The sequence below is a fragment of the Homo sapiens genome, chromosome 6, assembly GCF_000001405.40.
Source record: "Homo sapiens chromosome 6, GRCh38.p14 Primary Assembly".
NCBI classification, from domain to species: domain Eukaryota; kingdom Metazoa; phylum Chordata; class Mammalia; order Primates; family Hominidae; genus Homo; species Homo sapiens.
Window position 1 is genome coordinate 70,411,282 of NC_000006.12, and position 220,514 is coordinate 70,631,795.

The 220,514-nt window shown below is 37.9% G+C and overlaps 2 protein-coding genes, 1 long non-coding RNA gene and 2 pseudogenes across 62 annotated transcripts, besides 9 other annotated features; 3 read left to right on the top strand and 2 right to left on the bottom strand.

Moving 5' to 3' along the window:
* Positions 1,547-2,677, bottom strand: FAM135A-AS1 (FAM135A antisense RNA 1). Its single transcript, NR_147708.1, has 2 exons — positions 2,556-2,677; positions 1,547-1,781 (listed from the first exon to the last, which is right to left on the bottom strand). It is a non-coding gene; the product is annotated as an FAM135A antisense RNA 1 (long non-coding RNA).
* Positions 2,034-2,253: a silencer, noted in NCBI's record as "silent region_17317". NCBI's record gives its function as "represses an Ori minimal core promoter by ATAC-STARR-seq in GM12878 lymphoblastoid cells {active_cell/tissue: GM12878}" and the evidence as "EXISTENCE:reporter gene assay evidence [ECO:0000049][PMID:35858748]".
* On the top strand, positions 2,227-149,893 carry FAM135A (family with sequence similarity 135 member A). 59 transcript variants are annotated; one of them, XM_047419169.1, is made up of 25 exons: positions 2,227-2,421; positions 4,010-4,095; positions 5,999-7,211; positions 15,158-15,251; positions 17,023-17,138; positions 41,211-41,290; positions 64,129-64,268; positions 64,382-64,452; positions 65,878-66,051; positions 69,620-69,746; positions 70,720-70,873; positions 74,886-74,963; positions 79,753-79,802; positions 91,355-91,510; positions 111,232-111,305; positions 112,686-112,840; positions 113,650-113,910; positions 114,583-115,417; positions 117,011-117,171; positions 121,879-121,970; positions 122,476-122,573; positions 124,979-125,130; positions 127,010-127,120; positions 145,469-145,582; positions 148,435-149,893. In XM_047419169.1, the coding sequence occupies exons 5-25, from the start codon at positions 17,062-17,064 to the stop codon at positions 148,638-148,640; spliced, it is 3,366 nt and encodes a 1,121-aa protein (XP_047275125.1). In that variant the 5' UTR covers positions 2,227-2,421; positions 4,010-4,095; positions 5,999-7,211; positions 15,158-15,251; positions 17,023-17,061; the 3' UTR covers positions 148,641-149,893. The 59 variants fall into 59 exon arrangements, with proteins under 59 accessions (XP_047275125.1, XP_047275114.1, XP_047275121.1 ...); XM_047419158.1 differs by having other exon boundaries at positions 113,062-115,417; XM_047419165.1 differs by having other exon boundaries at positions 113,650-115,417.
* Positions 2,594-2,743: a silencer, noted in NCBI's record as "silent region_17318". NCBI's record gives its function as "represses an Ori minimal core promoter by ATAC-STARR-seq in GM12878 lymphoblastoid cells {active_cell/tissue: GM12878}" and the evidence as "EXISTENCE:reporter gene assay evidence [ECO:0000049][PMID:35858748]".
* Positions 10,378-10,477: an enhancer, noted in NCBI's record as "active region_24731". NCBI's record gives its function as "activates an Ori minimal core promoter by ATAC-STARR-seq in GM12878 lymphoblastoid cells {active_cell/tissue: GM12878}" and the evidence as "EXISTENCE:reporter gene assay evidence [ECO:0000049][PMID:35858748]".
* Positions 10,558-10,607: an enhancer, noted in NCBI's record as "active region_24732". NCBI's record gives its function as "activates an Ori minimal core promoter by ATAC-STARR-seq in GM12878 lymphoblastoid cells {active_cell/tissue: GM12878}" and the evidence as "EXISTENCE:reporter gene assay evidence [ECO:0000049][PMID:35858748]".
* On the top strand, positions 102,014-102,072 carry RNU7-48P (RNA, U7 small nuclear 48 pseudogene; annotated as a pseudogene).
* On the top strand, positions 155,649-187,147 carry SDHAF4 (succinate dehydrogenase complex assembly factor 4). Of its 2 annotated transcripts, none has more exons than XM_047418210.1 (3): positions 155,649-155,723; positions 168,133-168,285; positions 186,801-187,147. In XM_047418210.1, exons 1-3 carry the CDS (start codon positions 155,660-155,662, stop codon positions 186,917-186,919), a joined length of 336 nt encoding a protein of 111 aa, XP_047274166.1. In that variant the 5' UTR covers positions 155,649-155,659; the 3' UTR covers positions 186,920-187,147. The 2 variants fall into 2 exon arrangements, with proteins under 2 accessions (XP_047274166.1, NP_660310.2); NM_145267.3 differs by lacking the exon at positions 186,801-187,147 and adding an exon at positions 177,334-178,288.
* Positions 155,937-155,996: a silencer, noted in NCBI's record as "silent region_17319". NCBI's record gives its function as "represses an Ori minimal core promoter by ATAC-STARR-seq in GM12878 lymphoblastoid cells {active_cell/tissue: GM12878}" and the evidence as "EXISTENCE:reporter gene assay evidence [ECO:0000049][PMID:35858748]".
* Positions 189,610-190,174: an enhancer, noted in NCBI's record as "OCT4-NANOG hESC enhancer chr6:71310594-71311158 (GRCh37/hg19 assembly coordinates)". NCBI's record gives its function as "activates a minimal SCP1, AML or CMV promoter by ChIP-STARR-seq in naive H9 embryonic stem cells {active_cell/tissue: H9 hESC(naive)}" and the evidence as "EXISTENCE:reporter gene assay evidence [ECO:0000049][PMID:30033119]".
* On the bottom strand, positions 196,477-198,144 carry LOC642590 (spermine synthase pseudogene; annotated as a pseudogene).
* Positions 197,551-198,068: an enhancer, noted in NCBI's record as "H3K4me1 hESC enhancer chr6:71318535-71319052 (GRCh37/hg19 assembly coordinates)". NCBI's record gives its function as "activates a minimal SCP1, AML or CMV promoter by ChIP-STARR-seq in naive H9 embryonic stem cells {active_cell/tissue: H9 hESC(naive)}" and the evidence as "EXISTENCE:reporter gene assay evidence [ECO:0000049][PMID:30033119]".
* Positions 198,069-198,585: an enhancer, noted in NCBI's record as "H3K4me1 hESC enhancer chr6:71319053-71319569 (GRCh37/hg19 assembly coordinates)". NCBI's record gives its function as "activates a minimal SCP1, AML or CMV promoter by ChIP-STARR-seq in naive and primed H9 embryonic stem cells {active_cell/tissue: H9 hESC(naive and primed)}" and the evidence as "EXISTENCE:reporter gene assay evidence [ECO:0000049][PMID:30033119]".
* Positions 205,683-205,884: a silencer, noted in NCBI's record as "fragment chr6:71326667-71326868 (GRCh37/hg19 assembly coordinates)". NCBI's record gives its function as "represses an EF-1alpha promoter that drives an FKBP-Casp9 reporter gene in an ReSE screen in K562 erythroleukemia cells {active_cell/tissue: K562}" and the evidence as "EXISTENCE:reporter gene assay evidence [ECO:0000049][PMID:32094911]".

Here is a 220,514-nt window from a genome sequence, read left to right on the forward strand (position 1 = left end):
AACTCTGAGATTTTAGACTGACCCTTAACTTTCATTATATCCCTCAGTAACTAGCACAGTATTTGGCAAATATCTAATAAGCTATATATATATATATAATGGTTGAACTGATTTGACTTTTTTTGAAGGCTCACCATGATCCTTGTCAACTTCTCCAGCCTCACATCCCTAAACAGTGGCATAGAAGTCTTAGTTTTAGTTCAGCACAAAGACCAGTTTCTTACTGTACAGCTTCTGTTCAAGCAATCCTTTTCCCTTTACTCCTCCCAACCGCCACCACAAGACATCCCACTTCAACTCTCTGGAATCATTTTCTCCTGGAAGTTTTTCCTGACCCATGACCTCTTCCCAAAGTTGGATTAATGCTTCTTCTGAGCTTCAATAGCTCTCTGTGCATTTATCTCTGCACTATACACATTACATCATAGGGTAATAATGCAAACACTCCACCCAAGTTCTTTTTCATTCATGTTGGTATCTTCCAAGATTAGCACACTGCCTGGCACACAGCAGATGAGTTAACAATGTGATTTGAATAAAAAGAACGTGGAACAGGGAAAGAATCTTGGCACACTGTGTGTTTTAGGGATGCACGGACGTGGAAATGCAAATAATTGGTTGTTTACTATATTTTCCTAAGACATGGCTGGAACTAAAAAAAAAACAGAAAAAGCCTTTCCAATTTTGAGGCTAAAGTTCAAGTCACAAAACAAGCAATAAAAGCCTGTTTAGCAAGGATAGTAAAATGGTATAGGGCTATAAAAGAAGGGACAAATTAGAAATCAGGAAAGCAGGCCATTCATACAAATGCAAATAAATTGGTTCACAGGATAAGAGGACACCCAATCATGTAAAAACTGGTACAAGCCAGGCACGGTGTCTTAGGCCTGTAATCCCAGCACTTTGGAAGGCCAAGGCGGGTGGATCACCTAAGGTCAGGAGTTCGAAACCAGCCTGACCAATATGGTGAGACCACGTCTCTACTAACAATACAAAAAGTAGTCAGGCGTGGTGGTGTGCGCCTGTAGTCCCAGCTACTAGGGAGGCTGAGACAGGAGAATTGCTTGAACTCCGGAGGCAGAGGTTGCAGTGAGCCGAGATCACATTACTGCACTCCCGCCTGGGCGACGGAGCAATGCTCTGTCTCACACACACACTCGAAAAAAAAAAAAACTGGTACAAAGATATATTCAAAACCTGTCCCCTAAATGGCCTACGTTACAAGACCTCACCATTACTTTCAAATGAATGCACAAAGCTTTTCCCTTCTAATTCATTCTTATTGTGGTAAAATATACATAACAGAAAATTTACCATTTTAACCATTTTTAAGTGCACAGTTCAGTAGCATTATGTCCATTCATTGTTGTGCAACCAACACCACTATCCATCCTAGATTCATTTTTAAAACAAGAGTCGCAGCTGAAATTTTCCTTTCATTAACTCAGCTTTAGCAACATACTGAACTTTATGCACCACAAAAGTTTTTGCCAGATAAGGTTCAGAAACAGGGAAGAGTGAAATAAATCAATGATCCTTCGTGGGCTTCTGTTAACGGAATGTATTAGCGAAAGGCTTCACTTCATCAGCCCCCTCCCGCCCTTTTTGGCGTCATAAACCAAGAAACAACCAGATCAGCACCCACATCTCCCAAGATGCAAACACTGGGTCCCGAAAGGCATCTGTCCTGCCCCGGCGCAGATCCCCTGCAGCCTCCTTTCCTACTGCACAAATCGACTAGCGCAGGGACCGGGCTCTCTACCCGGGACTGCACGGAGGAGCTAAAGAGAGAAAAGGAGAAACAACATTGTGAGAAAAACGGCTAAAGTTCTCGAACTCCGTGTTTTTGCCCTCTTCTTGTTCACTACTCTTCAACCACCTCCAAGTTCCATCCCTTAAACCCACAAGCGAGCCCCTTTTCTTGACGCGCGCCTTTTATTGACGCAAACCTCCCGTTCTCGCGGGAACTTGGGAACGGGAGCCTGGTAGGGAGGACAAATCTCTCGAAATCTCAGTTGGCGCTGGAGCTGGAGGGGCAGTTGAAGCTCCTGAAGGGCGGGGCACGGAGCTTGAAGGGGCGGGGCCTAGCCTCAGAGAGGGGAGGGAAGAGGCGGGAGGAGGAGGTGAGAGAGGCCGGGGGCGGGGCCGTGCGGCCGGGGACCTGTTGATCGCAGGTATAGCCGGCTGGCCCGGGCTCCCTCGGGACTGGGGCGACTGCGCATGCTCGCTGGCCGCGCTGGGCCAGTAGCCGAGCCGCGGTGACGAACCGGCTCCGCGGTTGCGGTGTTTGCGGTTGCTGTGATGGCGATGTGAGGGGGCCCGGGGCGGGATGGTGCTGACCCGGGTCGGGCCGTCTTCTTGCAGCTGGACAACGAGCTCCTCCGTTCGACAGGCGGGGGAAGAGGCCGAGCCGGGCGAGAGGTAACCCCCTTACTGTCCCCTCTGGCTCCCCCGGCTCCCGACACCCACGACCCCTCCCTCCGTCCCTCTTGCCCAGGGGCCAGGAAGGAAGCGGCCTCCTCTTCGTCCGCCGTTCGCCCGCCGCGGCCCCTCACCCGACTGCTGGCGGTCGGAGCCTGGCCCCGGCCCCGTTGAAGGTCGGTGGGGACGGCGGTGCGGAGCGCTCTGAGGGAGGCGAGGGGCCGCGGCGCGCTGCTCTCCCGGTGCCCGCGGCCGCCCCTGCCCCTGCGCGCGTCCCTCGACCCGTTCTTCCTGAACCTCGCGCCTAGCGTGTTTGCCCTTCACCCCTGCTCCATCTTCGTCGCTCTGTCCCTCCTTTACCCGCTTTCGTGGTTCTGCTTTTTCATCCCGCGCCTCCCACGTGTCTTTTTGCCCGGGTGGTCCCTCCTTGGGAAGCAGCGTATCTCTGTGCTTCCATCCCTTGCCTGGCTCTTCCCTGTCCGGAGCTCCTTACCCTGGCCGACCAGGTTTCTCACTCTTGTTACCTCCATAATTTCTTCCTTGGTTTTATTTTCCTCTCATCCACCTCCTTTCGGTACTTCCTCCTGGTTCCCTTTTTGTTAGTTGCCGATTGTGTTTTGCTTTAGCATCGCTTTGCATTGGAGTTCATTCCATGCCCCATCTTAGCTTCGGAAACCCTCACTGCCTTCTCTTTCCTCTGGTACCCTGCTTCATCGCTTTCTGTCTAATGGCCCCTATCCTCACGTCCTTTTCCATTCTGCACCCAGTGAGTCTCTAATCTTAATTTTTTCCCCTCCAAAACTCTTCCACCCTCCCCCCCCCATTTGTATAAGTCAAGCCTCTTAACTTCATTCCATTTGTTTTACTTTTTATTAAATCTCTGAAGACTTCTTTGTGACATACCCTTCTAGTCCTTGCTGCTTTCTGCCTAAGCTAGGTATCCACTCAATGTTTCTAGTTCATCTTCCAGTTTAATAACATTTCTTCTTTCTTTACCGGTTGGTGGAAGTATCATCAAAAGAGTGACAGTAGCAACAAATCGGTTACACTTACTGATTAAAGCTTTAATTTTTAAGAATTATGTTTACCTGGCATGCCTGGGAAAGCAACTTGAGTACAGACTAAATGAAACTATAATGGGTTAAGACTTGTTAAAGGTTGACCTACAAACATACACTTAAAATTTGGAAATTTTCTTGTCCTCCATTAGGTGTAGCTGTCCAAGAACTAATCTTAAATGAAATTTAACAGAATTTCTTTTTTAAAATGTATTATTAATTTGTTTTATACATTTGCTATTGCAATTGATTGCATAATTTTCCTGAGAGTCTCTGTTCTCTAATAAATGCATACAATTTCTGCTACCTTTAGAATTAGTGTGCTTATAGGAGACATACGTGAGAAGTATTAAATTTTTTAATTGAGCAGAAGAACTTTCTAAACGGTTTTGTAATTTTTTTCCTCCATTGCATTGTGATCAAGATTTGGCTTAAATAAAACTTCTCTTTCCATAAATAATGGTATAGTATCTTATTTTGAAGGCATCTGCTGAAGCAATTATGTTTAGTGAAGTTTGTCTTTATTGTAGGGTTGAAGATCAACTGGATTATGTATTTGGTTCTGGAATCTCAAAGCAGTCCACAAACAAATTCTTCCTTATGTTGTCTGTGTCAGGTAGGAATTAAGTTTTCTGTTTCTGTTTTAAGAAGGGAAATACCAAGGCAAAAAAAAAAGTGTAGTTCCTTATTCAAAGTGATTTAAAGTAAAACTAGGAGGCTCTGGTGTCATCAAACCACACTTCTTTGAGAAGAACTAGCAATTGTGTATGGTAAGAGGTGATGCACTCATCAGCTTTTAAGATTTTTTAAAAATGATTTTTCAAATGCAAATAAAGAAACTGCTGCTTCTCAAGGAAGCTTGCACTTCCTTCAAATAAAAAGCCAGGTCTTTTTATTTTTAGGTAAACATTCATTTTAAAAAAGTAAATGCCTACAAATTCTTGCTGGTATTTTTAGTGAGTTGGTTCCTGTGCTCTTATAAATTAAATAGGGATTTGTGGTGGACAGCAGGCAGAAGACTAGAATTTCTAGTCAGAATATATGAACTCTTATGATGACTCATGACATTAGTTTGTAGAACCCACTTAACCTGTGTATCTCAGTATCTCCAGCTGTAAAGTAATTAATAGCAAAGCAAGCCCTAATCATTTAAACATGCTTAGGGCCACCGCAGACAAAAATTGCTATATAAATACTTAGTTTTTATCTCTTTAATTTTAGACTGTGTAGTAAGAGTATAATTGACTGCTTAAATCCCAAATCAAACATTTCTTTTTTAAATTTCAGACTTCTGTGAAAAGTCTAGTAGAATGCTGGTGAACTGTGGACTAGCACTCTATTAGACTTTTCTAATGTACTAGATAGATGTACCAAATAAAATGACCTGGCTTTGAAAGAAGTGCAAGCTTCCTTGAGAAGCAGCAGTTCTAATGTACTAGAGTTTTCTAATTAGTACATTAACTAATGTTCACACATTAGTTAATGTTCATACACAGTGAAACAGACACTGCAGCATTCAGTTTGTAAAACAGATATTCCTTTTGTTTGCCACGAGTTGACACTGAAAGGAAATGTAAGAGTTACACCTATATCTTTAGTTAATCCTTAATTTTCTGTTTTATATTTTTATTTTGTTTACATTAAATAAAATCTTTATTTTGTTTACATTAAATCCTTGTTGTGAGGGCTGTTTAGGGGGTAGAAAAGCCAAGGATTTCCTTTGCTTTGATTCTAGGTATTGAGGAAAAAGTGCTTTAACATTGAGTTTTTTATATGTACATGTGTGCATTTAAATAAATGGATGGAGCTGAGGGCATATAGATTTGAAGTGTTTTTTCATGAGTTGTTTGTCAGGAAGAAGGTTTAGAGATGACTAGGAATAAGGTGGGGTGTGGTGGCTCATGCCTGTAATTCTAGCACTTGGGGAGGCTGAGGCAGGAGGATCTCTTGAGGCCAGGAGTTCAAGACCAGCCTGGGCAACAGAGCGAAACCCTCTCCTAATTAAAAGAAAGAAAGAGGAATAAGAAGCAGAATGGTAATATAGAAGAAATCATTCTTAATGGACTCAGTGGTTTTTCAGAAAAGTTACAAAGCATAAGTGATTAGGCAGGTCTAGGTTTTTCAGAAGGAATAAGGTGAAACAACTCCACAGTAGGTTCACATTTTATTTTTAAAGATTGGCAGTTGTTAACAGGTACATACTTGGTTATTGATAATGTGCTAAATTTAGAAGAAATATTAGCTTCTTTTTTCCTAATAGAAATGTAAAAGTATCAGGCATATTATACCATTAAGAGACATCTCCTACTTGAGTAACTAACCCTTCAGGTAGTTCTTATTTTGATGAAAAAAATTTGATAAACTATCTCTCAACCGAGAAACCATTCTGAGAAAATTATAGCATATTTCCTTTTATGGCATTAGGTCTCTATGAGATCATACAGAATATAGAACATATTTCTAAATTATGTTATAAATATATTGATAATAGACTGGGACTTTTTTTTTTTTTTTGACAGAGTCCCACTGTATTGCCTCTACCTCCCGGATTCAAGCGATTCATGTGCCTCAGCCTCCCAAGTAGCTGGAATTACATGCCCAGGCCACCACACCTGGCTAATTTTTGTATTTTTAGTAGAGATGGGGTTTCACCATATTGGCCAGCAGGTCTCAAACTCCTGGCCTCAAGTGATTCTCCCGCCTCAGCCACCCAAAGTGCTGGGATTACAGGCATGAACTACTATGCCTGGCTGTAGTCTGGGACATTTCTGTTAAGTGTTATGAAATGTTCTTTTGCTACTGGTCTTAATTTAACCTGAACTAGAATAAGTATTCCTTTATTGAAATACCCTTGAAGTTGCCTATAGGATGCAGCTGTTTCATTCATGATTGTTTTTAGAGCAGTGTTAACTATGACACTTGCTCTTTGATGTCTTCAGATTGCCAGCAAGTCAAGGGCTTACATTGGAAATACTGCTATCTATAAATGTCTAAGCAGCAAGGTCAGCCCTTATTGGCAATAAAAAATGTAAGACTGTGGAAGCCTGTATACCCTTTACCATCTCTTTTATCTTTTGGAATTGAGAATCCCAGATTTTTAGAACAGCCTCAGGTTTACTATATTTGGTATCATCAACAGAGAAACATATAGCTTTTTAAAACATAGTTTGTCTTATATTCTAAAAAGCGATTCTCATTGTCTTTCCTTTGGAAGATGTCCTTTCTCACCCTCTCCACCAAAGAGAAAAAATTAGTGTTCTATTTTTTTCTTAAGTATTTCTATAATTCATGCAATATGGCATATGGCTGGCCCTCATGAGTTCATTTTGATGAGTGAGGAATGGCTGCAAAAGTTTCTAGACAAGGGATTTTCCTTACTTTGTGCCCTTTAGTGTAATGATTCTACTAAGCTCACCTTTGCTGTGAATCACTTTTAAAATGAGATAATGTTTGTGATAAAAGTTGTATATGTGAGTGATTGTAGGGCAAAAGAAGGTCATGAGTGATGATGATCTACAGAGTGAGGCAAGTGACAGCTGGCTTGGTCATTTTATTTAATTTATTTGTTTATTTATTTATTTATTTATTGAGCCAGAGTCTGCTCTGTTACCCAGGCTGGAGTGCAGTGGTGTGATCTCAGCTCACTGCAACCTCCTCCTCAAGGGTTCAAGCGATTCTCCTGCCTCAGCTTCCTGAGTAGCTGGGATTACAGGCCCGTGCCATCACACCCAGGTAATTTTCTTACTTTTAGTAGAGACAGGGTTTCGCTATGTTGGCCAGGCTGGTCTCGAACTCCTGACCGCAGGTGATCCACCCAAAGTGCTGGGATTACAGGCATGAGCCACTGTGCCTGACCTGGCCTGGTCATTTTAGAGCAGGGATATAATCCAGTGACTGAGCATGTTTAGTCTCTGTAAGAGGGAGCTTACTTACAAAGTTGGGCAGGAGGTCAGGGCCTCAGCCAATCAAGAAGGAAACTGAATGTAAATCAAGAAATACGACTATAACTCAGATAGTCGGGCTGAACCAAACCAATACAGACCTAACCAATTCAGGTGGCCAGAATTTACACCAGATAGCAGGTTTGGGGATGCAAGACTAATCCACATGTCACTGGCTGATTGTTTGCAGTTTACTGCTGTATGGTCTGACTTGGTCAAGATTAGCTCAAAGACTGTAAGGGCCAGAGCTTATGTTGATTGGAGTTCTGTGCTATAGGTGACTGGGATTTAGGAAAGATGGCAGCTAGGTGTACCTTCTGCCAAGAAACTCATTTTCCTACTCCGCTGGGTCGGCTACAGAACATGACTGTTACAATAATACTTGGTTATTTACAACAGAACAGCATTCTCAAGATTTCTAAGAGTATTCCTGTTTTGGCCAGGCATGGTGGCTCACGCCTGTAATCCCAGCACTTTGGGAGGCCGAGGCAGGCAGATCACGAGGTCAGGAGTTCAAGACCAGCCTGGCCAATATGGTGAAACCCAGTCTGTACTAAAAATACAAAAATTAGCTGGGCGTGGTGGCGCACGCCTGTAGTCCCAGCTGCTTGGGAGGCTGAGGCGGGAGAGTCACTTGAACCTGGGAGGCAGAAGTTGGAGTGAGCCGAGATAGCGCCACTGCACTCCAGCCTGGGTGACAGAGCGAGACTTCGTCTCAAAAAAAAAAAAAAAGTATTCCTGTTTTGGGCTTCTTGCTTATTCCTTTAGAGAAGGCCCAAGAACATCAATGCAAAATTAGACTACCTAGTATTAAATGTACTGCATTAACCTCCTTCTAGATTTAGAACATCTCTCTGTTCCCATCATTCCCATCTTATTTCTGTTTAGCAAACTTGAATTTAATTAAATAGTATGCAGATTACGTGTTTTTCCCTCGGTTGGTCTCAGATCTGGAATGTCAGTCTCAGTTCCCACATATTGTCATAGTGTAAGCCCCTCATCTAATTGTGTGTGAATCTGCTGTTCCTTCATTTGGTATCAGTTCTCATATGTCTCTCATAATGTGAGCCTCTCATTACATTGAATGAACATTTCAAAGTATGTATATTTTTTGTACAATATGGCCCCTGAATCCACGTTTACTACATTCTCTGGTGTTCAGGTGAAGAAATCGAATTTTTTCTTAAAGCTAAAGGAAAAAGTGAATATATTGTGCATAATGAGAGTGATATATTCGTTGCTAACATGAGGCCTAAGGGATTTTTAAGCGTTTTTAATTCGGTCTGTAGGCGACTTTTGCCTTATGTGGTATCTTTTGGGCATCATTATTCAGACTATCAGTATTTTGGGCTTTGAACCAATTTGTTTCATGGATGCTAACTTGGAAGTAGAAACTGGAGCTGTTGTCACCATAGTTTATGGAAGCAGTACCGTTTTTCCTTAGAGTGACAAAAGGGAGTGTCTGGAATCTCCAATTTGTTCAACTTCTTTACCCTCTAGCTTAGGAGAAAGAACATCCTCAGGGCATCTGTGGGTTCATAATTCAGGAGTCAAGGCTGTTTGATGATTTCTGTGAGAGAATCTGATCATTCCCTGTGGTCTCCAGTCCATCTTGAGGGACCTGTGTCTCTTAGTTTTGGATGTGTCCATTTCCTCTTTTAGGTTCTGAAGCACTCATGAATTCTGACTATGTGCAAGGTGTAGTTAGCTATTGTTTTAGGATCACTGTGGATGGTGCAGGAACGTCTCCCACATTTTTCCAGATATCCATGCCTGGACTCTCCTTTGTGGATATTGGATGTAACTCAGCTGATCTGATGGGAGCGAAGATGCCTGTAGTCTTAGGAACTTTGTATGGTTTTATGTACTTAGTACTATATTTGAAGGAGTTAACTATACACTCCAGCAGTTAAAGGGATGGCTTGGTATTCCTAGACTATGCTATCCAATAGAAGTATGTGAGATGTATAATTTAAATTTTTCTAATAACCACATTTAAAAAATTAAAAATAAGTAAAATTAATTTTAATAGTAATTTAATCCATATTTTCAAAACATTATTTCAAGATGTGATAAATATTTTAAAAACATATTAATGAGATATTTATGTTCTTTTTTGTACTAAGTCTTTGAAATTCTTTGTATACTTTATACTTACAGCATACCTCAGCACACACTACTTTTTTTTTTTTGTTTTTGGAGACAGAGTCTTACTGTGTCGCCCAGGCTGGAGTGTGTGGCGTGATCTCAGCTCACTGCAGCCTCAACCTCCTGGGCTCAAGCAGTCCTCCCACCTCAGCTTTCTGAGTAGCTAGGACCACAAGTGTGCACTACCACACCCAGCTAATTTTTGTATTTTATATAGAGACACGGTTTTGCCATGTTGCCCAGGCTGGTCTCGAACTCCTGAGAGCTCAAGCAGTCTGCTTGTCTCAGCCTCCCAAAGTGCTGGGATTATAGGTGTGAGCCACCACGCCTGGCCCACACTACTTTTTTTTAGTGTTCTACATTTTTAACTATTAAGGTAAAATGTAATCCCATCAAAATGATAAAGCTATGTTTAATGGAAAAATATTTTACACTGCTTCTGTGTTTGGATTTAAATTTAAATTAATTTAAAATTAAATAAAATTAAAAATTCAGTTTTTCAGTCACAGTAGTCACATTTCACTCGTTCAGTGGACACATGTTACAATGGCCACCATGTTGGACAGAGCAGCTCTAGAGGACCAAGAATGTCTTTCAGATTAATCAGTAAGTTTGTTTCTTTGAGAGTAAGCTAACTTTCCCCAAGGTATTAATAAGGTAGTTGTCAGATTGTTTACCCTATCAGGTTTGACTGGCAGAGAAATCAAATCCCTTCTTGTCTCTAAGGGCTTTTCACGTAAGTTTCTCACTTAGTTTCAGAGTCATTTCCTGTTTGGGATCCCCCTCTAGCTTTTTTGGATTGGTGTTTGTAGTTTACTTGGCTGGATTCTCACTTAGTGACCTGGGATATGACCCAGTAAGGAGCCCCATTTGAATAGACCTCCAGATGATTTCAGTTTTATGTCACTTTGCCAGGGCCAGTAGAACAGAATGAACAATTCAGTCTCCGGTAAGTCAGCTGATTCCAGTCATTTCAAAGGCATAGGTTTAAAGTAACAGGTTCCAAACCAGCCAGCAGACTGTGCAGGAGGGTCATGAAACTCTTAGCTTCTTGTAGATACAGAGAGTTCCTTGCAATGGAGAATCTGCCGTGCATCATCTGGGTAAAAGGAAAAAAGCTCTTTCTGCAACTTCTTGAGATGACAGACCTGAGTTTTTTTGGTTCATAAGTGGCGTTAAGAATCTGTGTAAGCAAGAGATTTTGCACTGTTCGCCCACAGAATGAATTTGCTCTGTTGTTGAATTTTGTTAGAAATACACAGTTTGTTTAGTTTTTATAACTAGTTGGTGGCATCTAAAATTAAGGAGATTTCACCTTTAGGGACAAAAAAGACTTCCAACTACCTCTTGAAAATTTAGAAGACCCTGATAGTGTTACGCCAGCAAGAACTGACTGGAGCTAAGTAGCCATTGCTCCCTATAGCTGGAAAACAAGTAGTTTCTAAGAAGAGGATCAAACAGATCCCCTTTCACTCCAACAGTCCTCTGAATTTTTTTTCCCTTGCTCTCTTTTGCCTGCTCTCCTTTTCCTTTAGTCCCTTTTTTGTATTTTTTCTTCTACTACAAAAATAAAAATATTCCTTCTGTTAGGCAGAGGGGAGGTAGTGGAAAACAGATTTGTCAGCATCATTATGTATATATATGTACATGTATGTTTCTATTTAGGGGATAATCAATACAAAAGAGGTAGATTAAAGGAAATTAGGCAGCAACAATAGAACAAAAAGCACAACAGGATACAAGAGTAAGAGTGGAAGAAACTGCAAACAGGCCTTGAACTTATACTGATAAAGGAATTTTATCACCAAAATTTGTTCATGCATATTTCTGCTTTCAGTATATCAGTGTAATAATTCCTTTCTCCAAGTTGGTTGAGTTTCAATTGAAGACAAGTAATAATAGTTACTATTTATGGAATCTTTAATGCTAATTTATTTTTCCTTAAATATTAAGTTGAGTACTATGTGCCAGACAATAGGAATATAGCAGTGAACAAAGTAGTCAGAATGTCCTGCCTTCGTGGAACTTTCATTTTAGTGGAGGAGAAACATTAAAGACTAATAAGTAAAATATTTAGTATGTTAGGTGGGGATAGGTGCTGAGGAAAAAATAAAGGACTAAAGAGATATGGTATGCCAGGAATAAAGAATTAATATTTTTGATAGTGCAGCCAGAAAAGGCCTAATTGAGAAGCTGGTATTTGAGTCAAGGCCAGAGGGAACTGAAGGAGTGAGTCCTGTGGATATCTGGAGAGAAGAATGTTCCAGGGAACAACGAGTGCAGAGGCCCTGAGACAGGAATATATTTCATGCGTTCAAAGAGTAGAAAGGAAATAAGTATGATGGGAGTGAGGAGAATCGTAGGAGATGAAGTCAGAGAAGATTCAGATTACATCATATAATTTTATAAGCCATTTTAAGGCAGTAAGATTGGAAGCCACAGAGGGTTTGGAACAGAGGAGAGAGACAAAAGCTGGTTTTTTGAAAATAGCCTGAAGAGGGGGAATATATTAGTTAGGGTATAGAGTAGGTATAGCTGCTGTAACAAAGAGTTACGAGACATGAAAGTCTGAGCAGTCTAGGTAGGGAAGACATTCGGTAATCCAGAATTTGTCCATTTTTTTGCTTTACCGTTCTTGAGGACTTGGTCCTAATCTATGTGATCAAAACTAGGGACACTGTCAAGTTGGTATTCCAGCCTGTAAGAAAAAGGGAAGCAGATGAAGTCCAGAGCAAAGAATTTCCTTTTAAACAAGTGAAGCAGATATTACATGTTTCACTTCAGTTTACATTCCATGGATAGGATCACTTGACATCAAGGGAGGTTGGGAAATATAGTCTCAGGCTGGGTGACCATTTGGCTAAAAGGAAGGGAAAACAGATGTGACAAGCAGTCTACCACAGTCTGCCACTTTGGCCTTCATCCTACCTGTTGATAATATTCCTATATTTCTTCCTCAAGGGAGACAACCCATAGTACCATCCATTAGTTGCATTAATCCAAGCTCACTGAGAGGCACAGTACTTTAGATCTGCAAGTCCAGTGACCTATAAACAAATCACAGTTATCTACTCCTCCTCCATCCCTCCCACACATACCCAACATATTATAGTGGATCAGAAACAGGAAAACAGTAATAAAATCTCCCATTTGGGAAAATAAACAATGAAAAAACTCTTTTCATGAGAATGATGAAGATCTCATGCCCTCGCAGTGGATTAATATCCTTAGTTCTGCTTTCTGGTAAGAATGAATGTCAATATTCATTGCATTAAGATCCCTGTCTTTGCTGTCTGGGTGTTTCTTCCTTACATTAACCTCTGTGGCCACATCTGAAGTTGATGTTGAAAGTTTGCCCACTTTGAAGGCTATTCAGTTTTCATAGCCTGCTTCTTGCTACTGCAGGTTTTCCAGCTTGCAAGTTACACAGTCACAAGCCTTTGCACCCTAGCTTATAATTTATTTGACAAATACTATTCCGTCAGAAACATAATAGGATTCTTTTACGTTTCTCTCCATTCAGTTCTCTGTGCCAGTAACTACACCAAAGTTATTTTCTGGATGTGGTTCTTAAGCCTGCCTTATTTATTTCTGTCTATGCACCCAACATCTTTTGATGGCCTCATTTTAATGAAGCACATCCTCATCCCTCATTTTAATGGTCACTGTCTTAAAACTATTTGAAACAACAAGTATTGGTGGGATAGCAGCATCCTTAATCTAATCTTAACTGCAGAGCTGGATCCCTTTGTTTTGTCAAGAATTCCTTTGACCAAGGCACTAAACCTGACATGGGGTATTGGCTGCAAGGCCCCACATTTAAGCGGCCTTATTTCTTTCCATCTTTGCTTACAAACTAGCCAATTCTTGCTTGAGTAAACATGGCGAAGAACCACCAACACCCGGTATTGTGGCATTTTTCATGTACTTTTTCTGGGACTATGGGCTTTTTATGGGCACTAGTTTTGCAGATTATTGTAGGCAACAGTTTAATCAATTGTTTTATTTCCACATAACAGTGGTTATTAGTATCGTAGTAGTATGTTCTCCTTTTGCCTGCTACCTAATTACTAAGCTAGTACCACGTTTTAGGATTTTGTTATAGCAGTATCTTAATTCTGATATTAATTTCTATATTAAGGAAAAGGCCAGCTTACTGAGTTAGGTGGTATGGGTGCTATCTGGACCCAAATCCCAAACCTATATTTTAAGCATTATGCTATTCATATATATATTCTATATATCTAATATATATTTATATATATAAAATACATATTACACACACACACAGAGTATACCTCTTTCTGATGGCTAGTTAACTTTTGAGATCAAGAACTTAGCTATACCTCATACTTACTACAATTCCTAGCCTATAGTAGGTGTTCAATAAATGTTTGAATGAACAAATACCCATTTTATACCTGAGTAAGTTAAGGCATAGAGACTTGGCCAAACTTTACTTAGAATCAAAACCAGAACATAATCTAAACCCTGCACACAAGAATATATGTACAGGAGAAGCTATCTTCGACATCATTTCCACAAAATGGGGAATATCTTATATAAAGATAGCATTGTTTGATCTTAGAAATAGTTACCAGAAAATCTTTTGATGTGACTATTAAAGTTTAAAATAGCAGTTATGGGAGCTGGTAAAGTCTACATCTTTATAATGGAGAGAAGAAAAACTCTGTATCAAAGAGTGAACGTGGTCTTTATTCCAACATTTTTAGTACCTAAAATAATTATACCAAGGACAAAAGATAGATTTTTTTAAAATTTAAGCAGTATTTGAAATGTGAGGAAAACTATCCATAGCACATTGAAGCAATCATTGTGTCAAAGTATTTTAAATAGTTCTTTATACACACATACATACATATATGCATACATGCACACACATACATATATACGTACTCAGGGAGTTACTTTAAAATGGTGAGTTCCACCTCTTAAAAATTAATGAGCTTAGGGCCGGGCGCGGTGGCTCACGCCTGTAATCCCAGCACTTTGGGAGGCCGAGGCGGGTGGATCATGAGGTCAGGAGATCGAGACCATCCTGGCTAACAAGGTGAAACCCTGTTTCTACTAAAAATACAAAAAATTAGCCGGGCGCGGTGGCGGGCGCCTGTAGTCCCAGCTACTCGGGAGGCTGAGGCAGGAGAATGGCGTGAACCCGGGAAGCGGAGCTTGCAGTGAGCCGAGATTGCGCCACTGCAGTCCGCAGTCTGGCCTGGGCGACAGAGCGAGACTCCGTCTCAAAAAAAAAAAACAACAACAAAAAAAAAATTAATGAGCTTATAATGTTTTGTGTATTCATGAGGGTTCCTACTGAACTAAGAAAGTACTCTATTTGTTATTGTACTTTGAATTATATGTAAGTGAATCCTTAATAGAGATATAATAGTTAATATTGATATTGAAATTGTGAATGAAAAAAGTCTCTAAAACTTATTCATAAGCCTTCGAAGGACATATATCTTTTATATAAATTGAAAATAGTAAGTAACTAACAAAACATAGGTTTCCTTAAGACAGACTTTTTTATGTCTACTATTTGGTTTGAGATGTTACTTTTTTTTCTCATAGGGGGAACGGTGTATTTTTAACAACGGGAATCAGTAACTGGAAGTACAAGATTGGTTATTTAATAATGTTAAAAATGAGGCTTTGAAAAGCAGAGGTAAGAATATAACTTTTTTGCACTTAATTCTTAATAGATTCGAGTATTTGCCAAATTTCTATGAAGAACTGCTTCAAGAATTGGGAAGGGTCTGAGATTTTACCCCACTTGCAAGCTGACAAGTTAGTCTGCCACGGTGCCATGGATGTTGGCAGGACATGAGAGTCATGGATCAAGGTCGAGGATTGTTTATGCTCATAGCACTAGCAAGAGTACCAGGTGACACCTGTATGTGAGTAGTTTGTGTTACAGGAGAAGAACCCTGAATTAGGGGAACCTGAGTCTTTTAGAATGGACAGTAAACCTGCCTGACTTTTTTCCTGGAGGGAGGCTTTATCTGTATTATACAGAACAGTAGACAAATCTGCCCTTTGTTCTAGTATAAGACACTATCTCTGACTTCTAAGATTGTTCATTATACAAACATCCGTGAAAAGATAGTCTGGAACAAAGGCTGTCTATGTCTCTGCTTGTGAGACGTGTAGAAACATGAGAGATTTGTGAAGAATTGTCTTCCAACACTTTCTTACTCTAAATTGCTTTCTACACTTAGCTTACTTAACAGTCCAAGAAGTTATTCTTTAAATATGTACTGTTGATAAGGATGATTGTTATAATTTTTTTTAAATAGTGAAAAAATGGAAACTACTGAAGTCACCCAACAATAGGGGATTGTTTAATTATAACATGTTCCCAGTGTCATAGTTAACAATTAATGGCCGGGGGCGGTGGTTCATGCCTGTAATCCCAGCACTTTGGGAGGCTGAGGTGAGCAGATCACTTGAGGCCAGGAGTTCAAGACCAGCCTGGCCAACATGGCAAAACCCCATCTCTACTAAAAATACAAAAATTAGCTGAGCATGACGGCGCATGCCTATAGTCCCAGCTACTCAGAAGGCTGAGGCAGGAGAATGGCTTAAACCCCGGAGGCGGGGATTGCAGTGAGCCGAGAGCGCGCCACTGCACTCCAGCCTGGGTGACAGAGCGAGACTCTGTCTCACAAAAAAAAAAAAAAAAAATTAATATTGTAAAACTACATTATTGACATATATGTTCACTGAATAATTAAGTGAAATAAGCAGATGATAAAATGTACATGTGGTTTGATCCCACTATTAAAAAATTTTACAAATGCACACACATGAAGAACGTACCAAAGTATGTATTTCAGTGGATGGAATTGTGAATGTTTTCTATTTGTGCTTGTCTATTTTCTTTTCTTCAACTTCTTTGCAATTGAATACTTTAGAATTTGTAATAAAGGAAAAAATCTCTTTCTCTTTAAATTTAAAAGTGAAAAGTGATTTAAGAATTTTTTTCTTCACTTAAAGAAAAACCTTTCATCAGCTTAACTGGGGATTGAAGAGTGTTAATTTTTTTTTGACTCTGGAGTTACTTACATGTGCAATGTAGCACAAGAAGAGAATATTAGATATCTTCACTATTAAAAAAGTTCCTATCTATAAGAGATAAAGTTGAGTTTCTTTTAGCAATATGTTGTATTATTTATTATCACATAAATGTCATCAAGGGTAACAAATCTTAGAAAAAGCTTTCTGACAGGACAATCTTAAATTATAGAGAGTAGTGCAGCTTAGTAAGTATACATTCTGGTCCTATTTAGTTGGGTTAGGTTGTTAAGTACACTGAAATAATTTGTTTTTATTTTCTGCCTATGTGTCATATTCTAAAATATGTATAAATAATAGCATTTTTATAAGTTGGCATTTTTGTTACGCTTCTCATGATTTTTTCCCTTTCCTTAACAAAGGTGCTGTTATCAGAATAGTCTTCTGGGTATAAATTAAAAATGACTGAAGTTCAAGCAATGGTAGAATTCTCTGTGGAGCTAAACAAGTTCTACAATGTGGATTTGTTTCAGAGAGGGTATGTATTTTATTGTGAAAATGATATATTTTGCATAAGATGTACAGTTTAAATTTAAATTTAATTACATATTTTTATTCCAGCATATATAAGGAAAACAATGAACTATATTCAAGTAATTATTTTCTCAGATAAATTTTATTTATTAAATAGATATTTTGGGATTATTCACATGAATTTAATGATAATGCTGGATATACTGAACCTGTGTTTATGAATTTGTAGTGAGCCTTGAGAGGACTTTACTGTAAATGTATAAGGTCTAATTTTTGCTCTTTAAAATCTTATAGTATAATGGGAAAAAATAAGACATGCATACAAAGCAACTAAATAGAAATACAAACATACATGATGAAGCTTATTTCACTTGATTTTTCTGTATCAGTGAATGTAGTTTTATAATATCATTTTTAATTATTAACTATTACACTGTGACATGTTATAATTTAACAGTCACCCACTGTTGGGTATTTCATTTGTTTTCATCTTTTCACTATTTCACGAAAACACTAAAACAATAATCTTTATCAATGGTACCTATAAAGCAATGTAATAACTTCTTGGCGTTTTGGCTAAGATCAATAAGTATGTATAAGAGGTGCTCTAGGAATCAACAGAAAGACGTCTTTCTGGTTTAGTATGTTAGAAAAGGCATTATGGAGGGATAAGATCAAAGTATGGCTAAGACTTGGATAGGCAAAGTATAAAGTGAAAGATCATATTTGTAGAAGAGAACAGCATGATTCAGTACAGCCACATGAATCAAGTGTTGGAAATAGAAACGAACATGTTATTTTTAAGAATAATTAGGGGCCAGGTGTGGTGGCTCACACCTGTAATCCCAGGACTTTGGGAGGCCGAGGCGGGCAGATCACCAGAGGTCAGGAGTTTGAGACCAACCTGGCCAACATGGTGAAACCCTACCTCTACTAAAAATACAAAAATTAGCCGGGCGTGGTGGTGCACGCCTGTAATCCCAGCTACTTAGGAGTCTGAGGCAGGAGAATCGCTTGAATCCAGGAGACAGAGTTTGCAGTGAGCCGAGATTGCGCTAGTGCACTCCAGCCTGGGCAACAGAGCAAGACTCCATCTCAAGGAACGTTAAAAAAAATAAAAATTAAAAAAAAAGAATATTTAGGAAATTGGATATTTTCTAGGAGAATTACAGAAGAAAGGTAGTAAAGAATGGCAAGGTTATATTTGTGAAAGACTTTAATGTCTAGAGAAGAGTTGACACTAGGGATTTGGGTAACCATCAATAGTTTCTAAGTAAGGATAAAATTTTATCACTATTATTACAATAAGCACTTACTAACATGATGGATATTATGATACATTAGACTGATGGTTGTGTAGAAGAAATAGAAACCTAGGAAACAGTTTAGAGGCACTTGATAGTAACTCAAGATATAAATCTGGAGATCTATACAAAGAGTGGTGGCAGTGGGACTAACAGAAGAAGTAGAGCAAGAGATTCTCTATTTTTTTTTTTTGCCTTGACCTTGCCATCTTGTTGAAAAAATAAAAACAGCTGTGCCTGTGCTGTGGTCTGCTCTATATGGTCTCTAATTTCTTAGCAGGCCAGCCTGGACTTGTTCTCATGGTGGAGACAAGAGTCTGAGATAGAGAGCAGAAGGCCGGGTGCGGTGGCTCACGCCTGTAATCCCAGCACTTTGGGAGGCCAAGGCGGGCAGATCACCAGAGTTCAGGAGTTCGAGACCAGCCTGGCCAACATGGTGAAGCCCCATCTCTACTAAAAATATAAAAATTACCCAGGTGTGGTGGTGGACGCCTGTAATCCCAGCTACTCGGGAGGCTGAGGCAGAAGAATTGCTTGAACCCAGGAGACGTAGGTTTCAGTGAGCCGACACGGTGCCACTGCACTCCAGCCTGGGTAACAGAGTGAGACTCTATCTAAAAAAAAAAACAAAAAAAGAAAGAGAGCAGAAGATGCAAGTCTCCTTCAATTGACACACTGTTACTTCCACTGCATTCCATTGGCCAAGCAAGTCACAGTGCGAGGTCACGAGTCAGGCTGGTGGCTTTTTGGCCAGTACAATTCACTTAAAAAACTTTGTGGACTGTCCATATGGCTGATAAGTTTATTCCATGCTTTAAAGCCCACAGCCACAGTTGTTTTTGAGACATGCTTGCTCTCTAGATAGCATATCTACCAATCTCTGCTACTTGGGGATTAGAATTCTGTGGGATCATGCCCATCAACTTTCTAAAAATCCTTTTGTCATGCTGAGAACGTCTGCTTACATCTTAATTCTTTTAGTGATCTTAAGAAAGGAAGCTACAGCTACATCCTTGAGTTGATCTTTGTTCAAGGGCTTTGTTTTATTTTCAGGAGACTGCAGATGAAACAGTTTTATTTTCCAACCCAGCAAGTTCTAGTTGCTCTAGATTTCTTCTAGATTCTGCTTATAAAATGACTAGCTCTTTCTTTAGTTCATCTCTATCTTGCAGAACCTTATACTTAGCTAGGAGCAACCAGTTGGCGTTTTTGGTATTCTGCTTGGAAATTAATTTGCTAAGTCCAAAAGTTTCTTAGATACATTTTCTGAATTATTCCAGGTTAGTGTAAGATAGCATATTACATCACTCCATAACATGGTTACCATTTTCCTCATCTCCTATAGTTTCCTCATTATTTTTCCACCATTTGTAGCTGTAACTGTTAGTTTGGCCCCAGAATTAATGCCACTTATTTTAAGTTTTTGTTATGGCACACACCACTTCTAGGTATCGATTTCTGTATTGTTTATTGTCACAATAATGCAGCTAACCACAAACACAAAGACTCAATGGCATTATGGCAATAAACATTTATTTTTGCTCCTAAGTCTGTGGATCATCTCAACGGTTCTACTGATCTAGGGTGGCTTGGCTCATCTTTGCTGGGCTCACTTCATGAATGCACAGTCAGATGGCAGATTGGCCGGGCACTAGCTGGATGCAGAGTGGCCTCAGCTGGGCAGTCTCAGTTCTGTTTCACAGTCTCTCATCCTGCAGCTTATTCTCATGGACAAGGCATGGGTCCACAGAAGAGAGAAACCATGCCAGCAGACCTCATATCATCTAGGCTTGGAAATGATGCACTGTTACACCTCCACCACAAGATACTGGCCAAAGCAAGTCATAAGTAAGGCCAGCCCACATTTAAAAGGTGGGCAACTACACTCCACTTCTTAATGGGAGTCACACTGTAAGAGGTCTGAATATAAGGAAGAGCAAAATATAGGTGACATTTTTAAAATCAATCTACAGGTTACATTTTGTAGGTTTGTTTTTAACAACATGATTTTGACAAGCTAAATGTGTAAAAAGCAATTCAGTATTGGAGTTAGATTTGAAGACTAGCTAGAAAACAAATTGCTTGCTTAAGTTGTATTCATGAAAAAAATGATTATTTGGAAACCATTACTGTTTATAAAATAGTTTTCAAATATATGTAGTGTCCTCTGACCTATATATAAAATATATCATTATAAAATTATAAAATATTTTAATGTGTAATATAAACATAATATCAACATGTAAAATTGTTCTTTCCAAGTAAAACAGTGTTACTCTTTAGACAAAAAAGTCATGATGTGAAATCACTTTGCTTAATAAAATCATGTTAAGTTTTACCTCATACAATTTTAACACGGTGTTGTGTATTAACAATCAATGCTATAAATGTGTTCTAAAGAATAGAGGATAGAAATGTAATAACTTAATATTCACAAACACATTCTTTTAGCCACTAACCTCAGTATTTTATTCTTCCTCTAAAAAAATAAATTCAAGTTTTCTGACAATGGAAAAAATAGATGTATACTTAATCTCTACCTGCTGCACTTCTGTAAAGATACTAAAGAGCATCTCTTTCTCTTATGACTACTTATAAAAGATTTATTACTATTATAGTTCATTTTTATGCTAGATCAAAGCAGGAAAAGGATCTACATTATTATTACACTTGAAAAATAACTTATAGAAGAGCAAAATTAAATTTGTTAAGTAAAGCGCTTTTCCTGTTCATCTGTGAGAATATGTTTTTGTGGCCCTTTGCAACTTTCTGTCTTTCTTGAAGACCATTCTTATAATGAACTTAACAAAACATTGTTAATAAATAGACATCCTTACTTCTTTATAGCCCCCTACCTAAGGTGATCCTTTAAATTGTGTTTTACTTAACAGAGTATGGGAAATAAATAAGGTATGAAATAAGAACAGAAGAATAGATTGCTTTGCTTTAGTGCTTATCTCATTGCATTGGATTATTTATAGATAAATTGATTATATCTCTTTTTTCTGATTAAAATATTTTCTTCCCTTATATTTTCTAACTTTTTTTTTTAATATAAAGGAAGACATCGACTTTTTTTTCCTTATAATTCTCTTTAGGATCCTAAAATACACCTACAATTCAGAAGTACTTATACTGCCATATTTAAGATGATAACTTAATAAGAAAAATAATTTTTCTTTTTAATTTGTCTGAATTGTAGGGACTTTTTTTAGAGTTAAAAGGACAATATAAAGCATCTAGTTTAAAAACTTATACAGTTTATAAATGGTATAAGTAATTTAAGTTACAAAAATAAGTTTTTAAACACCCTGTTATGCTAGGATGTCCGTATAATTTATTGACCAAATCAAGATACTTTTTTTTTTTTTTTTAAGACAGTCTTTGCTCTGTCGCCCAGGCTGGAGTGCGGTGGCTTGATCTCGGCTCACTGCAAGCTCCGCCTCCCGGGTTCATGCCATTCTCCTGCCTCAGCCTTCCGAGTAGCTGGGACTACAGGCGCCCACTACCACACCCAGCTAATTTTTTGTATTTTTATTAAAGACGAGGTTTCACCATGTTAGCTAGTATGGTCTTGATCTCCTGACCTCATGATCCGCCCGCCTCGGCGTCCCAAAGTGCTGGGATTACAGGCATGAGCCACCGCGCCCGGCCTTCAAGATACTTTTTAACATGAAAGGAGGCACTGTTAATAATAGGCCCAGACAAATGAAAACCAGGATGGCTTCAGGCAAACCAGGACATAAGGCCATCCTTGTAATAATCAAATATTCCTTAAATCTTAACTTTTTTTTTTTTTAAGTAACTTAAAGCAGCAAACATTTGTTGTTTCTAATGAGTCTTTAGGTTGGAGCTTGGCTGATGTCATCGAAGCTTGTCCACGCGTTTGTGGTCAGCTGTGGACTGATTGGTCTAAGATGGCCTTGGTTGGGACTTCTCAGCTCTCCTCCACATAATCTCTCATCCTCTAACAGGCTAGGCTGGGCTTAAACAACTCTTAGCTTTAATTGAATTAGAAAATTGTATTTTTGCTTAGACTTATCGGGTGTAATAGATTATTCAATGTTAAAAAAAGTTATTTTAAAAAATCTGTGCTTGCCTTCAGAAAGGAATAAACAGATTACTAATGTATTTACATGATAATTAATTTTTACTATAATTACATTGTTTTGCCTTAATGGTAAACAGAAAGCTCAGATACTAACAATCTAAAGAAAAACTAGTTTTATTTTAATTTTACTCTATTCTATCATTTTGTTTAATAGAGTGGATTTTTAAACTCTGAAAACGAAGTCAAAATTGTAAAGCACTGATCATAAATATGATGCTATTAAATGGAATGTGGATGTATGTCTTATAAATGAGTAATATAAATTATCTTAAGATTTGTATTATATTAGGAGTATCTAATTACAAGATAATAGACTTCCCAATGACTTCATTCAAAATACATTTGTCAAGAGGACTCCAAAGGAGAAGGAAATATTGCCCTTTAAATAGACACAGAAACATTGCTATTTGAACACCTGTTCTCATTGGCATAAAGGATAAGAGGATGGAATTAAATTATGGTTGTAGTAAATTTCAGTTAGGTTTTAAAGTGGGGGAAATTTTTCTTTGTTTGGAGATGATTGCAAAATTGTTGAAGTATCTTTTTCTAGAATGCTTTAGGTCAGTGCTATTCTCAGTAGCTTGTCTGCAGATGGTTTGTGACTGGTTCAGGATGAAGCACTGTTGCCAGAATGGAAATGAATGCTGCTTTCTTCATTAAATTTTGCTACCAAAAAAAAGTTAGTTAAAATAGTGTGCTTTGCAATATAGTTGATTTACTTTATTTTACTGCAGATTGGTAACAACCATTTCACAAAAATGCACCCGTCTGTGTACCATATTTGAAGTAGTACAGCTTTAGAATATTAGCAATGGCATCTTGAGTGGAGTTGGGTTTCATTCATTTTGAAAAGCGGCAAATATTTAGAAGACATTTAGAAGAACTTTGACAAAGTGCTATGCTTTAATCTTTTATCAGACTTTGCAAGTGAAATGTTATCAGTTTGATTTGTTTCCACATATCGTTGGAACAGTCAATAATCCAGCATGCTACTACTAATAAATTAAGTAGTGAGGAAAATATTGTTGGAGTCAGAAGTTGAAAGTAGTACTTTGTTCTTTATTTATCTGGATTACTGTAGAACAGTTAATTGAATACCTGTAGCTACTATTACTTTTCTTAATCATATACTGCCACCATTTCCTTGTCATAAGATAAACTACTACAAAGAACATATTATGATTTGGAAATGGAGGAAAGTAAGGATATAGATTTAGAAATTATATATATACGTGTGTGTGTGTGTGTGTGTATATATATATATATATATATATATATATTTTTTTTTTTTTTTAGATGGAGTCTCACTCTTGCCCAGGCTGGAGGGCAGTGGCGTGATCTTGGCTCACTGCAACCTCTGCCTTCTGGGTTCAAGCAGTTCTCCCTGTCTCAGCCTCCTGAATAGCTGGGATTACAGGTGCCTGCCACCACGCCCAGCTAATTGTTATGTTTTTAGTAGAGGTGGCGTTTTGCCCTGTTGGCCAGGCTGGTCTCAAACTCCTGACCTTAGGTGATCCGCCCTCCTCGGCCTCCCAAAGTGCTGGGATTACAGGCGTGAGTGACCGCACCCGGCCTAGAAATTACATTCTTAAATTTTAGTAACATCACAAAACCATGGAACTTAAATCCTTTTGGAAAACCTCTGTAGAACCCTGTAAACCAGGTTTGATACAACACAGTTTTTTTGTTTGTTTTTTGTTTTTTTTGAGATGGAGTTTCGCTCTTGTTGCCCAGGCTGGAGCGTAGTGATGCAATGTCGGCTCATCGCAACCTCCACCTCCCCGGATCAAGCAATTCTCCTGCCTCAGCCTCCTGAGTAGCTGGGATTACAGGCATGCGTCACCATGCCCTGTAACACAGTTTTTAACAAAATTATCTTAAATCCCTTTTGTTTATGATTCTGAGGTTGTTAAACTTATGGAAGATTTGTAGTTTGATTTAAAAGGACTATCAGCTAAGAGTCAGAAATTCAGCTGAATTTTGTTTTATTGACATTGATTACAACTTTTGAAAAAAGTGATTCCTTGTCTATAATGTCATGTATGTGTTGTATTCTTAAAGTTCATGAACTTGCCGGGTGTGGTGGCTCACGCCTGTGATCCCAGCACTTTGGGAGGCCGAAGCAGGCTGATCACCTGAGGTCAGGAGTTCGAGACCAACCTGGCCAACATGGTGAAACCCTGTCTCTACTAAAAGTACAAAAATTAGCCAGGCATGGTGGTGGGTGCCTGCAGTCCCAACTACTTGGGAGGCTGAGGCAGGAGAATCACTTGAACCCCAGAGGCGGAGGTTGCAGTGAGCTGAGATCGTGCCACTGCACTCCAGCCTGGGTGACAAGAACAAGATTCTGTCTCAAAAAAAAAAAAAAAAAAGTTCAGGAATTGAGGACTTCTGATTAAGCATTGGTGATTGGAGCTCACAAGAAACTACCTCAAATTTTTCATAAGGCCTTCAAAACTGTCTGAAATTGTCTGTCTTCAGTAAGATATAAGGACTGAGAATACTCGATAAGAAGTTAATTGGTTTCTCAGTTTTAAGAATCAGCCCTTCTCTGTACTCCGCAATTTGTTTTCTTTCAACAGTTTACGTCAGCTATCGGAATATAAATATTTCTTTCATTGTTAATGTTAGCTGTGACCTTTACTCATTTTTTAATCTGTGCTATGGTATAGGGGTACATTTAGTCTGAATCAGCAGTTTACAGATGGAGTACAAGGGTATTGGATTTAAGGGGCTAGTAAGTTCTGCTTTTCTGGAAGCTTTTATAATTTGATGTTGGCGATATGAAAAAAAAACAGTTGTGAAAATCATAATTGCCAATGTGTATTCTTCTTTTTGTTTTTAAAACTGGAAACTCATTTTGTTTTCAGTTTCACCATTCTTTAGGTGAGAAAGGATGTCTGCAGTCTTTGAAGGATCATTATAATGGATCATAACAGTGAATGATGGGGCCAATAGTAATTGAATATCCCAACAATCTGCCATTACTGGCTTTGAACACATATGTTTTTAAAGTATAAGTAAATAGAGGAGGTCAAATTAACTGTGGGAAAAAAAAACTACTACCGAAAACCAAAAAAGATTTAGTATTTACTTAATGCTGTCAATTAACTAGCTTTAAAGGACTAAGTGTTATTATGAGAAATGTCTATATGAAAATCAAAACATAAATGACATGACTTAAATGTAGGGCAAACCTCAATGGGGAAAGAAACATGAAACAAATTTGTGTATTTATTAACTATATATATATAATACTGTGTTTCTACATTAATGAAAAGTTTTCTGCATCTCTGCAACTTCAATATGTAACTTATGAAACAATTTGCATAAGGATAAACTTAACTTATGGTTGAGTAGTACTTAACCCAGGGGCTACCCATATGGATCTTAGAGTTCCACCTGTAAATAACAATATGTATACTCAAAGAGGTAACCAATAAATTGGCTAGATAATCAGACAGTAAGTATAGACGTTTCTTCATATTAATAAAGACCTTTTTTGGGGAAACAACAAGTGGGCTTGTTGTTTTCTTGGCAAAATTAAAGAATGGATTTTAAAAGAATATATTGGGATAAAAGTTTACATATAAAAAATTAAATAATTCTGTAAGTGTTCAGTTTTAAAAGATTTTACCTACAAAGAAATAAGAGTTTGGTCTCAAACTTTTTCTTAGTATTACTTAAGATCCTGAAATAATGAAACAACATCTTCAGAAGTTTGCAGGAAAGTTGTAGTGACCCAAGTATTTTATCTTTTTGTAACAATAGGGAGATACTATGAGAAAATACAGTCTCAGAAAATATACTTTCCATTTACTTATTCTGAATAGATTACTTGTGATATGTTCCAGAGCACGATGGGAGAGAGTAAAAATTTAGAACTCGGAATTAGGGAAGTTGTAGAAAATAGGCTTTGAAACTTGTTAAAGTTATTGAAATAAGTCAAAAAACTAAATTTTACAAAAGTAAATGTTAGGCTCTTTGAAAAACAATTTCCATTTTGAAGAGATTAGTGAGTTGCTTTATTTCTCTATATTTATTAATAAAACATGGAACGGGAGAATGATGGCGGAGGAATTGTGAAATTTCTTTCATAAAAAGCAAGAAAAAATTTTTAATCATTCTTTCTATAGATACTTATACCATATATTCATTTTTTCGAGAAACTTTTTTTTACTGTCTGATAAAATGAGAGATTATATGTGGTTATTGGAAAAAAAGAAACAAACCAGCCAGAGTCAACATAGCAAAAGGAAGAATGGATAAAGGAAGCAGTAGCAAAAACAGAAAATACAGAATACAATGACAAGTAGAAACATTCAAAACCATTCTGACTATAAAACTCATAAATTTAAGTTGTCTTGTTCAAAGGCAGATTTGCAGGATTTAAGTCCAATAATTTTCTGTTCATAAAAGACATCTCATATTTTGAAAATAAATGCCTACAAATTTAAAATACTTACAGTAATCCTCCCTTAAGTAGTTTTACTTTCTGTGGTTTCAGTTACCTGCAATCCACCTCAGTCTGAAAACATTAAATGGAAAATTCTAGAAATAAACAATTCATAGTTTTTAAATTGCACACCATTCTGAATAGCAGGATGAAATCGTGCACGTCCCTCTTCGTCCCTCTCAGGACAGAAATTCTTTTGTCCAGCATATATCTATGTTGCATATACCACCAGCCAATTAGTCACTTAGTAGCTGGTGTTGGTTATGAGATCAACTGTCATAGTATCACAGTGCTTGTTTCAGGTAACCCTTATGTTATTTAATAGTGGCCCAAGAGTGCAAGAGTACTGTTGCTGACAATTTGGATTCACGAGAAGCTGTAAAGTGCTTCCCTTAAGGGAAAAGACGAAAGTTCTCGACTTTAGGAAAGAAAAAATCTCTTATGCAGAGGTTGCTAAAATCTGTGGTAAGAATGAATTATCTGTGACGTTGTGAAGAAGGAAAAAAAATTCATGCTAGTTTTGCTGCTACACCTCAAACTGCAAGTTATAGCCACAGTGCATGATAAGTGCTTAAGATGGAAAAGACAGCAGGGCACAGTGGGCTTATGCCTGTAATCCCAGTACTTTGGGAAGCTGAGGTGGGAGGATCTCTTGAACCCAGGAGCTTGAGACCAGCCTGGGCAACAATATAGTGAGGCCCTATCTACCAAAAAAATTACAAAAACAAACAAACAGCTAGCTGGACATGGTGGTGCTTGCCTGTAGTCCCAGTTACTCAGGAGGCTGAGAGGTGGGAGAGTCGCTTGAGTCCAGGAGTTGAAGGCTGCGATGAGCTGTGATTGCACCAGCCTAGCCTGGATGACTGAGCAAGATCTAAAAAAAAATTGATGGAAAAGCTATTAAGTTTGTAGGTGGGAGACATGGACCCAGAAACGTGTTCTGATTGATGGCAGTCAGGTTCAGTACTATCTGAGGTTTCGGTCTTCCACTGGTGGTCTTGGAGTTTATCACCTGAGTGTAAGGGGAGACTATTGTATTTAGTGAATTGAACCTTTTATCATTATGAAAAGACCCTGTTTATATCCTAGTAGCTTTTTGCTTTGAACTATTTTGTCTAATATTAATATTATAACATCAGCTTTCTTCTAGTTAATATTTACAAGAAATACCTTTTTCAATTATTTCACTTTCAACCTTTCTCTTTCCTTGTATTCTATATTAATTGCAAACAACATATAATGGGATTTATCTTTTTCATTTTCTAGGGCACTTTTTGTGTTTAAGTGGAACATTTAATCCATTTATATTTAATGTAATGGCTGATTTATTTGTGATTATGTTCATAATTTCATATTTTGTATTTTCTATGTCCGCTCTTCATTTGCTCTCCTATACTCTTTTGTTTCATGTTCTGATCTCTACCAGTGTTTCAGGTTTATTCTTCAAGAGGACATTCACTTTTGCCAGGCTCTTAGGGCATTACCAATCTAGGACTAACTTTTGTTTCTTTAATGGAAAGTTTCAAACATAAAAGTATAGTAAGCACACACCTATCACCTAGCCTCGGTTATCAAAGTTTTTTCTTCCTATTTCACCTGTTGTTCCCCCCAGCTGTTTTTTCAGTATGTATCTCCAACAGATAAGGACTTCTGTTTTTAACATATTTGTAAAATCATTATTGTACTTAAATAAATGTTTAAAATAATTCCTTGATATCAAATAATCCAGTTAGTGTACACAGTCCCTCAGTCATCTCATAAGTGTGTTCTTAATTATTTGTTTGAATCAATATTCACCCCAAAATTCATAGCTTGCATTTGGTTAATATGTCTCTTACATTTTCCAAAATTTAAAATTGATGGTTTAATCTAAAGGATTGATTAAATTCCAGTTGTTTTTGAGACGAATCCTCAAGTGATGCTATGTTCTTCCTATTGCATTGCATCAGAGGACAGGTAATTTCTGGTTTTCTCTTTTTTGTGATATGATTGATTCAGGTGTTATATCAACCTAATGGACCCATTAAACAGTTCCCTATCACTTAATTGATGGTACCCATTGATGATCTTTACCCAGAGTCATTATTTCACTAGAGGTTATAAAATGGAGATATCCAGGGCTGGGCACGGTGGCTCACACTTGTAATCCCAGCACTTTGAGAGGCTGAAGCGGGAAGATCACCTGAGGTCAGGAGTTCAAGACCAGCCTGGCCAACATGGTGAAACCCCATCTCTACTAAAAATACAAAAAATTAGCTGGGCATGGTGGTGAGCACCTGTAATCCCAGCTACTCAGGAGTCTGAAGCAGGAGAATTGCTTGAACCTGGGAGGCAGAGGTTGCAGTGAGCTGAGATTGCACCATTGCACTCCAACCTGGGCAATAAGAGCTTTTTTGTACATATAAAAAATTAAATAATTCTGTAAGTATTCAGTTTGAAAAGATGTTACCTACAAAGAAATGAGAGTCTGGTCTCAAACTTTTTCTTAGTATTACTTAAGATCCTGAAATAATGAAACAACGTTTTCAGAAGTTTGCAGGAAAGCTGTCTCAAAAAAAAATGGAGATATCCAAATTCTGTTATTCCTTGTGCATTTATTAGCTGGAATTCTGTGAAGAATTTTGCCTCATTAACTATTTGGTTATTCTGACATATAGTTTACACAGAAAAGACATAATAAATGTTTTATTATTTCTCCCTAGTTACTTGTATTCAGAATATTTTGTTGTTGCCGTAGCATATTACACATATGATCACTTTTTATTTTGTGCCAATATAAACTCATGGATTTTCAACATATTTGCTGATAATATTGTGTCACTATCAGCTGGGTGCTGTGGCTCACGTCTGTTACCCCAGCACTTTGGGAGGTCAAGGCAGGTGGATCACCTGAGGTCAGGAGTTTGAGACCAGCCTGGCCAACATTGTGAAAACCCGTCTCTACTAAAAATACAAAAATTAGCCGGTGGCACGCACCTATAATCCCAGCTACTCAGGAGGCTGAGATGGGAGAATTGCTTGAGACTCAGAGGTGGAGGTTGCTGTAAGCTGAGATGGCGCTACTGCACTCCAGTCTGGGCAACAGAGTGAAACCCTGTCTCAAAAAAGAAAAAAAAACATTGTGTCACTATCCTTTCTGATGCTTAGAGGGAGCCCTTCAGGTTGGTTTCTGTGAATTTCCCACAGGACAGTCTAAGCAGTGTTTGATAGTTTTCTTGTTTTCTATTATGATTAGGTGTTGCAGACTCTTGTACATTCTTTGATCCAGACCTGGAGTCAGCCAAGGAGCCCTGGTTCCTTTTATTAGGAAATAGTACTTAGAAATCATAATGTATATACTAAAGGTACACATTTTGGGGTCATTTCTTCTAAGTCCTTTCAGTTAACAGCATTAGCAAATTTTTTTTTTTTTTTTTGAGATGGAGTCTCACTCTGTCGCCCAGGCCAGAGTGCACTGGCGCCGTCTCAGCTCACTGCAACCTCTGCCTCCTGGGTTCAAGCGATTCTCCTGCCTCAGCCTCCCAAGTAGCTGGGATTACAGGCGCCCACAACCACGCCTGGCTAATTTTTGTATTTTTAGTAGAGATGGGGTGTCACCATGTTGGCCAGGCTGGTCTCGTACTCCTGACCTCGTGATCCACCTGCCTTGGCCTCCCAAAGTGCTGGGATTACAGGCATGAGTCACCATGCTCCACCACAAATACATTTTTATAAGAAAAATGCATCATTAATGTATACTGATATTTTCAATTCCAGTTTAAGTTTACAAGGATTTTACTTTTTTAATTTTATGTTTGTGTCTCTTTTTACTTATAGCGAAAATCTTGGTTCCTAGTAATGTAGATCATTACTTACTTTATGTATGTGTGTGGACATTTCTATATAGAATAGTTTCAAAATAATACTAACAACATTACCACCAAGACCATAAATATTTAAAATTTCTTCATGGGTTTTTTTTTTTTTTTTTTGCCGAGATATATCCCGTGAGGAATAGGCAGTCAAAATACTGTGTTTTAAAAATCACTTGAAGTATTTCTCTGTGGAATTGCAATCAAGTAGATATACATTAAATTTATTTGTTTTAGTGTTGTTTAGGGATTGACATTTTCTTTGTTTTGTAATTATATAAAAAATTTACGTGGGTCCAAAACCAAAACTCTGTAAAGTCCACTATATTGAGATAGATCTTGTTTTGATCCCTGTCCCTTCTCTCTCCTCATCCCATAGGTAACCATTTTATTTTTATTAGTTTTTGGTATATCCTTTTTTTCTTTTGAAAATAGAGGCAAATAAATATATAGTCATACCCTTCCATCTTACACAAAGGTAGCATAGGATACATACACTCTGTACCCTACTTTTGTTGTTTAAAAGTATATCTTAGAGGTAACTCCTCTAAGTGTGAGTGATTAACATTCGGGTGGTAACACCTGAATCCATCATATCCCAAAAAAAAAGAGCCAGACATTTTATGTCCTTTGATACAATGCTATAGGAAGTACATAATCAAACCTTTAGATTAAACCACCAAATTTAAATTTACAAAAATCTAAGAGATATTTCATATTCCCTGTTACAACTGCATTTTACACCATTGTATAGTTGTACCATAGTTTATTCAACCAGTCCCCTATTGGACATTTTGTTTTTATCTTATATTTTCCCATTGCGGTTAATACTACAATATTGCAGTTGCTATTGCAATTAATACTACAATCTGCATATATCATCTAATATTTTTGCCAGATTATCTTTGGGATATCTTCTGAAAAGTGGGATGTTAAGGCAAAGGGTAAATGACACTTGTTTTTGCTCTTTTTTTGCCAAATTACATTCCATATGGGGTTGTGCCATTTTTGATCTCACTAGTGCTGTGGTAGAATTCCTGTTTGCCCACATGCTTGCCATCATATTACACCCATGTGCCATTTAACTACATTTTGGTCAGTGACAGACCGCAAATATGACAGTAGTCCAATAAGATTATAATGGAGCTGGAAAATTCCCATCACCTCGTGATGGTAGTAGCTTTGGTAACCTCCTAGTGCAATACATTACTTTTTCTATGTTTAGATACACAGATACCTATTATCGTGTTATAATTGCCTGCAGTATGCAGTACAGTACAATATGGTGCAGATCTGTAACTTAGCAGCAATGAGCTATGTGGTATAGTCTACGTGTGTAGTATAACCAGCAGGTTTGTGTAAGTACACTACATTGTTCGCACAGTGGCGAAATCAATCTAAGGATGCCTTTCTCAGAATGTATTCCTGTTGTTGAATGAAGAGTGACTATATTTTGTTAGATTGTTGGATTTCTGTCAGTCTGATAGTTGAGAATGGATATATTTTTGTAGTGAAAATTTATAGTTTTTAAAATTATAAGTGAAAGTGAACTCTTTTTGCATATTTAGAGTCATTTGCATTTCTTTTTCTGTAAACTGTTTAATCATACCTTTTTTTTCATCTTTCTATTGGTTGATTGGTCTTTTTCATCTCAATTTTCTTCTTAATTAAGGTTTGCTGGAATATATCAACAGATGGCCTCAGAACAAAAGCAGCTTAATTGCTTTGCCTAATTCACTATGATTTTGCCTTCCTTTAAATTTTCCTTGGTAATTCCATACTATCTTGTCAGCTCTTCAGTAATTTTACAGATATACTTTTTATACTTTATCTGACATTGTCTTTTAGCAAGAGATTGTTCTGAATAACCTAGCCCACCACAACTCTTAAAATGGAAGTGTTTTCTTTGATTTTTGAATTTTTTTATCGCTTACTTCATATTTTGTTTTTAAAAATAGGTAACTTATCCACATTTTAAATTTTTGGGCTGGGTGCGGTGGCTCACGCCTGTAATCCTAGTGCTTTGGGAGGGAAGCAGGCACATCACTTCAGATCGGGAGTTTGAGACTAGCCTGGCCAATATGGTGAAACTCTGTCTCTGCTAAAAATACAAAAATTAGCTGGGCTTTGTGGCACACGCCTGTAATCCCAGCTACTCCAGGGGCTGAGGCATGAGAATTGCTTGAACCTGGGTGGTACAGGTTGCATTGAGCAGAGATCATGCCACTACACTCCAGCCTGGGTGACAGAGTAAGTCTGTGTCTCAAAAAAATAAATAAATAAATAAATAAATAAGCATGCCTGTGGGTTCCAGCTACTCGGGAGGCTGAGATGGGAGGATTGCTTAAGCCCAGGAAGTCAAGGCTGCAATGAGCCATGGTTGCACCACTGTACTTCAGCCTGGGTGACAGAGTGAGACCTGTCTCAATAAGAAAAAGAATAAAAGAAAAAAATTTATTTATCTAAAAAATTTTATATCTTTTAAAGTAGCAATAATTTTAATTAAAAATGTATTTACAGTGGTAGACTGCTTTCATAAATATCAGATGAACTTTATTTAAAATAATGTGTATATTTGCTTTTAGTGTTTCTTTCGCTGTATTTCTAACACCTATCACATAGATCTTCAATAAGTGATGAACAAATGGTATTCAGGGAATATAAATTACTATATGACATTCTAGTAGTATACATTAAATGTGGAGATTAAAAAATTTTTTAACAGTTTATTGACATAGCATCTTATTCTACAGAATCAGTGATCACACATTTTATGATAGGCTGTTTTAAAAGTATTTTACTTTTTCTGTTTTTTATCCTTCCATTGATTTCTATTTTAAAATCGTAATTATTACCAGAAAATCTAATTAGGAAGCAAATCTAATGATTCATAGTGTGCATATTCTTTAACTAAAGACATATTGTTTCATCTAATGTTAGGTGAGATACTATCATGGTGCTAATTGTGGGAATACATAAACAAGGGTGGGAATACATAAACAGGGGTGGTAAAACTACAGCCTTTGGACCAAATCTGGCTTGTTGCTGGGCCAAACCCAGCCACGCCCATTTACTTACTTTGTTTATGGCTACTTTTGCTCAGCAGCAGGAATGAGTAGTCACAACAGAGACTATGGCCCACAGAGTAAAAATGTATTTACTGTCAAGCCCTTTAAGAAAGCTGTTGACCATTGGTATGGAATATTTAGATATGGTTTCTGCCGTCTTGGTCAGGGAAACCCTAACCCAGTGGTGCTAGAGGAATTAAAGACACACACACAAAAATGTAGAGGTGCGGAGTGGGAAATCAGGGATCTCACAGCCTTCAGAGCTGAGTGCCCTGAACAAAGATTTACCCACGTATTTATTAACAGCAAGCCAGTCATTAGCATTGTTTCTATAAATACTAGATTAACTAAAAGTATCCCTTATGGGAAACAAAGGGATGGGCCAAAACAAAGGAATGGGTTTGGCTAGTTATCTGCAGCAGGAGCATGTCCTTAAGGCACAGATTGTTCATGCTATTGTTTGTGGTTTAAGAACGCTTTTAAGCAGTTTTCCACCCTGGGTGGGCCAGGTGTTCCTTGCCCTCATTCCGGTAAACCCACAACCTTCCAGCATGGGCGTTACAGCCATCATGAACATGTCACAGTGCTGCAGAGATTTTGTTTATGGCCAGTTTTGGGGCCAGTTTAATGGCCAGATTCGGGGCGGGGGGGGCTGTTCCCAACATATCCCCCTTATTTGATTTGCAAAGCAATAAAAGCAAAGGCAGTTTTGTCATGGTGAGCTACTTCTTGCAGGAGTCAGGATCTGCATCTGCAGACTATACAAAGACAAACAACACAGATTAAAAGCACAATCATCATTGAAATCACAGAGCTTCCAACTGTTTTTATCCATTTTAATGGGTTACTAGCTGCTAATCTGTCTGCAGCTCCTTCAAGCACTCCAGTTCCTGGCATTAAGGTCAGGTGTACCTGGGATGCTTTAAATATTTGTTCTTTTAATTTTGCAATATCCAAAGACAAGTTTGTGGAGTGTCCTTCTAGATGCTTTTTTATTCTTTCCCAAATTTTGATCTTATTAAGAGCCATTAATAGTTTCCACAAATCCTTATGTTTAGCTTCTACAACAGGCCATATCATTTGAGGTTGAGGTGCCACTATACCACCGTAATTCCAGATAGTAGGAACTCTTGCTGTACTTCTTATCATTTCTACCATCTGACCGTTTTGTTCAGACCATCTGAACATAGTGTGACCGTGGCATGCAGACTGAGAGGTGCAATTCAAGCTAAACATCCCCTTAGGGGATCAATCAATAATGATTCCATAGGAATCATTGTGCAGCACCTCTGCCTGTTCTGCAATGCAATCTTTCTAAACAAGTAAGTTCATTTTTTTCTGGCCAGGTTCAATTTTGTTTACAAAAAGATTTTTGAGGGTGGAATGCCTTGATTATGGGAGCATTTTTATTGTAAATACTGAGATCAGAAAGCATGTGTAACTGCGTCATAGAGTAATTACATTGAGGCATTATTACCGGCCAAGATTGATAAATATGCCCAATAAGGATAATTGTTCTCTGTGTCAGCCCTTGTTGAAGGAATACTCACGGCAGTGGTGATCACCGCTCTCATAACTACCATTAAGTTACTCATTGTGACAGGTTTTCAAACCTTGCAAATTTTTTTCTAGTCCCAAACCAGGGACATACCCATTTCATGCATCATATGTTGACTTTGAGGGCTATATAATTGTTCTGGAATTAGAACTTGTGCTCCGCACTGTTGTAATAAATCTCTCCTCCATAAATTTATAGGTACAGAAGTTATAATTGGTTGAATAGTCCCAGGTTGTCCATCGGGCCCTTCACAATGCAAAATATAACCACTTTGATATGCTTCAGGGGCTTTACCAACTCCAACTATGTTAAATTGAGCGGGTTGAATTGGCCACGTGGACAGTCAGTGCTGTAGAGAAACGATTGAAATGTCCACTTCTGTGTCTACCAAACCTTTAAATTTCTTTCCCTGAATAGTTATTTCACAGGTATGACGTTTATCAGTAATTTGATTTACCCAGTAAGCTGCTTTGCCTTGTTTATTTGTGCTTCCAAATCCTCCTGTTTGTTTAATTTCACTTTTTACCATTCCCACATATGGCACAATCAGGAGCTGTGCTATTCGCTCTCCTGGCTCTGCTTTCCAGGGAACAGAAGTAGATATAACAATTTGAATTTCCCCATTGTAATCTGAATCAATGACTCCTGTATGTATTTGTACCCCTTTTAAATGTAAACAAGACCTGCCTAGAAGTAATCCTGTCGTCCCCGCTGGCAAGGGTCCACAGACTCCTGTTGGGACCTTTTGCAGGGGTTCCTCAGGCAGAAGGCTCACAGCTTTTGTGCAGCATAAATCTACTGGGGCACTACCGGCTGTGGCGGGGGACAGACATTGTACAGGGGTGAGGGAATGGTCTGAGCTGGAAATGCCCTGGTTTGGAATGGGGCCCAGGATGGGCCCCTCATGGCGTTTCCCGAAATCGGGTTCCCATCGTGACACTGATTAGCCCAGTGTTTTCCTTTTCTACATTTTGGACATATTTCAGACTCAGCAGTTTTCTTTTTTCCCCTATCTGGCAGCCTGACTCGCTGATTTTTTCTACATTCTTTTTTAGTATGCCCATGCTTCTCACAGTTAAAACAAGCTCCAGGAAGTGGAGTATTTCCTTTATCCACTCAGTACTGCTGTTGCCTGTGCTAGCAGAGTAGCCTTATGCAGATTACCTCCGATACCATCACAGGCCTTGATATAATCGACTAAATATGCTTTCCCGAATTTAAAAGGAAAAGGCTCAAATGTAGCTATAATATTTCCCTGTTGATCTGCGGGGTGTATTCTAACAGGGAACTGCCAAGCCTCTAAATCACCCTCTCATCTAACTTGCTGAATTCCTGCCTGAATAAAACTAAGAGCGGTTATTCAAGGCGCTGCTTGAACAGTCACTGAGGCAACTACTTTTCGCCCAGTGTCCTCTGGAAAGGAAAGATCTGGAGGGTCAGGCCACTCTTTTTCTTTAACATAATAATGAGGGGATGCAGAAGGGTAGACATGAACCTCTCCCTCCTTTGCCGCTTTAGCTGGCAAACAAACCTGCTCTGTAACCTCTTCTGTTACTTCGTTGTACTCTCCTTCCTCCTCATCATTAGTGTGAAAGTGTTCCAAGGTGGAACGAACCAGAGCCCACACTTGTGCCACTGTTACCCTGATGCTTCTGAGCTCCCCTTCTTACTCACCACGGGGTTGGCTTTAAGAGTACTCGAGTGTCCTCCAGCTTAGTTCCACGTTCTCCAACCGTCGCTCCGGTGACCCTTCGACCTGGATTCGAGCCCCCGTGATGGACGCCACTTGCCAAGACCAGCTCAGTGCTAACCCAGTGGTGCTAGAGGAATTAAAGGCGCACACACAGAAATATAGAGGTGTGGAGTGGGAAATCAGGAGTCTCACAGCCTTCAGAGCTGAGAGCCCCGAACAAAGATTTACCCGCGTATTTATTAACAGCAAGCCAGTCATTAGCATTGTTTCTATGGATATTAGATTAACTAAAAGTATCCCTTATGGGAAACAAAGGGATGGGCCGAAATAAATGGATGGGTTTGGCTAGTTATCTGCAGCAGGAGCATGTCCTTAAGGCACAGATTGCTCATGCTATTGTTTGTGGTTTAAGAACGCCTTTAAGCAGTTTTCTGCCCTGGGTGGGCCAGGTGTTTCTTGCCCTCATTCTGGTAAACCCACAACCTTCCAGCCTGGGTGTTATGGCCATCACATGTCACATTGCTGCAGAGATTTTGTTAATGGCCAGTTTTGGAGCCAGTTTAATGGCCAGATTTTGGGAGGCCTGTTCCCAACAGGTTTCTTCCCTCAAAATGGTTAATATAGAATGGGCTTTCCCTGATACATTCTAACAGAGAAGTGGCTTTCTTTTCATATTTTAAAATTTTTTTTGACAATTTAAAAGTTGTATATATGGAGTACAATGTAATGTTTGGATGTATGTATTAAATCAAGCTAATTAACGTATTTATCACCTCACCTACTTTTTTTTTTGTGGTGAGAACATTTTAAATCTATTCTTTTAGGAATTTTGAGATATGCAGTACATTATTATTAACTGTGGTCACCATGCAGTGCAATAGATCACTAAAACTTACTACTCCTGTCCAACTGCAACTTTGTACTCTTTGACTAACATCTCCTCTTTTCCCAATCCCCAACTCCCAGCCTCTGGTAAACACCATTCTACTCTCTGCTTCTATGAGTTCAAGATTTTTAGATTCTACATGTAAGTGACATTATACATTATTTGTCTTTCTGTGCCTGGCTTATTTCACTTTGCATAATGCCCTCTAGGTTCATTCATGTTGTTGCAAATGACAGAATTTTCTTATTTTTTAAGGCTATATGTAGTATTCTGTTGTATATATATATACTAGATTTACTATTCATTATCTAGTCATCCATTGATAAACACTAAGGTTGCTTCCATTATCTTAGCTATTGTCAATAATGCTGCAGTGAACATGGGAGGGCAGATATCTTTCTAATATACTGATTTCAGTTCTTTAAATATATACCCAGTAGTGGAATTGCTGGATCATATGGTAACTCTATTTTTAGTTTTTTGAGGAACCTCTATAATGTTTTCCATAATGGCTGTGCTAATTTACATTCTCACCAATAGTGTGCAGTGGTTCCTTTTTCTCCACATCCTCACCGACACTATCTTTTCCGTTTTCTTTTTGATAATAGCCATTCTAACGGATGTGGGTGATTCTTATGGTATTGATTTGCATTTCCCTGATAAATGGAGATGTTGAGCATTTTTTACATATCTGTTAGCCATTCGTATGTCTTCTTTTGAGAAATGTTTATTCATGCACTTTGCCCATTTTTTAATTTGGTTATTTGTTTTCTTGAAGTTGAGTTGTTTGAATTCCTTGTGTATTTTGGATATTAGTTCCTTATCAGATGTATGGTTTGCAAATATTTAAACTTTTTTTTTCCAAATCTGTGGGTTGTTTCTTCACTCTGTTAATTGTTTCTTTTGCTCTTCAGAAGCTTTTTAATTTGGCGTAATCTTATTTGTCTATGTTTGCTTTTGTTGCCTATGTTTTTGGGGTTATATCCAAGAAATCATAGCTCAGAACAATGTGATGGAGATTTCCTCTTGTGTTTTCTTCTAGTAGTTTTACAGTTTCAGGTCTTATATATAAATCTTTAATCCATTTGAGTTGATTTTGTATATGGTATGAGATAAGGATCTAATTTCAGTCTTCTGCCTGAGGATATCCAGTTTTCCCCACACCATTTATTGAAGAAACTGTCCTTTCTTCATTGTGTGTTCTTGGCACCTTTGTCAAAAACCAACTGACCATAAATGGGTGGGTTTATTTCTGGAATTCTGTCCTGTTGCATTGGTTGCTGTGTTTGTTTTTATGCCAGTACCATGCTGTTTTGATTACAATTGCTTGGAAATATATTATTTTGAACTCAGGGAGTGTGACCCTTTTAGTTGTTTTTTTTTTTTTTTTTTTTTTTTTTTTTTTTTTTTTTTTTTGAGTCAGAGTCTCACTCTGTCTCTCAGGCTGTTAGTGCAGTGGTATGATCTCAGCTCACTGCAAACTCTGCCTCCTGGATTTAAGCAATTCTCATGCCTCAGCCTCCCTAGTAGCTGGGACCACAGACACATGCCACCACGCCTGGCTAATTTTTTGTCTTTTTAGTAGAGATGGGGTTTCACCATGTTGGCCAGGCAGGTCTTGAACTCCTGACCTCAAGTGATCCTCCTGCCTTGGCCTCCCAAAGTGTTAGAATTACAGCCATGAGCCACCATGTCTGGCCACTTTCCTCTTTTTGCTCAAGATTGCTTCGACTATTCAGAGTATTTTGTGGTCCCATACAAATTTTAGTACTGTATTTTCTATTTCTGTGAAAAATGATGCCAGATAAATGCAGACTTTTGTTTAAATGTCTCCAAATTTTGTCAAACACATATTGAACACTTAACTGTGTGTAAACCAAGGATTGTGAATGTACGCTATGAATAAGACATGGTCTCTATGCGGAGGAAGTTTAAATTGAAGCATGTACCACTGTTTAGTATTAATTTGCTTTTATATCGTATACCTGTATATTTTAAAATAGCAATATTTTGCTTGATCTTTAGTCAAAACCCTTGACATGGGAAGTTGAAGAGTTCCTAGAAAACTTTGCTTTCCCCTGGTTTCAAGGTTCCCACTGATTCCACTTCGATCTTTTTTCACAGTTTTCTCATGTTTTCAAGCAGTCCTCATCTTAATCTTAACAAGTCATCTAACTTTATGGAGTTTTCTCATGCCCCTTTAAAGCCATATTGTGACTTTTAATGTTCCAAATTTGACTGACCTTTCATTTACTCTTTGCGATCTGATGCTATATCCTTTCCAAGATGACACCTTCCTAGAATAACAGTAATTAATATATTTATATTTTTAATCTTTGCCTTATTTGCAAATTTAATATCTGAAACCGCTCTCTAGGATATTATTGAAGAAAAACAAACATTAAATATTCACCTCCTCAGTATATATCTAAACTTATCCCTAATTTATAATGTTGATTGAGCTTTTGGTAATTTTGTGTGTATAGGTGTATGTATCCTCCATTACATACACAAATTTGCAGTGTGATGATGTTATAAGACAGTCATATTATAGTTTTTACCTCATAATCATCTTTTTCTTAAAGTTATTACTAATATTTGGTGGATTTTTAAATATATGTATGCTATTTCAAAAATCTTTTAGAATAAATAAGTAAAAGTACATAAACAAATAGCTCTGACCTTGAAAAAAAAAACAATTCTTTAAACCAACTGATATCTTCATTTTGTCATTTATAGAATCCAGTTTTTAAAAACTATTTATAATCTTCTATTTTCTCAAAATTACATTATAAGTAATTATCTTTTTATTTTATAAAAGCAAAAATGAACCAAATGAAACAATGAAGTTCTTAGACGCTTTTCTATTTCCACAGGTTGCTATCACATACAAAGTAAGAAATATTATATGTATTGTATCTGTTCCTTTCATTTATCTTTATATATACTGGGTTTCTCTTTTGGTTTTATGCCATGTTTATATTTGATATGTAAGCCTGATTTTTTTTTTCCAACAATAGTAAATGTTATGGGAGACTGATATAATTAGGCCAACTTTATTATTTTAATATGGATACAAATGTGGAAGTCGGGGCATTGCATATTTTTAAATATGTTTTGAAATAACTTCCTTGTTTATTTTGCTTTAGTTTTTACCAGATTCGTGCTTCTATGAAAATTCCATCAAGAATTCCCCACAGAGTAGAAGCTAGTTTGTTGCATGCAACAGGTAAGCCAAAGAATACATTCAAATTTAAAAAGTAATCTGAATGGTCAATAACTTTTAATAAAGTTTTTTCATTACAGATATAAGATACCTGTAATGGTATAACATCATTATGATAACCATTGTAAGAAATATATTTGGGGACTCAGTGAAACAGATTTGATTACAGATACTCTGTCTCCTTCTTAGATTTCATACAATGAGCACATCAAAGAATGTATATTAAAGTTTCATGAAAACAAATGTAGGATTGGTATCCATTATATCATATAAGATGCAATCTAAAAAGATACGCAGTAAATGGGAACATATAATTTGACTTATGGTTATAAAGGTGTTTTATGATAAAGTTTTATGGTATGCATTTTGAGGACATTTTTTAAACCAATTTTTTTTTTCTGGATTAGGTTCTCTATTTATGAAACAGAGCCAAAAGGCAATGTAGGAAGGTATGAAATAGACATGTTACAGCAGCTTTGTTAGTTACTCATATTCTAAGGAGAGACACCAGCATTAAAGGGGTTAAGTTAAAACTGGTGGCCCTGACATAATTAGTGGTCATTTTTCAGCTTTCCCAATGCAATATATGCTGTTTCATTACATATAGTTAGAAAATGAACCAGTTAATGAAACATTCTAAAGAGTTATTATGTAAGCCTAATATGAATTACTAGTTTTTAAAGCACCATAAAAATAATAAAATACACCTAACACTAGAGCTATGCTGAGCATAATTCAGTCCATTTTGAAATTTTAAAAAACTTGTTGGGTATTTGAAGTGTTTAGGATTCTCTTTTTATCATACTATGGATACTAAAATGTTGGTTAATGTTAAATTTTTTATTTTTATTTTTTATTATTATACTTTAAGTTCTAGGATACATGTGCACAACATGCAGGTTTGTTTGCATATGTATACATGTGCCATGTTTGTTTGCTGCACCCATTAATTCATCATTTACATTAGGTGTTTCTCCTAATGCTATTCCTCCCCCATCCCCCCACCCCACAACAGGCCCCAGTGTGTGATGTTCCCCGCCCTGTGTCCAAGTGTTCTCACTGTTCAGTTCCCACCTATGAGTGAGAACATGTGGTGTTTGGTTTTCTGTCCTTGCAATAGTTTGCTGAGAATGATGGTTTCCAGCTTCATCCATGTCCCTACAAAGGACATTAACTCATCCATTTTTATGGCTGCATAGTATTCCATGGTGTATATGTGCCACATTTTCTTAATCCAGTCTATCATTGATGTTCATTTGGGTTGGTTCCAAGTCTTTGCTATTGTGAATAGTGCCGCAATAAACATACGTGTGCATGTGTCTTTAGTAGCATGATTTATAATCCTTTGGGTATATACCCAGTAATGAGATCGCTGGGTCAAACGATATTTCTAGTTCTAGATCCTTGAGGAATCACCACAGTGTCTTCCATAATGGTTGAACTAATTTACACTCCCACCAACAGTGTAAAAAGTGTTCCTGTTTCTCCACATCCTCTCTAGCACCTGTTGTTCCCTGACTTTTTAATGATCACCATTCTAACTGGTGTGACTCATTGTGGTTTTGATTTGCATTTTTCTGATGACCAGTGATGATGAGCATTTTTTCATGTGTCTGTTGACTGCATAAATGTCTTCTTTTGAAAAGTGTCTGTTCATATCCTTTGCCCACTTTTTGATGGGGTTGTTTGATTTTTTTCTTGTAAATTTGTTTAAGTTCTTTGTAGATTCTGGATATTAGCCCTTTGTCAGATGGGTAGATTGCAAGAATATTCTCCCATTCTGTAGGTTGCCTGTTCACTCTGATGGCAGTTTCTTTTGCTGTGCAGAAGCTCTTTAGTTTAGTTAGATCCCATTTGTCAATTCTGGCTTTTGTTGCCATTGCTTTTGGTGTTTTAGTCATGAAGTCCTTGCCCATGCCCATGTCCTGAATGGTATTTCCTAGGTTTTCTTCTAGGATTTGTATGGTTTTAGATATAATGTTTAAGTCTTTAATCCATCTTGAATTAATTTTCATATAAGGTGTAAGGAAGGGGTCCAGTTTCAGCTTTCTACATATGGCTAGCCAGTTTTCCCAGCACCATTTATTAAATAGGGAATCCTTTCCCTATTTGTTGTTTTTGTCAGGTTTGTCAGAGATCAGATGGTTGTAGATGTGTAGTGTTACTTCTGAGGCCTCTGTTCTGTTCCATTGGTCTATCTCTCTCTTTTGGTACCAGTGCCATGCTGTTTTGGTACCAGTACCATGCTGTGTTGGTTACTGTAGCCTTGTAGTATAGTTTGAAGTCAGGTAGCATGACGTCTCCAGCTTTGTTCTTTTTGCTTAGGATTGTCTTGGCAATGCAGGCTCTTTTTTGGTTCCATATGAATTTTAAAGTAGTTTTTTCCAATTCTGTGAAGAAAGTCATTGTTAGCTTGATGGGGATGGCATTGAATCTATAAATTACCTTGGGCAGTATGGCCATTTTCACAATATTGATTCTTCCTATCCACGAGCATGGAATGTTTTCCATTTGTTTGTGTCCTCTTTTATTTAGTTGAGCAGTGGTTTGTAGTTCTCCTTGAAGAGGTCCTTCACATCCCTTGTAAGTTGGATTCCTAGGTATTTTATTCTCTTTGAAGCAATTGTGAATGGGAGTTCACTCATGATTTGGCTCTCTGTCTGTTATTGGTGTATAGGAATGCTTGTGATTTTTGCACATTGATTTCGTTATCCTGAGACTAATGTTAAATTTTAATGAATTATACATAGTGTAGAGTTTATCTTCCTGAAGACTATTAAAATGCTCACAGAGGTCTGTTGCTTATGACAAATACACACACACACACACACACACACACACACACGTATATATACATGTGTATGTGTGTGTATATGTATATATATTTTGTATATTCATTCATCTTAAAATGAAAAAGAATTTATTCTTCGCTTGGCATACATGTCAATGTATATATTATTGCCATAATAGATCATCTTTTGTAAGTCTACTTTCACGAAACATAGAGGTAATAAAACAAGGTGACATGACATGACAGATTTGGTGTACTCTTTTGAACATCCTTGAATCTAGTAGACTAGATTTCTAGCTCAGTTTTTTCTCCTGAAGTTGCCAGTTGAGAAAATCCTCAGATTTTAGTTGGTGAGATATCTTTCAAGATGGCAAGATACTTGACATATATTCCACAAGGTTAAATAGTCTAACCACTTTTAAGTAATAAATTTTAAAGATATGTTTGTTCCTTATTATTAAAGTTTCGAGAGAAATAATGTCAAACCTATGAATATTAATTCATTTTTTTTGAAGCGGAGTCTTGCCCTATCGCCAGGCTGGAGTGCAGTGGTGCGATCTCGGCTCACTGCAACCTCCGCCTGCCGGGTTCAAGCAATTCTCTTGTCTCAGCCTCCCAAGTAGCTGGGACTACAGGCGTGCATCACCACACCCAGCTAATTTTTGTATTTTTAGTAGAGATGGGGTTTCACCATGTTGGCCAGGATGGTCACGATCTCTTGACCTTGTGGTCCACCCGCCTCGGCTGCGCCCATCCTGAATATTAATTCTTAACCACTAAAGTTGTCCTTGTATAATTCTCAGCAAATGATTGATTCAAATACCCAAAAGGAAGTATGCTAGAAGAAAACATTTGCTGATTTCTTAATTTCAGTTACTATATAGTCTTACTTGTATCAAACCCAACTATCTCCTTGTTATGTCAGGCATGATTTCTCCATTCTTTCATTATTCCTTTTCTGAAACAATAGATTTAGAAGTTCTTTACATTTACAAATGAAACATTTTAAATCATTGAGTTAATCATTAATCATTTAGCATTTCTCTGTATCATACAGAGAATTGTTTCTACTTTGTTTTTCGCAGATTCCAAATAATTACCTCAGAGGACTGGAAATTTTAACTGTGCTTGGTTATTACAAATCAATTCCAAGAAAGATTTTGAATGTCAGAATTATTCTTTGGGAATAATGACTAGTGGACAAAAGTATCATTTGAAAATAAAATCTTATTGGTTAGATTTTTAGGTTGGTGTAAAGGATATAATTAAGTGTCACAATATTTAATTTGGTTGATGTGTTTCATTAAAGACTATTTTCTTCATAATGTTAACTTACTCCTCAAGTGACTTCCTCTTTTAGTAGTAAGTTACCTTGCCCTAACTTTATGGAAATATTTCTCTACCTCTGCTTATTGACTTGTGAGCTCAGGATAAGGAAGGGCATCAAAAATAAATTGTGAAAAGATTTAACAGTAACCCCTGATTACTCTTCCTGGTCCAGTGGCCCTTGAGTGACTGTGCTTGCTGCTACTTGTATTACAGTTCAGTCAGGAGCACCCTTTTCAGGCGTGGTAGTGGCATTATCTTGGTTAACAATAGTTTAGAATTATGACTCTGGGCAGGAACCTCAGAATCTATTCATTGCAGTGATCTAAAGTCAGGTGTGTCATTCAGCAACTTCTGGACCTTTAAGAACACTTTTTATCCTGATAACTCAGAGTGGATGCTGTGTTTTAAAGAACACAGATATACTTTATGGCAACAAGGAAATGTCCTTTCTGTGTTTTCATAGCATGTCACATCTTACAGATGTTTTTCCAAGGCTTTTTGAGTGTTTTGTCTTTAGTAATTTATGAGCTAAATACATGACTGATACATTTTCTGTCAGTGACTATTTACTGCAGCAACTGAGCTTTCAAATCTAGTGAGTGTTCATTTATTATTATATTTGATAGTGACAGGGTGGTGCTACAGACTCAGTCAAGATTCTTTCCGTACGTAGTTTCAGGGCACGAAATCATTCCGCCTTTATTAGGTTACACCTAATCTGTGCATTAACAATGTGAATATTGTGATATTTGTATTTAGCCTCATCTTATACAAGAAACGTCTTCCATCTGACATTTTATTTTCCAAATGAGTATGTTTGTTCAACATTGTCAGTTTTACCTTTACTCACCAGAAAAGTGGACATTTTATAGCTGCTCAGTCCCTTCTTTGTCTTTTGAGAGAAAAAAAATTCTAGAAAAGATAAAAATGAATTTATTTTATGGACAACCCTATTTGAACCAAGTTCCTTGATCACTATTCTTCATCAACTAAATACTGGTTGGAAAGGATTTATCTTCTATAAAAATTAACAGAAGTTATAATTCAATCTCTAGGTCATTGGTATGGCAGAAATATTACATATAATTAATGTTATTTACAAAGTAATGTTATTTTGACATGACAAACTGTGTCAGAAATGCCCAAATAGAGTACCTTCTCTTAGTCTTTTCCTGGGTACTTAATTTTTTTTTCTTAGTTATGTCTAGATTTAATCATTGCTGCTGCCAACTAAGTTTCTAGGTTCTGATACGATCAGTTGCATATAATAGACTATGAAATGTAGTGATCTGATAGTTTACTAGTATATTTAAAGGAAATATCTTTTAAAAATAAATAGTTTGTGGCAGACACCAGTCTATAAAAGGGAAGCCTGAGTTTGAAAATGATAGGCTTCCATATTATATAATATGTGAAAATCTCACATATGTGAAAATATTATCTGTGTATTTTTTAATAGCATTATACTAGAAGTTTTTAGAAGATTATATACTTTTAGTTAAATGATAGCAGCCAAAATAGCAAGCACAAGAACCAAATTTTGGACAGAAGAAGAAAGAAATACATAAAATCTCTTTCACCCTTTTTTCTCATTCTCTTTCAAAATAGCAAATTTTACCTGTCATGTCTGAAATGTGCTAACAAATATGACTTCTCAAGATCTTTCATATTTCAAATATTATATCAATGTATTTTATTTTTAATTCTCTAATTTATGATAACTTGTTTTTCTTGTTTGTGGTTTGCAAAGATATGTGCAAAGCCTTTCCAATAAAGTGGCTCTGAACAAATTGTGAGACATGCTGTTTTTCTCCTGCCTGACACTATTCCCAACATGATTACCTTGTATGTATAGGTAACAACCTTTCCATAGCTTTTGAATGTTGTTTCATCCTCTGGGCACCTGTGGTAAGGTAAATCTGGTAAAGTATCAAGTATTTCATGCCAGTTTACCCCAGAATAGCCTCTATCTTATTAAATGTTAAATTAATATGAATATCATAGAGGATAGTGATTGATGGGATGTGGTGACTTATGACATGCGTCTCACAAGTGTTAGTTTGAAACAAAATAATGTTCTTCTGTCTAGATGCATTTCCTCCCCAGCAGTCTGAAAAAACAAGGCAAAGAAGGCTGCCAACTTATTACAATCTTTGAGATATTGTTTCTGCCTTCTATATCCTTCCCTCAAAATTTCATTTTTCAGTAGTACTAACGAGTTCTTACAGTGTGTATCTTTTCACTATTAGTAAATTATTAAGGAAAGGTATCCTTTTCTGCCTCAAGAAATTGCTCCCATGTATTTAACTGACTTTTAATAAATAAATATATTGATTCCTAGTCTTATCCTTGAACATAAATAGCTTTATATAGGATGATTTTCTTTTATCCTTTGTGTTAATTTTTTACCTCTGTTCCTTAAAAATTCATTTTTTCTTTTAAGGGCTTGGATTTTTCTCTATGCTTTTTATTACCTGCTCTATTTTTCTTTTAACTTTGATTCGTACTTTCATCTTAATACCTTTTCCTTCCAGCGCTAAATTTTACCATAATTCGTATACCTTCTGTATATTTTGAGAAAACTTTTAGGAAAAATAGTTTAAAATAATGATTTCTGTCTGTGAGTTACAGTGGAGCAGGTTGAGTGGGATGGGAATTAGATAGTATTATACAGCTTATTGCCATACATTTACATTATTTCCAGCACAAGATTATGCTGACAGTGAGAGGTTCGAGTCAGGAAATATCTGTCATCTGCAATAACATCAGTCATGAAAGACAATGAGTATTTATAGAACTGTTGAAAATTGATTGGTAAGAAAAGCATTCATAGACTTTTACAACAGAGAAGTCATTGCTGGTTTTAGGAATCTGGCTCCAGTTTGAAATGTTATGCAGTTTTCATAAAAAGTTTAAATAATGACATCCTAGTAATGATAGTATTATTAAGATTAAATGTATTTTGTTTAGTTTGCTTTTTAATATTCATCCATCTTTTTTTCTGGAAAAAAATTTTTTATCAAAATAATATACAGCATATGGTTAAAAGATCAATTAGTCACCAGGCGCGGAGGCTCATGCCTGTAATCACAGCACTTTGGGAGGCTGAAGCGGGCAGATTACGAGGTCAGGAGTTCGAGACAAGCCTGACCAACATCGTGAAACCCCGTCTCTACGACAAATGCAAAAAAAATTAGCCAGGCGTGGTGGCGGGTGCCTGTAATTCCCGCTACTTGGGAGGCTGAGGCAAGAGAATCGCTTGAACCTGGGAGGTGGAGGTTGCAGTGAGCCAAGATCGCATCACTGCACTCCAGCCTGGGGACAGTGTGAGACTCCGTCTCAACAACAACAACAAAGATGAATTAGCCCAGAAAGACTTGTAGTAAAAACTATAGCTTGTTTTCTAGATGTAACAACTTTTACCCGTGTCTCTAGTCCTTATGGTTACCTCCATAGGGACATTGTCAATGGACTTCCTGTTATGATAAAAAGACTATTTATCTTATTTACACCATTTCCTCGTTCCCTCTCCCCCAACCTTTTAAAAGAGATACTGTTATTCTCATATGTGTTTCTGACCAGTCTCTGTAGCTTCAAACAGTATATTTAAAGCTCCATTTTCTACTTCAGTGATCATGACAGACTTCTTATTTTGAAATAAGGATATAAACAGTCCCACCATTTTTTTCTTCTCAAATTTTCTCTCTTTCTACCTTCCAAACTCTGTTGGAATTATCAAGGTTGCTGACATTCATATCCTGTTTTGTAACTAGTTAAATCTTTTGTCCTTTGTCTATTGGTTGGTTCTAAAGGTTGAAAACAAGTATTTGCACTTTGGTGGTAACACAAGAAGGAAAGGGTTTCTAGAATCGAAATGACTATCCAACATAAAGAAGGAAGATCATAAGCGTCCAGTAAGACAATTAAGGCAGGTCTAGTTACTTTGGTATTGATGTGGATCACTGTTAGATAGCTAGCTAAGAATATTTTTCTGAAAACCGATAAAACCATTTATGAGATGGGAAACATGAACTAGTGTGACCAAGAGCAAGAAGGAAGAATTTAAGAAAAGAAGAGATAGATAGAAGATTTATCTATCGATCTATCTATCTATCTATCTAGATATCTATTAGATTTACCTAGATAGATAGATAGCTATCTTTTTTTTTTTTTTTTAAGTAGACTCTCACAATGGTGGGATCTCGGCTCACTGCAACCTCCGCCTCCTGGACTCAAGAAATTCTCCTGCCTCAGCCTCCCGAGTAGCTGGGATTATAGGCACGCACCACCACGCCTGACTGATTTTTGTATTTTTAGTAAAGACGGGGTTTCATCAGGTTGGCCAGGCTGGTCTCAAACTCCTCACCTCAAGTGATCCGCTGCCTCAGCCTCCCAAAGTGCTGGGATTACAGGTGTAAGCCACCGTGCCAAGCCTATAGATAGATAAATCTTAATGTAGTTTAGAAACTGTTAATTCAGAGATGCTGCTCTGATGTAGTTAACAAAATAGTGACTTGGAATCAGGAGTCTGTCTTCCTACTGTGCTACCTGGGAAAACTCACTTAACCTCCTTGAGCTTCAGTTTCTCCTCTGTGCAGTGTATTACCTGCTACACAGGGTTATTGTGCATTAAATAACTGAAAGTACTTAGACTGTAAAGGGCTGTATACCTTTTATGTTATATACCTCAATATGTTAAATATTGAGTTCTAGAGATATAAGGAATAATGGAAAACAGTCATGTTTTGACTCATTATGCTATGAACCATTTTATGTAAAGAACTGAAACATAATTTTTCTGTGTTATGTATAATTTCTATTATATAGCAAGTAATGAAGTGCATAGGATAACATTTCATGTTAATAAGTATAATTTTAAAATTTCATATTTTTCTGAAAACCAATAAAACTATTTATGAGATAGGAAACATGAACTAGTATGACCAAGAGCAAGAAGGAAGAACTGAAGAGAAGAAGAGAACTCCCGAAAGATCCCTAAATTTATATAATACCTCATGGAAATCTAGGTACCTGAGACTGCATTTCTATTCTTATAAAGCTAGCTTCCTCTGTGGAATGTGTTTTAATTTGGGCATAACTAGTTTCAAATCTTGTTCTGCCACTCACTAGCTATTTGGTCTTAAGCAAATTATTCCATTTATTTGAGTCTTTCTTTCCTTATCAGTGTAATAGATATAATCCTTCTCACAGTGTGTATGTAAAAATTAAGTTAGAAAATTGTGTAAAGAGATCTAGTACCATGCTCAGTAAATGTCTTTTCCCTGTGTCTTGCCCTCCCTTTCTGTCCTAAATTGCCCCAGTAGTTAAAATGCTGAAATAAGGTGGACTCTAGGATCTCAGAACCAGCTTGATATAAGGAAAAACAGTCTAAGAAAAAGCCATTTATATGTAATTTCCTTAGTTTTCAAGAATTCACTCTATGTGTAGACAGGTTAGTTGAATGATATGGTTTAACTTTTTTTATAGCTCCTTTCCATCTTTTCTCTCCAATGAGATAGCTGTTCCTTACTAGTGTTGGAGTTCTGTGGTGTATATGAGAGAACACATATGTTTGAAATAGTTTATCAGTGTGACATTGACGGCCAAGCACAGGCTGTGGCACAAACAGCTGTGGCATTTGATTTCTGGGCAGATTATCAGAACCTTGGTGTCTGTAAAATGTATATATTAATCCCTACAATATAAGGTTGCCAAAATGATTAATAATGATTTCCATAAAGCACAGTGCCCAGCACACAGTATTTAGTAGCCAGTATTAGTACTAATAAGACTGAAATGGAGGGAAAAAGGGAAATTTCACAAAAATTCAAATGATAATGTGTGGGGAAGGTCTTAATAAAAAAAAGTTCTCCATTTTGATAGAAGCTTTACAACTAGATAAGCATTTAGACTTACAAGAAATCAGCCCAGGTTGGTTAAAAAAAAAAAAATGCAGCTATTGGTATTTGACCAGGTTTTTTCTAAGGCCACTTCTCTGTCTTGGATAATATTTTTTGTGTGTGTATATATGTATTTCATTTTTCTTCCTATATGCTACTACCCAGCTTTTAGGTAGGTGATAGCAGTTTCAAAAAGTTAACATCAAGGAGAAAGGAAGGCTGGAAATAAGGGCTAGTTATAAAAGTAAGGAAAGATTGTCCCAGTTACTTTATTTTGGCAGTGGTTAATTAGCTACTTGGAATAAAGCTTCAAATATTCTGAAGTGCTGTTAGCAGAACCATATCTTTCTCCTCTATTAGTTGTCTCCTTAAGCTTTGCTCAGCCACCAGCTTTTCAGGGCCTTCCTTTGAGAGCCACTGAAATGTTGGGATAGTTCTGCTGTGTTAAGATTTTTTATGATTTGATCCTATCCTACATGTCGAATTTTGTTTCCCACCATTCTTGTGGATTCAATGGAACTACTTTCAGTTTCTCAAGTTTGATGGGTTCTATTTGCTCATATTTTGTGCATGCTCTCCTCTCTTCTCCTTATTACCTCCTTTTTAAAACCGTAGGTAACTCCCCTAAGCAGTTAGATGTTTCCTTTGCCTTGCTGTCATAGTCCTTTTTCTTTTTTTTGAGATAGGGTCTTGCTCTGTCACCTAGGCTGGAGTGCAGTGGTGTGATCATAGTTCACTATAGCCTTGAACACCTGGGCTCAAGTGATAATCCCACATCAGCCTCTCAAAGTAGCTGGGACTACAGGCGCATGCCACCACACTGGCCTAATTAAAAAAAAAAAAAAAATTTGTAGAGACGGGAGTCTTAACTGTGTTGCCCAGGCTGGTCTCAAACTCTTGGCCTCAAGCAGTCTTCTCACCTCTGCCTCCCAAAGCGCTAGGATTACAGGTATGAGCCACCACTCCTGGCCCATAGCATTTTCTATGTACCTCTTTTAGCTTATGTTGTTATAATTTTTTCTCAGAAATGGGATTCTACTAAAACAAACATCAATCACCATTAAAGAACAGTGCTTTAAAAAAAAATGAGGAAAAGTTAAACATATAGCTAGAGACATTTCATATTATGTCACTAATCCTTTACTGTTATCAGTAATTGAATAATCTCAACAGCCATAAATGGAAAACTCACCATAAAGTTAGGTCCTTGAATTAAACTGCATAGATTACAAAATGGAAGTCATTTGGCAAGCCTCCATTTTGCTTTCCTCAGATTCAACAGCTTCTATCATTGCCCTTTAATTGTCTTTTTACCTGGTTTAAGAGATAGTGTTAGATTGCTATTTGCTTTGGCCTGCTGAAATAGGCAGTTAAGAGATTATCACATTGTACTGCAATTATTTATTTGAATGTTTCTATCCAAACTAGACTGGGAGCTCTGAAAGTGGGCAGAGTTCTTACTTATGTTCATGTCTTTTACTTCCCAGTAGTTGAGAGACTTAATAAATTATGGTTGAATGAATAGTCACTTGGTCACAAAGTAAATGAAAGATACCAGTGCTAACTTTTAACCAAAGGAAACGGAAATGCAGATAGTGATAGAAATAAAATATAAATTATCATGATTGAATGTAAGCATTTAGAAGCCTCTAATTATCTCAAGTCTTTAAAACTATAGATCTGAATGTTTGTGTTAGCAGATAACTGATAGGCAAAATAAAAATCAAGTCATTTGAACAAGGAAATAGGATATTAAATTAAGAAGTTAGACGAACATTCATTTATTAAATAAATACTTTATGACTGCCTACTATGTGTGAGACCTAAGTGCTCAGTCCTAAATTAAAGCAGTGAAAAAGATTAATGTGGTTTCTGACTTAATGGAGTTGTTATCATCTAGCAAATATTAGAAAACAAAGTTTCAGATTCAAGACAGTAATCTTAGCATACACGTTTAGGTCTTTTGTTTCCCAGACCCTTCAGTTTGATAATAACATTAAAGTGTAAAAAGGAATAACAGAACAATATTTCAGTTATTTATTTTTTTAAATTTCTTTCTTTCTTTCTTTCTTTTTTTTCTTTTTTTTTTTTTTTTGAGACAGTCTCACTTTGTCACTCAGGCCGAAGTGGTGCAGTGGTGTGATCTCGGCTCACTGCAACCTCCGTCTTCCCAGTTCAAGCGATTCGCCCATCTCAGACTCCCAAGTAGCTGGGATTATAGGCATGCACCACCACGCCTGGCCAATTTTTTTTTTTTTTTTTTTTTTTTTTTTTCAGTAGAGATGGGGTTTCACCATGTTGGCCAGGCTGGTCACAAACTCCTGACCTCAAGTGATCCACCTGCCTTGGCCTCCCAAAGTGCTGGGATTATAGGCATGAGCCACCACACCTGACCTAAAATTTTGTTATCTTGAATAACTGAAATTCTATACCATTGAACAGCAACTCCCCATTTTCCTACCCCCTGTCAACCCACATTCTGCTTTCTGTTTCTATGAGTTTGACTGCTTTATATACCTCATATAAGTGGAGTCATGCAGTATTTGCTTTTCTGTGACTGGCTTATTTCACTTAGCATAATGTCCTTAAGGTTTTTCCATGTTGTAGCTATGACAGGATTTTCTTTTCTAAGGCTGAATAATATTCTTTAATATGTACATACCACACTATCCATTAATTTGTAGATAGACATTTATGTTTTTTCTACCTCTTGACTATTATAAATAATGCTTCAATGAATGTGAGTGTGCAAACATCTCTTTGACCCTCTTTTATCAGTTCTTCTGGATAAATACCTAGAAGTGAGATGCTGGATTATATAGTAGTTCTATTTTTATTATTTTTATTTTTTGAGACAGGGTCTCGTTCTGTCATCCAGGCTGGAGTGCAGGGGTGCAATCAAGGCTCACTGCCCTCGACCTCTTGAGCTTAAGTAGTCCTCCTACCTCAGCCCCATGAGTCACATATGTTTTGTACATATGGAGCCTAACTTTGTTGCCCAGGCTAATCTTGAACTCCTGGACTCAACTGTTCCTCCTGCCTCGGCCTCCTAAAGTGCTAAGATAACAGGCGTGAGCCACACACTGTGTGTGGCCAGTCGTTCTATTTTTAATTTTTTGAGGAACCCCCATAGTATTTTGCACAGCAGCTATACTGTTTCACGTTTTCACCAACAGTACACAAGAGTTTCAGTTTCTCCACATCCATAAGTGCTGATCATGTTCATAATACTAACATGAAGTAAGAAATAAATGAGACAAGGTCCTTGCCTTCGAGAAATCTCCATTTCTTCCTCCTGAAAGGCTCTTCCCTTTTATCTTCATTTGACTAACTCTTTTTCATGGTGTTTCAACTCAAATGCTATGTTGTCAACAAAGCCTCTCCTGGTTTCACAGCCTAAGTTCACCCCCATATTGTAAGATGTCATAGCACTCTGTCTTCTGTACACTTAGTGTAGATGTAATTTACAGAATTAGGTGAGGTCAGGGAAAATGGTTGGTTTTTTTGTTCAGTCCACTTAGCTGAGAAAATCCATGGCACAAAGCAGCTATATAGTGAATGTGTAACTTTGCATTATGAAATATATTGCACATTTTTTGACGATTACATAACACAGTATTTTATTAAATAATAAAATGAACACCCAGGTACCCAACCTTTCATTTAAGAAATAGAACATTACTAGTACTGTAAAATCCTCCTGTATACCCCTCTTGACGTTTGTGTTATTCTTTTGCTTTCTTTATAGTTTTATCATTATGAGTGCATTTTGTCAGTATAACTATATTCCAAGGAAATATCTGGTTGAGTTTGAAAAAAATTGAGTGGCAAGCACAAACCCAGCTGTGTAAGATAGCATAAATATCGCTATTATTAAAAGAAGTCTCCCAGAAGAAAAGTTGAACAGAGTCTCTGGGTTATGGTATGCTTCTTTATACCTGAAAGGTTTTAAGACTCCCTTTGGAGATGTTCGTGGGCAAGGTCAAGAGTGAATTGTGTAAAACAGAGTTTACCACTTTCAGGGCTTCTGGCAAGATTGTAATGTGATAAAATATTGGATATCTAACATATGGAACAGACTGATTTGCATCTGAACTTAACATTGCCCTCCTCCAACTCTCAGGAGCAGGCCAAAGCAGAAAACTTCAGTGAAGTGAAAATAGTATCATCAGATGATCTAGGCTAGAAACTTCATTAGTACACCTTCAAATAAGCCAAGCACTGAAAAGAAATTTAGCCAAGCTTTTAATCTGTCCTCAGGTTAAAGTTGGTACCCTAGCAGCAGGGATGTTAACATATCTTTTATGGCACACAAATCCGAACTACATTGGTCACTGTAGATTAGCTAAGGAAGAGGATCTGTTTGGGATCTTCCTTCACCATCTTCCTAGGCATTCCCTTTGCATCTCTTCTATGTTGAATCTCTTATTTCCTAACATCTGTTTTTTCTCTTTCTTGGTTTATTCTCTCAGTTTCGTAGAGCCTATAAATAGTTAACTTGTTGAGAAAAGTGGCATGGGAAATAAATATTTTGAAGCCTTCAGCATCTAAAAGTCTTTTCATTCTACCCTTAACAGTTATTTGGAAGTTCAGCTAAGTATAGAATTCTAGGTTGGAAACCTTTTTTCTTTGGAATCTTGAAAATATTACTCCATTATCTTTTGGTTTGCAGCATTGCTGTTAAGAGTTCCAAAGCCATTCTGATTACTAATCTTATTTTTTTCTCCAAAAAAAAAAATGACTGATTTTTAATCTTCTATGTGACCTTTTTCCCCTTTCAAAAATCTGGTAGAATATCCTCTTGGTAACTGGGGTTCTGATGGCACATAATGCTGTACCTTGGGTCTTTGAGTACTTCAGTTCTGAGAAATTTCTTAATTTGTTAACAATTATCTCCCATCTGTTTTCTTTGTTCTTTCTTTTTGGAACTTCTTTTGTTTATAAGGTGGATCATCTTTACTGGCTTTCTTAAGTTTTAGTTTTTTCTTCTCCTTTTTCCCGTTCTCTTCTTGGCTCTACTATGATATTTCTTCACCTTTATTTTTAACCCTTTTTTGAGCTATTTGCTTTTGTGCTTTCTATCTTTTACTCTCTTATTCTCTCTCCCACTCCCTTTCTCCTTCTTTTCTCCTTTTCTTCTCTCCTTCCCTCTCTCTCATCGCTTCTCTCTTCATTTTAAAATCCAAGTGCTCTTTTGTCTGAGTGTTCCTTTGCTATAACAATGTTTTCCTGTTTCATGAATGTAATATCTTCTCTAAGAACAATATTCTTCTTTTTTAAAAAAATTTTTCGTATGTTACTTTTTTTCTCTTTGTTTTAGTCTCTAACTTAAACATGTTAAAAGTGTCCTTCTGATATTTGATAGGCCTCAGTTGTCTAAACATGAGTGAAAGGAAGGCTGATGGGAAATTCTGAGAGCCTGCAGGGGACTTGTCTGAGCCTCATTTTAGGGCGATGGTGAGCCATTTGTCTAAGGAATCTTTGAAGTCAGTATTGATAGTTATTTTTCATTGAATTCATTAGATTCCCCATGTCAAGAACTGTGAAGAATCTGAGATTATACTGTATATATCACTGAGAATTCTTCTCTATGGTTTCTCATGTTTCTGAGAAGAGAGAAACATTTTATGAGCAGAGACACTGAAAGCCTTCTGTTTAAAAAGACCATCTTTTTAAGGATATGTGTGCAATGAACAGCTTTGGAAGTTATAGACAGTGTCTCTGTCTAGAACATACAGTACATTTATCTACTTTCCAATATAATGGACAGTGCAAAAGTTACATAGGTTTTCTTATAGCTACCCTTATAAAAGATAGAGGTTTCCTAAGCTTAGGGTTCCTCAATTGTGACCAAAAACCCACCACATACATGGTATCCACCTGGCCTGCCTCCATGTCACTCCCATGGGACTTGGAAGAGTGAATACAAGGGAAACTAACATGAACAGGAAGCTCATGCTGCTTGCTATGCTGTGCATAATCAAACCTTTTGTCTTTGACCCAAGAGTCTTGTGTCTTCTGCCAACATATATGAAACTGTGGCAGACTAGCTTGTTAGGTTGCAAGTTTGGTAAAATCTAAGATTTTACAGTTCTTGAAATGACATAGAAGACTCTTGTCTGTCTCCTTCCTAGAGAGTAAGAATCTAGCTGACAGCCTTCTAGGAGCCCAGTAGAGAACAATTCTGATCTCTGCACTTAGTATTCAATATGCCTATGCTCGTATATTCATGCTCTCTCAGTTTTGCCAGGTGATTTTTAGTTCAGAGGACTTCTATTCTCTTCAGAGAATAAACTTCCAGACTTCTGCTAGGGTGAAGGAGGGGACAGCGACCTAGTGGCCTGTAGTAGGGGAAAGAACACAGGAATCAGTTTTCTTCTTTGCTGATAGGTTCCCTTCTCAAGAAAGCATTGCCTGGCTTTTCTGTTTAAAATTACTATCTTTCTTATCCCTCTTTTCCTTTCTTTATTTTTCTCCATAGCACTTAATGCTTGTAACTTTCAAATGTATTCTATCATTTACTTACTATATTTATTCTCTATCACACCACTCCGTTAGGATGTAAGCTCTATGAGGTCGGAGATTTTTATCTCTTTCATTTAACTGTGTATCCCAAACACCTAGAGAATACCTGATACATAATAAGTATTCAGTAAATATTTGTTGATCGGATGAGTGAATGAATGACTAGGAAGTTGCACATCTGTTGCCTGTTGCTTCTGGTTTGAGAATAAAATTAAGATGAAGTTTATTATATGTAAGTCACTGGTATTTCTTTTTTAAAGCTTAAAATATTGATGTCAGTTGAGGATATAGGCAACTTTCACTGAAATCATTCACAGCAATTTAGAATTACTGATTTTGTATACAACTTCTTATCTGGCATGAGAATTCCTTTAGAGCATTCCTAAAGGCAGCCTTCTTTTTTCTGTCAGATCATTTTTAGTATTGTTGGTAGAACCAGTGGGTTTACTGAAGAATTGGTTGTGAGGCATAGAAAAGAAGAAAGAATAAAGTTCACAGATCTAGTAAGTGGCAGAACCAGGACTAAAACCTAGCCAGTCTGGCTTCACAATCTATGTTCCTAACCACTGCACTATGCTGCTTCTTGATGAGAAAAGAACAGCACCCCCACCCCCTGCAAAAAAAAGAGACGAAAAAGGGGTGGCCCATGAGGTAGGAGTAGAACTAGGAGAGTGTGATGTCCAGAAAGCTACATTTAAGAAGTGTATCAAGAATGAGAGGATGGGCAACATAATGAGACCTCATCTCTACAAAAAATAAAAAATAAATTAGCTTGGCTGAGGTGAGAGGATCGCTTGAGCCCTGGAGGTCAAGACTGCACTGAGCCAAGATAAGTGCCACTGCACTATAGCCTGGGCACAGAGTAAGACTCTGTCTCAAAAAAAAGTAGAAAAAAAAACAACAACAAAAGAACAAGAATGAGAGAATGCATATTATATGATGGATCATAGTATCTATGTTAGATACTGATTATAAGTCAAGTAAGATGAGGTTTGAGAGTTGACCTTTGGATTTGGCAAAGGAGAAATCATTAGTGGTTTTGATAAGAACAGTTATATGGGCTAAAGTCTGATTGGAGTATGAATTATTGCTGTGTAAAAATTTATCCCACAACTTAGTTTAAAACAGCAAACATTATCTCACAGTTTCTGTGTGTCAGAAATTTAGCTGCATGCCTCTGACTCAGGATCTCTCATTAGGTTATAGTCATTTACTTCTGCTGTATTCACACAAATCCTACTATTACTTCTTTTTTTTTGGAGATGGAGTTTCACCCTGTTGCCCAAGCTGGAGTGCAGTGGCACAATCTCGGCTCACTCTGCAACCTCCGCCTCCCAGGTTCAAGCAGTTCTCCTGCCTCAGCCTCCTAAGTAGCTGGGATTACAGGTGGCCGCCACCACACCCACCTAATTTTTGTATTTTTACTAGAGACAGGATTTCGCCATGTTGGCCAGGCTGGTTTCAAACTCCTGACCTCAAGTGATCTGCCCGCCTCAGCCTCCCAAAGTGTTGGAATTACAGGCGTGAGCCACTGCACCCAGTCCCTACTATCACTTCTATCACATAGATCAACCCTGGTCCTTTCTAGGAGATTGTGCAATAGTGTGAATACCAGGAAGAGAATCATTGGAGGCCATTTTAGAGGCTGGCTATCACACAGTGAGCTGAAGAGAGAATGGGAGATGAATCAAACACACTAAATAGCAAAGACTTTTGAGTTTTGCCTGAAAAGGGAGCAGAGAAATAGGGAGTTTGTCTAGGTGCATCTGCAGGTAGATCCTATAGTAGAGCTTATAGAACTTCTGATTATTTTTATTTTCTCATGAAATAAGAAACAAATTTATCAGTGAGACTGAAGGCTAGGTTTGAGGAGAGAAAATAATTTATGAAATAGTCATCTAAGAATATGGGGATAAAATGGATTTGGAAAATACGGTATGATTGCTAGGCAGCACTAAAGACCCACTTGAAATTAACGGTCATGAATTTAAAGTATAGCCAGTCAAGATAGCTGTTTGTTTTTCTCCAGGCACATTCAGTTTGTGGGTACAAGTGTGGATTGGGCAGAGAGCTGGAGTTGGGATTTATCCAGGTCAATATGACAAAGCAAGGGTAACATATATCCTTAATAGATTATATGCAAGAGTGTATTATAATGATGGATCATAGGATTTAAGATGGGTAAGGAAAAAAGGAATTAAGAGAAAGTAAGGGGATAATGAAAAGGAGTAGGGTTCATGGAATCTACTCCTAAATGTGGTCAAAGGATTATTGAATTTGTGGTCTTAGAGGGTATGAACCAGAAAGACAGGTGGAAGTATGGGAGGAGAGGTTGATTGAAATTCACATTACAACAAACATTACACATGTTCTCACTTATGAGTGGGAGCTAAATAATGAGAACACATGAATACATCCGGGGGAATGACACACCCTGGGGCCTGTTGGAGGATAGGGGGTGGGAGGAGGGAGAGGATCAATCAGGAAGAATACCTAGTGGATGCTGGGCCTGATAACTGTGGGATGGGATGATCTGTGCAGCAAACCACCATGCACACATTTGCCAGTGTAACAAACCTGCACATCCTGCACATGTACCCTTGAACTTAAAAGTTGCAAATTTAAAAAAAGAAATTCAAATTACAGATGGATTGCAGTCATTGGTAATATAAAAGTCTGGAGAATGATCACAGGAGTGAGGAGCTGAGGAGGGTTAGAGAGCAAGAACGCTTAAAAAGAGGAGAAAAGGAACCCAGGAGATCAAAGATTAGGTTTACCTACATAGCTATTGAGTTCACCAACAGTTATGGCTAGACTAGTTTTTGAAAAAGTGATCTTAAATTAGGAAATAAAGCCTTCAAGAAATGAAGGCTTCCCAGGGTTTATAGAGTACAAAAATGAGCAGGATAGTGAGTGGTACTGTGCTGTCTGATCACAGGAGATTCAAAGCCAGTGGTATAAGTGGTTTTAGGGAGGAGAGACAAAGAGTGTCTCAAAGCATCAGTAAGCAACAAAGAAGCTCCAGACCCAGTGGTAGAAGTTATATGGAAGTATTGAGAGAGATGCAGCATCTTCAGGGAAGAGCAATAGAGAAACCTTTGTTTCTTCAGGCAGTGGATTCTCACCTCACGTTACCTGGGTGCTCTCAACAAAATTTACTTTCATTGAGGAGAATTTCTTTCCCTTCTCAGCTCTTCAACATACTCAGAAGTTGAGTTTCTGGTCTGCTTGGTTTCCCTTTAAGTATATGTTTCCCGAAGCATCTCAAACTTAAAGAAAAGTTGCAAGTACATTATAAAGAACTTTTTTTCCTGAACCATGTAAGAGTAATTTGCCAATATGATTGCTCCATCATCCCAAATATTTTAGTGCATTATTTTTTTCTAAAGAATATTCTCCTGCATAACCCCAATACATCCATCAAAATCAAGAAGCTAACACTGACACGTTACTGTCGTCTTATCCATAGCCCCATTCAGGTTTTGCTGGTTGTTCCAGTAAAGTCCTTTATAGCAAAATGATCCAGTTCCAAATCATATATTGTAATTAATTGTTATGTCTCTTTAGTCTCCTTCATCCTAGAACAGTTCCTCAGTCTCTTCTTGACTTTGATCACCCTGACACTTTTGTGGAGACTACAAACCTGTTATTTTTTAGAGTGTTCTTCAGTTTGCATGGGTTTACAATTTCGTCATGATTAGATTCATTTTATGTGTTTTTGACAGGAATATCTCAGAAGTGATGCTTGTTCTTCTTGTTACATCCTATTAGGTGATACGTGGTTTCTATTTGTCCAATTCCTAATAATGTTAACTTGGATCTCTTAATTAAGGTGCTCTCTTCCCAGCTTCTCCGCTGTAACATTACTCTTTTTCACTTTGCAATTAATGTCTCTTGTTTCTTAAACTTCAGATTTTTTCATTCACTTATTTATTTATATCAGTATGGACTTACAGATTTCTGTTTACTCAATGGATGTTAATCTATTACTGTCATAATTTATTTTGATGTTCACTTTGTCCCAGATATGGCCGGGGCATTCTCTTCCAGCTAGCTTCTATGCCCTTTTGTTGTGTCCCCACATTCTCTAATCACTTCCTTACTTTCTGGTATAAAAAAGATGGTCCAGATTTGTCTGTGCGCCAGCTTTGGAACCAACCATTTCTACAAAGCTGTGGATCCTTTTAGTGGAGGATAGTACTAAAGACTAACATTTGTGGTTGTGCTACTCCCAGGCCATTTGAGTGGACAAAGATAGTAAGTACATTATATACACCATACACTTACACATACATATGCAAATTTACATGTCTTTATCTAAATATCTGATGAAAACCATAAGTTCATATCAGTACTCTCAGTTTCAATCCAGTACCATGGGATTCATTCTGTATTTGTGTCTCCTTTCCATATGTGTACATCCTTTCCCTGATAGGTAAGGAAACTGGCTCCCCTTATCCTTTAATATATTTCCTTATTTGATCAGTCCCTTATATGTGCCAATCTCCTGTCACTGCTTCTTCTCCCACACAGATGGTCTCCTTGAACTAGTTGGGCTTCACCTTATGCAAGGTCACTCCCTTATGTGGACCTCCTCCTTACCCCACTTGACCTCAGTAAGGCCTTGTGCCAGGAGTTCCTTTTCCTCACTTCACTTGGATTCCAGTAGTGTGTCAAGCTGCTGCTGCTGCCCACCGCCTTCTTGACTCCCACCCCCATATGAAGTCTTTTTATCCCTTTCAGATTCCTACACACCCTGTACCAGGCTGCTCCTCTGTAAAGACGCTCTCTCCATCTAACTTGTGTTCCAACCCCCCAGCCTGAGGTGCCTTCCCTTGTGGTTGCCCTGTTCATCCTGCTTGGGCTCCCAATACCTTACTCAAAGTCACCGCTGCACTTAGATTGCCTCCTCATCCTGCTCAGGTTCTGACACTTTACTCTTGGCTGCCCTCCTCACTCCACACAGGCTTTGACATCAGGCCACCACCCCATGTGGATTTCATATGGGCGTTTGGACCCTGTGCTCCCTGGCCTGCAGAGGCTCCCTGCCTTTGACTGACATCCACCAGCTTATGTTGACATCCTCATGACTCCAGTTGGAGTCTTATATCCCATTTTGAGCTCCAAACCCACCTTGATCTCTAGTTTCTTTTTCTTTTTCTTTTTCTTTTTTTTCTCTAGTTTCAATTGTTATTTCTGGAGCACAGGGTAATAAGATCATAACAGCAGGTAGGCTGTTGGAGTGACATCAATGACCCAGAGATAAAAACCAAACTTCAAATGGTAAGGACATAGTCCTCCACAAGACTCCCCTCACGTCAGCCATGAGTTTAGTGGTCTGCAAGCTACCCACAGCTGTGAAGAGCTGGCTACAAATCTGGGGGTTCCCATTATTCCCTCATGTTTGATAATTCAGTAGAACAACTCACCAAACTCAGCATAGTGCTGTACTTATTATTACAGCTTTATTACAGCAAAAGGATTCAAATCAGAATCTGTATAGGGATGATCTGAGAGGGTCCCAGATGTGAAGCTTCCGTTGTTTTCTCCCCATTAAGTAAGGACGCATTAACTTTCCTCCTCTCGAACATCCAGTATGTGATGATATGCGGAGTATTACCAACCAGGGAAGCTCACTCAAACTTCAATGTTCAGAATTTTTATTGATGTTTCCTTATGTAAGCATGACTGACTGAATCATCGCCCATGTCGCTCAGTCTTTAGCTATTCTCCCCTCTCTGGATATTGAGGTTATATCACTAGGCTCAAAGCGCAACTCTCTAATCACATGGCTGGTCTTAGTGATGTGGCCAGCCCCCATCCTGAGTCATCTCTTTAGCATAAACTAGGGGCCACCAAGGATTTAGAGGCTACTTCTCAGAAACTGGAGACAAAGGCCAGCCAAATTCTTTATTCCAAGTGTTTAGAGCTGAACTCCTAGCAACCAGTACAAAGGCCAACCAAATTCTTTACTATTCAGCTATGGAAAACTAAATTGCTTTCCTAAATGTGGTATACAGATCAGTTGTTCACTCTAAAATTTCTGCTTCGATATTTCCTCATTTACCTTTCAGATTAAGATGTCATGCAGTAATTTTACAATGCTCATAATGTACTTATTTATTTTCTAATCATAGAAATAAGTAAACTTTCAGAAATGTTCCAATACTGCAGTATAAATTGATAATGACACTATAGTAATATAATCAAACATACAGTATTTTAAAGTACAAGTGTTAATTTGCTTGTGTTATATTTTACTTTTATCTGTCAATTACATATCTTATCTGTTTTAGGTATGACTTTAGCCTTTCCAGCCTCAGTTCATGATTCTCTAATTTGCAGTAAAACATTTCAAATTTTGTACAAAAATGAAGAGGTTGTTTTAAATGATGTTATGATCTTCAAAGTAAAAATGCTATTGGATGAAAGAAAGGTAAACATCTCTTCATATTTATTTATGTAAATATTTTTTGTAATGCCTCAAGATGTTATTTCTAACTTTCTATAAAATTTCAAAAAGTATCTCATAGTGTAATTTCTTTTCAGATTGAAGAAACCCTTGAGGAAATGAATTTTCTATTATCCTTGGATCTACACTTCACAGATGGAGATTATTCGTAAGTAGCTAATCAATTAAAAAACCTTTAGGCACTTATGACTGTTATTTGTTATTATTAGATTGCCCATTTTCCTCTTAAAATTCATCCTATCCCTATCTTGTCTTGAACTACTTGTGTTTTCTGGGGAAACTTCATGAGAATGATTAGGCCAGCTCTATTGTGCCCATGCCGAATCCATGAGCTCCAGATAACAAAACCAGACAAGTTAAAGAAATATGGAACAATTTTTCCTAGCTCCTAGAAATTGCACTGTTAATGTAATACCACTACCGTGAGGCATTTAAATGTAAATGAGCTCTTTTCCACTGTATCACTGGCTAATCTTTCTTGATGGCATCAGTTATGCTTTCTTTAGGTAGGACTTTGTTGATATTCTGAGAGTTATCAAGACTGACGATGTGCACTTGACAGTTGTTCTAGTTCATTAATTTCCAGAGCCCTTGAGGAAGTTTTAGGATTGGCTACCTCCAACTTACCCACATACCTGGACATGCAGTCATATGTTTTAGGAACAAATTTTGCTTGTGTTCATTTAAAACAAGAATCAGAGATTCACTTAACAATTGTATTTATGCAGGGTTTTTTCCCCCATCTCAAATGTAGTTTTAGCAATAATTCTCAAAAATGATATATAAATTCAGACTGCATGTGGGATAAGTAACTAAAAAGTCACATTACTGAAAGGCCTACTTTAGATGTCCTCTTCACTATATGGTAGCTACTGTTCCTCTGTAATACTTGTTCATTACAAAGAATTTTGTAAAGTCTTTTTTTTTTCACCAAGTCAGAATTATTTAAGTGGAATAAGCTGAAATGAGTAGGTAGTTCATTACCTGTAGATTGTTAAAATGGATGGATGGAATTTTTTTAAGTATAATTGGATATAATTTTCATGGCATTGTTTCACATTTTTAGTGTGTATAAATCTAATGATATACTAAATATCTACAATAAGATATGTTTTACTTTTTAAAATAAGCAATGGCCTGCTTATTTTTGAGTAGCACTTAATAAAATTTTGTAGAGTAAAAGTAATTTGAAATATCCTTTGGGATTTATTATAATAGTATTTGACCTATGTTGTACTGCAGCCTTGTAATAAACAGTATTCTCTATGGGGTAAAATTTTAAGATGAGATTAATTCCTGAAGTATCAAAAAGGATTCATTTTATAGGGATATTAGTGAAAAAATAGTTCATATCATGGACTGATAGAAAACAATAATAGGTGGGATCTGATTATTTTCTCAATTGGTATGTTTCATATTGCTTCTAATGCAACTTTGATGCTTTAAAAATTACTCTTATTCGAAATTTTTAAAAAGTAATTAAGTAAATAGTTTTTATAGTTTCAACTACTTTATAATATATTGGCGTTTACTAAATGTTTCATACTTACATGCTAAGTGTTCCTTTTTACAGGGCAGATGATCTGAATGCCTTGCAACTAATAAGTAGCCGAACATTGAAGCTGCACTTTAGCCCCCATAGAGGCCTTCATCATCATGTTAATGTTATGTTTGATTACTTCCACCTTTCTGTTGTGTCTGTTACAGTTCATGCATCATTGGTTGCACTACACCAGCCACTAATAAGGTAAATTTGACTAATATTTTTGTATTAAGCCATTCTTACACTGCAATAAAGAAATACCTGAGACTGGTCAATTTATAAATAAAAGAGGTTTAATTGGGTCATGGTTCTTCAGGCTGTACAGGAAGCATGATGCTGGCATCTGCTTAACTTCTGGGGAGGCCTCAGGAAACTTATAATCATGGCAGAAATCAAAGGGGGAGCAGGCATCTCACATGGCCAGAGCAGGAGCAAAAGAGTCAGGAGGAGTTGCTACACACTTTTAAATAACTAGATCTCATGAGAACTCACTCACTATCATGAGGACAGTATCAAGAGGAATGGTACTAAACCATTCGTGAGAAATCTGTCCCCCTGATCTAATCACCTCCCACCAGGCCCCATTCCAACATTGAGGATTACAATTCAACATGAGAGCCTTATTAATGTAGCATTTTTTTATTTTTATAGTGAAAACGTGTACTTTGCTAAAGATAACTGAAATAATGACTTTTAAAATTTATAATAAAATTCAAGAGTATGGGAAACATTGGCTTGATAACTTTTTTATTACAGAAATATGAAGCCATCTTTGTCAATCCCAAATAAGTTAACAAAGAAAAAATACCATCTGGAAATAACCACACAACATTGTTTATTCTGTACCTATGTTTTGTGCAATGTTAAACTATAATTACTCTGGAAAAGTATGTGAATTTTTTCTTATTTTTTCTTTGCCTCTTATCCAGATAGGCTAATTTTATCTTCTTAACTGTACATCATACAGTGATACTTGCTTTCCAAGTCATTAACCAATTTTATGAATTTTTACTCAACCTTTTAAAACTATATCATGTACCATTAGTTCAAAGGTATATAATATTCTGGATCATAATAAATGCATTGAGATAATTATTTTTTTCTGTTCACTTCCATGGGTAGACAGATTTCTTTCATTAAAGTAAAAATACAATGCAAGGTCTTCAGTTTTTACAACATCATCCTTGTAGTATGGGCAGCAGATGGATGCTTCAAATCAGTAAATTATATGAAAGTCTCCAATTTTATTTGATTTCTAAACTATCTACAATTTCTGATGTACATCTGATTCTGACAAATGATATTGGGATGATGCTTAAGGGATATGATGGTAAACTGATTTATCAGAAAACTAAGTAAATCATTTTGCAAAATTACCCTCAGAATTTATGGAAGCCCAACACAATTTAACATATTGACCACAGGTAATAACCTCCTATGGCATATCTTTACATTGTTTTAAAAACTAATTGAAAACATCTTTCATTCTGTTGCTCTCTCATCTCTTACATGTAGATCACCTTGACCTAGTTCCTTTTAGAGCACCAGGCCAGGAAGACATATATTTCTCCTGATGACTTGTTTTGCCTTCTTTATTCTATAGAAAGATCTGTAACTGGTAGTTTTGCTGTCTTTTTCTTACCTCCTAGGCCTTTGAGAGGTCGTGCTAAGTTATTATAGCTTTTATAAGCAGGAAGGTGTTTTTTTATTACATACATAATTTTATTATAAACTTAAAATTTTTTTGGAAGATTTTCTGAAATAGAATGTGTGAATGAAACTTTTCTAACAAAGTGTGTTTTTTGAAATATAACTTTTAAATAATATACAGTATTGCTTTTATATGATTTTGTGTTTGGTTTTAATGCTAAATGTTTATCTGTTTATAAAATGTATTACTCTAGTTTTCTAAATCTCTTCTTTTTGTAGTTTTAAGAAGAACCCCTAATTAAATTGTTTTAACTATTTCTTTTTAAGATTTACCAAGATTATCTTCATAAAACTAGCTGTGTTTCTTTCCTGCAAAATGCACAAACAATTCATAGGAGGTTAGCTCAGGTTATTAATGTTAGTTTTTAAGGCCCTAATTAAACAGAGTAGATATTCACATCACCATCGTAGTGAGTTAAATACGTGCTTCCTCTTGCAACGCAGCAATTTTTGCCACAGACTAATAGGAGAAAGGGGCAGCTCATCTCCTAGAGACCATTTACTGGAAGAAGAAATTTTTGGCTCAGAATCAGAAGCCAGGAGGATTAACTGTTGGCTCTGGTTAGTGACTAGAAAAGAAAACAATATGCCTGTAACAGCTGAGGTTGCTGTTCTTTATCTAGCTGCCATGGGCCCTTATATCTAACACTGTTGCTGCTAGAACTTCGCTGTAAAAGCAGCAGCATCTTTACCAGCCTTTCTCTACCTATAAATGAAAGGTTGGAAAAGGAAAGCAAGGAAAGGGGAAGGGGAAGCTTTTTGCTGGTGGTGTGTTGATAAAGGGGTCATGTCTAAGGGTAACATTTCCTACTCTATATTCTTCAACAGGTTTTTCCTGAAGTTTTATTATTGGTGGGTTTTTTTATCCTCCAATCATTGAAAAATTTTTAATTTATAACATTATCTTTTAAATTTTCATTTTTATTTAAAACAATTTTTATGGTCAATGCAATCTATAGACGTTATATCAGTTACTTAAAGTAAGTGGCTTAGGATTTCTTTCTTTGCTTGCTTTTTATTTGAACTGTTTCTTATATTTGAATTTTTTAAGTACAACTTTTATGACAACTCTGAAAAACACATTGTATGAAGTGGAATTTACCACTTATTTGAGACTCCCTTCTTTGCTGGGATATAGACATTTTACTTTTGCAAAGCAAATGGATTTTGCAAGCAAAACCTGCACTCTGCTTATGGCAACATTATTTTTCTTTTCTGTCTTTTCCCTTTTGCCAAACTATCGAACAGTTCAAATGCTTTGGCCTACTTTATCTCAAATATAATTGTGTATGATTTTTCAACAGTTTAACAGAAATATGCTTCTTCCTCTATGGAATATAAATGTTAATACTAACAGAAGTAATTCATATAGTATGTAATTGATGGTGCCTTGAAGCTGGAGGCTGGAGGATTGCTTGAGGCCAGGAGTTTGAGACTAGCCTAAGCAACATAGCAAGACCTCACCTCTACAAAAAATAAAAATTAGCCAAGCATGGTGGCACATGACTGTAGTTCTAGCTGCTAGGGACTTGAATAATAAAAATTATTTTAATAGAGCTTATAGCCTTTTAGTAAAGAGAATTAAGGGAAATAAATTTATTTTTGAGAAATAGAGGCATCAGGTAGATTTAGTAATTTTTCTTTTTCTACATTTACATGGGAGCTCTTTATTTCTGGGAATAGCATTCATATTTCATTAAGTGTTAACACTGTAAATTTGGTAACCAGTTCTGACATCAGGATTTCCAAATTCAAGCTTGGCTTTCATTTGTTGTTTAGCTACTCTAAATCCCACCATGTTTTATCTTTGATGTTCTTTGAGACTTCCAGAAGTCTAATTATAGCAAGCAATGTCAAACATCTAGCCCTAATTTTTTAACATTCATTTTATTTTTTCATGATTATTCAAATTATTTTTTAAAATTACTTTAGGAGTACTTTTGAACTTATAAACTTGCAAAACCCTTGCTGTTCTATTCCTGTAAGATTTTCCTTTGTAAATATTTAACTTACATTCAAATAGACTCGTATGACAATAATAATGTAATACTTCTTCCTCCAGCTTTCCTCGCCCTGTGAAGACAACTTGGTTAAATAGAAATGCACCAGCACAAAACAAAGATTCCGTGATTCCTACTCTTGAAAGTGTGGTCTTTGGTATTAACTACACAAAACAGTTATCACCAGATGTAAGAACTGAATATGTTTATAAATCTTCTCCTTATTTTAAAAGAAGTGTTTTTAACAATTTTATCTGTGAATGTTATATTTCTTTTTTAAATTATTTCAGCTCAGCAACTTATAGATCTAATTAAATATGATCTTAAAAATTGTTTGGTTCTAATTGTCTATTATGAAAACTAACATGATACTTCAAAATGTTACCAGATTTAGTGGATAGACATCTGTGACAGCCTGTGCCCTTTAACTTGTTACTGTCACCCCTTGGTCCAACAACTGGTAGAATCATTCCAAAGGAGCCTTTAAAGAACAATTGACAGAGCTGAGACCCAGCGTAGAGTAGCGCAGGCCAGGTGTTGTGGCTCACGCCTGTAATCCCAACACTTTGGAAGGCTTAGCCTGGAGGATTGCTTGAGGCCAAGAGTTTGATACCAGCCTGAGCAACATAGCAAGACCCCACCTCTACAAAAAATAATGGTGGCACATGTCTGTAGTCCCAACTGCTAGGGAGCCTGAGGCAGGTGAATCGCTTGAGCACAGAAGGTTGAGGCTGCAGTGAGCTGCAATCATGTCACTTCACTCCAGCCTGGGTGACAAACTGAGACCCTATATCTAAAAAAAAGAAAATTAAAAAAAAAAAAAGAGTGGTACAAGTACAGCTATTATTATAAAAGAAAAGGGGACATACTATAAAAGCTGAATGTCTGTCCTTCAGTCTAAATGTTATATAAATACCATGCTATCAAAAATAATAATTTAATCTACTTGTTATAAAAACCCACTGTAACAGAAATTACTAGGGCCACATTTCATGTTTAAATTTATTGTATAAACAACTCTCAAATATTACCACATTTTTTATATGTATTAGAATAAATTTAGTTGACAGATGGTTAAGTATTTTTTCTTTATTTTTCCAAGTTTCACATGTAACATTTTGTATTACTGACACTCTGTATCCTACATCTGTTTTTTGTTTAGGGTTGTAGCTTCATCATTGCAGACTCCTTCCTACATCATGCGTATCGTTTTCATTATACACTTTGTGCCACTTTGCTGCTAGCCTTCAAGGGATTGCACAGCTACTTCATTACAGTAACAGAAGAGATTCCTTCTTGTCAGAAACTAGAACTGGGTATGTTAAAAGTAGCGAGACTTATTCTACAGTTCAAATCATTCTCTTCAGTCTTATATTGCTAGCTATCAGCTTTGCCATAGTTTTTCTATACTAAAACTACAGTGTTTGTGTGCTTCACTTCTCTATCAATTCCATCTTTTTCTACCTTGATAATCACTTTTTGCAATTTAAAAGTGTTTTTCAGAATACTAAAAAATAACTTCTTGGTGCTAAATGTGAAATGAGTCTTTTAAAAAAAACATGTCAGTAATCTGTTCCTCTTAAAATATAACCCAAAAACATGTTAGAAAGCAAATGTAATTATCTGCAGAATCATAGGAAGGTAAATTAAAGCCATACTTCCAAATATTTTACAGTCTAATCAGATTGTAGGTACTTAGGGCATTTTTGTTTACATTTGATTTTATAATAGTTATCTCAGATCTCAAATTCCTTTTATATTGTTTTAGGGAATAATAACATTACTTAGTATTTTAACATTTTAAAAATCATTGAAATTGTTTTAAAAAATCAAACTTCAGGTTTCATTCAAAAGTAATACCTGTATATATTTGTAGTGCATAATAAAAAATCATATTGCCTTGATTTTGTATGCCATTTGTAGCTTGCAAAATGCTTTTACATACATTATTTCACAGAAGATAAATTATTGGGATTGGCAAAATAAGTTCTTATTCAGACTTTTTATGTCAGTTTTATTAGCTTTTATTTTCAAATATTGGCTAATAGCTTATAAAAATATATTTTAATTTCTTTAGAATATATTGTTTTATAAGTTTTTTAATAAATCATAAATTGCCTTTTAAAATTTATTGAATCTGTATTCTTACTTTATTCCTTTGTTCCTCAAGGATTTCAGTCTTTTAACAATATTAGTCCACTCCCTAAAGTAGTCACTGTTCCAGAACATAGTTCTTGGGTTTGAGACTAATCAGACTACTTAAAAACTTGTGTCGGATTACAGAGGAATTGCAAGAAAGTGTAAGAATTTCTACCCCACTTAAATTCAGCTGTGAGAAAATGCTGGCTATTGTGCCACTATCAGCAACTACTCAAGTGCATTTAATTAATTAATTAAGTCCACTATTCAGTCAGTTCAACTCACACTTCTTGACTAGACATAGATATCACTAAATTGACTGTTTAGAATTCTTGATTCAGTAATCCTAATGGTTTCATAGATACACAAGCAATAGGAAAATGTGTTTATTCTTTTTTGACCATGTATTCATTCTCAAAACAAAAATGGTAGTGTGGAAAAGACAATCTTCTGATCATTATTCTCTGAAACAGTCTCTATTTTCCTTGCTACTTTATGTTCTTAGAATTCCTGTTTCCCTTAGGAAAATTCTATAGAAGGCCACTACCTCAAATGTAAATTTTTAAAAATCTTCTTTTGAAAATGAATCATTTACAGAATAGAGCTAATTTAGGCTATCACTTATCCTCAATTAATGGAAAGTTATGTTTCAAATATCTTTATTGGTGGTTTGGAAATCAAAAACAAATTTTAGTTAGTTTTAATGACCAGACCACAAAACTATTATACTAACATATTAATGAAGGACAGTATCATGTGCCTGAAAAACAGTGTGATGAAAAGTAGTGATGTAAAGCTTAAAATCCATGTGTAATGTCATTTCTACAAAAAAACCCAAAAACATGTGTTAATAGCTTTGATGTGGAATACTACAGTAGTTTCAAGGAGGCATTATCTTATGTTCAAGAGTGCACATTTGGAACCATTTCTGTCACTTACTTACTTTGAGCCTACAAACACAAAGTGGTTTCCATTCACATGGTAAGAAGATTGAAGGGAATCAGATGTGGTACATGTGTCAGGAAGCAAAGGTGAGATTATCCAAAAGAAAAAGGGTGTAAAGGATCTCTAGGAACAATACTTCTTAACAGTGTACTTCCCTTGGGCTTTTAATGAGCACCTCCTGTGTCAGTTACTGTGCTAGGTGCTGAGGAAAGAATAGGTCCCTGCCTTTAAAGAACTTTGACTTCTCCTGTTCCCTCTCCTCTCACAGCAACAGTATTAAGAAATCAGCTCAGCATTGGGATGGGAAGGAGAAATTCACCCAGCAAAATGGGGCTTCAATATATGAGATGGGCTTATAAATTACCTGTATAAGGAAGATATCCATCTGCATGTAATATTAAAGTAGATTTAACATGTAATATTTACAAAGAAAAACATATGAACCACATTTTAACTTAGAAAAAAATCCTCTCTAAAAGGTAGTATGTTTATTGGTAAAATTTATAATTAGTAATTAAATAAAAACATTTCTCCTTTTAAAGGCAAATATTTATTTCAAATAGCTTAGACCAGCAGTCCCCAACTTTTTTGGCACCAGGGACCAGTTTCTTGGAAGACAATTTTTCCACGGATTGGGGGAAGTGATTGTTTTGGGATGAAACTATTCCACCTCAGATCATGAGGCATTAGTTAGATTCTCATAAGGAGCATGCAACCTAGATCCCTCACACGCACAGTTCGCAATAGTGTTCACGCTCCTATGAGAATCTAATGCCGCTGCTGATCCCACAGGAGGCAGAGCTCAGGAAGCAGTGCTTGCTCGCCTGCTGCTCACCTCCTGCTGTGCAGTCCAGTTCCTAACAGGCCACAGACAAGTACCAGTCCACAGTCTGGGTGTTGGGGTTAGACAGTGTTAGCAATTATTATTAATTAGTCTAGCTTCAGCATGATCATGTATTCATAAGATTTTCAACTTTTTCTCTGGTGAGGATGGCTTTTATGTCATGTATATTACTTTGGGCTTATAGATGTAATATAGAAAGTATCGTAATAAAAGTGCCCTTATATTTAATTTCAGAAGTTAATTACAGAATGAATGTCAACTTTATTCCAAATTATTTGCTTAAAATATTTTATCAGAAAATAAAATTCTAAAGCAAACCCAGACTTCAGTTTTAAATAAGTATATGATAGAAATAAAATTACTAGTACCTTACACATAGACTTACTTAAAATATATTTCTCGAATGAATGAATGAAATAGCACAATACAGTTTTCATTGTTACTTGAAAAAGTATAGGCATCAACATAAAGCTTAACAGTTTCCTAGGGATTTTTAAAATCAAGATTCATCTTCAGTAAATATTGGTAATATATTGTGGTGTTCTTAAACTTTACGGTTTTTATTTTCCTTTCTCTTTATTGTGAATTTTAGTTTATTCTTGAATGCATCCTGTAAGAAAACATCTAAAAATACTATTAACTTAAAAATAAAAGTATTTGTTACATATTCTAAACTATCAATGTCTTTTATTTTTATTCTAGCAAAATAAAATTGTGAACACTAATATATTTCTATAATGTACTATTGACCAAACACCACTATATTCACCAGTTTTAATAAGTGGATACAGAGTAGTTCTTGATTAAAGAATATTTCCTTCTATTACTTACCACTTTCATTGAGTTTTCAAATAAGCATATATTTAAACTTCTTAAACTTGACTATGCTTTGAAAACTTTTCTAAAATATGTTCCCTCTTTTAAAATAACGCCTTGAGTTCCTTTCGGCTTTTTTGCCTTTCTCTTTTCTCCCAGATGAATGATGTACATTTTCTGATGACATATAATTAAATATTGGTTTGGTGCAGGGAGCTCTTACTGAACATGAGAGTCAGGAGTTCTGGAATTAGGTTTGGGCAAGTCACATAGCCTATATGAACCCCAATATCTACACTTGTAACAGCAGGGAGTTAACTCTGAGATCCCTGCCAACCTAAAATTCTGAGTCTAATTAATTAAGACATATTGGATTATGAAATGTTGAGTGGCACATACATTTAAATTAAAAAACCAAAGAAATATATACTTGAATGTACATCATTTGTAATTTTGATAAGCTAATTAACTAACTGCACTATCAGATCAACACTAAGTCTATTATTAACAAGTTGGAAAATTCTAGTAAGTTTTGTTGTGAAAGGAGTATAGTAACTAGTGCTGTGTGCAATCCTTATGACTAGCCAAGGCCAACATGCAGCTCCTATATGAGCGTCTTCTCAGAAGAAAACAGCTACGAACACAGAAAGACAACCATCTAGGTACGTTTACAAATAGCTTAAGTAAATGATCCCTTTTAATTAAAAAGTATGAAATTTTGCTTTAAATTAGCATCAGATTTCATAAATGTATATTTAATAATGTGGTATGTTTCCACCATTCTGAAGAACTTACCTTTAAAATCAATTTGGTTTGTAGATAAATTTTGGTTAATTTCCTAATTAATTTGTAATATTGAAGTTTTTACTTAAATCTGGAAATGGTAAATGCAAAACTCACTGGCTTTTTTCATATGTTTTTTAAAGTTTCTATGAAGAGCACTTTTTCAAAACCATGATTATTACTACAATTTGTTGGTTTAATGACATCGCCTTAAATTTGCTCAGTTATTTTATCTTTGGCTAGGCCTAGTGATAATGAAATGTGATTTTAAAACTAAACCAGGCCGGGTGCGGTGACTCACGCCTGTAATCCCAGCACTTTGGGAGGCCAAGGTGGGCAGATCACCTGAGGTCAGAAGTTGGAGACTAGCCTGACCAACATAATGAAACCACGTCTCTACTAAAAATACAAAATTAGCCGGATGTGGTGGCGCATGTCTGTAATCCCAGCTACTCGGAGGCTGAGGCAGGGGAATTGCTTAAACCTGGGCAGTGGAGATTGCAGTGAGCCGAGATCGTGCCATTGCACTCCAGCCTAGGCAACAAAAGTGAAACTCTGCCTCAAAAAAAACTAAACCTAGTTTTCTGCACTGCAGAAATAGAGAAGAGATGGGAGGCTGAGGCAGGAGAATTGCTTGAACCCAGAAGGTGAAGGTTGCAGTGAGCCAAGATCGTGCCACTGCACTCCAGCCTGGGCAAGAGAGTCGGACTCCCATCTCAAAAAAAAAAAAAAAAAAAAAAAAAGCTTTAAAAAAAGAAATAGAGAAGAGAAATATCCTATCAGGATCTGGGTTGTGTTGTATGTTTGTTTGTTTGTTTTAGTCAATTTGCATTTATTTTTTGTTATTCTACATTTAAAAAGCAAAATAACATCAAATCACCACTCTCTGGATATGTTATGCATGGTAAAGGAAATGTTCTGATCTCATTATTTTATTATACATTTTCATATATATGTTAGACTTTTCTTGAATAGCCATAATTTATTATCTATGAGTATATTAAAAGTTTTCACTTTGCGTTCAGTAAACCATCACAATTTTTTAAAAAATTATGAAAAGCTGTAGGAATCAAAAAGTGAAATAAAATAAGTATTTATTTCCCAATTTTCAGAGGTATGAAATGAAGGAAGTTAAAAAGCCAAAATCTATCTCAACATTTCTCAGGTGAAAACTAACTCAGAAATATTTGAGTTGTGTTAATTTTCACTAAGACTGTTAAGGGAAACTGATTTTCTTGTCAGGAAGGAAAAAGAAGAGTTGAAAATTTATTGTCATTCTTTCTGGAACATAGTATTATATTCTCATATAAAGTTACTGTAAAATTAAAGAATTCATAGTATGAAACTGTGGCCATTTATGACATTTTAGCATTTTTTAGCAATTAAAATATACTTCTAATTTAAACTATTTTATTGCCAGCCTATCAGTTTACATGTGAGCATTCTAAATAATTTTACAGAATGCAGTTTAATGTAATAAGATCTATTTTTTAAAAATGGGCCAGATCTTGGTTGAGTAGAAAAATACTTAATTTTCAAAACTAAAACATAATGAAGTTAGTTAACACTTTTGTTGAGATATCTTTTATCCTTAAACCTAACATTGTATTGCCGTTGTCTGAGCTGTGTTATAAATATTTGTTGAATGAATGGATAGATTTAGAAAATAAATGTTAGATACATGTACCCTTTGACCTAGCATCCCCACTTCTGTTCACCTGTATCATAGAAATAGCATACTAGGTAGTATGTAAAGATACAGGTACAAGCATGTTTATTGCAGTATTGTTCTTAGTGGCAAAACAGTATAAACAAAGATCAATGCCCATTATTTGGGCAAAGAGTGGAATACAGAATATATCATGATGCACCCACATCAAGGAATACTGTGTAGTCATCTTAAAAAATGCTTTAGTGCTAGGTACCAGAATACTGTGGGGTAATGCTGAGAGAAAAAAAGCAAGATGCAAAAAATTGTGCAAAATACAATCCTATTTTTATAAAACAGTGACTCCAAAACTCATATGTGTATATGTATATTTGAAAAATATGGAAGGATATGCTCTAGACTGTAACCTTGGATTAGTAATAAGAGCCAAGCCCCCCCCCCCAGAAATATATGATAATCATCACATTTATACATTTCTATAAAACTGTATAAATGGATATACAGTATACCCTTGAATAACACCAGAACTGGGGCACTGACCCCTGTACAGTTAAAAATATACCTGTAACTTTTGACTCCTCTAGTACTTACCAACTAATGGCCTACTATTCACTGAAAGCCTTACAGATAACATAAACAGTTGATTAATACATAAAAAGACTAGTATCTACATGTTTTTATGCAATCATGACATATTCATCTTTCTTAATTTTTTCAATATTTCTAGGCTACATAGTTTGCAAGTTTCATATTCTTTCCAAAATATTTATTGAAAAATACTTGTGTATAAGTGCACCTGCGTAGATCAAACCTATGTTGCTCAAGGGTCTGTTATATATGTCACTTTAAAAAGAAAAAATAATTAAAATAGGATTTTAAACTCCCTTAAAAATCTAAGTGATTTCAAAATTATTTTCAGTTCTAAGATTTTAGAGTTAAATTATGCTTTTAAACATTCTTTAAGATACTGTTTGCATTGAAGTAGCTCTCAGTAGCTATAATGCAAACATACCCATTTATGCAGTTAGGTTCTTCTATGTAAACATTAGAAAAATGTGTCACAACTCTCAAAACCTTATTTTCTAATTTTTAAAAATCAGAGGTAGAATATGTAATTTCTAAGACTAACTTTACTGATTTTTTTTCTGTCACAGGAAAAGATCATGAGTAATGTGAAAACAGATGGTGGTTTTAATGCAGAGTCTGTTGCTGGTTTTTTAGTTTTGGAAAGCCCAATATTAGAAGCCACTGGTTTATCTAACAGTGAAATGATTTGTGAAATCATTGCAAATTTCTTTAGTTACCAACAAGTTGGCCAAATTAGTGATCTATTTTTTGGTATATATCAATATCTAAATACAATTTACTTGTATATTTTGTGAGTTATGAAATACATGTGTTCCATTGATTTTTAGTTAACAACAGAGTATTTGTTGTTTATGTTACCGGGTGGGGTACAGCGTCCTTGATTCTTGTTGAAGGAAGAATTCAGCCAAGAGACACGCAGCAAGGGTTAAGCAGCAGAATTTATTTAAAGAGACAGTAGTATACTCTGAAAGATAAAGCAGAGCAAGCTTCTGGAGAGAGTGAGCTAGCAGCAGCCAGTGCTGGGGAACTCTATGAAGAATACATGATTATTCATGAAAGGGCATGAGGAGGTGTCACTTGCAATCATGTTTTAGATGATCCCCTTGGGCATACATGCTCTGTAGTTGTACATGCTAGTACACACGTTGCTTGTCTCGTTAGCATTTAAAATCTCCACCTAGGGATGTGTTTTTTACTATTATAATGAGCAAAAGACCACTCTAGGGTGAGTTATTGGAGGAGTGCACATGCTTCAGGGTCGCAGGAGCCCAACCACAAGGCCAGGTATAACCAATATAGCCGTTGTCCTTTTTGCTGTCAGTGGGCGACATCTCCAGGACTTCTTTGCCCAGAGGCTCCCTTGCCTGCTCGTATCTGGCCGTCTCCCCACTCTAACAATTATACTGTGGTTGTGTTTTTACCACATAATTGTGATTGCTTTTTTAAACAAATTTAAATGTTTATCATTTTTATCATGTAGTAAACATTCAGTCTGTTTTACAAATTAGTCAGCTGATGAGTGAATTCAGGGATGTTATAGAATGTGTTCTTGCCTTTGTGTGAGAAAGATCAATTAAACTCTTTCACAACAAGATTATGGGAATTTTGTATGATTATAACTATGCTGTTACAGTTCTTTTAAAAGACCTGTTTGATTTCTACTTAAAAATTAAGTGTATGTAAAGATATTTCAGACATTAGTGTAATTCCTCCCTGCCAAAAATAAATAATTTATAAATCTTTATATTTTGTTAGTTTCTGTTTTTCCTGGTAAATATTATCATTTTAATTGTAAATTTGTGCACCTCTTTATAGATTATTATAGCATACATTAAGTAAATCAGAATTCTATGCAAATATCTGCCTCAGTTTAAGAATATTTTATAGAAAAATAAATACATTAGGAACTAACTATTAAAGGATCTTGACATTCATTTTTATTAAATAGCCTACACACCAGGTATGTTTTAAATGTTTCAGTGATAAAATTAATTTTACTTGAGCATTTTAGGAATAGCTTTTGTAAAACACAAGAAAGCAAGGCATATGTATATATAACACAAAATACTAAACTGTACTGGAAATTATAAAATATGAAATACAGTAAAATCTAATTATATAGTTGGTCTTTTCTGTGACACAGTTGTGCAAGTTACTTTATGTATATAGTTAATATTTCCTTGACAGTGTTAACTCTTGTGAAAAATAAAAAATGATATTTATCAGAATGTAGAATTTAATAATCACATTACCTATGTAATTAATATGTTTATGAAAATATGTTACCTTGAAATTTAATTCATTGAATACAGTCCAGATCATTCTTAATTTTCAGTTTTTTATGGGAATTTTATTTATATAAATTAAATATCTAACATTGGAATATTTCCTCTACTCTTTACTCCTTCCAGAGGAAATGGATGTAGAAGCTCGACTTACTGAACTATGTGAAGAAGTTAAGGTACTTGGATTTTTTAAATTCACATCATCAAGTTATTTGAGTGGTTTCTGTTTCCTATTCTAAATATTTTGTCTATGAAAACTTAAAGTATTTATAGTTCCTAAAATGCAAAGATAAAATGGTTGATCATGGTAGAACCACAACTTAGGTGGTCAAAATTCATTTGGCTTCAGCATGAAGTTAACTTACCTTTTAAAAAGTATATTATTCTTCATATAAATGAAATAGCAAAGATAATTAACTGATCAAACAGTACATTTTCTTCTGTTCACTCACTCAATTTCTGGACACATTTTTAAAACATCACTTAAACTTGTAAAATGATACTGTTTAAAAATGAAAAATTTGTTTTATTTCAGTAGATCAATTTGCTTCTCAGATCATTTTTTCAGTTCACTCTTGCAATTAAATTGAATATATTTGCCTTTCTTTTTCTGAGAAACTAAATGCTTTAACTATTTAAATGTATGTTTCACTATGCATTCACTCTTGGTCAGCTACATTAATGGAAGAAATCAGAGGTGTGAATCAAACAAAAATATGTATTTGGTTTGGATATACTTTTGGATATAAATTTGAATGAAGACTAGACCTGTTCAAAAAGGTATTCTCCTTAGAAAATTATACATACGCAGGATACATCAGTTTTGTATACTGTCCTAGAGGTTTTCTCTGCAGTTCAAGTAAGATATTTTCTTTAAAAAAGTCACTAATGTGCTTATGATAATTGCTCAAAAGAACATTAAACATTTAAAAATAATCTTAAGATGTGTGCAGTTAATATGAAATCATCTGCAGTGTTTCACTGAGCTATTAAAGAAAATTTGAATAAATATACATATGATACTCCTGTAGATAATCACTAAAAGATATCAAATTTTACTCCAGTCAATCATTTTAATGAGTCCAAACCAAAATCCCACTGGAAATTTAAGCTTGTTTTTAAAATCATTTCAAGAAATGTAAAGATGGCTAAGAAAAACTTTTTTTAAAATAATGTAATTTTTAAATAATACAAATGTAGAAAGACTTGCTCGACTGGATACTAAAATATATGTAAAATAATAAAAATGAAAGGAAATAAGGTAGGATTTCTCTAAAAGAATAAAAAGACAAGTCAGAGGAATTAAACAGCCCTAAAATAGTCACTATTATGTTTAATAACTAAGTATATGATAAAATATTAACATCAGGGTCTATAAATATTGTGGTAAAGTTAACGTCATGCCATGCTATAGCAGCAGTTCTAAGTGGACTGAAGACTTAAGTGTCCAAAGAAATTAGGAAGAAAAAAATTACATATATATGTAAATATAAACAATCTGATCTTGGGATATGAAATGACTCCCTCAGACAATTTTTAAAAAGATAAGTTTTTTAAAGACCAATAAAAACCTAAGGGACAAAATAAGACATTGATGATTTGAAATTTCTTTGTAACAAAATATACTATAAATTTGAAAGCAAAGGATAGACTGGAAGAGAATATTTGCAATATTTAAAACAGGCTAATGGTCAGTGCTCACAATATATAACATGCTCTCATGTATCAATTTTAAAACAACACCCTTGTAAAAAAAAAAAAAAAAGGATACAATGAGGCAGTGTACAAATAACAAATTCTTAGCAGAATAATTTAGCTCCTGAAATGATACTCATTCTTACTGGAAACCAGGGGAATGCAGATTCTAATAGGTTATTTTTTTTGCCTATGAAATTTGCAAGAATAAAAGTGACTACTGAGCTTCATTTTTTGTAAGAGTGTAGTGAAACTAGTATCTGCATACCCTGTTGGTGATGGTATAAATTGGCACAGTATTTTTTAACATTAGTGCATTGATGTATTTTTAAAACACTTATATATTGCACAATTATCAAATCTGCACAGCAGTTTTTATTTGATAATCTGTTCTACAAAAATACTCATAAATGTACACAAATATAAGGAATTACATCATTAATTATTATCAATTCCCATGTAGCCATTTAAAAGCATTAGGTGGATCTCTATGAAATTGTCATGAATTATTTAATTCAGAAAATATTTATTAATCCATGAAGCTTGATACTGTTTGCGTGCTGAAAACTCTTCAAGATATATTAATTGAAAAAAATAAAGAAAAATATGAATAATATGATTTCATATAGTATGTTAAAACTAAAAAGCTGTTTGTGTATTTTATTGTGTTTATGTGATTACATATGAAATATTTGAAAGGATATATATATTCCAAGCTTTTAACAGTAATACAGAAAAAAAGTGGCGTGACGAATAAGGTTTGTAAAGGGGAATTTTCTTTACATGCGTCTATATTAAATGTTTAAAAATAACATATGTATCCATGTATTGCTAATAAATTTTTTAGATATACATATTTAAATTTCAGTATGTAAATGGTTGTCATAAACTTTAACATCAACAACCTATAACATATTATAATGCGTCTTGAGACATGGTGAGATACAAATTCTCATACCTTGTATGTCTTTTTCAGGGATTAGTTTGGCAGTACGTATCCACAGCCAGAAAAAATATCTCCTCTTAGTGTATACCAAAAGCTAAACAGAGTTCATGTGAAGATTCATAATATTGTAAAAATGTTTAATAAATGCCCAATGGTAGAATAGTTAAACAAATTATGGGATACTTGTAATCTAAGTTATACAGCCTTAAAAATGATGTTTTTGGCCGGGTGCGGTGGCTCACGCCTGTAATCCCAGCACTTTGGGAAGCCGAAGCGGGCGGATCACCTGAGGTCAGGAGTTGGAGACCAGTCTGGCCAACATGGCGAAACCACATCTCTACTAAAAATACAAAAATTAGCCGGGCATGGTGGCGGGCACCTGCAATCCCAGCTACTTGGGAGGCTGAGTCAGGGAGATTTGCTTGAACCCGGGAGGCAGTGGTTACAGTGAGCCAAGGTCACGCCATTGCACTCCAGCCTGGGCGACAGAGTGAGACTCTGTCTCAAAAAAAAAAAAAAAAAAAAAGATGTTTTAAACAAGTGTTTGATGAAGTAGGAAAATGTTCATACTGTATTATATTCAGTGAAAATTGTATGAAACTATATATTGTTTTAGTTTTTGCTTTATGTATATAATTGAAAAAAACTTGAAGCCGGTACACTAAAATGAACTTTTTTCATCTTTTTTTGTTTTCCCATATTTTCTAAGTAAAGCAGCATTTTGCAATCAAACAAGATCAGTGAATGTTATGGGAAAATATATATATAAGATAATGTGATTTGAAAAAAACACAAATATAGCCAGACACAGTGGCACACAATTGTAGTCCCAGCTACTCAGGAGACTGAGGTGGGAGTACTGCCTGAGTCCAGGAAATGAGACTGTATTCATACCTTTGAATGGCCACTGCACTCCAGCCTGGGCCAAGTAATGAAACCTTGTCTCAAGTTTAAAAAAAGAAAAGAAAAATACACAAATGTAAAGTCTTATTCCTACATTTATATATATAAGAGATCTTGCCAAACTTAATTCTAATTTCCTTTTTTAATATAAAAAAGAATTATATTATTATTTATTTTGGTATTTATTACATGAGATTTATGAAAACCAGAGAAATAGTTTATCTGTGCTTCAAGGATGCTTTTCCAACAATGAGAGTACTGAAGTTTTCTCTTTCAGAACTGCGGTATCATGATCCCTAGGGAATAAAATTAATAAGTACTAGGAATCTAGATAACCTTGCTTTCAGGAAGAATAAAAAGAGAGTTGTGTACTTTATTTATTTATTTATTAGCCTGGGTTAAAGGCCAGAGAATTGTTTCTACTTTTGTATAGACTATGCTAAGTAAAGTGTTCATATCTTATACAGTGCTATTTAATTACTCTCAAATACTTACCCAACTCTTCTTTTTCTAAACTCCATTAAAACCCTCCTTGGGGACAATAATAATGCAAGTTTCAGCTTATGTCAGCTTATATTTTAAAGTCCATATTCTTAAAAGAGACATGAAAAACTTGTTAGCTTCATTTCTGCTACATTTATAAAACCATCTCTTGGGAAAAAAACACAGCAGGAAATTCATCATATGTCGATGAATATTTATTCATTATGTCTTGACTGTTAGCTTCCATTCCAGCTTCTGGTATTTATAAACCTTTTCCATAAATTATGGGAGCTCTTTTTCATAAAAATGTAAACACTTTCCATAAATTCTGTAAACATGTAAATGTTTGTTGTGAATTCTGGAAGGTTTTTTTCTTATCTGAAGACTGTACTTCTCATTCACTCATTTATTCACTTAGTAACTATTTATTGAATTACTACTATGTACCAGTAATTAGAGTCACAAAAGCGAATAGGACATGATCATAATTCCTCCCCTTCTTACTAATTTTGTTTAATTTTTGTTTAGCGTCTTCTCTGAGTTAGGCAAGGTAAATGAAAGTGTGAGTTGGGGAAGAAAAGCCTGCTGAATTGCAGTATTTAAAAAGAAATAAAAATAAACTGAGAGTAACAGTATCATATGTGATAAGCAGCCTTTGGGGATACACACACACATACACATACACAGAAATATATTTTATTTTATTTTTTATTTTTATTATACTTCAAGTTATGGGATACATGTTCAGAACTTGCAGGTTTGTTACATAGGTGTACACGTGCCATGGTGGTTTGCTGCACCCATCAACCTGTCGTCTACATTAGGTATTTTTCATAATGCTATCCTTCCCCTAGCCCCTCACCCCCTGACAGGCCCTGGTGTGTGATGTTCCCCGTCCTGTGTCCATGTGTTCTCATTGTTCAACTCCCACTTATGAGTGAGAACATGCGGTGTTTGGTTTTCTGTTCCTGTGTTAGTTTGCTGAGAATGATGGTTTCCAGCTTCATCCATGTCCCTGCAAAGGACATGAACTTGTCCTTTTTTATGGCTGCATAGTATTCCATGGTGTATATGTGCCACATTTTCTTTACCTAGTCTATTGTTGATGGGCATTTGGGTTGGTTCCAAGTCTTTACTGTTGTGAATAGTGCTGCAATAAACATACGTGTGCATGTATCTTTATAGTAGCATGATTTATAATCCTTTGGGTATAAACCCAGTAATGGAATTGCTGGGTCAAGTGGTATTTCTGGTTCTAGATCCTTAAGGAATTGCCACAGTCTATCTCATTGTGGTTTTGATTTACATTTCTCTAGTGACCAGTGATGATAAGCTTTTTTTCATATGTTTGTTGGCCACATAAATGTCTTCTTTTGAGATGTGTCTGTTCATATCCTTCGTCCACTTTTCAATGGGGTTGTTTTTTTCTGGTAAATTTGTTTAAGTTCCTTGTAGATTCTAGATATTAGCCCTTTGTCAGATGGATAGATTGCAAAAATTTTCTCCCATTCTGTAGGTTGCCTGTTCACTCTGATGAGTTTGTTCTGCTGTGCAGAAGCTCTTTAGTTTAATTAGATCCCATTTGTCAATTTTGGCTTTTGTTCCCATTGCTTTTGGTGTTTTAGTCATGAAGTCTTTGCCCATCATGCCCGTGTCCTGAATGGCATTGCCTAGGTTTTCTTGTAGAGTTTGTATGGTTTTAGTTCTTACATCTAAGTCTTTAATCCATCCTGAGTTAATTTTGTATAAGGTGTAAGGAAGGGGTCCAGTTTCAGTTTTCTGCATATGGCTAGCCAGTTTTCCCAGCACCATTTATTAAATAGGGAATCCTTTCCCCATTTTTTTTTTTTTGGTCAGATTTGTCAAAGATCAGATGGTTGTAGATGTGTGGTGATATTTCTGAGGCCTCTGTTCTGTTCCATTGGTCTATGTATCTGTTTTGGTACCAGTACTATGCTGTTTTGGTTACTGTAGCCTTGCAGTGTAGTTTGAAGTCTGGTAGCGTTATGCCTCCAGCTTTGTTCTTTTTGCTTAGGATTGTCTTGGCTATACGGTCTCTTTTTTGGTTCCATATGAAATTTAAAGTAGTTTTTTCTAATTCTGTGAAGAAAGTCAATAGTATCTTGATGGGGATAGCATTGAATCTATAAATTACTTTGGTCAGTATAGATAGAATATTGATTCTTCCTATCCATGAGCATGGAATGTTTTTCCATTTGTTTGTGTCCTCTCTTATTTCCTTGAGCAGTGGTTTGTATTTCTCCTTGAAGAGGTCCTTCACATCCCTTGCAATTTGGATTCCTAGGTTTTTTATTTTCTTCGTAGCAATTGTGAATGGGAATTCACTCATGATTTGGCTCTCTGTCTATTATTGGTGTATAGGAATGCTTGTGATATTTCCACATTGAGTTTGTATCCTGAGACTTTGCTGAAGTTGCTTATCAGCTTAAGGAGATTTTGGGCTGAGACGATGGGGTTTTCTAAATAGACAATCATGTCATCTGCAAACAGGGACAGTTTGACTTCCTCTCTTCCTATTTGAATACGTTTTATTTCTTTCTCTTGCCAGATTGCCCTGGCCAGTACTTCCAATACTATGTTGAATAGGAGGGGTGAGAGAGGGCATCCTTGTCTTGTGCCAGTTTTCAAAGGGAATGCTTCCAGCTTTTGCCCATTCAGTATGATATTGGCTGTGGGTTTGTCATAAATAGCTCTTATTATTTTGAGATACGTTCCATCAATACCTACTTTATTGAGAGTTCTTAACATGAAGGGATGTTAAATTTTGTCAAAGGCCTTTTCTGCATCTATTGAGATAATCATGTGGCTTATGGATTACATTTATTGATTTGCATATGTTGAACCAGCCTTGCATCTCAGGGATGAAGCCTACTTGATCATGGTGGATAATCTTTTTGATGTGCTGCTGGATTAGGTTTGCCAGTATTTTATTGAGGATTTTCTCATTGATGTTCATCAGAGATATTGACTTGAAATTTTCTTTTTTTGTTATGTCTCTGCCAGGTTTTGGTATCAGGATGATGCTGGCCTCATAAAATGAGTTAGGCAGGAGTCCCTACTTTTCCATTGTTTGGAATAGTTTCAGAAGGAATGGTACTAGCCCCTCTTTGTACCTCTAGTAGAATTCGGCTGTGAATCTGTCTGGTCCTGGGCTTTTTTTGGTTGGTAGGCTGTAAATTACTGCCTCAATTTCAGACCTTGTTATTGGCCTATTCAGGGATTCGATATCTTCCTGGTTTTCTCTTGGGAGGCTGTATGTGTCCAGGAATTTATCCATTTCTTCCAGATTTTCTAGTTTGTTTGTGTAGAGGTGTTGATAGTATTCTCTGATGGTAGTTTGTATTTCTGTAGGGTCAGTGGTGATATCCCTTTTATCATTTTTTATTGTGTCTATTTGATTCTTCTCTCTTTTCTTCTTTATTAGTCTCGCTAGTGGTCTACCTATTTTGTTAATCTTTTCAAAAAAACCAGCTCCTGGATTCATTGATTTTCTTAAAGGTTTTTCGTGTCTCTATCTCCTTCAGTTCTGGTCTGATTTTAGTTATTTCTTGTCTTCTGCTAGCTTTTGAATTTGTTTGTTCTTGCTTCTATAATTCTTTTAATTGTGATGTTACAGTGTCCATTTTAGATCTTTTCAGCTTTCTGATGTGGGCATTTAATGCTGTAAATTTCCCTGTTAACACTGCTTTAGCTGTGTCCCAGAGATTCTGGTACATTGTCTCTTTGTTCTCATTGGTTTCAAAGAACTTCTTTATTTCTGCCTTAATTTCGTTGTTTACCCAGTAGTTATTCAGGAGCAGGTTGTTCAGTTTCCACGTAGTTCTGCAGCTTTGAGTGAGTTTCTTAATCCTGAGTTCTAATTTGATTGCACTGTGGTCTGAGAGACTGTTTATTATGATTTCCATTCTTTTGCATTTGCTGAGGATTTTTTACTTCCAATTATGTAATCGATTTTAGAATAAGTGCTATGTGGCACTGAGAAGAATGTATATTCTGTTGATTTGGGGTGAAGAGTTCTGTAGATGTCTATTAGGTCCACTTGATCCAGAGCTGAATTCAAGTCCTGAATATCCTTGTTAATTGCCTGTCTCATTGATCTGTCTAATATTGACAGTGGGGTTTTAAAGACTCCTACTATTATTGTGTGGGAGTCTAAGTCTCTTTGTAGGTCTCTAATAACTTGCTTTATGAATCTGGGTTCTCCTGTATTGGTGCATATATATTTAGGATAGTTAGCTCTTCTTGTTGAATTGATCCCTTTACCATTATGTAATGACCCTCTTTGTCTTTTTTTATGTTTGTTGGTTTACAGTCTGTTTTATCAGACTAGGATTTCATCCCCTGCTGTTTGTTTGTTTGTTTGTTTTCCACTTGCTTGGTAAATATTCCTCCATCCCTTTATTTTGAGCCTATATGTGTCTTTGCACATGAGATGGGTCTCTTGAATACAGCACACCAATGGGTCTTGACTCTTTATCCAATTTGCCAGTCTGTGTTTTTAATTGGGGCATTTAGTCTATTTACATTTAAGGTTAATATTGTTATCTATTAATTTGATCTTGTCATCATGATACTAGCTGGTTATTTTGCCCATTAGTCAATGCTGTTTCTTCATAGTGTCATTGGTCTTTATATTTTGGTGTGTTTTTACAGTGGCTGGTACCGGTTTTCCTTTACATATTTATTGCTTCCTTCAGGAGCTCTTGTGAGGCAGTCCTGGTGACAAAATCCCTCAGCATTTCCTTGTCTGTAAAGGATTTTATTTCTCCTTCACTTATGAAGCTTTTTGGTTGGATATGAAATTCTGGGTTGAAAATGCTTTTCTTTTGAGAATGTTGAATATTGGCCCCCACTCTCTTCTGGCTTGTAGGATTTCTGCAGAGAGCTGTGCTATTATTCTGCTGGGCTTCCCTTTGTAGGTAACCTGACCTTTCTCTCTGGCTTCCCTTACCATTTTTTCCTTCATTTCAACCTTGGAGAATCTGAAGATTATGTGTTCTTGGGGTTGCTCTTCCCAAGGAGTATTTTAGTGCTGTTCTCTGTATTTCCTGAGTTTGAATGTTGGCCTGTCATGCTAGGTTAGGGGAAGTTCTCCTGGATAAAATCCTGAAGTGTGTTTTCCATTTTGGTTCCATTCTCCCTGTCACTTTTGGGTACACCAATCAATCGTAGGTTTGGTCTTTTCACATAGTCCCACATTTTTTGGAGGCTTTGTTCATTCCTTTTTCAATTCTTTTTTGTCTAATCTTGTCTTCATGCCTTATTTCAGTAAGTTGATCTTCAGTCTCTGATATCCTTTCTTCAGCTTCATCGATTTGGCTATTGATATTTGTGTATGCTTCATGAAGTTCTCGTGTTGTTTTTTCAACTCCATTGGGTCATTTATGTTCCTCTCTAAACTGGTTATTCTTGTTAGCAGTTCCTGTAACCTTTTATCAAGGTTCTTAGCTTCCTTGCATTGGGTTAGGACATGCTCCTTTAGCTCAGAGGAGTTTGTTATTACCCACCTTCTGAAGCCTCCTTCTGTCAATTCGTCAGTCTCACTCTCCGTCCAGTTTTGTGTCCTTGCTGGAGAGGAGTTGCAATCATTTGGAGAAGAGGCATTTTGGTTTTTGGAATTTTCAGCACTTTTGCACTGGTTTTTCCTCATCTTCATGGATTTATCTACCTTTAATCTTTGAGGCTGATGGCCTTTGGATGGCGTTTTTGTGTGGGGGTCCTTTTTGTTGATGTCGATGTTTTTGTTTTCTGTTTGTTAGTTTTTCTTCTAACAGTAAGGCCCCTCTGCTGCAGGTCTGTTGCAGTTTATTGGAGGTCCACTCCAGGCCCTGTTTGCCTGGGTATCACCAGTGGAGGCTGCACAACAGCAAAGATGGCTGCCTGCTCCTTCCTCTGGTAGCTTCATCCCAGAGGGGCACCATCCTGATACCACCTGGAGCTCTCTTGTATGAGTTGTCTGTCGACCCCTGTTGGGAGTTCTGTCCCAGTCAGAAGGCACGGGGGTCAGGGACCCACTTGAGGAGGCAGTCTGTCCCTTAGCAGAGCTGGTGCACTGTGCTCAGAGAATCCCTTTTGTCAGGATCAGCTGCTCTCTTTAGAGCCAGCAGGCAGGAATGATTAAATCTGCTGAAGCTGCACCCACAGCTGCCCCTTCCCCGAGGGGCTCTGTCCCAGGGAGATGGGAGTTTATCTGTAAGCCCCTGACTGGGGCTGTTACCCTTCCTTCAGTGATGCCCTTCCCAGTGAGGAGGAATCTAGAGAAGCAGTCTGGCCACAGCTGCTTTGGTGCGCTGTGGTGAGTTCTGCCCAGTCTAAACCTTCCAGCCTCCTTAGCACTGTCAGTGGAAAACCACCTACTAAAGCCTCAGTAATGGCAGACACCCCTCCCCTACCAAGCTTGATCTTCCCCAGTCGGCTTCAGACTGCTGTGCTGGCAGCGAGAATTTCAAGCCAGTGATTCCTAGCTTGCTGGGCTCCGTGGGAGAGGGACCCGCTGAGAGAGACCACCTGGCTCCCTGGCTTCAGCCTCCTTTGCAGGGGAGTGAACGGTTCTGTCTCGCTGGGGTTCCAGGCACCACTGGGTTATGAAAAAAACTCCTGCAGCTAGCTCAGTGTCTGCCCAAACAGCTGCCCAGTTTTGTGCTTGTAACCCAAGGTCCTGGTGGTACAGGCACATGAGGGAACCTCCTGATCTGCAGATTGCAAAAACTGTGGGGAAAGCATAGTGATCTGACCGGGTAGCACAGCCCTCATGGCTTTGCTTGGCTTGGGGAGGGAGGTCCCCTGGCTTCTCGTAACGCCCCACCCTGCTTCTACTCACCCTCCGTGGGTTGGACTCACTGCCTAACCAGTGCCAATGTGATGAACTGGGTACCTCAGTTGGAAATGCAGAAATCACCCACCTTCTGCGATGGTGTCACTGGGAGCTGCAGACCAGAGCTGTTCCTATTCGGCCATCTTTGGATCATGTCCTAATAACAGTATTTTATAATAGTTTGTTTACCTGCTTTTCTCCCCTCACTAGACTGTGAACTTCTCATATTAATTTTTGTATCTCTAGAATCTAGGCCATTAGCATTTAAAATGTGTTCAATAAATAGCAAGTGAGTGAATTGTTAGAAATGAAAAAAATAAAGTGACAATTCTGTAAAAGGATTACTCACAAGTGAAGTAGAATCTAAGAACATAGGAGTGAGAGAAAAGGACTATTTCAGAAAGTATCACAATTTTTTCTAAGGAGTCATAGATATTTTAAGTATTTTTTCTTAGCTAATTGGGGAAAAAATCTGAAGAATTTATTATCTTTCAAAACAATTATAACTCTCATTATTTGAGCACTGTGTTTAAAATTCCCAGTATTTTGGTGTTAGAAGCTGATCATTCTCTATAGCATCCTAATTTGTAATTTTAGTTTGCAATTGACATTATTTCAGTTAACAAGACATCTTAGATATTGAAATATTGGTTAAGTTGTTGAAAATTCTTTCAGTAACTATCAGGTAAGTAAAAAACCATTGTTAATTGGTCTTTGTCTCTACACATGTGCATGCACATACAAATGCACATCTCTTTTTTTAAACCACAAATTTGCCTTTGTATTAATATTCTCAATAACATTATATTTAAGTATGTTACATTAAATCTTGGGAAATAGTGAAATTTTTTTTCTTTTCATTTCAGAAAATAGAGAATCCTGATGAACTGGCAGAACTTATAAATATGAATCTTGCGCAACTTTGCTCACTTTTGATGGCTTTATGGGGACAGTTTCTGGAAGTTATAACGCTACACGAAGAACTAAGAATATTATTAGCACAAGAGCACCATACTTTGAGGGTAAGTTAAAGAGAAGTGATTTTAGAGCATTTTAATGAGTATTATTTACCTTTAGAAAATTTTTATGAAAACAAACCTGATTTTTACCTATATATTGATAAATCAGAAAAGAGACATTTGTCATATTGTTATTGTTTGACTTCCAAAATTAATAATAGAATAGAACAATACAGTTAAGCATATGACCTATTTCAATCACAATCCCTGCTGCTAAGAAAAACCACCTAAAAGTAAGTAAAATAGGAAAATATATGATACAGAATAGAATAGGAACCTAAGAATAGGAATTAATAGCCAAGCCTCATTAGGGACAGGAATCAGGAACTAGAGAGCTGTCTCAAACTTATATCTCCCTCTTCTCCTTTTCCTTCCCTTCTTCTACCACTGACCTAATATAGGAATGTGTATTATTAACTTAGCAGGATGGAGGGGGCAGTCCACACATTACACATATATGTTTACTGTAGACCTAGTATGGACATTATGCAGGTATTTCTATGTAATTTTATTGTATAGCATCTCAAGAGGTTTTACGTGTTAAATAACTATCTTTCCATCTTGTTTCCTTATATACTCTGCATGCACCCTGATTTTACTTTACGTACTAGGAGTTCCTCCAAACATCATTAATTTTTTTCCTTTTTTAAAAAAATTTTTTAATTATAAAACATAACACATAAAGTCAGAAAATGCATAAAACAGGCACATTTTATCAAATAATTAAAGCATACACCCTTTCAGTTATTATCCAGATCAAGAAGTAGAACACTCTCAATGCTACAGATGTTCTCTCTGTATCTTTTCCAATTACCATACCCTTCCTAATACTTAGAAGTAATCACTATACTGTCTTTTGTGATGATGAGTTCCTTCCATTTTAGTTTTATCACCTATGTATGCACACTAAATAGAGGTTGTTTCCACCTGTTATTGAATTCTATATAGATGAAATTGTACAGTAGTATTCTTCTCTATCTTGCTTTTTCACTCAAGACATTAGGATATTAATCCATCTTTTTTGACAGTACCTGTAGATTGTTCATTATCATTGCTGTAATATATCTCCATTTGAATATACCCACATTTATTTATCCATTCTACTGTTGATAGATTCTTGGATTACTTCTAACTTGTGGCTATTACAAACCAAGCTGCTATGAACATTCTTATGTATATGTCCTGGCATACCAGTTTCTCTGAAATACTTACCTGTGAGGCAAATTGCTGAGTCATAGGTTATGCATAACTTCAATTTTACTAGCTAATGTGACAGTTTTCAGAGTTGTACCAATTTTTACTCCCACCAGCACAGTTTGTTACTCCACACACTCTCCAACTCTTGATACTGGCAAGCTTTTTAAACTTTGCCAAACTGATGGATGCGAAATGGTATATTATTGTGGCTTTAATTTGCATTTCTCTGATTACCCATGCAGTTGAGCACTGCTTTGTGTGATTATTGGTTATGTAGGTTTGCTCCATATGAAGTGCCTATTCTAATGTTTTGCCCATTTCTAATAAGATAACTTTTTTCTTCTTTATTTCTGATACTTTTCTGTGTCCTTTGTTATGTGTTTTTACTAATAGATCCTCTCTCATTTCATGGTTTATTATTTTCATTGACTTTATATTGTTTTTTAATGAACTGGAGGTCTTAATTTTAGAATAGAAGGAAACTAAGAGAAAGGCCAGACATGGACATAGCCATTTTTGGACATAACATATGTGGATCGGTGTAAAAGATGGAGATTTTTCAATAAATGATGTTTGAGACAATTGGGTATCCATATGGTAAGTATTAAATAAAATTCAGTTCCAAGTGGATTGAAGATTTAAATGTGAAAGGCAAAACTGTAAAGCTTCTAAAGTATAATCAGAAACTTACAGAAGACTTTAAAAAGTTGGCCAGGAGCAGTGGCTCACACTGTCCCAGCACTTTGGGAGGCCAAGGCAGGTGGATCACCTGAGGTCAGGAGTTCAAGACCAGCCTGGCCAACATAGTGAAACCCCATCTCTACTAAAAATACAAAAATTATCCAGGCGTGGTGGCGAGTACCTGTAATCCCAGCTACTTGGGAGGCTGAGGCAGGTGGTAGAGGTGGAGGTTGCAGTGAGCTGAGATCACACCACTGCACTCCAGCCTGGGCAACAAGAGTCAAACTCCATCTCAAAAAAAAAAAAAAGGTAGTGCAGAGTACTTCTATATAATTTTCATCAGAATCACAAATTAGCATTTTGGTACATTTGCTTTATCATTGCCTGTTTTTTGTAGGTAGATACACATATATATATATATATATGCATACATATATACTTACATACATTGTTTTTCCTGAACAATATGATAATTATAGACATAGTATTCTTTTATCATTAAATACTTCAGCATATATATTCTAAGAATATGGACATTCTCTTAGGTTAACCAATACACTGATCTTCTTTAGAAAATTTTATATTGACACAATATTGATATTTAATGTATGGCCCATATTTAAGTTTTGCCAATCATCTTACTAATGTTTTGCATAACAGCTTTTTCCAAGATCAAATTCAGGAACACATTGAATTCAGTTTTCATGTTCCTTTACTCATTTAATCTGGACTAATTCCTTATCTTTGCGTGACCTTGATTTTTTTGAAGAGTATTGGCCAGTAAGTTTGTGAACTATTCTTCAGTTTGGGTTTGTATTATATTTCCCGGTGATTAGATTAAGATGACACAGTATTGGGGGGATACTACATTTTTTTTTCAATCAGTTTTGGTAAATTATATTTTTGGAGGAGTTTGCCCATTTTGAGTTTTTAAATTTATAATCAAGTAGTTCATAGTATCCTTCAATTATCTTTTTAATATCTACAATATTTAATGTTTTCTAGTTTCATTCCTGATTTTATTCTAGTTTCTAGTTGTTTGTGCCTTCACTCTTTTTTTCTTGAATTGTCTCACCAGAAGTTTGTTATTTTATTTGTCTTTTCGAAAAAGCAATTTTTGGTGGTGTTAATTTTCTCCTTGTGTGTTTTGTTTTGTTTCATTATTTTTGCTATATTGTAGTAAACAGGATCCATGTATCAAATACTGTTGTTTTATAGGACTTTTTCTTAGAATTTCTTTATTAAAGGTCAATCACCTTCTTTAAAGGGCTAAATAAAAAGGATTCTACAATGGATAAAATAGCATAATCACTGTATTCAACTTACTAATGGTCTGGCATCATCTTAATGTAGCAATTTAGAATGAATAGCATAATGAATGGAATATATTTTTTTCCGCAATTTTCAGGAACATCATTTCTCACTACCAAGATTTTGAACAACAATGAATTGTGGTAATAGTATCAGAAAGGTAGCCAGTTTTCAGGGTAAATTAAAGTGATGTTGATAAGCATTAAAGGATCTCACTGACATTCTTTTTTTGGAAATTTAGGACTCTGACAAGACTTGAAAGGCAGTCCACCTCTATAAAGAGGTGAGGTGAATGCATACCAATAACTCAGGCAAAGTTTTCTTGAAAAGTATGTCAGAATACACAACCAGCGACCCAATTTTCTATGCTGTAAAACAAGAATCAACTTTTTCTGTTAAGGACCAAATGGTAAACATTTTGGACTTTGGGAGCCACACATCTTTGTCTAAACTACTCAACTCTGTTATAACATGAAAGCAGCCATGGATGGTATATGAATAAGTGAATGTGGCTGTGTTTCAATAAAGTTTTATTTACAAAAACAGGTGTTGGGCCAGATTTGGTTCTCAGGCTGTAGTTTGCCAACGCCTACATTATAAAGCTAAGAGGAGAGTTGATACCTCTTCCACAAAATAAAAGTCTGTTTGAAGGTTATTTTTAGTGACCAGTAGAAGTAAAGGCCAGTAGCAAGAAATAGTTTTACATGGGAAAGGTAATCTTCAGGGTATTTTTTTCTCTTTTTTTTTTATTTTGTTTTTTCTTTTTTTTTTTTTAATTTTTATGTTTTTATTTAGTTCCCGCAAGCAGACAGGGTATTTTTTTAAAAACTATGTTTTACTAGAGAAAAATATTATAGTTCCATTAAATTGTTCTGTTTGTGTCACCTGAATGGAAGTTCTGGGAAGAGAATGGTCGCAAGGATTAGAGGCAACTTTATAGCTTGATATTCAATGGGAAGGAAGCTATTCTGGGTGGACTAGGAACAAGAAGGTAAACTTAAAAGAGCAGCTGGTGAACACAACTTTGAGAAGAAGGGACAAAGAAAGGGGACTAAGACAAAAATCAGGTTTGTGGAAAATTAGAATACCAAAGATAAACTTTGGAATTTTACCTAGCGCTTCCCTTTTCTCACCCCATTCCAGATACCAAGATAGGGCCTATTTTAATTGCTAAATGAATCATGGAAGGATAATAAAGACAAAATAAGAAAATGTCCTAATGTTACTCAAGCAGGAATAAGCTTTGCCCTTCCCTGCAGTGTATCACAAAAACTGTGGACATGGTAGCATACTGTGTTATCTGGCTCCCATTTATGCAATTCAAGAGGAACCTTGCTAATAAAATATCTTGTTCTTCTGAGAATACAGTGCTAAGCCTACAGGAACTGAAGTAGTCTAAAGGTCATTCAGTGTTTGTACAGGGACAGACTTAGCTACAATAAAGTATATAGGCTGTCTGATAACGAATTCAGAAGCAGCACAATTGAGCAAAGTCACAGAAATAAACCTCTGATATGAAATCTCTCCTTATTGGTGTGAAAGCAAATTGTGAAGCAAAGAGTTGGACTAAAAAGAGGAAATGTAAATCTATACTTGAAAAGAACAATTTAATAAATTAATTTTATACTGGTTCAACTATATTATTTAATATTAAGATCCAGTAAGTTCAGGTTTTCAAATTTTTGGCAAATTAAGGCATCCAAACTTGTTGAGCTTCTGTAGTCACATGCCGTACACATTCATGCTACATCATAGAGACTATTGTGTGTGAATAGTTACAGGTGACCCATACTAATTAAAAAGATAAAATATATTTATGATAAGTGAATAATGTCTTTGTCATTTCAAACTAAAATGGAATGATCAAGTGGGACAGTTTACACAAAAAGCAAAAAAAAATCTGAAATCATCCTGAATTTTATGTGTCAAGAACTGTAAAGAATCTTGAGATTTTGCCCTCCTAATTACATGCTAACAAGTTAGCCTACCATAGATTGATTCATGTATAGCAGCAGAAAACTTGAGACAAAGGACCTTATTAATGGTAGGATTATCATTTGTTCTCTTTCCTTGAGCCTAGATTTCCACAGCTCAACATAAAAAAGGCGAGGTTCATACTAGTGGATTGCAATACAGGAGAAAAACTCTGTGCTTAGGGATCCAAAATATTTTATAATGCACAGCAAGCTTTATCCACCAATGCTGTAAGTGGACCTGTTCTTTGCTCCAAAGGGAGACATATCTCTGTTTCCCCAGGCTTTTCCCTAATACGAGCATCCTTGAAAAGATAGTCTGTAACAAAGACAGTCAGGATTTCTGCTCACAAGCCTTTCAGAAATGCAAGAGACACATGAAGAATTGTCTCTCAACAGTATGTCTTATAGAGAACTTGCTTTCATTGCAGTTTATTTCCTCAATAATTTTACTGATCTTTATTGCTAGTGCTTCCAAAGATACCTCTTGTTGTGTTATAATGCTTCCTATTATAACATCAGAGATGCCATATTTAATATTGATTGTAACTTGTGTCTGGAATTATAAGTCCAATATTAGGGAGATAATATATTCAGTTTGCAGATCAGAGAGCCAGATTTTGTGCTTTGTGCTAGCATTGCTGCCCTAACCAAGCTTTTGTTAGGGTTAGTGGAGTCAGACAAAGTAACAGTTGAGTTCACATTCTTTCAGAGACATGATGGTTACATCAGCTTGTATAAATCTTTAGTTCTATCATACAAAATATTTATAAATAAAGATCCTGAAGCCAAATACATAGGGTTGCCAGATGAAATGCAGAATGCCCAGTTAAATTTGGATTTCAGGTAAACAGCAAATGATATTTCAATATAAGTATATCTGGTGCAACCCTATCAAATAGCATACTAAAGCATCAAAAGGTTTAATTGTGTTTTACATATTTCTGTATGTGAAGTATTAATATATCTTAGATACGGAAAAGAATTCCTTGCTCAAGAAGAAAACAAATTTTAAGCTTATTCTTGTGTGGAAGCAGGGCCTTTTGGAAACATATGGCTTTACTTAAAATGCGTGCACTGTTATTTATGGTTCTAACCTAGAGCAAAAAAAATCCAAGTTGATATGGTGACTCTGCTATTCAGTTACTTAGTATTCTGTAATATTGCTCATTTAAATTCATCACATTAACATGTCTTTCCTGGCTGGGCACAGTGGCTCACACTTGTAATCCCAGCACTGTGGAAGGTGGAGGTGGGAGGATCACTTGAGGCTGGGAGTTTACAACCAGCCTGGGCAACATAGTGAGATCTTGTCTCTATTAAAAAAAAAATTATGTCTTTCCTTGAACTATAAAATGGAACTCTGCTTCTATGAGGTTAGCCTCTTTTATTCTTTGACTAACATCTCTCTCACCTTGTAGTTGCCTGTTTATGTTTTTGATTTCATAGCAACAGGTTTGTTACTAATGCTTTATTGAAATTACAGTGATTCTTCCAGGACCACTGCCTGTAAGCCCAAGGATTCATCTAAAAATTGAAAGGAGACCTTCATAGATGGATAGACTATATTGTGCTCTTGGTTTTGTTTGTTTTTCCCACAGAATGTTTATGGAAGGACCATAGTAATTTATTTATATTTTTACTTAATAAACGTGTATAGCAGTTATTATCTGTGTAAGGCACTAATTGCTTTATAAATGTTAACTCATTTAATCATCAGTACAATCTCATGAAGTAAATATTTTGTCATTCCCATTTTATAAAAGAAATATTGAGGTTCTAGAAAGGTGAAATAACTTAGCCAAAGTTGCATATCTTGTACATGGTAGTGACTGGATGGGAACCCAGGCAGTAGATGCAGACCTGATATTTCCACATTTCATCTCTTTCCCATGAATTTGCAAAGTATTAAAAACGAAGTAAATTAAGACTTCAAACAAAATAGTAGTACAAACTTATAACATTAGAATACCGTTTATTATGACGCTGGTTTGCTATACTGTTTATATTTTACAAGCAAAAAGAAATACAATCTCAAACATAGTTTTCAGTGTCAACTTGGTGGTATAAAATATAGTTTTGGATTTTTTTTCCAGTTGAATTTAAAGAGAACATGCCATTTGCTGCATTCACTGGAATTAATCATAAAAAAATACTGTAGAACACTAAGTATGCTGCCGTTGGTCTAATAGCTAGGAAATCAAAACGTTTATTGACAGCACCACCGAAGTAGAAGATTCAAAGGCATAGATGTTATGTAACATGATATATATAGGTAACTGTTTCCTAAGATTTAATTTTGTTGGGGGGCGGGTGGGGATAACAAATTTTGAGGGTAACAGATTTTATGTAATGCAAATTAACCATTAACAATTTTAATGTATACAATTCAGTGGCATTTAATATAGTCACAGTGTTGTGTAACCATCACCTCTGTCTTATTCCAAGACATTTTCATCACTCTGAAAGGAAACCGTGTACACATTAAGGAATCACTCCCATGTCCCCTTTCCCCATTCCCTGGCAACCGCTAGTCTCATTTACTGATCTTGGAAGTTTCATATAAATGTAATCATACAACATTTTGTATCTGGTTTCTTTCACTTAGAATAATGTACCAAGTTTCACCCATGTTTTACATGTATCCATATAATGATTTATTTTTGTAGCAGAATTCCATTGTATGGATATACTACATTATTTTATCTGTTTGTCATTGATAGACATTTAAGTTCTTTCTACCTATTGACTACTATGAATAGTTGCTGGTATGAAAATTTGTGTACAAATATTTGTTTGAATATCTGTTTTTAGTTATTTGGGGTATATACCTAGGAGTGGAATTGCTGAGTCATATGGTAATTCTATGTTTAACTTTTTGAGGAACATCCAAACTGTTTTCCACAGCAGCTGCACCACCTTACATTCCCACCAGCAATGTACAAGGATTCTAATTTCTTCATATACTTACAAACACTTGTTATATTCTGCTTTTTGTTTTGGGGTTTTTATCATGGCCAACCTAGTAAGAGTGAGATGGTATTTTCATTGTAGCTTTGATTTGCAGTACCCTAATGACTAGTGACCTTGGACACCTTTTCATATGCTTATTTACCATTTGTGTATCTCCTTTGGAGAAATGTGTATTCAGGTCCTTTCCCCATATTTTAATTGGGTTGTTTGTCTTTTTGTTGTTGAGTTTCAGTTATTTATATATTCTGGTAACTAGGCCCTTATCTGATACATAATTTGCAAATGTTTTCTTCTATTCTATGAGTTGCTTTTTAGCTCTCTTGATAATGTTCTTTGGTGCACAGGACATCAGGGCAGCAGGAAAAATCTTAAATTTATTTTTCCCCAGTAAAAGAAATCCTGTAAATTAAGATAAATATATTCAGCAGTTATCGTCATGATAAAAAATTTTAAAGATATAAGGTAACCCTTGAGAGAAAGTATTGTGCTTATATCTGCTACTAATACAGTTTTCTTGGAATACTTATTACATGCAATGGAAAAAATCCACATGGTAAGGGGGAGAGAAAAGGATTTCTAATCTCAATTTAATTAGTGTATATCTATGTTACCATAGATTTTCTTGCCTGATATCAGGATATATTTGATTTTTTAAAAAATTGAGAGTCCTCAGAGAGGCCAAAGCCCAGAATCTTTATATTCAGGAGATCTAGGTTGTATAAACACTTGTACAGTCTTGTGTTACTTAATGATTAGGATACTTTCTGGAAAATGCTTTGTTAGGTGATTTCATCATTGTGTGAACATTATAGAATATACTATAGAACATCATAGAATATACTACCCAAAGCTAGATAGTATAGCCTGCTACACACCTAAACTAGATAATACAGCCTGTTACTCCTACGCTACAAACCTGTACAGCATGTGACTGTACTGAATACTGTGTTGCAACACAGTGGTATTTGTGTATCTAAGCCTATCTAAACATAGAAAAGGTACAGTAAAAATATGGCATTGTAATTTTAGGGGAGACCATCCTATACGCGATCCATCATTGTCTTAAACGTCATTATGTGGAGCATGACTATATGAACTTACTGAATTATCATTATAACATATTTTGAAAACTACTCAATACTTCAAGAAAATTATTTCATTACTTCACAAAATGACTTTGTGCTGCTTTTCGGTCAGTTCCTACACCCCATAAGCAACTACTGTCTTGATTAGAAATAGAATTTTCATTTACTTCAGTCAACATAATTTCTTTTAGATTAGCCCATGTTGTATATATTTGTAGTTCATTTCTTTATCGTTGAGTAGTATTTTATGGTATCGTATATCAGAATTCATTTATCTGTTCCCCTTAACTCTTCTGAGTAAAGATGCTACGAACATTCTTCTACAGATCTTTTTTGTGAACATAAGTTTTTATTTCTATTGCTTACATACATAGGAGTAAAATTGCTTGGTCATTGGGTAGATTTATCTTCAACTTAATAAAAAATCATTTTTTTTTCCAAAATGGCTATACAGTTTTAAACTCCTAACATTAACGTATGAGAGTTTCAGTTGTTCCACATGCTTGTATTGTTTGGTGTCGTCAGTCTTTAACTACTATAGTAGGGGTAAAGTGGAATTTCATTATGGCTTTATTTTGCTTTTCTCTGCTGACTCCTGATATTGAGGGTTTTTGTTATGACTTTAGTTTTGTAAAATGTTAAATTAGGTTGCCTTTTTATTACTGACTTATTAAGATTATTTATATATATTCTAGTTATGGATCCATTGTCAAATATATTTATTAAATTCTCCTAGCCTGAGGTTTATATTTTCGTTTTCTCAGTGATGTATTTTGATGAGACTAAGTACAATTTATCTTTTTTTCTTTTATGTTTAGTACTTTTGTGTCCTAAGAAATCTTTGCCCAAGTCATGAAAAATATTATTCTGTATTTGCTTTAGAGAGCATTAGAATTATAGATCTTACATTTAGGACCATGGGTCATCTTGAATTAATTTTTTAATTTGGTGTGAGGTGTATGGGTCAAGATTCTTTCTTTTTTTTTTCTGTTCAGGTTTTTGACATCATTTATTGAAAACACTTTTCTGACTCTATGGAATTGCCTTAAAATCTTTGTTGAAAATCAATTGACTAATAAGCATGAGTCTATTTCTTGACCTTTTTTCCTGTTGCATTGGCCTGTTATACATCTCTATGTTAATAAATACCACACTAACTTTATTGTTATAATATTATACTAAGTCTTGCAGCCAGGTAATAGCATAAGTCCTCCAAGGTTTTCTTCTTTTTTGAGATTGTTTTGGCTATTCTAGATCTCTTGCAATTCTATATAAATTTTAAATCAAGTGTTAACAGCTCTTTTAGAATTTGTCTAGCAGGTTTTCTGGTTTTTATTGGAAAACCTTCCTCCACAGAAAATTTTAAATCATGTCAATTTCTTTTTTTTTTTTTTTTTTAATCCTCTTGGGATTTCAGTTTACATTAAGTAAAATCTATAGATCAATTTAGGGACAATTACCTCCTTAACCATATTGATTCGGACAATTTGTGGGCATGATATAGCTTCCTATCTAGCTCCCCTTTTATTTAGACCTTCAATTTCTCTAAAACCTGCTTTTGTAGTTTTTATGCCTGAAGTTTACTCATAAGCATTTTATATTATCTGATACTATTATAAATGGTTTTTAAATTTTATTTTCCAAATGGTTGCTACTAGGATGTAGAAGTATAATTGATTTTTGCATATTGACCTTATACTTTATTGCTTTGCTAAATTTTTTAGGTAGAGTATTCTATAAATCTCAATCAGCTCAAGTTGGTCAATAGCGTTATTTAACCTTGGACTGACAGTTTTCTCCCTCTGTTTGAGTACTTTAAAAAGTACCATTATCTTCTGGCCTCTGTAGTCTGATTAAAAAGTCAGTTATTTATACTATTTTTCCCCTCTGGCTGCCTTTAGGATTTTTCTCCTTGTCTTTGTTTTCCAGCAGTTTGACTATGATATGCCTTGTTGCAGTTTTATTGTTTTTGTTGTTGTTTGTTTTTTTTTGTCTTTATCTTGCTTAGGATTTGCTGATATTCTTGGAGCTCTAGGTTATTTTTATCAGTTTTAAAGAGATTTGCTATTATATCTTCAGATATATTTTCTGCCCCATTTCTTTCCCTCCCTTCTCCCTCTAGTACTCTAATTATATGTATATTATATCATTTGATACTCTTGTTTTTCAGCAATTTATCCTCTATGTTCTTCAGACTGAATAATTTCTGTTATTCTGTCTTCAGATTCATTAACTCTTTTCTGTAGCAACTAATCTGCTCTTAATCTCATCTAGTAAAATTTCACTTCAGATATTATATATTTTACTTCTTAAATTTCCATTTGGTTCTCTTCACGTATAATACTTCCATTTTTATGCTGAGAAGCCCTGTCTGTTTACTGTTTATGACCAGCTTCTTTCAGTCATTGGGCAATTTATAATTATTGTTTAAAAGTCCTTGCTTAGAATTCTAGTTTCTGAGCCAGCATGGAAGAGCTTTGGAAGTTGTTACTCCCATCCTAACCAGAAAAAATCTGAACGAACTGAAAAATCAACAACTCTTCTTAGATTTATCGGAGAATTAAGGTCACAGGCAAACTCCTGTCCCCAAAATTGGTGAGTCAGATAGCCAGTTACAGAGAATCCCATCTTAATGGAACAAAAACCCATGAACAGAAATCACCACTGTAGCCAGTCCTGCAATAGGAAAACTTCTAATTGATGATTCCTGGAGACTCAGTATGGACAGATGAGTTAAAAACTCCTGGCAGGGGTGAGGGAGGTCTTAGGGGATCCCATACTTTTCATGACTTTCACTTCCAAGAGCCCTCCCAGTTTCTTTCAGTGAAAATTGCAGAAAAGCCCTCATACTTCCAGATGGTGGGGAGGGAATGTAGCCATTTTGAAATACATCCAGAACATTCTGTCCTTAACAAAATGTGCCTCAGTAGAAACTATCTTATCAGAGCTTCACTGACCTGGGAGGAAGAGAAATATCCAACTCTAGCCTTCTGTATGGGGGAAATAAAATATCCGTTATCATATGTTATTAGAGAATTACAAATCAAAACAAGATAACCACCGTATACCTATAAGAATGGCTATAATCCAAAACACTGACAACAGCAAATGTTGGTGAGATGTGGAGCAACAGGAATTCCCATTCATTCCTGGTAGGAACACAAAATAGGATGGCCACTTTGGAAGACACTTTGGTAGTTTCTTACAAAACTGAACATACTCTCATCATATAATCCAGCTATCACACCGCTTGGTGTTTACCCAAATGAATTGAAAATTTATGTCCACACAAAAACCTCCACATATAGCAGCTTTATTCATAATCATCAAATTTGGAAGCAACCAAGATGTCCTTCAGTAGGTAACTGGATAAACAAACTGTTGTCCATTCATACAGTGGAATGTTATTTAGCAATAAAAAGAAATGATCAGTGAAGCCATGAAAAGACATAGAGGAAACTTGAAAGCATATTGCAGGCTGAAAGAAGCCAACCTGAAAAATCTACATATATGTATGATTTCAACTATACGACATTCTGGAAAAAGAAAAACTATGGTGACAGTAAAAAGATCCGGGTTGTCAGGGGCTCTGGGGGACAGAGGGAGGGACAGGTAGGTAGAGCACAGGGGATTTGGGGGGCAGTAGAAGTATTCTGTATGATACTGTAATGGTATATATATGTCATTATATATTTTTCAAGCCCCATGTACCACACCAAGAGTGAACCTTAATGTAAATAATGGACTTTAATATTGATATATTAATATTGGTTCATCAGTTGAAACAAATGTACCACAGTAACACAAGATGTAAATAAGAGGGGAAGCTGGATGTGTAGGGGTGGGGAAGAGGGCAATATGGAAACTCTTCGTACTTTCTGATCAGTTTTTCTGTAAACCTAAAACTGCTGTAAAAAAAAAATAAAGTAACTTTTTAAAAAATTGCCTACTTATTCAAACATTTCAATTATCTTGGTGTCTCTTTCTATTGGCTGATTTTATCTCGATTGTAGATTATATTTTCCTGATGCTTTGCCTGTCTAGTGCTTGTTCCTCAGTGCTTGAAAAAGTCACTTCATGTATTTTAACCAGTTTTACAGTTGTTTGCAGAAGGAAGAGGGTAAGTTCTCCTCTCATGGTCTCAGTTGACATTAAAATAGAAGTTTTCAGCCCCGGCTGTACATTTGAATTTCTTGGGAACTTAGATCAGTGCTGAATGAGGTCCAGACCTAGGGAACTTTTTAAAAGTTGTGCAAGTGATTAACAGGGTTAGGGTATCCCTGAGTAACTGTGCTAGAAAGAGTGGGAACTGAAATTTGGCCTGTCCTCCTTGGAGTCTAGTTGCATCTGCCTGTAGAAGGAGCATGTTTTTGAAATTTATACTTTAAAGCTGCCATATGGATTAGCAGGATCCTAGATTCTAATGTGGACCCATTACCTTCCAGTAAGGAAACCAGAGTGTCAGTGAATTCTTATTAGCTTTTATTGAGATTTTAATATCATAAAATAGTATTTTCTTTTCTTTTTTTTTTTTTTTTTTTTTTTGAGACAGAGTCTTGCTCTGTCACCCAGGCTGGAGTGCAGTGGCGTGACCTCGGCTCACTGCAAGCTCCGCCTCCTGGGTTCACGCCATTCTCCATCTCAGCCTCCCAAGTAGCTGGGACTACAGGCACTCGCCACCATGCCTGGCTAATTTTTTTGTATTTTTGGTAGAGATGAGGTTTCACCGTGTTAGCCAGGATGGTCTCGATCTCCTGACCTTGTGATCCGCCCATCTCGGCCTCCCAAAGTGCTGGGATTACAGGTGTGAGCCACCGTGCCCAGCCATAAAATAGTATTTTCAACAGTATTGATGGAACTTATATTCTAGTAGAGGGGAAAAGTTAGGAATAGCTTGTATAGCCATTCTTTTCCACTTTAAGAACCTCTTTACAATGATGCATTATTTACTCAAAACATTATGAAGTTTGCATTTTTAAGAAGAGATACTTATTGCTTAAACTACTTGATCTGATATTCTTTGAGTATAACTGTGAATGTCTATTTTCTAAATAAATTAAAAGTACTTCTTTCTGGGAACATATTGCTTATTTATAGTATATAATTTGATGCTTTTATATTTCGCAAGGTTTAGGCAGACTTCCAATTTGGCTATAACTATAAGCATAAACAATATTTTATCACCTTTATGTGTATATATACAAACCACATCTAGCACTTCCAGTAAATAAGTCTATCCAGGTGGGGGATGGTGGCTTATGCCAATAATGCTAACATTTTGGGAGGCTGAGGTGAGTGGATCACTTGAGCCCAGGAGTTCCAGACCAGCCTGGGCAAGATGGGGAAACCTCATCTCTACAAAAAATACAACTATTAGCCAGGCATGGTGGTGTGCACGTCTTTTTCCTTTTTTTTTTTTTTTTTTTTTAGATGGAGTTTTGCTCTTGTCACCCAGGCTGGAGTGCAATGGCACGATCTTAGCTCACTGCAACCTCTGCCTCCCCGGTTCAAGCAATTCTCCTGCCTCAGCCTCCTAATTAGCTGAGATTACAGGTGCCTGCCACCATGTCCAGCTAATTTTTGTATTTTTAGTAGAGACAGGGTTTCACCGTGTTGGTTAGGCTGGTCTCGAACTCCTCCCCTCAGGTGATCCACCTGCCTCGGCCTCCCATAGTGGTGGGATTACAGGCATGAGCCCCATGCCCAGCCAGTAGTGTGATCTTTAATGGGTAATTTTTTTTCTTTAAATATTCTAACCATAATCTTTGATGTTACTATTGGAATTGTTTTGAAGCACCACAGTTGTGCCCATATATGACAGTGAACTTAATACATGTTGTGTTTGTTCTGACTGTTTCACCAACTAGCATTCCCTTCATCTCTCTTCCTCTACTTGGGTCTCCATATTCCCTGAGAAACAGCAATATTTAAATTAGGCCAGTTAATATGCAATGATCTCTAAGTGTTCAAGTGAGAGGAAAAGTTGCAAGTTTCTCAATTTAAATCAGAAGCTCGAGATGATTAAGCTTAGGGAGGAAGGCATGTCGAAAGCCAAGATAGACTGCAAGGTAGGTCTCTTGCACCAGTTAGCCAACTTGTGAATGTAAAGGAAAAGTTATTGAAGGAAATTGAAATGCTTTTCTAATGGAACGATAAGAAAGTGAAACAGCCTTAGTAGTGATGTGGGAAAAGATTGAGTGTTCTGGATAGAAGATCAAACCAGCCACAACAGTGCCTTAAGTCAAAGCCTAATCCACAGCAGGGTCCTAACTCTTTTCAATTCTATGAAGGCTGAAAGGTAAGGAAGCTACAGAAGAAAAATTTGAAACTAGCAGAGATTGGGTGTTGAGGTTTAAGGCAGGAAGTCTCCATAACATAAAAGTGTGAGGTAAGGCAGCAAGTTCTGATGGAGAAGCTACAGCACATTATCCAGAAGATCTAGCAAAAATAATTGATGAAGGTGGCTGCACTAAACAACAGGTTTTCAATGGAGATAAAACAGCCTTCTAGTAGAAGAAAATGCCATCTAGGACTTTCATAGCTAGAAAAGAGAAATCAGTACATGACTTTAAAGGGCAGGCTGACTCTCTTGTTAGGAGCTAATGTAACTGGTGCCTTGAAGTTGAAGCCAGTACTCATTTACCATTCCTAAATTCTAGAGCTCTTGAGAATTATGCAGAATCTACTCTGCTGCATTAACAAAACAACAAAGCCTAGATTACAGCACATCTGTTTACAGCATGGTTTACTAAATATTTTAAGCCCACTGTTGAGACCTACAGTTCAGGAATAAAAAGATTCCTTTCAGAATATTATTGCTCATTAATATTGCACCTACTCAGCCAAGACCTCTCATGGAGATATACAAGGAGATTAACGATGTTTCCATGTGGACTAACACAACGATCTATTCTTCAGCCCATGTGATGCATGAGTCATTTTGACTTTCAAACCTTATTACTTAAATACATTTTGTAAGGTGTTGGCTGCCCCAGATGGTGATTCCTCTGGTGGATCTGGGCAAAAGGAAAACTTTTGGGAAAAAATCACCGTTGTAGATGCCATTAAGAACATTCATGATTCAAGGAAGGAGGTCAAAATATCAACATGAACAGAAGTTTGGAAGAGGTTGATTCTAACCCTCATAGGTAACTTTGAAGGGGTCACGACGAGTGGAGAAAATAACTGCAAATGTGGTATAAATAGCAAGAGAACTAGAATTAGAAGTGGAGCCTGAAGATGTGACTGAATGGCTGCAATCTCATTATCAAACTTGAATAGATGAAGAGTTGCTTCTTATGGATGAACAGAGAAAGTGGTTTCTTGAGATAGACTCTACTCCTGGTGAAGATGCTGCGAACATTGTTGAAATAACAAAAGATTTGGAATATTACATAAACTTAGTTGAAAAAGCAGTGGCGAGTCAAGAGGATTGACTCAATTTTGAAGTTCTACTCTGGGTAAAATGCTGTTAAACTGCATCACATGCTAAGGAGAAATCTTTTGTGAAAGGAAGAGTCAATTGATGCAGCAAACTTCATTGTTGTAATTTAAGAAATTGCCATAGCCACTGCAGCCACCCTGATCAGCAGCTATCAATATCAAGGCAAGACCTTCCAGCAGCAAAAGTAGCCGAAGGCTCAGATGATCATTAGCATTTTTAACAATAAAATATTTTTAAAGTATACACATTGGCTTTTTTAAAAAAGGTATAATGCTATTGCACACTTAAGAGACTACAGTATAGTGTAAACATAACTTTTATACACACTGGGAAACTGAAAAAATTCATGTGACTTGCTTTATTGCAATATTCACCTTATTGTGGTGGTCTGGACCCTAACCCATAATATTTCCAAGGCATGCCTATACTAAACATACTTTAGTATAGGTATGATATGATATATATGATAATAATTTAGTTGTGAATTTTATTTAATGTGCTCAGCTTTTAATGCACTAGTATTCCATATTATTAAAAATGCCAGGATATTGGAATATCCATTAAAAGACCTCAAGTATTAATTTTTTATTTATTTTGTGTGATCTTTTATAGGGGAATTCTAGGCTTTTTTTTTAAGGACGGATATTTCTTCATCACGTTCTCATCATTTCTTGTAACTGCCTGTGTACTTACCTCTGTAATTCATTTTTCTTTGTCTAATTTGCTCTTTTAATGTGGTGTGGATTGGGAAAGCAAATAACTGAAACCAAGTGCAATTGTATCAACTAGTAAGTATAAATCAGCTTTGTAATGAAACAATTTTATGATAATTTTGCTATGAGTTAGTGCAAGGACGTAAAAAACATTTGTTCAGTAAACATTTGCAAGGTGCTTATTTTTTTCAAGGTAGCATAGATATTAGATAATCTATCAGATATAGACCCTGCACTCAAGATTAGAATCTAATCTGAATGCACATGTATAGAATTGTAATATAAATACTGTGTTAGCAATTTGAACAGCATTATTAGAATGAACACAGATACAGGAGTATTTAACTCTGTGAAGCATTAACAAATACTTATTTTGAATGCTTGGCTGTCTTCCTCCTAGCTTTTGAATAAGTGATGTTGCCAAATAAGTTTTTTTTTAATTGGGCACACAAAATTCATTTTTTATAAATATCAAAAATGCATGCCAAAATACATACATATACAAAGCAGTAATATATATATTCCCCATATTTGAAATTTAAATTTGTAAATTAAAAATTTTTTTCTGTCAAACTTTTGCCTGAAAATTAGCTGTATTGCCATCAGGTGGCAGTCATACCTTAGTTATGGCCACACACTACAGTTAATACCCTTAGTTGTAATAGCTACAGCATGATAATTATGCTGAGAGTGAATTTAGAAAGAACTTCATTTGGGTGCATACAAGAAAGATTTCTGATAACAAGGAGTCTTAATGCAGAAAGGAAAAGGTAAGTGTTTGGAGCACAAGAACTGGAGTTTCTCAAATCTTCGTTTGAATCACAGGTTTATCGCCTACTAGCTATGTTATCTTGGCCAAATAATTAACCTCTTTGTGTCTTTGTTTCCTCACCTATTAAATGAAGATAATATCATCCTAGAGGTTTTTTTTTGTTTGTTTTTTCTTCATCATTCAATTTGACATTGAGTTTTTATGTGGTTTAAGTCAAAGAATTAGAATAAAGTTTTTAGTGTGGAGACTATGAGGTAGAGTACTGTCAAGAAATGATCATTATTGTAGGACTTAGAGAAGGTAGAGAGAGAAGGAAAAGCAGCTAGCGCCAGTTTCGTAGGTCCAGCTGCAACTGCAGGAATCCAGATAACTTAAAGATGCGTTTTTTTCATGCTTTATAGCCCCAAAGGAAATCATCTTAATAGCCAGACAGGCTGTTATTTTTCTCTCACCTTTCCTTTAATGTTGGAGAGGGGAAAAAAGCATTTGGACCACATATGAAAGTAAAGACACAGAATGCATCCTTCTCATTGATATCTTCTTTTCCCACTTCCCTCATTGACTTGTTTGTCTGAAGACCCAGGTTTATCTGCTTAGGGAAACAAGTTTAGTAAGTCAGAAATTCACCTGGCCGGATATTGATGACAAGTAAAATAGGTCTCTAATTTGTTGGACATTTAAAACCAAAGAATCCTAGATCTTACTTTGTTTAGAAAATAATTGTAGATGTAATATAATTTCTCCTCCCTGTACTGTCCAAATAAGACATCTTTTCTGGCTCCTGTTGCCTAATTTTGCTCCAGTAGCTGACAAAGCCTTTCCTTTCATAATTAAAAATGAAAGGGTTAAAATACAAATATAATGGAAGAAATGTTCAGCTAGATTCAACATGTATTTATCAAGTACTTGATTCTGTAATATGCCAAGATACATGTTTTGTGGGGATGCAAAGGTCATCAAAACATAGCTTTGCCTTTTTTTTGTTTTGTTTTTTTGAGACAGGAGTTTCACTCTTGTCGCCCAGGCTGGAGTGCAAGGGCGCCATCTTGGCTCACTGCAACCCCTGCCTCCTGGGTTCAGGCGATTCTCCTGCCTCAGCCTCCTGAGTAGCTGGGATTACAAGCACCTGCCACCATGCCCCACTAATTTTTGTGTTTTTAGTAGAGACAGGGTTTCACCATGTTGGCCAGGCTGGTCTCGAACTCTTGACCTCAGGTAATCCACCCACCTCAGCCTCCCAGAGTTCTGGGATTACAGGTGTGAGGCACCACGCCTGGCCCATAGCTTCTCTTCTAAAGAACATTACACTTTAGGAGGGGAGATGATTTATTTTAAGACAAAAGGTGGTAAAGGCTATGGTGGTAATCATAATAGTTTATATTTATATATGCTTTCCAGATTTATTTCATGCAGTACAAAAATACATTGGCAACACTGAAGAGGGAGAAGGGAAGTTTAATTCTGACGGGTGATTGTGGAAGGCGTAATGGAGGCAGTTTCTCTCCTTACCATAAGATGCCGGATTGACTTTTTAAATACGTCATGTTATTAATACTCTCCTTTGGAATTTTTTAGGTACGCAGATTTTCTGAGGCATTCTTTTGTTTTGAGCATCCAAGAGAAGCTGCCATTGCATACCAGGAACTTCAGTGAGTAGTATAAATTCAAAATTAAAATGATATTACTTCCTTTTACATAAGATACCTGTCTCAGAATTTATCAGTGACAGAATATACAGTATTAACAATATAAGAAATTAGGAGAATTTGAATTTCAGAAATCCCATCTATAATCAAATTGTTTCATCTTATTAGTTACTTCATTAAAGTTCCATACTTTACATATAAAGAAGCATAATGCACTGTATTCCTCCCTCCTTTTTTATCAGATCTACCATAATCTTGGTAGTCTCATACAGCTTTGGCTGTAGCCTTCCATTTAGCCATATTCTGTCTTTATTTTCACAGGCCAGAATTTCTTATGTTCATCCTTTTTTATTACAGATTTTCATATATACTGTCTTCTGTAATTGTAAATGATTTACAATTAAAATATCCAGAACAAATGCCTTCTATCTTTCCTACTGAGTAGATTTAGTCCTGGTTTTCTTTGGCATTAAGGAATATTTTGAGGACATTATGCTGAGCAAAAAAAGCTAGACATTAAAAATTGAATACTGTATGATTCTACTTATATGAAGTTATAAACAAGCAAAAGCAAGATGGAAAAAAGACAGGACATGGTTTTCTTGGCATTGACTTGTGCTGGATTGGGAAGACATGAGGGAACCATCTGAGTAGATGGAAATGTTCTGTATCATATATCCATTTGTCAAAAGCATACAGCTAAGATTTATATTTTAATGCATATAAATTATACCACAAAAAAAATCCTGTAAATAATAATAGAGTATCAGGGTAGGTAGTGAGTGCTGATAGAAAGGGTATATGTTAACTGTTGAAGTTCGGAGGTATGTATATGGGGTATTTTATACTATTCTTTGATTTGTTTGAAATTTTCCATAAGACAGGGTTTTCTGTTTTAACTGTTTTGTATTAGAAAATTATACATCTTGTTTTAAAATAGCTGTTAATTTTATTTGTCAATATATGTTAAGTAGAAACAGTAGAAATGAAACACGTCTTTTTCCCAGCACTAGCATCAAATAATTATTAAGCAGTTAAGCTTTTGGTATTTCTCTTATATGTGATTTGCAGCAGATTTAGAAGTTGAGACATTAAGCATAGAAATTCACTTTAAAATAACATAAGAAAGTATGGAAGAATATAATGGGAATTACATAAATAATTAGCAGTCTGTAATTTAATAAGTCAATAATTTATTGCCAACAAACTATCATTTTCATTTTACCAGTTTTTATCGCTGACCAAGCAGCTCTCTCATAAGAAGGTTATGTCTTGCAGATGAGGGATAGGAATTGAGGAGGGAAGGGGAAAGGGTAGATTCTACAAAGGGGAGTTGGGTATAATTTTTCTAAATTACAATCTGACTGAAGAAATATTTTTCAGTGCTCAGAGTCATCTACAGATGTGCACCGCTATCAAAAATACTTCCTTCTGCAGTTCTCTTCCACCCTTACCTATTGAATGTAGTGAATTAGATGGAGATCTCAATTCATTACCTATAATCTTTGAAGATAGGTATTTAGATTCAGTTACTGAAGGTAAGTGTAATCTAACTAAAATATACAAGCTATGTGTATAGTTTTCAGTATATTCTTCCTAATATACATAAAACCATTCCCTAATGTGGAATAGTTTTTTTCCCTCTCTAGTTTTATTTATGTTTGAGGATATTAGAAGTTATAGTTAGAAAAAGAAGTCTTAATCATATGAGTTCTCACACCTTGTTTTAAACCTGAATCTTTTTTTCTTTGGATAAAAGACTTAGATGCACCCTGGATGGGAATTCAGAATCTTCAGAGATCAGAGTCCAGTAAAATGGATAAATATGAGACTGAAGAAAGCTCTGTAGCAGGACTTTCTAGCCCAGAGTTGAAAGTCAGACCTGCTGGTGCCTCCAGTATTTGGTATACAGAAGGTGAAAAGCAGCTAACAAAATCTCTAAAAGGAAAGAATGAAGAATCAAATAAATCCAAAGTTAAGGTTACTAAGCTTATGAAAACAATGAAATCTGAAAACACAAAAAAATTAATAAAACAGAACTCTAAGGATTCTGTGGTTTTGGTAGGCTACAAATGTTTGAAAAGTACAGCATCAAATGATCTCATTAAATGCTTTGAAGGCAATCCTTCACATAGTCAGAAGGAAGGTCTGGATCCCACAATATGTGGATATAATTTTGACCCAAAGACCTACATGAGACAGACAAGTCAAAAGGAAGCTAGCTGTTTGCCAACTAATACAGAGAGAACTGAACAAAAGTCTCCAGATATTGAAAATGTTCAACCAGACCAGTTTGATCCTTTGAACTCTGGCAACCTAAATCTTTGTGCAAATTTGTCCATTTCAGGTAAACTTGATATCTCCCAGGACGATAGTGAAATTACACAAATGGAACACAATCTGGCATCCAGAAGGTCATCAGACGATTGCCATGATCATCAAACAACCCCATCTTTGGGAGTTAGAACAATTGAAATAAAGCCCAGTAATAAAGATCCTTTCAGTGGAGAGAATATAACTGTCAAACTAGGACCTTGGACAGAGCTTCGACAAGAGGAAATACTTGTGGATAATTTACTACCCAACTTTGAGTCCTTAGAATCTAATGGTAAATCTAAATCTATAGAAATAACATTTGAAAAGGAAGCTTTGCAAGAAGCAAAGTGTCTTTCTATTGGAGAATCATTAACTAAATTACGAAGTAATCTACCTGCCCCTTCTACAAAAGAATATCATGTTGTAGTAAGTGGAGATACAATTAAGTTACCAGATATTAGTGCCACATATGCCTCATCTAGATTTTCAGATTCAGGTGTTGAAAGTGAACCGAGTTCTTTTGCGACACATCCAAACACTGATTTAGTCTTTGAAACTGTGCAAGGGCAAGGTCCTTGCAATAGTGAAAGATTATTTCCTCAGCTTTTGATGAAACCTGATTATAATGTAAAATTTTCATTAGGAAATCATTGTACTGAGAGTACAAGTGCTATAAGTGAAATACAGTCATCTTTGACATCCATAAACTCTCTACCCTCCGATGATGAACTGTCACCTGATGAAAATTCTAAGAAATCTGTTGTACCTGAATGCCATCTAAATGATAGCAAAACTGTATTAAATCTAGGAACGACTGATTTGCCAAAATGTGATGATACTAAAAAGTCAAGTATCACTTTGCAACAGCAGAGTGTTGTATTTTCAGGGAACTTGGACAATGAAACTGTAGCAATACATTCCTTAAATTCAAGCATTAAAGACCCTTTACAATTTGTTTTTTCAGATGAAGAGACTTCCAGTGATGTGAAAAGTAGTTGCAGCTCCAAACCTAACTTGGATACTATGTGTAAAGGCTTCCAGAGTCCTGATAAATCTAATAACTCTACAGGGACAGCAATTACATTAAATTCAAAACTGATTTGTTTAGGCACTCCTTGTGTCATTTCAGGTTCCATTTCTAGTAATACAGATGTTAGTGAAGATAGAACTATGAAAAAAAATAGTGATGTATTAAATCTCACACAGATGTATTCAGAAATCCCTACAGTTGAAAGTGAAACTCATCTGGGTACAAGTGATCCTTTTTCAGCCAGTACTGATATAGTAAAGCAAGGGCTTGTGGAAAATTATTTTGGTTCTCAAAGCAGTACGGATATTTCTGACACATGTGCTGTTAGCTACAGCAATGCACTTAGCCCTCAGAAGGAAACTTCTGAAAAAGAAATTAGTAATCTTCAGCAGGAACAGGATAAAGAGGATGAGGAGGAAGAGCAGGATCAACAAATGGTTCAAAATGGGTACTATGAAGAAACAGATTATTCAGCTTTGGATGGAACAATAAATGCTCACTATACAAGCAGAGATGAACTAATGGAAGAAAGACTTACAAAATCTGAAAAAATAAACAGTGACTATCTGAGAGATGGTATAAACATGCCTACTGTCTGTACTTCTGGTTGTTTGTCCTTCCCGTCTGCACCACGAGAGTCTCCTTGTAATGTTAAATATTCTTCCAAAAGTAAATTTGATGCCATTACAAAGCAGCCAAGCAGTACTTCTTACAACTTCACTTCTTCGATTTCCTGGTATGAAAGTTCACCAAAACCTCAAATACAAGCGTAAGTAATGGAACGTAATAGTACCTGCTGCTAAATATATACATATATATATACACACACACACACATACACACACACACACACACACACACACACACACACACATATATATATAAAATCATAGATAGTGCTAAAGGATTGAGTGTCTATTTTGTTGTCTGGTTTCTGTAATACAAAAGTGCTTCTTTGATGACTATCCGAAATGGAGAAATGAACATAATATACCCTTGGCCAGACAGACCTATAGTTGCTGAATGATCGTGCTGTTCTGCTGTTCTATAGGATAGACATTCCTGATACAGATTTTCCAATGGTAGTTTTGTGTTAGAAGTATGGAATAACTGAGCTTAAAACCCTTTTTTCATCAGTCCCTCATTTCTCCTCCATTAACTTCCAGACAAAAGCCAAGTTTTATGAGTTTATCTAGGAAATAAGGATAATATTAGTTAAATGAGTAACAGGGTAGTGGAAACTTCTTGAACTTACCAGATGCTGATTGCCTTCAGCTAAGTCATTGGTTTCCAGAATTGAGATTTCATGTACCAGTAAAATATCCAGAAAAATCTGGCGATGATACAGGTTTACCAGCGTGCACTGGTTCTTAAAATATTCTATTGCCTCAGCCAGACTGAGTCATAATATTTGGGGTAAGAGGTCTTGGCATGTATATATATAGAGAGAGATTTTTAAAGTTCCCAGATTATTCTGATTTATACACAGAAATTAAGATACATAGTGTCTAAAGCTAGTGAAACCACTGAGGTAACAATAGCCAATTAAAAAATTGTGATATGCAGGGAAAATAAAGTTTATATCACCGTCTGGTTACTTCAGATTGTCTGAGTCATCAGAAAGCAATGATCTCTAATATAGACTTTATATATTTTTGGCCAGCTTATCCTACTCAGTTTAGTGTTCATCAGGTTCCTCTTCCAGCTTCACTTTATCAGTCCAAATGATGTATGTTAAATAGTTAATAATTTTTGATGTTTGCAATCCCCAAATTGGTTAGATTGTCCGTCATTGCAAACGAGTATATACCACTAATTGTATGCAGTCACATTCCCCTCTTCGTTCTGCTCCTTCTTATTGGTATTTTTAGAGAAAAATACAAATAACCTAATCTGCTAAATACTGTAACTCCATTCTCACTGTTACATTTTGTAAATCACTCCTTCCCTTCCATTTATGCAAGATTAAAAAGGAGCAAAGGGGATAAGATTTCATTACAGGATAAACATCAGATTATCACCTCTCCAGTCCCTCTCCCAGCTTTTCTGTGCATACAGTGTTAAATTTTGCAGAAAGTATAACTTCACTCAGAATGTTTTCTTAGAGTTGATTTCAAGTTTAAAAGAATATTTTCAAGTGATTTCAGGTTTAAAGTGTTCATTGTATTTGATAGAATATGTACTACAAATAATAAAGAAAATTACTCTCTGATTTCTAAATCACTTAGGTGATGCCACATATTTTCATGGTTTTAAAACCAAATATTGTTGGGTTTCCACTTCTACAATTCTCTAAATTCAGGAGGGTTCTAACAACTGAATATGATCCTTAGTAAAGAGTATCTTTTGTATTTTGCTTCAGCTTCCTTCAGGCAAAAGAAGAACTGAAGCTACTAAAACTTCCTGGGTTCATGTACAGTGAAGTTCCTCTGCTGGCATCCTCAGTACCTTATTTTAGTGTAGAAGAAGAGGATGGTTCTGAAGATGGAGTACATCTGATTGTCTGTGTGCACGGTTTAGATGGTATGTGACATCTATGGATGTAACCCAGAGCAACTCAATATATTTTTTTCCTAATAGATCTCATTTAGTTTCATTTAGTCTTTGAACTAAAAAAAGATTTTTTAATTGCTTAAATTAATTGAATCTTAAATGCATTCTGAAACAGAAATATGCTTAATTTTAATTATCCTAAGTGTAATATTAGATTCCTTCGTAAGTAAATTTTCCATGGAACTGACACTCATGTGCCAACATTTTGTTTAATTTGGGATTTTTTTTTTCATTATACTTTAAGTTCTGGGATACATACGCAGAACATGTAGGTTTGTTACATAGGTATACACGTGCCATGGTGGTTTGCTGTCATCTACATTAGGTATTTCTCCTAATGCTATCCCTCCCCTAGTCCCCCACCCCCTGACAGTCCCCATTGTGTGATTGTCCCCCTCCCTGTGTCTATTTGTTCTCATTGTTCACCTCCTACTTAGAAGTGAGAACATGTAGTGTTTGGTTTTCTGTTCCTGTGTTAGTTTGCTGAGAATGATGATTTCCAGCTTCATCCATGTCCCTGCAAAGGACCTGAGCTCAGTGGATTTTTTTTTTTATCTTCTCTCTTATTGTTGGTTTTGCCAGCTGTCACCTCCTGGCAGTTATTTTGTCTCCCTTTGATAGTCTTTCTGGTTCCCTTTTACCTGGCTGCTTTAAACTTTGTGTGCTAGAAAAATCGGTATTTCTAGAAGTTAAAATTTCATTAATTAAGTTATAAAAATTAAATTATAAATACAGGTACCTGGCTTTAGTGCTGGGGTTTTATGACAGCTGTTTTGGTTACTCAACAGTTTTTTTTTAGATGTAGGAACTGTTAGAAGATGCCAAATATCTCTAGAACAATGCAATATTACTGTATTATGAGATTCTATAGCAGCAAACTAGATTTTTGTGGATTATGAAAATATTAAACAAATGTCCCTGGTACTAAATTGTCATAAAATTGGAGATTTTTCTTTAAAAAAAAAAAAAAAACCAGACTCTCAAGAAATAAAATATTCTCAATGCTAACTTTTCTTCCCTCCCTCCAAACAATAAAGTCTTCAAAGAATTATCCCCCAAGAAAGACTTCTGGACCCAGAATCTGCCAGAATCTCTGGCAAATTCTTTTTTAAAAATTTTAAGAAGCAAATTATCCCTATGTTACATAAATTGTTCTAGAACAATGGAGAAAAAGATAGAAAGCAGCCCATTTTATTCCTTAAAGTTAACCTAACCTTGTTACCAAATCCAATAAAGATATCACACCAACACCTGCCGCCAAAAAACAGTAGACCAGTCTGACATAAATATACTTAATGGGCCGGGCGCTGTGGCTTACACCTGTAATCCCAGCACTTTGGGAGGCTGAGATGGGCGGATCACAAGGTCAGGAGATCAAGACCATCCTGGCTAACACAGTGAAACCCCGTCTCTACTAAAAATACAAAAAAAATTAGCTGGGCGTGGTGGCGGGCGCCTGTAGTCCCAGCTACTCCGGAGGCTGAGGCAGGAGAATGGCATGAACCTGGGAGGCGGAGCTTGCGGTGAGCTGAGATCGCGCCACTGCACTTCAGCCTGGGCTACAGACTAAGACTACGTCTCAAAAAAAAAAATAATAATAATGAATTCAAATATATTTAACCAAACTCTAGCACTTGGAATTAATATATTAGAGTAAGTTACTATAACAAATAAGGTTTATTTCCCAGAATGGAAGGATAAGTAAGTATAAGGAATTTCAGTAATAAAATACCCTACATCAGCAAATCAAGTAAGAAACTTCATAAAATTTAATATCCATTCCTAATTATTACAGTAAGCACAAAACTTTGATCTCAATAGGATTAGTCTATTTCCTTAATGTGATTAAGCATATATATTTCGAGCCTATAGAAAACTTATAGTTTTTGGTGAATATTAGAGGTACAACTTTTAAAATGAAGAATAAAAGAATTATCTCTGTCAATGCATTAAATCATAAAATTCTAAAAGATAAATATCAGGTAAAATAAAAATTCAGCAGTTTATAACGACATGCTTATATTGTTAGTAAACCAAAGGAATCCACTAAACTATTTTTGAAGATAATTATTTTTATATTTATATATGAGAGGAATTCAGAAAAAATGTGGAAAAATAAATTTGCCAGGCATGGTGCTGGCCAGCCTATAATCCCAGCTCCTTGGGAGGCTGAAGCAGGAGAATCACTTGAACCCAGGAGGCAGAGGTTGTAATGAGCCAAGACTGAGCCGCTGCACTCTAGCCTGGGCAACAGAGTGAGACTCCATCTCAAACAAACAAACAAACAAAAATTGTGGAAAAATAGAGTTAAAAGATAAAAATAGAAATATAAACTTCATTTCTCAGTGCAAACTCTGTCTAGTTCAAGACACTTTTGTAAGCAATTATACCAGCCATTCTAGTAAATTTCCAAGAACTGAGGGTCCTGGGAATTTAGTCATGTCAGTGCCTTCTTTTTTACACATTAAACCAAAGAAAAATGGATCCCCTTTACAGAGTTTTTAAGATAAGAAAACAAAGTAGTCAGAGGAACCAAATCAGGACTGTAAGATGAATGCCTAATGATTTCCCATCAAAATTGCCCTCTTCATGAGAATAATGAGTAGGAATATTGTCATGATGGAGAAGGACTCTCTGGTGAAGCTTTTCCAGGCATTTTTCTGCAAAAGCTTTGGCTGATTTTCTCAAAACACTCTAATGATAAGCAGATATTATCATTCTTTGGTCCTCCAGAAAGTCAAGAAGCAAAATGCCTTGAGCATTCCAAAACACTGTTGCCTTGACCTTTGCTCTTAACTGGTCCACTTTTGCTTTGACTGGACCGCTTCTACCTCTTGGTAGCTATTGGTTTGATTGTGTTTTGTCTTCAAGATGATACTGGTAAAGCCATGTTTCATTTCCTCTTACAATTCTTTGAAGAAATGCTTTAGGATCTTGATACCATTTGTTTAATATTTCCATTGAAAGCTCTGCTCTTGTCTGCAGCTAATTTGAGCACAATGGTTTTGACACCCATTGAGTGGAAAGTTTGTTCAACTTTAATTTTTCAGTCAGAATTCTGTAGGCTGAACCAATTGAGATGTCTAAGATGTCAGCTATTGTTTGTGCTGTTAATTGTCAGTCATTTTTAATTAGGGCATGAACAAAATGAAGTTTTTCCTCACAAATTGATGTGGGTGGTTTACTGCTGTATGCTTCATCTTCAACATTGTTTTTTCCCTTCTTTAAACAAGTTACCCATTTGTAAACTGCTGATTTCTTTGGGGGCATTTCCCAATAAACTTTTTTGTAAAGCCTCCGTTATTTCACCATTCTTCCGCTGAAGCTTCACCATAAGTGTGATGTTTGTTCTTGCTTCCATTTTAGCAGAATGTTGTTTGATAAGGTTTCTTTTTAAACTGATTTCTTTTTTTTTTTTTTTTTTTTTTTTTGAGACAGAATCTCACTCCGTCAGCAGTGGCACGATCTCGGCTCACTGCAAGCTCCACCTCCCAGGTTCAGACCATTCTCCTGCCTCAGCTTCCCGAGTAGCTGGGATTACAGGCGTCTGCCACCACACACGGCTAATTTTTTGTATTTTTAGTAGGGTTTCACTGTGTTAGCCAGGCTGGTCTTGATCTCCTGACCTCGTGATCCACCCGCCACAGCCTCCTAAAGTGCTGGGATTACAGGCGTGAGCCACCGTGCCCGGCCTCAAACTGATTTCTTATCCTTCTTAGTGCCTCAAACTAGATTCTGTTCAAACATGTTATAACAAATTAGTATGTGTTTATTTTGGTGTAAAAAATTTTTGAAACCCATACGTAGTTTTTTTTATGATGCATTTTCTATGAACTTTTTGAAGAACACTTGTGTCTTATATCTGTATTGTAAGTATATGTGTAGATGCCTTTTGAGTTAATTATTATTAAAATAAACTTTCTTAGATATTTAAATGGATTTTTATTTTTCTCAGTCTGTGCCAGTATCACCAAAGGAAGGTCAACAGATTAAATCTAAAATGCATTCACAGTTTGCTGTATGATTACCTAGAATGGTGATGGTAAGACACCATTTATAGCTACTGTAGCCGGGAGTCACCAAAGTGATGTGCTAACAGTTTGATAAATAAATACACTGTTAGGTAGAAAAGTGAAAGCCACCAAAACCACCTAAGAAACAAACTGTTGGCCAGGCACGGTGGCTCACGCCTATAATCCCAGCACTTTGGGAGGCCAAGGCCAGCGGATCACAAGGTCAGGAGATCAAGACCATCCTAGCTAACACGGTGAAACCCCATCTCTACTAAAAATACAAAATATTAGCTGGGCATGGTGGGATGCACCTGTAGTCCCAGCTACTTGGGAGCTTGAGGCAGGAGAATCGCTCGAACCCAGGAGGCGGAGGTTGCAGTGAGTCGAGATCATGCCACTGCACTCCAGCTTGGGCGACAGAGCAAGACTCCATCTCAAAAAAAAAAAGAAAGAAAAAAGAAAACAAAAACTGTTGAATTGACATTGCCTGGCTAATAGAAATCAGCTTTGACATAAAAATTGAGAACTCTATTTCATTGTATATTGTCTGTTCACAAATGGCATAGGCCATAAGCTTGTCTCTAAAAACTGTAAAAATATGTGATGGTGTACTTTCTACCTTTTACTTTATCTCATCCTTTAAACATCATTTTTCATTTTTTAGGAAACAGTGCAGATCTCCGATTAGTAAAAACTTACATTGAACTTGGATTGCCTGGGGGAAGAATTGATTTTCTTATGTCTGAGAGAAATCAGGTACAATATGACAGTGTTTTCAGTGAAAACAAACATTTTTGTACCAGTTTCTACCTAAATTTTGCCTTACTACAAAATGCCTGTAATAGTAGAAATAATTTTTCTGATTTCTATGAAATTTAATATAAATGTATATCCAAAGGAAATATATATGATTTACATTTTGACTTATGATCTCTTCACATATGAAATATTTCTAGAATTTCACATTTCTATAGAAATATTTCATTAATTAAACCATTGTAAACATCTTATGTTTCATACTGGTAGTGAGCTAAACAAACAAATAATGCAAGTATTTTAAGAACACTGAACCTTTTTTTCCCCTAGAAATTTACTCTCTTTGCTCGTTTTAAGATAAAAAAATTACACTCACTAACTTCTCTATAAAACATTGAACTTAACCATACTTTCAGTACCTAAATTAAAAATGTTTATATTGTTAGTTTTTCATGTGATTATACATATTCCCAAATATAATGTATGTGCTTTGCTTTCTTTTTAGAATGATACTTTTGCTGATTTTGATAGCATGACTGATCGTCTTTTGGATGAGATAATACAGTATATTCAGATATATAGTCTAACAGTCTCAAAAATAAGGTATCTTCTTTAATATTATGCAATTTATTTTTATATTTCTATGAATTGTATAAAAGTTAAACAGAATTTGTGATAGGGTTGTCCTATTCTGAAATATAGGAGACTACAACTCAAATTAATTTATAGTGAAAAAAAGTAAAGATTTTAGGGAAAGATTTATATGAAATGTCCAAAAAAGTGTATCTGTAGAGAAGAAAATAGGTTAGTGTTTGCTTAGAGCTGGGGAAGATGGGGGATGGTGGGGATAACTACAGGATATAGGATTTCTTTTTGAGGTGGAAAAAAGGTCCTAAAATTGATTATAGTGAGAGTTAAAACTCTGTGAATATATTTTAAAACATTGAATTGTACACTTTAAGTGGAAGAAGTATAGGCTCTGTGAGTTACATATATGTATATGATATATGTATATGATATATGTATATGAAGCAACAAAAATACTTTCAAAGTTTGTATACTTTTTTTTTTTTTTTTTTTTTTTTTGAGGCAGGGTGTTGCTCAGTCACCCAGGCTAGAGAGCAGTGGCGCCATCTCGGCTCACTGCAGTCTCAAACCCCTGGGCTCAGGCGATCCTCCCACCTCAGCCCCCCAAGTAGCTGGGATTACAGGCATGCACCACCATGTCCAGCTAATTTTTGTAGAGATGGGGGTTTCACCGTGTTACCCAGGCTGGTCTCGAACTCCTGAGCTCAAGTGATCCTCTCACCTTGGCCTCCCAAAGTGCTGGGATTACAGATGTGTGCCACCTTGCCCAGCCAGATTTTATGACTGCTGTATACTTTTGTGAGTCAGTTTTCCACAAGCAAGACATGATGATTACACCAGTATGAGTTTCATTATTTAATTAGATCTTGTTAATAGATGTAGGAGAGAAGAGTCTTTGTTTCCAAAAGGGTAGAATAAACTGACTATATTCATATCCCAACTAGGTTAGAGGAAGAAGCTGGTTCTGCATACTGTAAGCTTTTGGGCAGTTTGTTTCCAACTCGAAGTATAGGGAATAAGAAGAGAGATAAGCAGTTTCTACCTAAAGTCATTTTTTAAAAAACAGAATTCTGTTAAAATATGGGAGAAGGTTCAGGTTTGTTGTTTGGAGGAAGAGATTATTTTCTTGTTGTAATTATTCATTTGTGGATCTTAAAATCTTGTTAGCTTTTATTCATTTATTTTATGATGAGAAAAATAATATTTCAACTTATTTATTCCTCCTCAAAAGTATTGTCTTTCAGGTTAGATTGTCAGTTATAATCAATCATTTTCCAGAAGTGTAATCTGGTTGATTGTAGACTGTCAGCTACCATCAGAATTCCCACCCCCACTACTTTAGGAAGTTCAGTTCGGGAGGGAAGTTTGTCCTGAGCGTCTCGCAAGATATACCTGTAAGCCAGTGTTTAGACAGCTCTCAAGCTCTCTTTCACTGCTAATTGTCCCCAGGGAATCTTATACCATCTGTTGTAAAATAACAGTAAGTAAACAGGCTATTTTGATTTAAACCAGGGGTCCCCAAACCCTGGGCCACAGACTGGTACCTGTCTGTGGCCTCTTAGGAACCAGACCTCACAGCAGGAGCACTGGGGCGGGTGAGCAAGCATTACCACCTGAGCTCAGCCTCCTGTCAGATCATCGGTGAGCATTAGATTTGTGAACGCTATTTTAAACTGCCCATGCGAGGGATCTAGGCTGTGTGTTCCTTATGAGAATCTAGTGCCTGAGTTGGAATAGTTTCATCCCAAAAGCATCCCCACAACTCCTGTTTGTGGAAAGATTGTCTTTGGTGAAACCAGTCCCTGGTGCCAAAAAGGTTGGGGACCACTGATTTAAACCATTTCATAACAAAAGTGAAGTGCTAGCTACATAAATATTATTCTTTTTGCATAATCGAAGATTCATAGTAGGAAAATGCATATATTTTACCTATGCCTTGAAAATATTGTTAGTCAAAAACTGTCCATCTTTGAAGTATAGACCAGAGAATAAGAGAAACAGATATATAATTTCCCCAAGTTGTCGTTTATAAATACAATTTCATCATTTTGTTTGAAATGATGAATTAAGAAGTAAATAATTTGTGTATGTACCTAAGAAGGCAAATATGTAATCTAGTCATTATATTATTATCTTTAATACGTACTTATATCTAAGCAGTTACAAACTATGAGTAAAAGTTTTCAGATTAATATGTTGTTTCTATAAACATTTAAATTATGTAATAATGAGGATCTTCTATACATTCTCACATTTTTTCCTTCAAAATGTGGTATATCATTTCAAAGTATCACTATACTTTTACAACATTAGAAATTTTCAAATTGTTAGTATTCACATCCATTTTATAGTGGATCAGCTTTGATTTTTGTTTCTAAAACTAATGCTGTGAGAAAATTAATTTTTTTTTCCTCTTAAAGCTTTATTGGACATTCGTTGGGCAATTTAATAATTCGTTCAGTGCTTACAAGGCCAAGGTTTAAATATTACCTCAACAAACTTCATACCTTTCTGTCTCTTTCTGGACCTCACCTTGGTACACTCTACAACAGCAGTGCTCTTGTTAATACAGGTAAAAAGTTTTATTGTTCTGTATTAAAAATATGGAATAGGGAGAAAAATATGAACTTAGTATTTTCTGGTGTTTATTTTAGAACCAGTTTGTCACATACTGGAAATTTCGTGAAATAAAAAATGTAGCTAATTTTCTGTTTTGTTATGCACATGAAATAAGTTGATAAAAGTCATTTTAGAAAATGGCTTTTCTTATATTGAGATGGTATTTGTCAAAATTCACAAGAGCATTTTTTTCTTTTTTTCATTAAATTCTAAATATTTTTAGTAAAGTTTTATCTTATAAACAGTTTTGTCATCCCATTACTTGAACAGATAACAAACACCTACATTTAATACATTATCAAGTTATAACATTTTATATAGAATATTAGCTAATTTTGGTTCAAAAAGAGTAAAGAGATATGAGAATATAATTTTTACGAAGGTGATTCAGAATTTCTGAAGAAGTTAATATGAAAGTTAAGACCCTAAATTTGATTAGTATTTATATTCTCATCAACAAATATTTGGTACTTTGATTTTTTTTTTTTTTTTTTTTAGGACAGAGTCTCACTCTGTCACCAGGCTGGAGTGCAGTGGCGCGATCTCGGCTCACTGCAACTTTTGACTCCCTGGTTCAAGCGATTCTCCTGCCTCAGCCTCCGGAGTAGCTGGGATTACAGGCATACGCCACCATACCCAGCTAATTTTTGTATTTTTAGTAGAGACGGGGTTTCACCATGTTGGCCAGAATGGTCTTGATCTCCTGACCTCGTGATCCGCCCGCCTCGGCCTCCCAAAGTGCTAGGATTACAGGTGTGAGCCACTGCGCCTGGCCTTGATTTGCCTTTTGTTTGGCTTGGTTTTTCCCTTAGATGTTTGCAAAAATGATCTATAAATTAGTCAATTGATTCCCACTGTGAGAATAAATTATATTTAACTCTGTCTCTTTTCATTGATCCCTGAAAATCTTATTGCTATTTCCTTTACCACTTCCTTTTAATGACAAACCATACCATTTTTCCTGTATCCCATTTCAAGTTGGTGATTTAAAAATACAGCCAGTTCTAGACTTCTACAGTTTGAAAAAGAGGAAATGAGAAAAATGAAGTCCTTAAATAATGTATAATAGAACCCAACATGAATCGAATGTAGTACTTTGAATTTCATTCTTCACTAAACTTTTTCCCAGATATGTTTCCAGCTATCAGTTTTAACCAATTAAAGGATTGTTTTCCTTTAATTTTCTCCTGTTTCCCTAATATTAGAAGCAATGAAAATGGAAAAGAATATTTCATAGTCTTGAAAACCAACTTGAGTGATTGAAATTTTGCTTAATTTCCTGAAGAGCAAGATGCATTTAAATATGGGTTACTGATAATATAAAAAAATAATTAATATAAAACAAATGATATTCAGCTGTTATTAGAAAACATTAAACAATTTTTCATTCTAAGATGTGGTCTGTTTGCAATTAGTCTATTATGTCATAACTAAACTGTAATTATAGACTGATCATTCTGCATAGGCATTTGACTTACTACTGTATTTGAAGTTTTTCTTCATCTTCTTCTTTATCATTTGAACAAATATATTGAAAGGTATAATTTTTCCAGTTTGTTCTTCATATGCTATTATCTGTTTCATTACTGAATGAAATAGAAATAGCAAGCTGTCCATCAACCACCATTAATTCATAATTAACCTAAGCATGCATGTTTATAAATGTTATCGGAACATGGAAATATTTTCCAAATATATTTTTGATTAGCCAACAAAAATGCTAATTTAGGCAATGTCATCTTTTGAAGTGAAATATATATTAAAATTAATAATCTTGGCATATGTTTTTATATATTTCATTTCATACTTCTATATCATATATGACTCTCTAGGTCTCTGGTTTATGCAGAAATGGAAAAAATCAGGTTCGCTTTTGCAGCTGACATGTCGAGATCACTCAGACCCTCGCCAAACTTTTTTATATAAGCTTAGTAACAAAGCAGGTAAGTATATAATAACAGTTTGGAAAATATACATGTGAAAACTTTTTAAAAAATAAACATTTAGCAAATAAATTATCAACATGTCTTTCTAGTGGTTAAAAAAAAGTGTCATTCTACTGTAATTTCCTAATAATGAAACAGCAAACTCAGAACTGAAACTAAGCAGTTGAAAGAGATTTCTTTAGTCTTTTTCACATGACTGTATTTCTCTTTTGTGAGCTACACAGCTACTTTGAAATTGCCCTAAGAATTTCAACATTTGTAACTCAGTGCCAGTTTTGTTAGTCTATGTTTTTAGACCATGTTTCTGCATGTCCTATCCCCGCTGTTCTAGCTGTCTCCCACCCCAATCCTCACCCCTTTTTATAAACTGCCACGTTTTTCTACCTTCATATTATGTTATGTTATATTATATTATATTATATTATATTATATTATATTATATTATATTATATTATATGGCTAGCAAGCATTTCTGAAAGTGTCAGAAACTAAACTATTAATGATTATCCTTTCTACAATTCTCACTACTGGATAAATCTTATTACTTATTTTTTATTAACTAATTATTAAACATATTCCCCATCTTGCATATATATTCCAGGCCTTTACAACCTAAAGTTCCCAACTGCTCCTTTGCCATTTTTACTGTCTATAAATAACCTTACTTCTGACCTTATGATCTCCCTCAATTCACCCTCATACATCTTCCCAGCATATTTTTTCCAGTGTCCTTTGAAATCCTCATTTGAGGGGAACAGACTGCCTTTATTTTCTTCGAAGAATGTTATTGCCGCTTACTTCTGAAAGTGGAGACGTAACTGAAACAGATTTTTTTCTTCCCCTCCTCGCCCCCATGTCTTCACTCCCCTGGCTACAGAGTGGAGTTTGGCAAACTTTTTTTTAAAAAAGGCCAGATAGTAAGTATTTTGGTTTTGTAAGCCATACAATCTCTTTGCAACTACTTAACAATACCATTGTAGTATGAAAACAACCACAGAAAATACAGAAACAAATGAGCATGACTGTGTTTCAGACAAACTTTATTAATTCAAAAACAGCAGTAGCCAAATCTCACAGGCCATGTCTTGCTAATACCTGCTATAGAAGCTCAGTTCGTCGTTTACTAAGTACCACCTAAAGTAAGGAAAATAGCCCTCTTGCTTTCCATTTCTAATTGCAATCATTACTCCTCCACTGTTATATAAAACCACTTTATTTGAGGCTTGTATCATCCAAGCTGTGCTACCATCTATTATTCTTTAATATAATGACCTCCTGGTTATCCCAGGAGAATAAAAGACATTGACACGGCCGGGCGTGGTGGCTCACGCCTGTAATCCCAGCACTTTGGGAGCCTGAGGCGGGCGGATCACGAGGTCAGGAGATCGAGACCATCCTGGCTAACACGGTGAAACCCCGTCTCTACTAAAAATACAAAAAAATTAGCCAGGCGTGGTGGTGGGCACCTGTAGTCCCAGCTACTCGGGAGGCTGAGGCAGGAGAATGGCGTGAACCTGGGAGGCGGAGCTTGCAGTGAGCCGCGATCATGCCACTGCACTCCAGGCTGGGAGACAGAGTGAGACTCCGTCTCAAAAAAAAGAAAGACATTGACAAATGTTTGTAACATGATTATGTTTGGGAAAAGATTCTCCTCTTGGGTCTTAACGTACTTAGATCTGGAATCATTTTTGGTAATTTGATGAGTCAACCCTTTAGATAATTCATTATGCATCACCATGCCTTTCTCAACTCCAGTGTCCCTTCATTCCACTCCATGTTGAACTCATACCCACGGCTACACTGTAGTCCTGAAATTTCAGCCAACGTTCCATTCTGTTACTGTGATGTCTTATCCTTCTTTTTCTCTCACTCCCTTCTCATCTGCTTTTTAGACTCATTTATGATTCCTGCTACTTTTTTTTTTTTTTTTTTTTTTTTGAGACGGAGTCTCGCTCTGCCGCCCAGGCTGGAGTGCAGTGGCACGATCTCGGCTCGCTGCAAGCTCCGCCTCCCGAGTTCACACCATTCTCCTGCCTCAGCCTCCTGAGTAGCTGGGACTACAGGCGCCCGCCACCACGCCCAGCTAATTTTTTGTATTTTTTAGTAGAGACGGGGTTTCACCATGTTAGCCAGGCTGGTCTCGATCTCCTGACCTTGTGATCCGCCCGCCTCGGCCTCCTAAAGTGCTGGGATTACAGGCGTGAGCCACCGCACCTGGCTAATTCCTGCTACATTTTCTTAAGTCTCCCTCCCGTTCATGGTTTTACTCCCTTCCTGACTCAAGTCTCAGACTTCATGGATTACTTTTGTCTTTCATGTATTACTCTTTGTTTTTCTATCCTAGTCATCTTGCAAATCTATATTACTGTTTTTATACCTAGCCTTTGATCTCTTCCAAAAAAGATCACACAGACATGCAGAATCAGCAGCACTGTAGGTCCACAGGGTCCCTATCTAGTTATCTTTAGTTAGCTTCCTATCTATTCCCTTAGACACTCTCCCAAAGTTTCACCTTTCCTCAAACATCAGGTTTTCACTGCTCCCTTCATTTCTCACAGTTAGCTTTGCTTTTGCTTTCTACTTTATCTTTGAAGTTCAAGACATTTCTTTCTACCTACCAACATTAATTAACCTATGTTTTCCTTTTAGTTCAGTGAAAGATTTATAATCTGTTCAAGAATAATTACCCTCTCTGTTTTGGAACTCATACCTTCTCATCAGTATCTTTAAACTCTTACTCTTTCAGTAATTAATCCTTTAATAGATAAAGTTATTCCCATTTCTTCCATCTTAATAATAATAATAAATATTTCTGTTGATCTCTTATTCTGTACTTGTCCCCCTTTCCCCTTTTTCTGAGAGTGTTGGGGGGTAGGGTTGAACCTTTTGAAAGAACAGTCACTTTATTACTCCCCCCTTTTTTTCACTTTTTTGGTTTCTGTCTGCACCACTCCACTGAAGCTTGCCAAATCCAGTGATCTCTTTGCTTTTATTTGAATATTAAGACATTTAAGACTACTGAAAACTCCTTCTTGAAATATTTTCCTTTCTCCATTTTTGTGGGATCCACCTCTCCTGGTTTTTTTCCATCTTGGCTTTTTTTCTGCTTCCTATATGGGTTTCTTTTCTTTCCTTGCCCCTTTATGAAAGCTGTTCTTGTGTTTTAGCCTCTGTCTTCTGCTCTTCTCACTCTGTACATTCTTCTTGGACAGCATCATTCCATATCCATCTTTACCATTGGTAGCTCTCAAATATTAATATATATCTCTAGCTTGTCCTCTGTGCTGTGCTCTAGACTTATACACCTAGAGGCTTACTTAGCATCTTCATGGAGATGTCTCATGGGTGCTTCAAATCTAGTGTTTTCAGACAGTGCATCTGTCCCCTGATTACTTCTCTGGATTCCACATCTACTGGAATGGCATCATCTGCCTAGTGAGAAACTTAGAAAGTGTTCTTGACTCTGCTTTCTTATTTATACCCCATATCTACAGAATTGCCAAGTTTTAAAACATTTAACCTTCTTAGTGGCTGATGGATGCTTCTCTTCTTCTTTGCCACTGCCTTAGTTTAGCCTTCATCACTTTTATTTAAATTATTGTTCAAACTGGTTACCCTGCCACATGTATACCCCCTTCTCCCCATTCTCACTTCCTCGTTAGACGAAATGATCATCCAGTGAAGCCATAGATTATATTGGCCATCTAATATCAAACCATATTGGTCTCATTTGAAAATCTTTCATGATGCTTTGTGGTATTCACAGTGAAGTTTAGATTCCATGGATAAGAGCATCAAGTCCTCTATAATCTGGTCTCTGATTCTCTGTTTTCTTTTTATCCTGCACACACACACACACACACACACACACACCCTTTGCTGTGGTCATGCTATTCATGGTTTTTGATTGCTTGCATTTTCTCATGCTTTTTGTATCACCTCATGTGTTTTTGTATCATGTGTTTTTGTATCACCTCATGTGTTTTGTACCTCCTCATGTGTTTACCCATCTTTTCAGAACTAATTCTGTTTACCTTCTAAAATTAAACTCTAATGCCACCTGCTATCAAAAGCTTTTCTTGATGCCCTATCTGATTTAATGCTCCTCTACTCTCAGAATACTCGCTGTATACCTTTGGGGTTTTTTGAGACAGGGTCTCATGCTGTCACCCAGGCTGGAGTGCAATGGCACAATCATAGCTCACTGCAGCCTTGAACTCGTGGATCAAGCAATTCTCCCATCTCAGCTGTCCCATATATACTTTTATGTCCCCAATCTTATGTCTCCAGGACTGATTTTATTAATGAATTTCAATCCTCATTTGCCTGCTAGACATCTCAATTTACATATCAAACTGAATATGTCTAAAACTGTATGTCTTCTTTGGCCGCCTCTCCTGTTGTCCTTTTTTTAATGGTACTGTTCTCTCAATTACTCCTTTGAAACACCTTAGGGTCATCTTTGATTGACCTCACTTCTTTGCCTCCCATGTCTCAAAATTGTTAATATTATCTCTGAATTTCCATAGCATTATATATCAACCTTTTACCATACTCATTATAGTTTATCTCATGTCAGTTATTTTTATGTATTAACTTCCTTTCCTTAAGTAGGATCTGTCATGACTACTCATTCCCATTTCCCACATACATATTCAGTATGTACCATAGCTCTTCTAGTGTACACCGATTGAATTAACAAATGAATCAATGATATTTTTAATATTATTTTCAATATTCAAAAACAGTTTAAATATTATATAGTAAGATGTAAATCTAGCCCATATATTCAGCGACTGGTAGTTCCAAGTCTGAAGTTACTTGAATTTGTGAACTTAAGCCCTGGCCATTTAAACCTACATCTGTTCTTATCCTCATTCCTATCACCCATGTCTTCCATTCTACTCTTGAAATATTTGATATTAATAGATTTAGTTATTGAAAATACCACTGCTTTTGAGTCCTGTTTTAGCTTTTTCAGGATTCTGCCTTAAATGTTGTTCTTAATATGAGAAAGAGATTTGGGAATGATTATTACATGTACTGTCTACTATTAGAATCAGTGAAAGGAAAATTCTCTTATAGATTGGGTTTTATGATTTTGTTTGTAATGATACAGAGCATCAATGGTAAGTTTCTTACAGTATACAGAAATATATACTTGATTGATCAAATTACAAAATATTCCTACAAAATGAAACATGGCATATGCTTCTTATGTGAGAAAAACAATATTAGCTAGAACCGTTGTGTGGAGCTATGGAGTTCATACCCTTTGCTGACAGGTTAGGAAATACGTGAAAGGCAAAGCTGAACATAAGTGTTCCTGAGGTCTATGTCTTTATACAGCATTATACAAAGTAACATTTAATTAGCAATAATAATAGCAACATAAGAATATCTAAACTGTAAAGAAAATATAACTGTAAAGATTAGTTCAATTTTTTTCTTTTAAGTTATTAATTTATTATTTGCCTTATAGTGCGTGATCTGGTTGTACTAGTCTAAAACTGTTAAGAACCAAACTCTGACATCACACATAGGTATTAGTTATAGTTCAAACACTGACTAGGCTACCTAATTTAAATAAACTCGTTTCCTTATTGGTCAATGAGAATAGTAGTATCTCATAAGATTATTAAAAGGATTAAATGAGATAATATGTGTAAAGTGATTCTGTAGAGTTCAAAACTTAGTAAATGGTAAAAAAAAAAAAATGAATAAATGACTTAAATAAGCTAGGTGCGGAAATATCATAAGCTAGGTGCGGTAGCTCACACCTGTAATCTCTCCAGTTTGGGAGGCTGAGGCAGGTGAATTGCTTGGGCTTAGGAGTTTAAGGCCAGCCTGGACACTGGGCATGGTGGCTCACGCCTGTAATCCCAGCACTTTGGGAGGCTGAGGCAGGCAGATCACCTAAGGTTGGGAGTTCGAGACCATCCTGACCAACCCCATCTCTACTAAAAATACAAAATTAGCCAGGCATGGTGGTGTATGCCTGTAATCCCAGCTACTCGGGAGGCTGAGGCAGGAGAATCGCTTGAACCTGGGAGGCGGAGGTTGCAGTGAACCGAGATCTCGCCATTGCACTCCAGCCTGGGCAACAAGAGCAAAACTCCATCCCAAAAAAAAGAAGACCAGCCTGGGCAACATGGTGAAACCTCATCTCTACAAAAAAATACAAAAATTAGCTAGGCATGGTCATGTGTACCTGTAATCCCAGCCACTCCAGAGGCTGAGGCACAAGAATTGCTTGAACCAGGGATGTGGAGGCTGCAGTGACCTGAGGTTGTGCCACTACACTCCAGCGGGGGATAGAGCCAGACTTTGTCTCAAAAACTTAAAAAAAAATAAAGCCCACTAGCGCTAGGCACAGTGGCTCACGCCTGTAATCCCCGTACTTTGGGAGGCTGAGGCAGGTGGATCACCTGAGGAAAGGAGTTCGAGACCAGCCTGGCCAACATGGTGAAACCCCATCTCTACTAAAAATATAAAAATTAGCCAGGCGTGGTGGCGGGTGCCTATAATCCTAGCTACTAGGGAGGCTGAGGCAGGAGAATCATTTGAACCCAGGAGGCGTAGGATGCAGTGAGCCAAGATCGCACCATTGCACTCCAGCCTGGGCAACAAGACTGAAACTCTGTCTCAAAAAAAAAACAAACAAAAACAAACAAACAAAAAAAACCACGAGTATTATAGATTACAGAAATTGACTTTTACACAAACAATATATATCTATCTTAGGAAAATTTTTTTAACAGAACTTTTATCTAAATGCTGATATTACTAGCTATAAAAATTATTTGAATGACTTAAAATTGTTTTTATGTTTTAAGATTTCTCTTTGTACTCACGAGTTTATTAGTATATACCTGAATTGAATTAATATCCATTCTGGGAAAAAACACTAAAGAGTACTATTTTCTGGCTGGGCACGGTGGCTCATGCATGTAATCCCAGCACTTTGAGAGGCCAAGGTGAGTGGATCACCTGAGGTCAGGAGCTTGAGACCAGTCTGGCCAACATGGTGAAACCCTGTCTCTACTAAAAATACAAAAAAATTAGTCCAGTGTGGTGGCGCACACCTGTAATCCCAGCTACTCAGAAGGCTGAGGCAGGAGAATTGCTTGAACCCAGGAGTTGGAGGCCTGCAGTGAGCCGGGATCCTGCCACTATACTCCAGCCTGGGCAACAGAGCAAGACTCCATCTCAAAAAGAAAAAGAGTACCATTTTCTAGTAATTGTGACTAATGCATTGGTTAATACTAAAATACTGGAAAAATAATAATAGCTAATACACATGTAACATTTACCACGTTCTAGGTGTGATTTAAACACATACATATTAGCTTATTTAACCCTCTAGGGTAGGAATATTGTCCCCACTTTGCAGATGAGGACACTGAAGCACAGAGAGATTGAATGACTTGCCTGAGGTCACTTAGCTTTATGAAAAGCCAGTAAGCATTCGTGCATGGTTCACACTGCATCATGTTAAGCCAATAATATACATTTTCAGGAACTTAAAAAGCTACTTCTAATAGCACTTTTAAATATCAACAAGTATTTCAATTGATTTTAAAATTACGTTGTAGAGATTGAAACAAGTCTCTCGAACTATTTCATGTGGGGTGTTGGGTTTTGGGGTTTTTTTTTCGGGGGGGCATATCTAGTGAATTGTGAGAAATGAGTAGTCCATCCCTAGAAAGTTGCTATGCCTGTATATTTACATATAATTACTTTATTCACAAAATAGAATATATAGGTTCACAGCAAACAAATAAGTTAAATAAAACAGGAAAACATAGAACAAAGAAAAAGAGTACTTAACCAATATGCTATTCTCAAGTGTTTTAAAACAATCAAAAGTGATCATTTCTTTTTTATATTTTATTATTCTAAAGCTACAGTCTTGGATGCCCTGGTTTGATTATTGCTTCAGTTTCTTCTGAACAGCGAATTTTCCGTTCTTTTGGAAAAGCCTAAAATTACTTGTCTAAATCAAAATCCAGCCATTTGCCCTTTTGCCTTTTTTATTTAAGCAAAGCCTCTTCTGTGGGTCTTCCTTTTGAAACAGTCTTTTTCTATGCAACATATCATTAGTTAATAGCTTTCCTTTTATTGAAAGCTGTTCATTATTTTAAAATGAAGAAAGCTTTTTAAAAGCCTAAAATAATTTGTGTGTTTTGTAAAACAATTGAGAAATACTGTATTTTTTATAAAAATCATAAATGTATTGGGTGAGAAATTACCTTTTTTGTGAACACAATAGATCTGGTAAAGGGTTACAGAAATGTTACTTTTAAAGGGAAATTATCTATTTTGATTAAGGAATTACAATTATAAACATTCATTAAATTTTTATAGCAACTTTTGACAAAACCTGTGGTATTCTACAGATTGCTAACAGAATATGTAAATAATTTGCAGGTGGCATACAAGCATCTCAGCATTGGATAGCAGGGAAAAGAAAGATGAAGGAGCTAGAGCAATGTGGAAAGTAAAATAAATGTATAATATATAGACATTAGATGACAGCAGTGTTGAAGTAGTCAAGATTATATTACTAAAGCAGAGAGAGGAATCATGGCCACTCTGACATTCCATAATGAGGGCTCAAAATAGCCAAAAAAGAGTCTATTCATTGTTGGAATTTCAAAAACAATATATCCTTATTTTAAGATCTTCCTAAAAATACCTGCTTAGAGTCTTTTTACCAGCTGTTGAATTCTGACAAATAAAGTATAGAAATTAAATAAAGGTCCTGCTGTCCTACTGTGGCACAAAGGACTCTTTGTATCCAGGAGGTTACAAAGGGATTTAATCTTAGGTATCACTTTTGATATGTAAATAATATGTATATTTTGTTTCTGAAAGTGCGGGAAAGAACCAGCATCAGCTAACATTATTTTAGGAAGAAAATTCATTCAAATTTATTTAAAATGAGTAAAAATAAGAATAGTTTAATATTGTTAAGAATATGTTTTAAAAGTACAGAGTTTTCTTAGCTTCAGCACTATTGATATTCTGGGCTGGAGAATTCTTTGTTTTCAGGGGTTGTCTTGAACATTGTAGCATGTTTAGCAGTATCTCTGGCCTCTGCCCACTAGATGCCAGTAGCACATACACTTTTCCACCTTCAGCAGTGATGACCAAAAATATCTTCAGATGCTGCAGAATATTCCTTGGAGCAGAAAATCACCAGTTTAGAACCACTGCTTTAGCCAGTTCCAGAAAGTAAACACAAAATGACTCAAAGTGAATTGCATTAAAACTCTGAAGTTTTAGAACAAATGAGTAGCCAGAAGAATTGGAAAGACTTTAGACTATGAAGATGAAAGTTTCAATTAAGGTGTTCATATATCAATCATGTTATTATATAGTCCAGAGCAATATGGAAGATTTAATCTTTTTCTTGGTAAAAAGTAACAACATACTTACAGATTTTTCTGGTTAAACCATGTCATCCTATAAATAGGGAAATCTTGTCACTTTCCCAAATTAAAGGTAACCGTTCAACAAATAATTAGCCACTTGAGGGGCTCAGTGAAGTATTCACCCACGGACTAGTTAACTACGTTGTCTTTGAGAAGCTAGAATCAAGGTAGGTGTAGAAAAGATAAACCTAGAATATTAGCTCCCAAAATAGACTTCAGACATTTTTGTTGGCTGTACTTCAACTCAGATGAAGTACTGCTGTAATTCCTACCAGCACTGCTCCTCTGGAGCTTGCTGTGCTTCACTTTGAGTTTCTGCCTTCTGTAGCCAACACTGGTAGACAAGAAATTGAAGCCAAAAGGTTCAAAAAGGGCCATAATATATTTAACTAACTTGGTTCTTGGCTAATATAAAAAGCAAACCTTCTGTGCAAAAGCACAATATCAGTATTAATACACTTTTTTTAAATAACTAGAAAACTGGTTACCAAGTTTAAAATGCATTTTTAAAGTACAGTACTGTCGTAAGAATCACATTTAGAAGTGTAACAACATAGTGTATTTAATCAGTATCAGAATTTTTAAATTTATTTTATCATCATGGAATCTGAGAGTGAAAGGGTATCTTTGAAATCCTCTGACTAATCTTTACTGATTTTGCCTGCTTCCACTGAGCTGCGTGAACATGAGGAGCCATAGACACCCTGCAGGGATCTCAGTCTAAAGCAGTAATTCCAAACCTTAGTGTTGTTTCTCTAGAGAAGTACATCAGAATCTCTGTAAAGAGCTATTTTGAAAAATGTCTTTAATATAATTTTATGAAGAAATATATAATGCCTTTTATTCTTACAAATATAGAAATCTTTTAAAAATCTTAATCAGTGGGAAATTTGTGAGGAAGTTTTAATGATCATGTAATCTGGCAAATACATAATTCATTCACAGACCACACATCTGGAGGTGACAGGTAATATTGTTTATGCCTGAGTGGTATAATGTGTACTGCTGTTCCTAATACATAACAACCCAAAAGAAAAAAATGGACAAAAGAGAAAAGAGGCAGTTAGCTACCAAAAAATAAAATTAAAAATTAAAAAATATATATATATGGAAGGCCAATAAACAATAAGTTAATCATTTTTGCCATTAGGTTGGTAAAATTTAAAAGATGCTATACAGTATTGATGAGTGTGTGAAACAGAAACCTTCATATATTAGTGGTGGAAGGAGAAATTTTATTATCTTTTTGGAGAGTACATTTATCAGAATTTTAAGAACATACTCAACAATTCCACTTTTGGAATTTTTCCTACAGAAATCTCACACAATGAGGTAAAGGCTATTCATTACAGTGTTATACTTTTTTTATGTCCTCTCCCTTCTGAAGTGGAATCGACATAAATGTCCTTTGCTAGGGAAATAGGAGACATACTAAAAGTTAATCCTGGTAATTCCATGTAGTAGTTAAAAGAATGAGATAAATTTATTTATACAAACATGAAAAGCTGTCCCCAAAATATTAAGTGAAAAAAGACATAAAATAGTATAAATACTATAATCTCAGTTATATTTTTAAAATGAAAAATAAATTGTGTGTATACCAAGAAAGGAATTTGGGACAAAATACAGACATGCCTTGGAGATACTGTGGATGTGGTTCCAGATCACCATAAAAAAAGGTGAGTCACATGAATTTTTTTGGTTTCCCAGGGCATATAAAAGTTATATTTACACTATACTATAGTCAAGAGTGTGTAATAGCATTATATCTAAAAAAAAGTATGCATACTTTAATTTTAAAATACTTTATTGTTAAAAATGCTAATGATTATCTGAGCCTTCAGTTAATCATAATGTTTTTGCCAATCAGGGTGGTGGTTGCTGAAGATAGAGGTGGCTATGGCAATTTCTTAAATTACAACAACGAGGTTTGCTGTATTATTGACTCTTCCTTTCACAAAAGATATCTCTGTAGCATATGATGCTGTTTGATAGTATTTTACCTGTAGTAGAACTTCTTTCAAAATTAGAATCAATCCTCTCAAACCCTGCCACTGCTTTTTCAACTCTTTATGTAATATTCCAAGTCTTTTGTTGTCATTTCAGCAATGTTCACAGCATCTTTACCAGGCATAGATTCCATCTCAAGAAACCACTTTCTCTGTTCATCTATAAGAAGCAACTCTTCATCTATTCAAGTTTGATCATGAGATTGCAGCCATTCAGTCACATCTTCAGGCTCCACTTCTAATTGTAGTTCTCTTGCTATTTCCACCACATCTGCAGTTACTTTCTTCACTGAAGTCTTGACCCCCTCAAAGTTATCCATGAAGGTTGGAATCAGCCTCTTCCAAACTTCTGTTCTTGTAGATATTTGACCTCCTCCCATGAATCATGAATGTTCTTAATGGCATCTGTAATGGTGAATTTTTTCCAAAAGCTTTTCATTTTACTTTGCTCAGATCCATCAAAGGAATCACTACCTATGGCAGCTATCACCTTACAAAATGTATTTCTTAAGTAATAAGACTTGAAAGTCAAAATAACTAATGGATCACTTGGGCTGCAGAATAGATTTTGTGTTAGCCCACATGGAAACATCATTAATCTCCTTGTATATCTCCATGAGAGGTCTTGGTTGAGTAGGGGGATTGTTAATGAGCAGTAATATTTTGAAAGGAATCTTTTTTTCTGAGTTATAGGTCTCAACTGTGGGCTTAAAATATTCAGTAACCCATGCTGTAAACAGATGTGCTGTAATCCAGGCTTTGTTGTTCCATTAATAGAGCACAGAGTAGATTTCATATAATTCTTAAGGGCTCCAGGATTTTAGGAATGATAAGTATTGATTTCAAGGCCCCAGCTGCATTAATCCGTAACAAGAGAGTCAGCTTGCCCTTTGAAGCTTTGAAGCCAGGCATTGATTCCTTTCTATCTATGAAGTCATGGATGGCATCTTCTTTCAATAGAAGGCAATTTTTTCAACATTGAAAATCTGCTTTTTAGTGTAGTCTTGTCATATACCTTAGCTAGATCTTCCAGATAACTTGCCATAGCTTCTCCATCAGCACTTGCTGCCTCACCTTCCACTTTTATGTTATGGAGACAACATCTTTCCTTAAACTTCTGCTGGCTTCCAGCTGTTCTGTGCAGCTTCTTCACTTCTCTCAGCCTTGAGATAATTGAAAAGAGTTAGGGTCCTGCTCTGGATTAAGCTTTGGCTAAGGGAATGTTGCAGCAGGTTTGATCTTTCATCCACGCCATCCAAACCTTCTCCGCATCAGCAATAAAACTGTTTTGGTGTCTCATCATTTGTGTTTTCACTAGAGTAGCCCTTTTAATTTCCTTCAAGAACTTTTCCTTTGCATTCACATCTTGACTAACTCTTTGGCACAAGAAGCCTGCTTTTCAGCGTGTCTTGGCTTTTGATATGCCTTCCTCACTAAGCTTAATCATTTCTAGCTTTTGATTTAAAGTAAGAAACAGAGCCAGGCATGGTGGCTCACGCCTGTAATTCCAGAACTTTGCAAGGCCGAGGCTGGGAATCTCCGAATCCTAGGAGTTTGAGATCAGCCTGGGCAACACAATGAGCACCTATTTCTACAAAAAATAACAAAAAAAATACCCAATGTGCTGTCGCATACCTGTTGTTTCAGCTACTTGGGAGGTTGAAGTGGGAGGATCCCTTGAGCCCAGGAGGTAGAGGCCGCAATGAGTCATGATTGCACCACTGCACTGTAGCCTGGGTCAGAGTGAGACCCTGTCTCAAAAAATAAAAATAATTAATGTGAGAGACGTGACTTTTCCTTTTGCTTGAGCATTTAGATGCCATTGTGGGGTTATTGATCAGTCCACTTCCCATATAATTGTGTCTCAGGGATTAGAGAGGCCCAAGGAGAGAGGGAGAGAGACTGGAAATGGCCAGTTGGTGGAGCAGTCAGAGCATAGTCCATAAGTTCACTGTCTTACATAGGCATGGTTCATGGCATTGCAAAACAATTCCAATAGTAACATCAAAGATCACTGATCACAGATCACCATAACAGATATAAAAATAATGAAAAAGTTTGAATATTGTAAGAATTACCAAAATGTGACACAGAGACACAAAGTGAATATGTACTATTGGAAAAATGGTGCCAATGGACTTGCTCAATGCAGGGTTACCACCTTCAATTTGTAAAAAACATAATATCTGCAGAGCACAGTAAAGCAAAGTATAGTTAAACAAGGTATACCTGTATAAAACTGATTGCTTTAAAAATATTGAATTTGAAAAAGTTAAACCTTTTAAGTGTACAATCTTCTGGAGTTGTAAACAATACTAACAAACATCTGGCAAAATGTTATATTACTATGAATTTTCAGAAAGAACAGACATCAGTGACATTAATTTATACATAATGTATCTTATATAAGTAATCCAAATACAATTGAGCCTGGTTTCTGCTTTATATAAACCCTTTATATAAACCCTTTATATAAACCTCAGTTAAGAAAAATGCAAAAAAATGAGGCATGCCTGTACACAACTGTTAGCTGTGTCCTTAGTGAATGGCAGCAGGAGCGGCGGGGCGAGGGGGAAGGCAAGAGGAGGTAGTAAAGGGGGAATAGTTGAAGATTCTTTTTTTTTTTTTTTTTTTTTGAGACGGAGGCTTGCTCTGTTGCTCAGGCTGGAGTACAGTGGCGTGATCTTGGCTCACTGCAACCTCCGCCTTCTGGGTTCAAGCGATTTTCCTGCCTCAGCCTACCAAGTAACTGGGATTACAGGTGCCTGCCACCGTGCCCAGCTAATTTTTTGTATCTTTGGTAGAGACGGGGTTTCACCATATTGGCCAGGCTGGTCTCAAATTCCTGACCTTGTGATCCACCCAGCTCGGCCTCCCAAAGTGCTAGGATTACAGGCACGAGCCACTGCGCCCAGCCAAACTGCTTCAGTTCTAAAAATAAAAAAGGGTAGGGAGAGAGAGAGGGAACACAGTTATATGTCACCTATCCAGAACCCTTGAGAAATACGCATTTCAGGAGCCACTTACAGAATTATTAAAAATCAAATCTGTTGTTAGCCAGCATATTTGAGAGCCTACTGTTTGTTCAGCACTAAGCACTAACATATTTTTAATTTTTTTTAACTTGGAGAGAAATTAGTAAAATATTTTACATCTTTTTTTCAATATAGAGCACTAAAAATAGTTTAACCCAGCCTCCTCTTCCAACCTTTTTCACATCAGGCATCAATAGCAAATGATTATATTTTTAAAGCACAATTGGGGAAGCCATTATTAGATAAACCAGTGAACCAACCATGTTGCTCCCCCCAGCAGAGGAGACCAGCCTGGGGACTTCAGCCATGCCCAGTCATCTGAGAAAGCTAACCAGATCAGTTTCTGGACCCACCTATAACTGCACACCATAGAAGTTCTCCTTTAACCTGTTGATTTGTTTACATTCATTAACAATAGTTCCATACTACGCTGAAATAAAATGGTATTCTCAGAGATACAGCATTTTAACCCTAAACTAATCAGTCTCCTGATCCCTAGTCCAATGTGTCCTTTATTCTCAACTAGACTGCCTCAACTTGATAAGTTCCTAGTTCCCACCAAAAGTTAGGGCCAGATTTTGATGTTACAGACTACTTAGCTAAATTGAGTGGACCTTAATATGTGGGAGCCAATATTGATATTTTTTGAGGGAAGACACATACTTTCTAATATAAAAATTTAATCTGATACTTTAAACAGGGACAGATCAAAGATATGGTCACTTTTTTATCCCTCCCAGACATGTTGCATAACTTAATTTTTATAATGGATGTGAAATTTTCTAAACGTTACAATGAAATCTTTTTTTTAAAAAGAAGCAGATATAAATTTAAAATTCTTCCAAACAATTAAAAATAAAATTTAATTTGAAAGAAACATATAAAATAAAACTCTCAGGAAAGAAATTTATAATGGAAGTCATGAGACCAGCAAGTAGAGAATAGCAGTGATACTGGTAAGAGGAGAAAGCAACATGTACTACATATGAAGCAAGCCAAACTTGATGTTGTAGTATATATGAGGGAATTAATAATTAAAGGTGGCCAATATTTCTCATTGGACTAGAATAATAATAGGCTTATAGAATAAAGAATTTAAGAAAGATAGCAAGCAAAATTTTGGAAATAGAATTTGGTGTTAGGCATAGTGCGTATTAAAGTGACACAAAGCTTTGTGTCAAGGTATCTGGCAAGAAAAGCAGGCCAGAAATTTAGATTTGAGGAGCAGATACAAAAATGATAATTAGAGAGATGAGTAAAGAATAAAATGTCATATATGCCTGAAAACAAAGTAAGTTTTGTTTTCTCTCCTAAAATTACCCATCAGAAAAGAGAGTGCTGCCTTATATTGAAATCACTAACACAAGATGATTTCTCAGTTACTTTATTTGGACTTACTTGGAGAAGATATACTGGCCTGAAATAACCATTGTATTTCGGATGTAAATTCAGGCTACCAGGTAGAATTAAAATTTGGTCAAATAAGATGAGGCCTGAGAATTGATCCTTAAATTTTTAGCATTGTCTAGGTCATTGGTGATCTTGAAAGAGCAATTTACATGGAGTAATTAGGAAGAAAGACTTCTGGGAATAGGTTCAGTAAAGAACAGGAGGAAAGGAAGAGAAGGGAGACACGTAGAAAACTCATGAAGAATTTTGCTACAACACTGTGCCAAGAAATGGGTAACAGCAGAGGAGTATAAGGTCCAGGTACAGGTTCATTTATTTGGTTTTGGGGGGTTTTTTTGGTTTTTGTTTTTTGAGACGGAGTCTCTTTTGTCGCCCAGGCTGGAGTGCAGTGGCACAATATCAGCTCACTGCAACCTCCGCCTCCTGGGTTCAAGCGATTCTCCTGCCTCAGCCTCCTGAGTAGTTAGGATTATAGGTGGCTGCCACCATGCCTAGCTAATTTTTGTATTTTTGGTAGAGATGGGTTTCGCCATGTTGGCCAGGCTGGTCTCGAACTCCTGACCTCAGGTGATCCACCCTCGGCCTCCCAAAGTGCTGGGATTATAGGAGTGAGCCACCATACCCAGCCATTAATTATATTTTCATAAAATATAACATCTCAACTCATTCTATTGGAATTACAGATTTAGCTCATTCAATTTATAGGAAATGTGTGCCATAAAATCCAATTGGCAAAGCCATTTCTCACTGTCATAAACAGTCAAGTCAAATTGACTTTTTGTCAGAAAAAGTTAGACTTTATATTTTGCTTGGTTTTCCAGAGACTTTTATACCCTAGGGCCATATACCTTAATAAGATCTGAAGTAGATTGGAGAGATAATATCTTTCTCTTGTAAAGTGGGAAAAAGTCAAGTCACTTTTAGAAAAAAAACACATCTGGAGGTTGGGATCTGGAAATCAATTTTCTTTTTTTCTTTTTTATTTTTAGAGACAAGCTCTTGCTCTGTCACCTGGGCTGGAGTGCAGTGCTACAGCCATGGCTCACTGCAGCCTGCACCTCCTGGGCTCAAGGGGTCCTCCCACCTCAGCCTCCTGAGTGAGACTACAGTTATGCAGCACCACACCTGGCTAATTTTCGTAGAGACAGGATCTCACTTCGTTGCCCAGGCTGGTCTCAAACTCTTGGGCTCAGGCAATTTTCCCCCCTCGACCTCCCAAAGTTCTGAGATTACAGGCATGAGCCACCTCGCCCAGCCTGGAAATCAGTTTTCTTAAAGCTATACACACCTATCTACACCATAGAGAGTCTTAGATGACTCCAGGGGTAAATGTATGAATACCTGTGCTCTAGGACACATAGATGATTCCCAAAGTAGTACTGATAATGATGAAGATATTAGTGTTAAATTGTGTCACGAGATGTGAGAATGAAGGGGGGGGAGTCATTTTTTCTTAATATTTTATACAATATTATTTTAAATATATGTTCAATTAACTTCTATAATAGATACTTGATTATTTCATTTATCTCCTTAGGATTGTATACATTCAAAATGTCACCTCCCCCAAAAAAGTGGTATAATCTAAGGATGGCCTTATTTTTGGCATAGATAGTATCATACGGTCACACTTGGCTGTGTGTGAATCCATACTCATCTCATGATTAAGATCCTTAGGCCAGGCATGGTGGTTCATTCCTGTAATCCCAGCATTTTGAGAGGTGGGCAGATCACTTTGAGGCCAGGAGTTCAAGACCAGCCTGGCCAATATGGTGAAACCCCATCTCTACTGAAAATGCAAAAATTAGCCAGGTGTGGTGGCCCACACCTGTAATTCCAGCTACTCAGGAGGCTGAGGCACGAGAATCACTTGAACCCAGGAGGCAGAGGTTGCAGTGAGCCGAGATTGCACCACTGCACTCCAGCCTGGGCAACAAAGTGAGACTCTATCTCAAAAAATAATAATAATAATTTAAAAAAAGAAAATATAAATCATATTAAGCAAGTGTTAAAAATGAAAAGAAAGTAAAAAGCTTTAAATGATGTACTGTGAGGTGTTTTGTTTGTTTTAATGGAAGAGTATAATTTTGTTTCTTTGGAAATAGTCCTAAATATTGATGAATACCTTTTGGAAGGTAAGAATGTCATGGAATACTTTCTATAGAACATTAGTCCACATATTCTGTTCCCGCCTATCTCCACACCACTGAGCAACAGTGCCTGCTCCCAGTGCAAACACACATTCTTATATCAGCATCAAGACTACATAACAGTGAGGTGGGTTTTTTTGTAGAGAACATACAGAAATTTGGAGAAAGGATCATCAAGTATTGACAAAGTCAGAAACTTAGTACTGCTAAGGAAATTTATTTTTTGGTCACTTAATATGATACTAATAACTTGTTTAAAATCTAGTTAACTACTGCATTATAATTTATTATATTCTATTCACAGGGCTTCATTATTTCAAAAATGTTGTGCTAGTGGGATCCCTACAGGATCGCTATGTTCCTTATCACTCTGCCCGCATTGAAATGTGTAAAACAGCTTTAAAGGACAAACAGTCAGGTAATGGAATAAAATTATTTCAAAGAGTTATAGGTATTAATGAGCTCTTTCCAAAATTTTTCTTGTAGTCACTTTCTCTCGTATCTGTCACCCTTCTCTTTCCTGTTACTTCCTTTCCACCCACTTATATTAACAGCTGTCCTTTTTCCATTCTTCTCACCTGCCACGTGAACTGCCTTTACCAATGAAGTAATACTTTCATCTAATTACAAATGCCTCTCCATTTTGCTGCCTCAGAAGTAGTTCATACTTTGATTTCCTCTGAATTAATGGGATTGACAATTGTAGTCATCCTTGTCATATGTTCTGCTGTACCTCGCTTTTACGCAAAGGTGGCAGCAAGGATTTGCCCCTCTTTACTGATAGTAAATGATAAAGACTTTATTTGTTCTTTTGCTATTTGTGAATAACAAAATAAATTTAAAGTATAGCCATTTGGAGCCAGAAGGAAACTTGAGTCCTGTTTACTCATTTTATAACTAAAGCCCAGAGATACTAAGTGGCTTAGCCCGAATCAGTTAATTACAGACTTAGGTCAAGAACCTGGTCTCCGGGCGTGGTGGCTCCTGCCTGTAATCCCAGTACTTTGGGAGGCCAAGGCAGGTAGATCACCTGAGGTCAGGAGTTCGAGACCAGCCTGGCCAACATGGTGAAACCCCGTCTCTACTAAAAATACAAAAATTAGCCGGGCGTGATGGCGGGTACCTGTAATCCCAGCTACTTGGGAGGCTGAGGCACGAGAATAGCTTGAACCCGGGAGGGAAAGGTTGCAGTGAGCCAAGATCATGCTGTTGCACTGCAGCCTGAGAGACAAGAACGAAACTCTGTCTCAAAAAAAAAAAAAAAAAAAAAAAACCCTGGTCTCCTACCTCTCAATATTGCCTCAGATCCGTTTTTGGAATGAGGCTGATTTTAAACTCTTAATCCTTTATTTTTCTACATTGTGACGGTGAACAGCTCCTTAAGGCAAGAACTGTCTTAAGCACATTTTTATTGACAGTGCCTAACATGCTGCCTGCTACATGGTAAGTACTCCTTTATTGTACATTTGTGACATCAAAATAACCTTTTCTTAACTTCTGTTCTAGCAAAGGCTAGAGTCCACCTAAGGAAAAAATTCAGAAGAGTCTTAACCTTCAGATGAGTAGCTGAAACTAGATAAATGTCCCTTATTTTAATAGTGAGGTTCTGTGACATTGGGGAACAAGGGGAATCAAATGATGAAGACATGTTTAGACTTCTTCCTGTATTAACATATTTTTAAAATAGCATGGAACCACAAATCCAACCTGACTCAAAATGAAAACTAAGAGGAGAGGTGGGAGTAAAAAGTTTTTTGATGAGTATGTATTAAGTCAGTCTTTCTCTTAAACACCTCTCTTTTCTATATCTGATTGTACTTCTGTGTACTTTTCCCTTCTTGTCATTCCTCAGGCAGCATCCTACCTGTCTTCTGAAATTTAATATTTACCTCTCTAAAGCTCACACGTTCCATGGACACTGTTAGTACTCATTTATTAGTATATAGTAATGCATAAGCATTGTAAACAATGTTTTGCCCCTTAGAAGGCAGTTTATACATTTATGTGGATGTATTCTAATCGTTATCTTTTATGTGCTTAGTATGACCTCAGTAAATCCATTGTAAGAATTAGCTAAACATTGTTTGGGCGCAGTGGCTCATGCCTGTAATCCCAGCACTTTGGGAGGCTGAGGCAGGAGGATCACCTGAGTCCAGGACTCTGAGACTAGCTTGGGCAACATAGCAAGACCCCATTCTACCAAAAATAAAAAATTAGCTAGGCTAATTAAAATGGTGGTGCACGCCTGTGTGGTCCCAGCTACTTGGGAGGGTTAAGATGGAAGGATTGCTTGAGCCTGTGATGTGGAGGCTGCAGTGAGTTGTGATCATGCCGCTGCATTCCAGCCTGGGTAACAGAGTGACACCCTGTCTCCAAAAACAAAAAAAGAAAACAAAAATAAGGAGAGAGGAACACAAGTACTAAATAAACCTATAGACCAAACAGAAGATCATGTTACTTGAGCCAAGCTCACGTTGTTCATCTGACTATAGGAGGTTGCTGTTCTTTCTTAAAATAATTTGGAAATTTTGACTGCCACAGAAACATCTTTAAAGTATTTGCTGTAGGCCAAGTTTATAATTTTGCCTTATCAAAATGTCTCACCATGTCTAGCTTATTTTCATAATTGTTTAATGAGTTATAAGTGACTTAACATTAAAGAAAACTATTTCTTTGTTATAGGCATTGCTTTGAGTTAAAAATACCAAATTTCGGCTGGGCGCAGGGGCTCACGCCTGTAATCCCAGCACTTTGGGAGGCTGAGGCGGGAGGATCGCCTGAGGTCAGGAGTTCGAGACCAGCCTGGCCAACATGGTGAAACCCCAACTCTATTAAAAATACAAAAATTAACTGGGTGTGGTGGTGCATGCCTGTAATCCCAGCTACTCAGGAGGCGGAGACAGGAGAATGGCTTGAACCCGGGAGGCAGAGGTTGCAGTGAGCCAAGACCACACCATTGCACTCCAGCCTGGGCAACAAGAGTGAAACTCCATCTCAAAAATAAAAAAAAAAAAAAATCAAATTTCAAGAATAATGTATAATAAATTTGTTATTTCCACTTGACTAGATAATGTGATTACTTACATTTTCTATAAACAGAACCAAAAATGATAGTTGAAGGAAAATTAAACCTTTTTAAAAAGAGCCATTTTTCTGCTTTATATGGAAATAATGTAACTAAATTTTATAACTTATCTAAAAATTGGCATAGTTTTTTTATTTTCAGTTACTATTGTGAACTAATTTTCCTTTTTTCTGTTGGTTCCATAGGACAGATCTATTCAGAAATGATCCACAACTTGCTTCGACCCGTTCTGCAAAGCAAGGACTGTAATTTGGTTCGCTATAATGTCATCAATGCATTGCCCAATACAGCTGATTCACTCATTGGGAGAGCTGCACATATAGCTGTTCTTGATTCGGAAATATTTTTAGAGAAATTCTTTCTGGTTGCTGCCCTCAAATATTTCCAATAGTATAAAAGCATTGTTAGCGACTGGACAATTACCTCATTCAACAATGTTTCAAATAATGTATTATATTAAAATGTAGATGCTGATAAGTTCTAAGAAATATTTATACCTTTTTATATGGAAGATAATTTATATCATCCATGTTTAGTGCTTTTTAAACATCAACTTTACTTTCTAGGTAATGTGGCTGTGCAATATTTTTTTAATTTTATCTTTTTACTTTTCTATTACTTTTTCATATATTTTGCTACCTAAGTATTTCAGTGAAACTTTAAGCCCATACCTGTGTCTGATTGTTTATTATTGGCTTTCCACAATTCTTACATCAGACTACATTATATTAGAGACCATTATTGCTAGAATAGCATGGGATTTAAAATTTTCTAATACTGGGGGTATTATTTAGTTAATTATAAATTTTTCTTTTCACATTTTACTGTGTTTTAACTGGAAATAAAATTATGGCTGCTACAATATATTTTTTGAAATCAACTTCTGTAGTTCTAAAATACAACTTTATCATACAATCAAACCAGGTAGTTCATATAAAACAGTGTAATACAAGTTTTCTATAAAGTCATTACTGTTGCTTAAACATATTTCATGCCTATTAAAATATATTTTCTACTGGTGATTTCAACATTATTTCTCATACTGACTTTTATTACTGGAAATGTTCCTGTACATGTTGGCAGCAGATAAAGATTTTTGAATGTTTGAATGCCCTCTGCCTTGATTTGGTTGGAATTTTTGCTAAATTGGTAATGTTGCTTGAACTTTATGACTACATTTTCTTTTAACTTTTTTCATGGACTTCCTTATATGTACATAATAATTAAATGTTGAAATTTATGAAATACTTTTATGAATTTAGATAATTTTTAAATATTGTTAAAATTTATTGAACTAAAAAGTAATGTAAATAAAATAATTCATGTTAAAGATGGAACAAAATAATTAACTTTACATGTTTGGTGATACAGATGCAAATGTTTTTGATATATGGAGATGTTGAGTCTTTTGACTTTACTAAAGGTGCTGAATAGCATTAAATTCACTATTTTCCTTTTCTGTTTTACTTGTGAAAATAAAAATGCACTAAGGTTGGGTAGAAGTTCTGTTTGCACTCACTAATTGTGACAGACAGAGGTTTTTGTAAGTATTTATTGTACAATTGATGCATGTTTATTTTTAGCGTTGTTATTGCCTCTGGTGTTAATAAATGAACAAATGGCTATCTGGAGGAACAGCTACAACCCTTGTAATCCTTTGCTTATTCTCTGAATACTAGAGGTATATATATTTTATTTATAACATAGACCAGCCTAATTATATAACTTGTAGCCTTTGTATTTTTATATCTTTTGTATATATTATTATAGTTAAAATAATTTTGATTGCTATTGATAATTATTTACTTTTTAGAAAGTACTCAAAATTTTTATAAACTAATATCCCAAGTGCATTATAACTAGAAAATGTAAATATATTAATTAGCCACCACATATTTTTGCCAAGCACATTTTTTATATTCCTATATCTTGGCTCTGAGTTTGAAATGTGCATATTCAAAGTTTGGATAATTTTCAGGTTTATCAAAGGACTCAATCATATAAATAGTATTTGAGTGGAAATTGCTCTTATCATAGTTGATTGATTAGTTTTTGGTTATTTTAATACAGTTCTAAAAGCACATCTGTGTTCATGGTTTAAAATCTAACAAATTTAACTTACTTGATTTATCTGGGAAACCACCACACACTATTCACCTCCAAATTCAGATTGTGGGAGATGGGGTACAGTTATGGGGGAGAGAGGAAACAATGATCTGAAATGGTATTATTGACTCTTACTTTAGAGAATGAATCTCATTGAAGTATACCAGTAAGAGTTCTTGGTTGCAAACAACAAAAAAAATTATGATCAACCTAAACAGAAAAAGAATTTATTGGAGGAGGATCAGGTAGCTCACAGAATTGATGGAAAGGCTAGAGAGCCAGGTTTGGAAAACAAATAGAAGCCAAAGGAAAGTAGATGACCAAAAGCATAGCCAAGTTCTGATGACCTCAGAGCTAAATGACTGTATTCTTCTCTAGCCAGGATGACCCTGGAAACTGGATTTCAAGTACTTGTTTTATCACTTCAGATTCAAAGCGTAGTAGAATGTCCAACTGACCAAGTTTAAGTCTTGTGCCAGTGCTTGGGCTGTCAGGCATCAAAGACAGCAGATGTATCTGACCTCGTTAGTTTCCACAGTAGAAAATGGGACCCTTTATTCTACCAAGGTTAACCAAACATATGAAATGGGTTTGATGACAGCACCAAATATAAAAACACATCAGGTGTAATATAGTCCATCTTTTTGTCTTCCCAACATCTGCAAGCATAATTCTCTCCATATTTACACATTTAAAATGCATCTTTCTGACATAGTACTACTATCCCTCATCCAGTTTTAAGTCCAGGACCTCAGTGTGATGTTCTCTGATTCTGTAATAATCTCATCTCAATAGTGTGCAACTCATAGACAAAATTGTGACCTAACCACCACCCCTATACATAATAACAGTATAATAGGAAAGAAGCTGGGCGTGGTGGCTTATGACTGTAATCCCAGCACTTTGGGAGGCTGAGGTGAGAGGATCACTTGAGCTAGGAATTCAAGACCAGCCTGGGCAACATAGCAAGACCCCATCTCTAGAAAATAATTTAAGTGAGCCTGGTGGCATGCACCTGTAGTCCCAGCTACTTGGAAGACTGAGGTGGGAGGATCACTTGAGTCCAGGAGTTCAAGGTTGCAGTGAGTTACTGCACTTCAGCCTGGGCGACAGGGAGACCCCCCAACTCAAATATATATATACATATGAAATAAGAGAAAATTTTATAAACATGCATGAGCCAGTGAGGAAGAAAACAAAATAGAGCAGGGCTTTGCAATGTCCGTGCCAAGAATTACCTAGACTACTTTAAAAATACACATTCTAGGACCTTATTACGGACCACCTGAATCAGAATTTTCAGGATAGTGTAAAAGCAGCAGCATGTTTTATGTCCCAAATTTCTCTAATAACACGTCGCAAATACAGTACTTAGTCCTGTCAGTGGTCGTGAATCTAGATGGTTATGACTTCTCACCACTGCCAACTATTTTCTGTTTTCTTTATGTTCAAGCAGCACCTCTGCTGATCAGATTTATGTATCCAGTGGATGACAGAGGATCTGAGGTGTGGGTGGTCTTGCCTATATATGGTTGTAATAGTCTTATATGTAAATGTTACCATTCAGCATGGTATTTTTTAAAATAAAATATAAAAACATGGTATTGTGAGGAGGGATTCCAGGAGACCCCCCTGACTTCTGGTTATACTGTTCTCCCTACTCTCTTTTCTCCATGGTCATCAGGGCCAATCACTCCAGCTAGCACCATCACCACTTTCTCTAACCTTACCTAGAGGAATGAGGTCAAAATGGCTGGGTGGCAATTCCAGCTGGGCACAAAAATTGCTATACCAACAGAACCTGGACTCAGAGATGGCTAGCAAGAGTAGTGAAGGGTCTGAGATTTTATCCTACTTGCAAGGTTACAGGCTAGGTTGCTGCAGTTTCATGGATGATGACAGGATACTCCTGGACAAAAGACAAAACAGCTTTATTACAGCAAAATAGAAGCCAGAGTGTCCGCATATTTGCATCAGTTCCCGTAGCCCAATTCCCACAGTGTGATGCAGAGGGCCGGATGACGTCTGTGCACATGGGGGGTTGCATTACAGAAGAATCCAGGATCAAGAATCAAGCAGTTTTTGAGCAAACAACAAACAAGCTAGTCTCTCTCCCCCAGGGAGCAGCAGTTAAATGGTAGTAATGCTGTGATTGCCTTGACCTACTTAGGTGCCTATATGACTAACTACAGAAACTGCTTAGCATCAGGAGATGGATACGGCTTGCAGTCTGGCACACTCAGTAATAATATACAGGCATGTTCAGGGGCCTTCGGAGCTTGTCTCTTCTCTACTACAATGGAAAGCAAAATATATTTTATATCAGTAAGTCATATGCAATAGTAAGAAGTCAGACCCTTTTCTACTCTTTGATCTCTGTTATTCTGTCAACAGAAGATATATCACCAAATACCGTTGACTCATTTGGAAAATATGACAAATCCTTTAGGGCAGTATCCCAAAGTGTATTTTCTCACCTCGTTCCAAAACAACCTTCAATAAGGCTGTCCGTCATTCCATAAAATCGGTTGCTTTTGGATGATGGAATATATAAGACTGTGAATCCTGCAGGCATTAGTCCCCTGCTTTACATCTTTCACAAGAAAATGAGTTCTTCGGTAAGAAGCAATGTTGTATATGATATTGTATTAAATATGGAGTAGTGTGTTAAGGTATTCAGTAAGTCCACAGGTGAAGTATATAATAAGCATAAATCAGGGAAAACAATCTAAATGCAGAATAATTGTCTCTTCCTGTAAGAACAAATTGCAACCTCCTTCATAACAGTAGGATTTCATTGTAATCAGACCTGCCACCCAGACCACATAAAAGTGTATCATGGGATCAAGTTGGTCACTGCAGTTGGCGAGTAGTGGTAGTAGCCAATCAGTCATGGCAGAAGAAAGACGGTGTTAAAAGTACATGTATGTCTCCATTCTTGCCACCGTGGCTACCTTGTTACTGAGTCCACACCTGTTGTGGGGGAAGGAGGCTGAGTAATTGATGTCCACAGAATGGGTCACTGTTGCAGCCCTTGTGTAATCCCCTTTTGAGAGTGGCCGGGACCTAATAATAGGATACAGTGGAAGTGGTGGGATGTCGCTACCGAAATGAGATTACAGAAGTTCAGGGCTTCCATTTTGAGTGGTCTTTCTTGCTCCTTAGTTCATTTGTCCTGTGGAAAGCCAGCTGCCATGTTGCAAGATAGCCTTTGGAGAAGCCCACTTAACAAATAACTGAGAAGGTTTCCAGTCCAAAGTCCACAAGGAACCAAATCTTGCCAATAATCATGTGAATGAGCTTGGAAGCAGATCTTCCCTTAGTTGTGCATTTATACGAGACTGGGACTTCAGCCAACAGCTTGGCTGCAACCTCATTTAGGACCCAGAACCACAGTCACTCTGGCTTCTAGGTTACTGATCCACAAAAACTGTGAGAGAATAACTGTTTATTGCTTTAAGCCAATAAATTTTGGGATAATTTGTGAGGCAGCAATAGATAACTAATAATCTTGTTCTGATTAAGAGCCCTTCTGCAATGGAAGCTCTTTTTTTTTTTTTTTTTTTTAACGTTCAATAGGACCCAAATGTTTTCATGCTTTGGGACCACTTTGAGAGGTCCTATTCCAAAGACCCAGTCCAAAACTTTTACATTCCCAGTTCCCAGCCACTTGACAAACCAGTCACTGCCTATGAAATGTCGATTTTTATCTCAAGCCATGTCTCTTTTTAGGCAAAGCATACAAGATAAGCTAAATTCTGGCCAGGCACAGTGGCTCACACCTGTAATCCCAGCACTTTGGGAAGCTGAGAGGGGTGGATCCCTTGAGGCCAGGAGTTTGAAACCAGCCTGGTCAACATGGCGAAACCCTGTCTCTACTAAAAATAGAAAAATCAGCCAGGTGTGGTGACATGTGCCTGTAAAAACATAAAATACATAAATAAGCTAAATTATGCATGCTGGAAATAATTTTTTTTCCCTGTTCTGTTCCTTCAGGGCCTCTGTTAAGTGGGGCTCTAAATATGAAAAGCAGTCAGTTGCCAGCTGGGCCAGTTTATTGAGCAAAGCCATCATCCGACTTTGAATTTTTTCCTCAGTCAGCTAGTCACAAGGAATTCATTATTAAACTGTAGATATAAGCTAAAGGTCAAAAGCATGATATTAGGACTGTGAGCTCCCTACAAATGAAAACTGTTTCCGTTTTGACTTTGGCCCAGTTCTGTGTATCCCACTTTCTCTCTTTTTTCTTTTTCTGTTTTTGAGATGGAGTTTTGCTCTGTCTCCAAGGCTGGCGTGCAGTGGCGTGATCTCTGCTCACTGCAATCTCCGCCTCCCGAGTTCAAGCGATTCTTCTACCTCAGCCTCCCAAGTAGCTGGGATTACAGGAATGTGCCACCTCGCCCGGCTAATTTTTGTATTTTTAGTAGAGTGTTGGCCAGGCTGGTCTCGAACTCCTGACCTCAGGTAATCTACCCGCCTCGGCCTCCCAAAGTGTTCGGATTACAGGAGTGAGCCACCTTGCCCGGCCCACTTTCTCTTCGTAAAAGGATCTCCTTATCTAGGAGAACCAGATAATTCTCAGTTCATGATAAGAAGCTTCGATCGTATAACCACTTGATGTCACATGGTCAGACACTACCAAGGCGCAATAGCTAGCCAGAAACTTTTCTTTAAAAGAAAAGACAAAATTCCAGAATTCTGGGGGCCTTCACTATGATTCTGTAAATATTTCCACGAGTTGCACAAAGCATCCAGGTCTGCCACATCCACTCAACGCTATCAGAGCTGGTGGGATGTAAGGGTTAAGGGGCAGAGCTCATTGCACTGGATCCTGGCCTGGATGGAGAGCCTTTTCTTGCTTTGCACCTCATTCAAAAATGTCGCCTTTCATATCATCTGGTTAGTCGGTCAGAATGGACGAACTAGGAGCTGACTGAACAAAGATTTAAAACACAAAACAGGGAGAATTAGGTAAAAGAAGCATTTTACATGAGTGAGAGAGTAAAAGGTGCTCAATCTTTGTAAACTATAAAAGGGATCTTCCACGGGCCATTTCGGCTCAGACTGACAAGCATGAACGGAACGGAATTATTCCCTCTTCTAACTGCAGCCACGATTTGGCGTTTTAACACCGGGCTCAAGGTAGCCTGGGTCTCTCTTGGCCAAAGAGCCCAGGGATGCCTCTAACTCCTTTTCTAAAGCCGGCCACGGAGGCCCCGCCCTCTGCAGGGAGGCTCCGGATCATGCCCCCTGCTCCTCCCACTACTGCTTTGCGCCTGCGCGGAGGCTCGGGGAGTCGGCGCCATGACCCCATCGAGGCTTCCCTGGTTGCTTAGCTGGGTCTCGGCCACGGCGTGGAGAGCGGCAAGTAAGCACCTGGCCTCGGGGCCACGGTCGCGGGAGGGGTCGTGAAGGCCCAGGCGCAGAGAGAAGCGCCTCCCGCGGAGGAAGCCGCGTGTGTCCTGGCCGTTCGGTGTTGCCAGGGGCTGCCCAGCTTCTCCCGCCCAGCCGCCCACCCGGTGGCCTGGGCAGGTTCCTGCAGCGCCCCGGGTCTCGGGTGGGACTAGAGCGAGAAAATCGCTAAGGCCCTTTCAGCCCCCGGGACGTCCGCTTCCTACCGAGCACGCGGTGGCCCAACAGGACCACAAACGTTCCGGGTTGTTCCTGTGGGAGCTCGCAGGGCACACCGCACTTCGATGCCCCAGAGAAAAATGGAAAAGAAGGCCCTTTGGGAATGGGAGTCATTGATTTACTTATTTATTTACATCATTATTTACAGGAATCCGCGCTCCTGGTCCAGGCTCCAGCAGAAAAGGATTTGTGGCAGTTTACAGTTTATCTTTTAAAAATGGGAAAAGTGCAGAAGTGAGCCAAAGGCAAATAAGTATAACGTAAATTAGATGAAGCCAGGAATTGTCAGTACAGAAAAAGCATTCATGCTTTCAGTAAAACCAACATTTTTAAACCCATTGTTGTTGGAAATTTTTCTCAAGATAATACAGTTAGCAGCCCAGACTATGCAAAACATAATTTTATTTATTTATTTATTTATTTGTTTATTTATTTTGAGATGGAGTCTCGCTCTGTCCCTCAGGCTGGAGTGCAGTGGCGCAATCTCGGCTCACTGCAAGCTCTGCCTCCCAGGTTCACGCCATTCTCCTGCCTCAGCCTCCTGAGTAGCTGGGACTACAGGCGCCCGCCACCGTGCCTGACTAATTTTTTGTATTTTTAGTAGAGACGGGGTTTCACCGTGTTAGCCAGGATGGTCTCGATCTCCTGACCTTGTGATCCGCTCGCCTCGGCCTCCCAAAGTGCTGGGATTACAGGCGTGAGCCACCGCGCCCGGTCCGCAAAACATAATTTTAATATATGACACCTGGAGAAGTTATGTAAGTTGAAAACAGTAATTATTGCCCTCAAATGGTGCCAGATTTCTATGCAATTTGTTTTCCTTTGTGCAATCATTTTACCCAAATACAAACATTTTACTTAATTGTATAAGTTTTAAATAGTCCAGAAATGAATAATACAGAAAGTGAAAGTCCTACATTATCCAAACCTCAAGGTAATAACGTTAAAATTTTGTAGGGTTCATTCAACATCCCCCTTTAACTAGTTTTAAACAATTATGAATTATTCCATATATATATATGTATACACACACACACACGTAGCACACATGTAAGCTATGTAGCAGTCATGTAAGCTATGAAGCACAACCAGCATCTATGAACTTATACTCCAATTTAAGAAATAGTCTCTATTGCCAAGGAGGTCTCTATTTGCTGCTTCCTGATACAACTGTGCAATGGTGTTTTTAATCTTTATAGAAATGTTTTCATATTGTTGATTTTTTTTCAGATAACGCTGTGTTTTGTGATTGAGTCACATTGACGCATGAGGTTGTAGTTATTCATTCAACTGTGTGAACATATGATGCATTTTCCAGTGCCCTTCTCAAAGGACATTTGGGTAATTCCAGAAACACTAGGATTGGGTGCTACACATTCTTGTGTACCTTATTTGTGCATTAGTGGAAGGAGTAGAATTCCTGGAGTATGTTATAGGTCTTTTCATTGTTACAATATAATGCCAAGGTGTAACGGCATTTTCTAATTCTATAGCAATTTTCACTTCTACCAGCAGTGTATTGGAGTTCTGTTGTTCCACAAACTTGCCGAAACTTAATTTTGCCTTAGGTTTTAATTTTTGGCTGCCTACAGGGAAATGAAATGACACCTCATTGTGATTTTGCTTTTCTCTGATTAAAGAAGTAAAACATCTTTTCAAATATTCACTTTTTGTGAAATACCTCTTTCTTTTTTCTTTTTTTTTTTTTTTTTTTTTGAGGCGGAGTTTCGCTCTGTCGCCCGGGCTGGAGTGCAGTGGCGCGATCTCGACTCACTGCAAGCTCCGCCTCCTGGGTTCACGCCATTCTCCTGCCTCAGCCTCCCGTGTAGCTGGGACTACAGGCGCGCGCCACCACGCCCGGCTAATTTTTGTATTTTTAGTAGAGACGGGGTTTCACCGTGTTAGCCAGGATGGTCTCGATCTCCTGACCTCGTGATCCGCCCGTCTCGGCCTCCCAAAGTGCTGGGATTACAGGCGTGAGCCACCGCACCCGGCCTCTTTTTTCTTTCTTTGTTTTTGAGACGGAGTTTCACTCTTGTTGCCCAGGCTGGAGTGCAATGGCGAGATCTCAGCTCACTGCAACATCTGCCTCCTGAGTTCAAACGATTCTCCTGCCTCAGCCTCCCAAGTAGCTGGTATTACAGGCGCCCACCACCACACCCAGATAATTTTTTGTATTTTTGGTAGAGACAGGGTTTTGCCATGAACTCAGGTGATCTATCAGCCTCGGCCTACCGAAGTGTTGGGATTACAGGCGTGAGCTGCCACGCCCGGCCTTTTTTCTTAACAGATTGCTTCTTATTTATATTCTTTACATATATTTGTATGCTAAACCTTTTTTAGTTACGTAAGTGTCAAATACCTCAATTTGTGGTTTGTTTCTGTCACTGCTAGGCAGAATAGAATAACGGGTCTGCATGTGTAATCATGCAGCTTCAATATAAAAGGTATCTTAATAAACAGATGTTTATAATTTTATCTATAAAATTTTGTCTTGATCCTTTTGTTTATTGTGACTGCCTTGTGGTCTTGTCTAAGAAACCCTTCTGTACCCTAAAGTCATGGACATAATCTCTTATATTTTCTTCTCAAAGGTTTATAGTTTTGCTTTTCACATTTAAGCCTTTATTCTACCAGGAATTGATGGTTTGTATATGGTGTGAGGCAGGAAACCAGTTTTCATTTTTTTTCATATCAAACACTTGTCCCAGGTTCATGTATTTATAGGACCTTTCCCCTACTGATATAATGCGAGCCATCATAAATCAAGTTTACTTATACATATAGGCATACGTTTATTTCTTGGCTCTTTTCTCAGTCCCATTGACCTATTTGTCTATTCCTGTGCTGATACTACCTGTCTTGATAATTATAGCCATAACTTTGTTATAAATCTTACTATTTTCTGACTGTTGTTTATGTACAGAAACATGATGCTTAATGATTTTGTATCTAAATTACCTTATTAATTTAAATAATTTACTTTGCAGATTTTGGGGACTTTGCTGCATAGCCATTCATATCATCTGCAAATGGTGACAGTCTAGTTTCTCCCTGTCTAATCCTTTTTTTTGAGAAAGGGTCTTGCTCTGTCACCCAGGCTGGAGTGCAGTGGCGCAATCTCTGCTCACTGCAACCTCCACCTCCCGAAATCAAGTGATTCTCCTGCCTCAGCCTCCCGAGTAGCTGGGATTACTGGTGTGCACCACCATGCCCGGCTAATTTTTATATTTTTTTTAGAGATGGGGTTTTGCCATGTTAGCCAAGTGATCCTTGAGAGCCTCGGCCTCTCAAAGTCCTGGGATTACAGGCGAGAGCCACCGTGCCCCCCACCACCCTCCCTGTCTAATCCTTATATCTTTTTTCTTTCTTTGCTCAGATTTCCAGCACCATGTTGACTAGAAGTGTTGACAGCAAGCATACTTATCTTGTTTATGATTATAAAGGGAATGCATTTCTTTTTATCATTAAGGTGTGATATTGCAGTCATTTAGATAAAATTGCTACATTTTTTTTTAAGTCACCATCTCCTAATAACTTCTAAGGCATGTTTTATAAACGAATCCTCAGGGAAGAGTTCTAGCTATCTCCCAAATAATTCTGTTCTTTTAAACCAAAAAATCTCCGTCTTATGTTTTTGTTAAAACTCTTTATTTTGGATTTACATTTACTTACAGGATTTAATGATCCATAACTGTGGGTCTTCAGAGTCCAAGCCTTTGTGAAATAAAATTTCATGGAACATGAAAAAAAAAATATGGTATTAGCTACAGTTATACCCTTTTTGGGTTAAGGAAGTCTGTTTCTATGTAGAGTTTTGGGATTTTGTTTTGTTTTTGTTTATGTATTTGTATTTGTTTTTTAATGATGAATAAATCTTGAAGTTTACTTAATTGATTTTTCTTTGTCTTACTGAGGTGTTCTTCGTCTTACTGAGGTGTTTATCATTTTCTGCTTTAATCTGTTGAGGTGGTAAATTACAGATTTTTCTGATAGTGAATCACTTGCATTCCTAGAAAATATTCCAAAGGATCATAGTGATTATATTTTTAAATATAATGTTGTATTTGTTGTGCTTATATTTTGTTTAGAAATTGGCCTGTAATTTTCTTCTATTATACACTGAAACCCCTGCCTCCCGGGTTCAAGTTATTCTTCTGCCTCAGCCTCCGGAGTAGCTGGGATTACAGGCACACGCCACCACTCCCAGCTAATTTTTGTATTTTTAGTAGAGACAGGGTTTCACCATATTGGCCAGGCTGATCTCAAACTTCTGACCTCGTGATATGCCTGCCTTGGCCTCCCAAAGTGCTGGCATTACAGGTGTGAGCCACCGCGCCCAGCCTTCCCTGGTTTTAATATTAAGGTTATTCTAGCCTCATATAATGTACTGGGGATTCTACTCACTCTTTTCCCTTCTTTGTTAGATTTTGTTTAAGATTGGAATTATTTGTTCCTTGAGGGTTTGTTACAACTCACCTGCAAAACTGTCTAGACCTGTTCTTCTCTTCGAGGGAAGACTTTAAATTACTTGTTTAACTTCTATAATGGTTATTATTATATTTATCAGGTTTCCTCTTAAGTCAGTTTTGGTAAGTTAACTTTTTCTGGAAAGGTTTCCATTTTGTATTGTTTCAATATATAGGCATAAAGTTTCTGGTATTTTTTTAAAATTTTCTGCTCTCCATATAATATGTACTCTCTTTTTCTCATATTATCTATTTTGCTTTCTCTTGTTTTTTTATAGTAGCCTTACCAAAGCTTTTACAACACTTTCAGTCTTTTTTTGTCTTTTTTTTTTTTTTTTTTTTTTTTTTTTGAGACAAAGTCTTGCTCTGTCGCCCAGGCTGGAGCGCAGTGGTGCGATCTTGGCTCACTGCAACCTCCACCTCCCGGGTTCTAGTGATTCTCCTGCCTCAGCCTCATAGCTGGAATTACAGGCGTGCACCACCATGTCTGGCTAATTTTTGTGTTTTTAGTAGAGACGAGGTTTCACCATGTTGGCCAGGCTGGAACACTTTCAGTCTTTTCAGAGCACCAACCTTTGTTTATTGTTGATCTTCTTTGTTATAAGTTATGCAAAGGATATTTATTGTACAACATGGTGACTATAGTTAATATCAGTGTATTGTATACTTGAAAATTGCTGAAAGTAGATTTTAAATTTTCTCATCACAAATAATAGATATGTGAGTTAAGGCATATATTAGCTTGATTTAGCTATTTCACAATATATACATATTTGAAAACATGCTGTACACCATAAATGTATATAATATTTATCAATTAAAAAATGAAGACTATATTGAAAGTTATTTTTACATTGTAAATTATGTTTTTATTCATTTTTTTCTTATTATCTTATTTTTCCATTTTCCGTGGTTTTTTTTTTAAACATGCAAATGGTGCATCTCACATAAACAGCATATGGCTTGTTTCCGGTTTGTTTGTATGGGGGTTTTTGTTGTTTTGCAGACTAATAGTCTCTTTACCCTTATAATTACTGATAAAATTACATTCCTCTGTTCAGACTCGTGGGTCTGTGTGTGTGTGCACATGCATGCACAGGTATGTGTGTTTTGGGTGGGATTTTGATTTTGATAAAACCTATAAAGATTTTGATTTTGATAAACATAAAGACTTTTGTATAGTCAGTATGTTAAAGCATTTTCTCTGTATTCTTATCTCCCACTTTACTTCTGGGAACACTTTTTTCTTTTTTCTGAGAGACAGAGTCTTGTCCTGTCACCAGGATAGAGAGCAGTAGTGCAGTCATAGCTCATTACACCCTTGATCTCCAGGACACAAGCCATACTCCCGCCTCAGCCTTCTGCCAAGTAGCTAAGACTATAGGCACCACCGTCATGCAGTCATGCCCAGCTAATCTTTCATTATTTTTATTCATTTGTCTCTATGCGTTTTTCTGTATAATTTCTTTGCAACTTTATTCCAGATTATAAATTCTCTTTTCAATTGTATTTATTCTGCTATTTGGCCTTTTTTTTTTTTTTTTTGAGACGGAATCTCACTCTGTCGCCCAGGCTGGAGTGCAGTGGCACAGTCTTGGCTCACTGCAAACTCTGCCTCCTGGGTTCAAGTGATTCTCCTGCCTCAGCCTCCTGAGTAGCTGGGATTACAGGCACCCTCCACCACACCCAGCTAATTTTTGTATTTCAAGTAGAGACGCAGTTTCACCAGATTGGCCTGGCTGGTCTTGAACCCCTGACCTCAGGTGATCCACCTGCCTCAGCCTCCCAAATTGCTAGGATTACAGGTGTGAGCCACAATGCCCGGCCAGCTATTTGGCCTTTTTATTGAGTTTTAGGTTTGTTATTTCTGAATTTCCGTGTTTTTCTTTCTTTTTTTTGGCCTAATTTTTCTTTTTCTTTTCTTTTCTTTTCTTTTTTTTATTTTTTTTTTATTTTTTATACAGAGTCTTGCTCTGTTGCCCTGGCTGGAGTGTAGTGGCGTGATCTCACTCACTGCAACCTCTGCTGCCCTGGTTCAAGCGATTGTCTTGCCTCAGCCTCCCAAGTAGCTGGGATTACAGGTGCCCACCACCACGCCCAGCTAATTTTTTGTATTTTTGGTAGAGATGGGGTTCCACCTTATTGGCTAGGCTGGTCTGGAACTCCTGACCTCAAGTAATCTTCCTAATTTGGCCTCCCAAAGTGCTGGAATTATAGGTGTGAGCCACTGTGCCCAGCCTAAAAAAAACTTGCAAAGCCAAAAGTAATTAAGCAAAAAGAGATGATGAAAAATGATTAGGCTGGCTGGGCACGGTGGCTCATGCCTGTAATCCCAGCACTTTGGGAGGCCAAGGCGGGTGGGTCACCTGAGGTCAGGTGTTCAAGACCAGCCTGGCCTACATGGTGAAACCCCATCTCTACTAAAAATACAAAAATTAACTGGGCATGGTGGCACATGCCTGTAATCCCAGCTATTGGGAGGCTGAGGCAGGAGAATCGCTTGATCCCGGGAGGTGGAGGTTGCAGTGAGCTGAGATCACACCACTGCACTCCAGCCTGGGTGACAGAGCAAGCCTCCATCTCAAAAAAAAAGAAAAAAAAAAAAGATGCTTAGGGATTTTTGGAAGATGCAGCTAGTGTGTAGTTAGGCCTAAACACGGGTGTGGGTCAGTCAGTGGCTTCAGAATCTCAGAGGGGCTTCTTTTTTTCACATCTTCACTCAGAACCAAGGTTAAAGTAGATACTTTTTCTTCCTTAACTGTCTTTCTTCTAGTTCCTTGCTATTTGGAACAGCATCATAAGCATCACCTGGGAGCTTGTTAAAAATGCAAGAATCACAAGTCCCACCTAGAACTACTCAGAATCTGCATTTTAACAAAATCCCCCAGGTGGTTTTTATCTATGTTTTAAATCTTTCAGCTGGGTGCGGTGGCTCACACCCATAATCCCAGCACTTTGGGAGGCAAGAGGATCACTTGAGTTCAGGAGTTTAAGACCAGCCTGGGCAACATAGTGAGACCCCCATCTCTACAAAAAATAAAATTAGCTGGGCATGGTGTTGTGTGGCTGTAGTCCCAGCTGCTGAGGAGGCTGAGGCAGGAAGATGGTTTGAGTCCAGGAGATCAAGACTACTGTGAGCCATGATTCTGCCACTACACTCAAGACTGGGCAACAGAGCAAGACCCTTGTTTCAAAAAACAACAAAAATCTTCCAGTTCACTTTCTTTTCTCAGTATGTGAGCCTCCCTGAGTCCTGGCTTCTCCTGCGCTTTCTGTTTAGCTTGAGTTTAAGAGACTGTCATCTCCCTGCTGTCCTGAAAGCTCTGTATCCTACGATCTAGGCAAGAAAGACACAAGAAGGCTTTGCACCATGGCTTATGCCTGTAATCGCAATACTTTGGGAGACCAAAGCAGGCAGATCACTTGAGGTCAGGAGTTCGATACAAGCCTGGCCAACATGGCGAAACCCTATCTCTATTAAAAATACAAAAATTAGCTCAGCGTATTGGTGGGTGCCTGTAATCCCATCTACTCGGGAGGCTGAGGCACAAGAATCACTTGAACCCTGGAAGTGGAGGTTGCGATGAGCTGAGATCGTGCCACTGCACTCCAGCCTGGGGGACAGAGTGAGACTCTGTCTGAAAAAAAAAAGGACCCTCCTGGTCAACATGGTGAAATCCCGTGTCTACTGAAAATACAAAAACTTAGCTGTGTGTGGTGGCTAATTTTTTTTTGTCTCTGTTCAAAAAAAAAAAAAAAGACGCAATAAGTGTAGCCATTTCACTTTGTGTTCACCTCACTGGACTGTCTTCAGTTTATCATTATTTACTTTCGTAAAGGTTCTATCTCTGATTTAGAAGATGTTTGATTTTGTTTTACCTTTTTAGGTGTTTTATAGCTGTAGAGTTTTGGCATTTCTGATTTATCAAATTACCAGAAACAAAAGTTTTGAGTTGTGTGTTGTTTTTGTATATGTGTGTGTGTGTGTGTGAGAGAGAGAGAGTCATTCTTTTGCTTTTATTATTTCTTCTTTTAGAAGGTTTTCTTCTTGTCTATTATGTCCATGTAAACACAATTCTAAATAGGTTTGGATAAAGTCAAACCACCCCTTGAAGTAGAAGAGATGGGCTTTATGGTTGTTATTTCATGATGTTGTTAAAAGAGGCTTTTGTTTTAAGTTTGTCAGCTATTTCCCGTGTAGTCGAGGTAGTCAAAAGTCTGCTGATAGCCAAAATGTAATCCTAACATGAATACAGTTACTATTGCTCAACACCTACTGTTTAATAGGCAGAATTAACAGGAGTGGTCCTTGGGCTTAGCTCCTCATCTGACACGCCCTTGTTTCTTTTGCTCTGCCTTTGAAGCTACTTGTATGTGCTTCACTACCAACACCCCTGGCAGGCTGATGTGCACACACTTGTGTCGAAAGCTGTAAAGCCTGCAGGTGCCAAGGAGCACAGTGTCCCATCTTACCTTGTACTGTACAGAAATGAGGGGCATTATCTTCCCCCGTGTTCTGTCACACTGTTACCTGACTACAAAAATAGTTCTGTTTATGTTTCCAACGGCCTCAGAGTCCCTTGAGAAAACTGGTCTTTCAACTTTTCCTTGTAAACCCTCTTTCTACAGATAAAGTCCTTCAGAAGTCTGCAAGGTCATATTAGGGACCAGTTTCTCCAACTTACACTTTGCTCCTCCTCGCTTTCCCCAAGACACAGTTTTCTGTTCTTCACCAGAAACCCTTACACAAATTAACTTATACATCCCAGAGTTAGGCTCAAGTTATTGATGCACTTGCTCAATGTGTACACATACACAGATATACACATATTTATCTTAACCACTTGTATGCATATGTGTTTGTGTCTATTTCTTTAAACAAGGTAGGGTTATGTAGTGATGACTAGAATATGAGAAAAATATGTGTAATGAAAAAACATTCTAATATGTAATGCTGTCAAAAGCTTACAGATAATTCCATCAAACTAAAAATAAATACTGTTTATCACTATCCTAAAGGCATAAATTGTCCCGTTTACTCAGCAATCTCATGTGACAGGTACTGTAATTTTTCTGTTTACAGGGAAGGAAACAAAAAGGGTAACTTGACCAACATCCAACACCTAGTAAGTGGTTGCATTTGTTTCCTATTGCTGCTGTAACATATTACCACAAATTTGGTGGCTTAACACATTTTACAGGTTTGGAGGTCAGGAGTCTGGAAGGGGTCTCACTGAGCTAGAACCAGGGAGTTAGCAGGGCTGTGTTCCTTCTGGAGGCCACATACATTTCCTTCTCTCTTTTAGCTTCTAGAGGCTGCCCACATTCCTTGGCTTGCCCCCTTCCTCCATCTTCAAAGCCAGCAACATCGGGTCTGGTCTGTCTTCCAACCCTGTCTTCCCTTTCAAAGGACCCTTGTGGTTACATTGACCCACCCCATAATCCTGGATAACCTCCCTATTTTAAGGTCATCTGATTAGCCACCTTAATTCTGTCTGCTACCAAAATTCTTCACCGTGTAACCAAACCTATTCACAGATTCTGGGTATTGGATTCTGATTATCTTTGAGGCCATTATTCTGTTTGCTACAGAGGTGTAGCTAGAACTTGTACTCAAATTGATCTGCTTCTAAAAGCAATTTCTTTAGGAAGCTGGAAACCCCTAACGCTGAGATCACTTTTTTCCCTGTGGTTTTGCCCTTGCTGAATATTATCTCAATGAGGGTTTGGATAACTTTTATAGCATAGAAAGTTCAACTCTTTTTAGAAACTAGAGAGAAAATGATGTCATTTACGCATTGCAGACACCCAGTACATTTTAAAATCCGAAGTTTTATTTTAGATTCAGGGAGTACACGTGCAGGTTTGTTACCTGGGTATATGTGTGATGCTGAGATTTGGGATACGAATAATCCCATCACCCAGGTAATGAGCATAGTACCTAAAAGTTAGTTTTTCAACCCTTGCATCCCCTTCTTCCCTCCCTGACAGTCGTACCCAGTTTGTATTGTTGCCTTCTTTATGTTCTTGAGTATCCAGTGTTTCACTCTATAGAATTAGAAAATTATATGTGAGAATATGCAATATTTGGTTTTCTGTTCCTGCATTAGTTCACTTAGAATAATGGCCTCCAGCTGCATCCATGTTGCAGCAAAGGACATGATTTCATTATTTTTATGGTTGCATAGTATTCCATGGTATATATGTACCACATTTTCTTTATCCAGTCCACCATTGATGAGCACCTAGGTTGATTCCATGTCTTTGCTATTGTGAATAGTGCTGCAGTGAACATGCAAGCGCATGTGTCTTTCTGGTGTGAAAAATGAGTAGTTTTCTTTTGGGTATATACCAGTAACAGGATTGCTGGGTCAAATGATAGTTCTGTTTTAAGTACTTTGAGAAATCTCCAAACTGTTTTCCACAGTGGCTGAACTAAGATACATTCCCACTAGCAGTGTATACGCATTCCCTCTTCTCTACAGCCTCACCAGCATCTGTTGTTTTTTAACTTTTTAATAATAGCCATTCTGACTGATGTGACATGGTCTCTCATTATGAGTTTAATTTGCATTTATCTACCAATTCGTGATGTGGAGCATTTTTTAATATGTTTGTTGGCCGCTTATATGTCTTCTTTTGAGAAGTGTCTCTTCATGTCTGTTGTCCATTTTTTAGTGCGGTTGTTGTTTGCTTGTTGAGTTGTTTAAGTTCCTTATAGATTCTGGATATGAGACTTTTCTCAGATGTGTAGTTTGCAAATATTTTCTCCCATCCTGTAGGTTGTATGTTTACTCTGTTGAGCGTTTCTTTTGCTCTACAAAAGCTTTTTAGTTTAATTAAGTCCCATTTGTCAATTTGTTGTTGTTGTTGTTGTTGCAGTTGCTTTTGAGGACTTAGTCATAAATTATTTCCCAAGACCAATGTCCAGAAGAGTGTTTCCGAGGTTTTCTTCTAGGATTCTTACAGTTTGAGGTCTTACATTTAAATCTTTAATCCATCTCGAGTTAATTTTTGTATGTGGTGACAAATAGGGGTCCAGTTTCATTGTTCTGCACATAGCTGCCAACTATCCCAGCACCATTTATCAAATAGGGACTTCTTTCCCCATAAAACAATCTTTTTTTAGAGACATGGTCTCACTATGTTACCCAGACTAGAATTGAGCTCCTGGGCTCAAGGAATCCTCCCTCTTCAGCCTCCTGCATAACTGAGACTACGGGTGCATGCCACCATGCCCAACTTGATGTATTCTTAAATTAGTTGACAGGAAAAGAGGACCTTGATTAGGATTTAAATGTAGCCACTTCTGACTTTTAGAGATTTGAATACTAAATATTGTCATTGAAAAGTTTGTACTACTAAGTTACTCTTAATATTTGAACTCCTGGTTTTTTGGCATTGCTTCAGATAGGAATTAATGTTTTAATATAAGTTTCTGCAATATTGATAACAATTAACTAATTTATTTCATAGCCCTTCTTTTCAAACTGGTGGTCTTCCAGGAAGGGAAATGGCTGGAGAGGAAGGAAGAATTTTCACTCTGCGTCCTTTTGTACTTTTTGAACTTTGAGAAATGTGAATGTATAAACTAAAAACAAATAAATAAAATTTTATAAATGTTTAAAGTGGAATAAATGAACAGCTCCTATTTTTCTATTATCTCCACTCTTCTAGGATCACCCCTTCTGTGTCATTCTCTGAGGAAAACAAGTTCTTCTCAAGGAGGAAAGTCTGAACTTGTCAAACAGTCCCTTAAGAAGCCGAAGTTACCAGAAGGTCGTTTTGATGCACCAGAGGATTCCCATTTAGAGAAAGAACCACTGGAAAGTAAGTATAATAAAGCACCTCTCAGTTTTTGAAGTATCAAGGAAAGTGTTTTAGTTATTGAGAAAATGAGTGAAAGGAAAGAAATTTGTTATTGCTTAAATTCTGTAGTAATAAAGCATATTTCAACAATGAGTAAAATCACCATATTGACCATCGATACATGTAGATTTCTTAATAAAAAAGATTTTCAAGATTCTGACAGGTATTTGATTGTGTTTGTTTTATTTGTTATACCTCATTATTCACATAACAAAATATATAAGTTGAGACCTTCTTTGTTACAAATAAATGATGTTATTTGTATCAAAGAAGGTTATGTTATTTGTATCAAAGATCTTATGTGAATAATGAGGTATAATAAATATAACCACTTTATATATGTAATGTACACATATTATATATAAAGGACTCCAATAACTCAACGAAAAGTCAAAAATAGCAAAGCACTTGAGTCTTAACTTATATATTTTGCTATATGAATAATGAGGTATGATAAATAAATAACAAATATATGTGTATATTATATGTATGTGTGTGTGTGTGTAGAACTCCAGTAATCTACAAAAAATAAAAATAAAAAATAGCAAAGTATTTGAGTAGACATTTCTCCAGAGAAGGTATACAAATGTACAAATGGCCAACAAACACATGAAAAGATGCTCAGCATCAGCATCATTATCATTAGGGAAATGCAAATCAAAACTATGAGATACTACTTCATACCCACTAGGATGGCTATAATAGAAAAAAATGGAAAATAACAAGTGTTGGGAAGGATGTGGAGAAATTGAAACCCTCAGGCATTTCTGCTGGGAATGTAAAATGTTGCAGCCACTGTGGAAAACAGTATGGCCGTTCCTCAAAAAATCAAACTTAGAACTACCGTTTGACCCAGCAGTTCCACTCTTAGGTGTGTATCTAAAGGAATTGAAAGCAGGGACTTGAACAGATATCTCTGTAACTATGTTCATAGTATTATTAACAGTAGCCAAAAGGTGGAAACAACCCAATGTTCACAAACAAATGAATCATTAAACAAAATGTGGCATATACATCCGGTGGAAAACTATTCAGTCATAAAAAGCAATTAAATTTTAATATATGCTACAACATGGATGGACCTTGAAAACATTATGTTTAGTGAAATAAGCTGGACCCAGAAGGGCAAATATATGATTCCACTTATATAAGGTACCTAGAATAGGCAAATTCATAGAGACAGAAAGTAGAATAGAGGCTATCAGGGACTCCGGGGACTAAGGGAGAAGTCATTGTTTAGTGGGTACAGAGTTCATTGTGGGGATGATGAAAATGTTTTAGGTATAGATAGTGGTGATGGTTGTACAACCTTGTGAATATATTTTTGTTGTTGTTTTTGTTTTTGAAATGGAGTCTCACTCTTTCACCTAGGCTGGAGTGCAGTGGCACACTCTCGGCTCACTGCAACCTCCGCCTCCCAGGTTCATGTAATACTCCTGTCTCAGCCTCCCGAGTAGCTGGGATTACAGGCACACCACCACACTGGCTCATTGTTGTATTTTTAGTAGAGATGGGGGTTTCACCATGTTGGCCAGGCTGGTCTTGAACTCCTGACCTCAAGTGACCAACCCCCCTCGGCCTCCCAAAGTGCTGGGATTACAGGCGTGAGCCACTGTGTCTGGCAGTGAATGTATTTAATACTACCAAATTGTACACTTACAAATGGTTAAATGAGAAATATTATGTTATATATATTTTACCACAGTAAAAAAAAAAGAAAGCAAAAACCTGCACTTTTCAAAAGCTAATCATCTATTTGACATAATGGTAGGCATTCAACGTAAGTCTTGTATCACTCAAGTTTATGTTGAACCTACCATCCCTTAGAAATTTCTGACAAACATCACCAAATACAGCAGGTACTCTTCAATCCTTGTTTTATTTGAACAATCCACAACCTTTGACAGTGTTAACTATTGCTTCTGGAAATCTCCTGCCTTGATTTCCATTATGCTTTCATTAGTTTCATTTTTGTGTGTGTATGTATGTGTGTGTGTGTTGTTTTGTTTTGTTTTGTTGAGACAGGGTCTTGCTCTGTTGCCCAGGCTAAAGTGCAGTGGCATGAACACATGGCTCACTGCAGCCTTAACCTTCCCAGCTCAAACTGTCCTCCTGCCTCAGTCTCCTGAGTAAGTGAGACCACAGGCACATACCACCATGCTCACCTAATTTAAAAAATTTTTTTGTAGAGATGAGGTCTTGCCATGTTACCCAGGCTGGCCTCAACTCCTGGGCTCAAGCAGTCCTTCTGCCTCGGCCTCCCAAAGTGCTGGGATTACAAGTATGAGCCACCATTCCTGGCATGCTTTCTTTAGTTTCTCACCCTATTTCTTCACCAGTTTCTTCCTGGGCTCCTTTTTGAGCTCCTCTGCCTCCGCCCAACACCTAAATGTGGGTATTTGCCAGGCCTCTGTTCTTAGCCCCCTAAGTATTCCAAGGGAGATTTCATATTTCCCTAAAATGATTAGATTTATTTGATTGATTGAGGCAGAGTCTCACTCTGTCACCCAGGCTGAAGTGCAGTGGCGCCATCACAGCTCACTGCACCCTCAACCTCCTGGGGTTCCCTACTCAGCCTCTCCTGTAACTGGGGCTACAGGCACGCACCACCACACCTGGCTAATTTTTCTATTTGTTTCTTTAAGAGATAGAGCTCAGTATGTTGCCCAGGCTGGTCTTGAACTCCTGGGCTCAAACGATCTTCCCACCTCAGCCTCCCAAAATGCTGAGATTACAGGCATGAGCCACCACGCCCGGCTTAAAATGATTTTAAATATCACCTATGTGTTGGTGATTCATACATTTATACCTCTAATCAGACCTCGTTCCTGAGCATCACTCTCCTGTCTCCATTTGCCTCCTGAGTATCTTTCTTTGCACATTCCAGAAGTCTCAAAATTAATATTTCTAAAACTAAAGTCATCGTGTACCCATTGTTCCAACTCACCTTCGGCCCTCCCACCTGCCTGATCTCATATCCTCCTCTTCCTTCGGGATTTCCAGTCCACCCCATCTACCAAGTCACCCAAGCCCGAAATCTGGGGATAATCTTTCACTCCTGCCTCTTCCTGTCTCCTGTGACTGATCACTAACCAAGTCCTGTTGCTTCTACCCTTTTAACATCTCTCAAATTTATTCCCTCTTACTCATCCTACCAGTAGGGCCCAAATTCAAGCTGTCTCTAGCTCCACTGGTCACCTAACAAGCCTCTCTGCTTCCTCGTTTCCTTCCTTCTAGTCTTGTCTCCCTGCCTCTAGTATGTACTTTATTCTAAGAAAACTGTGTAGGTTGTCTCCTTGAAAAGAGTAGATTTCATTATTAAGATCATAAAGGAAAATGTTTGTAGCTAGGCACCCTGCTTGACATAAAGATGAATAAGAAAGGAAGATGAGATAATGTAAATAACGATGAACAGGACATCATGTGGTAACTAGCATGAGAGATACACAAAAAGATCAGAGGAAAGTCGACAAAAGAGATAACGTTTGAGCTGGGGTCTAAGGAAAAATAATTTTTTGTTTTTTTGAGTTGGAGTCTCGCTCTGTCACCCAGGCTGGAGGACAATGGCGCAATTTCAGCTCACCGCAACCTCCGCCTCCCGGGTTCAAGCGATTCTCCTGCCTCAGCCTCCTGAGTAGCTGGGATTACAGGCGTCTGGCACCACACCTGGCTAATTTTTGTATTTTTAGTAGAAACGGGGTTTCACCATGTTGGTCAGGCTGGTCTCGAACTCCTGACCTCAGGTGATCCACCTGCCTTGGCCTTCCAAAGTGCTGAGGTTACAGGTGTGAGCCACCATGCCTGGCCGGAAAAGTAAAATTTTTATAAGTAGATAAGGTGTGGTGAGGAGACATTTCAAAATACCTGGAGAAAGCTATGGTCAAAGAGAAAGAGGCTGCAGAACATTAACACTTACAAGACACAGCTAATGGGCCTCTTTGGCTTCAGCATAAATTATATATATATTTGATTAATACAGGGTTGTCCAATCTCTTGGCTTCCCTGGGTCACATTGGAGGAAGAATTGTCTTAGGCCACACATAAAATACACTAACAACAGCTGATGAGCTAAACAAAAACAAAAACAAAACAAAACAAAAATCACACAAAAAAACTCAATGTTTTAAGAAAGTTTATGAATTTGTGTTGGGCCACATTCAAAGCCATCCTGGGCCACATGCAGCCCGTGGACTGTGGGTTAGACAGGCTTGGATTAATTGAATATAAAGCTAGACACACAGGTTCAGCTCAAATCTGGGAGGGCCTGAAATCCCAGGTTACAGTGTAAGGGCTTTATGCAGTGAGCAGTGAGGAAATGTATTTGGATAGAGGTTGTTTTAATTAGCTTTATTAAATATAGTCTGCATATGATAAAATTCACCCATGTTAAATATACAGTTGAGTGAGGTTGTTGTTGTTGTTGTTGTTGTTGTTGTTTGAGACGGAGTCTTGCTCTGTTGCCCAGGCTGGCTTGCAGTGGTATGATCTCGGCTCACTGCAACCTCTGCCTCGGGTTCAAGCGAGTCTCCTTCCTCAGCCTCCCTGGGATTACAGGCACCTGCCACCACACCCGGTTAATTTTTGTATTTTTAGTAGAGATGGGGTTTCACCATGTTAGCCAGGCTGGTCTCGAACTGCTGACCTCGTGATCCGCTCGCCTCGGCCTCCCACAGTGCTGGGGTTACAGGCATGAGCCACCACGCCTGGCTAGTGAGTTTTAACAAATGTTTACAGCCATGGAAACCACACAAAGTGTAAAATAGTTCTGTCCCCTAAAGAGGTACAAGGCAGTTCATCCTCTCCCCACCTCCTCCCAGCAACCATTGATCTGTTCTCTATCACTGTAGTTTTGCTTTTTCTAGGATTTTATATAAATGAAACTCTACAGTATGTAGTCTTTGGTGTCTGGTTCCTTTCACATAGTATAATGTGGAAGAGGGATTCTGTTGTATTAGTTCTAAAATGGGACACTGAGAGCAGGAACCAGGGTGGTAATGGTGAGAACAAAAAGTTTCAGAAAACTGCAGGCTATTATAAGGGCAAAAATTAGGTTAACAAATGTGAGGAAGAAGAGACATGGAAAGATACGAGGGTGTGGTCAGAAAGAAGAGTGCTCAAAAGAGTGTGGGATTTGGAGGAGGAACATACTCAAAAAATAATAAAGTCCAGTGGACAGCAGAAGTAGATACGAAAGTCATCAGGAAAGAGATTGGTGACCTTTGTGGCCTCGATGTGTGATGATTTACTAATGTGGATGTTGATATTAGGGATGATGGGGAGAGAGAGATGAAACTATGAACCAGATATTGATCCCATGCAAGAAGACAGAAGAATCTTGGAGTTTATTATAAGACTAGAGAAAAGCACTGGATAAGTAAATGGTATAGAATTCCAAAAAGGAAAGGCTATAGAGGTGTGGCATTAGAATGAGAGGCTGGAAATAGCAGTGAGGAGCAGGGACATCTTGACCTGTTCTTTCTTCCCCAGTGCTGTGGACTGAATTATGTTCCCCCAAAATTCATCTGTTGGAGCTCTAACCCCCCAGGTGATGGTATTTGGAGATGGGGCCTTTGGGAGATAATTAGGTTTAGATCATGAGAGTAAGGTAACTCTTTAAGAGATGGAACTGTTTTACACTTTGTGTTATTTACATGACTGTCAACATTTGTTAAAACTCACTGAACTGCGTACTTAAAATGGGTGAATTTTATTATAAGCAGACAATACTTTAATAAAGCTGATGGGAATCTCCTCATGGTGGGAATAATGCCCTTATAAGAAGAGATACCAGAGAGCTTGCTGTCTCTCTTTCTCTGCCATGTGAGGACACAGCAAGAAGCGACCATCTGTAAGCCAGGAAGAAAGCCCTCATGAGAACCAACCATGCTACCACCCTGATTTCAGCCTACCAGCCTCCAGAGCTGTAAGAAAATAAGTTTCTGCTGTTTACTCCACCTAGTCTATGGTATTTTGTTATGGCAGCTCAAGCTAAGACATCCAGTGAGCCACAGAGATATGTGAGAAAGAAGAACTTCCGTTAGAGAGGCCTTCAAGGGAATTCGTGGAGTAGGAAAAAGCCAACTTGCATTGCAGTAAAGCATGGAATTATTTTGAAAACAGAATGCTGATGAGTATGGGGGAGAGTTTATTCACAATATAACAAGAATAAAAGAATGAATATTTGAAAAATTTTCACGGTAAATTCTGTATCCTTTTTCTTTTGCCTGAGGGGCTTTATGATTTTGGTGAAGATCATTTAGTTTTCTAAAGAGATATAGTTTGGGTAATCATTCTCCTGCAGTTTCCCCGTGCTATGCAGGATAAAATAAAAGCCGTATGCCTTTTCTTCTGTTAATCTGTCTTTTGTCAGTTGATTTTTGGCAAACCTTTAGAGGGCAAGGAGGATGTTTTTCCTTGGCCCCTACACCTTCTCCCAGAGTCCAAGCAATGTGCTTCCTCAGTAGAACAGGTTTTAACATCTGTAAGTAGCTACGATGATGACCTCAGCAGAGAATACCCACCTTGAGGGAATGTGACACCCATGCCCCCAAAAGTCTAGTTGCCTTTTGGTCTGTGTCTCAGGAGTATAACTGACTTCTCTAGGGATTGAATGTAAGAGAGACCTAAGTAACCATGGGGTTTGGATAAAGCAAATCTGGGTTTGAACTGGAGCTCTCAGAGGCTTCTACTCTCTGGGTTTCAGTTTCCTCCTAACACCTGCCTTAGAATGCGCTTATGAGAAGAAACTGAGATGATAGGGCACTTTGCACTTTCCCTTTCAAGCCTTGCCAGAGTTTGTTATTCTTGTATGTATTTGTTTGCCTTTTTTTTTTTTTTTTTTTTTTTGGCCTACTTCAGTACTCTGTGAGCCCTGTGAGGGAAGGGGCCTTCTATTGCATGGTCACTACTGTGTCCCTCACCCCACCTTTACATAGCATAGGGCCTGGCAGAGTAATAGTGGAATAAATGAATGAAACTGTCTGCCCACAGGATGGCCATGAGGATGAGAATAAATCTCTTCATTCATTCATATGATACGTATTAAGTATCCTCTGTGAGCCAAACACTGAAACAGCAATGGATAAAACACACAAAAAAATTATACCATAATGAAGCTTAACATTTTAGTGGGAGAGACAGACAATAATCCAAGTAAATTTTAAAAATATACTAAATTACTGATAATTGCTGAAGATAATGTAAATGTGGGAAGGAATGGGAAGTATTGGGAGAGTGGCCACAATAAATAAATAGATACAGTTTAAGAATTAGGGGCCAGGCGGCCGGGCACAGTGGCTCACGCCTGTAACCCCAGCACTTTGGGAGGCTGAGGCGGGTGGATCACCTGAGGTCAGGAGTTCAAGACCAGCCTGGTCAACAAAGTAAAACCCCCATCTCTACTAAAAATACAAAAAATTAGCTGGGCATGGTGGTGCACACCTGTAATCCCAGCTACTCGAGAGGCTGAGGCAGGAGAATCACTTGAACCCTGGAGGCGGAGGTTGCAGTGAGCCGAGATCATGCCATTGCACTCCAGCCTGGGCAATAAGAGTGAAACTCCATCACACACACACACACACACACACACACACAAGAATTAGGGGTCAGGTGCAGTGGCTCACGCCTGTAATCCCAGCACTTTGGGAGGCCAAGGTGGGTGGATCATTTGGGGTCAGGAGTTTGAGACCAGCCTGGCCAACATAGTGAAACCCCATCTCTACTAAAAGTACAATTATTAGCCAGGCACATAGTGGTGTGCGCCTGTAGTCCCAGCTACTTGGGAGGCTGAGGCAGGAGAATTGCTTGAACCCAGGAGGCTGAGGCTGCAGTGAGCTGAGATCACGCCACTCCACTACTCCAGCAGGGCAACAGAGCTAGGCTCCATCTTAAAAAACAAAACAAAACAAAGAATTAGCGCTCTGTCTAATAGTTGGTTCCTCTCCTGTTTTTTCCATATACAGAGCAGTGCAGTGTATGGGCTGAGAACAAGACTGCAGCCAGGATGTCTGAATTTGAACTCAGTTTTATCACTTAGAAGCTATGTGATACGGAGCAACTTTCTTAACCCTTTGTGGCTCATTTTCTTCATCTATAAAGTTGGAACAATAATTGTTCTTGTCCCATAGGATTGTTAGGAAGAGTAAATGGATTAGCATACATAAAGTGCTGAGAATTGAGCCTGGCTTGTGATGGGGATTCCTACTATGAACACATAGTACTAAGAATAATAATTACTATTATGATTATAAATGGCAGTACCAGCCAACCAGTTGCTGAAGCCAAAACCCTATGATGAGGAACAGTAATTCTCTAGCTAAGATTAATTGACATTCCTATGTACCTGGCACCACGCTAAACCCTTTACATGTATTACCTTGTTTAATTAACAACACAGTGAGAGAAGTATGATTGTTCTCTCCATTTTACTGGTCAGAAAACTGTGGCATTAAGTCAAAGTGACTCCTTCAAAGTAATCTTATTTCAAGACCTTTCAAGTCTTATGAATTTGTACTCTGTATTCTCTTCTCAAACTCAGGAAAAAGAATCACATTTACAGTTCTTTTAAAGACTGCATGGTAACCAGGTTGGTAAGATCTAGCCTATCAGCAACGCTGTCTTTAAAATTGACCATAGGCTGGTCTCGGCGGCTCACGCCTGTAATCCCAGCACTTTGGGAGGCCGAGGCAGGCAGAACACTTGAGGTCAGGAGTTTGAGCCATCCTGGCCAACATGGTGAAACCCCTTCTCTACTAAAAATACAAAAATTAGTTGGGCGTGGTGGCATGTGCGTGTAATCCCAGCTACTCAGGAGGCTGAGGCAGGAAAATCACTTGAACCCAGAAGGCAGAGGTTGCAGTGAGCCCAGATCACGCCACTGCAATCCAGCCTGGGCAACAGAGGGAGACTCTGTCTCAAAAAATAATAAATAAATAAATTAATTGAATTAAATTGACTATAAGGCCTTTCCTGCCTCCATTAACTGCTTTATTTATATCTCGTTTTCCTTAGAATTTCCAGATGATGTTAATCCAGTGACCAAAGAAAAAGGTGGACCCAGGGGCCCAGAACCTACCCGATATGGAGATTGGGAACGAAAAGGACGCTGTATTGATTTTTAAGTCGCATATTCTTTAACTTCAATATTGTTTTCTGAATATGTACATCTGAATTAACTTATTTCTGATTATTTTCTTTCTTTATATCCTTTATGTCGTGTAGTTTGTATAATGTGTTTAAATATATATATATATGATGGCTTTGGAAGAAAATATGCTGCTGTAAATTAGGAAAGGGAGACCAGCCTGACCAATATGGAGAAATCTCGCCTTTACTAAAAATACAAAATTAGCCAGGCGTGGTGGCATGCACCTGTAATCCCAACTACTCTGGAGGCTGAGGCAGGAGAATGGCTTAAACCCAGGAGGTGGAGGTTGCGGTGAGCTGAGGTCGCGCCATTGCACTCCAGCCTGGGCAACAAGAGCGAAACTCCGTCTCAAAAAAAAAGATAGGAAAGGGAAAATATTTTTTCATTAACATATATTAATTTAATGAGTATAGAAATGATTCTTGTTTTTTTGAGACAGAGTCTCTCTCTCTCACCCAGGCTGGAGTGGAGTGGCACTATCCCAACTCACTGCAACTTCCGCCCCGCCAGGTTCAAGCAATTCTCCTGCCTCAGCCTCCTGAGTAGCTGGGATTACAGACACCCACCATTGCGCCTGGCTAATTTTTGTATTTTTAGTAAAGACAAGGTTTCACCATGTTAGCCAGGCTGGTCTCGAACTCCTGACCTCAGTTGATCCACCTGCCTCAGCCTCCCAAAGTGCTGGGATTGCAGGTGTGAGCCACCACGCCCAGCCTAGAAATGATTCTTAGAGCTGTAGGCCTTTACTTCATCATTTTTCAGTTTAAATTAATCAGTTGCTTATAAAATGCATACATAAATAAAATAATTTTTAAAAAATGATTGTGTTGCTGCGTGCTAGGGGATAGTGGCTTTTAACATGTGAGTTAAATAATACATTATAGTTTGAGAAGGCCACAATAATAACAGAAAATCTTTAACTTGGAGCCAGTGACTTAATTAATTACCCAATCACTTGGGTTCAAATTCTGACTCTACTTCTTACTACCTATGTGACCTTGGATAACTTATTTAACTTCTCTGTGCTTCAATATCCTTATGTGTAAGTTGGAGATAATAATACTTTTGATACTGGTGGGCTGCAGGAGGTCCCCAAACACTGGTGGGACCTTAATTCCAGCTGATGTCCAGGCTCTTGATACCATCATGAGAAGAAATTCAAAGACAAGTCAGAAAATAGGGAAAGTACTGAGATTTATTGCAAAGTAAAAAGTACATATTCGATGCCTGTAATCCCAGCACTTTGAGAGACCAAGGCGGGTCAATCACTTGAGGTCAGGAGTTCGAGACCAGCCTGGCCAACATGGCAAAACCCCGTCTCTACTAAAAATACAAAAACTAGCTGGGCGTGGTGGTGCAGGCCTGTAATCCCAGCTACTTGGGAGGCTGAGGCAGGAGAATCACTTGAACCGGGGAGGCAGAGGTTGTAGTGAGCCAAGATTGTGCCACTGCACTCCAGCCTGGGTGACAGAGCAAGACCCTGTCTCAAAAAAAAAAATAAAAAGCAAAGAAAAGAAAAGCACACATTCAAGAAAGGGGAGTGTGGGCATACTCAAGAGAGAGTGACTCAGTGGAGTTTAGGGCTTCTACCTTTATGGGTTTCTATAACCAAGAGGTGGAATATTCATGAAGATTCCTGGAAAAAGGTGAAGATTTCTTGGAATTGTGGTGCCACCAACTTTTACACCAAATACAGGTGTTCCCAGAATAGTCATGGCACTGTCTGTGTGTGCTTTAGTATGTTAATGAGCATATAATGAGGTCCTAGGTGAAACCTAGGTCATATCCAGTGCCATGCTGGGTCCAGTCAGTCTTAGCCAACTTGACTCACACCCTGGTTTTTCAGGATCTTATCAGCCCCTAGGTTATGCAGCCATTTCAACAATTTCCTTTTTGCTAATCATGTAAAACTGCTGCCTGGAATTTTCTGCTCTTCTGTGATCACCCTATATTATTCCTGTCTCACTTTCACTTCACAGGGAAGTTGAGAAGATTAAATGAATAAATAACATGTATTAGTCAGGGCTCTTCAATAGGAGAGAGAGAGATTATGTGGAATTGGTTCATGCAGTTCTAGAGGCTGAGAAGTCCCATGATAATGCCATCTGCAAGCTGAACACCTGAAGACCCAAAAAAGCCAGTGGTGTGAATCAGTCTGAGTCCAAAGGCCTGAGAAGCAGGGGAATTATGATATAAATCCAGTCTGAGGGCAAAGAAGATGAGAAGAGATGTCCTAGCTCAAGCAGTGAGGCAAGAAAAAAGGAGTGAATTCTTCCCTCTACCTTTTGTCCTATTCAGGCCTTCAGTGTATTAGATAATGCCCGAATACATTGGGAAGGACAGTCTACTGAGTTCACCAGTTCCAATGCTAATCTCATTCAGAAACACCCCTACAGACACATCCAGAAACAATGTTTAAACTGGTACCCTGTGGCCTACTCAAGTTGACACATAAAATTAGCCAACACAACATGTTAGCCACTTAGAGCAGTGTGTAGTATAGTACATACTTCTCAGTAAGTGTTAACTCTCTTTAAATTATGAATGTATTTTTCCAAGTCTCTAGGCGTTGTGAGAGGAAAGATTTTTTTTTTTTTTTTTTTTTTTTTTTTTGCTCTGTCCCCAGGCTGGACTACAGTGGCACAATCTCCACTCACTGCAACCTCTGACTCCCTGGTTCAAGCGATTCTCCTGCCTCACCCTCCCGAGTAGCTGGGACTACAGGCACTCGCCACCACGCCCAGCTAATTTTTGTATTTTTGTAGAGACGGGGTTTCATCGTGTTAGCCAGGATAGTCTCGATCTCCTGATCTCGTGATCTGCCCGCCTCAGCCTCCCAAAGTGCTGGGCCAGGTGTGAGCCACCGCGCCCGGCCAGTGGGAGGAAAGATTTTTAAAAATGAAATTTGAAATACTTGAAATTGTTTTATATGAGTACAACATTTAAAATGTCATTAGTTGAAAATAGTGATTATTTACATGAGTGAACTGAAGTATATACATTAGTTTGTGGAACATAAAATTCACAGAGGTGCTATGGTTGGAAAATTTGTCGCCTCCAAAACTTATGTTGAAACTTAATCCCCAATGTCTCAGTAGTGAGAGGTGGGACCTTTAAGAGGTGATTGGCCTTTACGAGGGCAGAGCCCTCATGAAGATTAATTCATTTATGGGTTAATGGACAAATGGGTTATCATGGAAGTGGAGCTGGTGCTTTATGAGAAGAGGAAGAGAGACTTAAGCTGGCATGTTAGCATCTGAGCCCACTCAGCCAACTTGCCATGTGATGCCCTGCGCTGCCTCAGGACTCTGCAGAGAGCTTTCACTAGCTTCAAGGCCCTGGCCAGATGTGCCCCTTGACCTTGGACTTTCTAGCCTCCAAAACCATAAGAAATAAACGTCTTTTCTTTCAAAATTACCCAGTATCAGGTATTTAGTTATAGCAACTTGGGCTAAGAAAACTGGCACTGGGAGTGAGGTGTTGGTATAAAGTTACCTGAAAATGTGGAAGCCGCATGGGAACTGGATAATGGGCAAAGATTGGAAGAGTTTGGAGGAGCAGGGTGGAAAAAGCCTAGATTCTGATTAGGGATTAGAAGACAAGAAGACTAGGGAAAGTTTAGAACTTCCTAGAGATTACTTAAGTGGTCGTGACCAGAATGCTGATAGAAATATGGACAGTAAAGGCCATTCTGATGAGGTTTCAGATGGAACTGAAGATCAAAGTGTTGGAAACTGGAGTAAAAGCCTTTCTTAGAAAGTGGCAAAGAATTTGGCTGGATTGTGTCCAGGCCCAAGGCTGGGTGTTTTATAGCAACACCCTACTCCCAGCTACCAATTCCAAGGAATGCTGAACTTAAGAATGATGAATTAGAATATTTGACGGAAGAAATATCTAAGCAGCAAAGCATTTAGGCTATTGCATGGCTACTTTTAACCACTTACATTGAACTGCAAAAAGGAATAAGTTACTTAAAGACAGAAATCATAATCAAAAGGGAAGCAAAGCAGAAAGATTTGGGAAATTCTAAGCCTAGACATGTGGTAGAGAATGAAAGAGTTTTTTCAGCAGAGGAAACCAAGCGTATGACCAAGGCACTGTTTGCTAAAGAGATTAATATGGCTAGAAAGGAGCCAGAGATTCATCAGGACAATGGGAGAAAGATCCCAAAGGCATTTCAGAAATCTTTGAAGCTGCCCCTCCCATCACAGGCCCAGAGGCCTAAAATGGCAGAATGGTTTAAAGGGACAGGCCCAGGGCACTCTCTAAGGGCTTGCTGCCCCGGGCTGCCTTGGACCTCTACTCCTGGGCATTCTGGCTGCTCAAGCAGCTCTAGCTCAGGTGGTCCCCAGTGTGGCTCGACCTGCCACTCCAAAAGGTCCAAGTTGTAAATCTTGGCAGCACTGTCCAGTGATGCAAGTGGTCTCAGATGCTGCTCATGCCCCCACTCCAGAGGGCACAAGCAGTGAGCCTTGGCGACCTGCACATGCTGCTTATTCTGCAGGCACACAGCAAGAGCTGTGAGGCATAGCAGCTTCCACCTAGATTTCAAAGGATGTATCAGACAGCTTGTGGGCCCACGCAGAGACTTACTGCAAGGGCACAACCACTGCAGAGAACCCCTCTGCTAGGGCAATGCTGAGTGGAAATGTGGGACCAGAGCTGCTGCAGAAAGTTCCCAACAGAGCAGTGCACTCTGGAGCCGCAGGGGCAGGACCACCCTGGGACCTCAGAACTGTAGAGCTACCAGTATGCAACACCAGCCTGGAAAAGCTGCAGGCACCTGACTCCAACCTGTGAGAGTAGCCATGTGGACTACAGCAAGCAAAGCCATAGGCATGAGATTGCCCAATGTTTTGGAGACCCACTCCCTACCTCAGTGTTCACAGGATGCCAGCATGGAGTCAAAAGAGATTATTTTCCAGCTTCAAGGGTTTTTTTTTGTGTGTGTGTGTGATGGAGTCTCATTCTTCATTCTGTCACTCTGGCTGGAATGCAGTGGCATGATCCTGGCTCACTGCAACCTCTGCTCCTGGGTTCAAGTGATTCTCCTGCCTCAGCCTCCTGAGTAGCTGGAATTACAGGCACCTTCCACCGTGCCTGGCTAATTTTTTTTGTATTTTTAATAGAGACAGGGTTTCACCATGTTGGCCAGGCTGGTCTTGAACTCCTGACCTCAAGGGATCCTCCCACCTCAGCCTCCCAAAGTGCTGGAATTACAGGTGTGAGACACTGCGCCTGGCTGAGCTTCAAGATTTAATGTCTTCCCTGCTGGGTTTCTGACTTGTTAGGGGCCGATTACTCCATTTTGCTCTCCTATTTTTCCCTTTTGGAATGGAAATGTGTATCCTATGCCTGTCCTACCGTTGTATCTTGGAAGTAGATAAATTGTTTTCGCAGGATCACAGATAAGACTTTGGACTTTTGAGTTGTTGCTGGAATAAGTTAAGACCTTGGGGCTATGAAGATAGAATAAATGTATTTGTATGTGATAAGGACATTAGTTTTGGAAGGCCAGTGCCAGTGCCAGAATGCTATAGTTTGAATGTTTGTCTCCTCCAAAACTCGTGTTAAACTTTATCCCCATTGTAACAGTATTAATGAGATGGGAAATCCAACTATGCTATTTGACAGGTAGGATCTCTGGGAGGTAATTAGGATGTAATGAGGTCATAAGGGTGAGGCATTAGTGGCTTTATAAGAGTAGAAACACCTGAGCTAGCACATTTGGCCACCTCACCTTTTCATACCCTGTGATGCCTCAGGACTCTATAGAGAGTCTAGTCTCCACCAGCGAGACCCCATGAACTTGGCCCACATGTCATCCTTGAACTTGGACTTCCCAGCCTCCAGAACCATAAGAAATAAATACCATTTTTCAGCCGGGTGCAATGGCTCACGCCCATAATCCCAGCACTTTGGGAGGCCAAGGCGGGTATATCACCTGAGGCCAGAAGTTCAAGACCAGCCTGAACAACATGGTGGAACCCCATCTCTATGAAAAATACAAAATTAGCCAGATGTGGTGGTGCACACCTGTAATCCCAGCTACTCGGGAGGCTGAAGCAGGAGAATCACTTGAACCCGGGAGGCGGAGGTTGCAGTGAGCCTAGATCACACCATTGCACTCCAGCCTGGGTGAAAAGAGTGAAACTCCATCTCAGAAAAAAAAAAAAAATCATTTTTTAATAAATTACCTAGTTTCAGCTATTCTTTTATAAGCAACAGAAAATGGACTAAGACAGTAGGTATAGAGGGTAAATATGAGAAAAACAGGATAAAATGGACTAGCTCAGTCAGTTTTGATGACTCAAAACCTCGTACCCTGTGGCATTTTGATAAGTGGGTCAGGAAAAGTCAAGTCCAGTGTACAGATCTGGAATAATGGAAGGACAGGAACTGCTGGGCTCCCCTAAGGTATCCTTTGCTGCATCTCCTCTGGCCTCACTCACTCTCAGAGGTTGGGCCTTCAGCTCCCAGGCTACTCTTGAATTACTTAGGAAGAAAGGTTTTGCAAAACCTATAGAAGACAGAATCCAGTAGGCTGATAACTGTGTGATATGAATTACAAGTGCAATATTACTTGAGAAGATTGTACGGAGACTCATTTAAGAGAATAAGAATTATTATCCCAGAAACAAATTAACTAGTGTGTAATTAGGACTAGTCATTTGGTCCTTATATCAGTTTTCTCTCTCAGTCAACATTCATTCTTCTAGTTGCAATTACTATGTGTGCTACAAAGTAATAACTACATTTCTTTAGAAATATTCTATAATTCAGTCAACCTCCAACTGCCCAAGTTAGTAAAGTTTTTTACTAAGTTAACATTCAAAAAATAGTATGTTAGGCTGGACTTGGTGGCTCATGCCTGTAATCCCAGCACTTTGGGAGGCTGAGGCAGGTGGATCACCTGAGGTCAGGAGTTTGAGACAAATAGCTGGGCGCGGTGGCGCACGCCCGTAATCCCACATACTCGGGAGGCTGATGCAGGAGAATCGCTTGAACCCGGGAGGCGGAGGTTGCAGTGAGCTGAGATCACGCCACTGCACTCCAACCTGGGCGACAGAACAAGACTCTATCTCAAAAAAAAAAAAAAAAAGAAAAGAAAAAAAGAAAAATAGTATGTTAAATTTTCGTTGTATAGTTTTGCTTGTGTTCTACACTAACTATCATGATGTGCAATAGAAAAAAGACAACTTATATACTTCAAAAGCTAATCTAAAATATATAACAACCAAAGTGTTGTATTAAGATAACTCTTAACCTCTGTTAGTAGTAACATGTTTCATTACAGTATCAAATATATAGGTAAAATTTGGTGACATGAAAACACTTGTGGTCTGTATGTCTATCAAACATTCATGAAAAATTTGAAGACTATCAATTTGGTACCTACAAAAGATGATGCGGTAGCCATGGAAATGCATCACCCAGATCTCCTCCTGTGAGAAGCAGAGTTGACAGAACCCTAGCTGCTACCCCATGGGATCTACCACTGTATTCCTGCTGTTCCCAGCCAATGAGTGAGAATGGCAGGACTATTAACACTGACCCAGTCCCCTGATGGGCAACATTGGCTCAAGGATTTCCCATTAGATTGCCCAGAATTTTCTTAGAAACATGCTACTGTCTGAGATTCTTCCTACCCCATTCTCCTTTCCTTCACTCTCTCCTTCACAGGTGTCAAACCCTACCTACTCCCCTCCTTCATAATTCACAGATATCTCCTCTAATAAATCTCTTTCAGACTTAATGCCATCTTGCCATCTGTTTTGTAGAGAACCTAGATTAACATGGATAACTTTTTAAAAACAACCTACAGTTTTTCAGAAAATGTCATACAATGCTTGTTATTTTTTTAGTGTAATCATAGTTTAAACACTTTTATATCGCTTGAGGGATTTCTGGGAATTTGTATGTTGATCTTTTATGTACAAGGCTCATGCCATGGAGTGTTGTACATAATGAGTGTTTGGTTAGATTGAATTATGTCTACTAGGTCCCAGTTGCTGAGATCTACAATGTGTCAAAATATATATATTACCTATTATTAAACTTGTAAGAGCAAGCATAAAGCCACATTCTGCTAGTAAATAACAAATGTTCATTGGATAGTTTGCAGTGAGAAAACTTTGTCATAGCAATTGTTAATGATAGTATATTAGTAATTTGATAATTTCAGAACAGGACAGTAATTTTTCTAAATAAAAGATAAGAATGGCAGTGAGATATTAATGAGTGCTGATTGATCAATTAGAAGGGAAAGTAAAATGAAGAGTGCCTAATGAGTTCATTCATTCACTGAATTGATTCATTTATTTAATCAGTGGTGATTGCCTACTACGTGCTGGATATTCTGCGAGGCTCTGTTTTGGTGTTTTTTGTTTGTTTGTTTTTTGAGAGTGAGCCTCGCTCTGTCACCCAGGCTGAAGTGCAGTAGTGTGATCTCGGCTCACTGCAACCTCTGCCTCTGGTTTCAAAAGATTCTCCTGCCTCAGCCTCCCAAATAGTTGAGATTACAGGCACCTGCCACCACGCCTGGCTAATTTTTTTTTTTTTTTTTTTTTGTATTTTTAGTAGAGACAGGGTTTCACCATGTTGGCCAGGCTGGTCTCAAATGTCTGACCTCCAGTGATCTGCCTGCTTCAGCCTCCCAAAATGCTGGGATTACAGGCATGAGGCACCGCATCAGGCCACTGCTAGGCTCTTTCTATTTGGTGATTAATGAAACAGATCCCCTGCCATCTTAGCATAAAGTCTGATGTGTTTTGATGTGTGCATGCAAACAGTTCCAGAAGACAACTGACTGAAGACTTTATAAAGGATGGCAGGTGACTATACTTCACGCCAAACAAACCAAAGGGAACTTCCTAAGTTTAATGAGACTATCACTTTCTGAACTTTTGGTACTAGATGACTCTTCAGAGACCTGGATTTTCAGCTTTTAAAATCTAAACAGGCTCTGTGGGATATTTATTAATTAAATATTCATTTTATAATCAAATGTGTTCTGACTTTGCCATATATAAGCCTCCATGGACATTGATCAAGAAGATATGGAGTGAGCAGAGTGATAAAACTAAGATTCCTGGTTATATAAAAATTTTTAAGCCCTTCCTGGTCCAAGAAGAGCATTTTTGGTGGCCACAACCTCTGGAACTAAGCTGCTGTCAACTTCCCGAAGACTGGTTGCTATAAATGAATTACAAAAGATTATCGAACTAACAATGAATATGAGGGCATGTGTGAAATTAAGAAATATTTATGATTAACAAGTATTCAATATTAATTCATTGTCCTGTGGGCACTTTGTTCTGTCTTCTTTAAGATCTTTCATTTGCAGGCCGGATGTCGTGGCTCATAACTGTAATCCCAGCATTTTGGAAGGCCGAGGTGGGTGGATCCCTTGAAGTCAGGAGTTTGAGACCAGCCTGGCTAATATGGTGAAACCCTGTTCTACTAAAACTACAAAAAAAGTAGCCAGGCATGCTGGCGGGCACCTGTAACCCCAACTACTTGGGAGGCCGAAGCAGGAGAATTGCTTGAACCCAGGAGGCAGAGGTTGCAGTGAGCTGAGGTGGAGCCACTGCACTCCAGCGTGGGCAACACAGTGAGACTCTGTCTGAAAAAAATAAAAATAAAGGAAAAATAAAATATCTTTTATTTGTAGAAACAGATACCTCTCCACGATACTCCTATTGACCATTGGTTCTAAAGTAACATATATTGCTTTCTGCTTCTCCCTCTCCCCCTTCTTCTCTTTATGGAGGAAATATCTATTGTCTCTAAAGCAACTTCTGTCTTATAATCAGCCAAGTCTAGGTGGCAAATTAAAGAAAAATGTAGCTGTTTCTATGCAAGGTTTTTAGATGAAGACGACATAATCTATTGTGGTGGTGATTAAACTTTTTGGTTTTGGGACCCTTTACTCTTAGAAGCTTTTGAAGTCCCTAAATTGTTTAGGACCCCAAAGAACATTGTTTTATGTACGATATCTATCCACACTTACTGTATTAGGAATTAAAGCTAAGTAATATTTAACATACTTAACTCATTAAAAATAAGCCGGTAGCAAACCTATTACATGTTAACATAAAATGAAATGTTTTGAATCATGACTTCTCCAAAACAAAAAAAAAGAAATTGCAAAGAGTGGCATTGTTTTATTCTCTTCAAGGTCTAACTTAATAGAAGGCAGCTGTGTTCTCATAGCGTCTTCTGCATTCGATCTGCTGTGGTATTTTGACTGAGGTATGATGAAGAAAAGCTGGCTTCACATAGTTATGTACTTGGAAAAGGGAAGATCTCACAGATCCACTGGAAGAGTTTGGTAGAGCTGAGGGTCCTCCAACCACATTTCCAAGAACTGCTGAGCTGATTTAAGTAGGAATGGTGATACTAAATAAGAATCTTTGGAACAGCTAGCAGAACCACACCCCACTACAGCACTGGCTGGAGAAGAAGGTAGCTGTTGCCTATAATGTGAGCTAGTTTTACCTCTATAGGCAGGAACCTATATAGTGTGTGGTTGTGTGTGCAACCACCACCACAGGGGCCCCAGAACTCCTGTGTCCCAGTGACATCCTTTTCACCACGTTTAACCCATTTCTGAATGACTGTCTTGTGCGGATATATCACACTGATAAATCCGTGTGATGAACACTGAAGTCACATGCTTGCACTCCAGTGGAGGCCGGGAGGTGTGGTTTTACTGAACTCTGTGGGTAAGGCAGACTTCACACAGAGGAAGTGTCAGATATAGAGATGGTGTTCAAAAGATTTTAGACAGATACAAATGTTGCTTGTCCACTACTATCATCTAGTTGAGAATCAGTTTCATTGGGGCATACAATATAGATGTGTAAAATATATAAAATGTGTTGCAAAAATGTAAAAATAAGATTTAAATAATCCCAGGCCGGGTGCGGTGGCTCATGCCTGTAATCCCAGCACTTTGGGAGGCTGAGGCGGGCGGATCATGAAGTCAGAAGTTCGAGACCAGCCTGATCAACATGGTGAAACCCCATCTCTACTAAAAATACAAAAATTAGCCAGGCATAGTGGCGTGTGCCTGTAATCCCAGCTACTCAGGAGGTTGAAGCAGGAGAATCCTTAAACCCAGGAGGTGGTGGTTGCAGTGAGCCGAAATCGCCCCACTGCACTTTAGCCTGGGTGACAGAGCTAGACTCCGTCTCAAAAAAAAAAAAAAAAAAAAAAAGATTTAAATAATCCCTAAAGCATCTTCAATATCCACTCCTCTTCCTTTGAAGAATACCTCCATAGAGATTAGGATTTGAGCCTATAATTTATTAGTGCCTTACATAGCATTGGTTAATGAATATGAAGGTTACTCAATAACTTATGAACATTACTTAAAATTCTGTAACATCCTATATTATTTTGGAATAAGGTTTATATATATTTAGGCCGTGTATTTCTAACTAAGTTTTACCAAATAGAATCTTGTCTGATGCCTAGAAGCCACAAATACTCCTAATTAGCTCTTGCTTGTAAAAAGGAATCGTGGACAGATTGAGAATGGAGTTTGTTATTGATGCAGGTGTGACAAGGGATGAAAAACAAAAGAGCTTTTAGAAGCAGCTTATAATATTGGAAGTTGAAAACATGCACAAGGAAGAAACTAGGAATGTGTTTTTGCAGGACTTGTCTTTTCATAGCTCCTTTGGAAAAATCTGGATTTATAAACTGAGATGTTATAGACTGTGGCCTGTAACCATTATCTTAAAACATTGTATTTTCCTTAGCACAAGAGGTCACTGTATTCAAACTGGCATCTGAAACTTTAATGGGATATAAAATTTGGATTCTTTGTCAGAAGACTTTCATATTTTGTCTCATCCTGAAGTCAGTGACTCGGCTAGATTCCTTATTTTTAAAAGTGCTTACATGAGATTTTGTTTTGATAGTTATCCCTCATTTTAATTCTGCTGCTCAGAAATGTCAGGATTTCTGAGTAGATTGTCTCATATCAAACCTGAGCCCTTGATTATATGAGTCACAGCCTTCTATCATCCTCCATACCTACATACTAAATGTTTCACCTAGGCAAAACAATCCAAATATTTTTATTGCCCAGTTTTATATAGACTAATGCTGACTAGAATGCCCCCTTTCTTTCTCTACCAACACATAGCTCTTCTCTCCTCTTTCAGTCCTTTCTGGAATAAGGATAGGTATAAATTAGATACATAAAGTGCCTTTCTCTACTTTAAAAAAGAAAAAAAAGTATGACTCGTGTCATACATTTAATGCTGTTCCAGCTAATTAATCCTGGCTGTGATGGTTAATTTTAGGTATCAACTTGACTGAGTTAAGGATTGCCCAGACAGTGGGTAAAACATTACTTCTGGCTGTGTCTATGAGGGTGTTTCCTGAAGCAATTAGCATTTGAATCACTAGGCTGAGTTAAGAAGATTGCCCTCACTGTTGTGGGCATGTATCATCCAACTGTCGAGGGCCTGGAAAGAACAAAAAGGGAGAAAAAGAATGAATTTGCTGCCTCTTCTGGAGCTGGGACATCCATCTTCTCCTGCCCTCAGACATCAGAGCTCTAGGTCCTCAGGCCTCTAGACTCTGGGACTTGCGCCAGTGGCCTCCCCGCTTTTCAGGCCTTCAAACTCAGAAAGAATTACATCACCAGTTTCTCCAGTTCTCCAGCTTACAAATGGCATATGTGGTACTTCTTGGCTTCTATAATCTTGTGAGCCAATTCCTATAACAAAGCATCTCTTATAGATTCTATATATCCTATTGGTTCTGTTTCTCTGGAGCACCGTAATACAATGACCATGTCTGGTCATCCTGTCACTGCAGCAACCCTTTATCCCTTATGTAGATGTCATGGCTGGCATGCAGAACACTTCCCTTCTACACATCTGGCTTTGTTCTCCATTCTAACCTTTTGGGGAGCATTTTCATTCTGAAGGGGTTAGAATGCCACAAATTACATTTCTAGTGAGTTATGCATGCAAATTAAGTTCTGCCAATTAGATGCACTTATTGTGATTTGAAAGGGAATGTGAGGGAAGGCTACCTTCCCACTGCTGGTTTTTCTCGCTGGCTGATACAGTTGTGGAGACCGTGAATTTGTCTGCAGCAGCACTCCACTCTGTAGTTACTAGTCTTGTGAGGACCGTCATTTCCTTGATTAGGCTACATTACATGGCAAAGGTGATGGGATAGTCACTCCAGGGATCGTATTACCTTTTATAAGACTCTGCTGTAGCCTACTGGAGGCAGATTCTCCTGCTGGCTTTGAAGAGGTAAACTGCCATCTTGTGAAAGCACCATTGGCTGAGACCTGAGGGTGGCCTGTAGGAGCTGAAAATGATCTGTAGCTGACAGCCAACAAGAAAACAAGGACCTCATTCCTACCCCCTTAAGACTGTGAATTCTGCCAGCCAACTAAATGAGGTTCAACACAGAGGACTCCAAACCTCAGGTGAGGTCCCAGCCCTGCCCAACACTTTGATTTCAGCCTAGTGAGACCCTGAGCAGAAGACCCTACTAACTGATTCCCAGTCTTCTGACCTGTGGAAAAGAAACTGTGAACTAATAAATGTGTGCTGTGCTAAGCCACTACGTTTGTGGTAATTTCTTAGACAACAATAGAAAAGTGTTACAGTATTCAAATTGCTATTACTGGGACATTGACCTCCAGAGCAATGACTGGGCAGGCTTTAAGACCTTGTCCTCCCCTTTCTTGTAATTTGGGTAACTGGATCCTTATTTTGATTATTTATACACAAAATCCCTCTAAGATTTGCTCTCCTAAACTCTTGCCATTGTCTCTCTCAAGAGAAATGAAGCCCTACTACCTACAGACATTCTTCCATATGCCAACTTCCTGTTGATCAACAATAGTTTAAATAGTTACTGCTCTTGGATTCCTTCTTGCCATGTCTGCCTACATAAAATACACTGCTCTTGTTACTTTACAGTGGATCTCCTTTCCCTATGAGCTATGAGCCCCATATGTGAGAGTTAACACCTATTACTTACTGCAATAACTTATATGTATATAATTTATGTATATAATATAATATAATATAATATGTAATATACATGTGTACTATGTTAGGCCTGCTAGACTGAACTTCCTTCAGCTGTATACAGCCTGATCCTTGCTCACCACCCAGAAGGTGGTTGTGTTTCCTTCTCAAACAACCCCCTCTCATAATAGTTTATGTAGCTCAGCATTCTGGAATTGGGCTCAGGATACTAGAACTAGGCCAATTAGGCCTTTTAAGTGATACAGAATAATTAATCCTATTCAAAGTCATTCAAAAAACACCTATAATGCCTTTTTTTTTTTATTTTTTTTGAGACAAGGTCTTGCTCTGTCACCCAGGCAGGAGTCCAATGGCACGATCTCGGCTCACTGTAACCTCCACCTCCTGGGTTCAAGTGATTCTCCTGCCTCAGCCTTCTGAGAAGCTGGGATTACAGGCGCCCGCCACCGTGCCCAGCTAATTTTTGTATTTTTTAGTAGAGATGGGGTTTCACCATGTTGGCCAGGCTGGCCTTGAACTCCTGACCTCAGGTGATCCACCCGCCTCAGCCTCCCAAAGTGCTGGGATTACAGGAGTGAGCCACCGCACCTGGCCTGCTATTTGTTTTAATTTAGAAAATATGAGAAGAATCTTTAAAACTTCAAGTTGCTATAAAATGTGTTGTATTAAATTCTTTTAGTTATTAGATAAAATGCACCATTTTTCAAAATACTAAAAGATTTGGACTCTCCTAAGATTTCTAATATCAATATAAGAAAGCTAGTAAAAAGTTCCACCTTGAAGTGCAGAGGGCAAGTGATGATTGACAAAGGTGGGAGGTGTTTGAGGAAGACGAGGCTGGGAGAGGTCAAGCTAATTGATATGGTTTGGATTTGTGTCCCTGCCCAAATCTAATGTTGAATTGTAATCCCCAATGTTGGAAGAGAGGCTTGGTAGGAGGTAATTGGATCATACGGGTAGACTTCCCCCTTGCTGTTCTTGTGATAGTGAGTGAGTTCTCATGGGACCTGGTTGTTTAAAAGTGTGTAGCAGGGGAGAAGGATCATCATGGTACATGGGAGGCAAGACTAGTTTGCAGCTCTGGACACAGCAGCGTGCGGAGGCTCACATTGTGAATTTAAGCTCCAGATCAACTGCAAGAACAAACCAGCAATCCTGAAAGGACCCACAGACCTCTGAAGGAAGCGGGCTGCTCCTGCAGGACCCAGGAGACACCCCAAATATATTCTGTGAGTGCCCTAACGGTGGAGGTGGGAAAGGGAGACCCTTGTCTCCAGAACACACAATCCCACTGGAGAAGCTGAAGGTCTGTTTGTGGGAGACGTTTCTGACCTTGCCTGGAGCTGAGTCAATTTAGAGAGCCAAGTGAAATACAGGGGTAGAGGAAGCAGCAGAAAGGTCCTGGGAGCTTGCTGGGTCTCCAGGCAGCCCATTCCCACCTGGCACCACAGGGATCCATCGAAGAGTGGCCAGAGGAGCAAGGGGTAAAACTCCACTGGGAGAAGGAAAGCTCTAGCTGAACTTTGTAACAATTTGAGCGGGGTGAGAAGCCTCTTGGCCAGAACTTGGGGCAAGGCGCAAATCTGGTATGCAGACTCCACAGGTGGGGAAGAACCAAGCTCTTTTCTTTCACAGCTGGGAGGTGGGTAGCCTGGGGCAAGTTTTCATGCCCATCTCGGCCACCACCACCTGGTAACAGATTCAGGGCTGTTGGGTGGGGCACGGTGGGAGTGAGACCGACTCTTCAATTTGCGTGGGAGCTGGGTGAGGCCTATAACTGCTGGGTGAGGCCTATAACTGCTGGCTTTCCCCCATGTCCCTGACAACCTGCATGACTCAGCACAGGCAGCCATAATCCTCCTAGGCACACAACTTCAGTGACCTGGGAATCTCACCCCCATCCCTAACAGCAGCAAGACCCACCCAAGGAGAGTCTGAGCTCAGACACGCCTACCCCTGCCCCCACCTGATGGTTCTTCCCTACACACACTGGTGGCTGAAGACAAAGGGCTTATACTCTTGGGAGTTCTAGGGCCTTACCCACCACCAGTACCTCTCCATACTACCACAGCTGATGCTTTCTGGAAAGTGCCACCTCCTGGCAGGAGGTCAAACAGCACAAAAATAGAGCATTAAACCACCAAAGTAGCTGGGTGCGTGGCTCATGCCTGTAATCTCAGCACTTTGGGAGACCAAGATGGGTGGATCACCTGAGGTCAGGAGTTCGAGACCAGCCTGGCCAACATGGCAAAACCCCATCTCTACTAAAACTACAAAAATTAGCCAGATGTGGCAGTGGGCACCTATAATCCCAGCTACTCAGGAGGCTGAGGCAGGGACAATCGCTTGAACCCGAGAGGCAGAGGTTGCAGTGAGCTGGGATCGCACCACTGCCTCCACCTTGGGTCTCAAAAAAAAAAAAAAAAAAAAAAACCAAAGCTAACCCTCATGGAGCCCATTGCACCCCCCTGCCACCTCCACCAGAACAGGCACTGGTATCCATGGCTGAGAGACCCATAGACGGTTCACATCACAGGACTGTGTGCAGGCAACCCCCAGTACCAGCCTGGAGCTGGGTAGACTCACTGGATGGCTAGACCCAGAAGAGAGACAACAATCACTGCAGGTCAGCTCACAGGAAGCCACATCCCTTGGAAAAGGGGGAGAGTACTGCATCAAGGGAACACCCCATGGGACAAAAGAATATGAACAGCCTTCAGCCCTAGACCTTCCCTCTGACAGAGCCTACCCAAATGAGAAGGAACCAGAAAACCAAGTCTGGTAATATGACAAAACAAGGCTCTTTAACACCCCCAGAAAATCACATTAGTTCACCAGCAATGGATTCAAACCAAGAGAAATACCCGATTTACCTGAAAAAGAATTCAGGAGGTTAGTTATTAAGCTAATCAGGGAGGCACCAGAGAAAGGTGAAGTGCAATGCAAGGTAATCCAAAAAACGATACAAGAAGTGAAGGGAGAAATATTCAAGGAAATAGATAGCTTAAAGAAAAAGCAATAAAAAATTCAGGAAACTTTGGACACAATTTTAGAAATGCAAAATGCTCTGGAAAGTCTCAGCAATAGAATTGAAGAAATAGAAGAAAAATTCACAGCTCAAAGACAAGGTATTCAAATTAACCCAATCCATCAAAGACAAAGAAAAAAGAAAAAGAAAATATGAACAAATTCTCCAAGAATTCTGGGATTATGTTAAACAACCAAACCTAAGAATAATTGGTGTTCCTGAGGAAGGAGAGAATTCCAAAAGCTTGGAAAACATATTTGGGGGAATAATCAAGGAAAACTTCCCCGGCCTTGCTAGAGACCCAGACATCCAAATACAAGAAGCACAAAGAACCCCTGGGAAATTCATCACAAAAAGATCATCATTGCCTAGGCACATTGTCATCAGGTTATTCAAAGTTAAGATGAAGGAAATAATCTTAAGAGCTGTGAGACAGAAGCACCAGGTAACCTACAAAGGAAAACCTATCAGATTAACAGCAGATTTCTCAGCAGAAATCCTATAAGCTAGAAAGGATTAGGGCCCTATCTTCAGCCTCCTCAAGCAAAACAATTATCAGCAAAGAATTTTGTATCCAGCAAAACTAAGCATCACATGTAAAGGAAAGATACAGTCTTTTTCAGACAAACAAATGCTGAGAGAATTCACCATTACCAAACCACCACTACAAGAACTGCTAAAAGGAACTCTTAAATTTTGAAACAAATCCTGGAAACACATCAAAATGGAACCTGTGTAAAGCATAAATCACATAGAACCTATAAAACAAAAATACAAGTTAAAAAGCAAAAACAAAAAACAAAAAAAAACAAAGTACACAGGAAACAAACAGCACGATGAATGCAATGGTACCTCACATTTCAATTCTAACATTGAAGGTAAATGGCCTAAATGCTCCACTTAAAAGATACAGAACTGCAGAATGGATAAGAACTCACCAACCATCTGCTGCCTTCAAGAGACTCACCTAACACATAAGGACTCACATAAACTTAAAGTAAAGGGGTGGAAAAAGGCATTGCATGCAAATGGACACAAAAAGCAAGCAGGGGTAGCTATTCTTATACCAGACAAACAAACTTTAAAGCAACAGCAGTTAAAAGAGACAAAGAAGGACATCATATAATGGTAAAAGGCCTTGTCCAGCAGGAAAATATCACAATCCTAAACATATATACACCTAACACTGGAGCTCCCAAATTCATAAAAAAATTACTAATAGCAACACAATAATAGTGGGGAAATTCAATACTCCAATGACAGCACTAAACAGATCATCAGGACAGGAAGTCAACAAAGAAACAATGGATTTAAACTATACCTTGAAACAAATGGACTTAACAGATATATATAGAACATTCCATCCAACAACTGCAGAATACACATTCTATTCAACAGCACATGGAACTTTCTCCAAGATAGACCATGTGATAGGCTATAAAACAAGCCTAAATAAATTTAAGAAAATTCAAATTATATCAAGCACTCTCTCAGATCACAGTGGAATAAAACTGGAGATCCAAAGGAGCCTTCAAAACCATGCAAATACATGGAAATTAAATAACTTGCTCTTGAATGAGCATTGGGTCAAAAACGAAATCAAATGGAAATTAAAAAATTCTTCAAACTGAATGACAATAATGACACAACATACCAAAACCTCTCGGACACAGAAAAGGCAGTGCTAAGAGGAAAGTTCATACCCTAAACACCTATATCAAAAAGACTGAAAGAGCACACACTGACATTCTAAGGTCACACTTCAAGGACCTACAGAAACAAGAACAAACCAAACCCAACCCCAGCAGAAGAAAGGAAATAACCAAGATCAGAACAGAACTAAATGAAATTGAAACAAAAAAAATACAAAAGATAAATGAAACAAAAAGCAGGTTCTTTGAAAAGATAAATAAGATTGATAGACCATTAGCAAGATTTTTTTGGTCTCTTTTGTAATTTTAATTGAAGTAATCCTATTTTTTTAACTTTCTCTTATAAGCACCAAATTTTAATATCTAAGTCAATTTTTGGGAAAAGAAACACCATCAAGATCTTCCCTCCAGCAAAACAATGATGTTCACTCCTCCAAATATCCAAATTGAAGGTCTACCAAAACAAAAACAAAAGCCCACAGAGAAATAAAAAGGAATAAAAATCACATTCTAATGGGGGGATCAGTGCATTTAGCAGTCTTCGCTGTGCTGTCTAACCATCCTTCATCTGACTTTCAAAAAAATAACACCCTAAGCTCATCAAAATATACATTTTCCATTTGCTTTTTTAAATTAAAAATAATTATTAAAAAAAGGAAAACTTTAAGGAATTCACAATCAATTGCCTGACTCATTTCGATGTCATGTACAGCATATGGAGGTCAGGAAGGCTATTTGCAGCACATGTGATTAGGGGCTATTGATCGTCAGGGTTTAGCTTTCTTCCAAACAGTGTAAAATACCCACGATTCCAAGTATGAAGGGACACAGAGAATCTCCTTTGAAAATTCCACAGGACAATACAGGCGCCCCAGCTGTTCTTCACAGAGCGACAGTGCTTTGGTCAGACTGACACAGTTCCCCTGTGTAAAATATTTCCCATCCTGTTTCAACACTTTCATTGAGAGTTCAAGAATCAGTCTGAGAAACTCCCATGTGGAATCTTCTTCTGGAGAAGTGGAGATTGGAACAGCTGTCAAATCATTAATCGCATAATCAAATTATCTCCCTTCTTTGGCGTACCTCTTGAGTACCGGAATACAGTCTTCTATTAGAACCTGATAGCAGTCTCCTTTAAGATTGTCTAAGACATCGCCATACGTTTTTTGCATGTATTTCTTACACCCATCAATCACCATTTCGTCAATCTCTACCATAGTGACCATCTTTGGTTTTAGTTTGACTATTTCACACAATATGCCTCCATCTCCACCTCCCAGAATGAGTACATCTTTGCCAGTGTAATCTTCTTCGCCACTGCCCATGATGGCCCGGGTATATGCCAAATCACTCTCTGCCAAATTAACATCCCCACTAACGATGAGAATATTTCCAAACTGCTTCGAGTGTAGAATTTTTATATTTTGATAAGATTAATCTTCGTCATATACCACTTCATCTATGTCATATTCAACCAGGCGCCCATCGGCGGTGAGCCAGTATCTGTCAATGGCTCCTCCTCGCACTATGGGTGGTAATCGTTTCACCCGCCCAGTACTGTCCTGACTCAATTCTTTCATTCTTTCTTCTACTTTGTTCAAAATACTGTCGATCTCTTCTTTGCCTTGCACATCACCATCATAACTCTGAAGGTCCAGCAACACCAATCCATGTGGGTAAATTCTCAAATTGGCAAAGCTGCCGTTCTTTTTTGTGTAGGTTGCTAAATAGCCATGGTCCTGCCAGGTGTGCACCGACTCTGCCATCCCCTGCTCCTGGAAAATGGACTGGAGGCCTTTTAGAACAGTCTCACCATCAGCTTTGGCGCCGAGCGTGAAGTCGAGCATGCTGTGCCGTGCTGCTGCCATAGTGAGGCGAGGCCCTGTGCCATGCCTGGGGGAGGGGCGGCAGGAGACTGGGGGGCCGCGTGGCGTGTCAGGCTGCGGCCAGTGGGGAGTGCCGACCATTAGCAAGATTAACCAAGAAAAGAAGAAAGAAAATCCAAATAACCTCACTAAGAAATGAAACAGGAGATATTACAACTGACACCACTGAAATACAAAAGATCATTCAAGGCTACTATGAGTAACTTTATACACATAAATAGAAAACCTAGAAAAGGTGGATAAATTCCTGGAAAAATACAACCCTCCTAGCTTAAATCAGGAAGAATTAGATACCCTAAACAGACCAATAACAAGTGGCAAGTTTGAAATAGGAATTAAAAAGTTACCAACAAAAGAAAGTCCAGGACCAGACAGATTGACATCAGAATTCTACCAGACATTCAAAGAAGAATTAATACCAATCCTTTTGACACTATTCCACAAGAAAGAGAAAGAAGGAACCCTCCCTAATTTGTCCTATGAAGCCAGCATCACCTAATACCAAAACCAGGGAAGGACATAACCAAAAAAGAAAACTACAGACCAATATTGCTGATGAACATAGATGCTAAAACCCTTAACAAAATACTAGCTAACTGAATCCAACAACATATCGAAAAGATAATCCACCATGATCAAGTGAGTTGCATACCAGGGATGCAGGAATGGTTTAACATACACAAGTCAATAAATGTGATACACCACTCAAACAGAATTAAAAACAAAAATCACATGATCATCTCAATAGATGCAGAAAAACCATTCGATAAAATCCAGCATCGCTTTATGATTAAAACTTCAGCAAAATCGGAATACAAGGGGCATACTTTAATGTAATAAAAGCCATCTATGACAAACCCACAGCCACCATCATAATGAATGGGAAAAGTTGAAAGCATTCTGTCTAAGATCTGGAAGAAGACAAGGATGCCCACTCTCACCAAGCCCCTTCGACATAGTACTGGAAGTCCTAGCCAGAGCAACCAGACAAGAGAAAGAAATAAAGGGCATCCAAATTGGCAAAGAGGAAGTCAAACTGTCACTGCTGACAATATGATCATTTACCTTGAAAACTCTAAAGACTCCTCTGGAGAGCTCCTAGAACTGATAAAAGAATTCAGCAAAATTTCTGGATACAGAATTAATGTACACAAATCAATAGCTCTTCTATACATCAACAGCGACCAAGCAGAGAATCAAATCAAGAACTCAACAACTTTCACAATAGCTGCAAAAATAAAAAAATAAATAAAATACTTAGGAATATACCTTACCAAGGAGTTGAAAGACCTCTACAAGGAAAACTACAAAACACTGCTGAAAGAAATCATAGGTGACACAAACAGACGGAAACACATCCCATGCTCATGGATGAGCAGAATCAATATTGTGAAAATGACCATACTGCTCAAAGCAATCTACAAATTCAACGCAACCCCAATCAAAATACTGCCATCATTCTTCACAGAATTAGAAAAAACAATTCTAAAATTTATGTGGAACCAAAAAAGAGCCCACACAGCCAAAGCAAGACTAAGCAAAAATAACACATCTGGAGGCATCACACTACCTGATTTCTTTCTTTCTTTCTTTCTTTCTTTCTTTCTTTCTTTCTTTCTTTCTTTCTTTCTTTCTTTCTTTCTTTCTTTCTTTCTTTCTTTCTGTCTCTCTCTCTCTCTCTTTCTTTCTTTCTTTATTTTTTGAGACGGTGTCTCACTCTCTGTTGCCCAGCCTGGAGTGCAGTGGTGCAGTCTCAGCTCGGTGCAACCTCTGCCTCCCAGGTTCAAGCGATTCTCCTGCCTCAGCCTCCTGAGTGCCTGGGATTACAGGCACCTGCCACAATGCCTGGCTATTTTTTTTTTTTTTTTTTGTATTTTTAGAGAGATGGGGTTTCACCATGTTGGCCAGGCTGGTCTCGAACTCCTGACCTCATGATCCACCCGCCTTGGCCTCCCAAAGTGCTGGGATTACAGGCATGAGCCACTGCACCTGGCCCTGATTTCAAACTATACTATAAGGCCATAGTTACCAAAACAGCATGGTACTGGAATAAAAATAGGCACATAGACCAATGGAACAGCATAAAGAACCCAGAAATAAACCTAAATACTTACAGCCAACTGATCTTTGACAAATCAAACAAAAACATAAAGTGAGGAAAGGGCACCCTATTCAACAAATGATGCTGGGATAACTGGCTAGCCACATGTAGGAGAATGAAACTGAATCCTCATCTCTCACCTTATACAAAAATCAACTCAAGATGGATTAAGGACTTAAACCTAAGACCTAAAACTATAAAAACTCTAGAAGATAACATTGGAAAAACCCTTCTAGACATTGGCTTGGGCAAGGATTTCATGACCGAGAACCCAAAAGCAAATGCAATAAAAACAAAGATAAATAGCTGGGACCTAATTAAACTAAAGAGTCTTTGCACGGCAAAAGAAACAGTCAGTATAGTAAACAGACAACCCACAGAGTGGGAGAAAATCTTCACAATCTATAAATCTGACAAAGGACTAATATCCAGAATCTACAACAAACTCAAGCAAATCGGTAAGAAAAAAACAATCCTACCAAAAAGTGGGCTAACGACATGAATAGACAATTCTCAAAAGAAGATATACAAATGGCCAACAAACATGAAAAAAATGCTCAACATCACTAACTTTTCACAATTAATAGAACACTCCAAATTATTTGTATTCAGTTTTTATTGAGAAAATCTGAAAAGAATTGACTAGAAATGCGAATCAATCTATGAGTACAGCCAGTGCCAAAATTTAAAATAATTAAAATGTAAAAGGCAAAAATAGTTTCAGAAAAGAATAAGACTGACATTTTCAGATGTTCTGCCAAAGCAAAGCTGCCTCTTCTGTCGTGTAGCAGCCTGACAGGCATGATCACCGATGGGCAAATGAGGGGCCGTTGATTCCCTACAAATCCAGCCCCCTACCCACCTCCACACCACCCCCTCTGCAGTCGGTCAAGGGAACCAAGCCACCACTCCAGAGTCAGGTCACTGGAAAGATGCTTAGGCGTGAAATGTCATAGCTATTCCAGTAATTGAAGCATAAGACATATCCTATTTTTCTACTAGATACATTTTTAGGGCACACTCAGAACCAGTTTAAGACCTACATATCATGATTTAATTTAAGCCCTCTCAGAAAACTTTCTTTTCTCCAAGCTTTTCCCCACTGAACTTTACAATTTTCCTCACATTGGAGGCATGCTCATTTGGCCCTCTACATGCACACCTGTCACAGTTTAAGGTATTAAGGTGCAAGTGAATTTGTGGATCTTATGAGACTATGCTAATTGTGTTTTACATATTCATTGCCACTTGGCCTTAAGCAATCTCTTGTGGAAAGAGATCAGAAATGTCATTTTTTTATTGTTAATTAAGCTTATAAAATTTTCAAAATACAGAAAGGTAGAATAGTATACTGTGTGTCCCCATGTACCCATCACCCAAATTTAATGGTTGTCAATGTTTATCAACAGTTATTCACTTTGTTTAATTTATCACCTTACAAATTGTTTTTTAAGGCAAACGATTTCAGACTGGATGTGTAAATTTTGATGTAGATTAATTTTTTTTTTTTTTGAGATGGAGTCTTGCTCTGTTGCCCAGGCTGGAGTGCAGTGGCATGATCTTGGCTCACTGCAGCCTCCACTTCCAGGGTTCAAATGATTCTCGTGCCTCAGCTTCCTGAGTAGCTGGGATTGCAGGCATGCACCACCAGCTATTTTTGTTTTGTTTTGTTTTGTTTTGTTTTGTTTTGTTTTGTATGTTTAGTAGAGATGGGGTTTCACCATGTTGGCCAGGCTGGTCTCGAACTGCTGACCTCAAGTGATCCACCTGCCTCAGCCTCCCAGGGTGCTGGGATTACAGGTGTGAATCACCACACCTGGCCCGATGTAGAGGAATTAAAGCAAATTTCAGAGATGGGTCCCTGGCTGGGCAGTCTGACTAGCTGAGGGTGGTAGGTGGGGGTGCGGGGAGTAGGGGTATTGCCAGATGAAGGAGGCACTGGCCCAGGGATAGAGTACTGAAAGTTCAATGAATTTTTTAAAGTGTATATTTTCTGAGAAACAACTGATCTGACTGCAAACCAAAAAAAAAAAAAAGAAAAAGATCTTGTTCTCTTAAGGTTTTGTTTCATCTTAAGTTTAGGAAGATTGTGCTTGTATTCATGTATTGCAAGGTATTTATTTTAGACTCATAATACTCATAATTACATGGAGATCAAACATCCTGTTGTAAGCAGGATAGTAACTCCTTGGTTCTCAGTCCTCCAGTTTTACAGCATACTCCTTTTAAAGACCAAGGGCTATGATTTCATGGATTTTATTTTATTTTATTGGGATGGAGTCTCGCTTTGTCACCCAGGCTGGAGTGCAGTGGCGCCATCTCGGCTCACTGCAACCTCCGTCTGCTGGGTTCAAGCGATTCTCCTGCCTTAGCCTCCCAAGTAGCGCCCGCCACCACGCCTGGCTAATTTTTGTATTTTTTTAGTAGAGACTGGGTTTCACCATGTTGGCCAGGTTGGTCTCAAATTCCTGACCTCAAGTGATCCACCTGCCTCGGCCTCCCAAAGTGCTGGGATTACAGGTGCGAGCCACCGTGCCTGGCTGAATTGTAGCAAATACATTCAAAAGTTTCATCATCTTTTATATTCAGGAAAATTATTATTATTGGTTCAGTCCTCTTGTATTATGTAATTTGTTTCCAGTTCTTGGAAAAGTGGAGATTAGGCTCTTCGAGGACAGCTTTATTCCTTAAACATATCTCTCACAGCTTTTCTTTTTCCTCCTTTCTTTTTTTGAAAGAGTCTTGCTCTGTCACCCAGGCTGGAGTGCAGTGGCGTGATTCGGGCTCACTGCAACTTTCCCCTCCCAGGTTCAAGCCACTCTGGGCTGAAGCCTCCCAAGTAACTGGAATTACAGGTGCCCACCACGCCCGGCTAATTTTTGTATTTTTAGTAGAGATGGGGTTTCGCCATGTTGGGCAGGCTGGTCTCAAACTCCTGACCTGGAGTGATCCACCCACCTCAGCCTCCCAAAGTGCCGGGATCACACATGTGTCAGCCACCATTCCAGCCCAAATCTCTCACTAACTATTCAGCATACAGTCTCTCAGAGTTCCCTGTCTATTGTAAAATGTAACCGTAACCCAAGTGGATACCTTCTTCTTCCTGCTAAGGGTCGCCATTCACTAGCAAGTTTGGGAAGGGGGTTTGCTGCAGGACGGTGTGTGGGTTAGTCGCCGATGCACATGTGTCCCCCTTGCCCTCTGCAGCTTACAGCCCCGTCTGTGTCCCTTCAGTGGGATACTGATGTCGCCACGCTGGCCATGGTCTACAGGACGGTGATAGGAGGCCACACCTCCCTGTACTGCTGTGTTCCTGATGCCCCCAGTTTCTCCTGCCAGCCTCTCACTGAAGGTCTGGGTGACTGAGATTGTGCTTAAGACAGCACAGGACAGGAAACAATTGCACACTGGGTAACATGACGGGCTAAGATATTAAGAAAACAAACAAACAAACAAACCAGTGGGCTATTTCTTGATGTTTCTTGAGTTACTGTGGCCTCATCAGGAAAGAATAGTTTCTCTGTCCCTCCAACCAATCCAAGAAAGAGAGGCCGGTATTGTGTTTTGAAGGTCCCACTTCTTTTTTTTACTCCTCTTACTCCACCAGGGAAGTAAAGAGCTATTGTGACTCACATCCTTTGAGGGGGCTTTAAGCTGGACCACCTCTGAAGTGGAGGGGAAGAGGACCCAGACTTTAGCTTAAAGAGGGAGTATGGCCCATTCGTACCTCCTGCCAGGCAGAATCCCTGGTAGAATCACCTTCGAGGGGATAGGGTAGGGATTCCTGGGGGCTAAATGCCAAGATCCACAACCTTGAAAGCTGTATTAGTTGTCTAGGGCTGCTTTACCACAAACCACGCGACTTAAAACAACGGAAATGTGACATCTCATAGTTCTGGAGGCTAGAACTCCAAAAATGCCAGCAGAGCCATGCTCCCTCTGAAACCTGAAAGGCAATCCTTTGCCCCTTCCCAGCTTCTGATGGTATGCCAGCAATCTTTGGCATTCCTTGGTTTGCAGGTGCGCAACTCCCATCTCTGCCTTTGTAGTCACTGGTGTTCTCCCCGAGTGTCTGTCTTCACATGCACACCGGCTGTGTGCAAGTGACTGCAACAGGACCCCAGTCATATTGTATTAGGGGCCCACCCTATTCCAGTAAATAAGGTCACATTCTGAGGTACCAGGATTTAGTGCCACAAAATATCTTTTTGGGGGACATACACAACTCAACCCACCAAGAGCCACAGCACAAGATCCCTGTACCAAGCCTGGTATGGAGAAGGCAGCCACCCGCCTTTGAATGGGCCAAGCAGGCTTGGATGACTATGCCCAGCAGTGATTAGTGGTAGACCAGAAGCCCTCCCCCAAATTTCTAGATTGTGTAGGGACTTTTTTTTTTTTTTGAGACGGAGTCTTGCTTTTTTGCCTAGGCTGGAGTGAAGTGACATCTTAGCTCACTGCAACCTCTGCCCCCCTGGGTTCAAGTAATTCTCCTGCCTCAGCCTCTCAAGTAGCTAGGATTACAGGCACATGCCACTACATCCAGTTAATTTTTGTATTTTTAGTAGAAATAGGGTTTCATCATGTTGGCTAGGCTGGTCTTGAACTCCTGACCTCAGGTGATCCACCCGCCTCGGCCTCCCAAAGTGCTGGGATTACAGGCGTGAGCCACCGTGCCCACCTAGGGACACTTATACAACCTGGAAGAGGAGAAGGAAGCCACCCCCACTCCACTCCCACCCCACAAATAATATGACTGTGCTTGCAATTCTCTGGGGGGACTGATTTGGTGATTCTGCCCCTGCGTGTATGGGGGCATACTCAGGTGATTACACTTGGCATCCCTGTTTTTAACATACCCTGGGCCAGCCTGGTGCGGTGGCTCACACCTGTAATCCCAGCAATTTGGGAGGCCACGGTGGACAGATCACCTGAGCTCAGGAGTTCGAGGCCAGCCTGGCCAACTTGGTAAAATGCCGTCTCTACTAAAATTACAAAAAATCAGCCAGGCGTGGTGGCACTCACCTGTAGTCCCAGCTACTCTGGAGGCTGAGGCAGGAGAATTGCTTGAACCTGGGAGGCAGAGGTTGCAGTGAGCCAAATCATGCCACTGCACTCCAGCCTGGGCAACAAAGCAAGACTTCATCTCAACACAAAACAAAACCCAAAAAACAACAACAAATAACATACCCTGGACCATCTGCATTCTACTCATTTCTCACTGGCTGTTTTTTGTTTCCAAGTGCCTCATTCTTTTATTTACTTTTCACAGTTGCTAGTGTTCTACCCTTGTGATGGTTAATATTGAGTGTCAACTTGATTGGATTGAAGGATGCAAAGTATTGCTCCTGGGTGTGTCTGTGAGGGTGTTGCGGAAGGGGATTAACATTTGAGCCAGTGGACTGGGAGAGGCAGACCCACCCTCAGTCTGGGTGGACAACATCTAATCAGCTGCCAGCACTGCTAGAATAAAAGCAGGCAGAAGAACATGGACTACTAGACTGGCTGAGTCTTCTGGCCTTCATCTTTCTTCTGTGCTGGATGATTCCTGCCCTCAAACATCAGACTGCAAGTTCTTCAGCTTTGGACTCTTGGACTTATGCCAGTGGTTTGCCCGGGGCTCTTAGACCTTTGACCACAGACTGAAGGCTGCACTGTTGGCTTCCCTACTTTTGAGGTTTTGGGAGCTTGGACTGGTTTCCTTGCTCCTCAGCTTGCAGACTTCAAGTGGGACTTCACTTTGTGATCATGTGAGTCAATACTTTCTAATAAACTACCGTTGATATACACACCTATTCTATTAGCTCTGTCCCTCTAGAGAACCCTGACGAATACAGTCCTCATATTCCTCTCCTTTTATTTTCCCAATCAAAACATTTATGAAATATATGTGCATTGGCAAAAAAAAACTAAGGTTACTTCCTAGTCAAAAGTGCTACACACTCCTAGCCAGCATGCTTCGTAACAAAATATTATATTAACACTTAAAAAATACATCCTATATAAAATGTGTAGAGAGAACTTACTGCCTTACTGGCCCAGATAAGCAGCAGGGAAGGGATAGGAAAATGTTTTCCTCTCCTCTGTAGGGTTAGTGCCTAGGAGCTGAGAATATGGGGTGGGAGGGGGGGTCCAGATTTTTTTCTTCCAGTTATATAAAAATCAGAGAAGTGCCTCATTTCTGCTCAAATGCATTTGAAATATCATCACTGATAATTCCTTAGTTTTAAAACTAAAATCTGTCTGCAATATTTTAAATACCATAAATAGCAACCTCCCACTCAGAGACAAAATGGAAACCTCTCTATACTGTTCTGTAATCAGAGCATCTAGCACAGAGGAAAAATCCAAGAAGTAAGGTAAACTATAAAACTATATAAATAAACTATATCTACAAAACTATATAAATTATATAAATGCATATCAGTTACATTTGACAATACAACAAGTTATCAATAACATTGCTAAACCACTTTACTTATTGAATTTTTTTTTAAATTCCCCTTTAAACAGTGAGATGATGGGGCTGTAGGAAATGGACCTTCATCCCCATTTTAATAGAAAGTCATCAAGGCAGTTTTAGCAATCTGAATTGAGGATCAGTTTACAAGGAGAAAATCAATTTATGTTTAAGTGTGTGTGTATACACACACAGACACACACATATTCCCACACCCTCCCTGAGGGCTTTGAGTGATCCAATGTCTGAAAATATCCACAGCAAACTGAGGGAAAATTACTGTGGTTAATTGACTCATTTACTTAAACCTTTATTAGCCATAACTTATTAACGTATTAAATGCATTAAAAGACATGTCGAAAGCCAAGATAGGGGCCAGGCATGATGGCTCACACCTGTAATCCCAGCACTTTGGGAGGCCGAGACAGGCATATTACTTGAGGTCAGGAGTTCCAGACCAGCCTGGCCAACATGGTGAAACCCCATCTCTACAAAAATATAAAATTAGCCAGCCGTGGTGGTATGTGCCTTAATTCCAGCTGCTCAGGAGGCTGAAGCAGGAGAATCACTTGAACCCAGGAGGCAGAGGTTGCAGTGAGCCAAGATGGTGCCACTGCACTCCAGCCTGGGTGACAGAGTGAGACTCTGTCTCTAAATAAATAAAATAAAATAAAATAATGAAAGCCAAGATAGGCTGAAACTAGGCCTCTTGTGCCAAAGAGTTAGCGAAGATGTGAATGCAAAGGAAATTAAAAGTGCTACTGTAGTAAATAAAAAAAAAAAGATTAGAAAGCAAAACAATGTATTGCTGATATGGAGAAAATTGGAGTGGTCTAGACAGAAGAACAAACCAGCAACAACATTCCCTTAAACCAAAGCCTAACCCAGAGCAAGGCCCTAACTCTCTTCCATTTTTTTTTTTTTTTCTGAGATTGGGTCTCGCTCTGTCACCCAGGCTGGAGTGCAGTGGTGCAATCTTGGCTCACTGCAACCTCCACCTACTGGGTTCAAGCTATTCTCCTGCCTCAGCCTCCCAAATAGTTGGGACTACAGGCATGTGCCACCATGCCCAGCTAATTTTTAGTACAGACAAGGTTTCACCATGTTGGCCAGGCTGGTCTCCAACTCCTGGCCTCAAGTGATCCACCTGCCTTGGCCTCCCAAAGTGCTGGGATTACAGGTGTGAGCCACTGCGCTTCAATTTTGTCAAGGCTGAGAGAGGTGAGAAAGCTGCAGAAGAAAGGTTCAAAGCTAGCAAATGTTGGTTCATGCAGTTTAAGGAAAGAAGCTGTTTCCAGAACATAAAAGTCAAAGTGAAGTGGAAAGTGCTGATGGAAAAGCTGCAGCAAGTTATCCAAAAGACCTAGTAAAGATCACTGATGAAGGTGTCTACACTAAACAACAGATTTTCAATCTAGGACTTTCAAAGGTAGAGAGGAGAAGTCAATGCCTGGCTTCAAAGAACAGGCTGAGTCTCTTGTTAGGAACTAATGCAGCTGGTGCCTTGAAGTTGAAGCCAATAGTCATTTACCTTCCCTACAATACTAGGGCACTCAAGAATTATGCTAAATCGACTCTGCCTGTGCTTCATTAGTGGAACAACAAAGCCTGGATGACAGCACATCTGTTTACAGCACAGTCTCTTGTATATTTTAAACCCACTGTTGAGACATATAGCTCAGAAAAAAAGATTCCTTTCCTAATATTACTGCTCACTGACAATGTACCTAGTCACCCAAGAGCTCTGATTTAGATGTACAAGGAGATTAATGTTGTTTCAATACCCACAACACAACATCCATTCTGCAGCTTTCAAGTCTTATTATTTTAAAAATACATTTTGTAAGGCTATAGCTGCCATAGATAGTGATTCTTCTGATGGATCTGGGCAAAGTAAATTTAAAAGCTTCTGGAAAGGATTGACCATTCTAGATGGCAGTGAGAACATTCATTATTCATGGGTGGAGGTCAAAATATCAACATGAACAGAAGTTTTGAAGAAGTTGATTCCAACTTTCATGGATAACTTTGAGGGGGTCAAGATTTCAGTGGAGGAAGTAACTGCAGGTATGGTAGAAATAGCAAGAAAACTACAATTAGAAATGGGCCTTAAGATGGAACTAAATTGCTGCAATCTCATGATCAAACTTGAATGAAGAGTTGCTTCTTATGAATGAGCAAAGAAAGTGGTTTCTTGAGATAGAATGTACTGCTGATGAAGATGCTGTGAACGTTGGTGAGATGACAACAAAGGATTTAGAATATTACATCAACTTCGTTAATAAAGAAGTGACAGGGTTTGAGAGAATTAACTCCAATTTTTTTTTTTTTCTGAGATGGAGTTTCACTCTTGTTGCCTAGGCTGCAGTGCAATGGTGCAATCTTGGCTCACTGCAACCTCCGCCACCTGGGTTCAGGAGATTTTCCTGCTTCAGCCTCCCGAGTAGCTGGGATTACAGGTGCGTGCCACCACGCCTGGCTAATTTGTGCATTTTCAGTAGAGATGGGGTTTCACCATGTTGGTCAGGCTGGTCTCGAACTCCTGTCCTCAGGTGAGCCACCACGCCTGGCCAATTGACTCCAATTTTGAAAGAAGTTCTACTGAGGGTAAAATGCTATCAAATAGCATTGCATGCTACAGAAATAATTTTTGTGAAAGGAACAGTCAGTTGATGTAGCAAACTTCATTGTCTTATTTTAAGAAATTGCCATAGCCACATCAGCTTTCAGCAACCAACAGCTTGATCAATCAACAGCCATCAATATCAAACAAGGACTCTCCACCAGCAAAAAGAGTACCACTTGCTGAAAGCTCAGATGATCATTAGCATTTTTTAGCAATAAAGTATTTTTAAGGTATGTACATTTTTTAGACCTAATGTTATTGTGCATTTAACAGACTACAGTACAGTGTAAAGGCAACTTTTACATGCACTAGGAAGCAAAAAAAAAATTATATGACTTTTTTTTTTACAATATTTGCTTTATTGTGATAGTCTGGAACTGCGCCTACAATATCTCTGGGCTCTGAGGTATGCCTGTATAATGCATTTGCAGAAGCAAGACAAAGAAAATATTTGATTAGTTAAATGGAAAGTCCTCAGTTGAGGTTAGTTGGTCATTTCTAATTGGTTAAGGTTATGCTTTGTTTTTCTTAGGCTATAACCATTCATGCTGAGTTAGGCTTCAGTTTTCAGTTTGCTTTCAGTTAGGTAGGAACCCAAGGCACTGGAGCTGTCTCAGCTTAATGCCTCCCAATTAATTATTTTAACGAATGTAAAAGAGCACAGGAGGCGGGTGGGAACCATAGAATCATGCCTGGATTCAGTTGTTTAAGAACTGAGAGCTGTGCCTCCAGTCTATTGCTGAAGAGTAGAACCAGAGTGGATCAGGTTTATCCTTTTTTTTTTTTTTTTTTTTTTTTTTTTTTTGAGACTGAGTCTCCTTCTGTCGCCCAGGCTGGAGTGCAGTGGTACAATCTCGGCTTACTGCAAACTCTGCCTCCTGGGTTCAAGCCATTCTCCTGTCCCAGCCTCCCGAGTAGCTGGGATTATAGGTGCCCACCACCACGCCCGGATATATATCTATATCTATATCTATATCTATCTATCTATCTATCTATCTATCTATCTATCTATATATATAGAGATCTCTCTATATATAGATCTATATATAGAGAGATCTATATATAGAGAGATCTATATATATATATTTTTTTTTTGGTAGAGACAGGGTTTCGCCACGTTGGCCATGCTGAGCTCCTGAGCTCAAAGCAATCCACCTGCCATGGCCTCCCAAAGTGTTGGGATTGCAGGCGTGAGCCACCTCACCTGGCTCAGGTTTATCTTTCAAGTAATGAGACTATGTATTTGAGGACGGACGCAGGATGAGGGTAAGATATTTGTCTAAGAGTCACAGCTATCAGATTCTGATCATAGGCATTAGATGTTGAAAGTAGTGTTCAGCTGAGTAAACAGAGGTGCAGAGACAGGTATTAATACATCACCTAGCTGAGGTTAGGCAGCTGCTTTTTCCAAGGCCAGAGCTTAGATATCTTGGCTGGTGCTTTTAACTCTCCCCATCCACCATTGCTTCTCTTGATACTAAATTTAAAATATCTCTAACTTAGAAAAGAAAGTTTCTGGTTTGAATTTGTTTTTATTTGAGAAATATATGTTCGATCACTAACGTCATATTTTCCTCTGTGTTTAGCCATTGTGAAGTATAATATGACATGGGTGAAACTGATAGTCAAGCAAATATCTTTTTAACTTTAGAAGTGAGTTGCTAGCCTCCATTCCCAAAATTCTCAAGTCCGTTTGTTTTCCTAACTCCATACAGAACTTAAAGGGATGTAGTCAATGATACATTCTATACATACTTGCCTGAATATGTTATCTTGGCCTCCAGCACCTGGGTTAACACTATTAACTTAGTACTACAACTGCTTGTTTGCCCTAGAAGCTATCAGATTGAATTCATTTCCCTACAGTATCTATTATTGCCTTCTGAAAGGCATTTAGCACTCCAGATGTTCCTCAATTTAGGATAAAGTTACATCCCAATAAACCCATTGTAGGTTGAAAATATCATGTCAAAATTGGGCGTTGTGTAGACATGATGAAATGTGAATCACAAAACACAACATCCAGAAAATGCTGGCAACAGAGTATACTGCAAGCATGAGTTGTTTAGCCTCATGATCTCATGGCTAGCTGGGAGCTGTGGCTCACTGCCACTGCCCAGCATCATGAGAGAGTATCATACCATGCTCTGCCAGCCCAGGAAAAGACCAAAATTCAGAATTTGAAGTATGGTTTGTGCTGAATGTGTAATCACTTTCACACCATTGTAAAGTCTAAAAATAGGACTTCAAACCATTGCAAGTTGGGGACCATCTGTGTATCATACCCTAACACCAAGAAATATAAGCATTGGCAGTTTAATTGCCTAGTTGCAAATCATTTCCATAGAGTTTATCAGTTATTTATTGGTTTTAAAAGTATCGATACAAACTAAATTCCATACTGGGAGGAGGGCATTCAAATCTGAATTACTAGAAAAATTATATACAGGGAAGTTATATAACACAGACTTTCACTCCTTCATTTTTACACTATTTTATTTTTTTACTGTCTCTCCCACTTTTTTTTTCAACTTTTATTTTAGAATCAGAGTGTACCTGAGCAGGTTTGTTACCTGGATATATTGCATTCCACTATTTTATTATATTCATTTATTTTTAACCATTCACCTTTATTGCAAATAGTGTTCCGTGGACACTGGTGGGGAGGAGTCTGCAAGAGCCCGGGCTCTGGGAGGAGGGAAGGGGCAGGGTGGCTGCCCTGACTTTGCCCAGGCATTTCAGTCAGAGCTGCCTCATCTGTCGGGCATCCAGGATTTGAAAGGGTGGTCACATTATTTTAAAAATGTTTTTCTTTAGATAATGTGAGATGGAACAAGTTTAAACATCTGAAACATACATAGAGTTCATCTCTGCCTCTGAATCATTTTGTTTTTAAGTTGGCTATTCGGAACTTGGAATTTGTTTTGCCTCTGAAACAGAAGTAAGGATAGGTAGCCAGGCAAAAATAGACTATTTAACCTGTAAATGAGCTTCATTAACATATAGAACTTAAAAGTTCACTTATTATAGTTCCTATGGAAAAACTGGTTTCAAGTTCCAGCTAACAGGTACGTAGACCTATCTATAATGGTAATAATGGGCTGAGTGGTATTAATTTTTGGACTAACCTATCTACTAAAAGCAATGACAAACTCTAGATAAAACTTAAACACACACACCCAACACACACATACATGATCACCCTAAAGGCATCCAAGTGCTATTGAGGTAGTAGGGAATTACTTGACAGAGCACTAAGTGGGCTATGAGAGCAGCGAAGCTATTTGGCCCTAACATATTTGTCAAGGCCCAGGACCTACCCAAGGTGGGGAATCTTTTAAGGGTGATTAAATGATTTGTTGTCCAAATCGGATCTTTTGGGTGTGAAGGAGGTCAGATGGTTCATTTAATATGTCAACTTAACTGGGCCATGTGGTGCCCAGATACTTGGTTAAACATTATTCTGGATATGTCAGTGAAGGTATTTCTGGGATAAGATTAACATTTGAATCTGTAGACTAAATAAAGCCAATTGCACTCCCCAGGGTGGGTCTGCCTCATCCAATCCACTGAAGGCCTGACTAGAACAAAAGGCTGAGTAAGGGACAGCTTGCTGTCTCTGCTTGTCTTCAGTCAGGGACATCCAGCTTCTCCTGCCTTCAAATTCAGACTGGAGCTATACCATCAGCTCTCCTGGGTCTCCAGTTTACTGATGGGAAATTGTGGAATTTCTCAGCCTCCATAACAGTGAGAGCCAATTTAATAATAAACATATATATATATACACACACACACACACACACACATATACATACACACATTGACATATACATATACATATGCACACATATATACAAATACAGGGAGTATAATTAATACTTACATTGGAACAACAGGTATAAACTAGGGCTATGCTGAGCAAACTAGATTGTATGGTCACTCAATTTGTAAGAGACCCTCCCTACATTATGCCAGGCCTTTCAAAAGACTATATTCTTAGGGTTAGGCCAGGCACGGTGGCTCGTGCCTGTAATCCCAGCACTTTGGGAGGCCAAGGTGGGTGGATCACCTGAGGTCAGGAGTTTGAGACCAACCCAGCCAACATGGAGAAACCCAGTCTCTACTAAAAATACAAAATTAGCTGGGTGTGGTGGTGCATGCCTGTAATCCCAGCTACTTGGGAGGCTCAGGCGGGAGAATTGCTTGAACCTAGGAGGCAGAGGTTGCAGTGAGCCGAGATTGCACCATTGCACTCCAGCCTAGGTGACAGGGTGAGACAGTCTCAAAAAAAAAAAAAAAAAAATATATATATATATATATATATATATTCTTAGGGTTAGGTTGAAGTGGAACTAAATTCATCCTTTTCTTTCAAACTCAGAGGAATATAGACTAGGCCTGAGAAAAGCAGGAAAAAAAATCGAAGGAAAGTTTACACATGCACACGTGAACACACATGCACACACCCACAGCAAACCCAAAACACCCTCTTCTTGAGGAATTGTGCCAGAGATCAGCCTCAGAGATTGGGAATGCAGGGTTAGCCAAGGAACCTCGAGTCTTGAACTTGGTATGATGTGGTTTCCCAGCTGCTAGTTCCACCATATATCTGCAGAAGCAAACAAAAACAAGACCTTTATCCTCAATCCCAGAGAAATTCTACAGATAATATTTCAAAGATAATGACCAGCAACTGAAGATAACCAGGTCCACAAGGTAACAAGGTAACTTGAGCAAGAACCAGAAGAAACAACAAAAGCAAAAACAGACCTACACATACTTCAGAGAGTAGAACAACCAGACATTGATTATAAGTTAACTATAAGTTCAATATGTTTAAACAAATGAAAAATTGAACATATTTGCTGAATGCAAAAATATAAACCATGCCAGAGCACATATGAAAAGCAATGAGAGCATCTAGAAGTGAAAAATACAGTAACTGAAATGAAACCCACCTGCTCTGGTTTCAAAGACAATTTTGAGGAATTACTCTGCTTGGAAGAAATTGTTGGAGAGGATGTTACTGGAGAGAGTTACTACATTTGGGGAGCATTTGGAGCTTTGGGTGATGGGAGGAGGGAGGTGAACCATGGCTCTGGTAACCAGAGCTTCCAGAGCTAAAGAGATCTCAGAGGAGCTGACTCCCTCTGACAGATGGTAGCATCACCATCAGGTCCAGATTCTCACTCAACAGAAGCCAGGTTTCTCTGGGAAAGAAGAAAAAGCAATGGGAGAGAAAGGCACCACAAGCTCTTGTCAAGTTGTTCAGAAGTTAGGACTGGGCATCTCCTATGCATTATAAATTCTAAATATGATCCGGAGCAGAGGAGAATCATTAGCGTATTAAATCATTATATTTATACTTCCGTTTGTGAAACTGCTTCAGAGGCTCCAGAGAATCCCGTTAACTAAACAAGAACCTGCACTACACGTGAATTCGCCATTTACTTTCTTTTTGCTTTTCTTTTCTTTTTTTTTTTAAGATGGAGTCTTGCTCAGTTGCCCACGCTGAAGTGCAGTGGTATGATCTCAACTCACTGCAACCTCCGCTTCCTGGGTTCAAGCGATTCTCCTGCCTTAGCATCCTGAATAGCTGGGACTACAGGCACCCGCCACCATGCCCAGATAATTTTTGTACTTTTAGTAGAGACGAGGTTTCACCATGTTAGGTCGGGCTGGTCTTGAACTCCTGACCTCAAGTGATCTGCCTGCCTTGGCCGCCCAAAGTGCTGGGATTACAGGTGTGAGCCATGTGCCAAGCCTCGCCTTTTAATTTCTGTAAGTCAAGAATCCTACTTCATCAAATCTTTTCAGCTGGTAGGATTTTTCTGATCAAGGCAGAAGGTCTTGCTTAAGAAAATAAATAATCCTAATGGTAGAAGAATCACAGAACTTGACACCCTGAAGAAACCAGAGATTTAATGTTTCTAGTGTTATTTCACAGATAAGGAAACTGAGGCTTAGAGAGGGTAAGTGTGGGAAACACATGATCGCACAGAGTGTCTCTCAACCTCCAGTGTGAGACTAAAGTGACAAAACCAACGAAAGCAGTGCTCCTTGATTCAGTTTTTCTTCATCAGGGTGTTCCTCACCAGGATGAGACAGCTGACCCCTTGAGAGGTGGTGAAGCGTTATCCACCAAAAACCCGACTGGGCCACGTCCCAGCAAGTTTTCAGAGTTTGGATTGAGCTCTGGCCTACTGATTTCTTCCTATAATTTGAAATAACTCTTTTCAAATGAAACAGTGACATTTATTTGCTGAACTGAGTGGTTATATAGAATGGCTATTTTTGCCAAGTTTGGAAACGATGTGATATGGTTCGACTGTGTCTCCACCTAAAATCTCATCTTGAATTGTAATCCCCGCGTGTCCAAGGGCAGGACCAGCTCAAGGTAACTGGATCATAAGGGCGGTTTCCCCCATGCTGTTCTCATGATAATGAGTGAGTCTCATGAGATCTGATGGTTTGTTTTGTGTTTCATTTATTTATTTTTTTGAGACACAGTCTTACTCTGTAGCCTAGCCTAGAGTGCAGTGGCACGATCTTGGCTCATTGCAACCTCCGCCTCCTGGGTTCCAGCAATTGTCCTGCCTCAGCCTCCCAAGTAGCTGGGATTACAGGCGTGTACCACCACGCCGGCTAATTTTTGTATTTTTCTAGTAGAGACGGGGTTTCACCATGTTGGTCAGGCTGGTCTGGAACTCCTGACCTCAAATGATCCACCCGCCTCAACCTCCCAAAGTGCTGGGATTACAGGCATAAGCCACTGCACCCGGCCAAGATCTGATGGTTTTATAAGCGTCTGGCAGTTTCGGTTCTTGGGGCGTATTCTCCTTCCCGGTATGTCCGGAATTGGTGGGTTCTTGGTCTGGCTGACTTGAAATATGAAGCCATGGACTCTAACAGTGAGTGTTACAGCTCTTAAAGGCAGCACGGTTGTTCATTCCTCCTGGTGGGTTCGTGATCTCGCTGGCTTCACGAATGAAGCTGCAAACTGGCCTTACAGCTCTTAAACGTCACACGGACCCAAAGAGTGCCCAGCACCAAAACTGACTGCAAAGAGAGAAAGCACAACGCTGTCGCTGCTGGGTCGGGTGGCCTGCTTTTATTCACTTATTTGGCCCCACCCACATCCTGCTGATTGGTCCATTTTACAGAGAGCTGATTGGTCCATCTTACAGAGTGCTCATTGGTCCGTTTTGACAGAGTGCTGATTGGTGCATTTAAAAACCTTTAGTTAAACACCAAGTGCTGATTGGTGTCTTTACAATCCTTTAGCCTAGACAGAAAAGTTCTCCAAGCCCCACCCCTCCGAAAAGCCCAGTCAGCTTCACCTCTCGCTGGCGCTCTCAGCGGGATTTTGAGGCACCTATCCTGGGCACTCCGGCAGCCCAGAGGGAGCTCCTACCCCCGACCAAGCCCAGCAGGTGCCCGGCGCCCTGTGCAGGGCCCACCGAGCCCACACCCACTGAAAACCCGCGGTGGCCCCCGAGCGCCGTGCGCAGCCCCGGCTCCTGCCGGGGCCTCTCCCTCCATACCTCCCTGCTAGCAGAGGGAGCCGGCTCCGGCCTTGGTCAGCCCCAGAGAGGAGCCCCCACAGCGCAGAGGTGGGCTGAAGGGCTCCTCGAGCGAGGCCAGAGCGGAGGCCGAGGCCAAGGAGGCGCCGAGAGCAACCGAGGGCTGCTAGCATGTTGTCACCTCTCACTGATGCCTGTGAAGAAGATGCTTTCTTCCCTTTCAACTTCTGCCATGATTGTAAGTTTTCTGAGGCCTCCCCAGCCATGCAGCACTGTGAATTAAACCTCTTTTCTTTGTAAATTACCCATTCTCGAGTATTTCTTCACAGCAGCGCGAGAATAGAGTAACACACTGTGCTTTCACTAGCATTTATTACTCTAATAACATTTGGCAGGATCATCTCAAATTTGAGCAGCAAAATACCAGTCCAAAGCAACACATGCATCAACTCCAAGCAGAGTTAAATTTAAATTTGTCCATCCTGGCTAACACAGTGAAACCCTGTCTCTACTAAAAATACAAAAAATTAGCGGGGCGTGGTGGCAGGTGCCTGTAGTCCCAGCTACTCGGGAGGCTGAGGCAGGAGAATGGCCTGAACCCGGGAGGCGGAGCTTGCAGTGAGCCGCGATCAAGCCACTGCACTCCAGCCTGGGCGACAGAGTGAGACTCCGTCTCAAAAAAAAAAAAAAAAAAAAAAAAAAAAAAAAAAAAAAAATTCAATTTGTGAGTGTTCAAATTGAAAACAAGATACAATAACATTATTTTTTAAGTAAATAAGCTACTGCTTTTACTGGGTTTGTATCCACTTTTGTTACAAAATGGAATGCAGTTAGTAATTTTCCCCTTCTAGTAATACGTATATTTTTGAATATATAATGCATACATTCAGCCATCTAGGGCAGAAGAACATATATTTATAATATACACACACATTAGCCAGGCGTGGTGGCTCACGCCTGTAATCCCAGCACTTTGGGAGGCCAAGGTGGGCAGATCACCTGAGGTCGGGAGATGGAGACCAGCCTGACCAACATGGAGAAACCCCATCTCTACTAAAAATACAAAATCAGCTGGGTAATCCTAGGATTACAGCATGCTTGTAATCCTAGGATTACAGCATGCTTGTAATCCTAGCTACTCAGGAGGCTGAGGCAGGAGAATCACTTGAACCCAGGAGGCAGAGGTTGCAGTGAGCTGAGATTGTGCCATTGCACTCCAGCCTGCGCAACAAGAGTGAAACTCCATCTCAAAAAATAAAATAAAATAAAATAAAACATACACATTAGGAATAAAAATTCTGCATGCTTAAAGTTGAGGAGGAAATTACTGTTAGGGAATAGCTCTTTTCCTACCCCATTTTCACCACTCATTGCTTGTTGTATCATCAGGATAGACTAGCGTCTGCTGGGGTAACAAATAGCCTTTGGGTTGCAGGCCCAAGGGTCTTGTTAAGATACCAACAGTCACAAACACTTTCAGTCAAGGATTATTAGTTCTTTAATAGTACCATTGTTTCAAAAACTTGGTCCCTTCTGATATGGTTTGGCTCTGTGTCACTACCCAAATCTCACATTGAATTGTAATTCCCATAATCCTCTGTCAAGGGCAGGACCAGGTGGAGGTAATTGAATCATGGGGGTTGTTTCCCCCATGCTGTTCTCGTGATAATGGGTGAATCTCATGAGATCTGATGGTTTTATAAGCATCTGGCATTTCCCCTGCTGGCACTCATTCTTTCTCCTGCCACCTTCTGAAGAGGTGCCTTCTGCTATGATTATAAGCTTTCTGAGGCCTCCCCAGCCATGCAGAACTGTGAGTCAATTAAACCTCTTTTCTTTATAAATTACCAAGTCTCAGGTATTTCTTCATAGCAGTATGAGAACAGACTAATATACTTCCCCTTCCCTTTTGTTTGGACTGGGACACTCAGCTGATGTGACTTGAGTGCTCAGCAGCATTGGAGCCTGGGTGAAAGGAATTTAGTCAATGTGATCTGTGAGTCCAGAAGAACTGGGGGCAAGAAGACAGCATGAATGTTTGGAAGGCTGATTCCATATGGAGAGATTGAGCAGATAAGCAAATATGTTGAGGATAACGGCAGCCAGGCTTTTCACTTACAGAAAGGAGGTACAAATATGAAAGGGGGAAAGCTTGAATACATGCTGGATTATTGAATTGGAATTGGAGGTATCAATGTAAACATTCAGTTTTCAAGCTAGCTAGCTAACTAGATGATAGGTAGATAGACAGTTGTGTGTATAAACAAACATATATTTCTTACCTTTTTCTGTGAAAAGTCTAGAAACAATGACATTTCTATAGCAATGAGTACACAAAACTGTAAGATCTTGGTTTGTAAATACCGTCTTTATTCAAGGAACTAGGACTCTTGAATAAATGCCTGATTAGGGGTAGGCAGGAAAAGTATAAGGTGGACCTGGAATATCTAGTTTTGCCAGAAAGTAAGAATGTGTTCATTCAAGACCAGCCTGACCAACATGGAGAAACCCTGTCTCTACTAAAAATACAAAATTACCTGGGCATGGTGGCGCATGCCTGTAATCCCAGCTACTCAGGAGACTGAGGCAGGAGAATCGCTTGAACCCAGGAGGCGGAGGTTGCGGTGAGCCGAGATTGCACCAGTGCACTCCAGCCTGGGCAACAAGAGCGAAACTCCATCTCAAAAAAAAAAAAAAAAATGTGAAATGCGTTCAAAGAATAATAAGCAAAATGATACAGGAGCCAGCTTCAAAGATCTCCCACTGGCCAAAAATAGAACATTTTGAGCATAGATGGTGATCCACGTTATGCTGTGGCAAAGTGTATGGTAAAACTATTGCCTGTGATAACTTCGAAGGCAGATGCTGTGCCTCTGGACTTTCAATTTTAAGGAAAGAGATTGGTTAACATTAGCTATGTTTGACAGATGGGTTCAGAAATAGCTGGCAGGTTTATAAGCAAGAACACAAGAAAATCGAGAGTACAGAAATTTAGAACTTACAGCATTGGAAGAGGAAAATCCTGCTCAACTCCAAATAATGAAAGATAAACATAAGAATGGTACTGAGTTTTCAGCAAAGATCAAACCAAGGATAAGGCTGTCAAACCCACGGCGAGACCCCTGGATAGATCAGGCAGCACTCAGTAAATCCTTTCAATTGGAAAAAAAAGGGCTCAGGAAAACATACTAAAGAGTGTGGCTCTCTAAAATTCCCCAGTTGTTAACATTTTACCACATTAACCTTACCGTATTCATTCATTCATTCTTTCTCTTTCTCTCCATAAACATATACATACACACACACCATTATTATTGTCTGTATCCTTTGAGAGAGTAAGTTGCAGACAGGATGCCCTTATCCCTAAATACTTTAATGTGAATCTATGAAAAATTCACCACTAACATTAATAGTGAAAATCTGGATGCTTTCTCCTGAAGATTAGGAACTCAAGAACAAGACAAGGATGTCTGCTCTTTCCACTTCTATTCAATGTTGCACTGGAAGTTCTGAACAGGGCAATTAAGTAATAAAGAAATAAAATACACCCAGATTGGAAAGGAAGGCATAAAACTATCTCTACTCGCTGATGACATGATTTTGTATACAAAACATCCCAAGGAATTGACTAAAAAACTGTAAGAACTAATAAGTTCAGTGAGGTTGAAGGATACAACAACAATATTCAAAAATCAGTTATAGTTCACATTATCAATACATAAATCAAAATGAT

Excerpts from the sequence above, each read along its gene's own strand:
- FAM135A (XM_047419158.1), top strand. The coding sequence starts at position 17,062 with ATGACTGAAGTTCAAGCAATGGTAGAATTCTCTGTGGAGCTAAACAAG. Across the intron at positions 41,291-64,128 it reads TAGTTTGTTGCATGCAACAG|GTATGACTTTAGCCTTTCCA; the intron begins GTAAGCCAAAGA and ends TATCTGTTTTAG. Across the intron at positions 121,971-122,475 it reads TTATGTCTGAGAGAAATCAG|AATGATACTTTTGCTGATTT; the intron begins GTACAATATGAC and ends CTTTCTTTTTAG.
- SDHAF4 (XM_047418210.1), top strand. The coding sequence starts at position 155,660 with ATGACCCCATCGAGGCTTCCCTGGTTGCTTAGCTGGGTCTCGGCCACG. Across the intron at positions 155,724-168,132 it reads CACGGCGTGGAGAGCGGCAA|GATCACCCCTTCTGTGTCAT; the intron begins GTAAGCACCTGG and ends CCACTCTTCTAG. Across the intron at positions 168,286-186,800 it reads AGAGAAAGAACCACTGGAAA|ATCTTTCATTTGCAGGCCGG; the intron begins GTAAGTATAATA and ends GTCTTCTTTAAG.